Genomic DNA, 276,992 nt, shown 5'->3' with positions numbered 1-276,992 from the left:
TCTCACTGTGTTGGTCTGGGTGAGGTATTATTCTATTCTTGGAATATGGTTATGATTGGACAAAGGGTTCATGGTTTTCCAGAAACAGAAAACTACAACCTGATGAATGACATGAATCTCTGCGTTCCTTCTGCAGGAGAGAAACCATTCTCGTGCCTCCAGTGCAGTCGAGCTTTTGCCGATCGATCCAACCTGCGAGCTCACCTCCAGACCCATTCTGAGGTGAAAAAGTACCAGTGCACGAGTTGCTTCAGGACCTTCTCCAGGATTTCACTGTTAGCCAAGCACCAAGAGGCAGGCTGCCCTCTGTCCTGACAGCCTGCAAACATCAACCGGCTCCAAGATACTCTATGAAGTCTCACTGTTTGCTAAATAACAGCATGGGATTATCAACAATCTCCACCTTCATCAGAAACTTTTAGGGGATAGCAACCCAATCACAGTTCTTGATGTACCCTCTCTGTAGCTGCTTTTGTCCTGATATGTAGTTACAGCATGTTTGAGGGGGTGCATTTTAGGTACAGTGTAGACTATGACATCTGGCCAAGAATCATTTGTCAAGCAAGGTCACGTTGGCCACTGAAACATACTAATTTGTTGGCCCATCACATCCAAAATGTAGTGCATCAAGGCCACAACCAATGGTGATATCAAAAGTGATAATTACATATTATGAAGACAAAACAGTATCCAGTCAACAATCAGGAGTCAGTAAACAGTACTGAGTTCATTAATACAAAATGTTTGACTTTTCCACACAATGCTGGCTGATTGGTTGTTGATGTGACCAACTCATATTAATTGTTATTATATTTTATTGATAAAGTCTATAGATAGGCTAAGGGTGATCAATTAATCTGAACAAGTTTCAACACCCATGCAACTATTAGCATTTGAATCTGAGCTCAAATGAGCGTCACAAAAATTACTTCAATTTCTGAAGGCGAGACGACTCGTCTCCTCATCACTCCAAACACTGCAGACCCACAGCAGCTGACAGAAAGAGGAGGTCAGATGATACAGAGGAATATCGGCTTTTTCTAGGGGAAGAAATGTTAATGTTACTTAGAAAAGGGAGTTATTAGTGACACCATTAAACACATCATATTTAGGGAAGTAGATTAAAAACACGCACACAAAGGGAACCGTTTACTGCATACTGCTGTTATAAGCTGAGTGCAGTTAGCTGAGAGTTAGCCTGATCAGCAGCCGTCAGTAATCAATACAAACACACATTATTTATTAGTCTGTAAACCATCAATCAAACCAATAACTAACCACAGTCAGTGAATGTCTGTCAACCTTGTAACACTGAAGCAGTTACCCAGTGTTGTCTGTGGTGGTGACAAAATGTTAAAAATATACATACAAAATATCAACTAAATTAAAGCTCCCTGCACTCTCTAGGGAAAATATTACACCAAACGTCCTTTAGGAAACATGACAAATTAACAATTCCTTATGAGTCCACAGAAACACATTACTCGAGAAACACAAGACAGAAGGCAAGTGATATGGCAGCGCCTGAGAAGCTTATTATCCATATGTGATTGGGGAGAAGGCAGCAACACTATCTGAGTCTTGTATCTTGCTTTAGCTATTATGTGTTAGTCTAACATTTGATGTTATTTTCTTTCGTGCTGAAGAGAAGTAATTGCTTTTTTATATTTTTGAATCAGCTCACGGGTTGAATCAAACAGTCTCGTGGGCCACATACGGTCCGGAGGCTGGAGGTTCCCCACCCCTAATCGAGATGAATATTATGATGGAAAATGGAATGTCCTCCAGTGACACTTGGCCCTGACCAGGCAGTGACATTAGCTGTGACTTTCAGGGTCTGTGTGGTTGTTTTCTGTCTGGACCAAAGGTACTTTGGAAACAGCAAAACAAAAAAATGAACATGCCCTCTAAATCCCAGTGTATTGGTAGAAATGTAATGAAATATTCATAGTTATGTTTCCATTAGTGTATAATCACCTGAAAATAAGACTACTTGTGTTATACCTTAGAATGAGCCCTTTATGTCTGCAGAGGGAGTGCGTCCTCTTCCATGAAGTCCTTCATGCTGCACTGCCATATTTGTACAGAATTCCAGAAAGTACAAACCAAACACTGGCTCAAAACAGGGCCTTTAGGATTTTTCATGGCCACCAAACAGGAGGGTGAGGCAGGGGGTGTTCAGTTAGTAGCAACCTGCAACCTTACCACTAGATGCCACTAAATCCTCCACACTGGACCTTTAAGATAGTACTGAATAACATCGAGATTACAATATATGTCATGAAGTTGTTTTGTTTCTGCATGAGACTGCATTTTTTCTGAAATGATCTTAAATTGACTGAGTGACTAAAACTTTAGAAGTACTGGAAAAACCCTTTGTATGCTCTGTTAAAACGCTCTTTTGTTATGTGTATTTTTCTATTACAAATGCTTGATAAAACCCAACCTTTTTATCTACGCGTTTAACTTTGTGACAACATGAGGGAACAAATGAAATGCAGTAGTAAGGTCAAAGACACGACGTCATCTTCAAAAACTCTCACAACAATTCATTTAGTGCCTCTAACAAACATTTAGAATGTAGATCATATTAAATATTTGCTAAACCTTTTTTGTGTGTGTGTGTGTGTGTGTGTGTGTGTGTGTGTGTGTGTGTGTGTGTGTGTGTGTGTGTGTGTGTGTGTGTGTGTGTGTGTGTGTGTGTGTGTGTGCTGATATTAATGCAATGGTCCAGTTAAATAGAACATATTTTTACTGACAGTGAAAGCATGGATATGTTGGAGCTGGTTATGACAGAGTGTTTGGTAGTAAAATTCCATTGCAACTTCTGACCAACAGTAACTCTTGACAGAGTGGATATGAGAGAGTGGTGTTCTCTTTCAGGCTGAGCTGGCATTCGTTTTCACCCTGAAATTACTAGCATATGATCTCATGCATTTGAAATAAAAACTATAGGAGCACAGACTTGGCCCCTCTGATGTGTACAGGTAAGGTGAGGCTGTGACACTCAGCCATAAATTCTATGTGTAAGACACACAACTAGAGCAAAAAGCTAAAAGAGGCAAAATCCGAAATGTTAAAGAGAAACTCTGATGATTCATGTGAAATCATGGACACTGGGCTACTGCTGAAGATGTAAACTTTCGAAAAAGTCTTGTCAATGTCATCAGGATTATCTCATCTTGGTATTGGACACCAGAAATGTGCAACAGAAAACCTGCTGTACAAACTGGGAGCGTGAGAAAAGCAGGAGAGCTGAGAGAAAAGACGCCATCAGTTGCATTCAGAGAAATGTAGGATCCAGTGCTTTTGGTATATTGAACCAATAAAGTCAGAATATCCCAGCCTCTGCTGCTTTGACTCTGACCATTCTGTTCTCAATCTGTCTCTCACGAGTCTCCAAACTCAGTATACCACTTCTAATACTTTCATTTCAGTGTACAGCCAACCCTTCTCACAGAGCCATCTGATTCAGTGTCAATATCAAAAATATGGTGACAAAAGCTCCTCTCACTAGATTTGCTCAGTTGTCATGGGGATGGTTCGGGTGTCATCACATGATCTAGGTATGGAACCTCAATCGTGTGATAACAGATGGCTGTATGTGGAAGGCGAGCATCTGGTTTGTCATGCTGCTGTTTCCAAGGTCAAGAAGTTAATATCCTACTTAATTCAAATATGTTGCTTAATGTATGTTTAGGAAATGTATTATTTGGTACTGGGCGAGCTGGAGGACCACAAGTAGCTCAGACATGTCTGTAATGACAGCAGGACAGAGAGCAGAGATTACAGCAAAACAACTGACAAATTGCACATGGAAGAGAGTGTACATTTTCATGGGAACTGTGGCTTTCTATGCTAACAAATGAATCATTTAACTTTGTTTAAGATCAGAAAGGTTTCATTTGAAACATTTTTGCCACAGAGACTAGCATGGACAGGCATACTGAGAGTTGTCCCAAGATCCTGCCTTTTAGGGGATTCCAAAATCTGTGCTGAAGTTATCAGTCAATTATTGATTCATTACCAGTCAGTACAGACAGAAAATATGATCCTGGTTTTTCCACTAGCAAAGATACTTGACTTGCTGTCACTCTGCTGGAAACACTCACCCTGCCCTACACCTGTTGTACAAGTGTGAGCACCTGTTGTTTGCCCACCAGAATGGCTGTGTTATCATGTAATGGAATGCTATCAATAGCAACTGTCTGTGGAACAAGGTCTAAATATTCCCAACCAGTCATCCAGGTTCATTTTCAATACACACAGATGCTATTCTGACTCCCTGCAGGCCTATAAATACATGGAAAGGTGTTATATTAGGCATGAGGGCAGCTCTCCATCTCACAGTGTGTCAGTAATATAAGACAGCACTGTCAGATTTAGCTGCTGTCAAGACATGAGGCCTATTATTAGACTACAAAATTAGGCCAATGGATACAGTAAAAATGTGTGTGTGTGTGTGTGTGTGTGTGTGTGTGTGTGTGTGTGTGTGTGTGTGTGTGTGTGTGTGTGTGTGTGTGTGTGTGAGAGATAATTAGAGTTGAAGTATGGAGAAGGTCAGATGCTGTGGTGAAGTCAGATGAGGGGGAATGAGAAGGAACATTCAAGGTTGCCTCTAAGGCGTTATGTGACATGAATTCTGACCATTAAAATGACATTTGTATAGGTATACATTATTTGAGTTGTTTGCAGAAAGCACAGTCCATTTACCATTATTATTGTTAATAATCAAATCTCAACTCCTCACTGGTGGTCAGTCCTATCATAATGCAAGCACGTATTCTTCTAAAGCAAAGTGAATTGCTGAAGGGGGCTAAAGCTGCGCGAAAACTCATGAAACCTGGCACACACGCTGGGAGTGGTGAAAATTTTTATCTGATATACGTCTCAGGATTGGGTGTGACAAAATGGCTGATAGCACCCCTTACAAAATAGTAGCTGAATGTGAGTAAGTAGCTCTCGCGGTACGTTTAGCCAGGTAACATCCCAAGATTTTAAGAAAAAGCCTTTTGTTGCCTTGACCTCAACCCAACAGGAAGTCAGGTATTTTGAATTTACTCCTCAAAAGTTAATGTGATTCACTTCAGACTTGGTCAACATATAGAAAAGACCTTAATGATGAAAAGTTTTCATTAAACAGTGTGTCCAAGGTGGCGTATCAAATCTCCATGTCAAATTTCATATTTGATAAGAGTTGATAAATATAAATATCTAAATATAAATCATTAAGGAGTTATGGCCATTTTGCAAACTTTTTTGAGTTAATCTTTTTCAACTGATCTTGCTCATTTCTAATAGAATGTGTCTCTCAGTCTCATGACACTGCAAACCCATTTTGGTGTTTATACATCAAAACATGGCTGAAGGAACCAATTAAACAATGTATTGCCGAATGTTTCTTTGTACATGGACAGACATATTTAGAATAACACACCCGCTGGTCAGAGTACAGTGCTAATCTCATCAATAAAACTGGTGTTTCTAAAGTCAAAATCCAAAAAGCTCTATTTACATTGTTGTTTTTCATAAAAACTCAAAATAGCAGGAAATCCATCATGGCCGACCTGTATGGTCAAAGAAGTTTGAAGTGGCGCACAATGAGATGGATGTGTGTGTTGTGTGTTCAAGTCAATCACACTTATGGTGTGAGGACCATGGCCTTTACAAAATTTAATTTTGGGGCATTAAGCATAATGCCACCATTTAGCCAATCGGGCTCATAATTATTGGGAAGCACTTGCACATCATTTCCAGTTATTGGGTAAAGTTCCATGTTTCTAGGTCATTTCAACTCAGTTTAAGCCTATGCAGCAGAAAAATAATAATAAATAGAGCCACAAGCAGCAATCCCAGGTTCAAGCCCTTCTGTGGTCATCAGAAGGAAGCAGCTCATTGGGCCAAAAATAAATCCGAAAGCAGCAACAAGAAGCTTTTCGGTTTCGCAAAGAAATTCAGTGATACTCAACAATGCCGTCATAAGTTTGTGAAGTCATGTTGACATTGGTGTTTTCTGGAGAGGGAGAGAGAGAGCGGGTGCTGTGGTGTCCAGACCAACAGGAGAGATGGAGCTGCATATAGCTCAGTGAGGTGCTAACATTTCCAACTATGCCAAACCAAGCCATTACATCCCCGCCTCTTTTTCCACCACGACTGGAGGACTGTGTGTGTCTTTGCACTAATCTCTGTATATATATTGTGAAGCCTTTTAATTGGTTCTATTCATCTCCACTGTATCAGGGCAGAGGCAGAAATCTCACAGATGTCTGTAAACCTGGACAAATAATAAGCAAAACTATCTGCATAGAGAGATATGAATAGATGGAGTGAAACCATTATCATATTATCATTTTATAAAATTATTAGGACAAATGGAAAGTCTTGCACGGGACATTAATAGTAAATTATTCGTTCTAATGATTCATTTCTAATTAACTATAACCAGTCATTCTAAAAATGAATGATCAGCTCATTATTCACTGTTCACAAATCTTTCTTCATTTTATCTTACTTTGAAAATGCTGCTGTCAGGTTTGACTGTCATGACCTTATTTGATCTATTCAAGAGTTTACTTCAGGCTTAATTCTTCTCATGGTTTGGGACACATTTCGTTCATAACCACAGCTTTGGCAAAAACCCTTGACACAGTGCCTCAGGCACTGTTTCAGTGTACAACCTTACATTTGAACTTATACCACCTTGAACTGCAGAGCATTTAAGTATTGGCTTCTACTGTAACCATGGTGATATCTTTGCAATAAATTCAATTAATTCAATTTTATTTGTATAGCGCCAAATCACAACAGAAGTTGTCTCAGGACACTTTCCATATAGAGCTGGTACAGACCAAGCTCTTTTATCTACAAAGAAACCAACAATTCCCCCATGAGCAAGCACTTGGCGACAGTGGCGAGGAAAAACTTCCTTTTAACAGGCAGAAACCTCGAGAAGAACCAGACTCTGGGTGGGCGGCCATCTGCCTCGACCGGTTGGGTGAGAGAGGAAGAGCAAGAGAGGGAGAGTGAGACAGACAGAGAGAGACAGACAGACAGACAGACAGACAGACAGACAGACAGACAGACAGACAGACAGACAGACAGACAGACTCGCCACTTTGCACTGGCTCCCTGTAAAGTTTAGAATAGAGTTTAAAATTCTCCACAGCTGATTGGCAACTGCTTTCTCAAGAGTTTTTGAGAGAAAGGGAAGGTTGGATATCGGTCTATAGTTGGCTAAAACCCCTGGATCAAGAGCAGGCTTTTTCAGTAGCGGTTTTATCACAGCTACTTTAAAGGACTGTGGTACGTAGCCTGTTGATAAAGAGAGATTGATCATGTCTAATACTGAAGAGTCAATTAGAGGTAATACTTCTTTAAACAGCTTAGTCGGGATAGGATCTAAAATACAGGTAGATGATTTTGATGATGAAATTATTGAAATTAGTTGGTGAAGGTCAACAGGAGTAAAACAGTCTAAAACTGCAACAGACTGAGTAACAGTTTCTATGGTTTCTGTGTTTGAAGACAAAACAGTACCTGTTGACGGCAGGAGCCGATGAATTCTGTCTCTAATAGTTAGAATTTTATCATTAAAGAAGCTCATGAAGTCATTACTGTTCAGAGCTAAAGGAATACATGGTTCATTTACTAGAACAGCTTTAGAGGACAGAGATCTGATGTTAAGGAGTCCACATTTAATTCTCCTATCTTGTTGTACTATTGCAGAGGTTGTTCTAATTTTAATTAGATTCTTATGTTTAACTCCTCTTCTCTGTACTTTTGGTTTACTTTGTTTACGTGGTCGGGGGGCAGACACAGTCTCTATGGAGTGTTGGGTGGGTAACTGCTCTAATGGAGGTGCAGAGAAGCGTGTAGGACTGCAGCTCTGCCTCCTGGTCTCAACTCTGAGTTGTCAGGGGTTAGGTTCATAAATAAAATCGGTCAGATTTCTAGAGATGAGAGCTGCTCCCTCCAAAGTGGGATGGATGCCGTCTCTCCTAATCAGACCAGGTCTTCCCCAGAAAGTCTGCCAATTATCAATGAAGCCCACACCGTTTGCTGGACACCACCTCGACAGCCAGCGATTGAACGATGACATGCGGCTAAACATGTCATCACTGGTCAGATTTGGCAGGGGTCCAGAGAAAACTACGGAGTCCGACATCGTTTTAGCATATGTACACACCGATTCCACATTAATTTTAGTGACCTCCAATTGGCGTAACCGGGTGTCATTACCGCCAACGTGAATAACAATCTTACGGTATTTACGCTTATCCTTAGCCAGCAGTTTCAAATTTGATTCGACGTCGCCCGCTCTGGCCCCCGGCAGGCATTTGACTATGGTCGCTGGTGTCGCTAACTTCACATTTCTCAAAATGGAGCTGCCAATAATCAGAGTTGGTTTCTCAGCGGGTGTGTCGCCGAGTGGGGAGAACCTGGGTGCTTTTCATTACATTTAATTGTGCCTCCTCGTCTCCTCTCTCCTTCGTCGACCCGGGGGTCGTTTCCCCTCCGCCATGATGGAGGATCTTCCAATTGCTTAAATGCACCTGAAGGAGACGAGGAGCGAGGAGAGAGGAGGCTTCTGAAGGAGATCAGAGTGAGGATACACCGGTGTATCCTACGCGGAAGTCTTTTATTATTTAAGGGGCGTGTCGTATGTGGCACACGTTTGAATCATGGCGGGAGCAGGTCTTCACAAATGTAATCCTGATTCTTGTTTCAACTGTGTCCTTTTAACAATTGTATCTGTCACCAAGAAATTAATGAAAATTCTTGGTATATATTTATTTTAAAGCAATGCTACAAGGCTGTCGGTTTAATCTACCACACACCCGTCCTCTGTTATGCCTCTAACGGCATATAATTGAAAACCTCATCAATAGCAATCAGGAGTAGAACAGTCTGACTGCAGATCTGACCATAATATCACGTTTTACAGCTTTTACAGCTGTGCAAACGTCATCAGTAATTGACGTCGCTTCGGACTGACGCTGTGGAGCGAGGATTTTTCATTTCGGAGTTTCGTTTCCTCCGTCCTCACGTCCCTTCCTCGCATCCCTCTTTCATGTCCTCGCTGGGCGGAGCTAAGACGCGAGGAGAGGAAGCGAGCGGAGGAGACGAGGAGACCAATTTATGTAATGAAAAGCACCCCCTGTTAGAAACATGAAGCGGTTGGTGGTGACCTGTGGTCTTCAGCTTGGGACTATGCTTCTTTCGAACAGTCACCCAGCCTCCCTGGTTTCCCGGCTGCTCGGGAGCTGTCGAGGGACGGCTAGCCGGACCTGCACTTGGTCGGTCCGCACCGGCTACGGGGGCCTGGCTAACTATAGCTAATGGTTTTGTTTCCATGGTGCGGAGCCGAGCTTCCAATTCACTAAGCCTCGCTTCCAACTCACAAAATAAACTACATTTATTACACGTACCAGTATCACTAAAGGAGGCAGAGGAGTAGCTAAACATGTGACACACCAAGCAGGAGAGAGCTGGAGAGGGACAGAGAGAAGCCATCGCTAGCTGCTAGGCTAAGCTGGTATAGCTAGCAGAGCAGACAAGCGCGTAGACAAATAAAACCCTGTGATGCTGTAACCCCATCGCCACCGATGGGGTTACAGCATGTTGCTGCCCATTTTTAGACCACATGATAAATATGCAACTGCAATATATTCAGGTTTTTTTTTTATTTGAGGGGAAAAGAAAAAAATGCTACAAAACATCCTAATAGTGTTTTGATAGAACCCCAAGCAGAGAAACAGCTGGAAAACCCCAACATCATCATTATTATCATCATCATCATCATCATCATCATCGTCATCGTCATCTCCAGCAGCAGTGTCATCATAAGCATGTATTACTAGTATTATTACTACATTATTCTTCAGACAGAATGCATGGAAAAAAAAAACTGAAGGCAGACTGAATTTATATATCTGGACTTCACACATTCACCTTCAGACTCCTCTTCTGCACGAACTCTACTTCAGTGAAATTCACTCTGAGCAGCAGTTGCCTACTTTTGTGACTATTCTGGCAAGGTGATCAAAACAATAATACACATCTTTATTTTCTTGAAATTAGTACAAAACTGTGTTTGGGTTAGAGGTTTTGGACATGGTTTGACTTTCACATTGTTTTTGCACAGTTTCAAAGTAAAAGCATAAACTTCCTGTGACATCTTACTGGTTTTTAGTTATGGTCAGTTTTGCTGTTTGGCCAATTTGAAATTGCTTTCACAGGGGTACTCTGGGGACTTACTGTAGTAGTGCACTTCCATGCAATTGGGGGACTTGTAAGAGACAGTATTTAAAAAAAGGTATGAACAGCATGGCTGAGATATTTTTTTCAGTCCTTGGGATGAGTCAAGCTCCAAAAACACAATGGAACCTGACAGCATCTCTTCCTTAGACCCTTCTTGTCTGGTAAACACCCACAACTTTCAAACTCCCTAGTGTGTCACACAAATTTTCTATTAGAAATTTGTGGTCTCCAAATCAAAGCTGAGATAACCCTGATGACACCACTATGACATCATAAGGGTTGGTAAAGTTCCCCCACAGAGGGGAGTAAACTGACTTGTACGTGTAAAGGATCTGACTGTCAAAGACCAGCTCAGACAGTTCAGGTATAATGGATCTTGATACATAAGGTAAAAATATCTGACTGAAAATCATTGTAGCTTGATATGATATGATATGATATGATATGATATGATATGATATATGATATGATAGTATGTGCTACTATAAAATAGCATTAGCATGTAGCAAGCTAAAATATCAGCATGTCTGTCACTACAGTCATGCATTGAGAGTTTTGTTATCAGCATAGTGACCATTGGCCTTTTCAGTGATGTCTTACTTTTGGAACAGAACCCAGACGTTCAGGTTTCCCATTTCATTTAAGGTTTCAGCTCTTTATACCAACTTGGCTTGACTAACTCACACTGCCGGAGTCTCATATTAGCTTCAACTGTACTTCTATCTTTGCTGTGTCGTGGAATGCTATGAGGTCAGTGTGGAAAGGAAGCATGATTACAGTGACAGTAACTCTTTCAAAGGACATACAGTGTTTGAGTATTGTTCTGAGAAAAAATCTGAACCAATCCCTGGCTCAGACAGTTTTCATGCACCTCCATATCTGGTCGTTGTTATTTACAAATCCTCCACAGTATTCTACACTGGAACAGTTTGCTGATCCATTGTCCATTGTTTCTGTGTGTGTGTGTGTGTGTGTGTGTGTGTGTGTGTGTGTGAGACTGTGGAGCCACTGTATCTGTACGACTGCCTTTAAAGATCAGTGAAGAGTTTCAGAAAAACAAGGATTGAACAAATTATTTACATTTCTTGGGGAAATGTGTTGAACTGAAGAGTTGAAAAGAGGCAGATAAACATGGAGTACACACAATGCAACAAAGAATCAAGGAATTCTAGCAGAGGCGAGAAGGTGGCAATAGGAAGGTTTCTACTATAACACAATATAAAAAAACAACACGATAAACAGAGGAATAATTGTGTTTTTATGAAGCAAACGGGTTGAAGTCTACTCAAATATACAAATAGCTTTCATTTATGTGGAAGATTCCCATTATTCCCATATTTTGAGCAACATATGCAATTTATGAAAGAGTAAAACTACAATGAGAAAACAGATTGGAATCTTTTCACTGTTCATATGCTAAAAGTACAACACTGATCCCAAAAAAGTTGGGACTGTGTAAAACATGTGTACAACATGTACAAAGACAATATATTTAATGTTTGACCTCATCAGCTTCCTTGATTTTTGTAATTGTATGCTTAAAACACAATTTGATTGCAAATGATTGCATCTGTTTTTTATTTCATTCTGTTTTACACAGCATCACAGGGTTGTGTTAGTTATTAATTTTCTGAACTTCCTAATCATTTTCAATATGAAAGACAGATATTAAAGACAGAATTGGGACGTTTTACATCAAAATTCTTCAACAGGAGTTCAGACCTGAAACTAATTTTAGAGGTGGTGCAAAGTATTTACCCAACCAACTCTGCAATCATACAGCTATGATCAATCATCAGCTGATGTGAATGCTCACAAGTCATAAAATGGGAATTTTTTCCACCTTTACCATTAATCACACAATTCCAACAGTTTCTTTCCATTCACATGGCCTTAACTCTCTTCTGCAGAGTCCTTTACACCTGGCCTGTTGTTATTGAGGGTGCAGCTCTGGTGTTGCATAAAGAACATTTCCAGTCAATTCAAATAAAAATAAAAAACAAACAAAAACAACATTATTGGAAGAAAGAAAATGGCACATTTTTTTAACAATACTTTTTTTTAACAAAACACAATGAAATTTAATAGCAAAATCATTTAACAATTGTTAAGCTTATACAAATAGAATTCCAACTATCATTAGAAAACTGAGTGAATTAAAGTGCAAATGATGAATGCATTCTGCTGTGGAAACATGGCCCACCTCCAGAGAAAGCATGATGTTTGTTTCAGTATGGCTCTGCAGGTCTGGAGAAGGATGACCATCATCTATTGGTTAAACTACAGAAAACATTTCTTATACCAGTCCCATTCTCTCTCATCCTGTACAAGTGTCTTGCATGTGTGTATGTGTGTAATTCAGCAATTCAAGTTTGAAGTCACTGTCCTCGAAAGGTTGCAGACACATATCTGACCCATGTCTGACATTAGTGCAGTCCAGTGGTTTGAAATGGAGACATTTTCCAAAAATATATCTTTTTATTCTCATCTATCTTGGCAGATAGATCATAAAAATATTCCTTTTAGCAAGAGCTGAAGAAGCAGATAACAGTCAAATGGAGGTTAGACCTCAATCCTGCACTTTTTATCCTTTCAGATTTTTTCCACACAACAACAAAAAAATGTTGATAAGTGTAAATAATCACATGAATAAAAAAAACAAGAGCTGTCTGACTATGCTTTTCGGGGTGATAGTGAATGAGGTGCTAATGTCTCTTATTGTAAACGTTATCATCTTTTGGGGTTCATGATGGTATAATTGGCATTCTGAGCTGTGACGGACACATCATGGGTGCAGTTTGATCTGTTCAAGTTACACATGAAGCTCTGAGGTCTGTCTCTTTAGCTCTCTGCTGATGTCTTCAGTGAAGCTTGGATGGACAGTAATGATAAGCTGCGGCTGACTTTCCAGTATTTGTATCAGATGTTGATCTGAAGCTTCCTTTAGATGTTGCCATGTCAGAATTCTGACTAAGGACCATTTCAAAGTAGTTCAACGTGGCGGTAAACAGGATACATGGTCAGCTTTTCCCATGGGGCTGGATGTCAGCTGGCTGGCTGTCTCTGACAGCTCTGCTAACCTCAACACTTCCATATTTGGCTCTTGGGGTCACTCTACCAATGAGTCCAGCTGGTCTGGAATCTGGTTAACAGACTCTAACATATTTTCAGCTCCTGATGCCAACTGCTGAAGTCCACTGACACAGACACTGAAGTGTACTGAATGCTGAATTAAATCTTTCACAACAGTAATAGAAAATCTCTTTATTTCAACAACACTGCTCCATTTGGAGATGATATAGTGCAAAGTCTGACAACCTGCCATTAGCATCTGACATCAAGACTGACCATGATTTCTCAGTGTCGCACTACCATCACTGCGCCACAGCACTCTATGCTCCTTTTAAGCTTTGACGTCTACAGTTGGTGAATGAGCCTCCAGGTGAGATGACAATGAGCCGAGGAAAGCACGGCCTGCATGTCTGGGTTACACACATGACTGGTCAGAGGTTAGGGCAGCCTAACAGGACAGACTGAGGCCAAAACACACATGGACAGTGGATGTGGTTCTGTTTGTTGGCGCAGACAGTTCATACAGACTGTGGTGGACATGGACAGAAGACAAGACTTAGACTTTGTGGTCTGAATGCAGGAAATAGAAATTATTATAAATTAAGTCTCCCCTTTATGGAGATATTATGCTGACACTGTGATTTATTTGGTCTTCGGTTGTTTTTATGCAGCAGCAAACATATACAGAGGTTATTCTGGAGGACAGAGGAGGCCAGGGAGAAGGACAGCTGAGAGACAGAGCGGGACAGACAGAGGCCTTTCAGTCCACAGTGCTGTGGTGCAGCAGTATGCGCAAAGCTGGCAGTAACAGCACTGAACAAAAAAACATTTCAGCTTCCACACAAAGCAGTGTCTTCCTCTGGCTGCAGACAGACTACTGAGGGGAATGATTGCAATCCATCATCCCAAAAATATCTATTTTGCTTCTTAAGGTGTCCATTTTTGTGTGCATAGAAAATAATAATAAAATAGAATAAGATAAAAACAAGAAAAATATAAAATCTCCAGCTCATACTGTAGGAATATCAGGCGCTGTATAATATATTCCCATTCATACTAAGAACATACAGTATACGGTAAGGTTTAGTAACTTGAGCTTACTTTATATAAACATCGCTGTTTTAATTATTTTAAAATACTCCTATGAGCTGTCAGTATTGTATTTATATCTCAATTAATCATTAAGTAACATATGTTTTGCTGCAGCTACTCAACACTGTCATGTAATTATGATATTTTTCTCAATACAATATTACAGGGACAGCTGTCAGTCTGTGTGTCCTCTCCACGGTCTCCCTAAATAATGGACAACATTATATATGGGCACATTTGTCTGTCTGAAGTGCAACGTCAACCTGTCAACAGTGCAGGCAGAATATTCATAACACAAGGACATCAGGACTGACAAACCGAGCGCAGCAGTGTGGACCAGCAGGTTACTGCAGTGAAACCATAAGGCAAGATAACAGAAGGAGCAGAGACGTTTCTTTTGACATGAAAGTCAATCCAATATTAGCCTCCCCATGCCCAGCGCTGTGGCGCCACCTGTGGGGGATCATTACTAACCTACTGACCATTATTATTGGAAGATGTCATGGACGGTACCACTGGTGTTACCGTGTCGCCATACTACGAGCAGCTCAGTCAATGAATGTACTGAGAGCCTTCTCATCTGGTACAGAGGCGAGCGACAAGATCAGCTCTTCTGTCATGTACGTGGTCGACACACCTGTCTGTGCTGCTGTTCTAATGATTTTGTTTTGTCTGTAAGTGCAAAATAAAACATGGTGATGAATAGAGGAGCTGTTGATTCACAGTGATTTATATTTGAGCTTTGTCTGCTTACCTTGCCTGCTCAAACTTGATGACTGCAGACCACTCTGTAGGAGAAACTAGAACCCTGCTCATTATTTCTCACACTGACCCCTGACCACCAACTCACACTGAGGGCCAGCAGCCAGGACATCCTAGCAAGTGGCTCATGGTCAGAAACCTGAACCACTGATGAGGGTTTTAGAGTCAGTGGACTTTGGGATGTTTCAAACTCACAGATGAGACACTTTTCCATGGAGGTAGCCCTTCATGCTGTCGTGGTCCAGATGTCGGCTGTCAGGGGAACTGAAGCTGTGAGTGGATAGACTGTTTCCACGCTGCAGGTTGGGACTTTTAAAGAGTTTTATGGGTTTTGAATGTAGTTTATCTTAACTCAATGGATCCATTCCAAACCCACAGGATGCTTTGTTATCAAAGTGACATGAAGCAGAGAGGATACCTCCAAACTGCTTTTGTTTGAAGCATAGCACACTGGCTACACTGCTACACCTGGAGAAACACTGTTGGCGTGAAAACGCCAGAGACCGTGTGAGTCTGGCTGGGTCAGGTGTGTCTGTCAGCTGGATAATACCTTCTGAGCCATAGAGGAACAGCAGCAGTGCAGTGATGGTGGAGTTGGTGCTAACAGTGAAAGGATGGTGGTGGTGTGTTGTCAGTTTTCAGCCAGTGACAGTGCCAGAGCTGCCTGCAGTGCTGCCTCTTCATCGATGCTGTAGTCCTGACAAAATGCAAAAAACAACAGCAGCTAGTCACACAATCAAACTCTGACCAACAACAACTGACCACCCATTATTCAAGGAGACTGATCCATGGCAAATTTGGATTTACTGCTGCAAAATGAATATCATTTTACATAAATATACAAAAAGAGCAAGAACCATTTGAGTATTTTTACAACAGTCAGTGACCTACAAACCTTTCATTGTTTTTGTTTTGGTCAAAATACCAAAAGTTAAATTGAGCATACTGTTGAGGATCTGAAACTCGTCTGTGTTACATGTCACTGCATACATACCTGGACAAACTAGAATAACAGCCTGACCGTTACATCCCTCCACCAAACAGTCAAGTTGCATTTTACATCCATGTCTGTCCAGACTCACATAACATATGAAGTGAAGGACTTAAATAAAAGGTATAAAGTGTATATTTTGTCGAAATGGAAGTTCTCACTATATTGATGTGTGTGATTCCAGTGTATCATTTCCAGTGAGAGACATGCTGTCTTCACTTGGAGACTATTTTTCCAGATGACCACAGAGTGGATACTTCAACACATCTTCAACTTGGCAGCACAAAAGATCTGTACAATCAGCACAGCTTCAAGGTGACACCCAAGATTAGTGTCATCAATTCAGTATCTGACCAAATGTGAAATATGGTCACGGTCTGCCCATCTGCTCCTGAGGGATGGTGTTGGACAATGGTAGGGTTGGGCAGTAAACCGGTAATAAGATATCCCGCGGTATCTAAAAATAGCAATGGTATCAGTTTCATTACCGTCATTAAAAAAATGCTGCGTATATAGGTCTATAGGGGTCTAACATAATTGTAGCATCGTCACAACAAAAATGAAGTCCACTCCGTTTAATGTATCTGGTTGAATTTTTACTTGAGGAAAAGGTGACTGTGCAAAATTACATGCTTAGAATGAACCCGAGCAGTCGTACAGATGTTTTAACACAGGTATGTCCAGGCGCTCATACGGGCGCGTCTGGGCAGAGTATTTTTATCTCGTCCAAGCATATGGAGAAACTCCTCTGTTGAAAACACCTTTTCAGCATTTTTTCTGCTTACTATTGTTTTTAGCTCTCGTAAAAGGACGAAATGCAAAAAAAACAGTAAAATAACACTTCGGGCTGCTCAGCAGAGTCCTCTGTGAGCGCTCAGCTCTTTCATGAGATGGAGCGCTGAAACTAACTGTGTGGTTACGCTGATCAATAGCTCAGCGACCCGCCCACATTCACCATAAAAACACCACTGACGATCCAGAAGGAAGTAACCCCAGAGATAGGTTATCGCATGAAGAGCAATTCTAGAAACCCCCTCCTCTTTATGTAAACAACCAGGGGCCAAACTAACACAGAGTCATAGGAGGAGACATTAGCAGTGTTTTTTCGGGCTGGAATATAACTTTTGACCACAAAACAGCAAAGGTAAAACATACTTTCTGATTTAGCGAAGTTTTTTTTCTGCTACTCTTTGGCTGCCAGCTCGCCGAGTTTTCGTCACACAGTGAGGAGGCAGACATCTTTGTGATCATCAGACTCTGTGCTTTCATATGATACCGGGCTTTTGTGGTTTGCGTGAAGTGGTGAAATCAGCAGATGCCGTACCCTTGACGTGCGCTATTTTCATGTTTGCGTTACATGCGCACATAATTTCATGTGATATGAATTATGTTTCGTTTGGGTGGCAATGCTTGGTAGAGGCTTTTAACTGAGTTTCTCCCCGTCATTCTGGTATGCTACAAGTTAGGACTGGTGCTTCTTCGCGTGAGCATTGACCGTCTGAACTGCACGCATGTCACGCTGCCCTGCAAAGTGATTTTTAATTAGTCACGGTAATACCGTATACCCTGGGAAAATGTGGGGAAAGTTTGACGGTATCAAAATTTGGATACCGCCCAACTCTAGACGATGGACAGAAAAGTGTTTTTGCAGAACATTATGATGTCACAATGAAGCTAACCTTTGACCTTTGGGATCAAAAATGTCATGACCGTTTGTCGTGATGAGCTATTAATTCTTGAACATTATGATGTCACAATGAAGCTAACCTTTGACCTTTGGGATCAAAAATGTCATGACCGTTTGTCGTGATGAGCTATTAATTCTTGAGTCATGGCAAAAAAATTGTTTTGTAAGGTCACAGTGACCTTTGACCTGTTTGATGAAAAAATTTAATCAGTTCATCTTCATGAGTCCAAATGAACATTTGTACTAAATTTGATGACGTTCTCTCAAGGCGTTGCTCAGATATGGGTTCAAGAGGAAGTGACAGAATATGTTTTCTTTTATCTCTTAGCATTGTCTTACATTGTCAAATGATGATTTGATTTCTTTTCGGGAAAAGTTAAGCTCTGGACTTACAACAAAGGTGTCATAGGAGAACTTGTGTCTGTGGAGGAGGTGCTGGAGGAAGTTGGAGCTCTTGTAGCTGGGGTCTCCCCATGGCATGGCTGAACACACTGGACACACCTGCAGATACGAACACACAGATTAGTTTAAATTGTTCCTCAAAGTCGTCACACATTCGTGTGCATGTGTATCAAACAGTGGACATAACAGCAGGGCGTTGACTTCTTTTGAAGTCCACATGACAGCACCACGACAGCTGTGTTAGCTTGGTGGGCCTGATCGAGTCCAACACCTCATGGGTCCATACACATGAGGCTATTCAAGTATGCTGCTGATTTAATTTGAATGGGAAGACGATCAGGGTGGTTATCAGTCAACACACTAAGAGTAGAAGTAACGGACATTGTTAAAGCCTTTTTCAACTAAACAGTCACATCAGTAACTTTAAGAGAGGACCTGATTTGTGGACTACGTGTTCTCTCATTTTTCCACTCTCCCTCTTTTCTCTGTTCACCTTTTTAAATAGGTTTTTTGTCATGTATGCTGTTGTTAGAAAGCAGACAGTAGAAATCAGTCAGGCAGAGCGGGGACAGAGAGGAACGACATGGAGCAAAGGTCCCTGACTGGACTACAACCAGGGTTGTTGCAATCACGTAAACCACCTCCACCTTTATTTCAGATGATCTCATAGTCGGCAATGTTTAAGTCCTGAGAACCTCTAAGGGTTCCAGGTTTCTTAAAATGTTCCTGCAGTATAAAGTGTTGTTTCTCAAACGATGCACCTCTGGTGATTTAAGGTCACCTGAGTTAGTCTAGGGATACGCCAATCGGCTTTTTTCACTTGCAATACCGATACCGATATCTCAGGTTTAGTAATCAGCCGATACCGATCCGATACCGATCCAAAAAGACAGTGCTGACAAATGGTATGTCTCACTGTGTGGAAAAGACTGGGATCATTCTTTTGTGCATCAGACTTAATTTGAACATTTCTTTCCTGTTTTTTAAAAATAGACATAAATGTACCGAGTTACTTATTTATGTAATAATTGTGCACCAGTGCAACAATCTTAAACCAATAGCTTCTCTAGCTTGGTCAAACAACATGTAAAAAAAGTATAACAAGTGTAACTGGTTCAGTTAGTGCAGTTAGGAATATAAAAGGAATATAAAGTGTGCAACACTCTGTCTCCCACTTGTAACGCCATCACTCACAGCGCTGTGATAAAAGTCCCTCGTTGACAACCAGCTGCATTGTATGTGCAACGCAGACTAAACTACGCACTCTCATGCTGTCCATCGCCTTTCGCATGTTGTTGCCGTTGTCCCTCAGAATCACGTGGACTTCACTCAACGTACGTCAAACGCTTCCTTTCGGGTAGCTGCGATTGCGTCGCTGGTGTGTGACCCATGGCAGTTTGCATCATTTAGCATTGCACTGTGTGGCACATAGCTGTCATCCAGCCAGCATGCAGTTAAACTTAAAAGTGACACGGGACATCCTCTCCGTGATTTTTGTTGCCTGCACACTGTTAGGTTTAAATTTTTCACCTCTTTCCTTCATCTCCTTCAACGTTAGCTGCGTCATACCGCCTCCTTTTTGTTCATTTAGTTCAATGGACTCAGCCTGCTCCATGGCGTGAAATCTCTGTAGGTGCTTGATTAAGTTGGTTGTGTTATAACTTGACGTTCCCTGGGAACATTTACTGCGCAGGTATTGCAAGTAGCCGTAGTGTAGAGGTAGTGTGAAAAAGTTCTAGATAGCCGATCCTTTCACTCGCTCTATTTTGAAAACAATGCGGTCCACATCATGTGCGCTTCAGCACTGCGTGTTGCTTGTGCATGACGCCACTCACAGCGCCTATAGCATAGCGTTAGACTGAATAGATCGGTCCCTATGTATCGGGCCCAATACCAGATCTAGAATTTTCTTCGAGATCGGGACCGATAATGATACCAATATCGGATCGGTGCATCCCTAAGTTAGTCTAGATAATAATGTAATCTAGTGCATTACAGAGTAGTCTCTTACCACTTTATTAGGGTCATTGCGGTGGTTGTCCATACAGTGCTTCACCAGTTCCTGCTGGTCCAGGTTTCTGGCCCCACAGAACGGACACACGAAAGTTGACCGGTTTGGAATATTGCTGCATGTGGGAGGACACGCATGCACATGGACATGTAAACACAAAAAGAGCACATGCATTATCACAAGCTTGTAGTAACTAATTCAATCATTGTAATGGTCTTGATATTTCATAGGTGCTTGCCTCTAATGACTCACAATGTACCCTTTATCAAATGTCTTATGATTTTCATTGTGACTCAGGAAGCATCTCTACTTCAGTCAGAGTGTATATGGAATGGAATGTATAGTCTGCTCCCGGTTGTAGAGTTACAGAGAGACAGCCCAGTTTTCAAACCTTCCTGTGTTTTCTTTAAATGGAAACATGACACTGGGATTTTGTGTCCATGAATAAATAAGTATAGTCCTTAAATAAGTATCTTTCCCGCACTGGGCATTAAATATGAGCACCTCATCATTTGAACCGGGAATAAACAATGATAATTTTGTCTGAATGCAACTTACAGCTCCAATGAGGCTTAAATAGCACATCTATGGCTGACCGGGACATTGCACCAGGCACGGCTGCGTCCTGTTCAAACCCTGCCGGAGCGTTTCAGAATTGTTGATTTTGTCAATTGTGTTTATTGTTGTTATATGATCAGGAATCTGAACAGGAGGTTTTATTTCAATCATTTACTCTTTGCTGTTCCTGTGTCTGACTGTCTGTCCAAAGATGACATGGAAAAACGTGTTCATGCATTCATTTTCAGTAGGTTGGACTATTGCAATGGAGTCTTTACTGGCCTAAACAAAAAATCAATTAGGCAACTACAGCTGATTCAAAATGCTGCTGCACTAGTCCTTACAAACACCAGAAAAATGGACCATATCACACCAGTCCTCAGATCACTACACTGTGAGTCAAAGAATAGACTTTAAAATCTTACTGTTGGTCTACAAAGCATTAAATGGTCTAGGACCAAAATATATTCTAGATTAATTAACTCCATATGAAGTATCCAGAGCTCTCAGGTCATCAGGGACAGGTCTATTGTGTGTTCCCAGAATGAGAACCAAACAAAGTGAAGCAGCTTTCAGTTATTATGCTCCTCACCTGTGGAACATTCTCCCTGCACACCTGAGGTCTGCACCAAGTGTCAGCTCATTTAAATCACGGTTGAAAACATTATTATTTGCTACAGCTTTTACTTAAAGTAAATGTATTTGCTCAATGGTTTTAATCATTTTAATCATTCTAAATGCTAAATTATTGTCTTTTATTGGCTTCTGTTTTTAATTTTCCTTTCATTGTATTTTATTTTTTATTTTTCTATTCTCTTCTAATCTCTTTATTTCTTTCTTTCTTTGAAATGTATGATTTTAATGTATTTGTATGCTTCTGTAAAACACTTTGAATTGCCTAGTGTATGAATTGTGCTATACAAATAAATTTGCCTTGCCTTCCTGCCTGGGTTGACCTGCTTGGTGGCGCTTGATGCTTGATCCATCAAAAATAGACAAACACATATTCCCCACGGAGAAGAGTGGAGAGTCAGCTTCTGGGACAGTTCTGAAATGCACCATGGTGCCTACTGGAGTTGTAAGCATTGTCTAGAATGGCCATGATCAGATCTGGCAGCCACATCACGGCTGGAGCGTGGCACAGTTGTGCCTGGTGGAATTGTTAGGGGAACTGTAATTGTGGCTGGCTGCTCTCAATTGTTTAGGCATTCAAGTGTGGCTAGAGAGTTGGAAATATGACGATAATCAGAACATTCTAATGTACATCGTGTGTATGTTTGCGCATGTAAACTGCATTTTTAGCTCCAGTCAGCTAAGCATGGACATGGTCAGAGTGTGTGTACCTTGGTATAGGTTGGGAGGTGGGTACCACAGGGACAAATTTTGGACAGTTGGCTATCTGCTCCTGCACTTTAGAACAGGAAGCAATGTGGGACCTCATCTTTACCAGAGCCACCTGAGAAGACAGACAGACAGACAGACAGACAGACAGACAGACAGACAGACAGACAGACAGACAGACAACAATTAAACTAGAATAATATTTCCACTTCTAAGGTGGGAGTTCATTTTGTGAGCTCGTTCATAGAGGATCTAACGACTGGTCAGCTGCTCCGTCTATACATCCACATCTCCAACAGTTTTCTTTACAATCATGATTTCAAATATTTGGCTAATCTGCAAGCTGAGCAGACACACATAAAACCATAAATCCCAACAGATCAAATGTATGCACCGCTCAACCTTCATGCAACTGTATTCTTCGGTTATGTTCATTTTTCTGCTGAGAGTTTTTGCTGCTCATATGTTTTGTAGCACCTCAGGCACCACAAGTTTTACACAGTAGCTGTAAAATAAATACTGTGTAAAAATAAAATGTAATGTGCGTTGTATTTTCAAATGAGCATATATCAGTATACAGTCACAAAATGATTAGTTACTAATGTAGCAAAAAATAAGCATAATGGAGAGTTGCACCTATGATTTTGTAACACAGCTAATGAATGAACGGTCAGTATCTCCATACCTTCTTGCTACAGCCCCTGCAGGGTGCTTTGTATGAGGCCAGCTGCTTCTCCACACTGGAAGAGCGCTCTACTTTCTTAGGGTCAAAGGGCACACGACAGAGAGGGCAGAGGGGCGAGGTCACCTGAAGACATGGCTGCAGACACTCCCCACAGAACCTGGACAACAGACAGCAAACAGCAGGGGAGTAAAGGTGAAGCTGTTTCTCAAGGAAACCACAGCGATGTTCACGAGGGAGGGCAAGCACTGCCTCTCTGCCCCATCCCAGAGATTTGTTACCAGCAAATGTTAGGGGCTTTATTCTAAAGTATTTAACAGTAAATCAGTCATCAAAAATCTCACTGTTTTCCTTGCAGTTGCAAAATAGTTTAATGAAAATATTATTTTGACACTAAATTCACAGGCTTAAGTTATGACTACAAGGCATCTACTTCATTCCTGCCATATCACTTCGCTCCATGTTGCCCATTAAAGAGCACAGCAGCCATGAGCTCAAGCAGAGGGTTCACTCAAGCTTCAGTTGTGAAATCAGAATCGTACCATTTTCAGGATTCCTCAATGCAGAAATCAGAAACAAGACTGCACCATGGCCACTAAATCCATCCAAATTAACTTCAAAATGATGCAGTGAATAAATGTCACAATATAAGGAGTGACACATGGAATCTGTGTGTCTTTAAAGAAAGCCTGAGCCATGACTGACACAGAGCGAAAAATCAACAGCTGCATTAAATCAACGTGAATTTGGCAGATTAAAGCTTTAAACAGACATATTTAGCACAGAGTAAAGAAGTAAGTCGTCTGATGACCACCTGTTACCCTGTGCAAGCATTAGTGCCAGTGTTTCCTCAAGTTTCATCTGTCCCCATCAGCAGCAGAGGAGCAAAAAATAGCTGCATTTTTCCTTTATCTAGAAATAGAAGCTGAGGCTACAGGAGGTCTGATCTGCTCTTTGTTGTTGTTTTCAGCTCCAGACTGAGACAGATTAGAAGTACACCCCTACAGCTAAGTAAAATTTCATTTGATATAAAGTGAGAAGACTGTAATGGGAAGAGCTGATAAAGTCATTGTCCCATCATTTACACATCTCACACGTAATCATTCATTTGACTGCAAACGGTCTGAGATCACTTTGTTCTAAAGATGCCTGTTTTCCCCACAGTAAGCCCTCATTGAGGACTCCATCATTATGAGTAAGTGGAGCTCTCAAACACATCTTAAGTCAAAGGAACAAGCTTCCAGTGTTCTCCTGAAGATGTTTTTGGCATTGTAGCCTGATCCTGTCATCAAAACTCTTACTTTTCTTCCACTGGGATCTGCCAACATGCAGTGACAACGTTCACTTTTTATCTGTGTGATGACTAGCAGCTTGTTGTATTATTTTATTCATATTTGCAGAATTTTAGCCTTGTTTGCCCCCTGTGCACTGCAGTTAACTGGGGAGACGTGCTTCCCACGTGTTCACTGGAACACGCTGTCCAGCCTGAGGTCCCACTACTGGGAATCAAGCCTGGGTCTTCTGCACCCTAACAAATCTGTGGAGGACTAAATGTGTCAAAAGCAATGCAAACAAACGCACCAGCAATCTCTTCATACCCTCTACATAACACAGTGTTTGAGAGCTGTCAAACTGTAAAATAATGAAATATCAAACTGTAATATACAGTTATGGCTGTATTTCCTGTTGATTAGTTGAATAATTTGGCAACAAAGTACATAACATCTAACTAACCCTGTCCACAGTGACACCACTCAACCCAACACTCCTGCTGCCTTATTTTTGTTTCATTAACACCATTACTGGACCAAACACACTTACAATGAGACTCACATACGTGTTTTTGTATCTTTGTATTAGAAATACAGTGTATTACAACTATCAAAGCATAATAAATGGCTGACATTTCTTTTCCAGCTCTCTCAATTAAACAGGCACAAAATGTTGACACTTGGCTGAATTTTGGCCGTGGCACAGTTTCATCACACAGAATCAGAATGGAAATTCTATATCAGATCAAAAAGCTGCAGAGACTGCAGCTGAAAGATTCTGTCTGAAGGAATCTACACCTAAATGTGCTTCACATGTCAGGCTGCGGACAGATGTCTCGGCACATCAGTGGAGTGTAAGACAAATGAACTCATCGGTCAGCTGATCAACACATAAAGCACATCAACCTGGATCAAAAATTAAACAAAAGCTGCTGGACACAGTAACTTTCTGTATGTCCACACAACAACACACATCCGAACAAGAAGTGTCTACTTTACGTGTGGGCACAGCTGGCGATGCTGACGGGTTTATGGTAGACCTCCAGGCAGATGGGACAAGAGAACTGGCTCTCGATGCCCTCAGCCGGGGCTGCCAGCGAGCCGGAGCTGCTGTTGGGCTGCTGCTGCTGCTGCTGCTGCTGCTGCCGGAGCTGGGTGCTCGCCGAGACAAAGCTCCGAAACATCGCCATCATGGAGCCGGAGACGATCTGCAATTGTCGACAACAGCTCGTTGCCCGAGAGAGGAAGCTGTCCAACTGTTCTAACTGCGATTGGTTAGTGCATTATCCGTACAGCAATGTCAATATATGCCGTGCAAACATGGTGCCTTTTCAATCCGCATATCATACAATTATCCTCAATAAACCAAAACATTACTTTTCCGTGGCTAGTGAAGACATGCCGGAGAAGTAAACATTGGCAGCAGTGCTCGTCAGCGAATGTCAGCGAGGTGCTATGAGGATGACCTGAATAAAAACCATAAATCTACAAACTCACGGAGAACATCTAATGCTGTATCCATTTGGTTGACAGATTAGCGCTTTTTCACAAACGTCAGTGAACGCTCGTGAGCTAGACGACAGGCTACAACAAAGCCCTCCACGCGCTTTGCTTTCTGGAGGTTGGAGTCCAGCTGCTCATTTACGTACAGGGCCTTACATCACTCTGAGACTACAATCCCAGAAGCCAGTTCTGAGATGGACAGTAAGCGCACTGGTCCAAAAAAAGAACTTCACATGGTATTAATTATTATGATTTTCATTACCAGCTCCTGAGAAAGAAGACCTGTCACTGAAAACAAACATGCCACATGCAGTTGGACACACTACAGCTCCTCAAGTTTCATTTTTATTTTATCTCCCAGAAAACATGGCTTGTTGACTGAGAATGTTACAGAAAAGAGAGAAGGAAGTCATACTGATTGATTCCAAGTTTCTCTGCAAGAAGCACATAAACACCACTGCTCAGGGGACAGTTTGGACATTCAAAGTGTCCCCCATAAAAAGCTGGAATCACCAGTGTGAGATGCTTCTTTCACCCATCAGTCCCCTATGTCTAAAAAGTGTGAGCAGCTGAAACTAGAATATCTCTCAGCAAAGATAGTTCCACTGTGGAGTTGGAATTGTAACCCAACTTAAATTATACTGATGAAACCCTCGATGAAACAGTTCTATGTTGAAGATTTTGCTGAGCACTTGTTGGACCAAATCACTTTACAATTTTTTTGGATGACATTTAATTTTTCATTATCTCAAGACTTTTTTCTCACTCTTTCAGGTGATAGAGAAGTGTTTGAAAGGTCTGCTGTGAATTCTACATGTATGAAGTTTAGAATGTAAGAAGAAATGTGTGAATTCAATCGTATTATTACTGAGGTCATAGCTAAAGGTGATATTTGTCTCTCTGGTGAAATTTATGGAAAATGTAAAAAGTTCATGCTACGGTCATTTATCATGAAAGTTGGGTATTTAAGTAGAAGCATGCAATGGTGATTTACTCACATCAAACAATTTATTGAAACAAAAGCCAACAACAGTGGTGGGTATACCCAGTTACTTGTCATGTGCCCTTGAGCATCAATTACAGCCTGACAACGGCGTCTCATGCTGTTGACAAGTCGACTTATTGTCTGCTGAGGCATGGCATCCCACTCTTCTTGAAGGGCGGTCCTCAGGTCATTGAGGTTCTGGGGTACAGAGTTACGAGCCTCTACACAGCGACTCAGCTGATCCCATAGGTTTTCTATGGGATTCAGGTCTGGAGAAAGTAGGCTACAGGCCACTCCATTTGAGGTTCCCCAGCATCCATTCATCCATCCATCCATTTTCTCCTGCTTCATCCGGGGCCGGGTTGCAGGGGGAGCAGTCTGAGCAGGGACGCCCAGACTTCCCTCTCCCCGGACACTTCCCCTAGCTCTTCCGGGGGGATCCCGAGGCGTTCCCAGGCCAGCCGAGTGACATAGTCACTCTAGCGTGTCCTGGCTCTTCCCTGGGGCCTCCTCCCGGTGGGACATGCCTGGAACACCTCCCTAGGGAGGAGTCCAGGGGGCATCCGATAGAGATGCCCGAGCCACCTCAGCTGACTCCTCTCGATGTGGAGGAGCAATGACTCTACTCTGAGCTCCTCCCGGGTGACAGAGCTCCTGACCCTATCTCTAAGCGCCCCGCCACCCTGCAGAGGAAATTCATTTAAGCCGCTTGTATCCGGGACCTCGTTCTTTTGGTCATCGCCCAAAGTTCATGACCATAGGTGAGGGTAGGAACGTAGATTGACCGGTAAAAAGCTCCTTCTTCACCACGACAGACCAGTACAGCAACAGCATTACTGTGGCCGCTGCACCGATCCGCCTGTCAATCTCACGCTTCATGCTTCCCTCGCCTCGTGAACAGGATCCCAAGATACTTAAACTCCTCCACTTGAGGCAGGAACTCTCCCCCAACCGAAAGGGAGCAAGCCACCTTTTTCCGGTCGAGAACCATGGCCTCTGACTTGGAGGTGCTGACTCTCATCCCGGCTGCTTCACACTCGGCTGCAAACCGCCCCAGTGCATGCTGAAGGTCATGGCTCGAGGGAGCCAACAAGACAACATCATCCGCAAAAAGCAGAGACGAAATCTGCCGGCTCCTGAACCAAACCCCCTCCGGCCCCTGGCTGCGCCTAGAAATTCTGTCCATAAAAATGATGAACAGAACCGGTGACAAAGGGCAGCCCTGCCTGAGTCCAACATGCACCGGGAACAGGTCTGACTTACTGCCAGCAATGCGGACCAAGTTCCTGCTCCGGTTGTACAGGGACTGTACAGCCCTCAACAGAGCACCTCCAACCCCATACTCCTGGAGCACCTCCCACAGAATGACACGAGGGACACGGTTGAATGCCTTCTCCACGTCCACAAAGCACATGTGGACTGGTTGGGCAAACTCCCATGAACCCTCAAGCACCCTGTGGAGTGTATAGAGCTGGTCCAGTGTTCCACGGCCAGGACGAAAACCGCAGTGTTGACAGAAAGCTGCTTCTCCTTCCTGAGGCGCCAAACAGTTTGCCAGAATTTCCTCGAGGCTGACTGGTAGTCCTCCTCCATGGCCTCCCTGAGCTCCTCCCAGACCCGAGTTTTTGCTTCTACAACCGCCCGAGCTGCTGCACGCTTGGCCTGCCAGTACCCGTCAGCTGCCTCAGGAGTCCCATGAGCCAACCACGCCCAATAGGACTCCTTCTTCAGCTTGACGGCATCCCTTACTTCCGGTGTCCACCACCGGGTTTCGGGGTTGCCGCCACGACAGGCACCGCCGACGTTACGGCCACAGCTACGGACGGCTGCATCAACAATAGAAGTGGAGAACATGGTCCATTCAGACTCAATGTCTCCAACCTCCCTCGGAATCTGGTCGAAGCTCTCCCGGAGGTGGGAGTTGAAAACCTCCCTGACAGTGGGTTCCACCAGACGTTCCCAACAGACCCTTACAGTACGTTTGGGTCTGCCAAGTCTGTCCCACTTCCTCCCCTGCCAGCGAATCCAACTCACCACCAGGTGGTGATCAGTTGACAGCTCAGCCCTTCTCTTTACCCGAGTGTCCAAGACATACTGCCAAGGGTCAGATGATACGACTACAAAGTCGATCATTGACCTCCGGCCTAGGGTGTCCTGGTGCCACGTGCACTGATGGACACCCTTATGCTTGAACATGGTGTTCGTTATGGACAAACTGTGACTAGCACAGAAATCCAATGACAGAACACCACTCGGGTTCAGATCGGGGAGGCCGTTCCTCCCAGTCACACCCCTCCAGGTATCACTGTCGCTACCCACATGAGCATTGAAGTCCCCCAGCAGAACAATGGAGTCCCTGGTTGGAGCACTTTCCACTTTCCAGTCCCGTGCCCACGAGACCCGGCCACCAGGCGCTCGCCTGCAAGCCCCAACCCCAGGCCTGGCTCCAGGGTGGGGCCCCGGTGACGCCAATCTGGGTGACGTACGCTTCCTTGGTTTCTTTTCTTTCATAAGGGGCTTTTGAACCGCTCTTAGTCTGACCCGTCACCCAGAACCTGTTTGCCTTGGGACACCATACCAGGGGCATTAAGCCGCGGACAACATAGCCTCTAGGATCATTCGGGTGCTCAAACTCCTCCACCACAATAAGGTGTCGGTTCAAGGAGGAGCACTTCTGTATTGACTAGACACACCTGCCCACACTGTAACACTACCACCACCACCAAAGGCTCATCTGGTGACAACAGTGGCTGATGGATAGCACTCTCCTTGACGCTTCCAACATTGTTGGCGGCCATCATTTCTGCTCAACATGAATTAGGTTAGAAATACCTCTGAATATGATGCAGTTCAGTTCAACAACACCACCAACTATGACCGTCATGCTAAAAATATGATTGAATTAAAAGAGAATCGATAAAGTGGCCACAGAATGTCTCCATGCAGACTCAAGCCAAGGATTCCCCTGTACGCTCCACCTGGGATGTGTGGTGGAGACTGTGGTCACTCAAAGCACTGTGTTAGCACAGTATTTCCAACCTTCTTACCTACAAATAAGCAGACTACATTGTTCCTTTAGAATTTTGGGGTGTCTCATTCATTGCTTACCCCATCAGCAAACTTGCTGGATGTTTATTTATAGGCTCGTTGTTCCACCTGCCATTGGTGGACAGAATTCAGCCACCTTGAAGTCTCTCAGGTTTCAGTTTAACAATATATTTTTGTAACTTAGCTGCAATTTTAGTGACCTTGTGTTATTATATTGTCAATTTTATCCAATACTACTTTACGACTTCTCTACTACAGTCATCTTACATACAAACAGACTTGTAGGAGGGACCACAGACTCTGGTTGTTGCTGTGGCAGCCAGTGTACTATTCTCCTGATAGATGAGCGCTTATTTTTGATATGTGTGACGTTGCCTGATTTATGTTAAAGTTTTAATCACCAAATTAATGTTTATCAGCATGCCCATCGCAAGTTAAGCTAATCACTATGCTAAGTAGATTTCGCTAATACATTTGTGCAAGTCTCTCTGTTCAGATTGCAAAGTTGTTTTAAGCTACATGCCAAAGAAAAAGTTGTTTGGGATGGCACAGATTTACTCCTTATTATGGTGAATAATGTGTCTCTTGCATTTAATAACCAGTGAATTATAATTATAGCACAGTACTGCTCAGGGCTGGGCGATAAAACAACAGTGATATGTCTGCGATAGACACGTCATCAATATCAATAAACAATGCGTTCGATAAAACATTCGATAATTTTTTTCTTTGTCGGAAGAAACCGACGAGGTTGCGAAGCGAGGTTGGTTGCATGAACAAAGGCACTCGCTCTCAGGTAACCGAACAACGTAGGGAGTAATCGCTAATCAGTGAGAGAGACACGCTAACACGCCAATCATGTAACATTATCAAGTTCGGTTGCGCCATCTCGTTGTCTCGTGTTTGATGCTCCGCGAGAAGTGAGATGAGATATAGAAAGCGCGGCAGCGAGCGAAGAAATTGTCAATAAAACAGGGAAAGTCAGCTCGCCAGTATGGAGTTTTTTGGATTTTATAAGTCGGACCGTAGTCAGACCAATGTGGTCTGTAACTTATGCAAGACTGTCGTCCCCACCAAGACCGGTAACACCACAAACTTGATTAACCACCTTAGCCGCGCTAACCGCACTCTTTGGAGCGCAGCCATATTCGCCAACGTCCAACAACATCTGCAACACCACAGCACCGCAGCACCACTGCACAAGCAGCAGCCCACCATGCAGAGGTGCTCTGCTTCAGTGCCCGATGACAAATTATCTAAAAGGCACGAAGACATAACGGAGGCAACACACTTGTAATAAAAATATAATTGAATAGTTCATGTATGTTTAGAGTGAGAAGAGTGACTAAAGTTGTTCATATGTCTAGGCTGGTTTTATAGTTCGATCAATCTTACTGTACTGTCTGTCATGTTTGTTTGTATGTTACAGATGTCAAGTCCACCTCAGTTTCTGCTATGTTTCCAAAACACTGTACATACTTGTACTTGTACTTGTTATATTTCATTGTACTTGTTATATTTCATTGTACTTGTTATATTTCATTTATATTCAATTTTTATATTTCAGTTTATATTTCAATTCATGCAACTACCGTCACAGTGCGTATTGTTGTATATTATATATACCTAAGTTAACTGTCTTTTGTTGCATTCAGTGTTGCATTTTAGTGTGTTTAGTTACTCCGTTATTCTTCACCTTATTCATGCTATATTATTCTAATTGTGCCTTGCACTTTGTTGCATTTAGTTGTGTGTTTTATCTATCCTCTTACTCGTACTACTTCTACACTTTGTATCGCAACTGCTGCACAGCAATTTCCCTCGGGATAAATAAAGCTTCTTGAATCTTGAATCTTGAAAATCTGAAAACATTTTATTCAGCAGAAGGTGAATCAGCTTGTGAACTTCCTGCACTAAACCTGCAGAAAAAAAGTTCGCAGGTTTCTCTCTGTTTACATTTTTGCACTTTTTTTACATTTATTATTTGAGTGTTTTCCATGGTTGTGTTGACATTTCCTTTTCTTTCTGCCTTGATAGCTGAGGGGATTCTAATCAGAGGAAGGTTAAATTTAAAATAAAAATATTTAAATTGATGGCTGCAAGGTGGCACAGCAGGTAGTGCACGTGCCTCACAGCCAGAAGGTTGCCGGTTCAATCCCTGGGCGAGGCCTTTTTGTGTGACGTTTGCATGTTCTTCTCCGGGCACTCTGGCTTCCTCCCACAGACCAAAGACATGCTCATTAGGTTAATTGGTGACTCTAAAATTGCCCCTAGGTGTGAGTGTGACTGTTGTTGTCTGTGTCTGTATGTTGACAGCTGGGATAGGCTCCAGCCCGCCCACCCACCCACAACCCCGAAAGGGGTACAGAAAATGTATGGATGTTTAAATTGAATGTATTTTTCTCCTGGTCCTTATTTTAAATAGGTCATAAAAAATATCAATAATTATCGATATCGACCAATATAAAACACTTATATCGTGAGATTTTGGCGAGGTCGAATCACTCTTGGAGGAGGAATGTGCTTTTTGTAACCACTGAGGCGGTAAGATCTGCACACCTGCCGACGCAGGGCTAGGATGGAGGGAGTAGTCAGGAACAGGCGAGGTCGGATACTGGAGATCAATCTGGAGAAGAACGCTGGAGAGTCTGGCATGGCACAAAGACAATCTGGCAACTGGGAAGAATGACAGCGTGGCTTAAATACCCTCCAGATGAACCTAATAGACTAGGTGTGCAGATGGGCAGGTATGGGGCATGGCTGAAGAGCTGCAGCGTACTCTGCAGGACTGTGACAGATTGCACTTGTTCCAACAAAAAGGAGCAAAATACACTAACTTTCTTCACTAATGAATACTTTCATGGTCATTTATAACAATTACTTACAACAATGAAAAACAAATCCCTCCTTTTCTTATTCTTAAAAAATATTACAAAAACCCCCCACAAAAATATGACAAATCTGGTGACATTGTTGCACACTGTTATTTACAAAGCTCAGTTTTTTCACTGTTTGGTGTTTGTTGAACATCTTCATATCATCTAAGCAGGATTGGAGTGACAACAGACTCTGACACAGTTAATTGGTAATAAAATATCAAATAAGAATACAATTTAGAATCGTAAAAATATCTTAATATTTGCCACAGAAGGGTCAGAAGATGCCATATGATTGCCAGTAGGTGGCAGTATTAGGCCATACAAATTACAAAAAGATACGACATAGGATGTCAATAGAATCTAAAAAGGTAAAAATGAATTAATGAATTAAGACATTAAAAAACAAATTTCCTGACTAAAAGCATAATGTAATCTGACATAATATGACTGACATGGTAGGTAAAACTAAAATACGGGGGGGGGGGGTAATATATGTGATTAAATGTTGAGTAATGTAACAGTTATAGTTTAACAAATTGGTTAACAAATTAGAGAAAACTTACTGACTTGGCATGAAAGATACTTCCACTTGAAATACACTATTGATACAATATTACACCCTTATTTTGGAATATCGGTATTATTGAGTTGCTGAACATCACGCATCAATTTACATCAAATGGTCGCTTTTCTCTTGAAGTGCTATTCCAGTAATGTCATGTTGCACTTCCATAAAGTTGGTGGAAATGCAAAACCCAGACTCAAAAAGAGTGGTGAAAATCATTTTAGCATGACCCAAGATAACCTGGCTTTTAGTCCAAGTATGGGTCAAGATCCAAAAACACTGCCTCTGACATTTCCCATAACGTATGCAACTTGATAACATCTTTCAATAGAGCTTCCCTGCCTGGTAAATCCTCACATCTTTGTGAGGATTTACCAGGCATCCTCTAAGATCTTATCTTGTAGTACAGGCTCATATAATAACTCTGTTGTTTCCAAGTGGAGCAAGATAATCTTGATGACATCACTATGATATCACCAGAGTTATTTTACAGAGTTTGGAACTCTCCAGCCAGATCATAGAAGATTACTTTATTACATTACTCTATTCTATTAATTGTTTTCAATGGATGTAGATAGGCCAAGTGACGCATCTACATTGCATGTAGATACATTATCTTGCTGCCTTCTTAAACTGAGCTAGATTTCTCAAAGGTTCAAACTAAAATGATACTAAAAACTTGACTATTAAGCTTGTCTTAATCAAACATTTCTGACCAATCCAAATATACACATGATCCAAAGATCCAGAGGACTCATACATGAAAATGAGTATAAAATCTGGCAGGCCTGCAGTGTCAGTTTTCACCATCAAAATTCTGGCTATATCCTGGCCTGTGTGGTGAACAAGGATGTGAGACCAAGACCTCATATAACATTTGAGTAAATGAGTGAGGACTGTAGATTTTGTCCACCATTTGTCCATGCTAAACATCATGGGTAATATGGAAAGGAAGAATGATTACAGTAGCTAATAATGAATGCATACATGAGCATGTGGGCATTGTATTCAGATAGATACACCATCAATCCTTTTAATGATAGAAAGTCAGTAAGACAGAAGTTTAGATTCAGCATAGATTGAAGGAAAAATCCAGTGGGCCAGGATGATGGCTTATGAATGAAAGAAGAGTGGGAGTAATGACAAAAAAGCAGATGCTGATGTTATCTAGTCTCAAATTTGGTCAGTCAAGATCACACAGTACAATACATAAAACTGGAAGACATGATACAGAAAGCAGTGATTTTTGTGATGAAGAGGAGACTTTAAAACAGTCTTTAAACTCTTGTATATAACATACATATGGATATAGTTTATTTATATTTTTTATTGTGTATCCTTTTTTATTGTCTTTTTGATCTTTCTATGTCTCTTTTATTCTTTGCTGGCTGTAACAATTTGATTTCCCTGGTGTGGGATTAATACAGTTTTTATTTTTTCTAGAGAGATTAATTTAAATCATAAATTAAGAAAATTTTGCTGAGGTTGAGGGGATAAGTAGTATCTCATTTCATTTCAGGTAATTTTACAGGATATGACCAGTCTTGGGCTGCACGGTGGAGCAGCAGGTAGTGCGCGTGCTTTACAGCAAGAAGGTCACCGGTTCGATTCCCAGGTCGGGCCTTTCTGTGTTTGCACAGTTTGCATGTTCTTCCCGTGCATGCGTGGGTTCTCTCCGGGCACTCCGGTTTCCTCCCACAGACCAAAAACATGCTCATTAGGTTGATTGGTGACTCTAAAATTACCCCTAGGTGTGAGTGAGCGTGAATGGCTGTTTGTGTATATATGTTGCCCTGCGAGCGGTCTAGGGTGTAGCCCGCCTCCCGCCCATTGACAGCTGAGATAGACGCTCCCGGCGACCCCGAAAGGGGTATGTGGCATAGAAAATGGATGGATGGATGACCAGTCTTATGTAATAATGTCTATTCTTCTTGGTTTTATCATTTTATTTTGTATTTCTTATTGTAATATTGGAGGCTTTCATTCCACACTCCATACCATTTGGTGGTGGTAATGCACCTTTGTCAAGTGCCATAAAACATTACGAAGATAATAATTATTCTTAATTACTTAACTGCAACAGGAATAACAGAGACAATGTAGTTTTTCCTGCCAGTCGACCAGTCCACCCTCCTGTCCAGTAGGTGGCGGTAATGATCTTATAAACTGGTTTGCTAACCGTCATTAAAACTTAATGAAGTAGAAAACGTCATCAACGAGAGCCATGAGTGCGAGTTCGACCAGTGGTCGGAGTAGACATGAGACAGGGGAGCGCGAAGTTAACTAAGTAATTATTTAACAATATAATAGCGTAACGTCCAGCAGTCTGTGATGTTTAAAGAGGCTGTAACATTGTGTGTCAAGTCTCGAATCTCAGCGCTTCTTCAAATTAGTGATCGGGACCTTTTCGAAGAGTCTCTGTATTCGAGATTTCAGTGTTCTATAAGTTCAAAGTTTGCAGTAAGTCCTCTCAGTGTCATTTTTCAGACCTGTTTTGTGGCAAACTAAGACTCAGCTGTAGACCACTGTGTTCACTTTTTAGCCATCTTTTCAATGTGCCAGGTGGACGAAGACTACCATGATGTGCTGCAGCACATTGACGTGCCCAGGTAGGTCATTACGTCAGCGTTTTGTACCCACGTCACACTTTTTCAGTATAAAGGACTTCACATACACTGAACAAAAATATAAACGCAACACTTTTGTTCTTGCTCCCATTTTCCATGAGCTGAACTCAGAGATCTAAAACACTTTCTATATACGCAAAAGATCCATTTCTCTCAAATATTGTTCACAAATCTGTCTAAATCTGTGTTAGTGAGCACTTTGCTGAGATAATCCATCCCACCTCACAGGTGTGGCATATCAAGGTACTGATTAGACAGCATGATTATTGCACAGGTGTGCCTTAGGCTGGCCACAATAAAAGGCCACTCTGAATGTTTAGTTTTGCTTTATGGGGGGGGGGGGGGGGGGGGTCAGAAAAGCAGTCAGTATCTGGTGTGACCACCATTTGCCTCACGCAGTGCAACATATCTCCTTTGCACAGAGTTGATCAGGTTGTTGATTGTGGAATGTTGGTCCACTCCTCTTCAATGGCTGTGCGAAGTTGCTGGATATTGGCAGGAAGTGGAACATGCTGTCGTATACGCCGATCCAGAGCATCCCAAACATGTTCAGTGGGTGACATGTCCAGTGAGTATGCTGGCCATGCAAAGTAGAGATCGACCGATATGGATTTTTCAAGGCCGATACCGATTATTAATAATTTAGAACCGATATTTGTTTACAGCAAAAATTAAAATTTTGGTGTCAAGATTTAGAGTAACACACCCGGGATTAGAATGAATACAGTATACTGTTTGTTTGTTTGTTTTGTGTACACAGAAAAAAAGACTTTAACTTTTTGTAAAATAACAAAACACAAAATCTTAATTGAAATGTCTTTAAGTTTAATTATTTTTAAAACAAAAAGTGCAGGGGCCTTCCAGCAGCATTTCTTAAAACTCATTATAGCCCTCCCTGAATTTTTGAAACATCAACAATATAAACTGAACTGAACTGTTCTGAAATTTGGGTCTGAGTTAGTACTCCCAATTCAGTAGCAGGAGACATGCCAGCGCCACAGTTTTCAAATCTTCGAGCTTTGAAAAGCGTTTCATTACACACGTGAGTTGTAGATGCGACGGTAAATTTATTGATTGAAAATAAAACACACTGAGAATAATCTCTTCGACGTGTGCTCTTTGCCTGACTCATATCCCTGGACTTTACGAGTGACAGGCAAAAAGAAGATCATTTAACACCAGTAGTTACGTTGCTGCATCATAGTGTAGTGAGAGCACGAGCGCTGAGGGAGAGGCGACCGTAAACAAAGACACGTTAGCGTGCAGTACTGTTCAACTTATAAGCTAGAATCACCTCCGGTGTTGTTTATTGATAAACCAGGAGCCACCCCACGGGCTGAGACACGTTAGGAGATTTATTATTCCCCCAAAGTAACGGTAACCGAAAGGACCTATATTATTGTTGTGCGTCTGGCCACAGCTATAAAGTGGTTGTGGCAGATATAACGTAGCGGTGGGTCATCATGAAATACACCTTGTTGAAGCTGTGAACAGTTTCATCTCCGGAGCCAAACAGCGGAATTCAGCATGTTTTCCTCCCTTATACTTGCTATAGTCTACCTACCGGTATGTCGTTAGGTCTTTTTTTTTTTTTTTTTCTTTTATTGTTAAGTAAGGAGCTTCAGGTCATGTTCACTGGGTTACGTCTTTTTTTTTTTTTGGTGCGTGACACTATTTATCTTGTAAGTAGGTCGGCGAAATGTCAACTCTGGCCTTGCATGTTATCACTGAAATTAATCATAAGGTTGTGGTATTTTAAAACTTCATCATAGAGGGTTTTTATTGCAACTTCGACTGACTCTGTCGCCTTATTTCTGCTGGATCACTGGAGCAGTTGTCTGCTTCTCCTTGTCTGTGGCACTGCATGTAGAGGCTTCATTGTCGATTGGCTGTCACTTACTCACTTGTGCCATGTAGCCAATCAGTGAGGGCTGTGGTCGGGACATTGTTACACAGCCAAGAGCGGTGACTTCAGGCGGAGAGACGGCTGCATCAGAGCCAAAGGAGCGCGTTTTAAAATACTTTAATCAATTTTATCGGTCATTGGTGGAAAAACAGCCGATGCCGATTATCGAAAAATTGCTGAATATCGGCCGATATAATGGGCCAGGCCAAGAATTGGTCGATCCCTAATGCAAAGAACTGGGATGTTTTCAGCTTCCAGGAATATTGTACAGATCCTTGCAACATGGGGCCTTGCATTATCATGCTGCAACATGAGGTGATGGTCGTGGTTGAAATGCACAACAATGGGCCTCAGGATCTCGTCACGGTATCTCTGTGCATTCAAAATGCAATCAATAAAATGCACCTGTGTTCATTGTCCATAACATACGCCTGCCCATACCATAACCCCACCACCACCATGGGCCACTGGATCCACAACGTTGACATCAGCAAACCGCTCACCCGTACAATGCCACACACACTGTCTGCCATCTGCCCTGAACAGTGAAAACTGGGATTCATCCGTGAAAAGAACACCCCCCAACGTGCCAGATGCCATCGAATGTGAGCATTTGCCCAGCTACGACGACGAACTGCAGTCAGGTCGAGATGCAGATGAGGACAACAAGCATGCAGATGAGCTTCTCTGAGATGGTTTCTGACAGTTTGTGCAGAAATTCTTTGGTTATGCAAACCGATTGTTGCAGCAGCTGTCCAGGTGGCTGGTCTCAGATGATCTTGGAGGTGAACATGCTGGGTGTGGAGGTCCTGGGCTGGCGTGGTTACACGTGGTCTGCGGTCGTGAGGCCAGTTGGATGTACTGCCAAATTGTCTGAAATGCCTTTGGAGACGGCTTATGGTAGAGAAAGGAACATTCAATTCACGGGCAACAGCTCTGATGGACATTCTGCAGTCAGCATGCCAACTGCACGCTCCCTCAAAACTTGTGACATCTGTGGCATTGTGCTGTGTGATAAAACTGCACATTTCAGAGTGGCCTTTTATTGTGGCCAGCCTAAGGCACACCTGTGCAATAATCATTCTGTCTAATCAGCATCTTGATATGCCACACCTGTGAGGTGGAATGGATTATCTCGGCAAAGGAGAAGTGCTCACTAACACAGATTTAGACAGATTTGTGAACAATATTTGAGAGAAATGGATCTTTTGTGTATATAGAAAATGTTCTAGGCTTTGAGTTCATGAAGCTCATGAAAAATGGGAGCAAAAACAAAAGCGTTGCGTTTATATTTTTGTTCAGTGTAGATGTGTCATATAATTTGAATGTGTTGCAGATGGGTTTTTAAGCTGTGTTTCCTCTTACATTTATTAGTGTTTCCAAGAAATGTGTCAAATGCAAAGAGGCGACTGCAGCTGTGGTCATCAGGGCTGGAGATCCATATTGCAGGTAAGACATGCTCAACTCAGCACTGCTTAACTATTGTCTACTGTGCAACTGTTAATGTTATACCACAGATCGAGAATTTGTTTATGCTCATGGAACACAGTGAAGTTTGTAGGCTCTGAGGTAACCAGTAGCAAGCAGACCAAAATACTGAGCATCAAGCTCTATGTAGATAGTTTTTAGTGACTATAGTTCATTCAGATTGAGAAAATCCCAGTTTGAATTAAGGTAGTCTTATTAAAGCTTCATTTTCATTATCTGAGGGACAAATTTGTAAAGAAAGAGAGAGAGTTATAGTTATAGAGAGTAGTTATATGCATCATGTAGGCTATCAGTGTCTTTCTTTTTAACTCTGATACTGTTGTCATTCAGTAATTATTGCCAGTGAGCTACTGCTAATTAAACTCCACTATTCTTACAGATGTTTCACGTTAAATGCCTACTGGTATAGAGAGGAAGTATTTCCACTGAGCTACTGGAAGGTTTTCAGTATAATCTCTGCAGAAAGTGTTGAGTCACTGATGGTAGCCTAAAGGTGATCAAAACATGTAAATAACTGGAAATACATATGAAATGAAAACAGTATTTCTGTAACAGAGGAGAAACTCAACAGCAGACTGGCAAGTATGACAACAGCACATTGAACATGAGCAGACCAAGAAACACACAAGCTTCTTACTGAAATATCATCAAATACAGTTAGAAAAGAGAGAATAATGGCCTGTCTTTAATAAGCCTGTTACTCTGCAGTTGAGGTATACGAAGGCCACTGTTTGAGAATTTACAGTCTGAATAAAGCTTCTATCAACTAGTCTATATATTGAATCTGCCTCCTGTCTGATGTAGTAATGAAGTGTTATATATAGATAGGAAAGGACTGTGGAACGGTGTGTGGATGCATCATTTTCAATGTCTTGTTGGAATGTAACGTGAAAATTTCTCTAGCTGTGTTGTCAAAGCTGCAGGTGAAGCTAGGAGATGTTCAGTTTGAGTGTTTGGTTTGTTCACATTGTTTCCTTGTATCTGTCAGGGGCTGTTTCAAGGAATACTTCGTTCATAAGTTCAGAGCCATGCTGGGCAAAAATAGGGTCATTTTCCCTGGAGAGAAGGTAAGTTGTGTGCTATCTTTGTACTTTTAAATGCTTAATTCTCTGAATAATGACTGTACTATCCTGATAAAACATTATCAAATTCATTTTACTGCTGTTGACTTTCTGAATTTGTTACACACACACACACAATAATTTGCATGAACTTAAAAGATGTGATGCATATCTTTGCAACAGCTCCATATCTGTGAGTGTCTTGTCTGGTTGTAGGTGCTGCTTGCTGTATCTGGAGGGCCTTCTTCCTGCTCAATGCTCAGTCAAGTCCAAGAGGTTTACCTGTTTGTCTTTCAGTCCATCTGTCTGATGCTGTATAAAACCTAATTAAAAAGGGAATGTGATTAATGGCAAATCCTAGTTTCTATTGAAAACAGTACTAATACAATGTATTTCAGGTTTTTCCTCATCAATGATTTTTGTAAGTATGTGATTTTCCTGAATTTGATGTGGCAACACATTTCAGCACACCATTAATGCTCAAAGGCACATACAGGTTTTGGAGCAACATGCTGCCTTCAAAGTGATGTCTGTGTAGGGATGTCTGCTTACACAGCAAGACAATGCCAAGCCTGGCTTCAGAGTAAAAGACTGACCTGCCTGCCGTCCAGACCGGTCTCACATTGAAAATGTGTGGTGCATTATGAAACACAAAATACCCCAACAGAGACCCTGGACTGCTGAGCAACTGAAGGCAAATGAAGAATTACACTTTCAAAACAATTAGTGTCCTCAGTTCCCCAGTGGTTACTGATTTGTCCTAAGTTGTTTGAAATGTGTTGCTCCATCAAATTCAGAATAAGCATATATTTACAAAAATCAATGAAGTTGATGAGGTCAAATGTGAAATATATTGTATCTGTATTGTTTTCCATAGAGTATAGCTCTAAAAGCATTTGAAGATCATTGCATTCTGTTTTTATTTACGTGTCACTCAGCGTCCCAGCTTTTTTGGAATCGCGCTTGGGACTGCTTCTGTTTACAGAGTGGAAGAACATAGAAACCACAATAATTCATGTGTCATGACATGTTTGGATCGGATGCTGCAGACTCTCACTGAATGAAAGCTGTCTGTGCCAATGCTTACGTATGTAAGATCTGCTGACTGAGAACAAGCCGCTAGTATTGTTCAAATTAAGATTACAGATATAAAGCTGTTATTAGCTTTGCTCTGTTTGGTATAGTCAGTCAATCTGTCTATCTGTCACTTTGTGTGTCAAACACTTGCCCCAAATCATGTCTCTCTCAGGCTGCCAAAACAGATTCAGATTCAGAGTTCCTTTATTGATCCCAGAGGGGAAATTGTTTTTTGTAGCAGTGCTCCATACAAAATAGAATTCTAGATTAGAATAAAATTAGAAAGAAAGAACAAGAAGGAATATATATTTATATATATACTAAGGATATATGTAAAAAAGAAATATACAACACAAAAAAATAAAATGTACAGCAATAAAACACATACTGAGCATTTGGATGTGCAAAAATTGAAGTAGGATGTGCAAAATTGAAATGGAAAATATATATTAGAATTACAATATATACTGAATATTGAATGTGCAAAATTGAATTAGATGTGCAGAAACTGAAATAGGAAAATATACATCAAAACAGACAGTGACAGTGAAAGTCCAAGGGCCATTCAGAGGGAGGAGTTGTATAAGTTGATGGCCACAGGCAAGAATGATTTCCTGTAGCGTTCAGTCCTTAGTTTTGGTGGTATGAGTCTTTCACTGAATGTACTCCTGTGTCTGGCCAGCACATCATGAAGTGGGTGTGAGACGTTGTCCATGATAGTCCATAGCTTATTCAGCATCCTCCTCTCTGACACCACCATCAGAGGGTCACACTCCATCCCCATAATGTCACTGGCCTTGCGGATCAGTTTGTTGAGTCTGTTGGCGTCTGCCATCCTCAGCCTGCTGCCCCAGCACGCAACAGCATAGAGAATTGCACTTGCCACCACAGACTCATAAAAAATCCTGAGCTTAGTCCGGCAGATGTTGAAGAACCTCAGTCGCCTCAGGAAATAGAGACAACTCTGGCCCTTCCTATAGAGAGCATCAGTGTTCTTTACCCAGTCCAGTTTATTGTCAATGTGTACCCCCAGATACTTGTAATCCTCCACAATGTCCACACCGACCCCCTGGATGGAAACAGAGGTCACAGGTGCCTTGGTTCTCCTCAGGTCCACTACCAGTTCCTTAGTCTTTGCCACATTTAGGTGCAGATGGTTCTGCTTGCACCATGTGACAAAGTTGTCCACAGCAGCCCTGTACTCATCCTCATCGCCCTTACTGATACATCCAACTATCACAGAGTCATCAGAAAACTGGCAGGTCTCTGTGCAATAGTTGAAGTCCGTGGTGTAGAAAGTGAAGAGGAAGAGAGAGAGAACAGTCCCCTATGGAGCCCCAGTGTTGCTGACCACTCTGTCTGACACACAGTGTTGCAGGCGCACATACTGTGGTCTGCCAGTCAGGTAGTCCATAATCCAGGACACTAGGGGGGCGTCCACCTGTATCGCTGTCAGCTTGTCACCCAGTAGAGCTGGACGAATGGTGTTGAATGCACTGGAGAAGTCAGAAAACAAAACCCTCACAGTGCTCGTCGGCTTGTTCAGGTGGTTGTAGACACTGTTAGTCCTCTGGTTGGTGAGTGAAGTTAGTCTGACAGTCTGAGGAGGTGTGAAGAGGGCTCACACAGGAAGATGGGGGGGGGAGTGGATGATGATGGTCGTCCAGAAAAGACAGCAGAGGAGTCAGAGGGGGGATGAGCCAGGCCTGAAGTGTCAAATCTGTTAAAAAAAAAATTCAGTTAATTTGCCTTGTCAACGTTGCCTTCAACTCCTCTGCTGCTTGTCCCAAAGCCAGTGATGGTCCTCATATCACTCCAGACCTCTCTCAAATTGTTCTGCTGGAGTTTCCACTCCAGCTTCCTCCTGTATTTCTCCTTAGCCTCCTTGATTCTCACCTTCAGTTCCTTCAGTATCATTCTCACCTCCTCCCTGTTACCAGCTCTGAAAGCCCTCTTCTTCTGATTGAGGATGTAGGGAGGGGGGAGCAGCTGTATGCATCCTTGACATTAGCATACAGCAAGTCCAGAGTTCTCTCCTCTCTTGTAGGACAGCTCACATACTGCGTGATATTGGACAGTGTTGTTGCCATGGTGACGTGGTTGAAGTCACCCGAGATAGTGATGAATGCACTCGGGTGTTGAGTTTGCAGACGGGCCACGGCGGAGTGAATGACGTCACATGCTGCCGTCGGGTTGGCGGGGGGGGTTGTAAACAGCAACGATGATGGCATGTGAAATGTTACCATTATACACACAGGATGTCTCTATCACTGAGGTTTGTCCTTACTCTCTCATAAGTCAAATACAGATTGATGATGATCAGCTGACACATATGGCTGAAATCCTCACTCTTCCATATCTATTTGCCCATGTGGTATATCGCATAATTTGATTGGTCAAGAACATTTATGTGGTATTCTGAGGAGCAGGATGTCAAAATGTAACAACTGGTTTTCCATGAAATCTGCTTTTTAGTCCTCAGAGGATGAATCCTCATCACTTTAATGTGCCTCTTCCTTTTTTAATCCCTGTAAATCTTTAGTCCCCCGTAGATTCATGAATATTGACATTTTTAGAAATGAGAAATAAACAAAGGAAAATAACTAATGAGTCTAAAAAAAAGAGAGCTCATGCAGGCTTCCAGTGAACATGCTGTTGGTGCTACTTGACTTATTTTGCTGTTGGTTTCCTGTGTTTGCTGTTTAGTTTTCAGATAACTGGTCAATTAATGTCATGACCACTGTGAACCACTGTTTTTCAGTGCAGCCACAATGAGGTATGAGAGAGAGAAAACTCTAAAGCTGCAAATGTAAAACATCAGGTTTATGCCAGCAGCACAGTATCATTCAACACCGAGTGTGAGCACTGGAGCACTAGAGCCAGTGGATATGTATGAAGATAAATGGATGATTTTCACTAGAAACAACATTAGATGGTGTAATAGATGATCAAAGGCTATTTAAATTCCACCATATACTCCTATCAAGACTTTGTATAAACAGTAATAACAATACAACCTTGTTTTTATTGTAATGTTAATGCAACATTTTCTTCCACCCAGGGTTTGAGTCAGAATGCTCACAAGAAGTTGAGATTCTTACCTGGCATTGTCTACATTGATGGTAAATGAAATGAGCTGTATCACACTTTAAAGGAATGTAATCATTTTCATGTATGCCAGGAAGAGTTTTGTTTCTGAAATGTCTGACATGATTCCTGCCCAAACATTTCACTCTGGTTTTGTTTGTCTTTGTTCCCAGAGGGTGCTGCTGTAGGTCAGTCTGTGGAGGAGAGACAGAGGACGCTGGCTGAGCTGCAGGCTGTGTTCAAAGCAACTGCTTTCCCCTTCCACACCGTGCCTCTGGAGCAGGTCAGTGTGGGTGCAGGAGGGTTCTGCTGAACCTCAGCCGTCTGTTACACCACGACATGACATTTATGGGGCTTTTCCTGTCTTGTCTTTGAATTTCAGAGCATGACTCATTGACTTTGTGTTCAGATTTTGCTGAATGCTTTCCCTCAAAACCCTGCCCTCACACTCAAATAGCACCTGCATGAGTGTAGATTTTATCTGCTTCTGCTCAAACTATGTTCTTGCATCTAGATGTATTATTGCTTGCACTTCCTGTTTCTACACTCCAGCTTCAGCCCTTCTTCTCTTTTTGCGCACTTGTTCAGGGTTCACTTTACTTCTTAGGGCAGATCTTTTTACTTCCAAGAGTTAAAGCAGGAACAGGTCATTCCATCGGTCAATACTACACCTGGCTTGGAGTGTGAGGGGAGGGGCTGAAGCTGGAGAACAGGAAGTCTGTACAAGCAGCAGTATATCTGAGTGCAAGCATACAGTAGAAACAGAGTTAGTCTGAATGCATGCAGGGCCTGTCTGAGTGTGAGGGTATTCAGGGAAAACTTTCTAAAATCTGAAAATGAAAACAGTCACGGTCTCAAACTGAAAGACCATGCTCTTGAATAAAGACAGTTAAAAAGCTCCACATTCAGTTAGTACATGCTGAGTCTGAAGCACCCTTCAACACAAACTTTCTTAACAAATTTTGTCACAAGGAATCAAATATGTTATTGAATGTGTCCCCCCAACCTCCTCTCAGGTTCTACATCTTCCCAGTTCAGTTGTGATGATGGTCCCATCACCTTCAGAGAGACCAGCCAGCGCCTACAAAGCAGCTGTGGATGAGTTCATCCAGGGCGACAGCAGGAGCTGTTTAAAGCCACAGGAACACGAGGAAGCATCACTACTTGATGTTCCCGAGTCACACACACAGCTACTGCAGCAGCTGATTGGCTCTGCTAAGACACCGACGGCCAGAGAAGACCTGTTGAACACATTAAGGTCAGACAGAGAGGCACAAGCTCTCAGTCCTATTGCTTCTATAGTACCTGAGTCCCTTCTGTCTTGATGGTGCCCCTGTATTTAGTTTCAAGTTCAACCAGAGATACTGATCTGGGATAATGCAATACTGACTCCTCAATTATTTTGGCCTGTCTGATGAAACAAGTGAAGATGAAACACTGACTCATTCATTTTGTGCTTAGTTTATTTCAGGCAGCCATAGTGGTACTTTTCCAAGTGGTGTGTTTTTCCCATGGAAATTTTACTTACATATGGTCAATACCAAGTGCTCAGTATAAATTTACTGTTCACCTTACCAGTGAGGATTATGAATCGAGTACAGTCTGTATTTTTTGAGTGACTTCTCAAACCACCCTGACCCCAGTGTGTTCTCCTCAAAGGCAGCATCTGCTGGTGCACACGGCGCGTACTGAAGGCTACAGTAAACTGATGCTGGGAGACAACTGCACCAGGCTGGCTGTTAAACTGCTCACTAGTATATCACTGGGCAGAGGAGCACAGCTGGCTCAGGACACGGTGCGTATGTGTAGAGGGGAAGGAAGGAAGAAGAAAAACCACATTTACCCAAGAAAGCCACATTGTTCTGTTTCCCTCTCCTTTTTCTTTATTTCGTATCAGATATCAGATGTGTGATGGAACTGTTTCACTATGAAGCAAATTTGACTTCAACAAATAATGTTAATATATTTGTGTGAACAGGGTTTCTCAGACTCCAGGTATGGTGACATAACAATAGTGAGGCCAATGAGGGATTACTCCACCAAAGAAATAGCTGACTACAATCATCTGTTCAACGTGCCCTGTGTTCTACCAAAAGTGGACACGAAGGTAAGATCAACCAAGAGCAGTCGATCTGACAGTAACATAATGCTGCAAACTGCAGAGAAAGCACACAGTGATGATGAAGTGCAATGAAACAGATCTTTATTTCAAGTAGAACAGATTGTCATGCAAAGCAACATCTTTCTACTGCTTTATGAGTGTGTCACGTTTGGCCTTGTCAGACATGGCTTCCGCAGCATTGCTAGCTTCTTCAATCTTTACAGTGATGGCTTTGTGTCATTCCGACATAGTTATCTGTTATGTTACATCAGAAACAACAGGATTTTTACAGAGAAAGCTCCATGCTTGCATCATACGTGGCAGGCAGAGAGAGAGAGAGAGAGTCCCCCATAAACAAATAAACTGAGCTTCCTTTAGCTTGTCAACACATGCACAACCACAGACTGTTGTGTTCAGGGTGTGTTTATGTCTGTCCCATAGATAACAGACAAGGCCAGCGTTCAGCGTCTGACAGAGAGCTTTGTCACTAAACTGCAGGCAGACTTTCCCTCCACTGTCAGCACCATCTACAGGTCAGTATGAAATTACAAACATCGTGAAGATAAGCATGTACTCTACAGGAAGCATATGAGGAGTCTGTTACATTATCGCTGGATAATGACTGGTGGCATTTCAGAAACACTACAGCCTGCTTTTCTAATGACTAGTAAGATACAATCAATCTAGCCTTTTCTATACACTCAAAACAGCTTTGTAAGCCTGCCATAAAGTTATTAAAGATCTGCTGTGTGTCCTGTAGGACCAGCGAGAAGCTGCAGACAGCATGCAAGAGCTCCTCCACAGCTGACCACTGTGACAGATGTCTGCTCTGCATGTGTGCCTTGGATAAAACTGTTGGTGAGTGTTGCATGGAACAGGTAGCTCATGGACAGCAGCAGCATACATACATGCAGTGCCTTTTGAACAAGGAGCTGAGTTGAATTGGCTTTATTTCCATTACAACAAACATTATTAGGAGCCTCACTTGGTGAGATCATAGTGCAGGACAGATAGGGCACCATTCACCACAGCAATTTTAGAACAGTTATATAAATAGAATATTAAAGTGCACAAAATACCATTAATACAAAAGATAAGCTTTAAACAACATGGACCTGTGAGTGTCAGAGCTTCAGATAGTGTAATTCTTTTGAAGCACTTGAACAGAGTTGTCTAGTCGTGCTTTTCCATGGGCCTCTGTCGACCTCAGCCGCACCATGACACCAAACCTCATGACACGCGTTTCCACGACAGTGTCAATAGCTGCACACATTTGTTTCTGCACTGATCAGACCACCAAACCAAACTACTTCTTTTTTTTTAGCTTCCACAAATAATATTATCTCTGATGAGCCAAGTTTGAGATTTTGTAAACAATTGAAGGCTAGCAGAGATTCTGCTGTCCTGAAGTCTGTGATTGTGTCTTGGGGTTTTCCAGTGTGAAGCTGCACTACAAGTACATGTATGCACTGTAAATATTTGATCAACTTGTGTTAACTTTTCAAATATTTTTTCAGTGTTATGTGAGTAACCTGACTAACATGCCTTTTTTCATTTGGATTACCTCAAAGCAGATACAGCAGATACATTCCCTTTCCAGTGAACAGTGAACTTCTAGCTGGCTGGAACAGATATTTTTTACTCCTTTATTTCTTCTGCCTTTGTCTCTGTCTTCTTTCAGAGAATGCATCAGCCTTCCAGGCCACATTGATCTCAGAGCAACTTTCACAGAATAAATTCCCACGAGCGACCAGTACTGAGATTCCAAGACAAAACCAAGGCACAGTAAACTCTCAGTCAATGAACACACCTCCATTCATGCCTTCTATATTTATTGTAGCCCTTGTCTGTCTATGGTCTATCCAATAACTTTGATGAGTTTATTAATTTAGAGTCCTTTTACCAACAGGATATGGATAAAATTTAGCAATATGAGCAAATGTGGCAGGTCATATGATGTGCCTCACCTTTTTTCGGGAGTGTGCACCAGACAGCACACTACAAGTCTGCAAGTGAGTTTCTACACTCAGATTTTAGGTATTAAAATTTCTGTTTCCATTAAAGTTTCAGTGGAGCCAGAATCAAGTGCTCCCACTGGGCAGTGCTGTTCCTCTGGAAGAGGAGAGGACTGTGGGAAAGCAGGTACTGCAGGAGGCTGCTGTTCTTCTGGCAAGTAAGTATTCAGCAATTTATTTCTCTTAATTTGGACAGGGATCAATCAAGATCTTGACTACCTTTTGAATGTGTGTCAGATAACTGCTACAAGTCTCTTTATTTATACAATTTTCCCTTTTAGGTCCATTAGTGGAGAAAGGTAACTGTGTGATAAGGTGTTGTTCTTCACTGATTATCAGAACCAATGTTACATATTTATCGATAAAGCCCATGCCAGAAAAATGCCGTGTTATACCTCATGGCCTCTGGCCACCTCTTAGCTCTCTCCATTGATGGGATGATGCTTCAGAACCCTTGTACAGAACTGATTTCGATCAAGACTGACTGTCTACAGCCATGCTAGCTGCTCTGTGAGCATGCTGTTCATGCCATCACTTACAATTCTAACATGCTGATTTAGAATGTTCACAATCTAAGATTAACTCGTGAGCATGCTGACATTTGTTAATTAGCAGTAAACACAAAGTACAGCTGAGGCTGATGTTAATGTTGTTAGTTTTGCAGGTTCATAACTGTAGAAAGGTGAATTCACCAGGGATTCATTCAGGAAGCCTGCTGCAGAAATTAAGCATAAATATGGGTCAGATGCAAGTTTATTGAGCAAGCTTCCTCTGGGGCAACGGTCTGAATTCCATGCTGCCACTCAGGAACCTGAAATCTTCTCACAAGGGGCACTGATGCGTGGGATAGCCAGTTAGCTTTTGACCATTTTGGCCAGATGTGGGAACTGCTTCCATTGCATGCCCACCGCTGCAGAGGGTTGCTCATTGTGGGATGTGAGTCATCTGGAGATATTTGTGTACTTCCTCTGTGCAGGTGTTGGCATTTCACTTTTTTGCTGGTGTAGTGAGGCCCAGACAGTTATTCATAATCACTCTCGGATGATTACTTACATTAAGACAATTACTTTTTGTAGTGCAGGTTTTCAGAATTTTTTTGTTTGCATAAGCACATGATGTGTTATCTATTAAATATGCACAAATTTGCATAAATGTCCAGAACACAAATCTGAAGATGGTATGGTATGAAAGAATTGACTAGTGCATGAAAGAAGAACTGTTTTCACTGCAATGTAAAATATGTAGGGAATTATATAATTATATGTATTTTGTTAACATCTATTTAAGTAGTGAATATACCTCCTAACTGATATACCTGTAGCTGCATGCTGGCCATCTTGCAGTAACTGAATAAGGTGGCTTTTGGTAGAGGGAGGAAATGGAGGCCTTTAAACCTGCCTACTCCCCTTGGCTGTGAGACTGACATCACTAGGGGTCTTATCAGAGTAAGTGGCAGACTGTGTTGAGCTGAGAACCTGAATAATCCCAAAGTCCACCCGATCATCGACACCTCTCATCCAACCACAGAAGTGCTCATTCAGGATTGCATCACCCTGGCTTAGAATTGAATTGAACCGAATTCTCAGATCAGGACACAAATTTCAAGGGTGTCCCGAAAGATTGTGTCTAGAGGTGTCTAGACGAGCAACATCATCATCCTTGCTCTGTAGAAGATAGACTTTCACTTTAACCAGCCAGAACTTCCACTCTTTGTTGGATTATGAGAAACTGGTTCAGTCTGTCAAATCCACCTCTGGGCTCTCAATCAGTCCCTGAGGAAGTCCTCTGCAAGATTCCTCTGAAATTGAAGATAATCAATCTTAAATTAAAAGCTATCAGCCAGCAACCCTGCTTAAATTACTCAACTCTGTTACGTCAGAACCATAAACTGACACCTTCTGCATTTTTGGCCATTGCTGAGTTTTCTTTGATTGTTTTATTGCAGGGCACCAGAGACAATTGATCTGAAGAGCCTGTTGTGTTACAGCTGTCAGTTGACCATCAAAGACATGGTGAGTGAAAACCCCTGCACAGGAACTGAGTGAACTGAATGGCTGTCAAGATATGCTGTGTTTACAGTTACGGTCACAGTTACAGACAACTTTATTAATCCCACCAGGGGCAATTGTTATGAACAGCTTGCAACAATACAAAATACAAGTGCACACAAGGAAAGGTAAAAGGGACAAAAAAAAACAAAACAAAAAAAAAAACGTTCAAATAGAATACCAAGGAATACAGTGGAATCAACAATGGGAGGGTCAGTAATCAATAAAATCAAGTCAAATATTCCTTATGTAAGAATAACAGAGTAAAGGAATAAGAGAAGACCTTATAAAGAATTTAAAAGACGAATGGCAGAAGGGATAAAAGACTTCAAAAAGCAGTTGGTCCTACAGACTGGTGAAACATAGCGATGCCCAGAGAAAATTCACTGGCCAGCACATGACCAGGAGATGAGAGGATAAGTTCTGCCTTCCTCAAAGTCTGTTGGTCACAAAAACTTGCCAGATCCCTCAGTTTCACTCCAGTTATCTTGGAGCAAGTTTTTATGATGTTGTGCAAGCTGTTTTTATCTCGCAGTGTAAGGTTGGGGAACCAACAGATTAAAATCACTTATTAGTCTACTCAGTAAAAGATGCGGCTGCATCAGGTTGAAAGCCGAGGAAAAGTCTGCAAATAGAAGCCGAGCGTGGGCTTGATGCTTTTCCAGATGTCTGTAGAGACAGTTAAGGATAAAAAGCTTGGCGTCATCCACACCTTTCCCTGCTTGGTAAGCAAACTGAAGTGGGTCGATTCCCCCCTGTATGTGCGAGGTAATAATGTTTTTAACAACTTTCTCAAAGACCTTCATGCACAAAGATGTGAGGGCTACTGGTCTAAAATCATTGAGTTGTTTGGGGGAGGAGTTTTTGGGAACAGGAATTATTATTGAAGATTTTCATAAATCAGGGACTAGACTGCAGTTGAGTGACATCTGAAAGATGTGGTGGAGCACACTGCTGAGCTGGTCAGCACAATACTTTAATGTGTGCCCACAGATTCCATCTGGGCCAGAGGCCTTTCTTATGTTGACCTTCTTCAGGAGGTTGCTCACACACTCCTCAGTGATGACCATATTACAGTCCGTGTCTGAGGAGATCTCCTGTTTAAGCGCAGAGAGATTGTCTGAAAGGTCATGGTTTTCAAACCGTGAGTAAAAGGCGTTAAAAGCATTTGGCAGATCATCATTTCTACCCATTATCCTAATTGGTTTCCTGGTTTCCTCCGGGATATTAGTGATTGAGGACATGGATTTAATGCCTCTCCAGGCCGCCCGCAGGTCACCACTGCTATACTTCTGTTCTACCTTGTCCTTATAAGCTCTTTTGGCTCTCCGAATTTCGTTCTTTACCTCTTTGTTAATGTCTTTCTTTTCTAGGTTGTTTCCTGTACAAAAGATTCTTTTCTTTTTATTTATGATATTTTTTAAGTCTTTAGTGACCCATGGTTTATTGTTGGGGTACACAGTGATGTTCTTCTGGGGGATATTGATGTCGACACAGAAGTATAAGTAGGAGGAGACAGTCTGTGTCAGTTCATTCAGATCGGAACATGAATCATAAAACACATCCCACGCTGTACAATCAAAACAAGCTTTTAAGTTATCAATGCTGTCCTCCGACCAGCATTTCACTGTCTTTATCGTCTGCTCCTGTCGTTTACAGACTGACCTGTAGGTCGGTAGAAGTAGGACACAGCTATGGTAGGAGGCTCCAAAGGGAGGCATGCGGATGGACCTGTAGGCATTGGCTACTGAGCCATAGCACAGATCAATGGTGGAGTTCCTCATAGTTGTTGCACATGTCACATACTGTTTGTAGGTTTTCAGTGTTTTATCAATTCGACAGTGATTAAAAAAAATTAAAAAATGTAAACAAGGGAAAAGAACAGCTGAGGGAACTCCCTCGGCAGGTAGAAGGGACGAAGCGAAATACATAAAAGTTCAATATCAGAGGTACATATTCTCTCCCGCACCACGACAGTCTTACGGTATCTTTCATTTATGTAAAAGCATACTCCACCTCCCTTGGATTTGTTCGTTATGAGAGGAGAGCGGTCCAGACGGATAGGGGAGCAGAAGCCGGTTATATGGAGATCCTCATTCCTGTCTCGTTCTCCCGACCACGTCTCAGTGAAAGCGAGGAGACACGTCTCCCTGAACTCACGGCTGCATCTGGCGTAGATCTCTATCTTGTCGATTTCATTCCGGATAGACTGAACGTTGGAGAGAAGGACTGTGGGCAGAGGTGGAAGCCGGCGTCTGTCACTCAGCCCGAATCTCCTCAGTCTGCGCTGAACGCCGCCTCTCCTTCCTCTTTTCCTCCAGCGTTTTCTCGAAAGTGATCCACTCTCCGTGGCATTCAAAGTCCTCCATGGCAAACAAGGGGTATGTGGGAAGTCAGCTCCTGTTGCTGGAGGATGGAGAGCCAGTAGTGACTCCCGGCTGTATATGAACTTTACAGCTGTCGCGTCTCCACCATCTTGATTGCCGCTGGTGAACTGACAGATCAGAGACCAGAGAGTGGCTGACCCCCAGGTAGACTCCCTTCATGATTAAAAAAGATTCCACGTGTACTCCAAAGCATTAAATATTAGGAGAGTTGAGATAGGGGAGCATCGAACAGGTAGAACAGACAGAAAACAAACAAAACACTGCTGCAAGCTGCTCTCAGGTCGCACAGGTCGCACAGGTGAGCGAGCGCCCCGGAACTATTTCATCATTTCATTTCAACTATTTCATCCAAAATCTTCTCCTGGCCTGTCCTTCTTTAATGTTTCCCAGCATGTGACAGCCGTGGCTGGATGTTTCCAGTCAGTGCGTCCCATTCAATATTAGGTTAGGACAGACCAGGAGCGGTGGGCTGCCAGTCAGTGACAAAGGGACCAGTTCCTCTTTGTCACCATTGGTCATGTTTGTCATGTTTTTAGTGGGGCTGTTTTTATGGAGGATACCCCAGGTGAGCACGGGGAGAACATACAAACTCCACACAGAAAGGCCCCTTATTTTTCCTCGAGCAGCATGGGGGAGGACACACTCAGCGGCCACAGCGGGATTCGAACCGGGGACCTTCTGGCTGTGAGGTGACAGTGTTACCACCGAGCCACCGTGCCATCCAACCATGCCATGGAACTTGATTTTGATTATTCTATTAATGTTTAATGTTCTATTAAAAGGAGCATTACATATGCTCCTTTTAACAAAAAAAAAAATACAGGTAAAAGCTAGATCTGGTCCGTGGTTCACTGGTGACCTATCTGACCTCTTTAATTCAAGAAACAGAGCTTGGGCTCAAGCTAGATGTGCAAAAAACTCTGCACTAAGTCTGATTATTACCTGCATTCTTTTACCAGCTCATTCCATGATCCAGATACATTTTGGAAAGTTGTTCAGTCACTTTCTAAATGGAACAGCTCATTTCCAACTAATATTGGCTGAGGGCACAATCAACAGATCTTAAAGAAATTTGCACGGCTTTTAATAATCATTTTGTTGCCTCTGGTCATCAGTTTTAGTAATCTGAAGCATTGAACCCCAGGCTAAATCAACAGATCTTAAAGAAATTTGCACGGCTTTTAATAATCATTTTGTTGCCTCTGGTCATCAGTTTTAGTAATCTGAAGCATTGAACCCCAGGCTAAATTGCAGGGTACCATTTCTTCAGGCTTCAGTGCATCTGCCTTTAGTCTGAGGGATGTTACTGATGTGCTTATTACAAATGATACAAGGAAATCAACTGGTGCTGATAATTTGGATGCTTGTTTCTGAAACTCTTAGTGCCACTGATTGCTGAATGCAAAAGTCACCTCTCTCTAATCTGTCTGCTCTGGAATAATCCCAACTGCCTGGAAAATGGCTCATGTCCTTCCTTTGCCCAATGTTCAAATTGTGTTGTTTGGCTAAAATCTTGGAAACCTTGGTGAATGCTCAACTCAAATCATATCTCTCCTCATTTCCTTTACTCACTCCCGATCAGTCCGGTCTTAGACCTAAGCACAGTACCATTTCTGCAACATCATTGATCTTAATGACATTGCACTTTCCCTGGATAGCAAAATGTCCCGAGCTGCTCTGTTTATAGGCTTGTCAAAAGCTTTTGATACTATTGATCATTCACTGCTCCTAAGCAAACGCTCCGACATTGGTTTTGATTCTGGCACTTGCCTTTGGTTTGACAACTATCTTTCAAACAGATCAGTGTGTAAAAATGGGTGATGTTTACTCAGACAGTTTCACTTTACCGAAGGAGTTCCACAAGGTTCATTATTAGGCCCAGTCTTGTTCTCAATTTAGTTGAGTTGTGTAATCATTATTTTTATCTTTATCTATCTATTTATGATAAAGTTACTGCCTTCACATTGAAATCACTGGGTGTGGTTTACACTCAGCCTTGAGATTTATAACTGGTGACCTTTTCAGCACCCATCATTGTATCCCTTACCAAAAGTCGACTGGCCTTCTTTGGCTAGAAGGCGAGACCAGCATTGGTGTTTATTCATCTATAAAGCTTTAATGAAGCTTTTAACTCTGAACTCAGATAATTCAAAATACCTTTATTAGTCCCGCAAGGGGAAATTCCAAAATCTTGGTACTCGCTCACAGAATCGGCTAGTGATGCACACTCCATTGATTAGATCTGAATTTTGGAAAATGTCTTTTTCTTACAGTGCATCTTATACATGGAATGACCCTTCAAAATACCTTACACTACGTCTATTCAAAGGTCTTATTTCAGACCTAGTTTTAATTGATTGTAAATGTTTAAAACTCGATGTTTTAAATATTGTATTTATGTCTTTTATTTATTTCTTCCATTTTATCCCTATATTTTTATTATTTGCTTGATAGCATGTTATTATTCTGTATATAACTGTTTTATTGCCTGCTGTTGTTTTGATTTTGAATCTTGATTGTAAATGAGAATACGTCCTTGATGATCTTTCGAGGTGAAATACAGGCTGAATGAATGAATAGAATATCTCAGGAATGCCTCGCTGGAATTTAATTTATTAAATTTAGCACAAATATCCACTTGGACTCAAGGCTGAACTGATTAGATTTAGTTGGTCAAAGATCAAAGGTCACTGTGACAAATGTGAATCACATTTTTGCCATAACTCAAGAATTCATTGGCTATTTATGACAACAGTTCGTATAAATGTCTCAGGATAAAATGATGACGCAATGACATTTTATATCCAAACAGTGAAACATCAACTTCACTGTGATCTTCTGTGCTGCCGGATTGAAAATGTCCGTGAAGAATCCACGTTGGAATTTGTGGGTTCTTTGCAGCAACATCCATATCTGAAGAGTTGTAGTCCACCATAAGCTGATTGGTTGTGCTCATATTGAGTGTCAGGTGATTGTCGTTGGTCGATTGTTGCACCATCTCTGTCAGTCCTCTGTACTCCTCTGGAAAAATATAAAAATAAATATATAAAAAGTAATAAGTGAAGACAGCATGTCTCTCACTGGAAATGATTCACTGGAAACACACATGTCAATTTAGTGAGAGCTTCCATTTTGCCCCCCCCCCCCCCCCCAAAAAAAAAACAAAAAACACTTGATACCTTTTTATTAAATTCCTCACTACATGTATTATATGAGTCTGGCCAGACATGGATGTAAACTGCAACTTGACTGGTTGATGGAGGCAAACAGTCACCAGGTAGTAATTCTAACCTCTAAACTCTGTTTCCTTCTAGTCATCTGTGGAACGTCTCCCGCAGTACATCCTGTCAGAGGCTCAGAGGAGACAAAGGAGGTGAGCAAAATATTTGGTTCATTTCAAACATCACTTTTCATTGTGGACTCCAAGAACAACAGTTCCTGTACATCTACTTTATGTAACTGCTGATCAGTTGTAAAGCATAAAATAATGCTGTTCTTGTTTAATGCACGTCTTACACCTTTTAATTTTTTTCCCCTTGATGCCAAAATGAAGTAGCTATAATCTGGCAGCTTGTGGTGTGTTTTGGAAAATATAATTGAGCTGAAATACACCATGACAGCCCTTTAATCATTAGAAAAGTCATCTGTTGATGATGAAAGTCATTTCAAAAACCACACCTGTTACATTTACAATGTCTGCTCACCAGAGAATCATTTTTTATTTAATCATAAAGCTGCTTATACCATATATACACAAAACATGAGAGCAGAAACTCACCATGACAATGGCAAGTGCCATATTTTGACCTAAGCTGTGTTTTGCTCTGTAGGTCTCAGATGAGAGAGGAGATCAGTGAGTTCCTGTTGGATGATGGCAATGAAGGTGACTGAGGAGGCAAAGTTCATCTGCAGCAGCCCACTCTGGAAAGACTCACTTGCCGGGAGTGGAGGACTTTGAAATATAAATGCTTAACAAATACATTGACGTGTATAAAATTTTTACAAAAGCAGCCACACACTATCTATATCAGACTTCCCTGTGCAGGGTCACAGGGGCTAGAGTCTGTGCCAGCATCCAATGAGTGAAAGGTGGAATACAAGATGCACAGGTTACCATGACATCACAGGGCAGGATGGGCGTTTTGGTCAGAAACAAGCCAGCATGAAAATAAGGCAGGGAGCTGCGCTGGGGTGGCTGCGTTGCACCAGTGAGACAAGAAATATATATCCAGGAAATTGTGGTTCTGTATTGAGACTGTTAGAACACAGCTTCCATAACTTAAAGTATAAAGGGTGCCAGTCCAACGTGTTTTGAGACACTGGATGTATTGAACGGTAGATGAGTTATCCAACTCTGACCACGAGTTCAGTCTATCTGAAGCTACGTTTAGTTTCTTAATGGAGTTGCATGGTGAATAGTCTTCGTGGGGTGTCATGTGACCTGCAGTATGACTGTGGTCACTCAATCAGGAAACATAGCTGAGCACTGCTGCATGGAAACCTTCAGGACATTTAGAGCTCACGTTACTCTCAGTGCTTTACTGAAACATGGCGTTCCTGCATAAGCCGAATTGTGCTACATCCAGATGTGCTTCAACATTCCGTCCATTCTAAACCACTTATCCTGTTCACAGCAGGGATGAGATGTTTCAGGGTCACTTCATGCTTGAGTCTATCACAGCAATTCTTGGGTGACAAGGTGACAAACTCTTTATGCCTCCATGTTGGTGAGAGGTGTGGTCAGAGTCATTCTGGCTTCAAGTCATCCACCTGTCCTGTTCTCAGGAATGAGATACTCTGGAAAGTCTGGAAGAAATTTCTTCAGTTTTGGCACAGATGTTCACTTTGACTCAAGGATGAACTTATTAGTTTTTGGTAGTTATAGGTCAAAGGTCAAGGTCTCTGTTACCTTAGCTGTGAACCTCATGATGCACATGTTAATTAAAACCTTTCTGAACAACATACTAATGTTAGTACCTTAATTAACATGTAAACCCATAAAAAAAATAAAATGAGACATTTAAGTTACTTCATGCTTATTGTATGACTGACCTTTTAGTTAATGTTTATTACTGTATTAACTAATGTTAATAGCATCTATAGAAACTATTAAATGTGTAAATAAATACCTTAGTTACCATGAGCACCTTCAGTAAATGGTAAATGAATTATTACATTGGTTAAGTGTTAATTAAATGTTAATTAATGCTTATTACTGCGTGAACAAATGTTATTTAATATAACTTTACACTCCACTCTGGAATATCAGACATAATATTTATACAAAATAATAGAATCCGACTGGCATTAAACTCACCTCGGCGTGCTGCCCTGAAAGAACAGATAACGATGCTGATTCATTCATTCACTTTCCACTCTGGAGGTTGCTTGTAAGTTCTTATCTCGTATCCAGTGACCTTATTTCACTCAAAATCCCATAACCAGGTCGTTGATAAGCGAAAGGTTTATAAACTACTGATTACACACGCAATAAATGAGTGGATAAGGACCAGTGAATACCAGCAGAAGTGGTGAATGATGGTAACGTGTGTTCATTAGTGGAAACACCAAGTGGATCAGTGAAGCTCAAAGCACCGTTCAGCAGAGTTTTGGAAGTACAAGCACATACTTGAAACCATTTGATTTTGTTTCTGTGCTGAATGGAAGCATTGCTGTTGTCCTGGCAGGGCCTGTTTGGTGACTTGGAGGTCAAAGTGAGCAGCGAGATCAGCTTCAATCAAGGATGGAAAATTGTTCAATCTCCTCTCCATGCAGCAAATACTATAACTGTAAATACTCACTAATGCAGATGTGTATTAATTTGCTGAAACTAATCCCCAGCAGACACACTATGCTGTAAATGTAGGTATAGCTCCTTTGGACATTCTCCCATACTGCATTACTGATTTTTTGTTAGTTGGTTTTTAAATGTTGTATTCACAGTTGAAATTAACTCATTGAGTTAATATCAAAACTGGACACAGTGTTCACATCCCAGCGTGTTTAATACTGAGAGACTGTTTAATAAAACTGAAATGTGTGCTGGATTTCTCTTCCTCTGATATGTACATTATCATTAAACCATGCTGTCCAAGAAATAACACTGCTGCAGTTGAAATGTCTGCTTGTGTTGTCAGCTGGAGGCACACCATGGCATGGCGCTTCAAGTTTGACAAAAAGACGATTAAGACCTACACACACATGTTCTTTCTAAAAAAAAAAACTTTAGACTACAAAAATAATTGCACTCAGTTTTCACTCACCAGAAGTGTATGGCGCAAAGCCTGGAAGCAGAGTCAATACTGCAAACCGAGCCACATAAAAGTGAGTTATGCAGCAAAGCTCAGCTCACCTCACAATGCTGGGTTGTGTCAGGTTTCTCTTACTGAATGTGGACTGAACAAGCAGGCTACATGAAGAGAATAATGTTTTTCTTTTTTATCATTTTATGTCTGTTCCCTCGCTCACTGTACCTCTGTGTGGCCCAGTGAGGCCAGAAATCTCAGTGGGAGACCTGTGTGATTTGAATGGCTGCCTGTTGTGATTATGCTTCATGAAGCACGTTAAAGAAGTGTTCAATGAGACGAGTCAGGAATGTCAAAAACATTTCAAAGAGGCTTCAAAAGCCACTGCTGGTGTAAACTCCATGTTTCTGGAGTTATATTTGTGCCTGGTTCCTGAGTGTGTGATGGGATGTTTTGAGCACAGAAACAGATTTTTTGCAAGCACAAAAATGACATTTTGTAGAGAAATTATTAGAACAAGAATGATTTAAGCAAACCTATCTGTGTGCTGTCAAACATTTGGACACATGCTGTCATTGTGTCTTTTTCTTGCAACATCTCTGCTTTGTGCACTGTGAGCATTTTTGTTTTTGCAGAAAGAGGTCAGGAGATATTCTGTCTTCAGTTAAGGATATTTATTAACACACTGATAAAATAGAGAACATGTACATGGATCTCAGTCTTTTGGGAAATCACAGTTTGCAAGCAATTAGCTGCAACCACCCGCCAGAATGGGAATTCCTGACTTACGATTATACAGAGTTTTAAAAAGAAATGTGCAGCTATCTGATTGGTCAAAACAGGTGGTGATCATCGTGGTTTAGACTTTAGTGCTCCCTCTTTGGTCCATAGGCTGGTCGCCTGTTGGCACACGACCCATCCAATCCATAGGAGACAGCGCCCTGAAAGAGAAGATAGCTAGACCCCCCTCTAAATGTAAATTATGTGTTAGGTTAATTGGCGACTCTAAAATTGCCCCTAGGTGTGAGTGTGAATCGTTGTTTGTCTTGTGTGTTGCCCTGCGATCGACTGGCGACCGGTGCAGGGTGTACCCCGCCTCTTGCCCATTGACAGCTGGGACAGGCTCCAGCCCCCTCACAACCCCGAAAGGGATAGGTGGTATAGAAAATGGATGGATGGATGGGACCACGTGAGAAACTGATCAGACTGCTGTGAGCCAGACTCAGGTGTGATGCACTTAGTAATAGTAGATGTGTACTCCATAGACAAGCAGACTCTTTTGTTGTAAACAGGCTGTTTTGAATGATGTCATTTCTGATGCCACAGAGGGGGAACGTGCATGTGACCCAGTCGACTCATCCCACTCCAGTAACAGTAGTCATACCCCCATAGTGGGAGGAATGAAGTCTCTGATCATTATTATCATCATTAATGAGGGCATCAAAGTCAGGCGTAGTCTTGATGTTGTCCTGACTTCTTTGGAACCAGGAAGTTGATGGCAGGATGTTCTGAACAGGAAAGAAACTAAAAACAGTTACTAGAAAGTAACTGTTGTATGTTGTGACCATTTTCACTTCAGCATTTTCACCTGCATCTGTGTGCACTGGGTGAATGCCAGCACAAATTTTTAGGCGACGTCAGTGCAGTTGCATATTATGCAGTTTTTCAATAGATGACATTAACATGCACACTGTAGTAGTTTTGCAGCTCCTGGTCGACTTATTGCAACAAGACACATGTTTCTTCTTGGAGGAGCTGTGTCAGAATCAAACCTGTCTGTGAAGTGATGTGCTGGGACAACAATAGGACCTCATGACCAACCACATGGCTGTACCCATGTCCTACTGACTATGCTGAAAACTGAGCATAGTTACTCAAATACTGAAGTACAATGATGAGTTATTTGTACTTTGTTTCCACTTCATGCTACTTTTCTTCCCCTTTTTTATTTGACAGCTGGAGTTGCATGTTCTTCCCGTGCATGCGTGGGTTCTCTCCGGGCACTCCGGCTTCCTCCCACAGACCAAAAACATGTTCATTAGGTTGATTGGTGACTCTAAAATTACCCCTAGGTGTGAGTGTGAGTGTGAATGGTGTGTGTATGTGCCCTGCAATCGGCTGGCCAACCGGTCCAGGGTGTACCCTGCCTCTCGCCCGTTGACAGCCAAAATAGGCTCCAGCCCCCCCGCGACCCCGAAAGGGATAAGCGGCATAGAAAATGGATGGATGGATGGATGGATGGATGGATGGATGGATGGATGGATGACAGCTGGAGTTGCACGTTACTTTATGTGTTCACAAAGTGGTGAACCTCGCTCTGTTCTTGCTTGTGAACCATTGAGCCTTTCCAGGATGCCCCTTTCATACCCAATCATGATACTATCACCTTTTCCCAATAAACCTGTTGACCTGTTTATTTGTCCCAGTCTTTGTTTCTCCTGTCCTTACTTGTTTGAAATGTGTTGCTGCATCAAATTCAGAATAACCAGATATTTACAGGCAAATTCACATCAACAGATCAAGAGACAATCTTGATCAACCACAAGTGGGATTGTTGAGCAAGCTGTGATACCAGGGGCTGTTCAGTACATTTTGAGTTTCAGTCAGCACCATCAGACACTGTCACTACAATTAGCTTCCCAGTAGCTGGGAAGCTCATCATGTCATAAAGGGCAAGTATCAACTTATCCATTTTCTGCTGTTTATCAGAATTGGCTCTATCGGCTACATTGATACACACACACGCACGCACGCACGCACGCACGCACGCACGCACGCACGCACGCACGCACGCACGCACGCACACACACACACACACACACACACACACACACACGAGGAATTTGACTCCATTTTTTCCCAACATATTACTCTTATTTGGCTCTTATGAATTTATTTCTAATATAAGGGAATAAAAAAAAATATTAATTGTAAGACATATTGTCCTGACTGGTTCAGTCATACTTTTGGTGGTGATGAAATACTACTGTTATACTGGAGTATTAATGGTCTCTCACCTTTCTATTACACATCTTCTTGTTTCCCCAAGTTATGACAACATCTGCAGTTAACAAAGTGGTACACACGGACATGGGAAACTCATTTTGTTTTGATTTTTCTAAATCTGTACCTGAAGAGGTGTGACCTGAATTCAACCAGGTTTTCGTGTCCTGGGTCATCAAAAAGTGCAGAGCCAAAAGCATGCCATGCACTGCACTACCTTTGACTGTTTGAGAACTTTTAAAACTTACAATCTGTCAAGTCTCATGTTTCCAGGAAAATGTTGAGAAATATGACATTAAACAAGTTTAATGTTGAGAAGGACAGAAAGTGCAGTTTATTGAAAAGACATTGTGAAAGACAAAACTTTACTAAAGGTCTACAACAATTTTCACACACAAGTATTTACAGAATGATAATTCACAATGAATGTATGAATGTGAGGTTAGTAGGTGTTTTAGATTTTGTTGATGCTGGCAGCAGGCAGGGTGGATTTGTCTAGGTCATCAAAGTAAGGGTGAGTCATAGCCTCGCGTGCTGAGATCCTCTGTGGAGGATTGTAGGTCAACATTTTCTACAGCACAGAAACAAGAAAAGGAGACAGTGTCACTCAGGATATTTTTAGATATGGTAAAAGGTGGACACAACCTCTCATAATGAGGACAGTCTGGAGGAATTGATAAGAGCTCTTTCTTATGTGGACTGGAACGGCAGGCCTGGAATAAAGTCATCTTTAAAGAAAGGCCAATTAGGCTTTTGTTGAATAAAAATTATTGAGGCACCAAAGCCAAAAACAATGGCACAATAACAATAAGTGGCAATTACATATTATGAAGATTGAATACTATCCAAACAGCAATTAGAAGTCAGTGTATTGAAACAGTACTCAATGTATTAAAACATGAAACACACTGATGAGAAACTTCTCTGCTAGTCTCCAGACACACAGCAGCTGACAAAGAGAGGTCGTGTTATACAGAGAAATATCAGCTGTTTCTGGGTGAGGAAATGTTAACAACATCATCCAGCTTCAATCTGGCTTCATCCACCTGTCACGACAGGGCAGCTCTGTGAACAAGGTCAGTTATTACTCTTTATACTAGGAGCCAACCAGTGTTGGTTTTTTCAGATATCAATTATTAGTAATTAAGGAGACCGACAACCGATATCTGAGTTACACATTTGCAGTAAAAATGAAAATATTTTGTATTATATTTGTGTCAAAATTTAGAATAACACAAAAATCCAACACAACATATGCTTCATTAATTACAGCAAAACAGCTTGCCAGTTTCAACACTGGTGTTATGGATTCCTCAGCTGTTGTGTATTGTCCATTGTCAGTCACTGGGGGTGTATTTGTGGTAATACAGTGGGGCGAGTGGGTAAAAAAACAAGGTACACATCTCTTCTAATGTTACTGTTGTGGGGGTCCTTTCTATTTCATTTTAAGTGTGTAATTTCATCTGCATGCAATCCTCTTGAATATTGTTTTTTGTTCATTTTTAGAATGAGTGTTTGTTCTCTTGTGTTTTTTCTCCCCTTAAATGGGCAACTGTGGCAACATCTTCCACAGAGCGGGCCCTTTCTACTGTTTTGCAATGCTGTTCCAGTTTCAGCAGGAGGACGGGCTAGGACTGGGTAGTTTGAAGTTTGAAGAAGAGAACCCTTGGAAGACTAGTATTGGAATTAATACTCAATTAGTTCAGTGCTAGTCCTTACCGCCAGTAGGTCCAGGCCATTCTTGTCCAGGTTTTTCACCATTGATGACAAGTTGCCAGACTTCCATTTTGGGAAGGTGTTTTTGTAGTCAGGTAGGCTCTCGACCTCAGGCCACACATCATTGTTTGGGGTTCCCAGAGTCCTGGAAAGTGCAGAAACAGGAAGATTTATTAAAAAAATAAATAAATAAAAATAAAAAATAAAAAAAATAAATAAAAAAAAAAATTCAAAGAGGGGACTGAATGTAGTTCCTGTGAAATAGTTACAGCTGTAACAAGAGGCTGAAATCCAGTATATGGCTGGACTGTGTATGCAGCCAAACAGTTTAAACTGTTATATAGATCAGGTCAGTAGTTCATGAATCTGCAGTTTTATGCATCTAGCCCAAGGCTTGTTCCTACAGCACACAGTCTCAGAACCAATGGTCTAGCGCAGTGGTTTTCAAAGTGGGGACCACCAGGGGGCGCTAGAGGGCCTCAGAAAATTGGAGGGAAGTTAAGAAAAAAGAAAAAAGCAAAACATGTTAGTTAATAATAATCTTATGCTACTGTAATAATTATTGAATAGTGAACACACACACAATTGAGAGGTTTGGTTTCTTTTGTCCTGTTCTTGTCTGTCAACAGTTTGTTGAAAAGTTCATTATTCAGTGGGAATTTAATACAGTGTTGAAAACATGTTCGTTAATATTCTCATGCTAAACAAATGTAATAATTATTGAATAGTGAATAAAAGTAAGGAAATCATTCTAAAAGTTGATGTTTCTTTACATATTTTGTAGCATTGTCGGTGGGTTTGCAAAGGGGGTCCCTGGCCAGAAGCTAATACTGTTTGGGGGGCCATGGCATGAAAAAGTTTGGGAACCCCTGGTCTAGCATACAGGAATTTTTTGGTGGAAAGTATTCTTAACACCAATATTACAGACACACTGTTTTGAGATAATGTCAAACTTGGCTAGTAAGCTACCTTTCCTCTGTATTTCTGTGTGAATGTGACTGATTCAGTGACAACAGGTCACAATTCTCAGCTAAATAAGATAACGTTATTGTTATCCAGTGAATAATCCAGCTGCTGACGCTATTTAAGTTGGGTTGCCCCCGCAGACGTTGCATCTGAGTCAGTCTTAAATTAATAACTCATAGGGAAGCTTTATGCAACAGGTAAATTCAAGAGTCTATAGCACATCTGATTTGAAGTTATGGTCAAAGCCTAGGTCTATTTTTGCAGCTGGCCCCTGGTATGTCTACCTGAAGATCCTGAAGAGCTGGTCTATCTCAGAGTCTCCATGGAACAGAGGCTTCTTGGTTGCGAGTTCGGCAAAGATGGTCCCAGTACTCCAAACATCGACAGGGGTAGAATATCGAGGAGAACCAAGGAGGACCTCTGGAGCCCGGTACCAAAGAGTTACAACCTGGGAACATATACAGGGGTTAATTCAGCTCAGTGGTCATTTTGGAGGCTCTTTGTTCGGTGCTGTTAATCAAATCTCCTCCTCTTCCTCTCTCCTTATATATCTTTCATTCAGTGTTGGTGATGCTCTTCTTCTGACCACTGTGTCAGTGCAGGTTTACCATCCAGCTGTTTTAGTCCACAAATGTGTGAATGGATTCTCACCTCATGGGTGTAGACCCTAACAGGAACACCAAAGGCCCGAGCCAGGCCAAAGTCCGCCAGTTTGATAATTCCCTTGTTGTCAATCAGAAGGTTCTGGGGTTTCAGGTCCCGGTGGAGGACCCGACGACAGTGACAGAAATAAATGCCCTCCAGAATCTGGTAAAGGTAGCTCTAAAGGGTGGTGAAGGATGGGGGGACGAGAATGAACATAACTTAAATGTAAAGCCTTTTATGCATGATTTGAAAAAAAAAAATTACTTTGGGAAGTCTGCTTGGACATATAACCAGTTAGACAGGAATGAGAAACTGACTCAAAGCAATAACGGAGCCCGGAAATTCAAAGTAGATAACTGGTATTCCTGTTCATCATTTTAAGTCACCTTGTTCCTTGAGATATATTATTTGATTCTACCGCAATAATACAGCTGTCACACTACTGTCACACATAATCAGACATAATATCCCTAAGATGAACCGGTGAGAATTTGCTAATCACAAAGACAGTTACCTTCACCAGCATAGGTTCCATGTACTGGCCACAGGGTATGGAGTCCAGGTACTTCTTCAGGTCCATGGACAGGAACTCAAAGATGAGGTAAAGACGAGACTCCTGCATCAGGACATCAAGGAGCCTGGCATATGTACAAACACACACATACTGGTTAAGTTCATACTGTGCTTGTGTAAATTTCCTCATAATTCTTTTTTTTTTTCCCCACATATGGGTGATCAAACATGTTATCATTGTTTTGTTGCCTGCATTGCGTAATAACATTGTTTATCTTCTGACTGTCAAGAGGAAGGATAAAATGACAGTCCTCAATTAATTTCTGGAGTTGTAAACTCCTCTCCCATTGTATTATAAAGCATTGTGCAGTGTTTTTAATCAAACTGGACTTCCTGGATCCTATTTCAACTTTTCACTGTAGCAACATTTCCACACAAAAAAGTCCATGCTCCTTGAGATGCATAATGTATCATAATGCCACTACTATTCTAGTGGCATATTGACTCTGAGTTGCATGTCACTGTTGAAACTATAGGTCTGTGTGAAGTGGTATTTGACAGTGGAACATGAGTGACATACTGTTTATTAATACAATGAGCCAGCAGAGCAGCAGTGGCATAGTAACTGTTCTCTGCTAGTGTCCGCACATAACATTAGCACTTCATAAGCTGGAAAATCTTATTTTACAACCCTTTAACCTGACAGAATTTGCTTACATGCCATTCTGTAGCACACCCTCTGCTCCATACAAAGCGAACATACCGTACAACGTTGGGATGCTTCAGTTCTTGAAGCAGAGACACCTCTCTGACAGCAGTGCTCGGAACCCCTTCCTCCTCACTCTCCAAGCGGATCTTCTTCATGGCCACGACCTTCCCTGTGGCCTTATGCCTGCCCTTGTACACCACCCCATAGGTACCTATAAGAACAGTAAATTACCAAAAGTTACCAAATTGGCAATGTATAAACTTAAACAGTTGTGACACTCAAATGGTCTGCCTGTCTACTGACACAAATGTTATGTTTAAGTCTGTACTCATGCCATACATGATTCATGAGAATCATATTCTCATGAATCAACTGATGCAAACCATTTCAAGATACAATCACAAACAGCAGTTACAATCAATGCCAACAGCAAATGACCAATTTTGAAATTGAGACTACTCACTGATGAAGTCTCAGTAATCTGGTTACATTTGCAAAGGCCCACACGATCCAGTCCAGTAAAATATTTGCCCAAAATGCTTGAGTAAAGATCGAGCCACTTGCAACCACCTGTGCAGATGAGTGGTGACTCGTATAGCCAATGAAATTTCAAAAATGACCATGTGCTGCTTCAGTGGATAATTTACAGCTAAATCAAGGAATTCAGTGCTAAAAGGAACAGTACACAGGCTTTGAAATTATAAATAAATGGCCTCAATATAATGCAGAAATAAATGAATAGCCTAAATATGAGTAAGGATATCCAAAATATGAAAGTAGATTACCTAAATATACATTAACTAGATGTTTCCCATGCTTTTTGGAGAACATCTAGACATACCCTTCGAAAAACATGTGTAAAATATTTACTGTCCGTGGTTTTATTAGTTTTTATTTAACTTGTACTTGGGTAAAACTTCATGCTGTCATCCCAGTGTGTTTTCCAGCTAAAAAAAGCCCATACATAGGAATCCAACTGCATTTATTTGCCTTATACTTCAGTGTGTTCAAACTTTTATTGTTTTACCCATGCAACTACTCGAAATGATTCAAGAACACCTTTCAGTTTGCTTTGGGTATGTCTTGGATAAGCATTTTAGGCAAATTGTACAGGAATGGGAAATGAGGTACCTATAATAGAAATGCATAGAGAACAATTTGGCCATGGAACGTTACCTGCCATTTGTCACAAGAACAAGAAAACATTTAGACCAACCTTCTCCTATTTTCTCTATTTTCAAGTAGTCTTCCATTATCACCTAAAAGGAAAAAAAAAAAAGAAAAAAAAAAACACGTTATCATGCCAAGAGTCCCATTTCAACCTTAGTTTCCTAGCTTCATGTAATGCTTACCTTTTCATTACAAACTTAGATTTGATTACTACGACAGTTAACGAACTTAATGACATTAAGTAAAAGAACTCGTTTTACTTACAAGGTAAAGTGTGGTCAAGGCTGTGAACGCCGTAACGTTACCTGACGTTAACGTGCACAGAAAATGATTTACAGCCTAAATTACGTACAACATGCAATTGACTGACTGCTGATTCAATAATTTACAGCAATGTAACTAATCACAGGCTTTTCAATTTAACGTTAGCGATAAGTGAAAACCTCCAACACCAAAGCAAATCAACGCAAGGTTACTTTACGTTGCCTAACGTTAAATAATGTTATGCCTAACATTACAGATATTAGCTGATATTACTTATCTATTTTACTCTTAGTTTTAGCATCAGGTGTTAACCAGTGTTTTCGTTTCGTCTACGACAGTGACGTTTAGGGCAAAGATATACCTGTTGCCGAGCCGTTAAAACTGCCGTTTTCTTCATGCTAAGTTAAGGTCACCAACGTTAGCTTGGCTAATGTTAAATCGCCAGGGCTATCTTTCTACTGATTTTCTCTCGACAGCTGACCCACTTTCTGTCCAAAATTGAACTGTCCAAATTTCAACTAACCTGATAAGGCATTTGTATCATATTTCAACCTGTGCAAAATTAAATAAGAATTACCTGACTGCGCCGTGCTTCTTGTTCTATGTACTCTCGTGCACAGACTACTCCAAGAATGCCAACAGACACTTTTGAATTGACCACAGTACGGCAGCGATTCAAAAACGAACCAATGAGCTCACGCGATGTATTTCAAAAAACACCAATCAGGAAGGGGGAAACTGTCACATGGGCCGCGCGGGAGAGAACGCGCCGACGTTCCTCAGAAACATCAGATTTGCCAACCCTCTCGTTTTTATCTGGCTCCTCTCCTGTTATAGCCTTCTCTCCCGCTGTCCGACCATTTAAATATTTCGCCTTAAATTTCTCTTGTTTTTGACGAATATTAAAAAAAAGAAAAAACGGGATGGCTGACGGGATGCGTTTGACGTGTTTGCTACATTTTCCTCCGCTACAGTAGGTGGTAGTATGGAGAACATTAGCTGTAACGTCGGTTGACAAGGAGTCATTCATTCCATAGACATAATATACGTAAACGCCTCATTGACTGACGCTCAGCGCGGCCGCCATCTTGGATGGGTCCCCCATGCGCCCCTTGTGCATTTATTTCTACGGAGGAAGGTGTATGTCCACCTACAATAATCACAACTTTTTACCCGATTTTCACACGGTTTGGTTTGTTACAAATGGCAGAGATGTAGTTATGACACAGGACGCTGTCACACATAAAAAACACGTGCTTTCATGCTGAAATACTCTGTCTTTGTTAAAGAGCATAATACAGACATATGGTATGGCATATTAATAAATGTATAAATTAATTACATTTATATTTTAATAAAGAAACAGTCTGATTGTTCATTTGAACTTATTTCTCTCTCTCTCTCTCTCTCTCTCTCTCTCTCTCTCTCTCTCTCTCTCTCTCTGTCTCACACACACACACACACACACACACACACACACACAAAATCATGACCCTTCAGTACACACCAATAACGCAAGAATTTCTTCATTTTTGTTTTTGTGCGCTGAGTTTATTTAATGTAAAGTTAGGCACAGGCACATGCACGCGTGCACGCACGCAACACACACACACAGAAACCAGACATCTGTTGACATGCGTATTAAACTTTGAGTAAGTTTTTTTACTCAGTTGTGTTGGAATAAATCTTCACCAAAACAAACTGTCGAAACGAGGAAGATTTTTTCTTTTTGGCGAACTCATCATGTGTGTCGATCCACAGTACTGCTGCTTTCAAAAACAAAACTGCTTTCTGTTCACAGCTTTAAGATGACAAAGATTCCACAATTGCCTGGACTGAAACTGCTGATGTTTGTGATATACACTGATTTTAACACATACATACATACAAAGCTCCCATATATACCTGCTCAGTACATTTTTTTCCTTCTCTTTTTTTTTAGGCCTGGAAAAGCAAGCTTTAAAATTTCAGGTAGTTCCAGCGTCTTACACTACCCTGTTAAGCTTGTAACTGAGGCTGGGAAGCTAAATAAAATAAAATAAATAAATAAAATAGGGGCATAGTTGCTCTCTTTACGTTGACTACGTTGGCTCTGGTACTAGTGGAGACCCACCCAATATGGCGGCGATTACGCTCCAGCACATAATGAGGCGTCTACGTATATTATGTCTATGCATTCATTCATACAGCACCCGCAAATGAAACAAGAGGAAAGAAAAACAGAAGAAGAAGCAAGAGAGGAGGAAGAGGGATGACCATTTTCATCATTATCCTCTCCTGCTAGTTATCTCTCTTGCTGGTAGCCTCTCTCAAAATCTCATGTGTAGGTGTATATATCCTTCAAGTAACATCATAAACTCAGAGCTGAATTTTGAATTCATATGAACATCAGTGTTTTCATTTAGCAATTCACTTTCAGTCAGGTATCCAATTCTAACCAACTGACTGTAGTCACTTAATGCAGGAACTAGTTAAAAAGTCAAGGCAAGCGGTTGCCTAGTGGTGATTTTAGGTGTGCACTCTTGTGTAAATAGAGGGGGTATATGGACAGTGGTACTGGAAAATTTCCTTTATTTTCAAATTCCAATGTTGACAGATAACATAGAAACATTTATGTCCCAATTCCAATAAAGTTGTGACACCATGTAAAACATAAATAAATCAGAATGTGATCATGTGCTGATCCTTTTTGACATATACTCAATTGAAAACAGTACAGAGAGAATATATTTAATGATTTAGCTCATCATGTCAGCAACACGTGTCAAACAGGCTGGGACAGGGGCAACAAAATACTGGCAAAGTTGCAGAATGCTCCAAAAACACCTGTTTGGAACATTCTACAGGTTTTTCCATATTTTCTTCCTGTCTCTCTCATGTGTCCTTGACAAAGTAAATGAGGTACTTTTGCAAATTACTTTTTCAGAGTTCATAATAGGCATTTTAAGACAACATGCAAATTAGTGCTGAATAAAAGCAAATGTTCTTGTTGATATATAAAAATTTGACATTAGCAGCTCTTTGCACTTGTAACCATCATGTCACGATTTTAGCAGTTGAATTGAGTGTAACCTACATTGAACAATAAAAACATTCGTAATATCAAGGTGAAATGCCATTAAAGGAATGTGGTTAGAGCAGCGCTTTGTAAGGCCCTACACAAACGATGAAGGGCGGAATGTTTGATCGCTCATTTGATCATTTTAAATAACTAATACAACACATACAAAAGAAGCAGTGGGACATGTAGCAATGAGTCCCACTCCCAACATGGTTTGTATATGTGTGTCACCACTTTTATACATCAGGAGTACCAAGAACCCTTCTGCAAAGGATACACCTGCACGCATTTTCACTCATAGCTCCTCCAGCAAGCCTCCTCATTCCTTGCTCCTCTCTCTGAGATCTATTTTAGGAATTGAGACATCCTTGAAGATGGCATGCCTACACTGATTTCTGGGTCAGAGGCAGGATGAGAGAGGACACGAGGAGGCCTAAAATAGAGACATTAGAAGAGTCCTCTGTATACAGTAAATTCAAAAAGTATGAAAGCCGAGAATGGTGGAGCCATACAATCTATGGATACTTCCTACTGGGGTTTCTTTCCTCATGTTCAGACATAAATTAGTATCTATTGTACTTCAATATTTGGACCTCAAATTTTCGGTTCTTCTATCCACTCCACCAACCGAATTGACACATTGCCACTGTCAGATCAATTGGGATGTTGTGTTTTCTTTTATTTTGTTTACATGATAGGGGTCAGGCTTAGTCTAACAGAGTCTACAATACTGACAGACAAACTGTTGAGATGTGATGGAGAGGAGATCCATCCTGAACAAGACAGTACAGATGGTGGACAAGTGTCAAACAACTCTTTGAAAGGTCCTACCAAAGCAGAAAGCTGTAAATAAGACTTGACAGGGTCCCAACATGCAGAGTAGCTCTGTGTATAAAGTGATGGGGTGTAAGTATGGAGATATTTCAGCAAATGTTGTTGAATAATTAAATCTGTAACGTGGTAATTGAATTAACTGGACATTCACAAGGAAACATGTCATATTCCATATCATCTTGTGTTCTGTGTAACCTATAGTAAAGAACACTATAGATATGCAATTATATTACAGTGTTAACTCCAAAGTGAACAGTACATTCAGTTCAGTTTCATGTAGATTAGTGCAACCTACATACATTTATGTGCATGTATATCCTACATCGTAATCAGAATAAGTGCCATTAGCCTGTTTCCCACAGGCTCAGGTGTGCATATGCTGGTGGGGTTCAACATGTGAATGCTGCCTGCAGAATATGGAGTCTGAAGTGCAGCACTGGAAAAGTTGTAGACTTAAGCAGTGTTAAATTATATTCAATACTGATTCCTTTCATACTGAATAGAGTGATACGTTTAAGAAACTTATTAAGTTGATAATAGTACCACAGTCTGCAACTGGATATTGGACATCATCATAAACAGACACCAGACAATTCTAATTGGTGGTCACACTGCCTCCATTCTAGTGTTCATCACTGGAGCTCCCCAGGGCTGTGCGCTCAGCCCCCTCTTGTTCACACTATACATCCATTACTAAAATCCCTAACGTGTTGTGAAGCTTGCAGGCAACACATCATCATTAATTGAGTTTCAAACACCAGTGAGAATCAGTATCCTGAGGAAAATAACAACCTTGTTTAGAAAACAAAAGAGGCAAAGACACACACTCCTGTCTACAGTTTTTGGTTCCTGAGAATCAGGATCACAGAGAACCTGTCATGGACATTATACATCTCCACCCTGGCAAGGAAAGTTCAGACACAACTGTATTTCTTAAGGAAATTTAAGGAGGCAAAATTCCTTTGCCAAGTTCTTGTTAACTTTTACAGGGGAACAATAGAAAGCATCAGAACTCAGAACATCATTGGTACCCATCTACTGAACATCAGTGATATCAATGAGATGCTCAAAGTCCAAAGGATAATGAAACATCTCAATCAGCCACAGTCTGATCCTCCTGCCAAGCAATACAGAAGAATCTACTGACGTACCACCAGACTACAGAGCAGCTTCTTTGCTTAGGCTGTAAGACTCCTCAACTCATCCTCCACACTCCACCATGAAAAACAGTTATTTCTATGATTTATTCTTATTCTTATTATTTAATATTTGTAAAGGACAACTTGCATTTCATTGTACAACCCACTGTTGTAGAATGATAAATAAATGAACCTTGTTCCTTATATTAATTGAATTTGCATCTCAAAAAAAAAAAAAAAAAATGTAAGGAAAAATATTAGTAATACCATCCATCCATTGTCTATACCCGACCATCCCTTTTGGGGTTGCGGGAGGCTGGAGCCTATCCCAGCTGTCATTGGGCGGAAGCCGGGGTACACCCTGAGCCGGTCACCAGTCGATCGCAGGGCAACATACAAAGACATACAACCATTCACACTCACACTCACACCTAAGGACAATTCAGATAGAGTAACCAGTTAACCTAATGAGCATGTTTTTGGTCTGTGGGAGGAAGCCGGAGTGCCTAGAGAGAACCCACGCATGCATGGGAAGAACATGCAAACTTCACACAGAAAGGCTCATGCTCATTAGTTTGATTGGTGACTCTAAATTGCCCCTAGGTGTGAGTGTGAGCGTGAATGGTTGTATGTCTTTGTATGTTGCCCTGCAATCGGCTGGCGACCAGTCCAGGGTGTACCCCGCCTCTCGCCCGTTGACAGCTGGGATAGGCTCCAGCCCCCCGCAACCCTGAAAGGGATAGGCGGTATAGGAAATGAATGAATGAATGTTTTTAATAGCAGTACTTTACTTTCAACTAATCAATCCATAATTTGAATGCAAATTCAATGAAACCATCTATAACAGCTTTCTCAAATTCAACTCATCCACTGATATGTGTTACAAGTGAAATGTTTTCATGCACACTGCATAAAGAATCACAAGTACCATTTTGAAATTCCAGATTTTTTTTTTCTGTTGATGACATTGAATGTAGTTAAATAAACAAGAATATCCTTTTTATGTGAAAACACCATGTTTAGCTGTAAATGAAGACAAGTGAAAGACAGCTGAGCTGAGCTGTGTGGGGCTGACCTTACAACCCCAAACCTGACTTTATTCAGTTTCAACATGTACATACAAGTTACAACCACAGAGATTCTTAAATGAATGGAACAGTACAGGTGTATGTGTTTTCTTAGTGATTACTGACGATTTACAACATAAAAACTTTCTAGCCATATCTGTGGAACTGTCTCATACTGCCAGCCTTGTGATTTAAAACTCATATAATCTTCAAAAGAAACAACAGCCCTCATTTTTCAAACCACCTTAAAGGCTTAAGAAAAAAACTTTAAAAAAAAAGAAAAAAGACCAAATAAAACCTCCTTAGAAATACAGTAGGATTCAAGTGATGTAAGAGACATACAAACAACATCTAAATGAACAATAATTTAACTGCAGACAAAGTGGGATTCATCTGTCAAAAATGTTCACATCTTTTCCTTATTTACATATTATATACAAAAAGCATGCCTGAATTCACAAGTGTGGTGGATCCTGGCGCATTAACAGAAAGGCTTGAAGCAGTAAAATCTGAGACAATATGCTTTTAGTTACTGTGCTTAACCAAAGAACTGGCCTCCAAGAAGTCCAGTCTGTCCAATCATCCATTCTGTGCCTCCATAAAGAACCTAGGCATCTTCCAGATTTTAGGTAACCTATTTATTCATATGTTTTATGCAAACTCCACAAAAAAATCTTGTATGAGCATTAGATTATAAAATATTGCAAGAAAAAATATATGCCACTTAATCTGACAAAGCAAAATGTTCTTCAGTGTTATGCAATTCCAGTAGTTTTCCATGCACTGTGCAAATAGATATTTATTTGTATTTTTGAAATGAACATAAATATTTTCTGCACAGATGTGACAAAAATGTTGTTTGTTTTTTTTATCGATACAGTACACATTGAGTCTGAAAGTACAATTGGTCTATTTCTAAGGAAGATTAAAATTAAACCTGGAGAGTTACCTCCTGGTTCTACTTTGACATACTGGTCTTACAGCAGTTTTGCACTCCATTTTAAGAAGTGCCTTTAGATATTTCAGATGCAATCACTCCTCTTTTAAAAGGTTAAACAGGATGTAGGTCAAATCAAGTCTGTCTATGAACTCAACTGTTCATGAGAGTACGAAGCACAGCAGACCTCAAATCATAGCAAGGAAGCTGATGAGTACACTGTTACATGTTTCCTGACCTGAAGGCCAAATTATTAAAAATTTCATGAAATGGGCCCTTGAACGTCCTGCAAAACTGCCACTGAGTAGAAAATGGTGTTTATTCAGTGGTGCCCTCATGCTGCAATAGTGGATATACTGAGTCCAACCAATAAAGTCATCACAAATGTAACAATCCTTCCTTTCTGCTGATCCTACTAAATAAAAACCATTAGTTAACACACTGATCAAATGATCCATCACTGTGTGCCACCCCAACTTATTCAAGAGGAAATATATCACATTAAGGAAGTAATGATGAAAAGCAGAGTTGTTCTTTAAAGATCAGTCTTAATATTGACAGATTGACACAGTAGCACACTTCATGGTCAGATTCTGATGCCTGACACAGAGACATCATACTGCTTTCAGTTCTGGATTTTTACTAAACACATGTCCACCAGCAGCATTTTCTCAATAGTAATGACTGGTAATGACCCTTCCCTGAACCAATCCTCAGACCAGCAGCTGATTCACAATTGCTCATTTGTAACTGTGCACTGGCAAGCCTCTCAAGCTTTGCATTTCTCCACATGTGCATAAGGCTCTAAGAAGAGCAACAGAAGTAGCCTTTCAAAAACCTAAAACACAAGAGCAACCATGTGAGGAATGATTTAAACTTTGTCTTTATCCGCTCTAAAATAAGATGCAAATGTTAGCATGTCTGGCGAACTCATGGCTAGTTCTTCATATCCTCAATTCCTTCTCCTTTGTAAAAGTGAAGCACCCCCTTTGAAAATACGCTTGAATAGCCTGAATCTAACCACTGTACTGCTTGTCCAACTATGTATTTTTTCTAAAGCAAGAATCCAAATAATTAAATGGTTATGTTAGAATGAATAACATTTTAATTTTTATTTCATTCATTCATTTTAAGCACCCATTTTATTATTTTTAAATTTTACTTTTAGTACCATGCTGTGGGTGAAGCAGCTTTACACCATTTAAAATCTGCTGGTGAGAAGCCTGCTTTTCTTTACTTCTGTGGGGAATAAAATACCTTGTGTTTCAAAAATGACTACAATTTTTGATGGTAAATCTGCAACTGTTATCAATGTAAACTCCACACAGTGACAGAATGGAAAGCTTGACAGGCGTAGCAACAGTTACTAAGGAGGGGTTTAGCAAAGGGTCAGTTGAAGTACAAGCAACTTTACTGTAACAATACGCAACTTGTTCGATTTTTGGAATGACTCAGGAGAAGCCAGCAAATGATTAATTTACATTGAAACAGCAAACGGACCACAGAGTAGCGGAATTGACATGCAGACAGGAAGCAGCTGACTGAAGAACTAAAGCCAACATTTAACATGTACAACACTAAGAGCAGGGTGATGTGGAAGAAACCCCCAATGTTTACATGAACAGTTTGTTTTTTACATTGTTGCAATCCTTCTTCAGTTCACCAAATCATTTGCCCCACTATTTGAAAGACAAAGGAAAAACATAACAATAACGTTACTATTCTTAGAGCCTCACCAGAAGTGTGGCTGAAAAAAAGTCAATACTTGTGTCCTGAGGGTGGTACTAAAGAAAAGATTGCAGAAACTTTCAAATCATAACGGTCATCTCTTTTGGAACATAAATCTGGTCAATAAATTTCATAACAATGTGCCCACTTTTTTATATTGCTTGTGTCTAGGTTCAAACATTTGGTGATGTGGGGAAGGAAGGAAGGAAATAAGAGAAGGTTTTGAAAAACATTATTCATAGAAATGATGCCATTAGTTTTCCAGATTAATTAATCCACATTAATTCCAATTCAAATTCTGACCTTATGCTGATGAATGAGGATAAGTCTGGTCACAGGGTCACCAAAACTGTTCAGAGACTTCCTCTGGGGACCATGAATATCCACAGCAAACATGACAATTGGTCAGTAGTGGACTTATCGAACTTTGCCCATAGTGCTTGACTGTATAGTGGAGTGACACCTCTGTCGTTAGGCCTCACAGCTGCCGGGGCAAAAACTTAGCACCTAGCACGAATGAACTCTAAATGAGAACTTGTATTAAAACTGTATCCATATTTACTTTATATGTTCAATGACAATTCAAAACAACACACTGTACCAGTTTTTTAAAAATTAAAGTTAAAATTTTGAAGATTTTAATTTATATAGATGTCTGTTAAGTCACTATCCATCACCGAATGAGGTAACACAATGGTGAAGCCTATAGCCCACTGATGAAAATATTGCAATATTTATATATTTGCAGTATTACAAACTGGATGTCAGTCTCGACATTTCCATAAAGGAAAAAAATGTTCTATGAAGTCACTGCTATTGCAAACCAAACATTTCCTACTGCTGCAGCTTCGGATTAAAAGCATTTAACCAGCAAAACATGAGGTGAGTTTTATTTATCAAGTAGTCACAAGAAATGCAATGTGTTTGTCAATGAGCTTTGCACTTACCCCTATCGCACATCAAAAATGCCTCTACAAAACAGTCATTTTTGGCAAATTTTTACAGCGGATCAGTTTGAAATATTGCAGAGAGCAAATGAACAAGAGGGATCAGGCAGAGTGAGCTGTTGCCAACTTTTCAGTGAGGTAACCGACTGTTTTGACTGTCCCTTGTTGTCACACACTCAGGTGCAGCACAAAATCAAATCATGGTTGCTCACTGAATGATGGAAGAAGGCCAATTATTGGCTGATGTCCGAATAAATTCCACAATAGTTTATTTTGCTGCCCCAAAATTATGTGGCCTGTAGTATTTGCTGTTACCACGAGTAACTACAGGTGTTGCCAAATCAACCATGACTGAATCTGCCACTTTAAAATAATAATATTTCAGTCACCAAGTGCCATGTGCACAGACAATCATTTAGAGATGTCTGACCAACACTAGCTGCGTTTCCATTACAGTTGTTCGCAAAATAAAAGCGATATTTCTGAAATTTCGACAAAGTTCAAGTGCTACTTGCAGGTGTTTCCATTGAACGGTGTTTTGCGAACTAACCGAAATTCTCGTAAATTCTCGGCCGTCCCGCGAGACTGGAAGATGGCCGAAAGCGTTATGCGTCTCGGTACACTGATCTCAGGAGCCGCTACGGCTGTTGCTGTACTTATTATGAACAGAAGGCGGAGGCAACGTATAACTGTTCAAAGGCAAAGCCCTTATGTGTGGCAGCGGCCATGAATAAGGGATTTCTGGGAGAAGATTGTAAATGAGGAATTCACAGATGAACTGTGGATACAACATTTTCGGATGACCCGGGCCACGTTCAACGAGCTTCGCGATGTTCTTGAACCTCTTGTGGCACCAGATGTGTCATGCCCCCGGGAGGCTGTTCCTACTCGGAAGCGCATGTAAATGCGAAAAAAGTGTTTCCATTACACTTTTGCGATACACTTTTATATCGATACGTCTGAAAAACCACCTCATGAGAGCATAAAAATGTTTTTGCGATATTTGAGAGGATTTTCGAAATATAGGTGTTTCCATTACCAGTATTTTATTGCGATATTTAGGTTTTGCGCATTTCTAGGGGCAATGGAAACGCAGCTACTGTCTGTCTGCCAGTCTAGGTCCATAGTCAAAGACAAGTTTACCATGCAGTGAAGGCATCTGGGACATACACATGAGCAGTGTACTCTAGTTGTCTGACATGACAACAGAAACACATTATTAGAGTATATCAGACAGTCACTAGTCTGTCAGCTTGGTGGCTTGTTATTGGATGGTGGGATGATGGGTGCTGTTCAGTCTGGAGACAGTGAAAGTGTCTTCTCCTTGCTCTATTTCCTTCTTCTTTATCACATTTAAAGCGCATCTATCACACAGTCTCTTCTTCTTTCATATTTCTTTGTGTTTATCTCTCCTCCACTTGTCTCTCATGGTCCCTTTCCCTCTCTCAGGTCTGAGGTCTGCCATCATCAGGCTCAGTAGGCTCTGCAACTTTTTATAGATGAGACGAGGTGGAGAAACACAGCTTCAGGGTATATGGGTTGGACCCATCTGGAAACACACACACACGCACACACACACACACACACACACACACACACACACACACACACACACACACACACACACACACACACACACACACACACACACACACACACACACACACGTTACATTCATGACTGAGACATTAGCTACTCCCTAATACAAGAATAAATTAATACATGAAGCTGAATAAGTCATCGGTGGCAGGACTGTTACACTATAATTTAACCCTCATGACACAGTCTTGCAAGCTGCAAGGGCCATTCTACTGTAAATCATCTTCCATTGCAGAAACTGGACAATTCATTACTCGTAAACAAGCTATTGATGCTGGGGGTGGTACTTTCTGAGTACTTTCTGGCTGCGATACAGAGACGGCTCGTTCCAATGTTGAAGTAGTTGTATATAGCGCGACCTCCTTGTTGCATAATGGGCCTGTGTTTTTATCTATGCCACTGGTTAAATACAGAGAGGGCTGATGAGGCTGGCTTTGGAGTGTGAGTTTGAATGGTTACTGATTGGGCCATCAATGATGGAAAACAGAAGCTGTTGTTTAGGTTTGATGTGGCTTAGCATTAGTAGGAATGGAGCAGGAAGAGGCTGCATGGTTGGGCTGCATAGGCAGTGAAAATATGGCAGTAAATTGTGTTGTGAAGTGCATATGTCTTTCTGGAACTTCTGAAGATAAGGCGCAGCTTCTGAGGCAAAGTGGATGTGGTACAAGTAAAAACCTTTGCCTCCAACACGGAGGGCTAGATTGAGGGTTATGGTAAGTAATGGTCTACGTCCTGCCGGCTGGCAAGAAATTGTGAACACTGTACATCTCTGAAGAGAGAGGATGCGAAAGTGAACTCTTTGAGAGTGAGCTGTAGCCAGCATGAAGCTGATGGTTGCTCAGTGGCTGGGATTGAAGTTAATTGTTTCCGTTTACTGTTTCCGTGTCTGGCGTCGTTGCGAGTGGCAGCCCTTTCAGTAGCTCTGTGTGCTGTGTGCTATTTTGTACTTTTAGAGCTTTCAGTACTCTTTTTTGTCACTGATTAACCTCTATCCTATGGATAAGGATTTTAACAAGCCTAAACTCGTTTATCTGAGGAACCAACTGCTCGCTCTGCAAGCAAAGTCCTGTGCTGGTGTGGTTCCCCAGTTATCTGACCAGGTGAGGAGGCCATATTGAGGCTGCAAAGCCAGTGCTAAGCTAAAGGCTAAGCGGCTAGCGAGAAAGTGGAAATACAAGCCTTCAGTACCTTTGGTTATCATGGGAAATGTGAACTCACTACTGAACAAAATCGATGAACTGGCTGCGCTGGTGAAAAATGTCATGACCTACAGGGATTGCAGTTTGTTGTGCTTTTCTGAAATGTGGCTCACAACAAACATCCTGAATGTTAATGTGGAGCTACCAGGCTTCAGGACAGTCAGGGTAGACAGAGACACAAAAGCCTGCCGGAAGAGAAAAGGAGGAGGACTCGCTATATACATCAACACAAGGTGGTGTAATCCTGGGCATGTAAGCACCAAAATCTCTATCTGCTGCAGGGACATCGAACTTATGGCTGTAAGTTTGCATATTATTTGCCCAGAGAGTTTGGACACACCATTGTAGTAATTGTTTACATCCCTCCACAGGCTGACGCAGAGGTAGCGTGTGACATCATCCACTCTGCTGTTGCCAATCTACAAACACAGCATCCTGAGGCCATTGTGTTGATCTCTGGGGACTTCAATCACGTGACTGTGGACACAACGCTACCTGCTTTCTTCCAGTATATGGACTGTAACACCAGGAAATGGGACTATTGACCTACTGTATGCAAACATGAAGGGCGCATACAGTGCCACCCCGCTGCCTGCACTGGGGAAAGCAGACCACAACCTGATTCTGCTTCAGACTCACTACAAACCAAGAGTGAAGAAGCTACCCACAACCACACACTCATTCAGGAAGTGGTCTCCTGAGGCAGAGCAAGCTCTGAGAGACTGCTTTGCCACTACAGACTGGGATGTACTGGAGGGGTCGCACGGCGAGGACATTGAGGGAGCTGTGAAGTGCACGACTGACTACATCAACTTCTGTATGTACGTTGTTGTTCCCTTAAGGACTGTATGCTGCTATGCTAACAACAAGCCCTGGATCACGAGTGACATCAAGGGCCTTCTAAACCAGAAGAAGAGGGCTTTCAAGGATGGTGATCAGCAGGAGCTTAAGTGCGTGCAGAGGGAACTCAGAGTCCAGCTCAGGGAGGAGAAGGAGCAGTATAGAAGGAAGCTTGAGGAGAAGTTGCAGAACAGCATGAGGGAGGTGTGGGACAGGATGAAGATCATCACCAGCTGCAGCTTGAAGCAGGGTGCCACCATCAAAGGAGATAGGGAGAGAGGGAACCAGCTGAACAACTTCTTCAACAGGTTTGACCACCCCAACTCATTCGTACCTCAGAGTAGTACTGCACCCCCCTCCCCACCCTCTGCTCTCTCTTTCCCTCGAGACGCCAGCACAGAGGAGACCATCCCCCCACCCAAGATCACAACAGCCCAGGTGTGCAGAGAGCTGAGGAGGCTTCATCCCAGCAAGGCAGTGGGTCCAGATGGAGTATCCCCTCGACTGCTGAAGGCCTGCGCGTTGGAGCTGGGAGACCCCCTACAGCGCATCTTCAACCTGAGCCTGGAGCAAGGGAGGGTCCCTCAGCAGTGGAAAACATCCTGCATCATCCCAGTCCCAAAGAGACCAAAACCTGAGGATCTGAATTACTTCAGGCCAGTTGCCCTGACATCACACGTGATGAAGACCATGGAACTGCTACACCACCTGAGGCCACAGGTGCGCCACGCCCTTGACCCTCTGCAGTTTGCTTACCAGGAGAAGGTGGGAGTAGAGGATGCCATTGTCTACTTGTACACCGATTCCTCTCCCACCTGGACAGGAGCAGCGGTGTGGTGAGTATTACATTCTTGGACTTCTCCAGCACCTTCAACACCATCCAGCCTCTACTCCTCAGAGATAAACTGACAGAGATGGGAGTAGGCTCACACCTGGTGGTCTGGATTACAGACTAGCTGACAGGCAGACCTTTAGAATGTGAGACTGGGGGACTGCAGGTCTGACACTGTGGTTTGCAGCACAGGAGCACTGCAGAGGACTGTGCTCTCTCCAGTCCTGTTCACCCTGTATACATCGGACTTCCAATACAATTCAGAGTCCTGCCACGTGCAAAAGTTCGCAGATGACACTGCTATTGTGGGCTGTATCAGGAGTGGACAGGAGGAGGAGTACAGGACACTGATCCAGGACTTTGTCACATAGTCTCCAACCACCTGCACCTCAACATCACCAAGACCAGGAAGATGGCGGTGGACTTCAGGAGGCGCAGGCCTCATCTGGAGCCTGTGACCATCAAAGGGGACTGTGTGGAGTTTGTACGGACCTACAAATACCTGGGAGTGCAGCTGGATGATAAAAAGGACTGGACTGCCAACACAGATGCTCTGTGCAGGAGAGGTCAGAGCTGACTGTACTTCCTCAGAAGGCTGGCACCCTTCAACATCTGCAAAAAGATGCTGCAGATGTTCTACCAGACTGTGGTAGCAAGTGCCCTCTTCTACGCAGCAGTGTGCTGGGGTGACAGCAGGAAAAAGAGGACGCTACACGTCTGGACAAACTGGTGAGGAAGGCTGGCTCTGTTGTGGGCACAGAGCTGGACAGCTTGACATCTGTGGCAGAGTGACGGGCGCTGAGCAGGCTCCTGTCAATCATGGACAATCGACTGCATCCGCTGCACAGCGTCATCAGCTTCAGTGACAGGCTGCTGTCACTGTCCTGCTCCACTGACAGACTGAGGAAGACATTTAAACTTGCATTCTGTAGCATTGGACATTCTTACTTTTAATTCTGTTTGCACTGGACATCCTTACTATTAATCCTGTTTGCACTGGACATGTAGACATTTTTACTTTTAATTCTTTGCTTGCTGTGCCTTTAGATTATTTATTGCATGCCTTTTACTTAAAATTTGTGGAATATGCTGGAACTTGTGAGTTTCCCTTGGGGATGAATAAAAAAAAAATCTATCTATCTATCTATCTATCTATCTATCTATCTATCTATCTATCTATCTATCTATCTATCTATCTATCTATCTATCTATCTATCTATCTATCTATCTATCTAAAAAAGATAGATAAATTAAGGAAGGAACTTGCTTAATCATCATCCGATGAGGATAGTAAGATGAAGTCCATGCTTGAAATGAGGCAAGTGGATGAATGATGTTACGATGTTACTTACAGGATTAAGTAGGGCTGTCAGTTTAACGCGTTAATTAGATTAATTAATTACGCTGCAAATTAACGCGCTATAAAAATTTACGCAATTAATCATGAGTGGCAAGTCACTCCGCCAACCCACACTTGCTGAGTTAGGAAAACCAATGAGCAAAGCCATGACAGAAAAACTGACAAACTCAATCGCAAAGTGGGTTGCTGCTGATTGCAGGCTGATTTCAATCGTGGAAGACGAGGGCCTAAAAGAGGCGTTTCAGATAGCGTCATCTGACTCTAATTTCCAGCTACCGTCGAGAACTACAGTGATGAAAAGAATTCACCAGCTGTAATGTGAATGTCAGTGAATTGTAATGTCCTAGAATTCAAATTCTTTATTTGGGGACCTTTAGCAGATATGAGATTAAAATGCGATTAATTAGATTAATTAATTACAAATCTTGTAATTAATTAGATTAATTTTTTTAATCGCCTGACAGCACAAGGATTAAGTAATAGCTCAATAGCTTTTCTGAGTGTGCTTGAGCCAATGTCGTGGGATCTCTGGCAAAGAAAATGAAAGCAAAATTGGAGGAGAGGGAGAGGTTTATAGGAATGACGGAAGAGGCGTGGTTGAGCTGTAGTCTGCTCCTGCTCAATAGTTACAATACATTTGTGAAGCTTACTTTTTGTGGACTTGTTTTACATTTATATACAACAATTTTGTGTGGTCATTCAAAAACATTTTTGTGGAGAAAGTCATTTGTAGGTCTACATAAGTCCCAAAATACATTTGTAAATCCTTCTGTGTGCATTCATTAAGACTGACATACACATCTGATTCCACAGGATTATTGTACAGTACTGACTTTTCGAATGATGTCTTCATTGTGAAAATAAATAAATGCTTATGTCTGGCAATCAGCATTATGGAATGGGAATTAGAAAGTGTAATACATCATTTATTTTCAGGTGTACATATAATCAAGCTGTATGAGATCTTGTGAGTGGACACTGAGTTTTATTAATGCTTGTAGGACATGAGGTGTCTTTCAGACAGACTTACTGGGTATCCTGATCTGGTAGTGATTGAGAACAGTAAGAACTTCCACAGCCTCCGTCTTACTGTCAAACTCTAACAAGCCAGAGATGGTCTTAGAGGAGGCTGAGAGAGACAATAATAAAGTGAGATGAAAGACAGCAGCAAGTAAAACAAAAGCAAATAAGACAGGGAGTGGGAGGAGGGAGTAATATGCAATTAATAAAATTACATCAATTTCAAATTCAGCAGTCCATAAAGAGAAGTGAAAGAGTTTTCTCACAGACTGGCTCCAAAAAGAGAACACATACCTAATAAACTTTAACAAGAACCTAATAAAAAGCCATACATTGAAGTTCTACTTACGTTTGGCATCAAACATCTTGAATTTTATGAAGCCAGGCACATCATGCTCCGTACACAGCTGCCAAGAAACACACAGCGACAAATGTGTGAGTAAAGCTGCTTTAGGTAAAACTTCAGTCATCATATGGCTTGATCTGTTGGTGGGATTCAACACAGACAAGTCTCCTTGGGCTCTATTTTCTTCCCCGCCGCTGGTAGGGCACAGGACGGAGTCATGCGCTCACGTCACCAATACCTCACAGGCAGGTTTCCACAGTGTCTGGCATTTCACTGCGATCAATAATTAGCAACAGCCACGATTCAATGCAACTATCTGAGTCAGCACATACAGTCAGACCTAAATTTATATATTTTGATCAGTATCTCATCTGACCACACTGCAAGCGCGTACTTGCACCGAATGTACACAGGTGAAACAGGGATGCAAACTATTCAATTAACGTCGCTGTGCCAACCAGAAACAGCCGTGGCATCCTACAGAGCATATATACTGCATCTATCTCAGAGCACTCGAGAGACAGAGAGAGACAGACACATGGAAAAAACGTAAGTGATGATCGTTGTCCGCTATTACCCACGTCATTTCATTCCAAATACAAATGTTATCATACTATACTCGGCTGTGTCAAACCCACTCCATGCCTTCTCCCCTCCCTCCTTCCAAGTTGCGCCGCTGGGTGGGACTGAGATGAGAAGGGGGAGTAGATGCGCCGGTAGCGCAGTGCACCACGCCCCATCAGCGAAGCCGACCTGACTTTGTGCTAAGCCTCTGCCTTGCCAGCGGCGGAATCGAAAATAGAGCCCCATGTGTTCCCAGCAAGATATTTAGCCACTGCTCCTCTCTGTTTCATGACATTTCTGATATCAGCTCAAGACAGCTGCCAAAGCTGGTTATATGTGTATATCTGTTAAAATATTTTAGCCATTTATGAACATCCATCCATCCATTATCTATACCGCCTATCCCTTTCGGGGTTGCGGGGGGCTGGAGCCTATCCCAGCTACAATGGGCGAGAGGCGGGGTACACCCTGAACCGGTCGCCAGCCGATTGCAGGGCCACATGCAAGGACAAACAACCATTCACACTCACACTCACACCTACGGACAATTTAGAGTCATCAATTAACCTAATGAGCATGTTTTTGGTCTGTGGGAGGGAGCCGGAGTACCCGGAGAGAACCCACGCATGCACGGGAAGAACATGCAAACTTCACACAGAAAGGCCCCGCCTGACCTGGGGATCGAACCGGCAACCTTCGTGCTGTGAGGCACGCGCACTACCTGCTGCGCCACCGTGCAGCCCATTTATGAACATATTTAGAAATATAAAGTATGTACTTTATGTGTACATAAATCCGATTTATATGTTTTAAATATTAGTGAGAGAGAAATATTTACATAAATATTACTTTTTAAATTTAATTAGATCAATATCAGATTTTTGAACTGAAGTACTGTCATTATATTTTAAATCAAAACTTAAAAAAGGACATGTATCAGACAGATGATCCATACCCTAAGTAAATGGTCCTGTGATATGCATGGAGGAACGTTGTAGTAGTGTAGCACTGCAGATGGTGGCTGAATGATGTTTTTGGAGGCTTGTCCAGCACTGCTGAAGCGGTTGTTCCTGGTCATGGCAAAGTCCTTATAACTGCTGCTGCCATCCTCTAACTCAAACACCTGACTGGGGATCACTGCATGCTGCTTAGACACACTGCACACAACACAACATCTGTTTCCTATCTGATCAAATTCATGTATTGCTTTTCATAAAAGAACAAAAACACACTCACAAGACATCACAAATCACGTTAGTAGGCAGTCACAGCATCATTTCACATCTAAAGCAGCACTAGTTAATGTTGAGAATGTGAACTATTTTTGATTTGATTTATTTACGGACATACAAAATACACAGACCCCAAGCATGAATATGTTAAAGTGAGAAAACTTTTTTTTTTGTTCCAAATTATTGTTAGTCATTCATGGGGTGAAAAACTTTCTCATGCATGTTGATGATTTGCTGCATTCCTTTGTTTCATAGCGGAGTCAATTGAATATCTTTGACTATAGACTGTGTGACCCTTGTGAACCTTAATACTCTTATTTTTCACATTTTAAGGCAAATTAATAATTGAAAAAATAATCAGGACATGAATAAACCTATACAACCACAGACCCTCTATATATATATTAAACTTGTAGTGGTGCTTTAGTTAATTCATGGTTTCTGTGAACTGAAATTTTCATTTTGCCAGATAATAAAGTAACCTATTTGTAACACAAACTTAGACAGACATGACACATTTCCGATCTATAATTTAGCGATATTACATCTGACTTACTTTTGCAAAAATAATTTTTCTAACACACACAGCAAGGTAATGGCCAGACATGGTGAAACATAGGAAACTTTAGAAAAAATGAAATAATTTACAGTGTACGTATGTGTATTGATCTACTTCTCACCAGACGTTGAGTCTCTTGCCAAACACCTTGATGCTGTTGAGATGTGTGATAGCTCTGTCCACAGCATACTCATCTCCCATCTCAACCAATGCTGTACCAGGAACACTCTTCATAAACTTTACCTGCAACCACATACATACTCACAATTGACAGTTATTTTAAAAAAGCAACATGCAGTGTGATCTCTCTCTACTCACCTTTTCAGACGTAACACTAATAAACAAATTTGTAATGGTTTCTTAAAGGATATATTCAAAATTTTTCAGTCAATAGTGAGGCGTCCATTATGAACTTTGAAACGGGTTGAATTGCTGTGGTCATTTTTTCATGCTAGCCATTAAGAGATCACTTTTGAATGTACTTCCAATAACTTTTAATAACCAAACTGCAGACACAGTCTCACAAAGGGGTGTTCAATTAAAACATATTGGAGCACTATTTTACAAAGTGGACACTGAAGGGTTGAATATGTGCACTTGACTGCCACAATGCATATGCACAAATAAATCACAGACAACTGCTCCTTAAAAGGACAATAGAGTTTATTTAACATTAGCAGCATCATTCAACAATCAATAATACCTAGGGCTTGGCGATATGGCTGAAAACTGTATCACAATATAAGTGTTTTATATTGGTCGATATCGATGAGATGCAACATGGGGGATGTGATTCACACATCTCAGCTTGTGAACTTCCTGCACTAAACCTGCAGAAAAAAAGTTCTCAGGTTTCTCTCTGTTTACATTTTCACATTTTTATTTACATTTGTTATTTGAGTGTTTTCCATGGCTGTGTTGACATTTCCTTTCTTTTCTGCCTTGATAGCTGAGGGGATTATAATCAGAGGATGGTTAAATTTAAAATAAAAATGTTTAAATTTGCAGCCATATCGCCCAGCCCTAGTTGTAACACTGACTTTTTCTATTTCAATCATGATGTGACCCCCTGTGGAGCACTGCAGGATGGACCTCAAAGCGGAGTTTCACATCATAATCCTTTCCAGTGCTGTTAACGTACTTATTGACCATATTAACAATTGTGTGGTAGCTGATTGTGAGACACTATTTGCCAGTTGGTTCTGACACCAGCCAGACTGGCGAGTTGTAGGTCAAGTTCCATTCTCTGATAATTACCCAGAAAGCAAAAATCCATTGAATCAACATTGAGATATGGTCATGGCTTAAAATTAAATCAACATTGATGTCAGACATTGAAAGTAACATTGAAAGCGAATTTAGACTGATTTTCAATCAGTCTAAACATTGATTCAATATTTATTCAACTACATCATTTTCACCATTGAAACAATGTAGAATTGTCAATTAATCTGAACATAGAATCAATATTGATTCATTTATAAATGCATTGAAATTACATTGATTCTACATTGCAACAATGTTATTAATTAAAGGACCATTACAGCACTTTTCAGCCTTCATCTGTAGGTTTTAAATATGCTTCATGCAAGGCAAATTGCATGAAGCATACGCGATTTGAAGCGTCATTTTGCCAGGCGACGCGATGGACGCGATGCGCGGCGCGATGGACGCGTTGGCCGCGAAAATCGCTCTCATCGCGTTGCCCCATCGAGTTAGCGCTTCATCGCTCGAGGCTACGTTCCCACCAAACGCCTCAAATCGCACCTCAAATGAAATCGCGTCGCGCCACACGCTCCAGTTTTGACGCTGGTACATAAACCCCTTGACGCTTCATCGCGTCGCGCGACAAGCCCGCCCAACAACAACATTTCTTCCGCCATTTCATTCTCTCGTCGACCACGTCCGTACGTCAGCACGTCGATGACGATCTCAACGCTGATAGGCTGTCGCGGCGCGTCTTCACGCGAATCCGCCGCAAAAGTTCAATAATTTCAACTCGAGCGATGAAGCGATGGGGCGACGCGATGAGAGCGATTTTCGCGGCCAACGTGTCCATCGCGCCGCGCAATCGCGGCCATCGTGTCACCCGGCAAAATGACGCTTCACATCGCGTCTTTGCATTGACTTTGTATGTAATCTTGCGGCGCGATCTTGTTTCATCGTGTTTGGTGGGAACGTAGCCTTAAAATAATTGAACTTTTGCGGCGGATTCGCGTGAAGACGCGCCGTGACAGCCTATCAGCGTTGAGATCGTCATCGACGTGCTGACGTACGGACGTGGTCGACGAGAGAATGAAATGGCGGAAGAAATGTTGTTGTTGGGCGGGCTTGTCGCGCGACGCGATGACGCCGCAAGGGGTTTTTGTACCAGCGTCAAAACTGGAGCGTGTGGCGCGACGCGATTTCATTTGGAGCGCGATTAAATAATTTAATAGCCTAACGCTACGTTCCCACCAAACGCGATGAAACAAGATCGCACCGCAAGATTACATACAAAGTCAATGCAAAGACGTGATTTGAAGCGTCATTTTGCCGGGTGACGCGATGGACGCGATTGCGCGGCGCGATGGACGCGTTGGCCGCGAAAATCGCTCTCATCGCATCGCGCCATCGCTTCATCGCTCGAGTTGAAATTTTTGAACATTTGCGGCGGATTCGCGTGAAGACGCGCTGCGACAGCCTATCAGCGTTGAGATCGTCATCGACGTGCTGACGTACGGACGTGGTCGACGAGAGAATGGCTCGTCGCCTTAGCCTGGCAGGGGGCAAGTAAAGCCTGGTGGCCCGCCAGGCTTATAATACACTGGGGGAAACCCTGAACCCTCAGCGTAGCCTCTGCACAGGGACACACTAGCGTTAGCTAGCGTTATCTAGAATGCTAGCGCTAGCTAATGCTAACGACGCTAATAAGCTACAACCTCACGGTAATAATTCACAAAGTTGACATGCTGGTGAAAATACATTGTGTTCTCATTAGGACTTACCAGTTTGTCTTCTTTTGTCACTCGAAGATAATAAAAGCCGCTAAAAGCTGCCAACCGCTGCCAACCGCTGCCAACTGTTGACTGGTTTGAACTGGTTTGGTCTCAGGAGAGAGCAAGTCTCGTGGGCAGGGGCACAGGTGCACAGCCACAGCATGCCATACATTGAAACCATGTCTATTTAATGTTGACATTTCAACATTGAAAACCCAGCATCTATACAATGCTGATTCAACAACATTTTTTCAAATGTTGAAATGGTAGCTCTAATTCAATATTGAATAAACATAGATTTTTCAACTTCAACCAAAAATAACCAATTTCACCAAAATTCAACGTTGAATCACTGTATTTTGCTATCTGGGTAGCCTCTGTAGCAACCTGCCAAGGGTCTCTTGGATGGACTCATAGGCAGCCAACAGAATGTCACCATCCACCACATTTCCAACAGTTTCTTTTGTTTCTGTAGTAGACAAGAAACAGCACCTTAAAACTTAAAATACATGCACACTTACCTTCTCAATGTTTCCATAGAGGCAGAAGAGATTGAAGATGCGGGTGCAGTTCATCTTGGATGGATGGAGGCCACTCACCATGGCAACAGAGCTGGGGGCATGGCCAGAGTATGAGGATGATGATTGGGGTAGAGGGTAGGACACCATGTCTGGAACATCCACCGAGGCGAGCTTGTACCTGCTGTTGCCAGGCAAAGGCAGCAGGGGGCAGGGTGGACCTGAGGAGGCACAGACAAGAGCCAAGATTCTCAGCTCACTTCAGTTCAATAAAGTTTACTGAAATTACTCTCATTAGAACAATACTACTTGCATCTATTGTTAGATGTGGTTGTGGTGCCTTCAGGAGGGTTCCCACAATTTGCAAAAAGTGACGTATGCATGTGTGGTATTTTGAGTACCTTTTCACCTCCATAGTGTGTGTATGTGTGAGTATTGTCAGAAAGCTTGAATTAAAGTGTGTGTAACTGGCACGGATAAGTTTCTAAATGATGGAGGTAAACCTACTGTTACGTGTCTGCCGATTACACATGATTGGCAATCTACACCTATGCTGGATGAATGTGTGTGTGTGTGTGTGTGTGTGTGTGTGTGTGTGTGTGTGTGTGTGTGTGTGTGTGTGTGTGTGCGTGTGTATGTGAGTGTGTGTGTGCGTGTATGTGTAGGCCAGTTCAAGGTTCACTTCTGAGATATGGAAACTGTAGATTAAGTAGCAGCCTTGTGTAAGGCGGCAGATTCAGTTTTAAAAGTGTGTGTGTGTCTCTAGGTCTCACCATAGCCGTTATCACTGTAGGATGATGGATGTTCTCCTAAAATGGCCTGTCTCTGCCTGCCCTTTCCACGGTCTGTAACACACACACACACACACACACACACACACACACACACACACACACACACACACACACACACACACACACACACACACACACACACACAATTAGATTATGTGCAGGGCCCACAGTAATTTACTTAAAACAACGAGCTTCTTTCACAGATTTCCTATTTCTGAAGACTCAGCATAATTGGAAAAAGCATTTAATGCAGAACAAGGCCACATCAGTGTCTAACATACGATATGAAACTGCCTGTTAGTTCCAGGAAGAGCCAAAGTTTACTCTTGGGGCTAGATGATTACAATAGAGAGTTTGGATGATAACTTTACTGTTAATCTCTATTTCCTCTTCCAACTAAGTTTCACTAATTTGGGGCTTTGTTACAACCTGTCTGATTGTCTGACCCCTTGTGTTTCTTGACCCATTGTACCTATCTTTAGTGATGATAATGATATGTTCCCAGATCTCAGCAAGTGGCTTTGTCATTACAGTGTTAATTTCGTTAATAGAAATGATGGGCAAAACAACAAAAGTTGCAAAAAATATCTTTTGAGCATAGAAGTAGCAATACTAATAGACCATTCCTATAAAAAAGCCAAGTAACCATGTTATTAACTTTAATCACATTTTTGTAAATAGGGGGTTTTAACGTACAGCACAGTCAAAGATGTGCTTGTAACCAGAGGTACAATGTGCACTAACAGGACAGCTAGCAACTTCCTTGCCCTTGTGCAACATACAAAAATCCAGAACTTTAAAGGGAAATTCAAATTTCACACAACTTGGGTCTTCTCTTCATGGTTTTGTCTATCATTTCTACCTATCCAGCCATCCATTTTCAGATGTCGCATTGGCAACAGGTTAAGCAAGGTAGTCCACACATCCTTCTCCCCAGCCACACACTCTAACGCCTCCTTGGGGACATTCTCAGGCCATAATGAGGTTTGTAATCCCTCCAGCAAGTCCTGGGTCAGACCTGGAGTTCCCTCCCATTTGAACATGAAAATCTACAGAAATCATCCTAATCAGATGCTTAAACTACTTAAACTGGCTTCTTTTGAAACAAGGGGGCAGCAATTCCACTACTTTGAGTAACTTCCAGATGTCTCAGCTCTTCATCCTCTCTTTAAGGTTGACCCTAGCCTTCAAGTGCTTTCCTCTGCTTTCATCCACAATGTCATTCATTTGGTCACCAAAGCTCACAACCACACGTCATAGTTGCAACATGGATTGTTTGGTAAATTGAGTGCTTTGCCTTCAGGCTCAGGTCTCCTTTCAACACTGCAGTCCACTAAACACCCATGTTACTTCTGAAGCGGCACTGACTTACCCCTTGATCTTGTGTTCCATCTTACGCTCAAGCAACATAGAATCCCCCGTGTCCAGAAGAATATTATGTAATAATAATAATAATAATAAACACCTTTCAGAGAAGAAATGGAGCCCGAAGAACTTTGCAACAAAGAAATCACATGCAACAAGTGCTACACATAAAAGACAAAATAAACATAAAAATAGGGAAAGGAAATACGATGTAAAATACGATGGAGAATAAAATAAGACAGAATAAGGATGAAAATAAAGACAATACACAAGACGGAAAATGAAGCCACTGAGTAATAGTAATAAAATAAAGTTAAAGTACATAGAAAGCATAAAATCAAGTAAAATACATCAATTTAAAAGAAGTGCAGCAGTGCACAAGGTGGCAAACATGGTAAAGCACAAAAGTGCCTGTATCAGGAAAGTCATAGCTAGTTAAAGGATAAAGTGAAGAGATAAATTTTAAGCTTTCTATTATAAATATTTTGTGAGCTGGCTTCTCTATCTGCAGGTAGTGTGTTCAACCACTTAAGGCTTGGCTGCAAAAATAAGCAGGTGAAGGTCACAGGTCAGTGTAGGCAACATCCTCTGCAAAAATCAGAGATGCAATTCTGAGGCCACCATACTAGACATTTTTCACCTCCTTGCTTGCACCTTCAGACTGTCCCGGGAACAGAACAAGGTGAAATAGGTTGTCAGCAGTCACATAACATTAAATCCAGATGGAGGGCAGGAAGTGAAAACAAGACAGGGGAAAATTCTTACTGTGCTAGTTTTGATAAAATTACGAGACAGGTAACATATGTTGGATGTGACCCTTACATTATGAAGAGGAGCAATTTTTCAACTGAACTGAAAGATTTGCTGCTACTGAGGTGGTACAGTAGATATACCCAAATACTGTCGATTTACACAAGAAACCAAATGAAAGCATACAAAAGTACGGAGGCATATAACTTTTTTGTTTGTGGTTTGGTCCTCAGTATCAACCTTCTCCGAGATGACTGTTTTTTTTTGTTAGTTTGTTTTATATTTTTAATTGTTCAGATTAACCTAGCAGCAATCGTTCAGAACTGTGGTGCTGAATGTGGACATTTATGTCACGGTTGCTAATTAGGTTAAACCACTCAGAAAGGTCCAGTGAAACGACACTGAAGACGTGGATCGTCGTGAAACAAGGCATGGTACATTATTTACGTTCAGCTGTCTTATGTGAAATTGTTAACGGCGATTTAGTTAGTCGTGTTACTTGCAGCCATTACATTAAATCTATCACCATAGATTTTAAAACAATAGCTAATGTTACACATTTCCACCATTATCCGACTTGGCTCCTCCCAATTGCAGATGGTTAACATTTTTCGGTCAATTTCTAGCATTTTTTACCCTTGTGAACAACAACTTTAGATAAGGGCTCCTTATGGTTTCCTTATGGTATGTGAGCAACCGTAAACAACGCAAAACCGTAAACAACGCAAAACATATGCGTTGAGTGTGTGTTATAGTGCTTCCTATGCAGAAATTCCTGCCCTCCATCTGCAGTTAGTGCCACAACAAAAGAGTGATGTGACGTCATCTGCAAACAACCTATTCTGGCAGTGCCCACTGGCCACTGTGAATGTTCTCTCTAGCTAATTGCTGAGATCTGAGACAATAACAATAACTAGCCCTTGCAGTGAACCAAATCTTAACCATTTTAACATTAAACAATATAGTATAAAAATATATTGTTTGTACAACAGGGGGCATTTGTTAGTTATGCATTTTGTTTGACATATGTTGGAATATTTTGGTAAAAACACACACACACACACACACACACACACACACACACACACACACACACACACACACACACACACACACACAATATGAAGGTGACTACTGTAATAGTGCCCCAACAGAGATGACCTTATTTAACTCATATAATGTCCATGACAACTCGAGATAAAGATGGACTTTTAAACAGTGTCATTCCTGCCTCTGTATTGCTGCCAGGCATTCAGATATTAGAGGGAGAAAAGCCAAGTAGTCAAGTGCTTCATTCACTCCAAAGTCAGCCAACAAACCACTACAGACATGTACAACCCCAATTCCAAACAAGTTGGTACACTCTATAAAACATAAATAAAACATAATGTGATAATTTGCAATATCACTATATATTTCATGTTTGATCTCATCAGTTTCATTGATTTTTGTAACTATATGCCTATTCTGAATTTGATGCAGCAACATGTGTAAAACAAGTTGGGGCAGGAGCAACTAAAGACTGGGAAAGATGTGGAATGCTCCAAAAACACCTGTTTGGAATATTCCACAGGTAAACAGGTTCAGTTTACCTGTGGAATGCTCCAAACAGGTGTTCCACATACCCAATTTATGATTGGGTATGAAAGGGGCATCTTCAAAAGGCTCAGTTCAAAAGGCACCACTTTGTAAACACATGATTGTATAAAAGATATTACTACATGTGCTCAGGAACACATTGTAAAACCATTGTTGGTAAGCACAGTTGTTTGCAAAATTGCATCTGTTTTTATTTATGTTTTGCACAGCATCCAAACTTTTTCAGACTTTTTCAGGTTGTACTTGTTATGTCAGTTATTGTGTGTTGAAAGTATGTTAGTTAATTTAAAATTCCATTCATTCCTATTAACCATACTCAAGAGTAATGTTTCTACACCCCAGAAAAACAAAACTTCAATACACTTTATGGTAATGATGGAGGTGAGTAAATAAGAAATAAACAGCTTTAAGGTGGTTTTATTCAGGGAGAGGCAGGTATAATGATACAGAGGCATGTGAACAGAGATATGAAAGAGACAGTACCTGTGAGGCATCAAGCTTTCTCTTTTTTTCTCCCTCAGCATGAAAGAACATCAACCTGCATTACATTGTCATCATAGTGATAAAAACATCATCATCATCATCATCATCATCATCATCATCATCATCATCATCATCATCATCATCATCATCATCAATACTGTGGCTGTCAAACATATTTTATCACCTTTCTCATTCACAACACAGTGAGTATACATACTACACACTGCACTATATACACTGCATACAAGCTATACATTACATTGGAGGCACATTGCAGTGACACTTTTCTTAAGAGCTTGAGTCAACTGAAGAGCAAGAAGTATCCCTCCCCCACCCCACCCCCACACAGCTCAGCAGTTATTTGGCAGAGTGCTGATGCACTGCTCTGTTACATCCTGAAGACAGGTGCACACACATCAACACACAGCGATTTAGAGGTGAGATACTACAACAGTGAAAAGTGAGAAGGCCTAGAGGTAATCCAGACAGCAGGATGTGTCATCCACATTGACCTTCACACCACAGATTAGCAGCACACGCAGTCACGGATGCTTTTCTAGTAATGTTCAGGGAACCTAAACTGAGCAACTGTTTACTGTTTGCAACTGAGAAAAACAGTGTCATCATACAGTCATCACGCTTTATAAAGATGCAGAATGTCTATTTTAGTCAAGAGCAACTGTCGTAACCAGGTAATGCAAACATGTGTAACCAGTAGCTCTCTGTTAACCAGATTATGCCGTATTTGCTGAGTGTTTGGAACATACTGAGTATAGGAATGGATGGACAAGAAGTATACTACAAAGCAGTATCGCTTTGCAAAGTTTATATGGACATTTTTTGGTGATTTCAAATGAACATTCCTATGATATCCATTATCTTTACTCTATTTTCATCCTTTTATCTTATTATTACTAATTTTATCAGGTGGGTTTTATGGTCACCATATTTTATATTACTATTCTGTCCCTGTTATTATACTCATTCTTTTTCATGTAAAATTATTATTATTATTATTATAACTGGGTCAACATTCAGATCCACTGTAGCTGTGGAGAACCACAAGCTGACAATGACCAGGTAGTGCAATGAGCTGATTCTGACATTAACAACATTCTAGGCCATGACACTTCAGCTGAAGTCCTTGAGGGCTGACGATGATTGAGGAATTTTGTATGAGCTATGCTAACCAATGACTGATCTGACCCAAATAACCAGATATAAGACTAAATGTGTCACTGTCTTGAACAGAGTCAGCACCTGGTACAGGCAGTATAGGCAAATGCTAGGAGTGCTAAAGTTCTGTGAAAAATAATAATGATAAATAAAAAACAACTCAACAACAAGTCATACAAACAGAATGCAGATGCAAATGCAACCTCATGATGTTGATGGATGAAGTTCACTTAATTTCAGCCTGTTGAGTTCACCTCCTGTCACAAATGGGCTTCTTTGCAGTGGCACCCACTCAGACCTCTCCAAAACCGCAAAAACATTTTCAATTATTTTATTATTACTGAGACTCCCACATTCCCATGTGGCTGTAGAGAGTAATAGGTTTATTTTATGTAGATTATTTTATGTAATCAACAACAGCATTTACATTACATCTGAAGTCTCTAATTCAGACACAGCACAAGTATCTTAATTATTTAAATCTTCTAACATCAGAGATCAGTAATTGATGTTTTCTGCATTATACTGCTGAGCTGTTCCACACTAATCGCACATTTATACAATGAGATCATTTTGGAGTATAGTTGGCATCCTGCTCAGGTCAGCCATGCTCAGGTCAGCACTGGTTTCTTGTTACAAATCCAGAAGGGAAATAATCAGTTTGAAGTAATCAGATCAGATCAGTCTTCATTTTTCAAAGACAAACTAAATAGTTATTCATTTTTTCACCATATTCATATAACCTCTGCTTTTGCAAAATACAATTTGTTGTGCTTGTTTACCTGCTGGTCTATTGAAGCCTCTATGTCAGCCTCATCATTGATAATAGCTTTTGCTTTGTTAGCCAAACTGGTTCTGGTTACTGCCATCTTTAGTTTTGCCCAGCTGTAAAGTTTATACAAATTTAAGTATGTTTTCACTCTGTAATGGGTTCACACTGGAAACATTCAGTTTAACCATACTTCAATAGGTAAATAGAGCATGCTGGCCAAAATCAGTGAGAGTGGTGTTGGTGGGCACTAATTACAAATAATTAATTTGTAATGTTTTCAAAGATCAAATTAGCAACAGTGTTCAGTGTTGCAGTTTGCCAGTACCATTTCCTTTTAGCAAAGAAGGGTAAAGTACATCAATTAATTTCTTGTATCCTCACTTTGAACACGAGTGTGTAGCATACACTTGATAACACTAAAATACTGTATGGAACTGGGTAACAGATTTCTCTTTCTTTCGCTGTTACACATTTTATTTATTTAATTATGCACTTTTTCCTACTTTTTTACTTTTATAATTAGTACACATTGAGGATAATGTGACCTCCCAAAAAGAGTTAAATCACAAAAAATAATCAAAGCAAATCCTTTTCAGACCAGGTCCTGGAGGTTTGAGTAATTCCCAGCTGGAGTTACCAGCTGCTTCATGAAGGCTGTTACTACATTGTTACTACTACTACGAGCACGTCACACAATCGCACATTTAAAATCTACAGCAACCTGCAGTCACTTTGCAAGTCCAGCAGACCCAGAAGGACCTGCTGTACATGTAGACTTTTATTAGACTATAGGACAAAAATACAGCAGGGCAGTGTCTATATGACTGTGTCAGGATAATTGGCTTCCTCTCTGTTCTTGGTTCTAACCTTGTGCAGGCTAATCTGAAGCAAAATGAGCAATGCGTCAACAGGAGAGGAGAGTAATGGGAGAGAGGGAATTACAGGAGCAGGAAAGAAAATGGGAGGAGAGGGTGACAGAAAAGGAAGTGAAGAATAGAAAAATGACAATGGGCTCTACTTTCAACTCTGCCGCCGGTGCGGTGCAGGCGCGGCGCAAAGTCAGGTCCGCTGTGCTGATGGGGCGTGGCGGCGCAGACTTTGGTATTTTCATGCACTGCGCTGCCGGCGCATCTCCTCCTCCTTCTCATTTCAGTCCCACCCAGCGGCGCAACTCAGAAAGAGGGAGGGGAGAAGGCGTGGAGTGGGTTTGACACAGCTGAGTCAAATTTTCACCAATCACAGCAGCTCCTCGCCTCACCTTTAAGAACGTTGCTGAGGTGCATGACAAGTTTTTGAGGATGAGTGAGACCACGCAGGAAAGTGTCCCACGCCCAAACTTCTCCCAGGAGGAGACTGACGTCACTCATGTCTCATGACATGCGTTTGTATTACTTTGCACACCCGTTTGTATATACTGTTTATTTTTTCTCATATATATACATATATAGTTTTATATTCTGTTCCATATTTTATGGTATATTTTCTTTATATATATATTCTCAATATATATATATTTTTTTATATTTGCTTTTTATATATATAGTTTTCTCTCTTTTCTTTCTTTTCTAATTTTATTCTAATTCTATTCTTGTAAGGAGCACTGCAACAAAAACAATTTTCCCTCGGGGATAAATAAAGGATTTCTGATTCTGATTCTGATGTCTAAATATGAGGTCCTTAGATGGTAAATCCTCCTCCTCCTCCTCCTCATCCTGCTCAAAGCAATGATGTACTCCATCTTTGTAGATAACGTTAAGCATTACTATGATTACATTTGTATTTGGAATGAAATGACGTGGGTAATAGCGGACACCGATCATCACTTATGTTTTTTCCATGTGTCTGTCTCTCTCTGGGCTCTTTTTTCAACTCCGCCACCGGCGCGGCGCAGGCAGGCGCACGGCGCACTTGCTATTTTGGTAGATCGAGGCGTACAGAGGTGCACCAGGATGGGCGTTGCGGCGCAGTACGGGGGAGGTGTCGGCATAATGAGCCATAAAAGGCGTAAAAGTGCGCTGAAAGCTCGCCACCTCAGACCTGGTCAACTCTGTGCACCGGCGGTGCAAGTGGATTTTCGTAAACCGGCAGAGTCGTGCGCTCACGTCACCAACACCTCACAGTCAGGTTTCCACAGTGTCTGGCATTTCACTGTGATCAATTATTAGCCGCGATTCAATGCAACTATCTGAGTCAGCACATACAGTCAGACCTAAATTTATATATTTTGATCGGTATCTCATCTGACCACATCACAAGTGCGTTCAGCACGCGTAATGGTCACTCAACCTGACCAAATGTACACAGGTGAAACAGGGATGTCTGGTGATCTGTGACTCAAATTGTCTGGTGACAAACGCATATGCCACTTTCCCCGGGTTGGCACATGACTCGTTCATCCTGGCGAATTCTAGTGTCCCTACCGTCTTTCAGGGGGACACCCCTCTGGATGGGTGGCTGCTAAGTGATAACGGCTATCCACTGAAAACGTGATGATGCCATATATCACACCGTCAACAAGACGGCAGCGTGGTTTTAATGGTGTTTTCAGCAGTACTCGCTCAGTCATCGAACACACACTGCGATCAATAATTAGCAACAGCGACGATTAAATGCAACTGTCTGAGTCAGCACATACAGTCAGACCTAAATTTATATATTTTGATCAGTATCTCATCTGACGACATCGCAAGCACGTTAGGCACGCGTAATGGTCACTCACCCTGACCGAATGTACACAGGTGAAACAGGGATGCAAACTAATCGGTTAACGTCGCTGTGCCAACCAGAAACAGCCGTGGCATCCTTCAGAGCATATATACTGCATCTATCTCAGAGCACTCGAGAGACAGAGAGACAGACACATGGAAAAAACGTAAGTGATGATCGTTGTCCGCTATTACCCACGTCATTTCATTCCAAATACAAATGCTATCATTGTAATGCTTAACGTTATCTACAAAGATGGAGTACATCATTGCTTTGAGGAGGATGAGGAGGGGGCCGAGGATTTACCATCTAAGGACCTCATACTTAGACATCAGAATCAGAATCAGAAATCCTTTATTTAAAAAATATACCACAAAATATAGAATATCATATAAAACAATATATATATACTGAGAAAAAATAAACAGTATATACAAACGGGTGTGCAAAGTAATACAAACGGATGTCAGGAGACATGAGTGATGTCAGTCTCCTGGAAACTTGTCATGCGTCTCGCCAGCGGTGTTCTTAAAGGTGAGGTGAGGAGCTGCTGTGATTGGTGAAGATTTGACTCAGCTGTGCCAAACCCACTCCACGCCTTCTCCCCTCCCTCTTTCCGAGTTGCGCCGCTGGGTGGGACTGAAATGAGAAGGAGGTGGAGATGCGCCGGCAGCGCAGCTCACGAAAATACTAAAGTCTGCGTCGCCACGCCCTATCGGCGCAGCGGATCTGACTTTGCGCCGCGCCTGCGCCGCGCCTGCGCCGCACCGGCGGCCGAGTCGAAAATAGAGCCCTCTGTCTCTCGAGTGCTCTGAAATAGATGCAGTATATATGCTCTGTAGGATGCCACGGCTGTTTCTGGTTGGCACAGCGACGTTAATTGATTAGTTCGCATTCCTGTTTTACCTGTGTACATTCGGTCAGGGTGAGTGACCATTACGCGTGCCGAATGCACTTGCGATGTGGTCAGATGAGATACTGAACAAAATATATCAGTTTAGGTCTGACTGTATGTGCTGACTCAGATAGCTGCATTGAATCGTTGTTGTTGCTAATCATTGATCGCAGTGTGCGTTCGATGACTGACCGAGCACTGCTGAAAACACCATTAAAACCACGCTGCCATCTTGTTGACGGTGTGATATATAGCATCATCAACCACGTTTTCAGTGGAAAACGGCCATCCTGGTGCACCTCTGTACGCCTTGGTTTACCAAAATAGCAAGTGCGCCGTGTGCCTGCCTGCGCCGCTCGAAAATACCTGCGCAAGCGGCGCAGTTTGCGCCACGCCGGCGGCAGAGTCGAAAATAGAGCCCACTGTGTAGCTTTCAGAATAACAAAAGGGAAGGAAGCTGTGGAAGACACATGGAGGAGGACACTGATGTGGATTGAAAAGCTAACAGGTAAAGGTATAGAAAAAAACAGGAGTAAAAAGTAACTGAAGAAAGGGGATAGACAGAATAGGATACAGGATGTGAATGGAGGCAAGAGGAGATATAGATTGCTAAGGAGCAGGAGTGAGAAGTGGAGGGAAAGGTATGCTGGAGGAAAGACAAGAAGGTGACAGTAGGGTGAGAGGATTAGCAGAAACAAGATGATGAGAGCACAGAAGATGAAAAGGGTGAAAGCAGACAAGTAGAAGAAGCATAAACAGAGAAGTGGATAGAAAGGTGGATGAGCTGAAAGGAGAAGATGAAGATGAAGAGGAGAAAAGGGACATGGCATCATGAAAGCTGCAACCAAAGAGATGAGGATGACAAGAGGCCTCTTATATCCTTTAAACTGGAAGTAAAGAAGCATGAACATTTTAAAGAAGAGTATAACCCCCCATAACCCCATAAAACACAAAACACAGTGGCAGTATGTTTGCAGGGCTGTTGAACAGGTTTACATTAAATGGTAAATAAACTGCATGTATATAGCGCTTTTCTAGTCTGATGACCACTCAAAGCGCTTTTACAACACAAGTCTGCGTCACCCATTCACACACACATTCCTGTGGCGGCTAAGCCACTTGCTCATTACGAGCCTTATCCATCAAGTTGATAATCCAAGATGGGATATGAATCTGCAGGCATATTTAAAACACCCAAATTGTGTTTTTCCTCATTTAGTAAAGGACTGCACCAGATTTTGTGAAGGTAAAATGGAATAGAAGCAGCACTGTAGCAAGCCCACTTTGTTTTGTGCTTGCTGTCTCTCGTTTTGTCCACCAGAGGGCAGCTTGCATTGTTTATTGGTTGATGTTTCATAAGCATTTTTTGGCATAATTTCCTTATATGTGAATTTCATGATTTTGGTTGCTTCAAGGACAATGTCATTCCCTCTGTTTTTATATGTATATTTTAGCTACTGTTTTGCAACTGGTGGTTCCATTTCTGAGTGGTGAGATTTTATTTTGAAGACCAGTATTTTCTACTTCCTTGCTTCCTGTATTGTACTACCAGGAAAAAACAAAGCCATTTGACAATGGTATAAATGAGCTAGCGGCAAAAACGCTAAAAGTTTAAGGTAGGCTAAAACGACAACTCACACGTCAAAGGCTGCATGTATCTTAGCAACCCCTGAGGAGACACAAAGTTGGTGTGTTATGGTCTTTACACAATTATTTGTCGATTTATGTCGGAAACTATGTTAACTCTGTTGACTGCTTGTTTGGTAAATTGGCAGCATAATACATGGTATAGGCTGCACAGTGGCGCAGCAGGTAGTGCGCGTGCCTCACAGCAAGAAGGTCGCAGGTTTGATTCCCGGGTCGGGCCTTTCTGTGTGAAGTTTGCATGTTCTTCCAGTGCATGCGTGGGTTCTCTCCGGGCACTCCGGCTTCCTCCCACAGACCAAAAACATGCTCATTAGGTTGATCGGTGACTCTAAATTGCCCCTAGGTGTGAGTGTGAGTGTGAATGGTTGTGTGTATGTGCCCTGCGATCGGCTGGCGACCGGTTCAGGGTGTACCCCGCCTCTCGCACGTTGACAGCACTGCTGAAAATGTTGTGTTTGGGCTCATGCAGTATGTAATTCATTGGGTTTCTGCTAGAGGTGCAAAATACACAAAATACGAGAGTGAGAGGGGGAAAAGGTGACTGATGAAACTTGTCCATCGCTGTACTTCAGACAATGAAATCCCTATAGTAACAGGAGTTGAGATTATAAGGTCACTCTCTCAATTCAGCACCACCACCAGACTAGACAAGACTAGAGCATATCCCTATTTCTATGCTCACCAGTTCACACACACTATCACACACCGATGACGCAGCAATTTAGGATATCTTGACTGAAGACGTTACAACATGCAGACTGGGGGAGCTATGGAATGAACCACTGACCTTCTGATTAGTGGTCGACATGCTCTACCTACCTGCCCCTGTATTGGTTAATATTCTCCTGTAAAAATTCTCACAAATGTTGGATACAATCCTCACTTATCCCTCCCCCCATTTCTGTCTGAGATGAACTTTATCTAAAAAAGACAGTCTTCCTGATAACCTGTGTGACCAGTGATTCATCAATGGCCAATGTTCAGTAATGACGTGCCCCTGTCAGTGTCTCTGCAATGTGCCTCCACTGAAAACAGAAAACACTGCACATATGCATTTATTTAGTGAGTATTTAATATATAACAAAGTTGGGACCAGTTCACAGTGGTATCAATCATTTCATGAATCATTTTGAAAGAGTTCAGTGCATTAGTGAGCCCTACAAACTCCAGTGTTCATTATACACCCAACAATAAGCTGTCCTTAAAGGTTTCCCGTGGAGTCTTAGACGTCTAGTAGGGCTATGGAGCTATTTTTGGGTCTTCTTGTGGGGTCTTATCTTGGGCAAGTGTATGAGGATGCACATGCACACACTTGTGACTGATGGTGTCACACTATTTCGTTGATCAACAGGTGGTGTTAACATTGCCAAGATATACACCAACGCACCAACAAAAGAAAGGAAGAGGAAGACCACACACTAGTAAACCTAGATCTGAACAATGATGGATTTAAATTAAATGGATCTAAAATGGCATTGCAAATGTTTTATGAGGAAGGGCATGCACTTGACATATTTGTTAGACTTCAAGGATATACACAGTGCATTTTGATGAGAAACACACATTGTACTGTAAACATTACTTTTCTTTGTTTGCAACAAAACTCCACAGGGCCCCTTTAAAGCGAAATATGTCGAGCTTGTTCTGAGGGTGCACTAAAGAAAATACTGAGGGGAATTGAAAACAAAAAATGTTCACCACAAATGTCATGACAATCTGCTCATTAAATACTGGCATTTATTGCGCACAATGGAAAAAATCTGTCCAGAAGATGGTGCTTAAGGAAAGGTCAGAATGTAACCAAAAACATTATGAATCATTTACTTTAAACCTTGACTATTCAGAGCCAATGACATGGTGATGTGGACAGTAGCTGTTATGGATACTGGACCAGTGTTGGTTGGAAACATGGGCCACGTGTGATCACTTTTGAGGCTAAAATGTGACGAGAACAGTGCCTTCATTACGTATTACTTCATTGTTCACCAGTTGCTAACTATGAAGACACTTCAGATGTCACTGTTACTGTATATTTGCATTTGTGTTGTCTGACAATGAATCTCATTTCCAGAATTGATTGACTCAAGAATGAACTGAATCCAACATTTGTCTCATCACAGTTTTAAGACTTTTCAGGAAGAATCTTAGCTGCACACCACATACAGTACAAAGACTGCAGTTCACTGTACATACTGAGGTCGTGCATAGATCACATAGATTGTTACTGGTCATATTACAGTTGGAGCCATGTATGGCATTGATGTATCCAAATGAACTGTTGTATCAAAGCTGCCTACATTATGAGAAAGGCACATCCATGCATGAATGTCTGAATGTACAGCCAGTGAAATCGGGGATTCAGATTAGTGGTGTCACAATATACTGTTTGTCACCCATATCACAATATTTCTAAAAGTATCAAGAATAATGTTTTGTCAGTTTGTCAGACAGTACAGTAAATAGGTGTTACACTTCAAACTGGCTTGAATTTCTGTTTATTCTTCTCAAAAATCGACCCTTCCATGCACACGGTTCATTCGCTCTCACACACAGAGGCATTCAGTACTTACAAACAAAAGTTATTGTCTTTGCCAACAACATGTTGGTCACATAAATAACACTGTGAAAGGGAGAAACCTTTCACTCAACACTGTGAGAAGAGTTTTGATTCTTTGAACAGGGTAGAGTTAGCTTTTGTAATTCAGTTCATCATGTATAGTCATCTGACTTGAATGCAAATTGTATTACTCAACTCTTGTGATGTCAGAGATATGTCATCACTGAAAGTGAAACCATTCACTGCAGCTACATTCCTGCTGCACTCCAGTTTAGAATCTGCTTTTTCCTCATTACTGCATCCATCCGTTTTCATGACATTAGTTTAGCAGTCAGACCTTTTCAAAATTCCTATTCCGATTCCTATTTTATTTAAGTGCCTATTCTATCTATATACTGTATCTGTCTCAGTTTATATTGCAGTTTTACTGCAATGTGTTCTATGTTTGCACAAACAAGGATGCCCTTTGAATTTGGCGATGAAATGACAAATGAAATGTCAAATATAAATTTTCAACAATACTTTTATGATGGTTCTATGTACAATAGATGTTATCATTATTGTGATATTTGTGACAAGGGTAAAGATACAGATATTGTGACAGCCCTAATTCAGATGGCATAAAATGACATAGAGCACATAAGGCCAGACTTTTATACAGTAGACTAGCCAGAGTTTTGACTCAATAATAATAATTACTTCTGATGCACAATGTTGAGCTTTTAACCAGAAGATTTTTTCAATCAGATTTTGCAGTGAAAAAAATCAAAAAAGGGTTTAGGGCATACAGTACATTTTCATTTGTTTGCTGGAAAACCTGCATGATCATCACTAAAAAACCACTGAGAGTGAAATCTGGAAGCTAAAGGCCCTGAAGTGCTTGACACACTGTGTGGACTAGACATCAGGCAAGACTACTTCTCCAGACAGAGAAGGAGATTTAAAACACAGGGTGGAGTAGCTAGATAGAAGGAAGTGCTACTGGAGTCCTGCAGACAGAGGTGGGACTGAGGCCTCCTGGGCATGTTGAAGCAGCAGCTGCATGGTGGTCAGCAGGAGTGAGATCCATCTCTTTTTCTCCCTCTCTCTCTGTCTCTCTCTCTCTCTCTCTTTTTGCTGGGTTGCAGGAGGTGAAGATGGAAGAAAGCTGCTGTGCATGGTCAGCCTGACGTCCATTCCTCTTTCTCTGTTCTCTCTCTCCCTCAATGTTTCTCTCGCTCTCTCGCTCATCATGGTAAGCGGAGGTGCAAGGCTTGTGAGAGACCAGTGATTGGTTGATGTGAGAGTGTTTAGATTGGAGATGGAGAGACGGGAGGCATAGGTGGTCCAAACTGTTTATGACTATACTCTTAATCCACAATCGGAGACTGACCCATACTGACTGAAGGTCTGGACACAGTTTCACATACTATGAGAAAACTAAGACCATTTTCATCTATCAAACTAGAAACAGTTCCACCTTCCACATCACAAGACCTCCACTTTTGCAAAAAAGAACGGTGACCCTGAACGATCCGGTGCTCATGTTCTGACCTTAGTGCAGTGTTTCTCAATTCCGGTCCTCAGGCTCCACTGCCCTGCAGGTTTTAGATGTTTCCTGCTCCAACACACCTGATTCAAATGAGTGGCTTGTTATCAGGCCACTGCTGACCTTGATGACAAGCTGATCATTTGAATCAGGTGTGGTGGAGGAGGGAAACATCTGAGACCCCGTTTACACTTAGGGAAAACGCATATGTTTTCATGCGGTTTGGCCCATCGTTTACACGCAAACAGAGTTTTTTTCACGGAAAACAATCATTTTTTAAAACTCCGGCCAGAGTAGAGATTTCTGAACACGCCGACAAATAGCCGGCTTACACGCCAAGAACTTAAACAGCGTTTTAGGTTCCGAAACGTCACAACATGCGACTGAATACTTAACGTCATATGAGCGACCTATGTTTACACTCGCGCCCATAGGTTTGGCATAGTTATGATGTGCTCGATGGCGTATTTATCCAGGTTCATGAAAACGACGACATTTTTGAAAACGATGTTGTGTGCACAATGTTATTTTTGAAAACGGAGGGGCTAAAATATCTGTTTTCCAAAATACCCTGCTATGTATAAACGTAGGGTAAAACATGCAGGGCAGTGGGGCCCGAGGACCAGAATTGAGAAACACTGCCTTAGTGAAAGTATGAAATAGAGACAAAAGACAAATACAGACAGAGAGGGTATGTCTTACCTCGTCTGACCAGGTATGGTTTAGTGTAGTCCCAGCTCTCATTGTCGTTCTTAATCACATTCAAACGTGTTGGCTGTTGACACAAAGATGAAATAATTATTAAGAATGCAGTTAAATGCATCACAGACATACAGGATCTGCATTCTTGGTCTACCTGTATTCACTATATTTGTACATACATATTATCTCTGCAACTCAACAGTACTACTTTATTCAGATGATACAGTTCTATATGCCTGCAGCCTGCCGGAGAGCCTCAGGTCTTCAGAGACGATTGATATTTTTAAGAGAAGGTTAAAGACAAACCTTTTTAATCAGGCTTTTAATTGATCTTCTTTTAATAACTTTCTTTTCATCTTTTAATTGATTAATCATTTATCTTATGTTGATGCCTTTTAGTTTGTTTTATATTTTATATTATTTTACCATATTTTATCTACTTTATTAAATTATCTTATGAACTTCTTTTAATTGTTTCATTTATTTTCTAATTCCAGTGTTTCCTCAGGGGGGTCATCCACACTGGGAGCTGTGTCTGGTCTGCTGCCGGGGATGCTGTCCTCGGGCCCCTTCGGCCCGGATAGTAGGGGGGCTCCCTACCTTGGTGTGGGGGTCTGCCGGTCTGTCAGGGTCGGGGGGGCTATGACTCCACTTGGTGTGGACGGCCCCAAAGGTGGCATTATCCTCAATCCTCAGTGTCCTGCCATGTCTCGTTACTCTTCCTACTATTTGTGGTGAGAATGTGTGTGTGTGTGTATGCATGTAGTTCGAGGTGTGTGTTAATGCATACGAAGGGTGGGAGGGAAGGGTTTTTAATGTTGTTCTGTTTTTATTTATAATGTTTTTAACTCTTGTAAAGCACTTTGTATTGCATTTCATTGTGTATGAAAAGTGCTATATAAATAAAGTTTGATTGATTGATTGATTGATTGATTGATTGATTGATATGCGCCAGGCTCTTCTTTAAATGTAAACACTGCAAACTTTCAGTCTGCTTTTAATACATCTCAAATCATTTCATCATGGGCTTGTTAGGACCCGCAGTTTCCCCCCTTTCTTCCCCTTTGTGTCTTGTGTTTCCCCTGTCCCTCTGTCTCATCTGCCTCCCACGTGTCTGTCTAGTGTTTGTTTGTCTCCCTGCAGGGGTGTGTCTGACAGGTCGGACTTGATCCCCTCCTCCCAGAGTGCAGCTTCGTTTTATCATTCAATCAAGGCTCACCTGCCATAACATTATATAAGCCCTCCTCCTCTTCAAGCTCAACCCAAACTCCGAAATCTCTTGACTGCCTTAGTCTGTTTTTGACAATAGGGAAGATTAAAAGACACTGAACCTTTCCTGTTCTCTGTCCACTCTGCTTTAAGTGTGGCATTTGGGTCCTGTATTCAGTTAAACTTAACAGAGCTTGTTTGTTGAAAAAACAAAAGCAATAATATTTTCAAGACGACAGAAGACAATTATTGCCCAGAGTTAGGATGTGCAGTTTCCTCTCTTTTTTGTCCTATTTTGCATTTGTGTTTTCCTTCGCCTCTGTCGCCTGTCTGTCTCTCCCCTGTCAGTCGTGTGTGTTTAACTCCAGGGCGTGACTTCCACGTTGGGTCCGGCCTCCTCCTCTCCTGAGCACACCTCACACCCATCACTCCATCAAGACTCACCTGTTGCCACAGTATAAAAGCACCTGCCTTCCACCCAGTATTTGTTCAATTGTCTATTCATTCTTGCGGTAACTACTGAGACTCCAGAGATCTACAGTTGTGCTCAGTTTACATACCCTAGCAGAATTTGTGATTTTTTTTCAGAGAATATGAATGATAGCACAAAAACTTTCTTTTCATTCATGGTTAGTGATTGGGTGAAGCCATTTATTGTCAAACATCTGTGTTTACTCTTTTGAAATCAATGACAACATAAACTACCCAAATGACCCTGATCAAAAGTTTACATAGCCTGGTGATTTTGGCCTGATAACATGCACACAAGTTGACACAAATAGGTTAGAATGGCTACTAAAGGTAACCATCCTCACCTGTCATCTGTTTGCTTGTAATCAGTGTATGTGTATAAAGGGTCAGTGAGTTTTCTATGGTGTAAGATCACTGTCAAAAAGACGTGTCCATAATTTAAGTTTTGTATTTGTAAAGTTAACAATTTGTGTGTCATAAAAGTTGTTTTACACAAAATTCCTCTGTCATATAAGTGAGTCTGTGAAATTGGGTTCGGGTTTCGAGTGTTTTTATATGAGTATGAGTCTAAAAGCTGTGAGTGTCTTGAGAACACGACTCATTTTTCTACGACTACGAAGTCTTCGCTGTGGATAAGAATTCAAGTTTACGGGTACGACTCGAAAAGTGCTGAAATGACGTCACTGAGGTCACAGTCAAGTCACAGGGGAAAGTAATCGTTCGGTGATTCCTCCAACTGCACATGCGCATGCCCCAGACACAAACATGCAGGGCAATGCCACCATCCCCGGAGAGACTTCACTGGCAAAGCTCTAAAGTCTCACCCAAATTATGGACACGTCTTTTTGACAGCGATCTTACACCATAGTTCTCTGGGCTCCTGACCCTTACATCTTTCAAGCGCTGCACTGACGTCATGGGGAAAGCGAAAGAATTGAAAAGGATCTGCGGATAAAGGTAATTGAACTGTATAGAACAGGAAAGGGATATAAAAAGATATCCAAGGAATTGAGAATGCCAATCAGCAGTGTTCAAACTCTAATTAAGAAGTGGAAAATGAGGGATTCTGTTGAAACCAAACCACAGAAACCACAGAAACATTTCAGCCACAACTGCCAAGAAAATTGTTTGGGATGCAAAAAAAAACCCCCAAAAAACCACATAAAACTTCAGCTGAAATACAGGACTCTCTGAAAAAAGTTGTGTGGCTGTTTCAAGATGCACAATAAGGAGGCACTTTAAGAAAAATGGGCTGCATTGTCAAGTCGCCAGAAGAAAGCCGTTACTACGCAAATGCCACAAAGCATCCTGCTTACAATACGCCAAACAGCACAGAGACAAGCCTCAAAACTTCTGGAACAAAATCATTTGGAGTGATGAGACCAAAATTGAACTTTTTGGCCACAACCATAAACGTTACATTTGGAGAGGAGTCAACAAGGCCCATGATGAAAGGTACACCATTCCCACTGTGAAACACGGAGGTGGACTGCTGATGTTTTGGCTACAAAGGCACAGGAAACTTGGTCAAAATTGAGGGCAAGATGAATGCAGTATGCTTTCAGAAAATACTGGAGGAAAATTTGCACTCATCAGCCTGGAAGATGCGCATGGGTCGACCTGTCATTAGCAACAGCAGAATAAAGAGAAGGTTCTGGAGTGGCCATCTCAGTCTCCTGACCTCAATATCATTGAGCCACTCTGGGGAGATCTCAAATGTGCAGTCCATGCAAAACAGCCCAAGAATTTACAGGGACTGGAGGCTTTTTGCCAAGAAGAATGGGCAGCTGGGAAAATAAAGCACGTCATTCACAACTACCACAAAAGACTTCAAGCTGTCATTTATGGCCAAGATGGCGTTGTGCGAATGGCAGCAAGTTGCAGCAACTCTGACTTCTGTTTTCCTCACTTTAGTATTTTTTTTGTATTTCTGTGTGTTTTTCTTGTGTTCTTTCCTGTTTTCTAAAACCCCTATGGATATGTGCAAGTAGGGGTTCCACTTGGACTTTTTTTGGACTTTTTGATTCTGCCTTGGGAGACCCTTTCAGCCATGGCTCTATTGTCTACACACAGGACCAGCTGTTAGCCCTCAGACACACTGGACTGCTCCATACTGGGAAACCAGAGATTCCAGCAGAGATAAGGAGGAAACGAAGAGGCTGTAGAGGTGGTCTCAAGCGCTGGGAGAGAAGACGGAGATATAAACCATGTTTACCGGCTGTTATCATGGGAAACGTCCGCTCTCTCTCCAACAAGATAGATGAACTATCGGCGCTAATAAGGCTGCAGCGGGAGTGCAGGGAGAGCAGTCTTATGTGTTTTTCAGAGACCAGGACCAGGACACCAGGACACATCGGACTCTGCTGTCTCCTTAGATGGATTTACCCTAGTCCGTGCGGACCAGAAAGTGGCAGAGAGTGGTAAGAAGAAAGAAAGGTGGACTGTGTGTGTTTCTCAACAACAGATGGTGTAGCCCCGGCCACATCACTGTTAAAGAGCAGCTCTGTAGCAGGGACATTGAACTTCTTGTAGTCAGCGTTCAGCCGTATTACATTCCTCGGGAGTTCTCACATATTATTGTACTGGCTGTGTATATCCCCCAGTCGGCTGATGCTGTGAGCGCATAAACAGCACATTGTCCACGCTGCAGACAAGACACCCACAGGCCCTCTGGGGACTTCAATCATGCCTCTCTCTCTGTCACTCTCCCCAACTTCACACAGTATGTAAACTGCCACACTAGGGACAATAAAACTCTGGACTGCCAATGACTGGGACATACCATGCAACTCTCATGGGGAGGACACTGACAGTCTGACTCACTGCATCACAGACTATATCAACTTCTGTGTGGAAAAAACTGTGCCATCCAAGAGAGTACAGTACAACATCAAGCCCTGGGTGACCCCTAAACTGAAGGCTCTGCTAAATGAGAAGAGGAGGGCCTTCATCTCAGGGGACAAGGAGGAGCTGCGGAGAGTACAGCGGGAGCTGAAGTATGATATCAGGAGGTGTAAGAAAAACTACAGGGAGAAACTGGAGCAGTGCCTGGAGAAGAACAATGTCTGAGATGTGTGGAGAGGTCTGAAACATATCTTGGGCCATGGCAAAAGTGGGGATGGACAAGCCACCACTGGAGATCAGGCCTGGGCAAATGAGTTAAACCTGTTTTTTAATAGATTTGACTCTCCAGGCCAGTCGTCTCCCCTCAGCTGCAGTCCTTAACACCTCAGCTCCCCTCAGACCCCTCAGCTACAACCCCCATTGTCATCAAGGTCCCCACACCATCACCACCTACAGCTCTGGACTACCCCCCACAGTCACCCCCCCTACCCACTCTCCATCACTATGGACCAGGTGAGGAGGGAGCTCAGGAAGACAAAGGCCAGGAAAGCCACAGGCCCAGATGCCATCAGCTCCAGGGTGCTCAGGGAGTGTGCAGACCAGCTCAGTCAGGTGGTTCTGTACATGTTCAACCTGAGTCTCAGTCTGGAGAGAGTCCCGGCCCTGTGGAAGACCTCCTGCGTGGTGCCGGTTCCAAAAACAGCCCATCCCAGGGCACCAAGACACTACAGACCTGTCACCCTGACCTCCCACCTCATGAAGATCATGGAGAGGATTGTCCTCGGCCACCTGCACGCCCAGGTGAGCTCTGCGCTGGACCCACTGCAGTTTGCTTACTGACCTGGCATCGCGTGGATGAGGCTGTCACCTACCTGTTACACCGGGCCCTGTCTCACCGGGAGTCCCCCAGGAGCACTGTGAGAGTCATGTTTTGTTTTTTTTTACTTCTGCAGTGCTTTCAACACCATCCAGCCGTCAATGCTGTGAGGGAAAATGGAGGTGGCTGGTGTGGACCAAAAGCTGGCTGCGTGGACCATCCACTACCTCACTGACAGACCGCAGTACGTGAGGTTACACAGCTGTGTGTCAGATGTGGTAGTCAGCAGTGCGGGGGTCCCCCAGGGAACAGTGCTGTCACTGTTCCTTTTTGCCCTCTACACCTCTGACTTCATGTACAACTCCACCCTCTGTCATCTGCAGAAATTCTCTGATGACAGTGCCATTGTTGGTTGTGTGTCAGAGGAGAATGAGCAGGAGTACAGGGGGGTCATGACGGACTTCGTGGACTGGTGTCAGCAGAACCACATGATCCTAAACACTGGAAACCTTCCCCTCACACACCGGTGAACATCCAGGGCTCAGACATTGACATGGTGGACTCATTTAAGTACCTGGGTGTTCACCTCAACAACAAACCGGACTGGACAGACAATACTAACGCCCTGTATAGGAAGGGCCAGAGTTGCCTACACCCGCTGAGGAGACTGAGGTCCTTTGGTGTGTACAGGGCTCTACTATGAACTTTCTATGACACTGCGGTGGCCTCTGCAGTGTTTTATGCCATAGTGTGCTGGGGAGGGGGCAGCACGGACAGAGACAGGAAGAGACTGAACAAACTGGTTAAGAGAGCCAGCTCTGTCCTGGGCTGCCAAGCTGACATCCATCATGGACAACTCCTCCCACCCCCTGCACCACACTGTGAGGACCCTGAGCAGCTCCTTCAGCACAAGACTCTTACATCCACAGAGTGCTACCACAGCTCATTCCTGCCCACAGCCATCAGACTGTATAACAGTGCACAATAAACATCCACTCAAATGCAAGTTGTACTGATAACCTCTGTTTTCATGTGCAATTGTCATTTTTAAACCAGTGTGTTTGTATTGTATATACTGTAAATTACCATAAGGTATATGACATTTGTGAAATATTTTTTATTCTTGTTATTTTTTTTAATTTTTGTCTTCTTGTCCTCTGACTTCTTGCATTCCGTCTTGTTGCTGCTGTAACAGCATTAAGAACTGGGGTATGTAATCTTTTGATCAGGGTCATTTGGGTAGTTTCTGTTGTCATTATGATTTCAAAAAAGTAAACACAGTTGTTTGACAATAAATGGCTTAATTCAACCACTAACCATGAGTAAAAAAAAAGGTTTTGTGTTATCATTCATATTCTCTGAAAAATGGCCAACAAATCACAAATTCTGCCAGGGTATGTAAACTTATGAGCACAACTGTACATGAGCATTTTGCTATTTTTGTCTTGTCTGCTACCTGCCCTCCTGGCTTCTGTCTTTTGTGCTCAGGGGCCTAACCTTGTGCCCCAGCCTACGCCCTGTCAGTCTGTTGCATTTTTTTAACCATTTATTTAACTACACCCTTTTTTCACATACTCCTGTCACCATGTTTGAGTTTTTAGCATTTGGGTCGGTTTATTCCTGTACTGAAACCTAACACAGTCTCTCAAATTGACATATTTGAATTCTAAAAATATGTATCTGTCCACCCATGTGGAACACCTGACTAGCATATCAAAATTGGATTTCTACACAGCAACAAATCCTTTTCATCCTCAGTTTCTTTGTAAACCTTGTTAAAGCAAGGAAACCAGAAACCAGAGCCAGTTTTGTCACAAAGGGAAATGTAGTCCATTGTAGCTTCTTAGAGAAGTTATGGGTTTCCAGCATCCTCTAATATTTTATTCTCCTATACATTTACAACACAGCATTCCCCAACAGAGCAAAACCAAAGTTTAATTGGACGTGGGCACATTCCAGTTTCCAGGGCAAGCAAGTATCCCTTAATTGTCATATATTTAATAATTCGAATTTTGAATGGTCTTGATGTTTCCTTAAGGGATAATGCCTGACATACAGTATTGTGAATTAACTTGTTGTTTCTGTGCCCCATGACATCCTTCGAGATCACACCATCAGACCTTCAGTTGATGTTTCTATGATTTTCACATTTCAAATTACATATATTTATATTCATGTATTGACCTGTTAGTGATGCTGAAATAATAACCCAATGTGGGTACAAGAATGTACACTATAATCTGTATTTTAGTGCATAATCTGAAGATTATTAAAAATTCACTCAGCAAAATTTCAGGTTACAGGCATGGACCTTTCTTTCTGCACCTTCGGAGTATACTTCGGAGATTTTTTCTCTTTCCCCTCTGAAACAGAAGGTTGTACATGTTTTGTCTCTTTTTTTCTTTGAATAAACTTTGAATTGAATCTTTCTTTGCTGTAAATAAAGAAAAACAATTCAAAAGGAGCTGTTCCTTAATTATTTTAAAAACTGTTGTAAAAAAGTCCCCAAATCCCAACTCCTGTATCAGCTCCGGCAACAGTAACAATGTTTCCAACCTGTTTGTTTAACTCTCTCCCTGGGAGGGAGCTTTGATTCCTTACAAGATATCAATTGTCATGGTTTGGGTTTTAATTGATGTATTTCCTGGTTTATGTTTAAAGAGTTCTCCTCATGTGTCATCCTCTTTTTTTACTTCCTGTCTGTGTGCTTTCCTGCCTTTGTGATTGATGATTTGTTTCACCTTTGTTTCTGAGCCTTCCCTCCTTCATGTATTTAAGGATGGCATTTCCTCAGTCAATGACAGTTTGTCCTTTGTACCTTGTGTGTTCAGTGTCAATTCAGTCTTTTGCCTTGTTTTCCGTCACTATGCATGTTATTGATTTTTTGATTCTACCCTGCATTATGTGGATTCGCTTTTTGTTGTTTGGGCTACTTACTTTGGGTTCAACCTTGGCCTGCCTCCCCATCTCATAAGCCTTAAGCTTATTGCCTTTTTTGTAAAAAAAATCACTTGACCTGCACCAGTTCTGACTTTATAGTCTCCATTTGGGTCATTGCCATTGTATTCCTTGTTTCCCCATATACACAAAGGCGACATCAGCTCCATTTGTTTTGCCTCATAAACTGTTTCTTTTCATTTACTGATTTCTGGTGTTTGTGGGCTAAGCCAATTTTTTGCAATTGGCTTTAGCATGCAAATAAGTATTATTTCTGGCTGTCTCACTGGATAGTGATACAGGGTGAGTTCCAACATTCTAATTTACTGTATTTCTAAAATGGTGACACTCATATATTGATGCATAGTTTAACAACTTGATAAGAGAACCCAGGTCAAAAAGTAGCATACTTTAGTGTATTAATTTAAAAGTATAGAAAAATCTTTACAAGTACACTTTTACTTTTTGTGCTTACTTTAATGTATGACATATATTTCTATAACCCCTTTTACCATTTAAAGAATTGTGAAGCTCACACAATTTCTCTTGTGGGACAACTGTAAAAAATGTAATCATGTTCTTTACGTGTGTCTCTTACCCTTGCATATTCAATCTTGAGTGTACAGCAACCAGCGTAGATGTCAGCTCCATTCAGAGCAGCTTTGGCCTTCTGTGCACACTGAACGGACTCAAATCTGGAGAAGCAGGGTCAAGGAAAGGACACTTCACATTCTAACACAGACTAACACAGCATGTAAAGATATACATTTACACTCTCTGTAAGGATATTCCACCATGGCCTGAATTCCGTTTCGTTTAAAGATGACAATCCTCAGGACACTGCCAATGGGGTTACACACTGTGTACAGAACATCCTAGACCAAAATGGCAAAAAAGAAATTCAACATACTATGACAGTTTCTCATGCTGCAGAACCTGCAGGATGCACAGTGCATTTCATGAATAGCATCAAGGTACAAAAGTTGGTAAGAAAGAAATACAACTCCATGCTGATACAGCATCAGGTCTTTATTTAAGGACCTGGTGATTACTCTTCCAAGACTCAAAATTTACGCTCTATCCCAGATAATGCAAATGTACCTGAAGCACAACAAATTCAAGCACAAAGTGCTGTTTATGTTTTACACATTACTCATGTTCCAAAAAATACCTTATTCATTCTAAGCCCATGGCTCATCAATCAAACATTCTGCAACACACACTAGCACAGATGTTTGTTTGGTTTGCCATGGCTGTCTGTCCTTGTTATGCTTTCAAATGGACAACTATGTGCATATAGTCCATGTATCCATAGCAATACCCAGTATTAGCAGTAATCTTGACGAGCTGTGCATTTGTTGTGCTGAGTGAGGAGATTCAACTGAAATTACTTCAATTTGGACCTTGGACAGAGAGACTCTTGGTAACAATGCCTTACTCTGGGAGTTTGGGGGTAAGGGTTATTAAGAGTAAGGGTTAGACTATTAATGTCGTAATTCATGCAACAACTTTCTTACTTACCATCAGTAAGCAGTAATTATTACAAAGCTATTGAGGGAAAACTCTTAGCTTGTAGTTGTAGAATATGGTCATGAAGAACAAGGAATTTGTAGGTGCTTTATAATGACTAATAAAGAGTCAGCATGCTACTCATGTGCATACTGACAAGCAACTAGTTAATAGTGAGTAAGTGTAGATAGATAGAGGGCTGCACGGTGGCGCAGCAGGTAGTGCGCGTGCCTTGCAGCAAGAAGGTTGCCGGTTCGATTCCTGGGTCGGGCCTTTCTGTGTGAAGTTTGCATGTTCTTCCCATGCATGTGTGGGTTCTCTCCAGGTACTCCGGCTTCCTCCCACAGACCAAAAACATGCTCATTAGGTTGATTGGTAACTCTAAATTGCCCCTAGGTGTGAGTGTGAATGGTTGTGTGCATGTGGTCCAGGGTGTACCCCGCCTCCCGCCCGTTGACAGCCGAGATAGGCTCCGGCCCCCCGTGACCCCGAAAGGGATAAGCGGCATAGAAAATGACCTCTAGTTATCACAGCATGAATTGCATAAATAAACCTTTTGGACCCAAAGACAATATCAGTGAATCTTTGCTCATCTAATGGACAGGTTACTGTCATGTAACTGCAAAATTCTATGAAGTTTAACCCATAAGATGCTGCAACAGAAAAATAGTAGAAACAATAAAACCATTTGCTTGAATGTGCATCATCTTAAAGGTAAAGGTTAAAGGACAAAGGTTGTTGTATGACGATGGTTGAAATACATTTAGGAAAAAAAGCAATGAACAGCCATTCAAATTTCAACTCTTTGCTTTATTTTCAAATTACAGTTGCCAACAGCATGCCTGTAATTTGCTTGTGATTGGCTCATGGGCTTATTTTTCAAAAAACAAACAAACAAAAAAAAACTGATATGAAATTCGGTGAGCTATGTCTTGTACTGTACTGGCCCCCAATGTCCTAACAAAAAACATTTTGTTGAAAGCACATATTCACTGAGATGACATCAATTGTGCATGGAAGATATAATTTACATACATCACATTTAGGTATAACATGTAAGAACTGGCCACCATCAAAGATTGCTCCAAACAAATAGGGTGCATCATATTGCCAGAGTAACCGCTAATTGCTGCTCACCATACCCTTTGCCGTAACCATCCTTGGCTATAGCTATTAGCTGCCATTAGCTAGTTAGCTCAGTTAGCTGTGCAGGTACTGGAGCCTACCCCAACCAAGAGCTCAGAGAACCTGGGGATTGTTGGTATTACTACCACAGGACAATAGGCATAATAATATTCCTTTCTTGACATTTTGTGAGTTTGCTATGTTTATTTATTATACTAATAAAGCCAAGAGAGCTTGTGAAAGTGCAAAATCTTCCAGCTGAAACTATTGGGGGAGAAGACTCTTGAAGAGGTATTATGACAGAGGATGGGCCAGGGCTAGCTGGTTAACTTCAGTAGATATCCAAAAAACGCAATACAGACTTACTTCTTCACATTGTGAACAGAAGAAGTAACTTCACATTCTGTTGATAATGTTAATTGTTTAGTAAAATGTTAATTTTTTAATTTTTATTTAATTTTCTTTTTTTTTTTTTTTTACATTTTAAACCAAATAACATAACATAACAAAAATAACATCTGGCCATATCTAACACATTATACCTTTATCAACATTTAAAAGAGAGGAAAAGAAATTTCTTGGCAGCCATTTGGACAAAAAAATGTACACTGAGAGTTTGTTTGAGAGGGAAAGGTAGATATATTAAATATTTCACTCAACATACTGCCACTGAAATTTTTCTGCATGGAGTCAGAAATTTTGAAAAGATTATAGCAAATTTCTGTCCAATTACAAAAAATGACCAAGAGTTTTTTTAGAGCTACCAATGCATTTTTCTACATTCTAGGCAGCCTCTGAAAATCAACTGGTCGACACTGAAATTACCTCCGCATCATCCCACTGAAATGATCAATTATTTTCCTATTGCATTTATTGTATAGATGCCTGTGTGTCTGTGAGTGTTTACCGTGGTTATAGGGTAGAGGGGATTCTGTATGGACAGCAGGAGGACCTTGTTACCACTGTTGGGGTTGTCAGCATTGGTTGGCCTGGTGATTCTCTTGGATGTGGAATAATTAAAGTATGCCTGTTGACCTGGTGAACAGATGGGCAAAAAAATATGATGACTTTCAGTATGCTACATACAAGCATGTGTAACTAGTCAATCTCACTGGTAAGTCTCTACAGTGAAAAGCCTTGGGAACAAACCTGCAATGTAGACAGGCTCCTTGGCTCCACAGGATACACAACAGTCAGCGCTCTCCACTGCAGAGAACTCCACCAAGGCCTGGCGCTTGAATGGCATCATCATCACATAACTGAGAACACAAACATGCAAAAATTAAGATTGGACACATGCTCAACTCAAGAAGGTGCCGCAAGAGTGGCAGCTAGTTGCAGCAGCTCTAACCATTTTTCTTTTAGTGTGCTTTTGACTTTTCTTGTGTTTCTTCCATCAATTTCTCTCTGTTGATCGGGCATATGTATGGCTGTACAACTGGTGAGACTAATAATTTGCTTTTTAATCTTTTGTGGACTATTTAAAACAACATCGGGAGATCCATTCAGCCACGGATCCATTGTTTACACAATCTGTTAGCCCTGTGCAACACGAATGTTCTACCAGTCGAAAGACCAGAGATCCCCACGAAAATGAGAAGGGGATGCAGAGCTGGAGCGAAGTGCTGTGATGAGAAAAGATGGTATGAACCATCAATACCGTCTCTTATTATGGGGAACATGAGATCTCTCCCTAATAAGATGTAAGCGCTAAGGGCACTAACCAGACTAGCTTGATGTGCTTCACGAGGACATGGATGAATGAACTCACATTTTGCTTTGGACAATTGTCAACTGCTGAGAGTGGAAAAGAAAGCAACGGAGAGTGGTAAGAGGAAAGGTGGGGCATATCGATGGGTGAGAGGATGTTAGCCAAGCTGACATAAATCATAGACAGCTCCTCTCATACCCTGCATGAGAAGGTGGGGGCCTTCAGCAGCTTCTTCAAGTAGTAATGACATTTTTGGAAAGTGAGTACATTTTGCCCTCAATTTCAGACAGACCTTCAAAGAGCTGTTTGAAGTTCAAGACTTGGTTTTAAGGGAGCAGGAAATGAGTATCCTCACAAGGATAGAAATACAAACATGTATATATGTGTGTACGTATGTGTGTGTGCGCACGCACATCTTTCACAATATGCTTTTTGCATAGTTAACTGTTCATCAGGGTGACTGCTTATGGGAAGAAACTGTTTTTGTGTCTGGCTGTTTTGGCATTCAGTAATCTTTTCTAAGGCTACGATCCCACCAAACGCCTCAAATCGCGCCTCAAATGAAATCGCGTCGCGCCAGACGCTCCAGTTTTGACGCTGGTACAAAAACCCCTTGCGGCGTCATCGCGTCACGCGACAAGCCCGCCCAACAACAACATTTCTTCCGCCATTTCATTCTCTCGTCGACCACGTCCGTACGTCAGCACGTCGATGACGATCTCAGCGCTGATAGGCTGTCGCGGCGCGTCTTCACGTGAATCCGCCGCAAAAGTTCAATAATTTCAACTCGAGCGATGAAGCGATGGCGCGATGGGGCGACGCGATGAGAGCGATTTTCGCGGCCAACGCGTCCATCGCGCCGCGCAATCGCGGCCATCGCGATCTTGTTTCATCGCGTTTGGTGGGAACATAGCCTTAGTCTGGAGGTGTGTATGGAGGGCAGGATGGCACCAATGATTACAGCAGTCTGTACCATCTGTTGCTTTCTGTTCTTGTCATGTTTGGTGGCAGACCTAAACCAGATGATGATGGATGTGCATAGAACAGACTGGATTATTCCTGTGTAGAACTGGATCAGCAGCGATTGAGGCAGGGTGAACTTTGCAGGAAGTACATCTGATGTTGTGCCTTCTTGATAATTCAAAGTAGGTTTGTCCACCTTAGATCCTGGAAGAACCTAAAGATTTCCACAGTGGAAATAATGTTGTTAAGGATGGTGATAGGGGCAGTGTTGAGGGGTGTTTCCTGAAGTCAGCTGTCATCTCCACAGCTTTGAGGTTGTCCAGCACTTTGTTCTGACTGTACCAGAGGACCAGCTGTTCGACCTCCCATCTGTATGCCGACTCACTCTTGAGGACACGGTCTTTAATCAGGTCTCTGAATTCCTTTCTGATAACAACCTGCATGATCCCAGCCAATCCGGTTTCAAACGCAGACACTCTATGGAGACTGTGCTTTTATCTGTAGTGGAAACACTACGATCAGCTAGGGCTACTGGTCAATCCTCTGTTCTACTATTACTCAACCTATCAGCTGCCTTTGACATGGTTAACCACCAAATCCTCCTCTCCACACTCGCTGAGCTCAGCTTCCCAGGATCTGCTCTCTGCTGGTTTGAGTCCTACTCAGGAAGATCCTTTGCAGTTTCCTGGAGGGGAGAAATGTCTAAATCCCACTGCTTGTCCACAGGGTACCTCAAGGGTCAGTGCTTGGACCCCTTCTCTTCTCAATATACGACCCCACTGTCTCGGCTTGGATATCTGCATCTCTCGTCAATATCTTGGCATGGATGAAGGAGCGACACCTTCAGCCTAACCTATCAAAGACTGAGCTCTTTGTCATCCCAGCCGGTCCCTCTATACAACAACAGATCAGTATTCAGCTTGACTCAGCTCTGCTCACTCCCGCAAAATCTGCCAGAAAATTGGGTGTCATGATTGATGACCAACTAACTTTTAAAGAGCATGTGACCTCTGTCACTCGGTCATGCCGATTTGCCCTGTACAACGTCAGGAAGATCAGACCCTACCTGTCTGAGCATGCAACACAACTCCTAGTATAAGTGCTGGTACTATCACGCCTCGACTATTGTAATTCCTTACTAACAGGGCTCCCAACATGCTCGTTAAAACCTTTGCAAATGATAGAGAATGCGGCGGCTTGCCTGGTATTTGACCAGTCCAAACGAGCGTATGTCACTCTGCTGTTCAAATTCCTCCACTGGCTCCCAGTTGCTGCCCACATCAAGTATAAGTCCTTGATGCTTGCCTACAAAATTGCCACTAAAACCGCTCTGACCTACCTGAACTCCCTCATTCAGGTATATGCTCCCTCCTGCTCAGTACACTCTGCCCAGGAACAGCACCTGTTGCTGCCATCTCCAAAAGGCCCTAAGTCACTAGCTAGACTCTTTTCTTCTGTGGTTCCCCGGTGGTGAAACGAGTTACCAAACTCCATTCGTTCTGCAGAGTCCTTCTCAATCTTTAGAAAAAGACTAAAGACCAAGCTCTTTACTGAACACCTTGTTTTAGGAAAAACAACAACAAAAAAAACAACCAAAAAACTCTCGGTCGACTCTATGCACTTTTTGCATTACTTCGTAACACAGTCTTGTAGCACTTATGTCCAGTTGGACCAGAAAGTTGCGTTAGGGCACTTACTCTTGTTGCTCTCTCCTGTCTAAAACCTTGCTTGTGATGTATGAAAATCTCATATGTACGTTGCTTTGGACAAAAGCATCTGCCAAATGACAAATTGTAATTGTAATTGCATGCTCTGCTGCAATGTCACAATCTATACATTTTGCTTGCCTCGAGTAACTGTTGGGGTTTGTTATTCTGTGTCATTTGTTATCTTTGTGTAAAACTGTTGAAGTTAGTCTAATCAATTGTCTGCTGTCAATATTTGGATCAGCCCAGTGGCGTCGTTGTGGCAGTCTGTCAGTTTCCTCTCACTTCATGGCATAAGGTAGAGAGCCTCTTCAGTGCATCGTTATCCAATCCATTCCACTTGTTTGTTTTTTTTATTAACTTTATTTGTAAAATGCCAGACATAGTCATAAAATACATACAATGAATGTAATTTCTTTTCTCTTTTAAACATTCAGTGAACTTAAATGAACACCCCCCACCCTCCCTCCCCATCCACCCTTCCCCCTCCCAAAACCCATGGAATTTTAATATGATTAAAATATATCACACACACTCAATGTAAAAAAGAATCTATATAAAAAAAAAAAATCATCATTAAAAGGTAGAAATCAATGGTTGCTTGCTCCTCAGTCATCAAAACAGATTTGTTGTGCTGGAGTGTCACTGGTTGAAGACAGTAAGTCCATTCTGCTGGGAGTTGGTATCTGTGGGAATGATGTTGTGTGCATTTTTGCAAAATCTCGCAGCTGGAAATACCGGAAAAAATCGGATTTATTAAGATTAAAGGTAGAAGTTGATTGGGCTAAAACTCGCAAACATTATTAATGTACAAGTCACCCAGACTACATAGTCCCATGTTTTCTAATGCAGAGAATCATAGGTCGATCTTTGCTGGAGCAAACAAATGATAGGTAAACCCAGTCCCCAGCTGATCTATCCCTACAAAGAAGTGAGCGATTAGCTCTTGGTCGTTTACCAGCCCAGATGAAAGACGAGATAATGTCATTTATAGTTGTGAAAAATGATTTGGGGAGAAAAAAGGACAAACACTGAAAAAGATATAGGCATCTTGGTAACACATTCATTTTTAGAATTTGAATCCTACCAGCTAGAGACAACGGCAAGTAGTTCCATCCTTGTAGATCGGACTTAACCGTCATTGTTAATAAAGTGAAATTTTGCTCTTTCATCATTCGCAAAGATTGTGTAATTGCAATGCCTAGATATTTAAATCCTGTATTGGCTATTTTAAAGGGTATAGTCGATGATGGTATGTCTGTGGCCAACTGATTGATTGGAAAGTATTCACTTTTGGGGATGTTAAGTTTATAACCAGAGAGGCGACTAAAGGAGCTTAATACTGTAAAGATGCATGGGATATTAAATACAGGATCACTTACATAGAGAAGCAGATCATCTGCATATAACGACTGATGTTTTATGCCCCATCTCTCAATCCCTCCCAATCCCCCCTCCATTTTTAGAGCTGCTGAGAGTGGTTCAATCGCTAGCGCAAATAATAATGGGGATAACGGGCACCCCTGTCTTGTTCCCTGGAAAAGTGGAACGGAGCAGAGCGTTGATTATTTGTGCAAACTGAGGCATAGGGAGAGGTGTAGAGTTTAGCTTGTGCAACTTTCAAAACACTCGCTGGGCATGTCAGTTGCGATCAATCAGTGCAGTTTTTGAGACATTGTCTGCCTTTCTGCCATTGGATCCCCCATAGCTGTAAGTCCTCAGCAGTCTATGCAGTACTGATGTTTCAGTCACTTCTGTCTGTAACCGAAGGGCTCCACAAGCTCCTTCAGAGAGACTTTAGACCTGGCAGAAGCTTTGATCTGCAAACAAGCAGTGTGTGACACACTTAGGGGCAAACACACACAGATGCATTTGCCACGGAGCTGTATGAGAGAACCAAAGCCCTGTGCCGCACCCACAGTATCCCTGAACCAGGTGCCAAGACAAGGCATAAACAGAGGAAAATGGAAGATTTTGAAAAGAGAGTTACTTTTCCCTTGTGTGGATAGGATGGTTGGCGAGCTTGAGCAAAGATTTTGCAGTGTAAGATGCACGGCTACTAAAAGGCATCCAGGCATGCATTCCTAAATGTGAGAACTTGAATGAACTTCATTCATTCACACTTACTGCATTGACCTGAAAACAGAGGAGGTTCTCGTGGCCAGAAACTTTCTTGCAACTAGTTATATTACTAGTTACATTTTTTTCTTAATTACTCTATTATTACTCCCCCCTGGCTATCTGTATTTTGCCGATTATCTTTCAAAAAGACAGCGATTCGACGGTAGAAAGAGGCAACATTTCTTCTACTACGTACGAGGCAACAAGCTTATTTATCTCGGATTTTGATGTTGGTAGTACTTTATGTTAAAATGAAAGTTTTTGCTGCTTGCGGGGCTGCTCGTTCATGTCACTCCATGGCTTCGCAACAAGCTTGATGTGTCTGTGCTGTCGCTCCAGGTGCTTCTTCAAGTTGGAGGTAAAGTTACAAGTGGTGGGTGGTTACCTGGGCAGAGTGTGCACTTCACCATCAAGTTATTTCCTTCCATTGAACATATTCAAAATAATGACTGAATCTCCACCCGTCGAAACTAGCTTTCTGCTGCTGGGAACCTTCCTCTGAAAAAGAGCTTGCCATTGTTGACGCTTACATTTTTTCCAATCTGTCTTTGCGGGTGCCGCTCTGCTGCCGGGTGTCGACCAATCGGTGATAGTAAATGATACCTTGTGCCAAACCCAGACCAATCACTGTTCCATTCACACCCCTCCCCTTCCCTTCAGTTCTCTGTGTTGAGTACGTTGTGTGTGATGAAGGTGCTACTGGCAAATGTAACACAAGTAACTAGCTCGGGAAAACTGTAATAATATTACCATTTTCAGACGAGTAATGCCTTACACTACTAGTTACTGAAAAAAGTAATGTTAACGCGTTACTTTGTACTTTTTAACGCGTTACACCCAACACTGCTCATTAGCTCCTTTGTCCATATTGACGTTATTAACTTGCTCAGGGTCCATTTCACGCTTTTCCTCTTATGTGTTTCTACTCTTTTGCCTGGTCAACTATGCGTCCACTAACTGCGCCATCTTGAAAAAAACCCCATCAGATATTACTTCACTAATTCGTAGATGAATTCGGCCATTATCACATGATTTAAAGGTGGTTTTCACTCAAAATAATGTTTTGTTTTAGGCGGAGATAAAAATTAAAAATTTCTACTGTGTTCAAGACAAATTTACTCTGACACAGTAACACATATCTTGATTCTGACACTTCTGTAGTAATCTCACAGGTCTTAGCTAACCAAGATTATTCATACAGCCCTTGCAGTTGTGAAGATATACTCTATTTTGGGTAGGTCATTTTGGATAGGAGGCAGACAAAATAGGCCTGGTATTGAAGAGGTTAAGCCATCTTGTATTCTGCTGTCAGAAATCCAACGGAAAAGGGAAGCAGGGATGGGTTCGTACTCGACTGAGAAAGCGGCCCTTTACACCCCCTCTTCTCTCCATCATCATGTCCAATATATGGTCTCTCTGGAACAAAGTGGATTTTCTCCATGCAAAATGCCTAGTGGAGAGGATGTACAAGGAAGCTCGTGTCATCACTTTGTCCGAAACCTGGCTGGATGAAACAAGAGCAAGATCTGTACTGAAAAGGAGATGTTGACACTATCCCTTCGCCCCGCTATCTTCAATGGCAATTTCCCACAGTTGCCATTAGCTGTGTGTATATTCCATCGAGCGCTAATGTTAATGTTGCTGAGCTAGTGGCTAATACCTTTAGCAACATGCAGAGGAAATATCCTGAGGCCCTGGATTTGGAAATGGCATATTCTTTGGACACCAGTTCTTGCATCAATGCACTGTGCAGATTCATTTCCAGAACAGGCCAAGACAAGAAAATTCAAGGTGCATTACTTCGGTCTGGAGTGAAATGGAGCTTCAATACTCCTGGTGCGTCCCATCATGGGGGAGCATGGGAAAAAATTATTCGCATGGTCCGGAAGGTACTGAACTCTTTACTTCAGCAGCAACACACAGACGATGAAGGACTGCAGACTCTTCTGTGCAAAGTGGAAGCCATATTAAATGACCGTCCCCTCACAAGGGTCTCGGATGATCCTAATGATTTTGAACCCTTGACTCTAAATCACATCCTCTTGTTGAAAGGCAAACCTGCTCTACCACCTGGCCTTTTTGAGAAACGCAATCTTTACACCAGATGACGCTGGAGGCAAATTCAATTTCTTGCAGATCTCTTCTGGCACAGGTGGATTCCTAAGAGGAAGAGAAGCTTTGTTGCAGGAGATATTGTTCTCGTGGTGGATTCTACTGCTTCTCGTGGATCCTGGCTGTTAGGGAGGGTACTGCAGACCTTTCCTGACTCATGAGGACTGGTGCGGTCTGTCAAAGTTCAGACCAAATACAACGTACTGGAGGGACCGATTACATAGATCTGTCTGTAACAATTAGGGGCCGGTGTGTTGTAGCCAATTTGGGTTTGTGTGGGTGACTGAATGTGGGTGTGTCATTGGTGAGGCACTATGGTTGCTAGGTGTTACCTGCACACCTGTGGGCACGGGTGGTTAATTAGGCAGGCAAAGGTGAGAGGAGGGGCACACAATTGGCAGAGGGAATCAGGATCAGGGAAGCCACACAGTTTTTCAACCGTGTCTGTGTGTGTGAGAGGTCTGGATAGGTTTTGTGTCACATTTGGTATTTTTGTCTTTTGTAGGAGCTGAGTTTTAAGTCTTTAGCACCTGGCCTTTTGTAGGAGTTTTGTTTGTTGGTTTTAAAGAGTTGTAAGTGAATAAAGTGTAAAACTCATATCCATGGAGGACCTCATTTTTACACACCACCATGAGTTGGAAATAACTTCAGATTCCCTCAAGTGGCTTTTCGTAGCTAGATTGCCACTACAGGAGATATAAGCTGTGTCTCCCCTCTCTGATCATGGGCAACGTGAGGTCGCTCACAAACAAGGCGGACGAGCTAACAGCACTCGCCAGGAGTCAGAGGGAGTACAGGGAGTGCAGTCTGATTTGTTTTTCGGAAACATGGTTGCATCAGGACATACCCAACGACAACGTCTCCATCAGTGGCTTTCAGACTGTTTGGGCAGACCGGGATTGCACCCAGAGTGGTAAGCGTTAAGGAGGGGAGCTCGCTGTTCTAGTCAACAACTGTTGGTGTAATCCTGGTCATATTACCATCAAAGAACGTATTTGTTGCCCAGACATTGAACTGTTGGCTATTGGACTTAGGCCATATTATTTGCCCAGGGAGTTTTCACATGCCATCATCGTTGCTGTTTACACCCCCCCCTCCGCCAACCCGACGGCGGCATGTGATGTCATTCACTCCACCATGGCCCGTCTGCAAACTCAACACCCGAGTGCATTCATCGCTATCTCGGGTGACTTCAACCACATCACCATGGCAACAACACTGTCCAATTTCATGCAGTATGTGAGCTGTCCCACAAGAGAGGCGAGAACCCTGGACTTGCTGTATGCTAACGTCAAGGATGCATACAGCTGCTCCCCCCTCCCCCCTCTGGGTAGGTCAGATCACAACCTTGTGCACCTCACTCCCTGTTATGTGCCTCCAGTGAAGAGTCAGCCTACGACCACAAGGACAGTGAGGAGATGGTCAGAGGAGACATATGAGACACTGCAGGGCTGTTTTGAGGTGACAGACTGGCAGGCACTCTGTGAGCCACATGGGGAGGACATTGACGGGCTCACAGAGTGCATCACGGACTATATCACCTTCTGTGTGGACTCCACTGTCCCAGCCAGGACTGTCCATTGTTATCCAAACAACAAGCCATGGGTGACAAAGGACATCAAAGACATCCTCAATCAGAAAAAGAGGGCTTTCAGAGCTGGTAACAGGGAGCTGGTGAGAACAATACGGAAGGAACTGAAGGTGAAAATCAAGGAGGCTAAGGAGAAATACAGGAGGAAGCTGGAGTGGAAACTCCAGCAGAACAATTTGAGAGAGGTCTGGAGTGATATGAGGACCATCACTGGCTTCAGGACAAACAGCAGAGGAGTTGAAGGCAGTGGTGACAAGGCAAACGAACTGAATCTGTTTTTTAATAGATTTGACACTTCAGGCCTGGCTCATCCTCCCTCTGACTCCTCTGCTGTCTGTCCTGGACAACCATCATCAATCACTCCTCACTCCCCCCCTCCTTCTCCTTCTCACAACCCCCCATCTTCCTGTGTGAGCCATCTTCACACCTCCTCAGACTGTCAGACTAACTTCACTCACCAACCAGAGGACTACACCACACCTCCCCCAGCTGTCATCTCCACAGTGTGCTTCACTGCTGACCAGGTGAGAAGACAGCTGATGAGACTCCACTCTAACAAAGCTCCAGGCCCTGGTGGTGTCAGCCCCAGGGTGCTCACAGCCTGTGCCCCCCAGCTGTGTGGAGTTCTTCAACATGTCTTCAACATGAGCCTAAGTCTCCAGAGGGTCCCCATGCTGTGGAAGACGTCATGCCTCGTTCCTGTGCCAAAGACATCACAGCCCAGGGCCTTAAAGGACTACAGACCTGTGACACTGACCTCCCACATTCTAAAAACTCTGGAGAGACTCGTCCCGGAGCAGCTCCGGCCCATGATCAAGCCACTCTTGGACCCCCTCCAGTTCGCCTATCAGCCCCGACTTGGAGTTGAGGACAGCATCATCTACCTGCTCAACCGTGACTACGCCCACCTGGACAAGCTGGCGTGCACTGTGAAGGTCATGTTTTTTGACTTCTCCAGTGCATTCAACACCATTCGTCCAGCTCTACTGGGTGACAAGCTGACAGCGAAGCAGGTGGACGCCCCCCTAGTGTCCTGGATTGTGGACTACTTGACTGGCAGACCACAGTATGTGCGCCTGCAACACTGTGTGTCAGACAGAGTGGTCAGCAACACTGGGGCCCCACAGGGGACTGTTCTCTCTCTCTTCCTCTTCACTCTCTACACCACGGACTTCAACTATTGCACAGAGACCTGCCATCTTCAGAAGTTTTCTGATGAATCTGCGATATTTGGATGCATCAGTAAAGGCGATGAGGATGAGTACAGGGCTGCTGTGCACAACTTTGTCACATGGTGTGAGCAGAACCATCTGCAACTAAATGTGGCAAAGACCAAGAGAACCAAGGCACCTGTGACCTCTGTTTCCATCCAGGGGGTCGGTGTGGACATTGTGGAGGACTACAAGTACCTGGGGGTACACACTGACAATAAACTGGACTGGGCAAAGGACACTGACCCTCTCTACAGGAAGGGCTAGAGTCGTCTCTATTTTCTGAGGTCGCTGAGGTCCTTCAACATCTGCCGGACTATGCTCAGGATTTTTTATGAGTCTGTGGTGGCAAGTGCTATTCTCTATGCTGTTGCGTGCTGGGGCAGCAGGCTGAGGATGGCAGACGACAGCAGACTCAACAAACTGATCCGCAAGGCCAGTGATGTTGTGGGGATGGAGTGTGATTCTCTGACAGTGGTGTCAGAGAGGAGGATGCTGAATAAGCTACAGACTATCATGGACAATGCCTCACACCCACTTCATGATGTACTGGCCAGGCACAGGAGTACATTCAGTGAAAGACTCAAACCACCAAAACTCAGGACTGAACGCTACAGGAAATCATTCCTGCCTGTGGCCATCAACCTACACAACTCCTCCCTCTGAATGGCCCTTGGACTTTCACTTTCACTGTCTGTTCTGATATATATTTTTAAATTTCGATTTTTGCACATCCACATCAATTTTGCACATTTAATGTACAGTATATATATTTGTTTTATTATATATATATATATTTCTTTCTCTTTCTTTCTTTCTTTCTTTCTTTCTTTCTTTCTTTCTTTCTTTCTTTCTTCCTAATTTTATTCTAATTCTATAATTCTATCTTGTATGAGCACTGCTACAAAAACAATTTCCCCTCGGGGATCAATAAAGGAATCCTGAATCCTGAATTCATTCCATCAATATGTAGACATACCGACAAGGGTGGGGAAACACACTAGACTTATGTTTTAGAAATTTTACTTATGTGTACATCTCCCATGCCCACCCACCACTTCGTTTTTCTAAAGACAATGTTGTCGTCCTGCTTCGGTATTATAGAATGGAACTGAAACATTACAAATCCCAGAACTATAGCATCAACCAGTGGACGCAGGACAGAATTGTGAAATTGCTGGGCTCACTCAGCTTCACTGACTGGGACATTTTCTGGTGGTAGTCTGAATGAGAGGGTCTTAGCCATCAAGGAATATATTAAATTCTGCATTTCCACAACCATACCAGTTAAATTTTTCAAGAAAAATCCAAATTCAAAACCTTGGATCATCCAACATATCATGCACAGATTCAGAGAAAAACAGAAAGCCGTTCAATGGTAGGACTAGGTTTCACTCAAAATCAGCAGACCAAATCAAAAACAAAATCTTTCGAGTCGATGCTTTTCAGACAGTTAAAACACTCACTGGGCATGATCCACGAATCAAGTTAGCTATAATAATTGACCCCACCTCTTTTGCTGAAAAACTGGACACTTAGAGGAATGTAAGGCGTTACTGGAGACCCTCTCCATTCCTGAGTAAACACACCTTACTCCCTTTACTGTGGAGGAAATACCAGCAGCTGATCTGCTTTAAACCGGGCAAGGCTCCGGGGCCTCCCTCTTCTGGGAGTCCTACAGGACTGCCTCAGTGCCCACCCTGTGGAAAACCTCTGCTATCATACTGCTACCCAAGGAACCTTACCCCTCAGAGCCAAGCAACTACCACTCCTTGGCACTCACTTTAGACTTTGGACTGCTTCTTTATTGATCCCAATTTGGGAAATTATTTTGTTGCAGTAGCAATTAAACATAAAGGCAAACAGAGAATCTATACACAATTATTTAGATAAAAGTAACAAAAAATATAAACAGGAATAAAAATAAGAATATACCTAAACTAAATCGAATATAATAAATATACAATATAAGTATAGAAACAGTATTTATCAAAAACAGCAAAAAAAAAAAAAAATTGTGCAGTTCAGATGATAGATAGGTGTAAACCGTAGTCCATATGTGCAATATTGCAGCATTGCAGATAATATGTAGTAATATGTTAAACAAAAGAGATTGTGAGGTTGGTGGATTAACTTTTTAAGTTACTGCTGTACAGTGTGATGGCTTGTGGCAGGAATGATTTCCTGAAGCAGTCCTTGTGACAGCGGAGCTGGAGCAGTCTATTGGAGAATCTCAATAATCATGAAATCCATGGAGAAGTCTCCTCCACCCCCTCCTACAACACCTCGAATCCCCCAGTAACTTCGCCAAACTCCTCCTCATTGACTTCAGCTCAGCATTCAATACCATCCAGTGCCATCAGATGATCAGGAAACTCCATCACCTGAATGTCCCACCACTTCTCATCCACTGGTTACACAGCTTCCTAAGTGACAGACCACAATCTGTTATAGAGCCAGAACAACATCCTCATCCTCCATCATCCACAAGGGAGCCCCACAAAGTTGTGTCCTAAGCCCCTTCCTGTTTACGCTCTACACCAATTACTGTGTATGCCCCTCACCTAGGGCTGGGCAATATGGTTGAAATATTGCGATATAAGTGTTTTATATTGGTCGATATCGATAATTATTAATATTTTTATGACCTATTTAAAATAAGGACCAGGAGAAAAATACATTCAATTTAAACATTTTTATTTTAAATTGAACCTTCTTCTGAGTATAATCCCCTCAGCTATCAAGGCAGAAAGGAAAGGAAATGTCAACACAACCATGGAAAACACTCAAATAATAAATGTAAAAAAAAAGTGTAAAAATGTAAACAGGGAGAAACCTGAGAACTTTTTTCTGCAGGTTTAGTGCAGGAAGTTCACAAGCTGATTCACCTTCTGCTGAATAAAATGTTTTCAGATATGTGCAGTGTTTTGGAAATGTAGCAGAAACTGAGGTAGACTTGACATCTGTAACATACAAACAAACATGATAGACAGTACAGTAAGATTGATTGAACTATAAAACCAGCCTAGACATATGAACAACTTTAGTCACTCTAAACATACATGAACTATTCAATTATTGCAAGTGTGTTAAAATAAAAAAGAAAAAAGAACGTGTAAGACATTTTTATAACCTGGCTTCTCCACAGTGCTCAGCGGAAGCATGTCTTTAGCTATATGATATGCCGCTGCCTCCGTTATGTCTTCGTGCCTTTTAGATGATTTGTCATCAGGCACTGAAGCAGATACCTACTGCATGGCGGTCTGCTGCTTGTGCGGTGGTGCTGCGGTTGGCGGACGTTGGCGAATATGGCTGAGCTCCAAAGAGTGAGCGCGGCTAAGGTGGTTAAACAAGTTTGTGGTGTTACCGGTCTTGGTGGGGACGACTCTTGCATAAGTTACAGACCACATTGGTGTGACTACGGTCTGACTTATAAAATCCAAAGAACTCCATACTGGCGAACTGACTTTCCCTGTTTTATCGACAATTTCTTCGCTCGCTGCAGGACTCACTTTCTATTTCTCATCTCACTCCTCGCGAAGCATCAAACACGAGACAACGAGATGGCGCAACCGAACTTGATAATGTTACATGATTGGTGTGTTAGCGTGTCTCTCTCACTGATAAGCGATTACTCCCTACGTTGCTTGGTTACCTGAGAGCGAGTGCGTTTGTTCATGCAACCAACCTCGCTTCGCAACTTCAGGTTTCTTCCGACGAAGAAAAATAAATAAATCGAATGTTTCATCGAACGCATTTTTTATTGATATTGATGACGTGTCTATTGCGAGACATATCGCTATTGTTTTATTGCCCAGCCATACCCTCACCCATCATCACATACCTCAAACACTCAGATGGCACTGTGGTACTCACACTACTCAACAATAACAATTTGGTTGCAAGCTACTGGTCTTCAACTCCAGCAGACACAGGTCAGCCTCCAACCCCATGCACATCCCCATCAGTATCAATGGTGAAATTGTTAAAATAGTGGAGAACCACAAATATCTCAACATCACCCTAGACAATAAACTGAGTTTTGAACAACGCACCACTGAAATCCAAAAATGCTGCCAACAAAGACTCTCCATCATCAACTCAAAGCACTTTTCGTTTCCCCCCACCTATTGCTGCTATTTTACAAAAGCATAGTTCAACCCATCCTCCTCTACTGCTCCCCCTATTTCTTTAATATGGTGTCCATCCCCTCCAAGAACAGACTTACAGAAATTACATACAAGGCCGCCAAGATCGTTGGTCTCCCAACCTCCAACCTCCCAGACCTCAACAGCACAGGCACTGGACGCAGAGCACACACCATAGCACTTGACCCCAGTCACCCTCTCAACCCACACTTTGTACTCCTCTCATTTGATCGCTGTTACAGGCCACTGGCATGGAAGAAAGTGAAGTTCAGCAGGAGTTTTGTTTTGCCATAACAGAACTGAGGAGAACATCCAGACTGTAATGCAATTGTGCATGAGTTTGTGTGTTTGTGTATGTACAGTTTGAAAATGTGCTGGTAGTCATAGTAGTATTTGTGTACTCTGAGGCAGGGCTGCCTTAACCTACTGAAACTGAGAAGTTTTGTAGGCCCTGTCCCATCCTCCAAAAAAACCCCCAAAACAAAAACGTCTCTGTTGTTTATATGTTTATATGTAATAACTCCCCCCCCCCCCCCCCCCCCCGATGCTTGTGTGCCTGCTGCTCCCCCTCCGCCCCACCTCTGTGTTCCTCTCCTGTGTCCGTTACCTCCGGCATTGGCGCGGGCCCCACTGCTTCCTCCGGTGGGTTAGGTGGGCCGCTTCCTCCACTGTCATCCGTGTGAAACTGAAAGGATCCCGTGAGCTTCGGGATGCTCTATAGTAATTTTTTCTCCCTGTTCTGTTTGTCACGAGCCGATTTTTTTTAATTTTGATTAGGACAATGCATATTAATTGACATGTCAGCAGAAGCATCAATGTAAATATGCCGGAGTTAGCATTAAATGCTAATTTTAATCCATTATCCTAAGGCAGGTGTTTAAAAACAGAGGCAATACATTATACAATACACAAAAACACTATGACAAATGGATAACACATGTAAAAGATCTCACAGAATAAGTTCCAATTCACATTTCAATTCACACAAAAGACAAAAAGGTTACTCGTGAGAGCAGGTATGATTTGTTATTAACCACTGCTTAAGGGTCTTTTTAAAGGTGGTGTAGTTGTGGCAGCTTCTAACATGAGCTGGCAGTGAGTTCCAGGACTGCGTTCCTCTAATGGATGCCACCATTTGGCCAAATTTAGTCCTGCGCCGCTGTACTTCACAATCTCCTCTACACAGTGCTCTGGTGTTTACTCTAGAGGATTTTTTCTTTATAAAGTCTTGTAATGGTGGAGGGGCTAAACCATTCAGAACCTTATAAATGAGGCAAACATCCAAAAACAACTTGTAGCTATCAAAGTCCAAAATTTTGTACTTATTAGTAATTTTACAATATGGTATTTTGTAGGTTTTTTGTCTAAAGTTTTAAGCGTTCTCTGGAAGAGGGACTTGATTGGTTTTAAAGTACTCTCAGATGTGTGTGACCATGTTGTGTAACAGTAAGAAATGTGAGAAAATATCATTGCATGCATATAGGTCTTTGCTGACTCCATAGTCAGGAAGGGTCTTATATGTTTGAAATTTGATAGGTTAAATTTGATTGTATTCTTGACTGCTTTAACATGCTGCTCAAAATTAAGATTAGAGTCAAAATTTACCCCGAGGTACTTAAAATGTTCAACCACATCAAGTCTCTCTCCACCCACAATGACTGATTGTTGCTGTCCCTCTGTTGGCTGTCGGGAGAAGTACATACAGACCGTTTTTTTTGTATTCAAGTGAAGACAACAGTTTTTGAGCCAATGGGACACTGGCACCATGGCTCCTCAGAGTATTGCAGCAGATTCTTGAATTGAGTTGGCATGACAGTATAATACAGTGTCGTCAGCATATAATTGCATTTTTAGATTTCTGCAGACATCTGGTAAGTTATTGACATACAGGCTGAATAAAACAGGACCCAATATTGAGCCCTGTGGTACTCCAGCAAAACAAGTGAGATATTAAGATATTGAATCACCAATTTGGACTGCCTGTTTTCTGTCCGACAGGTATGATTTCGTCCAGCAGAGAGCGCTATTTGAAAAGTTGAAATGAGTTAATTTAGCAATGAGCAAATCATGATTAATGGTATCAAAAGCATGCTTTAGATCAAGAAATGCAGCCGCTACAAAGCCGCCCTGATCCAACAGGCTCTTTAAGTTTTCTAGGAAATAACAAGTAGCTGTCTCTGTTGAATGAAATTTCCTGAATCCAAACTGCATTGGGTGCAGGGTGGCATAACCATTATTTAAGTGTTCTGTCAATTTTGTGGTAACCCATTTCTCTGCTACTTTGGAAATCATTGGTAAGATACTTATTGGTCGATAGTTCTCAGATTTTGTCTTATCCCCAGCCTTAAAGACTGGGGTGACCCTAGCAATCTTCCACGTTGATGGTACCATTCCTTGTTTTATGGATAGATTTACAAGATGTGCAATTGGGTCAGCAAGAACCCTTTTATGGGTCTTTAAGAAGTCACTGGTAAGCCCATATGTATCTCTGGCCTTTGAGCTTTTTAGGGATGAGATTATTTTTATTACCTCTGGGACAGATATTTCTTCTATGCTAAATATTGGTTTACTTGCATCAACAGGATTGTGGGAAATATGTGAGCATTTAAAGTGCTTTGTCAGTTCCTCAACTGAGCTAATGAAAAATCTATTAAGATGATTCACAATAACGTCTAGATTGTCAGTTAGTTCATAATTTACCTGAAGCTGTAGGTCACTAAGATAGTTAGACTTGTCCCTTCTCAATAACTTATTTAAATTGTTCCATATTAGCTTTCCATTACCATTTGCCTCTTTAATCGTCTCAATATAGAACTCTGCTTTCGATTTACGCGTCATTCTCAAGACTTTGTTTCGTAGTGATGTAAACATTTGTCTGTCACTTGTAGTTTTAGTTCTTAGAGATTGCTTTAGAGCATTATCTCTATTTTTTTTAAAATGCATTATGATATCATTAACCTTTTTAATAAAACAATTTGAGCTGGCCTCAATGTCATTATTTTCCAGAATATTAGACCAATCTACGTTTTGGATTTCCTCATTCAGAGATTGTTGCTGGCTTTTGGGTATGAAATAGTATTGCTGACCTCTGGTGGATGCCATTAAGTGCTTCCTCTTGATTTTCCTTGAGCACAGGATAAAATTGTGATCTGACAAGCCAGATAATAGATTAAAGATCTTAGAGATTCTTTCAGGTTTATTAGTAAATATTAGATCAATTGTTGTATTTGACGTATTTGTTATTCTTGTTGGTCCATTCTTTTGGAATCACCACTCTTGAACTTTTTTTTGGCTGACATCTTCCACCTGTCTCTCTATCAAAGTGATGAAGCGTGAACAGAGGTTGATCTGAGGTTGTATGGAAGGTGGAAACAATTTTCCTTGCAGAAGGACAAATAAATCTAAATCTAAATCTGTTCCAACTAGTTTGAAATATGTTGCTGACAACAAATTCAGAATAAGCATATTTTTAATTATATTATATTTACAAAAATCAATGAAGTGGATGAGGTAAAAAATTAAATTGTCTTTGTACAGTTTTCAATTGAGTATATGTCTAAAAGGATTATCAAGTTATCACATTCTGTTTTTATGTTTTCCACAGTGTCCAAACTGGAGTTGGGGGTTGTACTTCATGTGCTCCCCATAATGCATATTCATATTCAAATGTTCATACTGTTGGAGCAGTATTTGCACTTAAGAAAAGTTAGTATATGCAGACCAAAAATAAAGTATAGGAAATGGTGGTGAGTGAAAGTGAGGTATTTTTGGGAAAGTTTTGTTTTTATTGATGATGATGTAAATATTTTTTGGAAATTTATTACTGGTAATATGTCACCTGCTCACCCAGACTTCCGGATTTCTCTACATCACAAACCACAGTGGAAATAAGACTTTTAGAAGTTATTGTCCTTGATATAGCTCTAAAAGAGCTATAATGAATGAACTTCTACAGTCCACCCTATATTGTACCAGGTGAAGTTTCTTTTTCCTCATGAAGAATCTGAATTGAAGAATTGTAAGAAATCAAATAAGTGCATTTTCCAACAGGTGATATAAAGTTAATGCTCTATGTTATCTAGCCAGCCGACATAAAATTACATTAGCAGTTGCACAAGGAGCAGCGTTTTTATACAGACAGTGGATGTCAAGTCAAGTTACTCATAGAATTAAAGTTAATTAGTGACATTTGATATAATCTGCTGTAGTGGTGACAGTTGTCATTTTAACCTCTAAAGGTCTATGCCAGATAAAAATTAGTAGCCTGCTAACGTGAATATGTTGTTCATCAATCTTTGCTAATTAGGAGGAGGTTTGTCTAATTTTCACTTTCATATGCAAGTGAGCTTTGCCAATATCCTTCTGTTCTCTCTAGTGCTGATACTTTCCACACGAAAGCTCACCAAGATTTTGTCTGTGAACTTGACTAAACTCAATGATAGCAAAGGGCAACAGCAGACCAGGGGGTTGCTTCTTGGGCTTCAGCCCCAAAGGTTTCTTCAAATGCCTGGGATCTTTCAGGTTTTTAAAATAACTTCAACTTTTTGTTTTCCCCTCAGGCTCTCTGACTGGACAGGCAAATCAATGGAGCAAAATTACACCTAAAATATAGTTACAGATAAAGACACAGTAACACATATGAATAGATTAATATAGATGGCCAAAATTTAGATTTCCATGAATATAAATACAAATATTGATGATGATGTACAGATTTTTAGGTGGTCTATTATTTCAAATGGCTTGAAAAATGGTGCATATAGACATGTACCCAGAGCCCCCTAGCTTTGGGATAAAACCTGAATGTTCATGACATAAAGGGGTCTGTGGATTGAACTATGCCTGTATATGTGTTCTGAGAGGGCTGACAGATTTAGGGTAATATCTGGTCACCGGCTCAGCTATAACCCAGATTAGGTGAATAGGCAACTCTGACCTGTCAATGTGTTCTCTTTTTTCTGTACTGATGTGTCAGGGCTGTGATTGACTGGCAACCTGTCCATGGTGTACATTACCTCTCATCTTATCCATGTTGGGATACATGTAAGTTCCAAACACCCACAGCCAACAGAAGAAACAGTTAAGAGATTGAATGGGTAGATACAAGACTCTGCTCTGTCTGTTGCTCTGTCTCTCTCCCACTCCCTCACACATACACATACACATACACATACACACAGTGGTTGCTGTCTCACCATATGGGTCCAAATTTCTCAAGGGCATCTATCAGGTCTGCTTCCACCACGGCCTCACACAGACCCCTGACATGGACTACAGGGCTGGGAGAGATACGATGGGAGTCCTTACCATTATCCTGCAACACACAGTCAGAAACACACATTTAAATACACATAAAAGACAGCCACAAGGTCAGACACAGTCACACACTACGACTGTGTTCACATCAAGCTCATCTGCAGCTTGCTGCATTTGCAGCACTCCTAACACAGAGGTCTCTGTGCATCAGATAGATCCACGTCTACATCCCTGGTAGATTACTGTATAACATGAACATCATTCTAATGTTGTCTGGATGGAAGATAAAGTTAATGTCACAGTGATAACTTTCCAGTTGTAAATTCCTGTCTCATGGTTTTATAAACTGCTGTGGAGTGTTTCAGCATCTTAAACACAGTAATCTGTTCTTGAAATTGGACTCCCTTGATCGCATTTCATGTTCTCACCAGTACCTGAAAGAAAACACTCCCACCAATGCAGCCTTTTATTTTAAAATGCAGTGCTGTTTTTCTCTTTGAAAACATGCTCTGTTACCAGCATTAGATTTTGATTATTTGACACTAAAGGCTGTGGTGGGGTAACAAGTCACTGCTGATAGTGCAGTTTTAGCTGTGAAAGATATAGGACTGAGTGGGTCAAATAGAAAATGTTATCTTGTATGTGGACATCATGGATCTGTGAAAATTGTGCCTCAACATTTCCTTTTAATCAACTTAATAATGACAAATTTCTTGTATCCCTGTCGAACAATCTCATTCCAAATCATAAGTTTACAGTTAATAACAGTCAGGTATTCAATGAAAGTGTTCATCATAATTCAGATCATGACCCTGATATTGATTTTTTTTTTTCAGCTAGTAACATTTCTCATTCCTGTGAATATTATGATGAAATCTGTTTCAACAACCTTATGGAATCCTTTCCAGTTGGATGTAATCTATTTTCAGTGTTGCATTTAAATATTCGCAGACTTTCAAAAAAATTATAATCAGTTGGTACACTATTTATCTTCTTAAACCAATGGGCTCTATTTTCGACTCCGCCACCGGCGCGGCGCAAAGTCAGGTCCACTGCGCTGATGGGGCGTGGTGGCGTAGACTGGTATTTTCGTCCACTGCGCCGCCGGCGCATCTCCTCCCCCTTCTCATCTCAGTCCCACCCAGTGGCGCAACTCGGAAAGAGGGAGGGGAGAAGGCGTGGAGTGGGTTTGACACAGCCGAGTCAAATCTTGACCAATCACAGCAGCTCCTCGCCTCACCTTTAAGAACGCCGCTGGCGAGGTCCATGGCAAGTTTCGAGGATGACTGAGACCCCACAGGAAAGTGTCCGACGCCCAAACTTATATATATTGTTTTATATTCTGTTCTGTATTTTGTGGTATATATATATATATATATATATATATATATATATATATATATTCTCAATATAAATATTTAGTTTTTAAATTCGCTTTTTATACATATAGTTCTCTCTCTATTCTTTCTTTTCTAATTTTATTCTAATTCTATTCTTGTAAGGAGCACTGCAACAAAAACAATTTCCCCTCGGGGATAAATAAAGGATTTCTGATTCTGATTCTGATGTCTAAATATGAGGTCCTTAGATGGTAAATCCTCGGCCTCCTCCTCATAAGCAATAATGCACTCCATCTTTGTAGATAAGGTTAAGCATTACAATGATAACATTTGTATTTGGAATGAAATGACGTGGGTAATAACGGACAATCATCGCTTACGTTTTTTCCATGTGTCTGTCTCTCTCTGTCTGTCAAGTGCTCTGAGATAGATGCAGTATATATGCTCTGTAGGATGTCACGGCTGTTTCTGGTTGGCACAGCGACGTTAACCGATTAGTTCACATTCCTGTTTCACCTGTGTACATTCAGTCAGGGTGAGTGGCCATTACACGTGCCGAACGCGCTTGCGATATTGTCAGATGAGATGCTGATCAAAATATAGGTCTGACTGTATGTGCTGACTCAGATAGTTGCATTGAATCCTCACTGTTGCTAATTATTGATCACAGTGTGCGTTCAATGACTGACACAGCACTGCTGAAAACACCGTTAAAACCACGCTGCCATCTTGTTGACGGTGTGATATATGGTGTCATCAACCACGTTTTCAGTGGATAGCTGTTATTACCTAGTAGCCACCCATCCCGAGGGGTGTCCCCCTGAAAGACTGTAGGGATGCTAGAATTTGCCAGGATGAACGAGTCATGTGCCGACTCGGGGAAAGTGGCATATACGTTTGTCACCAGGCAATTTAAGTCACAGATCACCAGACATCCCTGTTTCACCTGTGTACATTTGGTTAGGTTGAGTGACCATTACGCATCCTGAACGCGCTTTCGATGGGGTCAGATGAGATACCGACCAAAATACATAAATTTAGGTCTGACTGTATGTGCTGACTCATCACAGACACTGTGGAAACCTGCCTGTGAGGTTTTGGTGACGTGAGCACACGACTCCACCGGTTTATGAAAATCCACTTGCGCCGCTGCCGCACAGAGTCGACCAGGTCTGAGGTGGCGAGCTTTCAGCGCACTTTTTTGCCGCCGACGCAGACCAAAATGGTCAAAAATTCCAATGCGCTCATAATGCCGACACCTCCCCCCTCCTTCACTGCAACGGCCATCCTGGTGCACCTCTGTATGCCTCAGTTTACCAAAATACCAAGTGCGCCGTGCACCTGCCTGCTCCGCTCGAAAATACTACTGTGCCCAGGCAGCAAAGTCGAAAATAGAGCTCCATGAGTTTTTTTTACTGAAACATGGCTTACAAAAGAATCTAAAGAACTAGGCCTTAACAAACTTCCTTCTTATAACTCTACTCACTTCATCAGACAGTCTAGGACTAGTGGAGGTGTTTAAATTTTTGTCCATCAAAATTTTGAGTTTGTTAATCGATCTGATCTTATGTTAAATTCTGATGAGGTGGAGGCTGAATCAGTTTTCATTGAAATTGTGTCCCACAAATCAACAAAAATGCGGTAGTAGGTAGCATCTATCATCCACCAGATACAGACATTTCTTCTCTCTTTAATAACAGTTTAATGAAGATCTTAGAGCTGATGAATAAAGAAAATAAAATGTGTCGTATCCTTGGGGACTTTAACATTAACCTTTTCAAAAGTGAAGCTCATTCTCCCACATCCCTCTTAAATCATTCGCATGAAAACTATTTTTATCCGACTATTGACTGATACTGATTGATAACATACTATTTAACAGTTTTAACTATGAAAAAAGTCAGGAATTTTATTCACAGATATATCAGATCATTTCCCAATCTTTCAGACTGTCTCATTAGAGAGAGTAAAGGTAATGAAAAATAGCTCTGTAATCAATTATAGAAAATTTAACTCAATCAATAAAGCAAAATTTAAAGAAATGCTGGAAAAAGTCTCCTTTGAACAGGTAAACAAGGAGTAATGTAATCTCAGCATACTGTATGAAAAGTTAGAAAAGTTCTCCAAAATTAAAAATAAACTCTACAGAAAATATCTTTCCTCACCAACCCCCTTCAATTTGGCTACTTATAAATCTTATAAAAATAAATGCATCCATCTTCTTAGAGCTGCCAAGAAAAGGTTCTACAGTGATCAGTTTACAAAGTCTGAAAGATATATCAAGGCTGCATGGAAAGTTATTAATCAGTTACTTCAAAGAAAAAAGGCCTCAACTCAATTTCCTTCAACCTTCAAGGATGGAAGTTCTACTCTTAATGATCCTAATGATATAGCCTACAAGTTTAATGATTTCTTTTCTAGTATTGGTGCATCTCTTGCTACAAAAATAGCTGATCCAAAACGCAACCCATTAGACTATATAAAATGTTATTTTCCATCCTTTGCTAAGTTTGATTTGTCTGACTCTAAAGAGGTGGAAGACATTATAATGGATTTAAAAATATCTGCACCTGGTCACGATGGAATTTGTGCCTCCTTAATTAAAGAAAACATTTCTCCTATTATTGAGCCTTTAACATTTATCTTTGCATTATCCATGGAAACTGGTACCATACCTCATGATTTAAGAATAGCCAAAGCCATTCCGTTGTTTAAAACAGGTGATCCAGGATCTCTTACAAATGATCGACCAATTTCTATATTGCCCTGTTTTTCAAAGATTTTAGAAAAACTGGTGTACAAAAGAATCCTGGAGCACTTGAAAACATACAATATTCTTTATAATCATCAATATGAGTTTCATAAAAAAAAAAAAAAAATCAACTTACTGATAGAATACATGAATCATTAGATGATAATGAATTTGCTATGTGTATTTTTAGACCTTTCTAAAGCGACCACTCTATTTTGCTTTTGAAATTGTTTAGATATGGTTTTCATGGTAATGTTCACAAGTGGCTCAGTAATTATGTTCACAATAGAAACCAATATGTTCTTATCAATGGTCATGAGTCAAAAAGAAATACAATACAATATGGTGTACTGTAAGGGTCCATTTTAGGACCTTTATTATTTCTTGTTTATATTAATGACCTTGCTGCGGTATCTAACACCACAATGCCTTTCCTCTTTGCAGATGATACCAGCATTTTTGCCTCAAATAGAAATTTGACAACTCTCATCAGAGACCTAAATCACGATCTTATGAATTACTCAACATGGTTTCAAACAAATAAACTTTCACTAAATGTCAAGAAGTCCAATTTCATGCTATTTGCTGGGAATAGGAAATATGACAGTGAACAAATTAAACTTCACATTCATAACGAAGAGATGGTTTAAGTTTCAGCAACATGTTTTTTGGGCATTCTAACTGATGATAAACTCTCTTGGAGAGAACAGGTTGGCTTTGTCTGCGAAAAGGTCACAAAATCGCTTAGGATTTTAAGAAAAATAAGCAATTTTGCACATAGTTCATGTTTAATTTATCCATATCTAACATACTGTAATACTGTGTGAGCAAGTACTTTCATTTCTTATTTGCACAAAATATTGTTACAAACACGTTTTGTTAGAATAGCAACTTTTTCCAAGGCTATTGCTCCATGTGCACCTCTCTTTTATAAATGGCAACTACTATCTTCGATATCAACATTCTTCAAGTCTGTGCATTTGTTTTTCAAGTGAAACATAAGATTATTATTTTGTCAGTAATTCTCTATTCCATAATTATCCAACTTCACAAGCCAAAAATCTTCCTCGTCCATTGTATAAAACATCCTGTGGTCAATTTTCTATTAAATATCATGGTGTTATTATGTGGAATAACTATGTACATTTAATTGATTCTTCTTTGTCATTGTCCATATACAAAAAGAAACTTAAAAATACTCTCATGTTGAAGTCTCTTGATTTGGAAAAATAGGACCACTCTATTATTTAATTTTTTTTTAATGTATATCAATGTCAATTTGTATTGATGAATTATGATTTTACTTTTTTTTTAACATGATATTTTCAACTTGAACATTTAATATGCATTTGTGATTTTTGTATTGTGTGTCTTGTGTCTTGGGTGTGGTTTTCATATAAGCCTCTATAGGTTAAGAGTGAGTAAAGCTCAAAATCCTTATAATAGCTTTTATTTCCATACAAGCAAATGCATTGGGAACACTACACATTCTAATCCAAATCAAAACACAAGGAAAGATTTATCAAATTTGTTAGTACTTTACAGAAAGTGAGGAAAAAAGAATATTAGGCAGTTCAGAAAAATGGCAGTCTGCATTTTTCTTTACAAACTCAAACATTTACTGTATAAACTGAAAAATGCTTGAAGATTAAGCTTTTCTGTGAATCACTGAACTAATATTTAGCTGTATAACCACCGTTTCTGAGAACTGCTTCATATCTGTGTTGCATGGAATCATGGAACTGACAGAAAGTAGCTCATAACATGTCTACAGTGGATTTTTATGAAACAAAAACTGCGGATATTAAGAGCATAATTCAACCTTTCCATACAGCTGCAATGTTGGTGAGTTTAACATCGTTTAATACAATCAAATAAGACTTTTCTCTTTGGATGTATGGGCTATCAATGGTTGATGTTGCATCTCTAGATTCAAGAAATTAAAAACAAAATTTAGAGTTGCTTGCGGCCAGGTGGAGTCCTTGTTTGACAAGCATTGAACTATTGTTAAATATAAACATTTTGCTGACCCTACTGAACATAAACTCATTCCCTGCCAAAACGTCTTTTCACAGATTTTTTTTAGTAAGCCCAGTTTGCCAATCACGTGTTTTCACGGATTTACCTTACAGATTATCTTCATAGAATTGGTCCTCACTAATGCTCATTATCATATGGTACAATGGCTGTGGACATTTCAGAAACCTGCCTACCAATGACATCATCATTAGGCAGGTTTGGATATTTCAAACAAAATTCGACCATGTTCATTAATGCGAGAACAATGGGTTATATTATAGCAAGCCAACTTTCCAGGCTTAGAAAGCCTGCCATTTTCATTATCTTGGATTCCCCATCAATGATGTCACTGGTTAGTGGGTTTCTGAAGTGTCCACAGTCCTCCTCTGAGACAGTGACAAGACTAAATTGGTACCATAACCCCTTCAGACCCGCATTTTTTCTGCTGGGCAAAAAAAATTTTTTTAAACTGATTCTGACTCCTCTCCAACATAAAAATAACGTGGAAAAAACACATTTTTGCTAACTCATGTTTTTAATGTATTTTTTCATGTCCATTCCAATGGTCGCCACGACACAATGGATGTAAAATGTCATAAAAACTTTAAAAAAAAAGACAGAGTTTTTCCACATAGTAATCATGACCTAAACAACTGGAACTGGATGTTTGCATGTGTTTGAGTCTGTGTACAGTTCTGAACATGCACATGAACTTGATAGGTGTATCATAGCAGCAGGGTAGGGAACAGCAGTGAAGTCATCACCAGGAAAATCCGGAGCCTGCAAGAGGAGAGGGACACAATCCAACACAATCTGAACATGCACATGAACACAAGATATATGGTTGTAGACAAGATTACCTGAAATCAGTTTTGCCTTCAGTAAACTATCATGGAACTTCAAACACATAACCATACTTTTTATAGTAGGATAATGAACTGATAACACGTTAACTTGGAATGAAACTGGAACCTGAACTTGAAAAGACATCAGCTTATAGATGTTTTTCATGGCAGCACGGTGACGCAGCAGGTAGTGCGGGTGCCTCACAGAAAGAAGGTCGCCAGTTCAATCCCCGGGTCGGGCGGGGCCTTTCTGTCTGAAGTTTGCACGTTCTTCCCATGCAAGCACTCCGGCTTGCTCCCACAGATCAAAAACATGCTCATTAGGTTAATTGGTGACTCTAAATTGTCCTTAGGTATGAGTGTGAGCGTGAATGATTGTCTGCCATTGTATGTTGCCCTGCGACCGACTGGCGACCAGTTCAGGGTGTACCCCCTGAACTGGTATATATATATATATATATATATATATATATATATATATATTTTAAAATTTCTCATGAATAAATAAACTGTGACACCATACTTTACCTATGGAAAGCTTACAGGTATTTTGTTTCTTTATATACTGACACTTAACATGTGAGTGTTAGCTAAACTCGCCTCACTCCTCACTTAATCCTGTAAATTAATGATATGATATATGTTCAAAATAAGTCCAAATATTATCACTTGTAACAGTTACAATTATGCTGACAGCAATTTTTTTTTGGCTAGCATGAACATAAATTTATATTTTTGATTGAAAATGGGCACTTACTCCTCCCTCTCTGCAGTGGCTCCTCCATGCTTGTCTTGTCCGATGTCTGTCACTCTCTCTGAGCATGCTCAAAGTCATGACATGATTGTGATTGGATAATCAGGATCCAATAAATAACCAGCATTATTGAAATCATTCAATTACAGGGTATTAATTGGTTTAGAGACATAAATATGTCATGTCCATTCCAATGGACGCTGGGTCTGAAGGGGATATTATAATGAGCATTCGTGGGGACCAATTATATGAAGAAAGGTTGAAAATGGATGAAGTGGTCCTACAGTCTGTCAGCGACAGCCAAACTGATCCCAAAAGAAATGGTGAGCCACACAATGTCTTTACAAACATAAGAGCTTATAATCAAATACAATATTCCTCAAAGACCTGTTCCTACTGTATTTTATATCTTAGATTGCCATATTTTTACTAGATCTTATTAACTTGTATATCTTTTAGTGTTTCCTCTACATTCATTTAGGAGTGGCGAGCCACCATTCCTAAATCCTAGCCGCCACTCCTTCAAATTTCTATTTTTAATTTTTTTTTTTTAAATTGTCGCAAATATACCACTGCCGCATGTCTCCACCTTCACAGCAGAGTCCAAAGTTAGTTACTCACGAGAGCGTGGCCTTGAAAGTGACATCACGTCAAACACCCAAGCACCAGTTCAGAGAGTCACAGGAGTGTTGTCTTAAGAGAAAAGGTAGACTTATGAGCTCTTGTTCGCAAAATATTGATGGCCAGCTAACATTCTGTATTTCTCTTAGATTTTTTTTATTTTATACTTTCTATTACATTTTCTATTTTATATTTCATGTTTATTGCTGTTTGCACCAGGGATTTGAGGGAAATCAAATCTGCAACTTTATTGTCAATGCTGCTATATCCAGAACATATAGCAGCATTGACAATAAAGTTGACTTGACTTCCAAGGTATTGTGTAACACTTCTTTTTCAGTCCTCTTCCCATCACTATCTTTTTGTTTGTTTGTTAACCACTTGAACCGTAGCATCCCTATTCAAGGGCGAACATTCCACGAAAATAGCTGACCTACAAGCTTTGCGTGGTTAGCTTGTAGATCAGCTATTTTCGAAAGAGATGTACAGTAGATGTAGAGCATACATGGGCATACAACGGGCCGCCCCCACCTTCACTCAATGCGGCCCCCAGGTTAATATCAGAGTACTGATATTGATTTCAGCTGTTTCAATTCCAAACATGCAAACATGACCCGCATTCATTACTTCAGTCTATATATATTTTAATGACTAGTATTAAAATGTTATTGTCTTTTTTATGTGCAATGTATTTGTACTTAAGTTCATAAAGTTGACATAAGTATAACTAAATGCATTTGAAATTAAATACAAATGTTACTTTTCAGGATTACAATTAAAAAATAGCTAAAATAGCCGCACTTTTAGCTTGCAGTTCAGTGATTTTTGCTACTTTTCTCTGACATAGAAGAATGATGAAACAGGACATTAATATACTAAATAAGTTCTGGTTTCAACTATTTAGATCAATTGTACTGTCAACAGGGTTCTCTGGTTAGAGTGGGCACATTTTTAAATAAAAGATTGCAGCTTTACATAATTGGTAAAACCATAGTATTCACTATCATTTGTGTCATTTGCAGGCCTGATGGTGTCAGCCATACTTCTCCTACCGTCAGTCTTCAAGGAGAATGCATCGCAGCTCTTTGTGATTAATAAGGTTAGTTTTGATTTGATTCGATTTGATTTGACCTCCCACTACATATCGTATAAAATTGTGTTGCAGATTAAACTTTTTAATAGATTTTATAGACTTGTTTGACAGCATTATCATGAGCTTTGTTTTGTTTCCCTCAGAATAGGGATTCTAGATTTCAAGCGGTTCATGAAAAAAAGTCCCTTCCCACACAGGCCCGGCTGTAGTACCTCTGAGGACCCCCTAGGGGTCCTGGACCCCCTGATGAAGACCTGACCTACAGTATTTATACATTATTTTACATGTGTGATGTTTGTATGTATAAGTTCTATATACTCTGGTGTGTTTCTATTACATAGGGTGTGCAGAGAATTTCATTGGACATTCTTGGACATTTCTTTATTGTTGTGCCTTACAACAATCAAAGCTAGTAACAGAATAGGACAATATTTTAAGTCTGAAAGGTATTCTTTCAGGAGCTACTGAACCCAACACCCACTATCTTAATCAGTAGCAGTGATGACAAGCCCCTGAATCACAGCACAGAAGTCAACGTCAAAATGGACAGCCATGACATGACTGTGGACAATGCAGAGGTGAACTTTTTTTTGGCCTTAGGTGTTGCATTGGCCCTTTAGAGTGTTTCCTCTACATTCATTTAGGAGTGGTGGGCCGCCATTCCTAGTTCACACATGGTATCTGAACACACAAAATGAATTTTGAATTTTTTTTTTTTTATTTTAATGAACTTGTGTACACTCTTGGTCTTCCCAGTCATTAAAAACAAATGGGTAAGATTACAATTAGTATATAAAATAGAGGTATGTGTGTGTGTCTCTCTAAATTAACTTCTGTGGCAGCACAATGGCTGAGGCTTCAGATTATTTCTTTGACCATGACACTGATGAGGAGGGGAGAGGGGAGGAAAATGAGATTGAGGATGCCTTTGAAGAAGAGGTGTCAGACGATGAGCATCAGAAGCAAGAGCCACCAGGAAGAGGAAGAGGTGCAAACTGTGCGCACCAAGAGATGCCAGAACCAGCCTTGTGTGCCACAAATGTAGAGCAGAGATTGCAAGGCACATGTCAAAATCACAACACACTGTTCAACATGTGCATGAAAACATGTGACATGATAGTGTTTTGTGCTTGGGCTTGATTTTGTTCATACACTTTGTTATCTTCTATATCAATCATACGAGTCAATTTTGATTGGGAACATAATATTTTGTGTCACTAATCATTTTCAGTGGTTTCAAAACAAAAGTCCTTGTTAGACATTGAAACTAGGTAATCTTTGAAAAAATAGCACAATATGTCTAATCTAATATATATACAATATAATGGTCATTGACCACAAATTGGCATGGGTGGGTGGGTGTGGTGGGTCAATGTCAGGCCATAAATATCAAATGGAAGTTCAAAACTGGTATTGTTCACAAGAATTTGAGTTGATAAAAAGATGAGACACAACATTACACGATAATATATAAATATTTTTTTCTGTTTCTGTTTTTGTTCTGGCTTTTGGTATGGATAAAAGGCCAATGCTGGAGGACCTCAGGGTCCACAAGGGTTGATATGGTAAAAACAGGTCAGATAAATAAAAGGGCGCAAGGCCGGTAAGAAATGTAAAAACTAGTAATAGAACCTTAAAATCGATCCTGAAGCGGACAGGGAACCAATGCAGTGACTGTAAGACTGGTGTAATGTGGGCCCGCCCTCTGGTCTTCGTCAGCACGCATGCGGCTGAGTTTTGCAGTAACTGGAGGTTTGAAATTCTCTTTTTAGGAAGGCCAGAGAGCAGGGCATTACAGTAATCTAAACGACAAGAAATAAAAGTATGCTGGCCTGAGAGAGAAACAGGTGGACTTTGGCTATGTTCTTAAGATGATAAAAGCCTATTTTTTATATATTTTTGATATGTGGGAAAAAAGTCAGCTCAGAGTCAAAAATCACATCCAGGTTTTGAACAGACTGTATTGGTTTAAAATCTTGTAGTTTTGGTAAAAGTTTCTCAGTCTGGCCTTCAGGACCAAAACCTCTTTTTTGTCCTGGTTGAGCTGTAGGAAATCCCCTGCCATCCATGACTTGGAATATAATTTCTACCAAAAACAGTGATTGATCTAGTAAGTGATGTTGGACTGCTATTATTGTGAACACAACTGTATTTGTGAGTTCTTCCACACTTTTTGTTAACCTCTAAAAGTTGTGACCAGATTTCAGTTTCAACATTCTGAAGATGTTTTTTACAGCAAAATCCAAAGAACCTTCCATCCCATTTCTTCTACAGAGGTAGACAGCCATTTTTGCTTGATCCAAAGTAAAATGAAATGTGACATTTCATTCTCCACTTTTGGCTGAGGATGAACATGTGTATGAAAACAGTCTGTATTTTTGCTGTAGCAGCAGGGAACACAGTCTGCCACAGTCCAAAAAACAGCGATAAACAGTTTCTCTTGCAAGCACAAAGGACACTGTCATTTGGATCAGCTACTGACACAAAAGACAATACAATGCAGAATCCTCCACTGGCAATCTAGAACCCTTTTGGTTACATGTCATTACATGTTGGCTTAAAAATGAAGTCAAACCTGTGTGGAGAGCACTAGTGCTCTCCACACAGGTTTGACCTGATTTTTAAGCCCTTGATGGGCTTTCCAAGTGGTGTCAGACCATTTAATTTTTCATTGTTTCTTTTATCAAAGGTTTGTACATAGTTTTGCCTCCCATAACATTAACCTGTTTGTTGGAGCCTTGCTGGAATCCAACATCTGACCTGTCTTTAAAATCAGGAACATGTGCAACTACAGGGAAAGGATTATCGACATTTGGTTGTGTCCATTCCAGTGTGCACCAGGGAATGCATGAGAGGAAGCATCAGATTGAGCTACAGCTTGAGGAGCACTAACTACAGTGGAAGTGCTCTTCACACTTCCACAACAACGCCGACCCCTGCTGCATGTGGCACGACATCCAGGCCATCACAGACAGCCAAAAAAGACAGCCCCACCAAACAGCAATGCCTCCCTCCCTAATGAGCTCAACAACTTTTACACTTGCTTTGACAGGGACAACAAACAGCCATCAAAACTGCTCCCCACCCAGATGAACAGCCCCTCATGCTCTCCACTTATGACATGCGCTCTGCACTCAGCAGGGTGAATGTCTGTAAGGCTGCTGGCCCTGATGGCATACCCGACCACATGCTCAAGGCCTATGCAGAACAGCTGGCTGGGGTCTTCACTGACATCTTCAACCTGTCACTAGCCAAGACAGCAGTCCCCACGTGCCTCAAGACCACCATTGTGCCGGTACCAAAGCAGTCAGCTGCACTGGGCCTAAAGGACTTTCGCCCCATCACACTCAGCCCCATCATCACCGAGTGCTTCGAGAGGCTGGTCTTGGCCCACCTCAAATGCTGTCTTCCCCTCACACTGGACCCCCATCAGTTTGTCTACAGACCAAACAGATGGACGGAGGATGTTATCTCCACAACACTGTGCTCCGCCCTGGACAACATCAACGCCTACACGAGGATGCTATTCATTGACTTCAACTCAACATTCGACGCAGTCATCCCTTCCAAGCTGATCAACAACTTCAGTGATCTCAGCATCAGCACCCCCCTCTACAACTGGACTTTGGACTTCCTGACCAACAGACCCAAGTCTGTTAGGTTAGACAACTACACCTCTGCCACCCTGACCCTGAACACTGGTGTCCTACAGGGCTGTATGCTGAGCCCTCTCCTCTACTCCCTCTACACCCACGAAGGTGTGCCTGTGCATGGCTCCAACTCCATCATCAAGTTCACAAACAAAACCACGGTGACAGGCCTGATTAACAACAATGACAAGTCAGCCTACAGGAATGAGTATATATAGGGATATATAGGTATATACTCCTCCTTGAACCGACACCTTATTGTGGTGGAGGAGTTTGAGCACCCGAATGATCCTAGAGGCTATGTTGTCTGGGGCTTAATGCCCCTGGTAGGGTCTCCCAAGGCAAACAGGTTCTAGGTTACGGGTCAGACTAAGAGCGGTTCAAAAGCCCCTTATGAAAGAGAAACAACCAAAGAAGCGTACGTCGCCCGGATTAGTGTCACCGGGGCCCCACCCTGGAGCCAGGCCTGGGGTTGGGGCTCGCTGGCGAGCGCCTGGTGGCCGGGCGCCCGGCCGGGCACAGCCCGAAGGAGCGACGTGGGCCCGCCTTCCCGTAGGCCCACCACCCGCAGGAAGGATCAGAAGGGGCCGGTGCTATGTGATATGGGTGGCAGTCGTGGGCGGGGGCCCTGAAGACCAAAACCCTGGACAACGACTCTGGCTATGGGGACATGGAATGTCACCTCACTGTGGGGGAAAGAGCCTGAGCTAGTGCGGGAGGTTGAGCGGTACCGACTAGAGATAGTCGGGCTCACCTCCACGCACAGTCTGGGCTCTGGAACCCAACTCCTTGAGAGAGGCTGGACTCTCTTCTACTCTGGAGTTGCCCGCGGTGAGAGGCGGCGAGCTGGTGTGGGCTTGCTTATAGCCCCCCAGCTCAGCCACCATGTGTTGGAGTTCTCCCCGCTGAGCGAGAGGGTCACTTCCCTGCGCCTTCGGGTCGGGGATAGGTCTCTCACTGTTGTTTCGGCCTACGGGCCGAACAGCAGTGCAGAGTACCTGGCCTTCTTGGAGTCCCTGGGAGGGGTACTGGAAAGTGCTCCAACCGGGGACTCCATTGTTCTGCTGGGGGACTTCAATGCTCACGTGGGTAGCGACAGTACCGTGAGGGTCTGTTGGGAATGTCTGGCGGAACCCGCTGTCAGGGAGGTTTTCAACTCCCACCTCCGGGAGAGCTTCAACCAGATTCCGAGGGAGGTTGGAGACATTGGGTCTGAATGGACCATGTTCTCCACTTCCATTGTTGATGCAGCCATCCATAGCTGTGGCCGTAAAGTCGGTGGTGCCTGTCATGGCGGCAACCCCCGAACCCAGTGGTGGACACCGGAAGTAAGGGATGCCGTCAAGCTGAAGAAGGAGTCCTATCGGGCCTGGCTGGCTCATAGGACTCCTGAGGCAGCTGATGGGTACCGGCAGGCCAAGTGCGCGGCAGCTTGGGCGGTTGTAGAAGCAAAAACTCGGGTCTGGGAGGAGCTCGGGGAGGCCATGGAGGAGGACTACCAGTCAGCCTCGAGGAAATTCTGGCAAACCATTCGGCGCCTCAGGAAGGGGAAGCAGCTTTCTGTCAACACTGTTTACAGTAGAGATGGGGAGCTGTTGACCTCGACTGGGGATATTGTCGGGCGGTGGAAGGAATACTTCGAGGATCTCCTCAATCCCACTGTCATGTCTTCCGTAGAGGAAGCAGAGACTGGGGACTTGGAGGTCGATTCATCCATCACCGGGGCTGAAGTCACTGAGGTAGTTCGCAAGCTCCTCTGTGGCAAAGCGCCGGGGGTGGATGAGATCCGCCCTGAGTACCTCAAGTCTCTGGATGTTGTAGGCTTGTCTTGGTTGACATGCCTCTGCAACATCGTGTGGCAGATGGGGACAGTGCCTCTGGACTGGCAGACTGGGGTGGTGGTCCCTCTTTAAAAAGGGGGACCGGAGGGCGTGTTCCAACTATCGGGGGATCACACTCCTCAGCCTCCCTGGGAAAGTCTATTCCAGAGTACTGGAGAAGAGAATCCGGCCGATAGTCGAACCTCAGATTCAGGAGGAACAATGCGGTTTTCGTCCTGGCCGTGGAACACTGGACCAGCTCTATACCCTCCACAGGGTACTTGAGAGTTCATGGGAGTTTGCCCAAACAGTCCACATGTGTTTTGTGAACATGGAGAAGGCATTCGACCGTGTCCCTCGTGTCATTCTGTGGGAGGTGCTCCGGGAGTATGGGGTTGGAGGCTCTCTATTGAGGGCTGTACAGTCCCTGTACAACCCGGAGCAGGAGCTTGGTCCGCATTGCCGGCAGTAGAACCTGTTCCCGGTGCATGTTGGACTCCGGCAGGGCTGCCCTTTGTCACCGGTTCTGTTCATCATTTTTATGGACAGAATTTCTAGGCGCAGCCAGGGGCCGGAGGGGGTTCGGTTCGGGAGCTGCCAGATATCATCTCTGCTTTTTGCAGATGACGTTGTCTTGTTGGCTCCCTCGAGCCAGGACCTTCAGCATGCACTGGGGCGGTTCGCAGCCGAGTGTGAAGCAGCTGGGATGAGAGTCAACACCTCCAAGTCCGAGGCCATGGTTCTCGACTGGAAAAAGGTGGCTTGCTCCCTTCAGGTTGGGGGAGAGTTCCTGATCAAGTGGAGGAAGTATCTTGGGATCCTGTTCACGAGTGAGGGAAGGATGGAGCGTGAGATTGACAGGCGGATCGGTGCAGCGGCTACAGTAATGTCTTCGCTGTACCGGTCTGTCGTGGTGAAGAAGGAGCTGAGCCGAAAGGCGAAGCTCTCGATTTACCGGTCAATCTACGTTCCTACCTTCACCTACGGTCATGAACTTTGGGTCATGACCGAAAGAACGAGGTCCCGGATACAAGCGGCTGAAATGAGTTTCCTCCGCAAGGTGGCGGGGCGCTCCCTTAGAGATAGGGTGAGGAGCTCTGTCACCCGGGAGGAACTCAGAGTAGAGTTGCTGCTCCTCCACATCTAGAGTAGTCCGCTGAGGTGGCTCGGGCATCTTTATCGGATGCCCCCTGGACGCCTCCCTAGGGAGGTGTTCCAGACATGCCCCACCGGGAGGAGACCCTGGGGAAGACCCAGGACATGCTGGGGTGACTATGTCACTCGGCTGGCCTGGGAACGCCTCGGGATCCCCCCGGAAGAGCTGGGGGAAGTGTCTAGGGAGAGGGAAGTCTGGGCATCCCTGCTCAGACTGCTCCCCCCGCGACCCGGCCCCGGATAAGCGGGAGAAAATGGATGGATGGATGGATGGATATAGGTATATATAGGGATCAGTACATCACTGGTGCCCAGCTAACTGACATTGAGGACCTCCAGCACAAGCGGTGTCTAGGAAAGGCATGCAGCGTCAGCAGAGACAGCTCGCACCCCAACCATAAACTGTTTGCACCCCTGCCATCTGGTAGGAGGTTCAGGAGCCTCCGTTCAGCAACACCAGCAAGCACAAGAACGCTTCTACCCCAGAACTGTTACCCTGCTGAATTCTGTCCCCCAGCTAACCAGAGCACTTTGAGCAGAAAAAAACAGCAGGTCAAATAGAAACGGCTTTTTGTTTCTGAGAACTTCCAAATGTTCTCTTGGGAGTCTGCTAAATCTTTCATCTTCACTATATCTCTCACAGAGCTTTCATAAACCTGGTCCTTGTGACAGTGAGAGTGTACTGTAGGCACAGATGTTTCATTTTACCCTTCCAAAAGAGGCTGAAAGTCAGTGTATTACCTACACTAAATGGAGGCCATTGCATTGCCAGTTTGGAGAAGCAGATGAGAGTACCAGCACAGAAGCTAAGCAGTGTACTGCAGCACAATGTATCTGACCCATCTAAAAGAAGACCCACCTAAAATAGTCAATATCATCTTAGATGTACGCTCTATTTTGAATATTTTCACTGCTTTACCTTGCTGTCACACAGTCCTTTCCTTTGGCACCACAATTAAAAGCTAAAGTGAGAGTTTGTTGGTAAAATGTGCAAAATGGGAATCTGTCCACTTGTTTTAATTACAGTTCTTATATGTTCATTGTAATTCTAAAAATTCCAGGACACAGCCGTGATATACATCATTGATCTAATTTGTGAACAAACACAATACAATACAAATATGTAGAATTTTAATTGCTGATTTTGTCTTGGGAGATCTGACATTCAACTGGAAGTGAATTTGGATTAATAATAATAATAATAAGACACTTGTTTCCATGACTCTCTTGTCTGTGTTCTATAGATATGTATAATGCATAAATGGATCTATTTAGTGCTTCATGCATTGTTATGGTTCACTTAGCATTTACTGTTATTAATAACTGCAACTCCCTCAGGTATCGCTGGAATGATGTGCAATGTGAACCTCTCACTGGCATTCAGGTGATGCTGGCACAAATTTCTCTGACAGTAGGGATGGGATCATTATTTCAGAGTTCAGAAGTTCAAGTTCGTAAATTTCAATCAATGCTCGAGTCACTCTGTTATAAACTACAATAAGCATCTATGTAGGTGTAGGTGTGTAAGAGCACATGGACTGATGGCAGCCTCTGTGAGGAGAGCATGTGCATGTGTCGGAATTTTCAATGGTCAAAGGTTCAGTTATGAACATATTTTGAGGTTACCTGATGTCAGCATCAGGCTTAGTCAAATTTTGGATGGAATTACTGGAATTAGAGCCTTGCTGTTTTATGCCCCTGCCAACTAGTCAAGTTGCATTCACATCCATACCCACAGAATATACAGTATGTAGTGAAGACTGAAGGAAATCAATAAAAGGTATTGAGTGCATTTTGTGGTGAAATCGCAGTTATCACTATATTGACATGTATGATTCCAGTGAATCATTTCTGAGAAACATGTCGTCTTGACTATTTTCGCAGCGGAGCACAGAGGACTGATGGAGAGCTTCATCACATAACCCTTCTGTTCCTGTTATGGTGTTGAGCAATGGCCAGAAAAGTGTTTTTGCAGAACTTTAAGGTGTCGCAGTGGAGTTGACCTTTGACCTTTGGATATAAAATGTCATGACACATCATATTACCCTATGAGACATTTGTGTGGAATTTTGTCATAATTAATGTATGAATCCTTGAGCCAAAAAATGTGTTGTTTGAGGTCACATTGACCTTTGACCACCAAAATCTAATCAGTTCAGCCTTGAGTCCAAGTGGACATTTGTGCCAGATGTAATGAAATTCTCTGCAGGCCTTCCTGAGATATTGTATTCATGTGAATGGGACGGATGTGAGGTCACAGTGACCTTTGACCACCAAAATCAAATCAGTTCATCCTGCAGGCCAAGTGAACATTTGTGCCAAATTTTAAGAAATTCCCTCATCTCATCCACAAGAAAGGCCACAGTGACCTTGACCTTAGGCCATCAAGAACTAACAGGCATAACAACAATGAATTCCTGCTTTCATAGTCACATTTTCTCTGCCTAAAGTCAGTCCTCCATCATTATTACTGGAAAAATCATGATTGTCAAATCTACCACCCTGATTAAGGAAACAACATTTCTTTTTCACATGGCATTCATGAAACAAGATTACTGCAGAGAGCTAACTGTAACCAGGTTGCTGAAGTGCATGTACAGAGACTAGCTGAAACTGAACTAGGTGACCATCATTTTGACTAGCAATTGGCAGACTTTTGCACTAATCTCAACTGACTTAACTTTAAAAAGATTTTAATCTCAATCACATTACTGTTGAACCAACCAGATCAAATTTAACAAACAAGTCTTCTGTAGCAGACCTCAGCTCTGAGGGGTCTTTGATGGAGGAGTAAGGATCAACTAACCATGTAAGAAATCATCAGATGTGTGATGCATATTTTTTCCAATACTTGCATTTCCTTGTGTTTAAATTAATTTAATAATTTTTAACTTCGGTTTTGTTTTTTGTGATCTTGTTTTTAAATTATTTACACTTCATACAGGACTGTCACGCTTCAGTGTATTCTACCGCCTGTCAACAATGACTGAAAGAACAAACATTCCTAAGTAGCCCATTCATCTTGATAATTGCCCTCTAATGATCAGATGTGTGTGTGTGTGTGTGTGTGTGTGTGTGTGCGTGTGTGTGTGTGTGTGTGTGTGTGTGTGCGCGCGCATGCGCGCGCGTGTGTGTGTGTGTGTGGACATGTATTACTCATTTTGTGGGGACATATAATATATTACACAATGAAACAAGCCCCCCAAACGTAAATCGTCAAATTTTAGGGTGAAGGCTTGGGTTAAGGTTAGAGAAGGGTTAGTCAAGCTTAGGGTTAGACTAAATCTCCAGGAAATGAACGTTAATCTATCTAATGTCCTCTGAAGTGATGGAAACATGACTGACAGTGTGTGTGTGTGTTAGTGTGTCCATGCATACCTGATTGTGTGGAAACTAGACTACATGCATGTAATGTTGATAACACAGCAAGGTGATACCTCCTTCACTCAGCACTTGTATGCGTGTGTGTGTGTGTGTGTGTGTGTGTGTGTGTGCGTGTTTTCAGTTTTAGACTCATAGTGAGGACATTTCTGCACTATTAGGACATTTGGATTTGGTTTTAAGGGTCAGGTTAGAAACAGGTTTAGGTTTAGGGTTAAATACTGAGTTAGGGGTCCCCAGAAGTGACCTAAGTCAACATGTATGTATGTGTGAAAGCACCAATCTAGTTGACAGTCGGTAGACTACACTGAAGCGTGACAGTCCTGTATGAAGTGTAAACAATTTAAAAACAAGATCACAAAGGGTTAAATACTGAGTTAAGGGTCCCCAAAAATGACCTAAGTCACCATGTGTGTATGTGTGAAAGCACCAATCTAGTACCAATGTATCCTGTAATGGGGAGATGGTGAGAAAGGAAACAGTGAACTAACACAGTGTGGTTGACATTGATAGCCATACATATATGTTACATCCTTCTACTAGAACCAAAAACTCCACACTTCTCTGTTTACTCCATTCTTTATTTAGGTCTGCACACTCTCATACATCAACTCAAATACACACACAGACCTAAACAGACACACAGCAAAACACAAACCCTGTTTAATATCGGGCCTGAAGGAGCAATGGCATAAAGTTTTTGTTTCTTGTGTGTCAAGCATCTAATCATTGACCAGGGTTAGGTCAATAGATATTACACTTCACACCCTCCTGTTAAACAACTAGAACATGAGCTTTATGCAGTTCAAACATTTGAAAGGATTTCAGTGTCTTAACATGTATCTATGTGCAAAAACATTTAAATATACAAGTTGAAATGTTTTATCAATGTTAAAGGTCCCATATTGTGAAAAACCAACTTTTTTTTTTTTTCTTTTTGAGTGAGATACGGATTTCACCCTTCCAAACGAGCCATTTGAATTTGGCACTTATTGTTACGCAACAAGCGAGCACATTTGCAAATTCCCACCCACCCACCAGCCACCAACCCCTCCCCATCTCCCCAGTGTCTCTCCACCCACCAGATACAGCGCTACCTTCTCACAGATATGCCATTTTGTTATCGAAAGCACCGTGTAAGCAGGCACCATATTGAGGCGCTACACGCATTGTTCTGTTGTTGGCTGTAAAGACCAGCACAAATCGCTCCATCGGCTCCCAGCCGCAGAGGACAAACGTCCCTGCTACAGTTGGCAAAAACCTGCTGGTGTGTGCTAACCACTTCAAGGCTGACTGTTTTTCCAACCTCAGTCAGTACGAGGCAGGATTAGCCGAGAGACTTCATCTAAAGGAGGGGTCACTTCCAACATTGCGTGGAATACCTGCAGAGGAGGGACATGTAAGTATACAAATAATTAGCTGTGTGTTTCTTTTGTAGAACTCTTGCGTGTTGTAGCGTGTGTGTTTTGCCATTAAGAATGACGTAAGGCTATCCGCTAGCTTCGAGACTACGACTTCAGCCATCAAACGTTAGTTCAAACATTTCTGATCTTGCAAATGATTTAATGCATGTCTGAGGGAGATGCCAACAATTACAAGTATTTAGCTGTGTTCATTTTTCAGTTCTACACAAACTAACAAAGTAGCATTTTGCCATATAGCACAAGCTAAGGCTAACCGCTAGCTTCTAGTTAGCAATCAGCACAGTGTTCATATGCAAACCCAGCGACCCGGTCGGTCAAGCGATACATACACGGGCACCTCACTGAGTCTAAGCTTCTGGAATTTGTGAAAATAATGCATTTGGAAATATCTTCTAAACTGGTGTATGTTAGATATACACTCAAAGCCAACCACTCTGTGCAATGAGTTTCTTCTCTTGGAGTTTATTAAGATAAGATAAGATAAGATAAGATAAGACATTCCTTTATTAGTCCCGCAGTGGGTAAATTTCCAGTATTACAGCAGCAAAGTGGATAGCAAAAAGTAGAGGGCATCAGTAAAAAAGGTATAGTATTATATTATATATTGTTTATGAGTGATCCTTGTTTACGCTGTCTGTAGCTGTTGGCATAGTTATACATGTAAGCTAAAGCTGATGTCACACCAGTGCATCACTACAGCTACCCGCTAAAAGAGATATTGGCTGCCAGACTGAGCCACCACAGAGACACAGTGTTGGCACACAACTCTCTCTGAAGACTCTTCATTCACATTACAGAAGCGAAGGTGTGTAATGTTCTAGATTGCAAATTGCTGTTGATCAAATGTATCAGGATATTCATACCCATGACGATCACATCTTCCCACAATGTCTCCATACAATTCGCAGAACAAGGGACAAGAGTAAATGGCTCTCACCAGGTTTGTTTCATTCAACTGGTTTGGTTATATTGATTAGCTGCAATTACAGCCATTAACAATAAGTATGATTCTATGCTGTAATATCTAATGTTTTTGTCTTTCAGCAACTCCTGCATTCTACCACCTGGAGAAGGAGCTGACCAAGAAGACAGTCCTGAAGGACATTGCAAAGCTCAGTCCCCACCACCAGACATCCTCTTTGGAGGCGTTTCACAGCGTGATCCTGCGGTTTTCTCCAAAAAATGTGGTCTATCCATATCTAGGAATGCTGTACAGGTAAATTAAACTGTGATTACTTCTTGAACACGTTTGCCCATTTCTTGCAATTATTTTCATGTTTGATTTTCCTTTACTGTCCAAGACTCTATCTGGCTGCACTGCATTACAACGAGAATGCCAACAGAGGACAAGCCACCACATCATCAGGTGATCCTCTTTTTAAACTGAGCTTTCCAAAGTTGAGGAAGGGAGAGTGCAGAGCCAAAACAGTGAAGAATGAGGCCATATTCCGTAAGTCTAAACTTCTTTTTTTTTTAAATTCAAAAATAGGCATATTATAAATGACACAAAGTATTGCAACTTGTGCTTTCAACACAATAAATAAATCACAAACAAACACAATTAAATACCTGAGAAACTTCAAAATTCAAAGTGCAAAATGTCATTATACGGACAGTTGTTGAATAATCTAGTAAAAGATACTAGTGATTCACTTTTTTTGTGTTTGTGTGTCTGTGTATTGCACAGGGTATATTGATGATTTGATGGACATGATCATGGAGAGGTCATTGTCGATCCATCATCATACAGAGCTGAAATCCTAAAAATAAACAAATAAACATCCCGTCAGACCTGTCTTCACAGTATGAGCATCCAGACAAGGAGGAGGTCATTGTCAGCTATGTCTCAAGATTCAATCGGGGGGGGGGGGGGGGGGGGGGGTTGAAGCCTCCGTATCTTCCCTGGGTGTCAGGAAACTCCTGACGTATCCGAAGTATGACGCACGATGGGAAGACTACACAAATCTTCCTCCCAAGGAAGCCCCAGCACCAGCTCACAAAACTCCAATAGGCTAAATACCTGTAGCGACTGAGAAAAGTGAACATTTTGTTAGTCAACAGCTTCTAAATTGCCAACATCTGTATTCACATTTTTCTAATATGGATTCAGTGAATCCTTCACTGGTACTGTATTTACATATACAAATATTCATGACTGTGGTCAATAAATATTTATTGTATATCTGTAAAATGTTTCATGTGAATAAATGTGTAATATACAGTATTTTCTTAGGAAAAAACTTAGCTATATGTTCAAGAAAAAATACAATCTGAATTTGTGGCATTGGCTGACTATATTTAGTTTATTATGGTGTATGAACAGTGAAATGAAGTAGGTTATTATAGATAAAACTCACTGCTCTATCCCTCGTAGCCGTAAATGACCATAGTCAGCCCTATAAATGTTGTATGCCTTCTGCTGTGAGAACACTTTCAGGCAAACAGGTTCTAAATCTAAATGGTCAATCGTGCATGGAGGCCTTTCATCCAGCTGCTGCAGCCGTCTTATAACCTGTTATGCATAACATAGGGTGAGTATCTGTAGTGGCATGTTATCTGCAATCATACACTGTGATCATAAGTGTAGGTAAAGATAATGTTACCTGTGGCACCTCCTGGCAGCATATGATTTCAGGCTCTGACTGCATTGTTGCACAATTTCCACATGTCCACCTATACAAATAAAAAAATCATGTATGTATAAAGCTAAAGAAATAAGAAACCTTGCATACCAGTATCTGCAACCAATAATAGCAACCACATTGTAGATTTGAATGTGTGTGCTCTAGCTAGCTACTTTTTCCTAGCCTGAGGTGAATGATCAGTAGTGCTGCTCAGCAGTGTGTCTGTGTGCTCTGCCCATTCATGTGTAAATGACAAGGAGCGCTGAGACTAACAGCTCCCAGGCAGGAGACTGCTCTAAGAGCCGCTTCTTTCGCGACCAACACATCACCAACCCCCCATTCTAGATGCCCCCTCCTCTTCATGTAAACAAGCAGGACCTTCGGACTCTGCTTTCATATGATATCAGGCTTGTGTGGTTTGCGTGACATGGTGAAATCAGCAGACGCGCTGAAGTGGACATATGCTATTTCCGTGTTTTCATTCCATGTGCATATAATTTCTTGGGGTATGAATTATGTTTTGTTTGGGTGGAAATGCTTGGTAAAGGCTTTTAGCTGAGTTTCTCCCCGTCATTCTCATATGCTACACGTTAGGATTGGTGCTTCCTAGCATGACCATTGACCGTCTGAACTACGGCCATCTCACGCTTCCCCCTGTACAGGCGGTGCTTGTATCGAAGAGAAAAAAGATAGAAAGACATTTTTTGATTTACCATTCAGAAGAGTCCTGCTGAATTCTCTGAGTCTGAGGTTCTGCAGAAGCCTCCCCTCCTTCTTCAGGATCCAATTCAGGTTCGAACATGTATGGTTGAACCGCTGAAGCAATCGGCCTGTTCATTGCCGCCATGTCCGCTACTTTCACACAGGTAGCGCTAAGCCCTTCCCATCACCACGGTAACACTTTATGGGTGGGGCGAAGGCATGAGCAGCAGCAGCAGCTTATTTGCATTTAAAGCTACAGACAGCAGAAACAGCACATTCTGAAACGGACTGAAATGAAGGGAAATAGAGGGGGGTGAGAATCTTTTCCGAAAAGCTATTTCCAGCAAACAGCTTCAGAAACATGTTTTATGGAAATCATAGACCTATTTAACTTATTGAAAAAGCTTCATAATATGTCACCTTTAAAGTTAGGGCTGGCTCAGGCTTGCCTTGGACCAGTTATGCTGCTATACTGTAGGATTAGACTGCTGGAGGACTTCCAATGACACACCAAGCTCCTCTGTTCTTCTCTCCCTCTCCATCTGCATGTTTTCATGTCCTACCAAGCCGTGTTACTAACTTCTTCTAGCTTCTAGCTACTTCCCTAGAGTCTTTGTCCTTTGTCGTCACACAGGTTCCCATGGATAGTGATTGAAACAGGATTGTGGATTATATTTACGTCTCCTGCCACGGCCCTGCCTGACATCCACTGTAACTGCTACTACTATTAGTCATACTTTCATTATTATTCCATCCATAGTTCTGTATTACATACATATACTATCTGTTACCAATATGTACGAATATCACACACACAAATATATCATATATGTACTGTGCCAGCGGTCCCCAACCTTTGATGGACTGGCATAGAAACAAATAAAAATAAATAATTAAAAATACAACTCACCATTATGCTGAATGTGGTTCTTGTAATTAGTGGGAGCCCTGAGCTTGTTTCTCTTCAACAAAAAGGCTTCATTGCCTCATTTGCGAGCCTGTCCCCACATATTACACAGAGTGGGTGAGTATCACCTTAAGCGATAAATCTGTATTTGAACCAGGACTGCTGATATTGGCTCTTAAATACAGCTTTCTTTTTCTTGGATGTTGTGGGCTCTTCTTCTGTCTCATCATCTGGCCTTTTCCCCTTTCCAAAGAGGCTCTCCAAAGATGTTTGTTTTTACTCATTTTTGCTAGCTTGTTGGCTTACTTTTTACTACTGTATCATGTGACCGAGAAGAGCGGTTTGACGTGTACAAAGGCACAGGCAGATGCACCTCATTTTGAAATATTTTTTGTTCAATCTCTCTGTGCAGCTCGGTACCAAATGGCCCACGGACCGGTGGTTGGGGACCGCTGTACTATGCTATATATAGTAAATGGCGCTACATAAATAAAATTGAATTGAATTGAACGCTAATCACTGCAATGAGCTGAAGACTCAGCTGAAAAGAAAAAAGACTCCAAAAATCCAAAAAATGTCCATGCCTATTGATACAAATGGGGTGAACAGTATAAAGTTAGATTTTAGGGCTGGAGTTCTAATAATTTGAAGTTGAAATCAGAAGTTGAAGTTCTTGTTTCACTTTGGCTCTCTTGGTTGATACTCATCCATCAGGTGACATAACCTTAATTTTAACCGAAGCCGTAATTGAGGTTTTGTTACATCTCTCGACTGTTAACCCTAACCATGATACTGTATTCAGGACAGCAAGTCACAAAACTACATTAATGATACAAAAGCTTGTGTATTGTGTACTGCAAATTCAGTGACCTACAAAAGGTTGATAGGAAGTCAGTGACAGGGAACTGCATCTAAACACTGGGACGGATACATTACCAAGTCATCTGATAAATCCATAGGTAGTAAATTTACTCTATTGTGTAGCCTGAGAATTTTTATTACACAAGGATGAAATGACACGTTAAACAAAAAACAGATGTGGCAAAAATATATTTAGCTTCTATGTTCACAAGCAGTTTAATTAGGGTTTCACTTTTCTGTCATACTTCTCTGTTACTTCCACATTTAATGCTTCTGACCGAGACTGATACCTGGCCTTAGCCTTCCCCAAATCAAACTCAAAACATGATCTACCTGTTGTTCACTGAACCACATGGAGCAACACAGCAACAACATACAACACTCTCTTCAGTAATTGCCATGACAACAATGTCAACAATAGGGAAATCAACTGCATTAAAATCACATTCATCTGGGGACAATTTACTGATGAACAAAACATTTATTTCAAAATAGAAAACATTTCACTCCATAATGTATTGTAGCCTATTCATAACATCAGGAGGCATGGGTCCTCAACTGTGGGGGCTACACTGTGAAATAAAAAATTACATTTATTTGCCATTTAATATTTCCACTTTCACCTTTAAAAAAGTAATGTTATTTCTATGAGCCTATATCAGTGTGAACAGACTCCTGGTTAGAAAGGCAGTTAGATCTAAATACAAAACGTTCAACTATCAAAGAATGAATCTTTATGCCAACAAAAAACTCCTCTTCCACAGAGCAAACAGAAATGCCAGTTTGAGACTCAATACACAGTTGGCCAATGAAAATAAACCCAAGTGTTACCTCTTGTGTCTAACAAGACAATTAATGATTCTCCAACAACTCTATAGATCTACCTCCTTTTGTCCAGTGTGGTGGGAATGACCAGCCTGGGAGTGGAGCAGTTTGATGGTGGCTCCATGAGAAGAGAGGATGGAGTCGGAGAATAAATCAATTCTGTATAACAGGTGAACTATGAATCACAGGGTTTTTGACACATTCCTGGGGTTGCAAGCTAATGATGAGAACTCTCAGGACGGAATGGGTCTCTTCCACTGATGAGTAATATTAGATGCATACATTTTCTCAATTCATTAATGTTCTGTGGGATAGATGTGGCCTGTGGGCCACCAGTTAACAATATCTGTCTGGATTACCTTCTGTTTGGTTGATAATTTGAGAAGCCCTGACACTGAAAATTAATGAAGGGGTAAGAGGGAAATGTAAGTTTTACCATTTTACTACTTGAGCTTGCAAAACATGGCAGAAAATTACTGTGATTAGACTAGCATTGAAACAGACAGAAATGGAAATTACAGTGTATGTAGAGGCAGTTTCATGTTTCAAGGTCTTTATTTGTCAGATGCACAACATTTACAATGCTCATACAATATGTACAGAAAGAAAATCTGTAAATGAGTTGAGAACAAGAGAACTGAAGACACAAGATAAAATAGTGTAGAAGTTCAAATATAAAATATAACATATATATATAAATAACTAAATATAATATAAAATACAATACTGTGGAGGACTGGTACAAAGGATGATAAAATGAATAAACTGTAATGAAGACAGGTTGTGCAGAATTGCAGTAAATGTATACGCTAAATGAGATTTGAGGTGACAAAAAAGAATTTTTACACCATTCATCTGTGAGGAAGTTGACATGCGCAAAGTCTCACACTGTGACACAGAAGATGGAACTTGCAACCTGCTATAGAGCATGCATACTGCTAATGTGTCTTATTTCAGTCTGATGAATGTAAACTTTGAGGGGTTCCACAGAAACACCACAACTGTAACAAGTGTATTCTCACCTTTAAGAACCTTTAATAACACTTACCTTTTCAGTTTGACTTTACTCTTTACCATCAACTCTCACAACTTATCTGCTGAGAGAAAGAAAAACAAATCCAAAGAAATTTGGATGTTAGAACTAGCTATTGTGTGTAGGTAGCTAATTAGGTAAAACAGTTAACAACACCTCAACCATTAGCTACATTAGCTATGCTAGTGAGCTGACTCTCCACTCAATGTGAAAGGAGAGAGTTATCTGAATAGCTTAATAGTTAGCTGACACTTCAATTAACAACATTCAATATGTCAAGTTAAGTCAATGTTATAGTGGTATATAATTAGTAAGCTAATGCTATTAGCTTGAGTACCATATACTTGCCTCGCTGCTGCAAAATGTAGATATCCGTTACCGTTATGCCCACGTTGTGACTGGATGGTCTTTTTTCTCCCTTGAAATTAGCCATAGTTGTTCTTAGAACAGAAATTCTTGAATGAACCCATGTTCATGCTGGCCAGGGGCAGAGCTATGGGTGAGCATGGGTGGGCCTATTGACAGCTTGCCCAATCAGAAATTCAAAATATAAATAAATAAATAAATAAATAAATAAATAAATAATACGATTTTCACAGTTAAATGTCCCATATTATGAAAAACTCACGTTTTTGGGTCTCTGGTGCTGCCACATGTATACAAAGTGTGAAATGAGACTGTCCGAGCTTTTATGAGTGAGATACGGATCTCTGTAAGCACCCTGCCTACAGCTTCCACACAAGCCATTTGAATTCAGGGCTCCCGGTGTCTCTCCACCCAGCGCCACCTTCTCACAGATCCGCTGTTACATTATCAAAAGCACCTTGTTATGAATCATGTCCAGGCGGCATTGTTCCGTTGTTGGCTGTAAATGTGAGCGTGGTCATTTTTGCAGAAAGAGGTGCGGAGATATTCTGTCTTCAGTTAAGGGTATTTATTAACACACTGATAAAATAGAGAACATGTACATGGATCTCAGTCTATTGGGAAATCGCAGTCTGCAAGCAGTTAGCTGCAACCACCCACCAGAATGCGAATGACTTACGATTACACAGAGTTTTAAAAAGAAATGTGCAGCTATCTAATTGGTCAAAACAGGTGGGATGTCACTGTGGTTTAGACTTTAGTGCCCCTTTCTTGGTCCACAGGCTGGTCCCAGCCTCTTGGCACACGACCCATCCAATCCATAGGAGACAGCACCCTGAAAGAGAAGATGGCTAGACCCTCTTCTATATGTAAATTATGTGTTACTTGATTCAAGGTATGTTAAGTTTCATTTCAGTGTTTTCTAAGGTTACTAAAGATCATACACTGCATGAAAAGTCACATTTCCGTCAATTTCCGTCACTGTAAATTGCCGTGGAAGTTCTCTCTCAGCCCCTGTGACCATGAGGTGTTAAAATGCAAATGTAAATGCTGCAAAGCTATACAAATGCAAATTGGGATTTTGTGTGTGTGTGTGTGTGTGTGTGTGTGTGTGTGTGTGTTCTGTGCCTACAGAATACAAAGATTTTTTTTTTTTCATGAGGATTTAAAAGTGTGTTTAAATAATTTTTAAGTGTCCTGACTCTCAAAGGTCTTTAATTTTCCACTTAAATTGCTAAATCAAAATTGTGAAAATTAAAGCATCTACAGTTCTTGGACGCTGGTCACAATTTTTCGCATTTTGCCACCACAACACCAGATGAACAATGCTTGTGTAATTAGCTTGCAAAATTCCAGCAGGGTCAGTCCACTACTGATTCTTTAAGTAGGAATAAAAAGGAACACACCAAAGTAACTTTTCTTTTTTTTATTTTCGATGGTGTCACTTTAAAGAAGTTTACATGTTTTATAAAATATTCAGGTACAAAAATAGAAAATCAAAGTACCTAACAAAATCACAGCATGTTTTTCATTTACGCAACAAAGCGCAACCTCGCATATGATTGGACGCCTCCTCTGTCGCAATGACGTCGGCAGAAAACGACCTCAGCGCGTCTGTGAACGCGAATCGAGCTTGGATCAGAACAGTTACGTTTCGTGTCCTGCTAAACTTTAACTCTGTTTATGCAATGGCCGGACGTCATCTTCAGTTCATCCCAGAAGGCACTCCTCTGCGACGAGTGGACGGCCTGGCTGCGGAGCGACCATATCCAGAAAGTCCAAACAATTTAGAGAAGAAACTGCTGAGTGCCTTCAGTGGATTGTCTCGGCTGCTAACGCAGCTGATCGCACAATTGGCGAGGAGAATGACCGTGATAAAAGCCAGACTGCTCGCTCTGGAGGAGCAGCCCTGACCGAACTGCAGCTGCGGAGACGAAGAGACGGGTGCGTAAGTTACGTAAGTAACGTTAGCATTTAGTACCACATTGTGCAGTTTTTAGGGTGCCAAACCTTTATTATTTTTATTGCACTATGTTCCGAACGTTTGGTAATCGTTCACGTTACATTTAAGATTACAATGTATTTTGTATTTTAAAGGAAAAGGTGCGACGTCTGCACAATAGTGACGGAAACGACAGGCGATATGAACCTGAGCAGTGGTAAGTTAATAAAATACACAGGAAATATTCTGCAGAATATAAGTAAATGTAAACATTGCATGACCTGTACTTTTTGTGTTTTACAGACTAAACTCGCCCCACAACGAAACGGTGACGTCATATTTGATGGCGACTTTAACTGGGAGTCCAGACATGGATGGTGTGGACAGCAGTCTTTTAAACCCTTTCTATTGTTTCTTGTTGTTGTTTTTACTGAAGCCTGTCTTAATTATTTCAAACCAATATATATTTTCTTCCAGCGGCCTGTAAGACATATTATGAGATGGTGTGGAGGAGCTTCAGGTATGCCCAGCCAGCTCTCTCAGTTCAGGCAGCAACTGTGAAGATTTCAGCTCGCAGCAGACAGAGAAGGAAGCAGGTAAGAGTTACATGAATGCCGCTTTATTTACAATGTAAAAATGGGCCGAATTTTATTTATTAGCTGCATTGTTTTTGACAAACATGCTCACATATGTTATCATGTGTTGTTGTTTCTTAGCAGTACTAATATTATATTAACACTTGTATTTACAGCTGCTGCAAGCAAGAAGGAGTGTCCTAGCTCTCCAAACCCTGCCAGACACTGCAAGAGCGGCTGGAGAGCGACCCAAAGTATGTGGCGACACACCGCAAGAGGCTTCAAAAAGTGACAGGCGCCAACTCAGTATGACCCAGAGGCAGCAAAGAAGCATTTCCAGAGGCCTTGGACCTTTTTCATGCACCATGGACCAGCGGCATGGCCCAACCCAGAGACTCTTATCAGTGAACCCCTCTGCACATTTCCTTGCTTATTTTCCCCAGTAGTCACTGATTTTACTTGGTTGATCCTTGTTAATGTGTGTGTCACGATTTCATTAAAGACTTTTTTTCAAAATGTTTCTGTCAGCTGTGTTCTTTGTGTTCTACTGTGTGGTAGTGTAGAAGGTGGATCGCCAAATAAATCAATGAATCATCAATCAAATAAAATATATATATCATTTATACTTTATATATACATAAATATAACAATATAATAACTATTTTTAATATTAATTTATTATATAGTATTTAATTTAATATGTATTTATTATTACTATTATCATTATTATTATTATTATTTGTGGCGCACAGATGACCAATAGCAGCAGAGTTGTCATCCAATCACATGATCACTCACTCATGTGATTGGAATTGCTATCCAATCACATGATGGTTTCCTTTTAAAATGCCTGTGGAATCATCCAATGGTTGTTTGTGAAGTCAGCAGGCCAGCCTGAGTAGATCAACGTCGGTATCATTCATGTGCTAATTAGAGCTATTCGCACCTTCGCGAAGGCGCGATTAACCACTCCCCCCGCCGACAGATGGTTCGTTTCCGACGATATTCGGAGCCGGCGAAGTTCCCCGTAAACTTGCCGTAAATCGCCGAAAATCAACAAATTTCGCGGGGATTTACGGGTCGAAAATGTGGTTTTTCATGCGGTGATATTGCCTGTGTGGCTATGTGTGTGTAGCTTAAAGTTACTGAAGGGTATGTTGGTTGTGTGACCATGTGTATGTAGCTTATAAGGAGATGAGAGTAAAGTAAGTAACTCTAACATTAAGAGCACAAATCGCTCCATCAGCTCCCAGCCGCAGAGGACAGAAGAGCACCTTGGATTGAATTAATTTTTGAAGGCAAGGAGGTGCATGCCATGAACTCTTGCCATGAACTCGTTTAAAATATAGATACTCATTAATAATAAAGGTGCATAAACTGTGTTCATATGTGTTTCCTCCACTCCAGCCATCCACTTTGTTCGTGTCGGACAAAACGATTGCTTTTCCTTCCTTCAAACCCCATTTAAATTGCATGTTTAACAGCCCAGTTTAAAAAAAAAAAACTTCTCTACTTTTTTTTTTCCATTCAAGCTGCACGTGATTGGTCAACTACTTGATGTCTGGTGGCTTCAGTGTGTATTTTACACATAATTTTACATTATTTTGGTAACAAATAACTTTAAGCAACAAAAAAATCTGAGGAGCCACTTGGGAGCTGAAAGAGCCAGCTCTTTTATGAGAGCCAAGCTGTGGGAACCGGCTCTCTTAAAAGAGCCAAAATTCCCATCACTATAACATAGGCCTTATCAATTTTGGCGAAGTGGTTATCAGGCCCTCCCAGACTTAATCCACGCCCACGCATCTGTCACGTTCTGCGTCCGCCACTGATGCTGGCATCCGAAAATAGACATGTTCACCTTGTCCACCTCTTTTGTCCTGGGTTCAGACTATCAATTACTCCCCCCAATTTTTTCCGTTGTTGGTTAATTAATAAAAGTCTCCACTGCTGAAAATTACTCACTGGCTCATCTGTAGTGTCCCACTAGCTCACTGTATTATTCTTTCCATACACCACTCTCTGTCAAGAGGGCCTCTCCACCCCTGTACATTACAGCTGTTCAAAATTATTGGAAGGTTCACGGGTTTAGAGTCACTTCTAAATTGTCCCAAAATCCATAATGCCTTGTCTTGTCTGCACACGCCATGCATATGTGAAATTCTTTCTCCGCATTTGATCCATCCTTGGTCAGTCCTAGAGAATTCTAAGGATTTGAGAGGATTTTTTTTGGCAATCCTGGGTTTATCCATCTCACTGATCCTCAGAAACCACCCTGTGTAGGGAGAAATGTGGTATCTCTGTTGCCACTGTATCCTGATAAGTCGTAATATTTCTGAAGAGGCACACGGGCTATCCTTCAATGCAGAGCTATAAGTCCAGCTTTATAAATCACTGATTGGTCAGAGCCCTTTAATTAATTCTTTGAATTAATTAATTCTTTAAAAATAAATTCTTCATGAAAGCAACTATAACCAGCAGTAATAATATATCAAAAGTAGTGCTGTCAAAAATATTGCGTTATTAACGTGTTAACGCAAATCAATTTTAACGGCGTAATTTTTTTTTTTATCATGAGATTAACGCTCTTTGTGACCTGGTGAACTTGTAGTTTTTTAGGCAACAATTTCTTTAATACATAAAAAAGGGAAAGATCCACTAGAAACAGGGTCGAGTGGGATTATCTCTTCTCGACCCTGTCAAGGTTCGGCTTCGGCCCAAAACTGATCTCATGGATTAAACTCCTTTATGCATCTCCACTGGCCTCAGTACAGACAAACAAGATTAAGTCCGAGTATTTTAGATTAACGCGATCAACTAGACAGGGCTGTCCACTATTCCCACTACTTTTTGCACTGGCGATTTAACCTCTTGCAATTTCTTTGCGCTCTGCAGTCGAATACAGTGGGATTTCTAGAGGAGGGGAGGAGCACAAGGTCTCACTGTTCGCGGATGATTTATTAATATATGTATCTGACCCTTCTAAGTAGCAGACTCTCTGCTCAGTCCTTGTAATAATCTCGATCCTTAACAAATTTGGACAAATTTCAGGATATAAACTCAATGTTAACAAAAGCATAATATTCTCAATTAAGATGGTAAATGACCAACAACTTTTTGAAAACTTACCCTGTAAAGTTTCAGACCAGTTTAAATATTTAGGAATTAACGTTACCAAAACATTTACAGACCTTTATAAGGAGAATTTTCTAAAATTACTAAACAAGACAACAGAAGACTTGCAAAGATGGTCCTATATACCTGTATCATTGGCTGGCCGAATTAATATAATTAAGATGACCATCTTTCCTAAATTTCTTTTTTTATACCAGTGTATTCCCATTTGTATAAAAAAGGGCTTCTTTCAAAACATAGACAAAATTGTCTCAGAGTTTATTTGGAATAAGAAAAAACCTAGATTAAGGAAAACGTTCTTAGAAAGACCAAAATCAGTAGGAGGAATGGGACTACCAGATTTTAAACTTTATTATTGGGCAAGTAACATTAAGATGATGGCCTACTGGCTACAAAAAAAACCCTCCGATATGGTTAAATATAGAAAAGACCTTTTGTTATCCCTCTTCCCTTCCAGCTAGGTTATTTTCAACTCTACTTAGTGTTTGCCCTGAATCAGTAGCTAACCCAGTTGTCACCCATACACTTAAAATCTGGTGTCAGGTGCGAAAATTTTATGGATGGCATAAAATGGCTCACTTCAAAGCCCTCTTGTCGAAAATCACTCTTTTGCACCTTCATTCAACAATACAAGGTTTAATGATTGAGTGGAGAAAGGAATTCATAATTTTTTAGATATATTTATAGATGAATTATTCCCAACATTTGAAGGTCTGCAGGAAAAATACAATATACCAAGGTCACAATTCTACAAGTATTTACAGGTATGGAGCTTTGTTAGACAGCATAATCCATCATATCCAAATTCCCCTAACCATTCTCCAATGGAATTAATACTTAAACAGGATTCTTGTGAGAAAAGAGGTATATCCAATATATATGAAAACACAAATTCATAAATCTTCAGTATGTGCGAGACATGGCCTCCTGCAGTTCAAGATAATACATCATTTACATTGGACCAAACAAAAACTTGATAAAATATTCCCCGAAATTGACCCCTCATGTGACAGATGTGGACTTGAACCGGCATCAGTTGACCATATGTTCTGGAGTTGCCCTAGAATATCAAACTACTGGAAGAATATTTTTCAGACTTTGTCAGAGATTTTATACAGACCAATAAATGCAGAGCGTCTTGTGGCAATTCTAGGAATCATTGACTCGACTATAGTTAAAAACAGTGCTGAGCATAATATGATATCTTTTGTCAGCCTACTGGCACGTAGATTAATATTACTCAATTGGAAACAAAAAACAGCTCCAACTCATGCAAATCTTATGGCAGATGTCATGAAATATTTGGAGGTAGAAAAAATTAAATTTTCATTGAAAAATCAGGAAGGAAAATTCTACAGGATCTGGCAACCATTTATAGATCATTTTAAACGTCATTCTAACCATAGGGCACAGTTGGCTGGCAAGATTTAGAGGACACTCTGACCCTTGGTTTGGGAATGAGGACCTAGAGCATCCAAATTGGGTTATTCAGTTGATTTCAATTTTAATTAATTTAACTGTTTTCAAGGTTTTTGTTGTTGTTGTTGTTGTTATGTTTTGGTGGTTTGGAGGTGTGACCACGACCATTTGTAAGGACGTACAAATACAAATGAAATTGATCACAATAGAGGTCAAAATGAGACATTGGAACATGAACATAAACAGAGATCTCTTATTTCCTTTGTTGGCATATTTGCAGGTCTATTTTTTTTCTTTACATTTATTTAATTTCCAAAATGTTTTATTTATTTATTATTATGATTTATTCTTTTTCTTTACATAGCCCCTTGTAGAGTTGGGCAGTATCCAAATTTTGATACCGTCAAACTTTCCCCACATTTTCTTGGGGTATACGGTATTACCGTGACTAATTAAAAATCACTTAACAGGGCACCGTGACTTGCGCGCAGTTCAGACAGTCAATGCTCACGCGAAGAAGCACCAGTCCTAACTTGTAGCATACCAGAATGACGCGGAGAAACTCAGTTAAAACAAGGGGGTTTCTAGAGTGGAGGGAGCGCTCCTCATGCAATAACCTATCTCTGGGCTTACTTCCTTCTGGATCGTGGGGAAACTGGATCGCTATTGACCGGCGTAACCACGCAGTTAGTTTCACCACTCTGTCTCGTGAACGAGCAGAGCGCTCACAGAGGACTCTGCTGAGCAGCCCGAAGTGTTATTTTACAGTTTTATTGGCATTTCATCCTTTTATGAGAGCTAAGAACAATAGCAAGCAGAAAAAAGGCTGAAAAAGCGTTTTCAACAGAGGAGTTTCTCCGTATGCTTGGACGAGATAACGGTATTCTGCCCAGACGCGCCCATATGAGTGCCTGGACATACCTGTGTTAAAACATCTGTAAAACTGCTCAGGTTCTTCTTTTTTTTTTTTAGCATGTAATTTTGCCTCCTCCTTGAACTGCCACTTTATCGTGGTGGAGGAGTTTGAGTATCCGAATGATCCTAGAGGCTATGTTGTCCGGGGCTTAATGCCCCTGGTAGGGTCTCCCAAGGCAAACAGGTTCTAGGTGACAGGTCAGACTAAGAGCAGTTCAAGAAGCCCCTATTAAAGAAATTAAAGCAAGGAAGCGTACGTCGCCCGGATTGGCGTCACTGGGGCCCCGCCCTGGAGCCAGGCCTGGGGTTGGGGCTCGCAGGCGAGTGCCTGGTGGCCCGGTCTTTGCCCATGGGACCCGGCCGGGCACAGCCCGAAGGAGCGACGTGGGCCCGCCTTCCCGTAGGCCCACCACCCGCAGGAAGGATCAGAAGGGGCCAGTGCTATGTGGAATGGGTTGCAGTCGTGGGCGGGGGCCCCGACGACCCAAACCCTGGACAACAACTCTGGCTATGGGGACATGGAATGTCACCTCACTGTGGGAGAAAGAGCCTGAGCTAGTGCGGGAGGTTGAGCGGTACCGGCTAGAGAGAGTTGGGCTCACCTCCACGCACAGTCTGGGCTCTGGAACCCAACTCCTTGAGAGAGGCTGGACTCTCTTCTACTCTGGAGTTGCCCGCGGTGAGAGGCGGCGAGCTGGTGTGGGCTTGCTTATAGCCCCCCAGCTCAGCCGCCATGTGTTGGAGTTCTCCCCGCTGAGCGAGAGGGTCGCTTCCCTGCGCCTTCGGGTTGGGGATAGGTCTCTCACTATTGTTTCGGCCTACGGGCCGAACAGTAGCGTAGAGTACCCGGCCTTCTTGCAGCGACAGTGACACCTGGAGGGGAGTGATTGGGAGGAACGGCCTCCCCGATCTGAACCCGAGTGGTGTTCTGTTATTGGATTTCTGTGCTAGTCACAGTTTGTCCATAACGAACACCATGTTCAAGCATAAGGGTGTCCATCAGTGCACGTGGCACCAGGACACCCTAGGCTGGAGGTCAATGATCGACTTTGTAGTCATATCATCTGACCTTCGGCGGTATGTCTTGGACACTCGGGTAAAGAGAGGGGCTGAGCTGTCAACTGATCACCACCTGGTGGTGAGTTGGATTCGCTGGCAGGGGAAGAAGCGGGACAGACTTGGCAGACCCAAACGTACCGTGAGGGTCTGTTGGGAACGTCTGGCGGAACCCGCTGTCAGGGAAGTTTTCAACTCCCACCTCCGGGAGAGCTTCAACCAGATCCCGAGGGAGGTTGGAGACATTGGGTCCGAATGGACCATGTTCTCCACTTCCATTGTTGATGCAGCCGTCCATAGCTGTGGCCGTAAAGTTGGCGGTGCCTGTCGTGGCGGCAACCCCCGAACCCGGTGGTGGACACCGGAAGTAAGGGATGCCGTCAAGCTGAAGAAGGAGTCCTATCGGGCCTGGTTGGCTCATAGGACTCCTGAGGCAGCTGATGGGTACCGGCGGACCAAACGTGTGGCAGCTCGGGCGGTTGTAGAAGCAAAAACTACAAGGAAATTCTGGCAAACCGTTCGGCGCCTCAGGAGGGGGAAGCAGCTTTCTGTCAACACTGTTTACAGTGGAGGTAGGGAGCTGTTGACCTCGACTGGGGATATTGTCGGGTGGTGGAAGGAATACTTCGAGGATCTCCTCAATCCCTCTGTCATGTCTTCCGTAGAGGAAGCAGAGACTAGGGACTTGGAGGTCGATTCATTCATCACCGGGGCTGAAGTCACTGAGGCAGTTCGCAATCTCCTCGGTGGCAAAGCGCCGGGGGTGGATGAGATCCGCCCTGAGTACCTCAAGTCTCTGGATGTTGTAGGGCTGTCTTGGTTGACACGCCTCGGCAACATCGCGTGGCAGTTGGGGACAGTGCCTCTGGACTGGCAGACTGGGGTGGTGGTCCCTCTTTTTAAAAAGGGGGACCGGAGGGTGTGTTCCAACTATCGGGGGATCACACTCCTCAGCCTCCCTGGGAAAGTCTATTCCAGGGTACTGGAGAGGAAACTCCGGCCGATAGTCGAACCCCGGATTCAAGAGGAAAAATGCGGTTTTCATCCTGGCCGTGGAACACTGGACCAGCTCTATACCCTCCACAGGGTGCTTGAGGGTTCATGGGAGTTTGCCCAACCAGTCCACATGTGCTTCGTGGACTTGGAGAAGGCATTCGACCGTGTCCCTCGCGTCATCCTGTTGGAGGTGCTCCGGGAGTATGGGGTTGGAGGCTCTCTGTTGAGGGCTGTACAGTCCCTGTACAACTGGAGCAGGAGCTTGGTCTGCATTGCCGGCAGTAAGTCGGACCTGTTCCCGGTGCATGTTGGACTCCGGCAGGGCTGCCCTTTGTCACCGGTTCTGTTCATCATTTTTATGGACAGGATTTCTAGGTGCAGTCAGGGGCCGGAGGGGGTTCGGTTCGGGGGCCGGCAGATTTCGTCTCTGCTTTTCGCGGATGATGTTGTCTTGTTGGCTACCTCGGCTGCGCTGGGGCGGTTCGCAGCCGAGTGTGAAGCAGCTGGGATGAGAGTTAGCACCTCCAAGTCCGAGGCCATGGTTCTCGACCGGAAAAAGGTGGCTTGCTCCCTTCAGGTTGGGGGAGAGTTCCTGATCAAGTGGAGGAAGTATCTTGGGATCCTGTTCACGAGTGAGGGAAGGATGGAGCGTGAGATTGACAGGCGGATCGGTGCAGCGGCTACAGTAATGTCTTCGCTGTACCGGTCTGTCGTGGTAAAGAAGGAGCTGAGCCGAAAGGCGAAGCTCTCGATTTACCGGTCAATCTACGTTCCTACCCTCACCTATGGTCATGAACTTTGGGTCATGACCGAAAGAACGAGGTCCCGGATACAAGCGGCTGAAATGAGTTTCCTCCGCAGGGTGGCGGGGCGCTCCCTTAGAGATAGGGTGAGGAGCTCTGTCACCCGGGAGGAGCTCAGAGTAGAGTCGCTGCTCCTCCGCATCGAGAGAAGTCAGCTGAGGTGGCTCGGGCATCTCTATCGGATGCCCCCTGGACGCCTCCCTAAGGAGGTGTTCCAGGCATGTCCCACTGGGAGGAGGCCCCGGGGAAGACCCAGGACACGCTGGGGTGACTATGTCACTCGGCTGGCCTGGGAACGCCTCGGGATCCCCCCGGAAGAGTTGGAGGAAGTGTCCGGGGAGAGGGAAGTCTGGGCGTCCCTGCTCAGACTGCTCCCCCTGCAACCCGGCCCCGGATAAGCGGAAGACAATGGTAGATGGATGGATGGATGGATGTAATTTTGCATAGTCACCTTTTTAGTAAGAGTAAAAATTCAACCAGATACATTGAAAGGAGTGGATTTAATTTTTTAATTTTTATGACGATGCTACAATTATGTTCGACCCCTATAGACCTATATGCGCAGAATTTTTTTAATGACGGTAATGAAACTGATACCGTTGCTATTTTTAGATACCGCGGGATACCTTATTACCGGATTACCACCCAAACCTACCCCCTTGTTTTGTGTATTGGAAGAGTGTACGTATGTGGTTTTTGTATGGCTGTATGTACGTTATTGTTTAAAATGTCAGAAAATTAATAAAGAGAGTTTAAAAAAAAAAACTTGTAGTTCTTTATAAGCTGTGGCCACTGCTAGTAATGTTAGGAAAACTATAGGATCCGAATGTAAACCGGAAACAAAACAATAGGCATGCCCCACGCACATGTTTGGTCTTGCCTGCTCGCTAACTGTAAAAAAGTAGCTTACCAGTTTGTGTGGATGTCAAGCGTGAAACACCGAAATCACTGCATGAAAAACCACATTTTCGACCCGTAAATCCCCGCGAAGTTCGTTGATTTTCGGCGATTTACGGCAAGTTTACGGGGAACTTCGCCGGCTCCGAATATCATCGGAAACGAACCATCTGTCGGCGGGGGGCGTGGTTAATCGCGCCTTCGCGAAGGTGCGAATAGCTCTAATTAGCACAGCTATTCGTACGTACGTACGCTATTCGTACGTAGATCAACGTAATACCGACGTTGATCTACTCAGGCTGGCCTGCTGACTTCACAAACAACCATTGGATGATTCCACAGGCATTTTAAAAGGAAACAATCATGTGATTGGATAGCAACTCCAATCACATGAGTGAGTGATCATGTGATTGGATGACAACTCTGCTGCTATTGGTCATCTGTGTGCCACAAATAATAATGATAATGATAATGATAATAATAATAATAATAATAATAATAATAATAATAATAATAATAATAAATACATATTAAATTAAATACTGTATAATAAATTAATATATTAAAGTTATTATATTGTTATATTTATGTGTATATAAAATATAAATGATATATATATATTATTTGATTGATGATTCATTGATTTATTTGGCGATCCACCTTCTACACCAGTGTTTTTCAACCTTTTTTGAGCCATGGCACATTTCTTTCATTGAAAAAATCCCGCGGCACACCACCAGCTGAAAATGTGAAAAAAAGCTTATATTAACAATGTAAGTGTTATATTGTTAATATAAGTGTTTTTTAACATTGAAGAATGACGCTATAACGCCTTGAATAGGAATCAAATAAACACAAAGAAAAAAGTATTTTATAATCTTTCATATTTATACTCACTCAGTGTGAAACCTGGGCCTGTTTGGATGAACACAGAGCTGATATCCTGGCAGGAATCGATGAAAGACACACACGAAGCTCTTCCTCCACAGCTCTCAGTCTTTCTCTGTTTTTAGTTTTTACAGCAGTCAGGCTTGAAAAGCTCACCTCACACAGGTATGTTGTGGAAAATGGGAGCAATGTCAAAATAGCTTTGTTGGCCAGCATGGGGAACTCCTTGGCAGCTGCCAACCAAAAACTGTCCAAAGGTAGATCAGCAAAGCTTAGCTTGAGACCACGATCTTGTCTCAGTTCAGTTAGTTCCTCCTGCTCCTGTAAAGTCATGTCCTTTCCAACAGCTGATGCTGAGCTGAATGGGTCCCTAACCCAGTCAAGGCACTCCGTGGAGGCTGAAGAGAAATAAAATGACATCTTCTCCTCAAGAGTTTTCAAATGTTTAACTATTATCTCACACAGTGCAGCAGTGTTAACATCTTGCCATTTATTGGTGAGTGGGAACATTTCAAGATTGCCACTTTCCACATGTTGCTGCCAGAGTTGCACCTTTGAACGGAATCCATTTATTTTATCTGTACTTGTAAGCAGGTTTTCATTTCGGCCTTGCATTCGTGTGTTCAGTTCATTCAGATGATGAAAAATATCTGCCAGGTATGCCAGCCTTGCACACCACTCATCACTTGCAAGCAGCTTTGCGTAATCGGACCCCTCATTTGTCAGAAACACTTTAAGTTCCTCTCGCAGCTCATACACACGGGCCAGCACCTTGCCGCGCGACAACCATCGGACCTCCGTATGAAACAGCAAAGCTTTATGCTCCGCTCCCATTTCCTCACACAAAGCCGCAAATATGCGACTTTTCACAGGTCGTGACTTCACAAAGTTTACCATGCGCACAACATCATCCAACACAGGAACGAGGTCTACTGGTAAAGTCTTGGCTACGAGGGCTTCGCGGTGTAAAAAACAGTGCGTAATGATCACATCTGGGTTTTTTTCCTTCACTCTGCTTACAAAGCCTTTGGTGCGCCCGACCATGGCTGCAGCTCCATCAGTGCAGACACTCGTGCAGTTTTCCCACTTAAGTCCTCCTTTTTCCAGATATTCTGATGTGACCCGAAAAATTTCCTCTCCTGTTGTTTTTCCTGGCAAAGCCTTGCAAAATAGAAAGTTTTCTCTGATTGTGTCTCCATCTACAAAACGCACATTGGCCAATAGTTGAGCATGTCCACTTATATCAGTAGACTCATCAAGTTGCAACGCAAATTCATTACTGATACGGATCTTGTCCAAAACCACACTTTCGATGTCTGCAGACATCTCATCAATACGTCTGGAAATTGTGTTATCTGAGAGAGGGACTTTGGCTATTTCTTTAGCCGCTTCAGGTCCGAGCATCTCATTTACAATGGCTTTGCAGGCGGGAAGTATTAATTGCTCTGCCACAGTATGGGACTTTTTTGATTTAGCCACAAGTTCAGCGACGTGGTAGCTAGCTTTAAGGACTCTCTCGTTTACCTTTGCGGTTTTTCTCATGAAAGTTGCTTGTTTCTCCGTGTGTTCACGCAGGCGAACAAAATACTCCACATTTTTGTTTTGAAGTGAAGGGTGTTTCGTTTGGAGATGGCGTTTAAGCTTACTTGGGACCATAGCACTGTTGGAGAGCTTTTCACCACATACCAAGCACAACGGAGTCGGTGCCGTTGCATCTCCGGTAAAAGTAAATCCAAATGAAAGATGGCTTTCGTTGTATTGCCTCGCGCCAGAAACTTTGCTGGACGTCTTTGCTTTCTTTTGACCTCCACTCATACTAGGGCCTTCATCTGGGTCCGGATTTGTCCAGGGTCCAGTTCAGAGTCAGCATTTTTCCTCTTCAAAAACTTATCCATCACTTTTCACCGTCGTCCTGTTATACCTGTCGCTGCATCCATGCGTCACTAATTCGCTTGTCTCCAAGCACAAGGCAATTAGCTACCTGCTGCTGCTGCCGCTTACTGGTATGGAAGAGTACTACATGATTACTCTGCCAGGCGCTAGACCGCACAGGCACACAAATTGGATAATTTCCCACGGCACACCTGACAATAACCACCACAGTGGTTGAAAAACACTGTTCTACACTACCACACAGTAGAACACAAAGAACACAGTTGACAGAAACATTTTGAAAAAAAGTCTTTAATGAAATCGTGACACACACACATTAACAAGGATCAACCAAGTAAAATCAGTGACTACTGGGTAAAAAAAGCAAGGAAATGTGCAGAGGGGTTCACTGATAAGAGTCTCTGGGTTGGGCCATGCCACTGGTCCATGGTGCATGAAAAAGAGTCTAAGGCCTCTGGAAATGCTTCTTTGCTGTCTCTGGGTCATACTGAGTTGGCACCTGTAGCTTTGGGGACTCGATGCGAAGCCTCTTGCAGTGTGTCGCCACATACTTTGGGTCGCTCTCCAGCCGCTCTTGCAGTGTCTGGCAGGGTTTGGAGAGCTAGGACACTCCTTCTTGCTTCCAGCAGCTGTAAATACAGGTATTAATGTAATATTAGTACTGCTAAGAAACATGTGACCATGTTTGTCAAAAACAATGCAGCTAATAAACAAAATTCAGCCCATTTTTACATTGTTGTGCAAATAAAGCGGCATTCATGGGACTCTTACCTGCTTCCTTCTTTGTCTGCTGCGAGCTGAAATCTTCACAGCTGCTGCCTGAACTGAAAGAGCTGCCTGGGCATACCTGAAGCTCCTCCACACCATCTCATAATATGTCTTACAGGCCGCTGGAAGAAAATATATATATTGGTTTGAAATAATTAAGACAGGCTTCAGTAAAAACAACAACAAGAAACAACAGAAAGGGTTTAAAAGACTGCTGTCCACACAATCCATGTCTGGACTCCCAGTTAAAGTTGCCATCAAATATGACGTCAACGTTTCGTTGTGGGGCGAGTTCAGTCTGTAAAACACAAAAAGTGCAGGTCATGCAACGTTTACGTTTACTTATATTCTGCAGAATATTTCCTGTGTATTTTATTAACTTACTCCTGCTCAGGTTCATATCGCCTGTCGTTTCCGTCACTATTGTGCAGACGTCGCACCTTTTCCTTTAAAATACAAAATACATTGTAATCTTAAATGTAACGTGAATGATTACCAAACGTTCGGAACGTAGTGCAATAAGAATAATAAAGGTTTGGCGCCCTAAAAACTGCACAATGTGGTACTAAATGCTAACGTTACTTACGTAACTTACGCACCCGTCTCTTCGTCTCCGCAGCTGCAGTTCAGTTGGGGCTGCCCCTCCAGAGCGAGCAGTCTGGCTTTTATCACGGTCATTCTCCTCGCCAACTGCGCGATCAGCTGCGTTAGCAGCCGAGACAATCCACTGAAGACGCTCAGCAGTTTCTTCTCTAAATTGTTTGGACTTTCTGGATATGGTCGCTCCGCAGCCAGGCCGTCCGCTCGTCGCAGAGGAATGCCTTCTGGGATGAACTGAAGATGACGTTCGGCCATTGTATGAACAGAGTTAAAGTTTAGCAAGACGCGAAACGAAACTGTTATAATCCAAGCTCGATTCGCATTCACAGACACGCCAAGGTCGTTTTCTGCCGACGTCATTGCGTCAGAGGAGGTGTCCAATCATATGCGAGGTCGCGCTCTCGGAATTTCGCGCGAGACCATTTTTGTTGCATAAATGAAAAACATGCTGTGATTTTGTTAGGTACTTTGATTTTCTATTTTTGTACCTGAATATCTTATAAAACATGTAAACTTCTTTAAAGTGACATCATTGAAAAATAAAAAAAAAGAAAAGTTACTTTGGTGTATTCCCTTTTTATTCCTATTTAAAGAATCATCAGTGGACTGACCCTGCTGGAATTTTGCAAGCTAATCACACAAGCATTGTTCATCTGGTGGTGTGGTGGCAAAATGCGAAAAATTGTGACCAGTGTCCAAGAACTGTAGATACTTTAATTTTCACAATTTTGATTTAGCAATTTAAGTGGAAAATTAAAGACCTTTGAGAGTCAGGACACTTATCCTGCATGTAACCTATAAAATTATTTAAACACACTTTTAAATCCTCATGAAAAAAAACAACTTTGTATTCTGTAGGCACAGAACACACGCACACACACGCACACGCACACGCACACACACACACACACACACACACACACACACACACACAAAATCCCAATTTGCATTTGTATAGCTTTGCAGCATTTACATTTGCATTTTAACACCTCATGGTCACAGGGGCTGAGAGAGAACTTCCACGGCAATTTACAGTGATGGAAATTGACGGAAATGTGATTTTTCATGCAGTGAATGGATGTGAACAAGATTCTGAATGGAAAGTTTAGTTTCAAAAAGTTGCCAAATGGGTCGACTGACAACACCAAAGCTAACTGTGTGTATTGTTGGTGTGAACTGAATTATCAACGTAGCACATCCAGTCTGAAATACCACTTGATCGCTAAACACACAGCGAATGCGAATTCACCACCATTTCCTTGTCAAAACCAGGCGACAATGGATGGCTTTCGACAGAGGCATATGGATGCTATTATGTTCAAAGGAAATTTAAGGAAGGAAAGTTTAAGCCATGGTTTAACTGCACTATAGCCTGAGTCCTAGTTTACAATGATGTGCACTTTCAGGGCTCTATTTTCGACTTCGGCACAGGCTGCGCCACCGGCACAGTAGTATTTTCGAGTGGCGCAGGCAGGCGCACAGCGCACTTGGTATTTTGGTAAACCGAGGCGTACAAAGGTGAGCCAGGATGGGCGTTGCGGCGCAGTGCTGTGGAGGTGTAATGAGCCGGTGCATTGGAATTTTCAACCATTTCGCTCTGCGCCGGCGGCATAAAAGTGTGGTGAAAGCTCGCCACCTCAGACCTGCTCAACTCTGTGCGCCAGCGGTGCAAGTGGATTTTCATAAACCGGCGGAGTCATGCACTCACGTCACCAACACCTCACAGTCAGGTTTCCACAGTGTCTGGCATTTCACTGCGATCAATAATTAGCAACAGCCGCAATTCAATGCAACTATCTGAGTCAGCACATACAGTCAGACCCAAATTTATATATTTTGATTGCTATCTCATCTGACCACATCAAAAGCGCGTTCGGCACGCGTAATGGTCACTCAACCTGACCGAATGTACACAGGTGAAACAGGGATGTCTGGTGACCTGTGACTCAAATTGCCCGGTGACAAACGTATGTGCCACTTTCCCCGGGTCGGCACATGACTCGTTCATCCTGGCGAATTCTAGCATCCCTACAGTCTTTTAGGGGGACACCCCTCTGGATGGGTGGGTACTAGGTAATAACGGCTATTCACTGAAAACGTGGTTGATGACGCCATATATTACCCCGTCAACAAGACAGCATCGTGGTTTTAACGATGTTTTCAGCAGTGCTCGGTCAGTCATTGAACGCACACTGTGATCAATAATTAGCAACAGTGAGGATTCAATGCAACTATCTGAGTCAGCACATACAGTCAGACCTATATTTTGATCAGCATCTCATCTGACGATATCGCAAGCGTGTTCGGCACACGTAATGGTCACTCACCCTGACCGAATGTACACAGGTGAAACAGGGATGCGAACTAATCAATTTACGTTGCTATGCCAACCAGAAACAGCCATGATATCCTACAGAGCATATATACTGCATCAATCTCAGAGCACTCGAGAGACAGAGAGAGACAGACACATGGAAAAAAACGTGATGATCATTGTCCGCTATTACCCACGTCATTTCATTCCAAATACAAATGTAATCATTGTAATGCTTAACCTTATCTACAAAGATGGAGTACGTCATTGCTTTGAGGAGGATGAGGAGGAGGCCGAGGATTTACCTTCTAAGGACCTCATATTTAGACATCAGAATCAGAATCAGAAATCCTTTATTTATCCCCAAGGGATAATTGTTTTTGTTGCAGTGCTCCTTTCAAGAATAGAATTAGAATAAAATTAGAGAAGAAAGAAAAGAGAGAGAACTATATATATATAAAGCAAATACAAAAACAAAATATTTCTATTGAGAATACATATATATATATATATATATATATATAAACAAATATACCACAAAATATAGAACAGAATATAAAACAATATATATAGATATACTGAGAAAAAATAAACAGTATATACAAACGGGTGTGCAAAGTAGTACAAACACATGTCATGAGACATGAGTGACGTCAGTCTCCTCCTGGGACAAGTTTGGGCATCAGACACTTTCCTGTGTGGTCTCAGTCATCCTTGAAACTTGCCATGCGCCTGGCCAGCGGCGTTCTTAAAGGTGAGGCGAGGAGCTGGTGTGATTGGTGAAAATTTGACTCAGCTGTATCAAACCCACTCCATGCCTTCTCCCCTCCCTCTTTCCGAGTTGCGCCGCTGGGTGGGACTGAGATGGGAAGGACCTAGGTCACCATCTCCAACTGCCCAAACTCCATCTAGCTCATCATCTTCACTGGGTATCCCATCACCCTCCTCCCCCCTGCTAAAGTTTACTGACCAAATGAACAAACTTGTCAGTGTTGGTATCAGGCTTACTCCTCGCCCATCTGGGATCCTGCCCCCCCAAATTCCATCCCGCCCCCTACAACCACCCTGTCCCCTTCCACCACCACAGCGCTGACGGGCACCACCACCACCCCCTCCATGGTTTGATCTGAACCTACTCCAGTCCCCTTGTAAGAGCCCAGCACAGCCACCTATTTGTGTTGGTAAGTGATGTGTTCTGGGTCCAGCTTTTAAGGCAAATGTTATGCCTGACTTTTCCAAGGAAAAGCCAGGGCCCATTGTGCTGGAAGCTTCATTGATTCATGTCTCAATAGGTAGGAGGAGAAGATCAGTCCATCTCTCCAGAAACATCACGTCACCGAATTTAACATGTATTCCATGTCAGCCACAGTATATTCTAAAACATGGGGATGTTGGACTTTTAAGCACATTTAACTTAGCTCTTTTAAATGTTAGGTCTTTGGCAGGCAAATCACTCTTAATCAATGACTTTATCATCAAACACAAGCTTGATTTTATGTTTTTAACTGAAACTTGGTTAGGACAAGATAGTGCAGCAGTTCTCAATGAGTCAGCCCCTCTGAATTTCAGTTTCATAAGTGAAGTAAGAATGCATAAGAGAGGAGGTGGAGTCGCCATTTTGTTTTTGTTTTGTTTCAACGCAAGAGAGTCTCTTATGGTCAGTTTGAATCTTTTGAATATGTTGCCATTCAATCAAAGTCTCCCAGTCTTCGTAACCATCTACAAACCCCCAAAATACAATGCGAAGTTTTCTGATGAGTTTGCCAATCTACTGTCTGTTGTTTGTATTGATTTTGACTGTGTTGTGTTAGTGGGTGACTTCAACATTCATGTTGATAATCTCAAAGATGGATGTGTTAAAGAACTTTTAAACATTCTGGATCATTTTGGCCTATCTCAGCACGTTACACATTCAACACTTAACAAAGGTTATATATTAGATTTGGTTATCTCCAAAGGGCTTAATATCTCTGAGGTTGTGGCAACGGATGTTGCTCTTTCTGATCATTACTGTGTGTCATTTAAAATGGCAACACCTGCTATTCTTAACAAAAGTGGAACAGAGGTAATCAAAAAGCGTTAGATTAATGATAACACCTGTGCATTCTTCACTCAGTCTTTTACACCATCACCAACGCTGCCCTCAGCTTCAACTGACGACCTTGTAAATAGTTTCAGTTTTAAAGTTAGGACTATTATTGACCCCATCGCCCCAGTTAAGACCAAAGTCAGGAAGGAAAAAGGCACCTTGGAGAAACACCACACTGGTCAAAGTCCAGAAAAGAGTCTGCAGACAGGCAGAGCGCAGGTGGCGAAAAACCAAACTCCAGGTTCATTATGAGATTTACAAAAACAGTCTCCACACCTATAACCATGAACTAAAGAAGGCAAGGCAAGCATTCTTCTCAGAGATTATCAACAGAAACTGTTTTCTGTTGTGGATAGACTGACAAACCCCACAGCTTCAGTCCCTCCTGAGCTGCTATGCCACAAGTCATGCAATGATTTTGCAGCCTTTTTTACAGATAAAGTCCATCTGTGCCTTCTTGTTCTCCAGTTAATCTAGCACATTTTAACCTTCTAGATCATACAAGGCTGACAGAAACTGTATCACAGTTAAAATCCACAACATGCTGCCTTGATACTCTGCAAACAAACTTTTTTTTTTACATTTTTTTCATTGTATAGCTGCAGATGTGTTGCAAAAAATAAATAATTCTTTTCAGTCCGGTCAGTTTCCCCAGGCCTTGAAAACTGCAGCAATAAAACCTCTCCTGAAAAAGACTAATCTGGATGCTTCAGTAATAAGTAACTACAGACCAATATCAAATCTTCCCTTTCTGGGAAAAATTATTGAAAGGGTTGTTTTTCAACAAACGCATGCGTTCATGATGCAGAACAATCTTTTTAATGCATTTCAGTCTGGATTTTGTCCACACCACAGCACTGAGACTGTACTTATCAAAGTTTTAAATGATATACATCTGAATAATGATGCTTCCAAAAGCTCAGTCTTAGTATTATTAGATCTCAGTGCTGCCTTTGATACAGTTGATCATGACATACTTCTTGACAGACTGGAAAAGTGGGTGGGACTTACTGGCACTGTACTACACTGGTTCAAATCCTATTTACAAGATAGAGACTACTTTGTGTCAATTGGTGAGCATGTGTCTGAACGAAAAAAGATGATGTGTGGGGTGGGGGGTCCATTCTCTGACCACTTCTTTTCAATATCTACATGTTGCCTCTAGCTCAGATTATGGAGCATCATAATATTTCTTATCATACTTATGCAGATGATACACAACTTTATATTTCTGTGTCATCACATGATTACGGTCCTTTACTTTCACTGAGTGAGTGTATTCATCAAATCAATGAGTGGATGTAAATAAAATTTGCCTTGCCTTGCCTTACAGCTCTGTGCTAAACAAACAGATCCACCTCCTTACCTAACTCTCATACAGAAAGGAAATAAGTGTATTTCACAAAACGTTGAACTACTCTTACAGTAATGGGGAAAAACAATGGACAACTGGACATCCCAATAAAACAATGATTTTATTGACATGTGCCAATAGGTTCGAAATTAACACTCACCAAGCTCCTAAATGAGGCTAGATTTTGCATTTGGCAACAAATGGCTATCCGCCACATTAAAAAAGAAATGTCTGTACCAAAATAGAAACATACTTTATTAATCACATATCACAAGGTGTTAGTTGCACTACACGCCATACTTTCCGTGAAATTAGTTTTTTCCGCATTTGACCCATCCTCGATCTGTCGATCCTCTGCGGCAGACCAGGAGCAGTGGGCTGCCAGCTGCCAGGCAATGATGACGCCGACGCCCGGGACCAGTACTTCTTTGTCACCATTGGTCAGGTGGTGATCTTCTTGCATGTTTTTAGTGGGGGTTATTACGGAGGAAACCCCGGGTGAACACGGGGAGAACATGCAAACTCCACACAGAAAGGCCCCCTTTTTCCTCGAGCAGCAGGCACCAAGGCATGGTGGAGGACACGCCACCAGCGCCCACAGCAGGATTTGAACCGGGGACCTTCTAGCTGTGAGGCGACAGTGTTACCACTTGTTCCACCGTGCTACCCAAATAGTCATAATAATAAAAAACTGTGCTCAGTTTCTACTGCATTTTAGTATCATTTGCGGGTGCACTGCTTCAGCCATCCATAGCCTGTGTTTGACAGGAACTTCTGATGCATTCAGCTGTATCTCATTAAATTCTGAAACCTACATCACTTTGTGAGCAAAGCAAGTGGGCACCATATATTCAGAAATCTCTCCCCAGATGGCCACAAATTTTGCTTAAAACATGAAAGTTTCTTTTTTTTCCTTATTTTTGAATAGAATAGTTTTGACCAGTTACACATGTTGTTGTACAAGTTATTTGCATACAATATGTGTGCCGGTCTTATGATGTAAGATAGCTGTCAAAAAGATGTTCGTATTTGTAAAGTTAACAATTTGTATGTCATAATTCTGCTGTCACATACATGAGTCTGTGAAATTGGGTTCGGGTTATGATTGTTTTTATATGAGTATGAGTCTAAAAGCTGTGAGTGCGAAGTCTTATGAATACAACTCATTTTTCTATGACTACTGAATACGAATTCAAGTTTACGGGTACGAGTCGAAAAGTGCTGAAATGACGTCACTGAGGTCACAGTCAAGTTGTAGGGGAAAGTAATCGATCGGCGATTCCTCCAACTGCGCATGCCCCAGACGCAAACATCCAGGGCAACGCCACCAGCCCCAGAGAGACTTCACAGGTAACGTTAATAATAACGTGCATAGCTATTATTGATTTCATAAAATCGAACCATTTTATACAATAAACATTTCTTGGACTCACATACTTATTTCTTTAGCTTGCAAGCTAAAGATAGTTACATGCCGATGAAGCTAGCTTAGTGCTATCGTTACTGGGTGCTATCATTCATAATTTTCGACCAGAGCATTAACAATCAAGCCAGATTTGGGATGAATTAACGTGAACCAATAACTTTGTGTAACAGGGTTAGGTTTAGGTTTAGATAAAAGCTACCCTTAGGGTTAGGGTAAGTTAACACAGAAAGAGTGAGAAGGTTGATATGGAGAAATAAACCCAGACATCATCAATCACCCTGCTTATTGCACGGTTTAAGAGTGAAATTATAAATTTGAGACAATAAGTTACTGGTTGTATTTCTCACACAGAGAAAAGTGCAAAGTTTGCACTCACAGCTTTTAGACTCATACTCATATAAAAACAATCGTAACCCGAACCCAATTTCACATACACGTATGTGACAGCAGAATTTTGTGTAAAACAACTTTTATGACATACAAATTGTTAACTTTACAAATACGAACATTAAAATATGGACACATCTTTTTGACAGCTATCTTACACCATACGGTCTGAGTTCATCACCCAGTTGGTGTGCAAAGTGAATGAGACAGCAAGGGATTCAAAAAGCTGGTTCAGTACCTCAAACTCGTGTACGTTATACCATCAAGAGCTACTGTGACTAAAAGCACTGACAAACACTAAAAGGATGAGCTAAAAGTCAAACTAGTCAGGGCAGACAAGCTAGTTCTGGCCACCGACTACTGGACAACTCTATCAAATGAAAGCTAAATCACAACTACATGTGTTGAGGTGCTAAAATGCCTGGAGGGATTGTATCAGCATGTATGTGGCTGACCGGCAACCGCAGCGCTCTGAAAATACTACAGTTTCAAAAACCGTTGACACAAGACACAAAACCATGGAAAAAAAACAAGGTCCATGAACTTTGATAATATTTAGACCATAATTTCTCCCATTTGTCTGGGACACTGACATCTTCCAGGACACGACTGACTGTGAGATGCAGTCCAACGCACTCCTCACCTGAAAATTAACTAGTCAGCTATGTTATTGCACAGTACAAATTTTACTCATATCGTGCAGGCCTCCATACAAGTGTCATTTCCAACAGAACAATGGGAGCTGTATCATCACAACACATTTACCGCTACCACAGTAACCAAAATCATCCATAGGCCTGCTTGTATGGAAGCAAATAAGGGTCATTAATATCATGCGCTTGTGTAGTGATGTGATGATGTGCAGTTGAATATTTGCATCCATATGAAAAAACTGCATTCACGTATCTGAATGTGTGAATTCATGGGAAATTAAATTCTCGCAAATTCCAGCTTGTGAATGTGTAATGAAGTTTTACAGCTGCGAGATATTTTACGTAAGTGTAGTTTTGAGTGCACAGATCTAATTTACACATTCGCAAACTTGAATTAATGACATAATTTTTTCACACATTCAGATATGTGCATGCAATTTATTTCGAAAGCTCACACACACGCTGAGATGTTCTGGCCAACATCCTCTTTGAGATGAACGCTGCTGACATGAAGTAACCTGTAGTGTGTGACAGCTGGGAGATGCTCGCGCACTGACAGAATGACAGTGGCAGCAACCAACACGACGCGCACGCATGCACGCGGTCTGTGATTCTGTGCTGCAGGGAAACGTTAGATAATATTTTTGCTCTCCTTACCCTCCGTCCGACTCCTCCTCCGCATTGACTGGCGCTCCACCGGGCTCGGCTGTCCGCCGCTGACTCTCCGTTACCGGGCAGCGACCCGGAGTCCGAATCCTCCCCCTCCTCCAGCTCCTCTTCCCCCTCCTCCCTCTCCTCCGCCTCTGTCTCCTTCTCCTCCGTTTTCAGCCGCTTTGCCGCCCTTCCGTACTCCCCTTCCTCGCGCTGCCCGGCTGCTTCTGCTGTCGACATGCTTGCGGCTGCGTTGGACCTGTTGGAGATCGCGACTGTGTCTGGGGCTGGTCAGACTGACACGTCCATGTCAGCAGTTATCCCGCCGTGTCTCCTCGATAAGCAGTCTTCGTGTATCTGTCTGTCTCCTTATATGTGTGTCCCTCTTCCTGTCTCGAGGGTCTGTCTCTGTATCATTTCCAACACCAGTGATTTTTCTCTGTGAAGGTGTGAGTGGACAGCACACATCCCGCCCCGTGCTGTTCTATTATTGGTCAGTGCGGTCCTGCGCCTTGGAGATACGGCGTCCGATTGGCCCGTGTCGATGCGTCAAAAGACAGTTTTCCACGCTCTGCAGAGGAGTGTGCAGAGAGGAAGCAAAGAAGGGAATGGTGGGCAAGCAGGACTTAATCGGAGACAGACTTGAGATCGCAGAGCGTAGGAAAGGAGAGAGAAAGAGAGACAGTGGCCATGTGAGCGTTAATTTGCTGCATCACTAACACTCTCTGCTATCCAGCATGTGTGATTCATTTCTCACATGAAAGCAGTTGGCCTTATTATAGGCAACAACCTAGATGACAGCTCACTGCGTCCCCCCAAAAAAGGTTAAGCCAAGTTTAAAGGCACAGATTTAGATGCATTGACTGATTAATCACACGCCCAACTTTAAGAATTAGTAAGATTTGGCCAAGGTTGTGGGGATTTATGTGAATTTTTTGAGGGTATTTTATTCTCATGCTGGGGAAAAATTAAAAGGGTGCAGTACTCCATCCATATGTATTGAACTCCCATAGATTTGGGGGGATTGTCTGGAAGATTTAAAATGCCCAAATAAAAAAAAAACTGAACACATCAAATACAATACGCTTTGTTATATGTATTTCTTTTTATGTATGCATTCACATTCATTTCACATAGATGTCATAATCAAAAGCAAAACATATGTTTAAAGTGACATCATTTTTAGCTTTTCTTTCTTTCTTTCTTTCTTTCTTTCTTTCTTTCTTTCTTTCTTTCTTTCTTTCTTTCTTTCTTTGTATTTGAATTGTTTTTCATTATAACATGACAGTGAAGAGGGGTTTTGTATTTCAGTGTCCAGAAGAAAGCAGTTTAAACCAGCCAGTGTTGGAGTTTCCCCATTGGCCATTACTCTTACTTTACTTGTGTAGCTGTGATCCATCCATTTTGTTCTGGTTGTTTGTCTGGACCTCACTTGCTTTTGCTTTATTTATGGATTCTGTTCCGTTTCATTGGATTTCATTTTGCCATTGGACTGTTTCATGTTTTTTGGGGGTTTCATTTGCCTTTGGATTTTTAACCTTGGCTTTGACTCTCACCAGTCTCACCTTCCCAAACTGACTTGTTTCTCCTCCCCAGTGTTGTAACTGCTAAAATAGTTAGACCCCATTATATTTGGGGAGTCGTGTTGTTGTTCTGTTCCATCCATCCATTTTCTATGCCGCTTATCCTTTTTGGGGTCACGGGGGGGCTGGAGCCTATCTCAGCTGTCGACGGGCGGGAGACGGGGTACACCCTGGACCGGTTGCCAGCCGATCGCAGGGCACAAACACACAACCATTCACACTCACACTCACACCTAGGGGCAATTTAGAGTCACCAATCAACCTAATGAGCATGTTTTTGGTCTGTGGGAGGAAGCCGGAGTGCCCGGAGAGAACCCACGCATGCACGAGAAGAACATGCAAACTTCACACAGAAATGTTTGGGATTTTATACTCCCATGTTCTCGTTAGGGAAACCATAATTCTTGGGTGGTTGAGAGATCCTACACAGTTTATAGTAGTAAATTAACAGAAAGAAATTCAACAAAATTCAACTACCCCAATAAGAGGGAGAACTAATGTAGTTGGGGACCCTAGGTGTAACCTTTACCTCTCTACACGTGAATGGTTTGAATCATCCCATTAAAAGAGGAAACATTTTTGCTTATCATAAATTTGTAAAAGGAGAGGGCAAATCCTTGCAGATAAATCTGAGGAGGTCCAACGCAGCAGAACTGCTTAAAGACTTTGCCACCAATACAAACTTGGTGGAGAATACTAAACCCCACAGGATGAGAACACTCATTTTTCTCACCAGTACACAATACCTATAGCAGGACTGACTGTTTTTTTAATAGAGGTCAAATTGCTGCCAAAATGTGAAATATTTTAACACTGTAATCTCAGATTGCACTGCCCTGTCTTTCATAGTTAATCAACAGTTGATTTTCACAGTTACTGTTCACATCGTGTACAATTGTATACAATGCATACAATTTCACAGTCTGGTGTTCCTGTAAGCTTGTGCATCTAAAAGGCTTTTTGTTGTAAACATCAAACTGACAATAGACCTTTCTCAAGCAGATGTTTTAACAAGACACAGCAGGAATATTACAGGTATAATTATTAACCTTAATAAAGGCAGCATTCCAGTTAAGTACATGCTGGCTCACTGAGGTGACTTACAGAGGCAACCAAAAGAGAAAGAACCATAATTAACCTTATCAATAACACCAGTTAGCTTTTAGTGTTCCTCCTTTGACAAGTTAAGTGTCTGCTATGTGAAATTTGGAGCAAAAGTGCTATACCAAAAGGTCAGTATTAATGACTTGGCAATGCAACAAATCACCATTAGTTAGTATCGATGGACAGATATGTGCATCAATACTAACTAATCACCACTAATGACAAACTTATAGCTAATTTACTCTTAGAAATAACTGCAACTTTATGAACACCACTGACTTCAAAAAGAGAAAGCAAAATGTCTCACTGAAGCTGGAAGACTTTGTTCTTTTATGTGCACTTTCTGATGCTGTCTGACCACCATTTTTACAATTTATTGGATATTTTTCCTTTTGTGGCCACAATTCATTTCATGTTCTATGATGTTGTTGAAGGGCACATGTTCTCATATATCCTTTGTGCATTGCAGCAGTGCAGTGCAGTTAAAAAAAACTTAGGTGCAACATAGGTGATGTGAAATGCACGGTATGTGGTATTCTCTCTGAATTCTGAAGTTTAGAAATACCTGCAAACATCTCATTGTGGTAAATGTTATTTCACAACTGTCAACAAAGATGGTGAACATGATAAACATAACTGACATAGTCATGGTGGTTGAGGAAGTATTCAAATAATTAACTTAAATAAAAGTAGCATTACCTCTCTATAGAAGTACTAAATTACAAGTGAAAGCCCTGCATGCAAAATTTTACTCAAGTCAAAGTACAGAAGTATTATCAACAAACTGTACTCAAAGCACCAAGCAAGTAAGAGGACTCATTAAGCAGAATGGTCCTTTTCAGTGTTTATATTATTGATGTAATACTTTAATGTTGCAGCTGGTTGAGATGAAGTTTTACTACTACTGTTGGGTATTTAATGTATAATGAAAACACACAATAATTTGTATGTTTTCTTACCTCTACTTGCTCCATGTTGGATTTCTCTGCATGTTTGGACTGCCTGCTATGATTATGATTTGTCTGTCTCACCATCCTTTTGTAGTCTGCATTTTGGTCCTACTTGTTTTTTCCCTGTATCACGCTTGCATAAGAGTCGCAGCTTTCTTTTATCTCTCATATTGGTTTCTTCTTAACTCTACACTTACGACATAGATGTTTTCTTTCTCTTCTTGTGGCTATCATTAAGTGTATAACTTGTAGCTGTATCAGAAAGTTTGGTGGTATCTAGCAACTACTGTAAGATGCTGTGTTTTTCAGGTGTCTATTTATTCCTGTAGGTGAAATTCAAATGATTATGACAGATTGACCATTTGGCTCTCTATTACTTCCTGCTTTGCAAACTCAGAGAAAAAGGGATGATTGTTGGAGCTTGGTTAAAGTTGAAAGGTTTAATCCGATAATGTTTTAGATTGTTGTTACAGTCAACTAATCCCATGTGCAGGTGACATGTTAGTTCATTACCATGAACACACACTGTAATTTTGAATCAATCGCACATACACTGTCCTGCTGCCCAGAATACTCTGGAGCACAAAATGTAGATTAATCTGCATTTTAAAATAATCCCCAACTGCTGCACCATTTCCTCTTACTTTGTTAAAAACTACATAGTTCAGCTGTTTTAGGAAATTACTGAGGTTTCATTAAAGTGAACCCCTATATTAGTGATATATTTTAAAGATGTATGGCTTCTGCAGGAATCAGTAGGGTTGGAACTGAGAGCCACAGACAGGGTAGGGAAGTCAGAAAGTATTGTGAGACAGATATTGTTGCTTTGAGTCTTCATTCGATTTGATAACAAGAGCAGTGTTGAATACTGTTGGCTTATTCAACATCCTTTTAAAGTCCTTTAAAACTAACTGTAATGCAGTATAATATTCAGAGTTTTATAGCAGGATACTAATCATGATGAGTGAACTGATTTTGATGTGTAAAAATTGGAGGAGTGTCCCTTTAAAAATTGTTTGACCCAACCCTTCGAGAAATCTTGCAAGCTTGAAATGTGTCAGTGATGCAATATACTGGCTCAAATAACACATTTGTGTGACACTGGTGTGAATGTCACAAGGTTGCAGCCTCCCAACCAGCCTCTGTGTGTGTGTGTGTGTGTGTGTGTGTGTGTGTGTGTGTGTGTGTGTGTGTGTGTGTGTGTGTGTGTGTTTGGTGTGTGTGTGTGTGTGTGTGTGTGTGGCCTGGAAGTGAAGTCAGAACGGAATAATGCAATATAGCAGTCATTTCCTGTTCCTCCTTGTCTGACGCACTTAATCTGCCTCTGTGTCTGGACTTTTACATGTTGCCTGTTTTCACGGTGACGCTGTGATTCAGATCAGCTCTCAGGCAGCTTGGCCTGTTGGACATGACTGCAGGGAAAGAAAGATGCGATTATTCCAATGATGTTATCTCGACAAACCTGGTAGGCCACCAGGGGGTGTCCGTTGAGGAGGGAGTACTGTCAGGGTCTGTGTTTTTTGTGGGTGTTTTTGGTTTTCGAACTTGTGCTTGTGCTTGTCTCTCCACCTTCCCCCTCCCTCTTGTGGTTTTGTCACTGCAGGTATCTGTCTCCTGTGGGTCAATGCCTCTTGTTCTTGTTTCTTCATCCATCACGCCGAGGATAGCCGACTCCTGTCTCCTCCGCCTTTGTTTTTTGAGAGCTGGATTTTGTGTTATGCCTTAGCCAGTGGTATTTTCTGTTGACCATTAAAGACCGTGAAAACTGTTTGACTGTGTCCAGCTCCACTACTGTTGGTCCAAATTTACAAACCGTAACAATGAGCTCTTTAAGATATGATGGTGCCTGATCATTTAGTGCTACAGGGAGCCAGTGCAGAGAGACAAGTATGGCAGAATTGTGGTCTCTTTTTCTAGTTTTTGTCATAACATGTGCCACAGTGTTCTGGATTAGCTGGCAAGTCTTTAGCATCTTAAAAATGTGGAATTGTGATAAACCAGCCCATGGAATCAAATCCATGGAGAAGTTTTTCTGTATGTTTAGAGACAAGATGTGCCTGATTTTTTGCAATGTTATGTGTAAAGAAAGGCAATCCTTGAAATTTGTTTTATGTGGGAGTCAAAGGACATACCTTGAAAAGATAACACCCAGATTCTTACAGTGGTGCTGGTGTTAAGGCCAAGCACTGCAACTTTTTTAGTTTGTCTGAGTTTATCACCAGAAAATTACAGGTCATCCAGGTCTTTATGTCATTTAGAGCGGAGTGGAATGTTTCATGAAAATATTGCCTAAACAAAGCATATATAGGGTGAATTGTATCGACCCAAGCAAAGAACTTTTTGGAGCTCCATGATGGAAGACTCATCATTAACATATTCAAATTTAAATCAATCTGATAAGCAGGACTTAAACCATCTTCATGTGGTTCGTTTAATTCCAGTTAAATCTTCTAGTCTCTGTAATAGAATGTGATAGCCAAGTGTGTTGAATGCAGCACTAAGATCTAACAAGAAAAGTACAGATGCAGTTAGAGTGTAAAGGGTGGGCACTAGGACCATGCAGGGGCGGACAGCCAATCAGACAAGGCAGAGGAGACGTTAAGTACAGGCTGATGGGCAGGAGTTGAGGAATGACAGGCCTCATCCTCCTCAGACCTCCTTTGTGCTCTCCATGTGACTGGTAACAATCTGTGGATCTGGTAAGCTGGACTGTACAGATGTTTTAACTTGGTTTTATATCATTTGTATTGTTGGGTAATGTAAGGGGTGTGAGCACCCCGAGGTAGCTGTATTTTAACCTCTTTATTAATACTGTGGGTCTGCCATAACCTGTTTTACAGATAAAAAGAAATGACTGCAAAACAGAGGTAAAGCACTGACTGCTGTTTATTTTAGTATTGTAATGTGGTTATAGCATTACATCTGTTAGATCAGTTTTGTGGTGGGACTGTCTGTCCTTTTGTTTTATTCTCTGTGTTGTTTTAGGGTTTTTATGAAGCTTCTTAATAAATGGCCAGTTATGGCATGACCCACACTGGATGTTGTGGCCTCCTACTTGAAGCCCCTGTGTTTTAAGGTGGTCATTTCACAAGAGGGTTCTTTGTAACTGATTGGCAATTGCTTTCTCAAGGATTTTAGAGAGAAAGTGGAGGTTAGCTATCTATAATTGGCTAAAAAATGGTAGAATTAAAGAAGCTCATGATGTTGTTGCTCATGAGGACTGTAGGAGTACATGGCTCAGTTGAGTTTTGACTCTGTCAGCCTGCAGTGTCAAAAGAAACCTGGAGTTGCTCATATTTACTTTAACGATGAGTAATAGGCTGCCCTGGCATTGCGGAGGGCAGTCCTATATGTTTTTAAACTATCTAGGCAGGCTAAATGATATTGTTCCATATTGGTGGAATGCCATTTCATTTCAGGTTTTTGTGATGTTTGCTTTAACCAAATATTCAGTTCAGCTTGCTAGTTAGTGAACAGAGAATGTAGATAAAGATACCATTTGCAAAAAATACTACTCCACACAAGAGGGTGGGAAAGGGGCAAGCTCAAGTGACTCAGCAACTTACTCAGGCCTCACAAATCTCTGAATATGCACCAGTCAATAGCAGTGCTTCACTGGAGCACTGACTGCAAAGTCCCACTCACTGAACTGAAACTTGGCAAAATGTTTAGTTCAACTTGTGAACTAGTGAACTGAGAATGGTCTTTTGTGAAGAGTAAACCAATGAGCTGAGAATTTAGTTGGTGGAAGATAACATTTGCAAGCTGAGGTCCTACCCTTTTATGTACAGTGACTCAATGAGTGTTGTTAGTGTGAACTGAATCAGTTACTCAGTGAGTCCCTGCACCTTCGCTCACAACTGAGACCTCAATTTGAACTGAGACATGACAGAATCTCACCCAAAAGATTATATACATACATGTGCTTGTTTTTTGCAGGCTCCCATTGACCACTCTAACCAAGAGCCACAAAGCAATAACAGCTGTGTTTCATACTCCAGCACCTCTTTAACCTCAGCCTATGCCTGAAGAAGGCCCTGATATTGTGAAAGACATTCTGCCTGGTTCCTGTATCATTCACACCACCTACAACAGGATTTTAATAGCTGGTGATTTTAATCTACACATTGACAACAACTCGGACCCAGTATCCAGAGAATTTTTAAACCTCTTAAACTGTATGAATTTTAAACAGCACATTACACAGCCGACCCACAGCAGGGGGCACACCCTGGACCTGATCATAACTTACGGCCTGTCTGTGGGGGTGTCCTCTGTTGTGGATCTGGCTGTGTCCGATCACGCGTGTGTTTTTTAACATTGCCAGTTTTATTCAGCGGGAGGCACCAGTGAGAATAGTGAGGAAACGCTACCTAACTCCTGAAGTGGCTGCAAATTTTATCCAGATTTTACAGAGCACTCCTGCAGAGATTTTACCAGCACCCTGTGATTTTATCGTTGACAATTTCAACAGTAATCTGAAGTCAACGCTGGACTCAGTGGCTCCTCTTTTAACAAAAACAGTTAGGAAAAAACCTACACCTCCGTGGAGAAATGAAGATATTAAGTATCTGAAAAGAAACTGCAGGAGTGCTGAGAGGAAATGGAAAAAATCAAAACTGACAGTCCACTATGAAATTTTACGTCATCACCTCAAAACTTACAATAACACCATTAAACAGGCAAGAATTTCTCACTTCAAAAAGCTAATCTCTGACCACAAAAATAATCCCAAATTTCTCTTCTCCACAATTGATCTTTTAATAAACAGTAATTTTAACAGACCTCATAAGACAATAACAAATACCCTGTGTGAAGACTTTGCCGACCACTTCAGGATACAGTCTTTTATCTCAACAGGTTTTAACTACCAATACGTCTGGATCACAGGTATTACCTGAGGAAACACTGGAGAGTTTTGCCCTGGTTGACGCAAGGACACTTGGTCGAGTTTTCTTCCAGGTAAACCCCACAACCTGCCTTTTAGACCCTATTCCCACACCGTCTTTTAAAACGCTCTATGGGTTCTTTGAGGAACAGCTGTTATACATGGTGAATTGCTCTCTTCAGACGGGTGTCTTCCCTGCCTCCTTTAAAATGGCGGTGGTGAAGCCCCTTCTGAAGAAGAGCAATTTAGACCCCAATATTCTTAATAACCGACCTGTATCCAACTTACCTTTTTTAAGTAAAATTTTTGAAAAGTAAATGATTTTTTAAACAAAAAGAACATTTTAGAAAGGTATCAGTCTGGTTTTAGGATGAACCACAGTACCGAGACAGCCCTATTAAAGATTCTAAATGATATCAGATGCAACTTAGATAAACACAAGCTCACAGTCTTGGTACTACTGGATCTAACTGCCGCCTTCGATACAGTAGACCATCACATTTTATTAAACAGACTGAGGCACCTGGTCGGCCTCTCAGGTACTGCTTTTAACTGGTTCGTCTCATACCTCACTGACCGACACTTCTTTGTAAGTTGGGATGCATGTTCCTCAGGTACCCATGAGATCAAGTGTGGGGTTCCCCAGGGGTCAATTTTAGGTCCAACTCTTTTTAATCTGTACATGCTACCCCTCGGGGACGTCATCAGGAGGCACGGCATCAGCTTCCATAGTTATGCTGATGGTACGCAACTGTACATTGCCATGTCTCCTGATGACACGGGGCCTATTGATGCCCTTTTTAACTGTATTTTAGACATCAAGTCATGGATGGCAGAAAATTTCCTTCAGCTCAATCAGGACAAAACAGAGGTCTCAGTCATTGGTCCTGAAGGCCAGAGAGAGAAACTTTTACCAAAACTACAAGATCTGAAACCAACACATTCTGTAAAAAGTCTGGGCGTGATTTTTGACTCTGAGCTTACTTTTATTCCACACATCAAAAACATAACAGAGATAGGTTTTTACCATCTTAAGAATATAGCCAGAGTCCGCCCGTTTCTCTCTCAGGCCAGCACGGAGGTGCTGATGCATGCTTTTATCTCTTGTCGCTTAGATTATTGTAATGCCCTGCTCTCTGGTCTTCCCAAAAAGAGTATCTCAAATTTTCAATTACTACAGAATTCAGCCGCTCGCGTGCTGATGAGGGCCAGAGGGCGGGAGCACATTACACCAGTTTTAAAATCGCTGCATTGGCTCCCCGTGCGTTTCAGGATAGATTTTAAGGTTCTTTTATTAATTTTCAAATGTCTTAACAGTCTCGGGCCCTCTTATTTATCTGACCTACTTTTACCGTATCAACCCTCGCGGACCCTGAGGTCCTCCGGCTCCGGCCTCTTAACCATACCAAAAGTAAGAACTAAAACACATGGGGAGGCGGCATTTCGTCATTATGGCCCCCGACTGTGGAACAGCCTGCCGGAGAACCTCAGGGCCGCAGAGACTGTTGATGTCTTTAAAAAGATGCTCAAGACTCACTTTTTTAATCAGGCTTTTAATTGATATGTTTGATTATCTCATTCCTTTAATCAGGCTTCTTATCTTATCATATTTTAGTTGTATGTTTTAACGACATGACTATTTACTATTTATTTCATTTACTCAGTTTATTTATATTTTATCTATAGCTTTCATTTATAGTTTATTTACTATTTATTTCCTTTACTCATCTTATTTCATTCAATGTTCATGTTTTATATGTTGTATTATTTTACTCTATTTTATTTACTTTACTTATTGTCTTTTAAATTTTTATTTTATTTTATTTATTTATTTATTTATTTATTTATTTATTTATTTATTTATTTATTTATTTATTTATTTATTTTTTAATTCCAGTGTTTCCTCGGCGGGTCCTTCACACTGAGAGATGTGTCTGATCTGTTGCAGGGGGCGCTGTCCTCGGGCCCTCTTGGCCTGGCTGGTTGGGGGACTCCCTACCTTGGTGTGGGGTCCACCGGTCTGTCGGGCTCGGGTGGGCCCGGGTGCGGATGCCCCCTGTACTCACAGTTCCTGATGTCTCTCGGTGTGGACGACCCCAAAGGTGGCATTTTCCTCAGTCATTAGTGCCCTGCCATCTCTCGTTACCCCTGCTATCGTCTGCAGCAAGAATGTGTATGTGTGTGTGTGTGTGTGTGTGTGTGTGTGTGTGTGTGTGTATGTATCTGTGTATGTGCGCGCGTGTGCGTGTGTGTATGCATGTAGTTGACGGTGGGTGTTTGTACATACAGAGGGTGGGAGGGATGGGTTTTTATTGTTGCTTTATTTTGATTTATATTGTTTTTAAATCCTGTGAAGCACTTTGTGTTGCATTTTAATATGTATGAAAAGGGACTACAGTTAGTGCTGACCTCACACATCATGAAGGCTTTTGAAAGAGTCTGGATTCCCTCCGGCAACTGGTCAAGCCCTCAATGGACCCCCACCAGTTCCCCTACCAACCAGATATCGGAGTGGATGATGCCATCATACCGTGGCTGTGTCCCAATTCAGGGGCTGCATCCTTCGGAGGAGCCAGCCTATGCGGCTCCTCCATTGGCCGCATCAACCATCGGTAAATGGGACGGTCTAGCCTTCAGAGTATTCCCTGATTGCGTCATGACGTCACAACGTCTTCCCTCCTAACCGACAGACAACGGAAACATAACAGACAGACGACAATGGAGCCAGAGGTTTTGCGATAACGCTGGCTCGTTTATCTCCAGCTGGGAGAGCGCTGTGGGGAGGTAACATTAACCGGCTATTTTAACCCATATTAATGTTCATACATAGCTAGCATAGTTCGTGGTAATTAATATACCCGTTAATAAACGATACCGTTTAGTGACAAACGCTTGCCAAATAAACCATGGACTGACATATATGTCATTTAACCATGAGTCTTGATACAGGGTTCTGTATGCTGTAATTTTAATGCTATGTTTTCAAGATCTGAAAAGTGCTTGAATTGAATAGTTAAATGTGTACGAACCCTGTAAATAACCCTGACTTAATTCAATAGGCTATTAAAATGTTGTGTTATTAAACATCAGAACCGTATTGAGGAGCCAAAGTGTAACAGATGGAGAAATGAAGCAGTATTGGTCTAAGCTTTAACATTCACTAGAGTTGTTGTATCAACTAAAATTCAGTTGCTCTTGTTTAATCCTCCTGTTCTTACCCTCCTTTCTCCATCCAGGCAAGGGCGATGTACTGCTGCATAAACATCAGTGTTCCTGTTCTGCTATTATTTTTCAACGATCGTGACACCAGACAAGATTTTAGGCTGAGCAGAGAGTCCCTGGCGGTGCTGCTGGAGCTTCTCCACCAGGAAAGGCGACACGGATGGGGTGCCACAATAGAGACCTTGGTCTTTCTCTTCTGGCTGGCGAGTGGGATATCCTCCAGTTGTGGTGGCAAGGGTGTTTTGGATGCCTTGCTCCACTGTTCACCGCATCGTCCATCGAGTTACTGAGGAGGCGGTGGCCATTCGCCACAGGGTCATCTACCTCCTCAAGACCACAGAAGACCTGGCGGCAGTAACTCAGGGGTTTGCAGGGCTGGCAAGACACAGAGCTTTTCGAAAAGCTGCTGGAGCAATCGACGGCTGCCATGTGAGGATCAAGCAGTAGTTGGACTAACTTGGAACTGTCAATAGCCAGATGTTTTGAAAAGCTACGAAGTGTGGTTGGAACTGTGTCACATGAGAAAATGTTGATTTGAAAAAGATACCCAATCCATACATCCTACCCTCAGCTCAGGCATCACATCTTATACTCCACTGTTTTAAACAAGCTGAACATCGTCAGCTTGGCCATTTTGATGGGAATAAGGCCTCCTCCTCTGGAGACCCGATTTTCAAGTTAGCTTAAGGTGACAGCGTCCAAACCACGCCAGGACTACCAACTAATAAGAGAAGATGGCTTCCAGCACAACACTGTTGTTCATGGATACAGAGTAGCTACAGGCTGTGCTTCTTCATCTCTTCTGCAGAAAATGGTTTCGACTTTAGCAGGGCACAGGGTAGCTCCGTGATTAAGTATGTACATAAACTGGATGATGCTACATGTAGATTGTTAACTACTGGTCCCTTGACTTCTTCAGCAAATATGCACCATCACTGCCATGACTATAAAACAACAGAAAACCGTACTGTTTCAGACTGTTGATCATGGCAATGTGCTCTGGGTCCCAAAAGTAAAACTGAAGCAGATTTTTGGTGGACACTTAAATATAAAGAGTATTTATATAAAGACAGAACAATTTGAACAATTATTGTCAGGCATTAGTGTCTATAGACAAAATCATAGCATGGGTGGTGGTGTAATCTGTTTTAAAGAAGGCAGAGTAAACAAATTGATTTGATAGTCTGGAATATGTTGAAGAAAGTGTTGGAGTAAATCACTGAAATGTCATTTAATGTAATTGTACTGTATCAACAACCAATTGGAAAGGGTGTGTTGTTTGACAATTTATCTGATGTTCTCAAAAAAATGTAATGGCAAATAAGTGCGAACTGGTGTGAACTGGTTTGATAGAACACACAGTAAGAAGTAAAAGGACAATGCCAGTAAGTTTCCACTGATTTAGATGATAGAGAATCCAACAAGAATAGGATCTACAACAACCTTGTTGAATTTAATGTTCAGAAATATAATTCATCTTGTTTCAAAAACCTATGACCAGACAAAGGCAAAACACGTGCCTTTCTCAGTGCAGCCATCCAGGACACAGGTCTGTGGCTCCACTTGTCCAAGACTCTCCTCCAGCTTGATGCCTAACCATCAGTTGTACTGTACCAAAGTGGTGGTCCGTGTTTGCAAGAGAAACTTGGCAGGGCTGCCTCACCGCTTAATCTAAGCCTCTCCAACCACTACAGGGCCCTAACTGATGACCCAGTTGACTGACTTGTTCCAGCTGGGATCCACCTACAAAAATTGTGCCAGAGGCCACCATTGGTGTTAGCAGTGTTATGGTGGTTTACCATTCCACTGTGAAGCCAAATCAGTGGCCTTCATCCTGGACAGCAACAAGCAAAATCAGCTCTCAAGGTCTGATGGGGTATTGGTGCTGTTTCATTGTTCAGGTTTTGTTATGGTCTGTGTTTTTATTATGTGTTTTTCTGAGTATTATGTGATTGCTTTGTAATGGCTCTGTCTCTCTCCTTGCATGCAGTGGAGGTGTGGCCTGGCGGTGCTGCTAGTCTCCGATGCACCTGAGGCAGATCTCCACTGATTTCCTCTCACTCTTAAGCAGCGTGGCAGCACGCTGCCAGATTGTCTAAGCTGTTTAGCTGAGACTTTCCACCCATCATGCTCTTGTCCTTGTGCTATAGTCATCTCATTCATCATAACCTAGTCTCTTAGTTTCTCTGTATTGTCTAGACTTTGTAGTCTGAGTTTTTGTTCTGGTTTTGTCTACACTAGTACTGGTTCTGTCTTCCTACCCGCTCGCCACAGTGTAGTGAATTTTTGTTTTATTCGGCTGATTTTGTGTTTATTGTTATCCCGAGGGTTTTGGTAGTGACAATCTGAGTTTGAGTTTCCTGAGAGTTTCTGTTTATTTCTTAGTTGATTTTCCTTCCTGCCCACTCGCCATGGTGTAGTGATCTTTTGTTTTATTGGGCTGATTTTGTGTTCTTGTATTTTTGGTCTGTAATAAACCGTTGTTTAACGGCTCCTTGTCTTCTGCTGATTGTCCGCTCCTCTGGTCCAGCAATAGTATTGATTCTCCGGAATCATAACAGGTTTTTGTTTTTACATGTGGTCCTCTCTTTGTTTGCCCAGAGGCCTGTATCATAAAGCTGGATTACGGCTTAGTGAGATAACTTCAGGCTTAACCCTGGCTTTTCGGTACCATAAAGGTGGCTTACTTTCTATCGGGCTATGTTGCCGTGGTAACCTATGCTGAACACCTAACCTGCTCCGGAGCAGAATAAGTTCAGGATAAGAGCTCAGCAGGTATAAAAGCCCCACCTACTGACCAATCAGTTCTCTTGGAAAATGGCCTGTCCGTTTGATGAGAACCCGGTGGATCTTGGTGCACAGCTTGTGCGAAGAGCACTCAGGCGCGAGAGAATATTTAGAGATCGCTGTAATCCGTTCGAATTGTCTGAACAATCACTGTACGAAAGGTACAGGTTTTCGGGAGAGGGGTTACAATACATCTGTCAGCTGCTGGAGCCTTACATCAGTAATGTAACGCACCGCAACCACGCGCTGACAGTCCCGCAGACAGTGTGCATTGCACTGAGGTTTTTTTGCCACAGGTAATATATTTCTTAGTGATGTTTGGAATTATTATGATGTCTTTATATCCCTCGTTGGATGGGTTACAAGCAAGCCACAGATAAAATGCCATTAATCAATTATTTGTTTAAGTAAATCATGGATTGATTGATTCATTCATAGGTACTTTTATGTATTCTGTTGGCGATGCCGAAAACCTCGGGAAAAACACAGTATGTAGAGCTATTCATAAAGTCGCGGGGGCCCTGACTGAGCTTGTCGATGCATTCGTGGTGTTTCCCGGCCACCTGCCCACGCAATGCATTAAAGAGGGCTTTTATGACATCGCAGGTAAGCAAGGTTGATGTGTAATTTGCATAATCTAGACTAAGCCCTGGGATGTTTTCCATTGTATATTAAATGCAGCACATTCCTTTCACAGGGTTCCCCAGGGTGCTGGGTGCCATTGACTGCACCCACATCCCCATCTCTGCCCATCTGGGTGAGAATGAGGCCGACTTTGTGAATAGGAAGTCCTTTCACGTTTCAATGTCTCAACATTCAGGTAGAATTCATCTTACAATATTATGTTATGTCAGTCATTTTAAATTAAACTGTCCAAATGTATAAAAACACCCACACAATACTTTTTTCAGTAGTAGGCTTGCTATGTTTGAGTCCTTTTTAAATACACATTGCAGCATCACTCACTACAGTTTATCCCCAATGCTTCTGCAGATGACATGTGACCATCAAATGACGGTCACCAGTTTGGTGGCAAAGTGGCCGGGGTCTGTCCACGACTCCCGCATATTCAGGGAGTCTTTGCTGTGCCAAAAGCTGGAGCAGGGTATGAAAAATTTACATTGGTGGCTATAGATTTTGATGATATCCTTAAGCATTTTTTCCACACTTATCAAAGCAATTTCTTTTTATCTTTAGGGCAGTTCAGTGGAGTACTCCTTGGAGACAGAGGCTATGCCTGCCTGCCTTATCTCCTGACCCCCTATCCTGATCCTGGTGCAGGGCCACAAATGAGGTTCAATGTGGCCCATGCCAAAACCAGGGTCAGGATAGAGATGACCTTTGGGGTCATCAAGGCACGGTTTTCATGCCTCCGTGGCCTGAGGGTGGCCACAGACCGGGCATGCAGGATCATTTCTGCATGTGTGGTTCTGCACAATATCGCCACAATGAGGAAGGAGAGGACCCCCCCCAGTGACCCCCCACCCCCGGATGTGGTGGACCCCATCCCTGTTGATTTCCCTTCAGGCAGGGCTGTGAGAGAGGCCATAACTGAAAATTTTTTTAGTTAAATGAAAAAAGCAAACATGGAATTTTTTTTATTTCTTTTTCACAGTTTTAATTTTTCTCCCGCTCCTGAAACAGAACAGCACATTTTGAGTCTCAGTGTTGCCTGTCTGAAAAACATTACATCACTGATAGATAGATAGATAGATAGATAGATAGATAGATAGATAGATAGATAGATAGATAGATAGATAGATAGATAGATAGATAGATAGATAGATAGATAGATAGATAGATTTAATTTATTGATCCCAAACTGGGAAATTCCCCTGATGTTAACTGTTTAATTTGCCTGAAAATAAATCACTGAATTACCTTCTTCTCATGTTGTAATTTTTCCACCTCAAGTTTGAGTTTTTTCATTTTCAGTTCTTTATATTCAATATCCAGTGTCTTTGCGGCAATGTCTAGTTCCAGTTTTCTTTTGTACAGCATTCTCACACTGTCAGCTCCGACCTGAAACAAATTAAATACATTTTACAGTTGCTTCACCATATGAGCATTCCTGCTTTTAATGGCTGGCTTTAAAATAATGCCAATGTCACACTGACTATCCCCATTAAATTGAAGTTAATTACATCTTGCGACTGTCTCCTGCTGGACTGTCTGGAGGTGGAGGCCACAGGCTCGGGGTCTGGAGGATTTCCCTCTTCCTGTGAAATATACATCATAGCAGCTAATTCATTTTAAGATAGCGAGCATTGAGGACACCAGTTAGTCCCATGTGCAGACCACCACCACCATTAGTGAGACATGAAAGATACATCAGCAACTGCCAAGTGTCCACACTGGATCTATGTTAAAACAGGGTGAATGACATATAACTGTTAATTATGGACTACAGTGTACCAGCAATGGTCTTTCTGAGCCTGCAGACAGTGTCTCCTCCTCATCCATGGCCTCCACCTGAGTACAACCCCCCCAAATCTATGATCAGCAACCACAGATGACACGTGTAAATGTATATGACAGGTTGACTTCACTATTACCTCTGCATGGGACAGTGTTTGTGTGGGTGGGGGCAGCAGTGTGAGAGTATGAGTCTCACTATCAACTGTTGAGAAAATACATGTTACACTCCCACAGTAAAAATATTGGATAATTGTGTTCTATAAACAACCCAGTGTTTTAACATTGAGTCACTGAGACGTACCCTGAACAAATAAGGTGCTGCGGGAGCTGCCACTTCCACCGGGGTCTGATGTCACCCCCCCCCCATACCCTCCAACAAGGGTCGACCCTCATTGTTGGAGAGGGCCAGTTCCTCTGCAGGTGTGTAAGGCTGAATGGGAGCCCCCCCCCTGTCTTTTCCCACTGAGCTTTTTTCCTGTGGGCTGCAAAGAATATCATATCAATTCCATTGTGATCATCCTACACAGACAGTGTGAAGAAGTAAAGCGTTGCACAGGTTGGAGGCTATATAGCCTCCAACATGTAGGCCTACATATACATATGCTACATGTATAAGATATAGTGAGCGTACTGACCACTTTGAAGTATATTTTTATACTTATGTTTGATTTGCTCCCATGTTCTTTTTGCTCCACTCGGGTTGCATCTGAAATAATAAGGCTACAATCACATGCCATAACGAAAAATTTCATACACACATACATTTATGGAACACACAAATGTTACTGTAGTCAGATATACAAGTGCAGTCATAGTGGGGAAGTAATATTATAATGGCACTAACTTACGCATTGACACAGTCGGCGATTTTTTGCCAGCAATCCTTGCACCGTTTGGCAGCTGCAACTGTGTTGCTTTTTGCCTGAATTATTGATTTGTATTCCTCGTATTTATTAATTATTATTGTTTGCTCCTCCGTGGTGAAATATGTGGCTTGGGCTGATTTTTCCATGTTTGCGATTGGTCGCATGCAGCAAACTCCGCCCTTTTTATGTGAGCGCGCTCAGATCTAGATTGGACAAGCCTGAATTGAATTAGTGAGTTGATAGCCGGCTTTATGGTACCGAAAATCCGGAGGGCGGATGTCTCGTTAAGTGAAGCCCGATAAGTAAGAGGAAGCCCGGGTAGGTTAATCAACCTTTATGGTACAGGCCTCAGGCCTCAACATTGTTCATGTGGGATTATTGTTACACCCCATGCAGACCTCCTGTCGAGCATCAACAACACACACACAGTTAAAACAGACAAAAAAGGAAACTGTTTAACTATGAAACCTACTAAAATCAAAGGAAAATGACCAAATAAAGCCAGTAAAGAAAGCTTGGCAAGCAAAAAGGGTCTGCTTCTGAAACATGACAACTTAAAGGTTGAACTGAAACAACATTCCAGCAAATGTGTAAACACACCCTTAGAATCCTTTCACTTCTGAACTGTTTAGCGTGGCTCAGATAAGGATGAATAAAGCCACATGGCACAGTATGACTTGCTTTCACCTCTGCCTCAGCCTGATGATATGGGTGGGCAATAAAAGTGACCTTTCAGTCCATATTATTCAATGCTTACACTCTCTACTTCATTTGCAAATATCTAGTCTGAACAGGAAAGAGTGAGAGGAAACTGACCAACTGAACTGAACTACAAGTAGGATGCCCTGTGGGGCTAAAGAATAAAAAGTTTCTGTCTATAATGGGGCACAGATTGAACTGGCAAAAGTATTTGTTTGTAAGTCAACTTAATTACCAAGCTCAACTCACTTGCAGCTGTCACTTTATAACCTACAGTGCACAACTGTGCACTAAGCTTTGACTTGGTGTCAGTTGCTTTAGGTTTACAAGTTGACAAACACAAACTAAACCAAAATACTTCAGTGATGAGGGTTATCAGTTATTGTCAATCACTGTCTCACGAACAGCAGCATGCCACTCTTCTCTCTTCTTTCTGTCATCTCGTCGAGAGCCATGGCTCTCTTTGAGAAACACACACACACACACACACACACACACACACACATTCACCCCTGAGGCTGCCCAGTGCAATCACAGTCTGATCTGCTAACCAGTGAGCAGAGTTCAGGGCCTCGCTTATGAGCACCACAGTAATGGTAAATTTCCATTCCGTTTTGGCCACTACTGCATTAAGGTTACAATTCTGGTAACAGTAATAGGCCTCAGTCACATGGTTTGATGATGTTTACTGTGTTATTGTTTTATAAAATTCTGTCAAATTATTCATTCAAAACAACTAGTAATTAAAGTAACAAAATAAGTTACTATGCAAGACCAGCAAAAGTTCTTGTTTTAGATGCATGCATTACGTGAGTTTTGTCCTTTTTAAAACAGAACAGTGCTTTGAACATCATGCTGATTTTGTTATATGTGGTTTTGCATACATTTGTTACATAATGATATTCTGTAAATCAATGACAGAAAAATATACAGCTCCTTGGCCCCACCAGTGGATTTATTTCCTAATTTTCTGCTCCCAATTTTGGACATTCTGGTCAAAGGTGCGCTCACCTTTGCTCACGCAGTGAAACGTCGGAGGAGAGGAAAATAGGCCGGTGCGCTCGTGCGTTTTATTTTTTATTCACCCTGTCAGTTCGCTTCATTCATTCTGGTCGGTGTTTACATCCCGCCGCAGACCAATGTGCAGGACGCACAGCGCGCACTCGCTGACCAGATACTGCGTGTGGAGCAGACCAACCCGGACTCTTTAGCTATTGTCCTTGGCGACTTTAACAAAGGTAACCTCACTCACAAACTCCCCAAATACAGACAGTTTATTAAATGCCCGACCAGAGAGGAGAATATTCTGGCTCGCTATTACACCACTGTCAGAGATGCTTATCACACCGTCCTCCGCACTGCACTGGCCACTCTGACCACGTCATGGTCCCCCTGATTCCTGCGTACAGGCAGAAACTAAAACTCTGCAAACCCGTAGTGAGGACATCAAGGAAGTGGACCAGTGAGGCTGTGGAGGATCTCCAGGCGTGTTTGGACTCTACTGACTGGGATGTGTTCAGGACTGCCACCAACAGTCTGGATGAGTACACGGAGGCTGTGACGTCCTACATTAGCTTCTGTGAGGACTGCTGTGTTCCATCACGCACCAGGGTGAGTTACAACAATGACAAATCCTGGTTCATAGCCAAACTCAGACAGCTAAGGTTGGCAAAGGAAGAGGCCTTCAGGTGTGGGGGCAAAGACAGATTCAAAGAGTCGAAGTACAAGTTTGGAAAGAGGCTAAACGACTGCACTCTGAGAAGCTCCAACACCACTTCTCAGATGCCCCCATCACCCTCTGTGACTCCACTATTGACACTGTGGAGTCTTTCCGCCTCCTGGGAACTATCATCTCCCAGGACCTCAAGTGGGAGCCGAACATCAGCTCCCTCATCAAGAAAACACAGCAGAGGATGTACTTCCTATGGCAGCTGAAGAAATTCAATCTGCCAAAGACAGTGATCGTGCACTTCTACACAGCCATCATTGAGTCCATCCTCACCTCCTCCATCACCATCTGGTATGCTGCTGACACCGCCAAGGACAAGGGCAGACTGCAGCGTGTCATTCGGTCTGCAGAGAAGGTGATTGACTGCAATCTCCCGTCTCTTCAGGACCTGTATGCTTCCAGGACCCTGAGGCGTGCAGGAAAGATTGTGGCTGACCCCTCACACCCTGGACATAAACTCTTTGAGACACTCCCCTCTGGCAGGAGGCTGCATCAGGACCAAAACCTCACACCACAAGAGCAGTTTTTTCCCATCTGCTGTCAGCCTTATTAACAAGGCCTGGAACCCCCCCGACACTCTTCGCACTTCACCTCTGACTCTACTTGTCACACTGACACTGCCATAACCATAACCCTATGCGTTACATTAATGCTTTGCTTGGACTTCCTTTTGAAAAAAACAGACTGTGCTTCTGTAAAAAAACAACAGCAACAACAAAAAAACAGATTTGTGTATACATATTTATATTGTTATGTTATTGTTCCTTTTACTGATGCTCTCTATGTTTACTATCCACTTTTGCTGCTGTAATACCTGAAATTTCCCCACTGTGGGACTAATAAAGGTATATCTTATCTTATCTTATCTTATCTTATCTTATCTTATCTTATCTTATCTTATCTTATCTTATCTTATCTTATCTTTATGTAGGTTAAGTTTTAATTGGGTTTGTCTTTTGTGTTTTTAGTGCCACAGCTGGTGGTGTCCTCCATTTACTGTGTGGTCGTGGCGCTGGGGGTTCACTCACTTCACTCAACAGTTCTGTCCTATCAAACCTCTGCTGAGTGAGTGTATGTGTTTGCATCACTAAGGAATACAATTAATTAATAATTTTATCAACAACCTCAATTCCAAAAGAGGACAAACATTAAATATATTGTCCCTGTACTGTTTTAAATTGTGTATATGTAAAAGAGGATTAGCAAATGATCACATTCTGTTTTCTTCTCTTTTTTTCTCAGTACAGCTACAGAGTTGGGTAGTACTCATCTGTGGTAATGCAGCAGACACATAGACCATTGTATTTTGGAGGGCTGACCATACTTCATCAATAGACTGGTTGACAAGCTGTTGTTTGTAAAATAATGTGGAAATTAATAATTGAACTGTTTATCATTGCAGACATTAACTTGTTTGGTCCAATGTGAACTAACTGTGTTAATTGGGAAAACCATGTACTGCTGCTAATTTTAAATAAAATCTTGCTTCCACGGTTTGTTTCCATTACGATTTCACATGGTTCATGCATAAGAACACTCTGTTTCTCTTACAGTTATAGAGTGCAGCCAAAAACCAGGTTCTCCCTCCCCTCACATCATTCCTTATTTTCAACATTTTTTAAAGGCATGTGTTGTTCTTTGTAGAGATGTACACTGACATTTTGGCACTTTATTCTAGAGCAATTTACAATGTAACAGCATGTAAGTCAATACTCATGTATTATTAAGATTGTCAGCACTAAGGAGCAGGTAGCACAGCACACACACACACACACACACACACACACGCACGCACGCACGCACGCACACGCACGCACGCACGCACGCACGCACGCACGCACACACACACACACACACACACACACACACACACACACACACACACACACACACAAGGAGGATTTCATCACTTGTGGGGACATTATATAGACACATTGGGCTCTATTTTCGACTCCGCAGGCGGCACAGTAGTATTTTCGAGCGGCGCAGGCAGGCGCACGGCGCACTTGGTAAACAGAGGCATACAGAGGTGCGCCAGCTGGGGGTTGCGGCGCAGTACGGGGGAGGTGTCCGCATAATGAGCAGGCGCATTGGAATTTTCGACTATTTCGGTCTACGCCGGCGGCGTTAATGTGCGCTAAAAGCTCGCCACCTCAGACCTGGTCAACTCTGTGCGCCAGCGGCGCAAGTGGATTTTCGTAAACCGGCAGCGTCGTCCGCTCTCGTCACCAACACCTCACAGTCTGGTTTCCACAGTGTCTGGCATTTCACTGCGATCAATAATTAGCAACAGAACTGTGCGGTTGTTTGGATGATAAAACGCTAATGCTAATCCTCTACGAAGCACCAGATGATGGCAAGAAAAGCCTAGAAATATTGAGGTTTGAGTTTGAGTCTGAAGAAAAGCCACGTATTGTCGGGCTGTACACAGAGTTAACCAATGTACTAATGGCTGACGGGGAAGAGCTAGCGGACTATCTAGCCCGTGTTGAGAAGATAGTGGCCGCATTAAACAGAGCTAAAGAGACCCTTTGTGATGCACTTCTGATGGCGATGGTGTTAAAAGGACTCACAAACGAATACAACCCATTTTTGGTGCATGTTACTCAGACGAGGGAAGCGCTGACTTTCGCTGAGTTCAAGGCTAGACTGAGAAGTTTTGAATGCGCACTGCGATACCGCAACAGACCGCTAATTGCAAGGCGTCCGAACCAAAGTTTAAAAGAAAGGAGAAGAAATACTTCAGTGGACAGTGCTTTATTTGTGAAAAAGTGGGACATAAAGCAAAAGACTGCAGAAACGGAGACAAGAAAACAAAGAGGAGAGTTTCTAATGCTCAAAACACAGACAATGGACAAGGCATTTTCCGCGGTAGAGAAAAGCATAAACCCGCAAAGGAAGAAGAAGAGACATTTGTGCTCCGGGTGAGTGAATGGAAACCCCATGACACGCAGCAGCAAGGTGCCTCTGCCCACATCATGACCGACGAGGCAGCCTTCATCAGATTCGACGAGACATTCCGGCCCAAGGATCGCGTCATGCAGCTGGCGGATGGGACACAGATCCGGCAGCGTCCTGAAGAAGGGGGACGCGCAGATTGAACTGATCGACTGCAATGGGAGAGTGGTGAGCATCAAACTCACAGACACCCTCCTGATTCCTGGTTACCCACAGAACATCCTGTCTGTGGAGGCGGCAGCTACCAAGGGAGCGAAGTTCAACTTTGAGAAGAATAGCAACAAAATGATTCTTCCTGATGGCACAACATGTAAAATGAAGGTAAAGGACAGATTGTATTATCTGGACACTGTAACAGAGAATGATGTAAACGGTGAGGACTCTTCTTCTCGTCTTTTGATCTGAAAACTTGGCATGAGGTGATGGGTCATTGCAACTACGGTGACATAGTAAAATTAGAAACGGTAGTAGATGGTATGAAAATCAAAGATAAAACATGCAGACCCAATCAATGTGAAACTTGTCTACAGGGAAAATTTTTCCCAAAACAGGAACAGACAAAGTCATGTACGGGCCAAGGAGCAATTGGAGCTGGTACACACAGACCTGGGTGGGCCTATTGCCCCAGAGTCATTTGAAGGGTAAAAATATGCAATCACTTTCACTGATGATATCTCTGGTGCTATCTATGTGTACTTCCTTAGGAATAAAAACAAAGCAGTTGAGGCAACTAAGCAATTCTTAGCTGACACAGCACCTTATGGTAAAGTAAAACGTCTGAGATCGGACAATTGGACAGAGTTTGTTTCAGAAGAGTACCAGTCATTACTGAGAAACAATGCTATAAAGCATGAGAGATCAGCACCCTACTCCCCCCATCAAAATGGGACAGCGGAGAGGAACTGGCGTACACCATTTGAAATGGTCAGATGCATGCTGATTGAATCAGGTTTACCTAAAGAGTTGTGGCCAGTACAGCTGCAGTCATAAGGAACAGGTGTTACTGTAAGAGAACAGGGGAGACGCACTATTACCTTTTTACTGGAAAAAGACCAAATTTCTCTAAAATGAAGAAGTTTGGTTCAGAGTGTATGGTGTATGAGCAAAACAAGAAAAAGCTAGACCCTAGAGGCAAAAAGGGAATCTTTGTTGGTTTTGATCGACATTCACCTGCTTATTTGGTTTATTTTCCAGAGACAAGGTTCAGAAACACAGACTGGTCCACTTCATTACAAAGAGCGTGACTGAAAGTTACACATAGACCGACACAGACCGACCAGAGGACCACTTTGTAGAGTGGTTAACAACACCAAGTCAAACTAGTCAGCCACTGACCGAACGGATGGAGCAGAAAGACACAGACATCGAGTAAGATTCAAAATCGGACAGTGACACAGAACTTATCACTGACACACAGACTACATGTACCACAGGTAGAATCAGAAAGAAACCTAAATATTTGGAGGACTATGAATGTGCAGCGCAGAGTAGCGAGTTAACTATTGACTATTGTTACCGAGCTACAGTTGGGCTGCCACAGACCTATAAAGAGGCTATAGCATCACCGATATCTGAAAAGTGGAAAAAGGCAATGGAAGATGAAATGGTTTCATTTAAAGAGAACAACACCTACTCACTTGTACCGTTACCAGAGGGTAGACAGACAGTGGGGGGGAAGGTGGGTGTATGCTGTCAAAGAGGTTGATAAAGGAAATGAGGCATACAAGGCCAGGTATGTAGCAAAGGGGTATAGTCAGGTAGAGGGACTTGACTATTCTGAGACGTTCTCTCCAACAGCCAACTTAACGTCACTGCGTGTGCTGATGCAACTGGCTGCACAGCATGACCTGACACTAAACCAGATGGACGTTAAGGCTGCATACTTACATGCGCCTATAGACTGAGAAATATATATGGACCAACCCGAAGGTTTTCAGGTTAAACCCAAGAATGGTGCACAACTTGTGTGTAAGTTAAACAAATCAATCTATGGACTTAAACAGTCTGGTAGGAATTGGAACATGATGCTCCATGAATTTCTGATTGAGAATAAGTTTGTACAGAGCCAAGCAGACCATTGTATCTACACTAAACTGTCTGACAAAGAAAAAGTGATTTTGTTAGTGTGGGTCGATGATATAGTTGTGGCTGCAAGTAATGAGACATGTCTAAGAGAGGTCAAAGAGAAACTGAAAAGTAAGACCTTGGACGTCTCACTCATTTTATTGGGATTGATTTCACACAAAAAGAGGGCACTGTTAACATGAACCAGTCCAGGTACATAAACAAAATACTGGAAAGGTTTGGCATGGCTGAGTGTAAAGCCAGAGCCACTCCTAGTGAAATCAAATGTGATCTGATTCCAGAAGGGGACCAAACTGACCAAAGAAAGTACAGAGGAATGCTGGGCAGCCTCATCTATATCATGACCTGCACTAGGCCTGATATCAGCTCGATTGTGAGTAGACTGTCACAGTACATGTCCGATCCCAGAGAGAAACACGTGACTGCTTTAAAGCATGTGTACAAGTACTTACAAGGAACTAAGGACTATGAGTTGTGTTATAACAAGTGTAACACTAGACTAGAACTGATGGGATATTCCGATGCTGACTGGGCCAACGATGCTGAGGACAGAAAGAGCACTACAGGTTATTGTTTTATCCTAAGTCCGGATGGTGCTATTGTTTCATGGAAAACAAAGAGGCAACAAACAGTTGCACTGTCAACATGTGAAGCGGAATATGTAGCATTGGCAGCTACTGTTCAAGAGGCGCTCTATCTGACTCAAATACTAAAAGACATGGACAACAGTTTTCAGCAAACAACAACAACAATGTTTGAGGATAATCAAGGGACTATCCGCCTTGCGAAGAACCCTGTGAACCGACAAAGGAACAAAACACATGGACATAAAGTACCACTTTATCAGATCCAATGTATTGCAGGGCAAAAATTGTTTTGGTGTATTGTCCAACTGAAAATATGGTCGCAGATGTGTTCACAAAATCTGCTACAAGGGCCAAGCTTGAAAAGTTTTGTTCTTATGTGTTTGGTGACTAGTATTATGGTCAAAGTGAGTGGCATTATCGAGTGGGGGTGTTAGAGTGCAATATTTGCCACTGTGTTATTTTGGTTGGCACTACTTTATTATGCGAAAAGGTTACGTGCTTAAATAAAGAAGGGCGGAGCCCACCTGCTCTCGGAGTTCCTGCAAGAGTGGGTCATGGCGGCTACCAGCTTAATGAGAAACCTGTCTCCTGCCTCTTATGTACTTAGTGACTAAGTTTGTACCTCTGAAAAGATGTCAACAGAAGCCACGGACCCGGGAGGAGGGTCAGGTGCCTCCCGTGCTCCTAACCAGACACCCGCTGCAGATGTGTCAACACTATGCCAACCAGAAACAGCCGTGGCATCCTACAGAGCATATATACTGCATCTATCTCAGAGCACTCGAGAGACAGAGAGAGACAGACACATGGAAAAAACATAAGTGATGATGTTGTCCGCTATTACACACGTCATTTCATTCCAAATACAAATGTTATCATTGTAATGCTTAACGTTATCTACAAAGATGGAGTACATCATTGCTTTGAGGAGGATGAGGAGGAGGATTCCAAGGATTTACCATCTAAGGACCTCACATTTAGACATCAGAATCAGAATCAGAAATCCTTTATTTATCCCCAAGGGGAAATTGTTTTGAGCTTTTGCATTTGAGATTAATTTAAGGCCCAACTGAAATGACACAGTCATCCCTTCTCAAAAATGACTCCATATCAGAAACTACATACTCCTCAACAGGAGCCCCATACCGCCCCCCTCCACCCAGCCTCTCCATAACTGTAGATCAGGTGAGGAAGGAGCTATGGAGGATGAAGGCAAGGCAGGCTATAGGCCCAGATGACATCAGCTCCAGAATACTCAAGAACTGTGCAAATCAACACAAACAAATAGACTGCCACCTTGCTGCGTGGACCATCGACTACCTCACCCACAGACCACAGTATGTGAGGCTTTATGACTGTGAGTCCAATGTGGTAGTTTGCAGCATGGGGGCTCTGCAGGGTACAGTGCTCTCTCCTTTTCTCTTCACCCTCTACACATTGGAATTCAGATACGTACAACACTGACAGCTGTAGAAGTTCTCCGATGATACAGCCACTGTTGAACGTATATCAACGAAGAATAAACTGGAATACAGGGAGGTCGTCACCAACTTTGTCGAATGGTGTGAACTGAAACACCTGCACATAAATGCCAGCAAGACAATCACAGATCACATATCCACAGAACTTTAATGTATCACTGCGTTGATGTTGTTTCACATCACATCACAAACCTGTTTTGCATTACTGCATTGATATCCACTACATCCATGCAAATATCTTGTGCAATAATACAAATTTTTTATTGTGCTTATATATTTTTTCTACTGTACAAAACACTGTTTTTTATTATCCTTGTCTTAACATGTGCAACTCTTCTCTATTAACTCTGTATAGTCTTTTTGTACATAATGTACATATATAGATATATATCCATTTTATTCTTGCTATTATTGTGTACAGTGTGCCTGATGCCACAAAATAGTGCTACTTTATGGAAATAAACAACCTGAGAGGTCGATGTTGTCAGTGTTCCTCCTTCTGTGTCTGTAAAAACATTAGCAATGGAAATCAGAGCCCTGTGTGAATTTCAGCTGCAGTTTCATGATGCCAGCTGTCTCACACTCAACTCCACACAGTCACTGTTTGATGGAGCTGAGTTTTCTGTTCTTTTCTTCAGTTCTGGGGCAAGTGAGGCACACAACCTCTATGTTTTATGAAATCTCAGCTGTTAAAAGCCTCTCTGAGTGATAGATAAGAAGTTGCCATAGCAACATGTCCTGTCTCTTGGCAGAGTAGTGGGATGCCCTCTCACCCACACCTGCCCCCTCACCTAATGTTCTAGTTCAGGCTGTGTAAAGAATCACACAAAATACAATGTTAAATAACATATAAATGTGTACAGTGTCTGACTACTCTGATTCTTAATACTGCATAAACAGGATGAATGAACTACAAGCAGTCAATAGACAGGGAGCAATCTCATGGTGAAAAGAACACATGAAACAAATGGCAATAACCAGCTTGAATGAATTAACTCTTTATTACATTTTTGTTTGATGTAACAGGATCATAAATCACATTATGACTGACAGTATTTTGTCAGGTTGGACTATGAGCTTCATGCCACAGGCTATAACTATTCTGTCTGCAGCCCATAAGAACACTGTGCAGGAAAGTTCTTCAGATTTAAAGATGTACATCAAATTACACAGTTATTTAGTCAGGAATTAAACTTGCACTGAAAGGCAGTAGCTACACTGTATATTGTGAAAATTCATATGTTCATTAATTAACCCTCTGGTGCATAGCGGTCACTGCAGTGGACAGCGACTAAAAAGTAACTTTCTCTTTAATGCATTGGTTTCTATGGTGGAACTGCATATCAGCCTCTAGAGTGCTCTCTGCTGCATTACTCCATTGAGGTCAATTCAGTGGTCAGTCGGTGTAACTGCAAGTAAATTTCCTCTGAATCCAAGATGGCCGACAAACAGCCACCCCTGCCGACCACTGCTGGCATATCCTGTCAATCCTTCTATGCTGGAAGAGCCCCACTGGTAAAAAAATAAAATAAAATAAAATAAAATAAAATAAAATAAAATAATATAAAATAAAATAAAAATATGATGATATACAGTAACATCTAAGCAAAGATATCATCTGTTTGCAATGTGAAATTTGTATGTCCAATATGTAGAAAATTACGATTAACCATGTGCCCAATGAAGTGGACATCATGCATCACCCATAATATTTTTTAACACAAGTTGTAGTGGCTATTTGTCAAATATAATCTATAAACTTTACCCAAACTTTAAAAAAAAAACGTAAATCAAAGAGCCACTTTGCACCATGGGTTTTGTGACTTACGCAGGCAGAAGAAAGTCAATGTCCATTTCAAAATGTATGGGTTTCATGATTTATTTCTTCCAGAGGCAAGCAAACAAAGAACAAAAGAATCCTGCCTCTCCTGCTCTGTTAAAAAACTATAGGCTCACCCAGGTGCATTCTGGTCCTACACCTCCCTTCTACCTTTATGCCCTCCGGTGCCCATAACCAAATTCTGAAACAAAACAAATGAACAAAACAATAAGTAGACAAACTAAACACTAAAATGGGAAATAATTCAACTAAACAACCAACTACAGAAAATACTAAATAACTCTTATCTAAACAAATCTCTAAAATAATCAAACAAAAATATTAGTTAGAATTGGCAAACAAAACTAAGGATTAACAAACAAATAGCTCCCACACAAGTCATATAATTACTTCACTGTTTCTTGTGACTGTTTTGGTTATAAGTCAGTGTATAATTGTTATATGTATAAGCTATTCATTTAAAATATACATTTTTGTGCAAATTAGCTGTAGTTTGTGTTACTATAATAATTATTTTATCAAATTTTGTAGACTTCAAATGCAGCAAATACAATAGTCCAGGAAATTTCATCCAGCTCCAGTGATGATGAGGACAGTGATGATGAGTGTAGTGACAACAGTGATTATGAGTGGCTGCCAGAGAAGAACAGAGACATAGGAGCTGAGAATGATGGAGATACAAACAGATGCAGAAAGTGAGGATGATGAGGGGCAGGATGCAGAGGAAGGTCAGCATGATCAGGGAGCTGTGGAAGATGGGCACATGGCACCTGACCATACTCAAGCCCGCAAAAATATCTGGTAAGTCCAAAAACCCTTCTCTGTGGCCCTTTACAATCAACACATGGGTGGGGTTGATCTTGTTGACCAATGACTGGCAATGGACCCCCACAGATGTCCAAACAAGAGGTGGCACATCCGAGTGTTTTTTCATTTTTTGGATGTGACCATTGTAAATGCCTGGCGCCTCCACCTGATGTCTGGTTTGGAAAAGATGAGACTCCTCCTCTTCAAAGCTTCTGTGGCTCGTGCACTGATAAATAGTGGCACCCTCCAGCAAAGCAAAGGGGAAGACCCAGTGGGACCCCACAACCCGTGAGGCGGAGAGCAGTCACCAAGGTAGCCCGTGAGGTCAGGTTTGGCACAGGATATCACTGGCCCCAACTCACTGAGGTGAAAAATGCAAACAGATGCCATGATGCTGCATGCACACGGAGGACCAAATACATCTGCATGTAATGCTGTGTGCCACTGTGCCCTGGATGCTTTGTGAACTTTCATACAGCCTAGGTGTGATGAACACAGAAGTGTTCGGAGATGCAGAGACTAAAATGTCAGTTTTTCTTGTTTTCTTTCAACAAGGGCTTGGTAATACTGTCCTGCATCCTTAAAGAACTGTGGAGACTCACAATAATGTTTCTTCTGTTCAGATGGTTTGACACATTCAGGTGTAAGATTCACAGCTATGAGTGTCATTGGTTTTCTTATTCAGGCCTAAACATTGCGCCTATACAGTGTTGAAATTGGACATGTCTGGATTGGACATGTCTGTAACTTTATGAAAAAAAATCATATTTTTAGAAAAAAAAGTTGAACATTTTTTTTCATGTCCTGAGAAGAATAAAAACACTTCAGAAAAAAATATTGGCTTTAATAATTCATGCATCGGGGGGCTAATTCATTAACTTCCTGCGTAGTGTTCATCTTTCCTGTCCTTCTGCTGATAGAGGTCAGATCACACTGTAGTGAAGGTGAATCGAGTGATATGTTGGTAATGCTCCCCAGGATGCAGAAGACAGTCAGGAAATGATGCCTGAAGAGAGAGAGAGACACACACACACACACACACACACACACACACACACACACACACACACACACACACAGTGACACATTTGGGTTGACGTTACCTTACTTTGCCTGTTTTTCCACTTATATTTCTTATGTTTCATAATACATTTTCAAATGAACAATCTGTTACTTCTCACACAGGGGTTTTCATTTTAGGTAGTGCAGAAGTACTCTAATGACTTACCTTCTTGAGTCAGTAAACAACATACACTCATACAACAACTCTGAATGAATGAGTTTCTATCCATCATTATCTTACCTGGTTGACAGCATCAGGCCAATTTTGTGTCTCCAGACAGAAGGAGCTGTGCTTTCTGTACCTAGCCCCACCCTTTCCCACCACAGAACCATCCAGGAAGTTGGCAGTATAGAACTGGACTCCTGGTTGGCTGGTAGAAACCTCGAGAACTCGTCCACTAGCTGGGTGACACACTCTGTGAAGAAGACGGAAGTTTTCCTGCTATGTTATATTGAAGACAATGGTATGTGTGTAGTGTATCTAAGAGAAAATGCAGCAAACCTGGCAGCATGCCTTTCTGTCCAGGCGTCCCCGGGTGATGACAGACAGAAGTTGTGGTCAAATCCTGGACTTGGAACTTCCTTCAGCTGAGGGCCAATTGCAACAGGCTTCCTGAGGTCAAAGGGCGTGCCTTCCACTCCTCTGATCTCTCCTATGGATAGATTAGGCCATTGATTGGTGATTGTGTATCACTGAACAAAGTTTAGATAATGAGGCACAATCCATGCTCTGAAAAAAGGTGAAAGAAAACAAATCATGTGAGAAATCTCAGCAACATCTAGCATCATCAGCTGTGGTTTACTGTACATCCGCGCCTGGCAAGACTCATAGAGTATATGCACTGAAGTTATTAATAAAAGGTATTAAGTGCATTTTGTGATAAAGTGGAATTCTCACTATATCGACATGTAGGATTCCAGCGAATGATTTCCAGTGAGAGACATGCTGTCTTCACTTAGAGACTATTTTTCCAGAGGAGTACAGAGGACTGACAGAGAGCTTCATCACATGGTGCAACGAAAATCACCTGAAACTCAACATCAGCACAACCAATCAGTTAACTTCAACTCTTCACACTATTATGTGTAGCATTCAGGAGAGAACATGTGTTTAAGTGTTCTATTTCTCTGACAGATGATTAATCTGTGCTCTATCTAACACCCATAATGTAACTGAGCATTCCTTTTGTCCTGTGTGTGTTGCAACCAGCATCACTGAGTACAACCCACAACAAAAAGGCTGGGTAATAATCTACTGACTTTGGCCGAGGGCCAGAAGAAATTCTGGTACCCCCAAACCTGATAAACCAGACACCATTCTGACTGGGGACTAACTATTACTGACATATCTGTCAAGGAGCCAACAGGGCTGTTGCCTCCTCTCTACACAAGTCTACTGACTTTCAGTGGCATTGTAAGGTGATGTTTGATCCGATCATGTCGTTGGTTTAAATTGGTGTTGTCCAAATGAACGTTTCAAAGCAAACTGTAATTAAAACAACAGGTTCCAGTGTTCAGGTTCATCATCCACAGTTTGAATAAGACTGACACAGTGCTCTTCCCACTGTCTCTCTGATCCTGTATGTGCATGAGCAGATGGATGTAGAGTATGTGGGATTTATCACTGTTGTGTGGTGTGAAAAATCCCAAGCTTCTGGTGGTTATGTTGCACCAGTTTAAAAAAGTATTCTATGCATGTTTTGATCTATGAGGCCTCAGGTAAAGATTCGGGTATTGACCAACCCCACTGAGCACCAGCTGCCCTGGGAGCAGCTTCAGTTCTAAAGAGCCTTATTGTGTGTGATGGTCTTTTATGTAACACTGCATTATGACTGGGGCACACAGTTCAGCACATAGGATCTGTTACTGTCTACACCCTGCTTCCCAATTTTTAAAACAACAGTTCATGTGGAAACCATGTGCTGATCAAATCATTATTTAATGGTTGCTATGTTTACTGACAAAATACACATAAACACAGTTTTAACAGTGTGTGATCAAATGTGTGTGTTTAAAATGTGTCACACAGCCCTACATGTTAACATTCCCAAGCTGTTGCACTGCAGTGACAAAATCCATCTTTTAATAATCACTGTGATGTCTGACAAAATCAACATGAATACAGGTTAACGACAACAGCTCTGCTGTGCCTTCAGCTCCCACCAAGCACAGAAAGTGAAAGGTGAGTGAAGATTATCTTCTGACTCAAAGTTCATATTTATACCCATTCAGAGAAGCTGCATGTTTGGCTGAGGGCTGAAACTGGCTTGGTGTGGACACACTCTGCGATAATACTATCCCATCTGTCACCCTCAAACTATCTTCCGGCTGAGGATTGGACAGAAAGAGCTGCTGCTGGCGAAACAGGCAGGACCAGCTTGTCGAGACTTAAGTGCAACCCTCTACATTTAACTGTGCATGACACAGAAATTGATTGTATAGTTTTAAGTCTTGTCAGGCCTTGAGGTGGATTTCCATTCCAACAGATTTTGTCATTAGCTGCTCTGTCTCCAAGGGAAACCAAAGCTAATTGCAGAGTAATGAGAATGTTTGCCTAACAGAGCATGAAGGAGCACACTCCCACACAAAAGCTCAAGTGTTCATGCTTCCACACTCCTGCATTACCAGTTGCATGATGGCAAACACATGGAATAATTAAAGTTTAAATTGTACGAGGCCCCCCCCAACACACACACACACACACACACACACACACACACACACACACACACACACACACACACACACACAGTAAATAAGGGGGCAAAACTAACACTTATCTGGAGCTCCAACAAAGACAATAGGTCTGACTAGTGGAAATAGCAACAGAGGCAGGGATACAAAGACAAACAGAAAGACTGCAGCACAGAGAACACAAAGCAAACAAACACAGCTGGAGGAAAAGAGTGTGCTGGAGGAGGACAAAGTTAAGGTAAAAAGGGAAAGATGAAGAGGAAACACTATCTCTTTGAAAAATATTGTCCAGCTGGTATCTACCAAAATCATATGAATTCTAAACTTTTAAATTCCCCAACTGAGCAAACCCAAAGTGAAATACAGAAAATCAGGTTTAAAAAAACCACCTACTTCAAATGGCTACCCTGTACAGCTCTGGAAACAAATTTGGAAACTCATGTCTCCTGTTGATCAGAATTGTACAGAATTAAATTATCAGGAAATATGGCACCACACATGAATACTGCCCTCATTCCATGCACCTCCAGCTCACATGATGAAAAAAGCAGCATTTGACAAGAGGTTTCTGCATTATAGTTAGGGCTGGCTCAGGCTTGTCCTGGACCAGCCCCTAGTTATGCTGCTATAGCATTAGACTGTCGGGGGACATCCAAAGACACACCGAGCTCCCCTGTCCTTCTGTCCCTCTCCATCCGCACGCTCTCATGTCCTACCACGGCGTGTTACTAACTTAGCTCCTTCCCCGGAGTCTCTGCGCTTTGTCGTCTTGCAGGTTCCCATGGACAGTGGCTGAATCTGGATTGTGGACTGCAGCTGCGTCTCCTGCCTTGGCCCTGCCTGACATCCACCATTACTGCAACTACTATTATTACATCCACTGTCACTGTTACTGCGATTACATTTCTGTCTGTCTGTCTGTCTGTCTGTCTGTCTGTCTGTCTGTCTGTCTGTCTGTCTGTCTGTCTGTCTGTCTGTCTCACTCTCCCTCTCTTGCTCTCTCTCTCTAACCCAACCGGTCGAGGCAGTTGTCCTCCCATCCAGAGTCTGGTTCTGCTTGAGGTTTCTGCCTGTTAAAAGGAAGTTTTTCCTCGCCACTGTTGCCAAGTGCTTGCTCATGAGGGACTTGTTGGGTCTATGTAGATAAAAGAGCTTGGTCTGTACCAGCTCTATATGGAAAGTGTCCTGAGACAACTTCTGTTGTGATTTGGCGCTATACAAATAAAACTGAATGGAGTTCATTGTTAAGTCCAAGTAAACATTTGTGCTAAATATGAAGGAATTCCTTCATGGCATTCCTGAGAAGTCGTGTTCATGAGAATGTTGCTGGCCTGGAGGCATAAAAACAAATCAGTCCATTCTCTGGTGTTTTCACACACATGCATCCTAACCACTCTTAGCAACAATAACTGGCATGCATATTATTATTATTATTATTATTATTATTATTATTATATATCCACTTTTTTATTCAATATCTATTTTCTTTTATTTTTCTTTTATTGTGTTTTGTCTAGTTTTCTCTTGTTTCTTCTGATTAAATGGACTCATTATGGACTATGTTCTTTAGAAGCCCTTCCCTCTATCTAATACTATGGATTGTATGACTCTCTCTCTGCATGTCTGCCAGTCACCAGATTGCTTTCACACTCAATTAAAAGAAATTACTTCATGTTGCTGGGTTCATTTTGTTGTGACAGAACATATGTGATGTAAATCATTTACCTTTAGGAATGGATGTGTCATCCACAGGCAGGTAGGACTGAGCACTGATGGACACTTGATGATCGTAGATGTCTGCTGAACCCTATACACATACACATGCGCGCGCACACACACACACACACACACACACACACACACACACACACACACACACACACACACACACACACACACACACACACACACACACACACACACACACACACACACACACACACACACTTCAGTTCATCTGCCAATTCATCCATCCACCCATCCATCCATCTATCCATTCAACATTTTTGAAACATGATACAGATGTTCATATGCAGTAAACGAGTCAGAACATCCCTGCAAGATAATAGTGGCAGAGACGCATCTCAAGCCCAAGTACAGCATCTACTGTATATATATGGGGTTACATGTACCAGCAGGTCAACCTCAACATGGAGTCTGGTAGCTGCTAAGTGAAAACTCTCCTGTTGTGCATCATTTAGTATGTTTGAATTATGAATGCTTGCCAAGTCAGTTAACTGATGGATTAGCCTCGGTTGCCTGTCTTGTTTGGTAACACTAGTGTTAAATGCCATATCACTAACTTATCAAGCTTTCATCACATACAACAGCTACCAGACACCCGGCAGCTGTTTGAACTTTGTTTTCTCTTTGAGTTCTAATTCATAATTGCAGACTACCAGATGTAATGCTATGCGATCATATTAAATGATTCCCTCGAAACTCTGCTTACGTGATTGGCTGAAATGTAAGGAGCCATCTGACTGGCTACAGAAAATTCCGTGTTGAAATATGCATTTGTGGATCGAGCTACGTCTGCTGCGGTGAAGTACACACATGGCAAGCAGTTTGCAAATGCGGGTCCAGTCTGTATATAAATGCAACAATGTACAAATATGTTTTTCAAGAAAACTGCAATTTTTAGAAAATGTTTTTGTGGATTGTGGATTTCTGACTTTTATTTAAAACAAGATAAGCAAAGGCAAATCCAGCAAAATAACAAATAAGAGAACACATATGCTCACTCCATCTGAATGACGAAAGGTGTGATAATACTATACTGAACCCTGGGACACTAATCATACCACTACATTAAAACCAAAAATAGCCCCAAAACCACTGCTAGGCCCAGGGCCAGAAGAAATTCTGGTACCCCCAAACCTGATAAACCAGACACCATTCTGACTGGGGACTAACTATTACTGACATATCTGTCAAGGAGCCAACAGGGCTGTTGCCTCCTCTCTACACATTCATGTCAAAGAAAGAATATCAGTCACACTGAATCATTGGCCATTCTGTAAGGGAAAACTGGCTCTGAGGTCAAAAAAGATTTCTGTCTTCTACTGGAGAAACTGAGCACCTGTCATTTGCAACATGCAAGGGCGGAGTGGGACAAAAAATCAAGAGAGAGAGAGGAGAGAATAATCAGTGTTGGAATGTTGGAATCCTGTCAGAGAGGAGGAGAGGTTCAGGCTTGTAGCAAAGCAGTCCAGCCTACTGCAGGTTTTACTGCATGTCCCTGTTCAATGTTGCCACCACCACCACTGTCATCGGCCAAGGGAGCTGATGAAGGCCCTGCTGTGGCAAACCTATCAGAAATTTTTGCGCATTTGGCTTGAAGTGCCAGCTTTTTCTTGTCTCGCAGTTTCTCTGCACCTCCTTTTCGTTTTCCCTCCATTTTCGAAGATCCTAACAGATTATATTACTGACACAAAAGAGGGGAAGTGTTTCATGATATGATTGGGTGGGATAAGCCCTGTCACGTGTCAGTGAAGAAAATAACATATGGGCCGCAGACCAGCGTGTGTCGAGGGCCAGTCGGTTGTTATGAACAAACTTGCCCCGGCATTTTTTATTTTTTTTTCTGAATGCATCACGCTGGCAGGACCAAAGCGAAAGGGGTTGGTGTTTAACAATGTGATTAGGCCAGCCCAATGTCAGTTGGGCCGCTGATGAACTGTCTGGTATTATGGGCCGGTCAGACCAATATTTAAAATAAAAAAAGTGGCCGACTGTCGTCCCAAATAGCACGTTGGCCCACCGGGGCTCGCTCGCTATGCCAGATGGTCAGTGGCAACATATATTAATTTCAGACCTCTTTCCAAAAAAGAGAAATTGAACAATTTAGCAGACTCCTAGACTTGAATACACTGGTGACATTGGTGTACCTTAATAGTCAGGTAAAGTTTATTGACAATTTTAATATCTTTTGGAACTCTCAAGACCACTTTAAGCCTGATGGGATACATCCAAACATCAGTGGTTGCAGACAGACTGCCAGACTACATCATGCTCTTTGAATACCATCCCAAAACATGAATGCACAGATAAGTGCAAAGGCCCCCTGACCCAATCCTTTGCTACACACCATTCAATGTTTGTCTCTGTCCCAGTCAGGAATCCAACACAGCACCCTGAACCACTGCAAGGCCCTGCAGAGAGTGATATGGTCGCCTGAACGTACCACAGGGGGTGCACGTCCCAGCCTGCAAGACATTTCTATTGACATGGGAGAAGTCTGTCTTCAAGGTAAGGGTGGACGATATGGCCCTAAAACAATATCACAATATTTTAGGGTATTAGGGTATGTGATAATGATGAATACAGAGTACAACTTTCCAAAGACTTGGCGATGCACTGGCTATACCCTAAGCCAGTGTACTGTCTGTGCTTGGTTTAAATCTCTCCACAGCGGTTGAGCCCTCCTCTCGCTTAACAGGGTGTTTCTGCTCGAGGTGGTGAAATATGTTTGTTGTATTACCTGCTTCTGTTGGTACAGTCTTATTTACATGTTACCAATGTTTGTTGTACATCTCATCTTTTCTAACCAAACCACTCCCACACCACTGTAGTTACTCCCTTTTTGGAATTAACTCCTCCACTGCTGAACCAGCAGCAATGTTACTTTTGCTTCCATCCTTGCTTGTTGTTGATGTGTGTAACAGTAGGACGTCATTATTCTAACAAGTTGGCATACTGAATTTTTTAAATTCACATTAGAAATTCTACAAATATTCTCATGAATGGTATGGCACAACACTGAACTGTCACCCAGGAGATGACTGTTCATTTATATCATCTCTTTATCTATTGATCTATTGTTTTTACACAATTTTTCATCGCTTGTTGTTTAAGTTGTTTTTTTTTGTTGTTATGTTGTAAATACTTTTCATTGTTGATATTTTTTATTACAAACTCAATTCCAAAAAGGATGGGACACCATTTAAAACCCAAGTAAAATAATGCAATCATCTGCCAAGAATGGTGTTTTAAGTTTTATGAAGTGTGTGTGTACCATAATCATGTGGGATACCCCTTTCATATCCAATCATGATACTATCACTTGTTAACAATAAAACTGTTCACCTGTGGTACATTCATATTTTTTTTCCTTCTGTATTTCTTCCACCCTTGCTACAACAAATACAGCACTGATATATTAGATGATCATACAGCTGATCATGTGCCCTTACCTGTCCAGCCAGGTTGAAGTAGGAATGGTTGGTGAGGTTGATGGGGGTGGTTTTGGTAGACCGGGCTTGGTATTCAGCAGATAGTGTTTCCCCCTAAATACACAATTTAAATCTTACTGAACTGATATCTGCAACACATTTAGTCATATGTTAAACAGTGGAGTAAACATTTTTTGTTTAATTAAGTCTGAAAATGTTCTCAAAATTCAGTGAAACAATTTAACAACTGACAACAAAGTCAATATGATGTGGAAGATGTACTTATTCAGGGAAAAAAGAGTAAATAATGTAATTATTCAACATCTATCCATCCTGGGACCTATTTCATTCAAGGTTGCTTGATTTTAACCACTAGTTGTTGGCTTCCAGAGCTCTGTGAGCTCTGACCAAACAGGTGATTGGTGATCCAAAACTCTTCAGTCTGATTGTCGCATCCAAAAACAAGGATGCTGCAAAAGTGATTAGCTACAGAGCTGTCAAGTAATGAATCAAGTGAATCAATCAATTTACCTGTAAGGTGTAGGAGACAGAGACCTGAACCTCTCCTGGATAACCCTGGTCTCCATCTGGACTTGTAAGACTCAGTTGTACACCACCTTCCACTGCTGAAGCAAGCCAGACAGCCTGAGGAGACACTTACATACAGTTTTATACAGTAAACACACAAAGAGATTATAAAGCAGAAGTAGTCACTCTTACAAAAGATGAATAATGGTCCATTCTATCAGCTATACACACACACGCACACACACACACGCACGCACACACACACACACACACACACACACACACACACACACACACACACACACACACACACACACACAAACACGCACGCACACACACACACACACACACACACACACACACACACACACACACACACATACATATATATATATATGTATACACACACACACTGGATCCACACCTGCAAATCTGAACATGCAAACTTCACACTCCAGCTGGGAATCAAACCCACGACCTTCTGTCTGTGCTTTACAATGTGAATATGGGCTGAATAGGGCTTGTGATTGGATTTTTTATACTCTCAAAGTTCAATACTGATACCAGCCTCAATCATTCTGTATTAGATGAGTGCTTGTGAGAGCGTAGCCAAAGATGAATTTTAGTTCCATGTGTGAATAGAGACTGTATAGTGACTACTAATTCATTTCAGTTCCCACCTTTCAACAGGAACCTTTTCTTCCTCTACTTCAAGGTTCCCTAACAAAGCCAAACCAGCGCGACCACCAGCGTAGAGCTATTCTGCTGTCAGTTGCTCATGCGGACACTGAATACATGCAGTCTGTTGCATTTCTCTCTGATTTTCAGCCATGGCTTAAAATGATGTGCACTAAGTCACCTCGAGCAGTGCAATAATCATTTTTGGCCTCATGAGACAGCGTGATCTAAATTAGATTGCTAATTAGAATGTGCTAATGTGAACAGCTAAATGCATGGCAGGAAAATGATGCCTGAAGACACACACACACACACACACACACACACACACACACACACACACACACACACACACACACACACACACACACACACACACAGAGTCCTCATAGAGAGTGTTTATCTGTGTGTGTGTGTGTGTGTGTGTGTGTGTGTGTGTATGTGTGTGTGTGTGTGTGTGTGTGTGTGTGTGTGTGTGTGTGTGTGTGGTGTAGTTGATGATACAGCTCACTGGATTCTCAGTAATTGGTCAGTGCTGTGTACAGTGTAGCCCTCAGGCTGAATGGGGAGATGACAGCTTTAAAAACAAACCAATACTTAGAGCCTCATTGATGCAGTTCGTTTAACTGTTTAAACTGTACGTTGCAAAAAAGACAGCAGACATCTGTTGAATATGTCATTTTGGCATCTGTGAAATGTGTGCAGAATGGAATTAACACTTGGAATCTTGGTTGTTGTCTTTTCTTTCACTGTTTTTATTTTTTTTTAAGCCATGCTTTTGGAATGGCATTGTTGGCCTATTGATTGGTCAGTCCACATCTTTGATCTAGATTTAAATATCTCAACAGCTACTGGATGGCATTCACGGTCTAAAGGGGATGAATTCATCCAACATTAGTGATCCCCTGACTTTTTCTTTCACACCACCAGCAGGTAAAAATGTTCTCATATCAGGTGAATATCTCAACACCGACAAGATAGATTGGAACACAATCTGGTACAGGCCTGGCCTGGTACAGTGGCTGTTGTTCCTAAATAATATATTGTGGGTTTTCTGCCAAATAAATGCTGTAGAGATGCCTTAACCTACCCCTTATCTAAATGAATCAAACTACATTTATTAATAAACCAACGTTATGGGTCAAGCTACTCCTTCAAAAACACATGTACCACATTTTCATTTCAGTTTGGAAGTTGTTCTCTTACATTGTTCACAGAGTGAAAAGGAAATCATGTTTTGAGTGGAGTGTCCCTTTAATTTTGGTAACTCCGTGATGCAACACAGTCATTATAAGAAACAAAAAACAAAATGGTGTGATATAAATTGTAGGTCATATCGCCCTCCACTTGTACAGACATTCATGGTTGCTAGATGATGACTAAATGATGACTTTGATCACTCTTGTATAGTTATGCTACCATTAGGTTGGCATTTGAAGTTTTGATTGAAATATCCTGTCAACTGTTGAATGGTTTGCTATTACATTTGGAAGTAGAATTCGTGTTCCTCTCAGGATGAAGAATTTCGCATTTGACACCCATAAGTCTGACATCCATCGCTACCTTCTGCTGGACTGACCCTCCCCGATCTATTCAGGCATTGTCATGGCATGTGTGAAAAGGTGAAGCTGCATGTGTGAATAGTGAAATTGCAAGCAGAGTCTGAAAGGCTATGCCATTAATTCACTGGGCACTATGTGTGAAAGAGGCTGAAGTCTTACCTTATTGAAGCCCCGCAGCCCTCCATGCAGTGCATTAGGTCCATTGTTGATATCTAGCTGGTACTCTTTTCCTTCCACTACAAAGCGTCCCCGTGCAATCCTGTTGGCCACGCGGCCCACCACAGCTCCCAGGTACCGCTTATCTGACAGATAACCTGACAACACAAAACAACACAACACTGGTTATTCTGATTCCTCTTCACCAACATAATGCCTCCTTTACTGTATATTCATCTCACTTACTCTGCCTCAGCTCTTTGCAGAAGCATCTCCCACTACTGTTCTATCAAATTCAGGTTCATATTCTATCACCATAAAGGATACACGAATTTATGCGGTGCATGCTTAGGTGCTAATCATAAGCATACTCAAGGGCAGCTTAAAATGCTTATACTGAAATTTAAAAACCAAACAAATGCACTGTGTGAATACATGCATGCTGCAGCTGCTCAATCATCATCATCAATGGAATCTTTTTATATAAAACAATAAAAACAAAAAGCAACCTCAAGCTATCTAAAGAGGAAACTATGTCCCTCCAAAATCAGTCATCTTAACCTCTATTTGCACGGGAAAAGCAAATTTTTACTTTTTACTTGAAATTACTGATGTTATCCCTGGATATGATGTCATGGCTCTGCGTAACATCTGTTTCCTGAACAACACGAGCAATGAGCCTTGAGAACGGGATCCAAAATGCTGACAAAACTATAATTTATAATTGCCAAGGCAGCCTCCAATATTCTCCTTCAGAAAAGAGGCAGAAAAAAGCAGGAAGAAAACAAAAATCACCAAGATGCCTATTTACTCGAGACTAATATGATCACATGACCTCTGCCTTTTGCAGAATGTGGTCAGTAGGTAATATGCAGGGAATCTGGAAGAAGAAGAATCCTTTATTGATCACAGCACAACATGCATAGTTACAGAGGGGGAACTGCACACACCATGCTTCAGTGAAATTCTTTCTCTGCATGTAAGCCATCCTGGTCAGTCCTTCCTCCTTGGCAGACCAGGAGTGGTGGGCTGCCAGCCGACAGCGGCGCCCGGGGACCCAGTTCCTTTTATCACCATTCATTCAGGTGGTGATCTTCCTGCATGTTTTTAGTGGGGGTATTTTATGGAGGATACCCCAGGTGAACATGGGGAGAACATGCAAACTCATGCAAACTCTGTGACTCATGCAAACTCCACACAGAGTTTGCATGAGTTTGCATGTTTACTTTACAAATTACAGACACAGATCACAAATAGATGTGTCATGCACCAGCCTCACCAAAGCATTCCTCGTATGTGTAAAACCATACTTGGCAATAAAGCTTTTTCTGATTCTGATTCTGAAATGACCTCCACAATTATTCTTAAGTACCAGAGGTCTCAGGACAAAGCTGCCCCATGTAAATAGGGCTTTACACTTACTATGAAGAGTGATGCAAACATTTCCTGTTTAGACTCTGAAAGCCACATGTGAGGATCCCATTTATAAAAGTTACACAATTTCTACATCTCAGTTCTGCAATCAGAGTATTTTCCCTCAAATCTTTTACTGTGTGGAGCAGCCCTGCAAAACATTTCCACAAAGTGTTCAGTGTCTGGCCCAAGTTATGAGCTCGACTCAGACACAAACAGAAAAGTCAATTATCATCTTATTCTGAAATCTGACCATTTAATTTGTTTTGACTCTTTTTATGCAGTTTATAGCTGTAAGTGGAAGAAGAAAACCATTATTTTCTTTCTTACCTTCCAGGTCATCGTAGCCCAGGACTATGTCTTCCATCTGACCGTCCTTATCTCTGCTGTACACAGACCTGATGATGGCTCCCAGAGTAAGAACCTCCACCCGCACCTGGGGGGACTGCAGGACCCACAGGTCGACAGTGCCCAGGCCGGACACCTCTCCCCACTGCTGATGGCTCACCTGAGTCATCCTGGATCTCACAACCACAAATAGGTCAGAATGGAACAGGACATCACCTCATGATCAAGGTTAAAATGTTTCTTCTACACTCCCATCCTTCAGCAAAAGTCACATCCGCGTTAGCCAACAGGGTTATTAGAGATATTCTGAGCACAACTTGCTGTTAGGCTACAACTTACTGACTGTCTGACTATGTGGAGGCTATATAGACTTCACTGTCTGTGAATTTCCAGTGCACTTACAGGTGCATACACTATCGATGTATTCGAGTATCAGACAAATACATTCACTGACACTCACCCATACACACACAAACACACTTTACCTTTGGAACAGTCCAGTGCTGGTGTGTTAACTGCTCGTTGACCGGCGTCAACTGTACCGAAGGAGGACTACTGACCAACGTATCACAGCAATCAGCTGCAACAACTGACGTTCGTACGAGGTCTCACCTCAACACAGTTGTACAACTTTATTGTTGTTGTCGTTGTTGTTCTTCTACTTCTTGTTCTTCTTTTCTTCTTCTTCTTCTTCTTCTTCTTCTTCTTCTTCTTCTTCGCAAACCAACGTAAACGGTGCATTCCGCCACCTACTGTATCGGACTGTGTGAATTCATGACATTAAACATACAGATTGGTTCTAAAACCCCTTCCCCGCCTCTGGTAGTCTACTATTTCAGTGAATGATAGTGTTATCACTATTATTATCACTTCATTATCCTGTAATCAAGTACTAATTTGCAGAAGGTGATACTTCACCAAAAATCTATCATGAGATCATGAAATCAACTTCATTCATTTATAGCAGCTATAAATCAGTAACAGCTGATTATTCCATATACATTTGATGAACTTCAGACAACATCTTGCTAGCTTGTCTGCAAAGCCATTTTTCTATTACTCTATTAACACTCTGTCTCTGCCATATAATTATGTAAACAGTAAATGGACTATTTATATAGCGCTTTTCTAGTCTGACAACAACAAGACACAGACACTGAAATAATGTACTTAAATAAATGATCAATTATGACACTTGTCAAATTGTTCAATTACAACTAGTCATTTGGCAGACACTTTCATCCAAAGCGACGTCTGAATTCCCTCACCAATGGCACAGCATCGGGGACAGTTTTGAGGTTCAGTATCTTGCCCAAGGATACGTCGACGTGGACTGCCGAGACCAGGAATCAAACCGCTGACCTCCTGAGGCACAGGATGCTCGTTCAAATATGCCGTATGTCTGACAGACTGAATGACAGCTGTAGGCTAAATTTGACACATCTTATTTTTGAAAAGCTACTGGATCCAAATGGCTGCCATTATGTTGCTTACATCATTTGGTGATGGTTGTGGCTCAGTAGGTAGCGTGGTCGTCAACTTAAGGAGGTCGGTGATCCAATCCCAGGCCTCTGAAGTCCAAATGCTGAAGTATCCTTGGGCAAGACACTGAACCCCAGAACTGCCCACGATGCTGTGCCATTGGTGAGGGAATTCATACGTCGCTTTGGATGAAAGTGTCTGCCAAATGACTAGTTGTAATTGAACAATTCGACAAGTGTCATAATTGATCATTTATTTAAGTACATTATTTCATTTAGTACAATTCTTTTTGGACCGCCCTTGAGTCAGTAAGACTCAACACCAGCAAGCAAGCAGTAAAATGCTCCATTGAAAAATTTTATGCTGGTTACATAACTTTGACTTTGATTTCATGTGAACGGTTATACAGAAACCTCTGAACACGCAAAGAGAAATGCCTCTTCTTGCGGCATGCAGCCAGTATGGTTTTTTGTTTGACTGTGGTTAACATTGGTGAAATGTTGCTCCAAATGCTGTGCATGCTGTTGTTTAATGTAAAACTAACATGTTCTCTAGATTTTCCCCTCAAAACTGTGTGTTTAGTTTTCATGGTGGATTTGGAGAGACACCTTCAAATAAAGGGTCAGCCTGTACTTTGATGAAATGATACAAAAGGTCCTACTTCAAAACTATTAAGTTGACAAGCTTAACTTATTGATTTGATATGGATAACAGTTTAACTGGGAGCACAGTGAACACAGTGGGTCCTAAAATCACCACGAGACAGCCACTTACTTTAAAATATCACAGCAACAAGGATTGGATTAACTAGCTCCTATATTAAGTGACTACAGTTAGGTGTTCAGAATCAGATACCTGGTTGATAGTGAAATGCTGTCAACATCCCTGCATTATATAAATGAAAATACAAAATGAAATATTCACCACTTAGTTTATTTATGTAGTACTTGTGGTGGAAAGTACACATCACTTACATATTATGCTTCAATTGTGATTTTGAGAAAAGCCACGGGTAACAGAGACAAAACTGGAGGGCAGCAGGAGAGAAGGTGATTCTGTAAACTGAAGCGACAGAGTCATCTCGAGAGAAAACGGACCACTCCATAAGAGTTGGAACACCAGAAACACTCAGTCCACAAGTGGTTATGCAGTGAGGTTACAGAGTGGAGGTTATTCCCTCACACAAGATCTTTCTGCTGAATCCACACACCAGCTTGTAGAGAGCACTTTTTCCAGACAACAGAGTTTTTTAATAGAGGAAAAGTGAATTATCTTAACAAATGAGTACAGGTCAGCAAAATTTGTTTTCATTTATTTCAAAATGTAAGAATTTGACTTTGACTTAAAAAATTTGGTGAATTTAGTTGAAACCTGCAAAATCACTGCTAGATGCAACTAAATCATCCACACTGGACCTTTAAATAAGTTATTATTTTTTATCCGACTTTAGATGTTTTAATCTGTATTTGACATTGTGCAAAATAAACAATAAAACATGAAACAATGACACACACACAGCACACAACCAAGTCAACATGAACAGGGGAACAACCCCAACAGCACCAATAGCAGAGGTGCTCTTCAGTCCCACATTTACCAACATAAATACTTATTGTAACATGTTAGAATAACAAATCAGTATCTATAAAACCAATTAGGTTGATGAAATATCCCAAAATGAATGGACTCACTAGCTAAGTTATAAGGGAAATTAGCTCATAAATGACTGGATCCTATCAACTTAAAAATAAAATGTAATGCTCCCTTTCACTCACTGTGCGCCAATGCACAAGGTGAGGTTCAAACTCCTCCCACTTACTGCTGTAAAGACCACGAAAGATTCAGTTGATTTCTGCTACAGTATGATGTCTCTTCATTTTAACTTAAAGAAAAGATCAAAGGTTAAATGAACCACGCAGCACTTGTTAGTTGAAGACGTTAGCTGCTTAATCAGCTAGCGTCTACTTAAAAAGAGGAAGAGGTTAACAACAATGAAACCACTTAATAAGAAATGTGGCTTACGCATGAAGGCATGCAAAGAGGAATTCACACACAATCCTCAGGGACACAAAACACCTGCACTCGAGTGACAGATTGGTACTGTGGTGGAGTTCTGAACAGGTGGGGTCCTTACAGCCTTGAATGATGACATGGTGAGTAAGGCAGAGAAGAGGAGGCATGTTCACTCAGATACATTGCAGACAGTGAGTGAGCTGTCTGAGGTCAGTCAGTGACTTCGTTGATATATGGTCTTAAGGATAGATACAGGGAAGGTCTCATTCATGGTAAAGACCCTTTGATGGTAGGTTGAAATGTATCGCCCCTCATTGTGCCATGCTATTGTATGGAAAATTACTCACCATGCACACACCATGAGATCAGAACATAGTTGATAACTATAGGAACTTGGGAAACTATTAACTTTGTGACCTTTTAATAAAACACTATGATGTCCTTGATCCACTCAGCTCACTGTTTGCTGACCTACTAACACACCAGTTGTTCCTCTTCTGTGGCAATGCTAAAACAATAGTTGCTCAAGGTGTGTTTGCTGTCACCTCATGATCAAGGTTAAAATGTTTCTTCTACACTCCCATCCCTCAGCAAAAGTCACATCCGCGTTAGCCAACAGGGTTATTAGAGATATTCTGAGCACAACTTGCTGTTAGGCTACAACTTACTGACTGTCTGACTATGTGGAGGCTATATAGACTTCACTGTCTGTGAATTTCCAGTGCACTTACAGGTGCATACACTATCGATGTATTCGAGTATCAGACAAATGCATTCACTGACACTCACCCATACACACACAAACACACTTAACCTTTGGAACAGTCCAGTGCTGGTGTGTTAACTGCTCGTTGACCGGCGTCAACTGTACCGAAGGAGGACTACTGACCAACGTATCACAGCAATCAGCTGCAACAACTGATGTTCGTTCAGTGTCTCACCTCAACACAGTTGTACAACTCACTGGTATTTGGGGAAGATATGAAGACAACTGGTTAAAAACAATATGGGCAAGTGGAAGAAAGAAGGAAAAAGAAAACATGTTAGACGTTTTTGTTGTCTTAGGCTTTCACTGTTGTTTTTCTCAGAACTTTGACAGTGGCAGATCTGAAAACAGTGCCAATGTGTCCTGAGATCACAGTTGGTTGAAGTGACGTGTTAAGAAGTGGAAGAGATCAGGAGTAAGGACTGAAGGAATGTGGTGGGGGCAGGTTTGATGGAATAAGTGACAGGACTGCAGAGATTCATTCCCTGCACAAGTGTTGATTAGTACTAACTTCATGCATTACTATATAAGCATCTCATTAATGTATGGCTTAGTGGCCGACTTTATTTTCAATCATATAATGATCTGACAAAAATGAACTATTAATAGGGCCACAAGGTGAAGCCTCGAACCCTATTGTTATACTGCGTGTTTTTTCTTATTATTATTCCTCTTCCGTGTCAAATTTCGATTCACTCCTAGTCCTACAGCTTTGAGAGCACCCAGGCGAATTATATATCAAAACGTGCGTCTTGATCGGGATTGGCGTGCTATTACTTTTCTTAAATTTCGCATAAAGAATGAATGGGAGGAGGTCAAAAAACTGATAAGTCATTGGACTTTTTCTACTGCCTACTGCTCCAGCATACTTTCACCTAGAGACTCCATTTAAACTTTAAACTTTAAGATACAAGTCTTGTGTATTGTTGTGTTATTCTACGTTTTGATAGGTTGTATAGTTTTTGATCAATCACTGTTCAATGACCATGATCATTTTTGGAGAAATTTTGAGTTTTCAAATGGTGTGTATTGCACGGAATGTTCATGTCAGAGTGGGTGATGTCATCGGTCAGAGTGGAAGAGAGCCGAAAAAAACTCCAGATTTTTTCTCTTTCCACACTCCTCCCAGACACAATTTATGCTCTGTCTCTGCTCCTCAATCACTAGATTTACATGGAATCAATATTCGGGTTATGGTCAATATTCCGGTTTCTGAAACATTCAGAATAACCTGTTTACATGCGTGAGCAAACAGGGGTAATCAATTGGGATATCCCGATCAAAACAGCGACCAGTGGCGGCTGGTGAATTTTTGTCTTGGGGGGGCGCACTTAATTTACCAAACCAAAAAGCAGAGTCGGCAACGCTGGACCAGAAGAATTAATGTATATGATGTTTACAACCATTTGATGTGCTATTACTCTGTATCACTACTAGGGTTCACGTAAGCACTACTGCTGAGTCACATAGACAGTTAAATGGCTTAAAGCCCAAAGTGCTTCTGTTAGTTGACATTTATATTAACAACCTTAATGACAATGAAAACACAGCAAATCCTCATATTTAAGACTATCAATCGGACTGTTGTCTAATTAAGACGTCTGGCTGGTCAGGTCCGAGCTCCTTCACTCTCACTTTCTCCTACAGTGTTCTCCTCTCGAACGCCATTGTTTTCAGTGACTTCACTGAATTTTCTCTCACCATTTTCTCCTTTTTCAGCCCTCTCTGTGACTAGCTAATGATCTTGTTTGCTAATTACTAGGACCATAGACATAATATATATGTAGACGCCTCATTACGTGCTGGAGCATAATCCAGCGTTGCCGCCATATTGGGTGGGTCTTCGCTAACACCAGAGCCAACCGAAGTCAACGTAAAGAGCACAACAATGCCCCGATTTTATTTATTTATTTTATTTTATTTAGCTTCCCAGCCCCAGTTACAAGCTTAACAGGGTAGTGTAAGACACTGGAATGACCTGGAATTTTAAAGCTTACTTTTCCAGGCCTTAAAAAAAAAAGAAAGAAGGAAAAAACTGTACTGAGCAGGTATATATGGGAGCTTTGTATGTATGTATGTGTTAAAATCAGTGTATATCACAAACATCAGCAGTTTCAGTCCAGGCAATTGTGGAATCTTTGTCATCCTAAAGCTGTGAACAGTTGTTTAAATTTAGACACGTCAGGCCAGACGGTGTGTGGTGTGTGTTTGTTTGAAAGCAGTAGTGGACTGTGGGCCGACACACATCGAGTTCGCCAAAAAGAAAAAACCTTCCTCGTTTCGACAGTTTGTTTTGGTGAAGTTTTATTCCAACACAAATTAGTATAAAAACTTACTCAAAGTTTAATACGCATGTCAACAGGTTATGCGAGATGTCTGGTTTTTGTGCATGTTACACTTTACTTTAAATAAACTCAGTGCACAAAAACAAAAATTAAGAAATTCTTGTGTTATTGGTGTGTACAGAAGGGCCATGATTTTGTGTGTGTGTGTGTGTGTGTGTGTGTGTGTGTGTGTGTGTGTGTGTGTGTGTGTGTGTGTGAAAGAGAGAGAGAGAGAGAGAGAGAGAGTGAGAGAGAGAGAGAGAGAGAGAAATCAAATGAACAATCAAACTGTTTCTTTATTAAAATCTAAAATTAATTCATTTATACATTTATTAATATGCCATACCATATGTCTGTATTATGCTCTTTAACAAAGACAAAGTATTTCAGCATGAAAGCATTTGTTTTTAATGTGTGACAGCGTCCTGTGTCATAACTACATCTCTGCCATTTGTAACAAACCAAACCGTGTGAAAATCGGGTAAAAATTAGAGGAGTTATGATGATAATTGTAGCTGGACATACACCTTCCTCCGTAGAAATAAATGCACTGGGGACGCATGGGAGACCCATCCAAGATGGCGGACGCGCTGAACGTCAGCTCCAATAGGAAGCGTCAGTCAATGAGGCGTCTACGTATATTATGTCTATGTGTCCAACGTTATCAAACAACGCTCAGCGGAGTGTGTATGTGAGTGTATTGGCGGTGGATCACACAGGTACTGTGTGGCCTTCACTGCCCGCAGGATGAGTGGCATGTGGACCTTTTAAAATGATGCAGAAAAACTAGTCCATGCATTAGTAATTTCCAGGCTAGATTATTGCAATTCCTTACTATCAGGCTGCCCAAATTCGTTGCTGAATATTGGCCAGTTGCTCCAGAACACTGCAGCACGTGTTCTGACAAAAACCAGGAAGAGAAATCATATTTTTCCAGTACTACTAGCCACTCTGCACTGGCTCCCTGTAAAGTTTAGAATAGAATTTAGAATCCTTCAGAATGCAGGTCTACTTATGGAAAGCCACGGGTAAGTCTCAAAAAGTAGAACAGTAGTCAGAGCATTTAGCTATCAAGCTCCTCTCCTGTGGAACCATCTTCCAGTCTTTGTACGGGAGGCAGACACTGTCTCTACATTTAAGAGTAGGCTTAAAACTTTCCTTTTTGATAAAGCTTATAGTTAGGGCTGGCTCAGGCTGGTCCTGGACCAGCCCCTAGTTATGCTGCTATAGGATTAGACTGTCGGGGGACCTCCAAAGATACACCGAGCTCCTCTGTCTTTCTCGCCCATCGTCACTCGCTTAGCGGTTTTAATTACAGACTTGTGAGTGAACAAACCGCTCGCTGCTGCCACCCCATGGTCGGTGACGTGTACAGCGATCAGAGGGAGACAGCGGGGCACAGCTTAGGGGGATTGTCCCTCTGATTCTTCGAGAGTCAATGAGGAAAGATGTGTGCGCCCATTGCCAGATATATGTCAGCTATTAGTAACTGTAGACAATGTAGGACATTTCTAATCTGACTATTTAGTGCAGATTTTACATTCTAGTAACTCACTTCAGACTATATTAAACGTTTCATTAAAGGAAGGGCTGTGTGATTCCACATGATGTGAAACAGAGGGGGCGGCGCCCTAGCGCTCTCTAGCGCAATGCACGTCATTTCAGCTTCTTCTTCCTGTATCTGAAAACAACAACAACAACAACAACAACAACAACAACAACAACAACAACAACAACAACAACAACATCAGCACGGCGGATATTGAACAGCCCGGGGCTGGTGCTGACCCACCACCAGTACTTGACACTATTCTGTCTCACTTTCTTCATTAATGGAAGGCGAGAACGTGAAGAAATAGGAAATTGAGCCAGAGCTGTGCCATCCATGTCCATGCTACCTGCACTCAAAAGGCCAAGATTCCTTGCGAATAGAACATGCTAAGAACACAAATTAATGTTCTGTTCGATGGGGATATTCCGATAGATGTATACATGACCAAAAATTCGGGTAAGAAAAGGAGTAACCCGGGGGTCATATTCCCTTTTAAAAAGGGCTTCAAAAGGGTTTTTGGTGTTTACATGGCCGTGCGCAACTGGGTTATTGCTGATATTCCGGTTATGAGAGGGTTACTTGACTGCATGTAAATGTAGTGATTGACTCCAATACAAAGATTTTCTGAGAGAAGCAGAATGGACCCCTGTTTTAAATTTGCAAGTGTCTGCAAAATATTTTGTGTAGAAACACCAAAAGCACACCGAAGCATTCAGGAAGTCCTTACAGCAATGACGGTCTGTGTTTTTTTCTGATAGGAGTTACGGTTCTCTCAGGATAAGCCCAAATGTGAGAGCAGTGCAAAGGCAGAAAATGACTCTTTTTCTCCACATTTCTGTCTGCCCCTGTCTGTCTGCCTGGGGGACCCCTATCATCAATGGCAACCACCTCAAGTTGCCATGGCAACCTATGAGCCTCAGTACTTCTCTGAGCACTCCTCTGCCACACACACACAAACACACATATGTAGCTTCATTTGCAGCTATGTAGCTGATTCAAATGATCAGCTTGTCAGCATGTCAGACTCTACCTGCTCAGGAGGCTGAGGTCTTTTGGGGTGCAGGGGGCAATCCTGAAAACCTTCTATGACTCTGTTGTTGCCTCTGCCTTGTTCTATGGTGTATTCTGCTGGGGGAGCAGCATCACAGCAGCTGACAGGAAGAGGCTGGACAAACTCATCAGAAAGGCCAGCTCTGTCCTGGGATGCCCTCTGGAACAGGTGGAGGAGGTGGGGGAAAGGAGGATGACAGCCAAGCTGTCCTCCATGACAGACCATGACTCCCACCCCCTCCAACACACACTCACTGCACTGAGGAGCTCCATCAGTGACAGGATGCTACATCCAAAGTGTGTGAAGGAGTGGTATCGCAGGTCTTTCCTTCCTGCAGCCGTCAGACTTTACAATAGAAACTGCTCCAAGTAGGCGGTACAATAATCTGCATAACATTCTGTGCAATAACTGAACTGAACAATTTTTTGGAAAACAATCTTTGCAATATTTCAGTACATAAGAGCCTGTAATCTGTGCAATATTTTTTGTGTAAACTGTGCAATATTTTAGGTTTGTAAATACTATTCCCGATACACCCTTTTGTATATACTTTGTGTTAACTGCATGCACTTTGTCTTTTAATATTCTATTCTGTTATTGATGCTGCTGTGAAATTCTGAATTTCCCCTCGAGGGACGAATAAAGGAATATTGAATTGAACTGAATTGAATCAAGCTCTGCAATGGCTTGATAACGAACCACTTATCTTATTATTATTGGTGAGTTTGAAATGTAAGTAATGTAATGAGTGATGTTGGCCTGTTAGCATTAGCCACAATGCTAACAGCGGCTAATGCTAATGCTAACATGAGGTCCTATGAACCTGTTGGTGCATAAGGGTTTGACTGGTGATAACAGGTTCTTGTGCTAATTTGCTAATGATTAGCATGCTAATGCTAACATGCTAACCTACAGTAAAATAATTCTTAAATACATTCTAATGGTGTTTGAGATCTTTTTAATGTGTTATGTGATATGCTAATGTTAGCTTAGCACACTCTGGCAGTAGCCCTCATGGTCCTTTCAAAATTTCCCTAGGAGAAATTGTCTAGTTCATCTATGTGTCACCCATATCTTATTACCTACAGTATATCAGTATATTAAAGAATATTACAGAGAAAATACATTTTGACTCCAATTGGGGAAGACACAACTTCATTCTCATCTCTCTGGAACAAAGCTCAGAAAATGTCAAATATTTCCTCCCTGAAAAGAAAGCAGATTTTTACACGTCAAGAGTTCTCTAGTAATGTATACACAATAAATGTCAGATATTACAGATATTACATGGGACATTAGAGCAAAACTCCTGCCTCAAGTACATAGCCAGATGACTGACTGTTGTCTAGGACAGACATGCTCACCCTTTCCCTATGATTACCCAACTATAAATGCAGACTGGATTGCTTAGAGCACTGTTGTACACTTGTATTCGAATTGTGGTACACTGTATATACGGATGGTTGCAGTTCAGCATGTTGTGCAAGTGGCTTCTTCACATTGTGCTTCTAGAATTCCCCTGTCAGATGGAAAACTTGCTTTTGCAAGACTCATCCAATACACTATAAAGGATCTAGGACTGGGCCACGCCATTCAGATTCATTGCTTGTTAATGTGGCTCTATTAATAATTTTATTTGACTCATAATTCATAATGACAGTTCTGATTTGCAGACTGAACAGTCTGGTTTTAAGCACTTTGATGGTTGGCTGATGAACTGGTGATGTAGTAAAGATTCTGGTGATGGAAGTCCTCGGCCATCTCAACCAGGTTTCAGCCTGTCAAAAATACCTCGGTCTCAAATTTTACACCACTGATTTGCAGAGATACTGAGAAGGTAGTCATGAAGCACAGTAGTTTTATATCAACTATCTTAGCCGGCCATTGCATTTGTAACTGGAGTCATAACAATTAAAATTCATTCAAAATATTTTAGGTCAAACAATATTGCTGCACAATGCCATATGTCTATATATGTTTCATGAAAACGTTACTCTGCAGAAATCAGTTTTACTTAACATTATTCTTGAGCTCATGGTCATTGTACACCTTGGAAAACACTTCTTGCTGTTAGTTTTGTTACTTCATATTCTGGGTGCACTTTTAGTAGTGTTATAGGTCATTTCTGATTTTTAATTTCTGATTAAAACTCCAGAAATAACATACTTACAGCTGAGCTTGTATCAAAGGAATGAACATCTGCACTGAAAGCTGTACTTCACTGTATACTTAATCGCTTACATGGGCTTTCATTGCATAAGGACCATCATATAATTTTCATTATTATTCAAGGATAAGGGTCATTCCATATCAAATCAATAGCAATTTTTTTTAACTGTATGTACATGCTATTTGACAAAAAAAAAAAAAAAAAAAAAAAGTGAAATGTTTTCACTGAATTTTGGAATTTGCCTTGTTAAAGTGTCATGATGTGGTAAATAAATGGCTCTTGGAGTTACAATTTCAGCAAAAATATTTAACATAACTAACAACAATTGTTTTTTGGTGTCAAATAATGATTGATGTCAGTCTGTCTGTCCATCTACCCACCTACCACTTTAGTCCAGAGCAACATACCGGAGCAGTAACTACTGGGTAGACAGTAAAATTTGATAGATATTTCCAGATTCACCAGAATGATCATATTTTGCTTTTCTCCTTGACTTTTTCTTTTTGAGACATTGCAAAGAAAAATTTGTTAGTTTGCCAAGTCCCTGACCTTTCCTCTAATTTACTGTACGTTTGAATAAAAGAAATTTACAAATCTAATGGACAGGTTGCATTTATGTTCCCCAGACTCAAACCCTTTCCATTTTATACACTTTCTGAACTTTCCTCTACGTCCAGCCTCAAGCCAACAGGTCATCTTTGTACATTAGATTATAGGATCATCACATATCTGGGAGATTAGATGTTAAGAACATTCTTATTGAATTAACCCCTTTGGTTTTAATGACCTCATGGCCTTTCCCAATGAGCTAAAACACACCAAATGTTACATTATACCCCTACTTTTGGTAAGGCTTTAAACTCTGAAAATCTTTCATTGTGTTGTTTATTCTTTCTGTGACCGTTGCAGCTGCTCGGGACCATAGAGTCTTAGTCTTGCTTGTCTTTTATTAGGAATTGTTGCCACTAAACAGGTGCCATTTTCAGGGGCCAGTTCAATATTTAGCAGTAACTGTGGAGTAAGATCATTCAAATGAAAGTATGCCATTGGATAAGGTGAACAAATCCACACAGCAGACGAGATCCTTTGTTGCTGCATGCTGGTTTAGTTGGTGTCTCCGAGAATTGCCAGTATGGAGCTGGCCTGTGAGGCAAGTTTACTGCTGCTATGATCTGTCAGTTTACTGAGGCTTTCCTTCATATTCACAGAGTTCAACTGCTCCTTCATTATACCTAGAGGATGGAAAGAAGATGGGAGAATTGTGAGATAAATTTAACTAGTAGTGGAGGTAAATATGAGCAGACAAGATATATTCAGGCCCAGTGTATTCTCTGAACATCTCTGTGCATGAATGTCACTGTTGGAGGCATGAGTCGATTGTGTGTTTTGTGTAACTTTTCCACCTGTCTTTTAAAATGGGAAACATAAAATGAGCTACTAAAAGAGAAGAAAAAGAAACAGGATTTAATGCATTAGTGCAGCTGGCTATAGGAAGACCCAATGTCTCAAAACTCTTGTAACATGTCTTCCTAAACTGGAAGTGGCACACAGCTCAGACTTCATAGCTGACTACTGAAGTTGCTCAAATGACTGAAAATGCAGTCCTTCTAATGATCACTAGATGCCAGCTCCAAAGAGACATCGACTGTACTGAAATCTGTGTAAAAAGTTGCAACTTCTTTCTCAAGATACAAACAGAAATTTTGGTGTCTCAGTAGTTCATCTCAATACCTCCATATTTGTGGTCAAGAGGATGATGGCTGCTGGTGGAACCAAAGCACCTTAATGCATTTTTTCTAGTCATTTGGCACACATGTTTGGGCCACTGTGGTGCTGGAAAAAAAAGTCCAGGTGTGTTGTTTCTAAAATAAATGCTGATAGACAAAGAGAGGGGACTTAAAGTCCAAGCTGTTAGCAAGATGAAAAATCTGCAATGATTCATCCTCGTGAAGTCACTTGACTTCATCATTGTGCCCTACCTGCTGTGTGACCACAAGTATTCTTTGATAACCTGTGACTCTGGACTGGAGGCTGAAGGGTAAATTAACTTAATGTGCAACTACAAAGCAAAAAACACTGCATATTACACAGATGTTTTGGGCATGGATCTGGTTCCACTGACCCTCCCTTTAAAGTTTTTTTCACAGTCACCTACAACATCTTGAAATTTGCAGTGGAACAGAATTTCTGTGAATGTGTGTTGCAAAATCAAACACATACCAGAGTTGGCCAGGCTGCAGATGAGACCTAAAGCACTGAACTTGACTTCGACCACCCCTACAGGATCCTCCAACATTTTCTTCAGCATGGGCAACAACTCTGCATCACTGAATGTATCCCTCATAGACTCTGTAGTGTTCATACACACCCACAAACACACAACATGAACATGAATGGAAATGCATGCATTTCTAAATGACAGCAGTTGAACATGCAACCCATTGGGTGTTATACATGTTTAATATTGTTTATTTTTTGTCCTGGGCCAATGAAAAAACCCTGGTTCGTTTGAGGTTTAAAAACAGTTTGCAAATTAGTGGATATTGCATAGGATTGCAAAAACTGTTGCAAGCAATGTAGAGCACATTAACAGTTAAAGCTGTTTTCCTCTGACATGAGGAGACTATGGAGTAACAACATGGCCCATATTTATCAATCATCTCAGAGTGGTAAAATCAGGACTAATTGGCCAGCAGTTCTCAGAGGGATGCATATTTTGGTGCCACTTCTTTGGTATTTAGAGGACAGACATGTGCATACTTCTCGACCTTGCTGTGAGTTCACATATAGTTCCAGTCAAACTTTGTAAGCAAAATTCTGAAATATATGATAAATTCAGGGCCAGAACTCTTCAAAATTGCTTTACCAATGTCAATGGCAGATGCTATTGCCAAGGAAACCAGGGCCTCGTTCTGCATGATGACATGTTCGCTTGTTGCCATGGAGATAAGGTGGCGAACCCCAGCTGCTTTGACTACAGCACTGACAACTTCCTGTCAAAGAGAGGAAATCAGCCCATTACAGATATTCAGTGTGTGAGCATATATGTATATTGTTGTCAGTGTTGGACAAGTTTTTTTCAATATGTAATATATTACATATTACTAATTACATTACAACTATCACTGTTATAGCCTCTGCATAACCTGGTCCCTATGACAATGTTAGCTTACCTTATGATTGGTTTTGACAGAAATTTAGCTGACAAGCAAAAGATCCATTTTCCTGCTTGCGTGCCTCAGGCAACACCTTTGTTCTCATTTCAGTCTAAGCAGCTCTGTCTGCACCAGCTCCATGCAGGCATCACATTTCAGCTGTGTGTCATGGGTGTAACAGCGACCCCTTGTGTTTATTTATGCTTCAAGTCTGTTTACCGTGGGGTTGATGCCTAATCCAAAGTCACTATAATAATGATACATATAATTATTTACATTTTGCAACTGAGACAGAGCAGAGTGTGCTGCTCTGTGGACAGAGACAGCAATGCACAGACATACACATACTTCTTTTGAACCAAGTTGCTGAAAGTTGGAGGCATAGTAAGTGCCCAGTTTTCCCATCATGCTGTGTTGGAAGGAGTAGTTTTGCTACCCACTGAACACTTAACAGCTTGTAACCTGTAATGTCATATATTAATTGTAATAATATTACTAGAATCTTATCAGTAACTCATTATATTTCTTTGTTACTTCAAAGTGCAAAAAGGTTATTACTGTAGCGTGCTACTTTTGTAATGTGTAATCCCCAACACTGACTGTCACTCCAACAGACTGGGTATGAATCCCAAGGAGAAAGAACTTGTAACTTTTAGTTCAAACTTCTGGTAACTTTCAGAGAATAAATGGACTCACGGGGCTGCGGCTATGTCTGATGAGGGCAGCCAATAGGCGACTGGCTTCTCCTCTGACTCCTGCATGGTCTTTGGCTTCACACCACTCCATGACCCGAGCCAGCAGCACAGCATCTCTCCCCAACACCAAGGCTGCCTCCTCTGACACATACAGCATAGCAGTGAAAAAGAAAATACATTTACAGAACATTAACAGGAAAGGTGTAAAACGGCCACATGTTGTCACTGAGTTGTACTGGGGAAAAAAAATATACATTTGAGAAATGTTAATGAGGATGGTACTTGAGGAAATATTTTAGAATCAAATGGATTTATGCCCCTGCAAAAACAGTTTGCACTGGACAAATGCCTCTGGGAACTTGTAATGGGCATTTTTCATAACTTTCTGGCATTTTACAGACTAAATAATTTATTGATTAAGCTAAGGCTAAGGCAAGGAGAGTCATAGACAGTTAAAGGGTTCATATCTTGGCAATCTGCCCATGAAATGTTCACTATTCCTTGTGGATTCGAGATTACAAGTAAGTACTAATATTAAATACTGCATGCAGTTAGTTTCATGCATGCTTTACTGCTTACTTAACACTTCTGCTCACCTTGTCCATCCACCATCATGCGTAGTGTACCCAGCAGTTTGAACTGAACTGGTGGCATGTCAGAGCGCAGCAGGGTCTTTATCCTCTCAGTCACACCGTCCTCCAGCATCCGCACTTTGTTGGTGGCTGGAAGACAAAGGCATCATACTGATGCACTTCCCATTTGTCTCCATGTTAGTGGTGTCTGTGTTTGCTTGTATGGCTCTATATGGTTTATAAGGGCAAAACACATATGGGCACATTTTAGCACCCATGTCATTTAATCAGTACCAGGAATGGCCAGGTTTCTGAGCGCGCTCAGTCCAGCATGTTGAACAGACACATCTCCTTCGTCGACATGTTGCTCCAACAAGGTCAGGATGTGAGGAACCACACCGAGGTCCAGCATTTTCACACAGTTACTGTCTGACAAAAACACAGCAGACCAACAAAGATACCTTCAAAACCAGATCCATGTATTACAACATTACATAAATTACTTCAAGGTGTAGACATGTAAATGTTCAATTTCATTAGCACAACCAGTTGATGAACAGAGAGCCTGAAGCCCCTGGAGTTACTTGCATTGCCTAGTTAGTGATCCAGAAAGAAAGCATGGTTGATGTCAGTGGGAAAACCTCCTTTGCGGTCTGAAATGAAGACATTTCTCCTACAAGCAGTTAGGGACTCCATACATAATATCACTTATTCCAAAGTGTGTCTTAGTGGTGACATCATATGAAGATATTTAGTCTGCACAGCGGTGGTCCTGGCTAGTTTTATGCCCTGGTCGAACCATCCCTGAGGATCTAATAACCATGCTTGAAAAATCCCTGAAGAAAGCTGAAGGAAAAAAAAAAAAGGCTACTCTATGGAGCATAAAAAAAAGGATTCCTGCAGTAAACATTTTTGTATTTTGTAATACATACGAGTTTTGTTTTGCATCATCCTATTAATACCATCTGAACTGTTCCAGTCATGATACATATCAAATGATCACATGCCAGTTTTGCATGTAGAGAAACAGCAGATAATTAACAAACTGAATTCAGTGCTCAGACTGTAGCAGATTTTTCAACCCGGGTCTTTCACCCTGTTTCTGGCATTAACATTAACAATAGGCATAAAGTGCAATCTAAAACTTGACTTTTCTAGCCTTCTTTGATGCAAAATCATCAATTACATCATCATACAAAATCTGTTGTGCAACTGTATGATTGATGCTGATGATGGCAAGTCCAGAGAGACGCTCCTGTAACATAGTGGACCTCAAGTACGTTTTAATAAGCTTCAACTTGGAAAAACTCCTCTCTGCTTATAGAAAACTGCATACATTTATCTTTTGCCCGTTTCTCCTCTTCTTCTTTTCTTCTTTTTCTGAACTGGGCACCTGATGACTTCTTTGGTCTTTTACTTTGATCCATGATGAAGATGAAGACTCGACATCATTACCTTTTGCATTACCTTTTGCTAACACCACCTGTCCGCCCGTCAAACAACCGGAGTCATGTGATGTAAACAAATTCACGTAGATGCATGCGCAGTTTTTTTTGTTTGTTTGTTTGTTTGTTTTTTACATTTTTCACATAGCCCAGTTAATTACATGAGGCATATGGGTCTATATTAATTTTCTGAATGAAATGCAATTTATTTGGAAGCAGTTTGTGTTGTGTGCCCTGGGATCATCAGTCTACAGTATCCCTCGCCCCCCTCCCCCTTGCTTTGATCCAACCTCTGCAGCCGCAAGTTGATCCGCCGCCCCCCTCCCCCTTGCCTCTTCTGACACACACTATCTGTATGACTCTCAGCAGCAAGATGACGTGACAACAACTCCACTAACTTGACATGGAAATGAGCGGTAGTCTCTAGAAAACTGGTGAGTTTTGGTTTGTCTTCTTTTTTCTTTTTTTTTTTGAGGGTGCATAGATTGCGCCCTGTGCGGTTGCCCACATTGCTCATAGCAAAAACCGGCCCTGAGTCCGCAATATTTATTTGGCCAATTGGGAGCATTAAAAACAAGTTCTAAACACAGCACTGAAATATACATACAGTATATCTTGTAAGTTGATATGGCGTGCATTGTTAGCAAACTTAATTCCATATCTAGCATACACTGAGCAAGACTAGGATTCATTCAGTGTTTGTGTCCACCCAATGAATGTATGTCCTGTATTCACTATTTTATCTCAGTTTTTACACTTTTGACAACTCCTGAGGGAAATTTCTTCCTCTGCGTCTCTGTGTCTGTATGTTGTTTAGTGATGAGCAGGTAGTGTATAGTGGGTCTACCAGAGCTATTCATTGAAAAGATCAGCCTTCTGTGAATGACTGTGAATGATGTGATTTGACAGCAGTGAGACAGAACCAAAACAATAAAGCCAAGGGATGGCAAATATCAAAACAATGAGCTGAAGAAAGCCAGAAAGCTTTCTAGAGCTGGATAAATTGCAGAGTTGGTGATAACTCCCTCTGGTTTCATCTCTGTGAGTGACACCTTAACATTACACAGTCATTTGATCTATTCATATAATGAAAATACTGTTTATAGCTGCTATGAAGAGAAGTACTGTATTTAGGTGAATTTGCTTTATTGACAAATGTCAATCATCGAAAGGCAAGTAATCTCTTCAGGAACCTAAGGGTGATGTCACAGAGATTTCTTTACAGTCTACGTTCTTTTCTAACAAATATCTCACCGTTCCTGGCGAAGTTGGCGATGGCCAGCGCTCCGGACAGCTGCAGCTGGGTGTTGGGGCTCTGCAGCCAGGACAGAACATCCTGATACACCAGACCTGATCCCTCACCAAAACACTTCTGCATAGACTCATCTGACACACCCACACACACCCACACCCACCCATACACACACACACACACACACACACACACACACACACACACACACACACACACACACACACACACACACACACACACACACACACACACACACACACACACACACACACACACACACACACACACACACATCACGTGAGGTTTACATCACTTTAGGGCAGTGATTCTCAACTGGTGGGTTGTGACCCAAAAGTCACGGACCCATTTTCAGTGTGTCAGGGGCCTTTGCCCCTTTGAAGGGTATTTTTTTATGCCACGGAGTACTGTCTTTTTCCCTTGATTTGGGGCGTGGCTTGTCATTAAGGGCTGATGGTAGGTCCTAAAGCCAGACCAGTTGAGAAGCACTGCATTAAGAGACATTACACACACTTACATCCATTTCCTGGAGACTTAACATAGCCACCACTTTCCTAACCCTAACGCTAAACTAAATCTAACCTTACCCTGACCTTAATCTAACCCCTAACCTTAAGCCAAGTCTTCACCCGAAAATCTAATGATTTACATCACCAGGACTTGCATTGTGTCCCCATAAGGAAGGTGAGTCCCCATTTATGTCAACACAACATCAGTAATACATGGCCACACCTACACACACATGCACACACACACTTTCACTCTCTCACTTTTAAACAAGACAATTACAATACAAACAGCACATTATTTCTTCCAACAACCATTGCTGACCTTACCACCCCTGTTTAATACTATGCTGTGATATAAAGATGATTTGCTGCATGTTATAGAGGTAAACAAATCACAAACAACACTGGTGCAACATTGTCAGAGATTTCTGCATTTAGACACACAGCATACAGAGACATAATGGTGTGTCCTCTGCCTGTGACACTGCCGCTCAGCAAGGTCACACTATCTAGATAATTAAAACTGAAAGGTGCTGTTATACTTTAAACTACCTGCTCAACTGCTTGTTATGTCATGGCTAGCCCTCTCCCTCTGTGCTATTATATATCTTCTTCTTTACCTTTGTTTAGATTACAGTTGGATAGGCAGCACCACAGTCTGAGCACAATGATAGAGGACAAGACAACAGTCAATAAACTCAGGCCTAAGATGAGATGCACACTAAATTGCATGCACAAATTCTTCTGATTACCCTAATTATCCGACCTGTCACACCAAATTCAGCACATTCAGTTTGGAGTGCGGGACAGTTTCTGAGATTAAACAGAAAGTCTGACAGGCTGACTGCGGTGAAAGACAGACACAAAGAATAACAAAACAAAATAAATGGATACTTACACTGACACAAAGTAGTTTCTTTATACAAAAACACATTCAGAGATGTCCCACAAGTTTGCATTTGCATAACTCACCTCCTAAAAGCAGGGACACTATGAGGTTGGAGGCGATTTTGATGCTGCAGAGGTCGTGGGGGTCAGATCCTCCCTGCAGACCCCGAATCATCTCTGATAAAGCCTCCGGTACTTCTGACTCTGCAAACTGCAGCTTCAGCATATCTGGTGGTACAGCACAACTTGGTAAGCTTTACTATAGATGATTTCATTGATTTATTTTACCATTATTACAGCACTGTCTTCCAATACAATTCCAAAACCTACATCCCTATGAAAGAAAAGAAAAACAAAGGTTTTGACTATCATCTCTCTGTCTCTTAGTTTATGATGATGCAACCACAGTTGGTGTATGGTTCGATCGTCTGGAACTAGTCTCATCATAGGAGCTATTTGGCCATAGTTCATTCTGTGTACTCTCTGATTGTATAGTGATTCTGGTCGTGGCTGAATTGTCCATTCTCCTTTAAATCCCCTTCTTTGCTTACTCTAATCAGACACAAACAGCCTTGCAGCTGCACTGTGACCAGTGATTGCCTTTGATTTATTATTAAAGAAAAGTTGCCATAAATATGATTCTAGCTTTTTGTGTCGTGTTACTGAAAAGCGCTGGCTACTCCTTGTTAACTGATGAGAAAACAGATGTTTCATTGTTTTAATTTGAGTTATACTTAGTGAAAAATGTTTAATCTCCTGTTTTTTTTTATTCTTTTGGGTTTTTTTTCTTGGCTGCATTTGAGAAATGTGTATAGATGTGTTTATATATTTTGATAAAATCATAGACGATTCAGTGATTTTTGGTCAAAAGACTGTCTGCAGTCCACTGCCAGATGGAATCACTGTCTTTGCTGATGAAGCATAGTCACATTTTATGGTAATTACGTGCTGGTGATCAGTGACCATTATCAGTTCTTTTTATGTAACAGCTCTCTTACCTCTGATAATTTGAATTTCGCATTATTTTACTTAGCACTGGACAACTGGGAAATCCTCTACTGGGTTATTATGTATGTGTCATGCCGTGCCCCAGTCTTTTCCCTTGCGATTCCTTATATTTTTCTGTTTTCAGCGTCTCCTGTCTGTCTCTCTGTCTCCCTCTCTGCCAGTGTGTCTATGTAAGACAGGTGTGCCGAAGCTAGAGCAGCTGCATCCCATCCTTTAATCAAGCCTTATTCAAAGACTCAGCTCCAGGACTGTGCAGAGACCTTTGGAGGGGCAGGTGCTCTAAGTTAAAAGGGGGCACATGGAGCACGAATTTGAAATACCATACAGAAACATAACTTGCAATATAACCGTTTGAATGGTAGCAACTCATATTCATAAAGAATGTAACATGGAATCACAACATACCATATCATTGTCCACACCTCATATATCTGTTAGAAGGCAGTGCAAAGCAAAATTAGTCTCTGTTTTACCTGATGGGGTACATTAAACAGCTTCTGTTGAGGGGGTTGGTGAGGAGGCTGCTGCTGCTGATATGACATTTCATACCTTTTCAAAAATTGTACTGTATAGCCACAAATTTAATCCATTCATAATCTTCCCTTTATTATTCCTAATAAAGTAAAAAATAATTAAATGATATAGAAATCATATATTTAAATATTTTTGTGCTTTTATTCAGTTTGACTATCCATTTGCACAAGACAGCAAGGTTCTAAAAGTTATATAATTTGTATGCATATAATATTTAATTTGTGTGTAAATGTTAGAAACAAACAAGTACTGATATGTTTAAATGAGAGGTTGAGAAAATCAAAATTAAATTTTTTCTATTATTGTTATATTTATACTGTAATAGTCCAAAATTATGTGAATATGCATATTGCATAGTTTTAGTAAAATAACATAGTCTATGCCTCATTGCCTCTGGAAACACAAGAAAAAAACAGCTTGACAGTAAAATAACACGATATCTATCTAATGCACTTTGCCCATGACAAGAGAAACATACAGAAACAAACAAACAAACAAACAAAAAAGCCTCGCACACACTGTGTGTGGTTAACTAGCGGTTATAGCTTGTGAGAGGTGTGTCTGCAGAGTTGGATGACACACAGAGGATGCTCATTGCTCACTTCACTGCGTCAGTCATCTTGCAAGAATACACCGTGCACAAGCGATTATGCTGCAAAACCTATTCACCGGACCAGCTGTTTACTCCCTCGGGTCGTCTTTGGTTTCTCGAGACTAGCAGTGGCCGTCTCCTGCAGCTCAGCGATTAGCAGCAGGGCACGTCAGGGCAGCGACGGCAGAGTGAGGGCACGTTGTGGATCATGTGACCAAAATTCAAGTACATGATCCAAAAATCATAGAAATTTCTAACACTTCCATAAAGCAGTCCTGATCAGTAATTTACAATCTATTTATAATTAGCATGTTCTTTGGAAGGCTGAGGCTGGTCTGACTTGTCCAAATCATCCTTTGTTCATGGACTGTAAGCTATTCCATCTGGTCATTTAGGGTTCCAGCTGTAAGGACTAAAGACTTGGCTGTAGACTGAATTTCTCATATGGGAGACACAAATGGGGAAATCTCTGATGGCTCATCATAAAGCCTAACTTTCTTAAACAAATCATGAGAGATTTAAAAATGGATCTAGGATGAATATTTAGTCATGCTTAATGAAACCAGAGATTCATCAGTAAGTCCTCCCTTTCTAGCCTCCTTGCTGAGGCACACTGCAGGTCTTACCACTCTCGCCCAGCGAGCTCAGTATTTCCAGGATGACATGTCGGCGTTCAGCATCTGGTGCCCGTTTCAGCTGAAATGTCAGTACGTCTGCCACATCCAGCTCTGCCAGAGCATCCCGCGCAGAGTCTGCAAACACAGGGGTCTATAACTATAGACAGTGTTGGTGGTAACTAATTATCCTGACAGCCAGTTTGAGCCATCACACATCTGACCTCTACAGCTAATTCCACACAACAGTTTTTTAAAACGATGAATTTGCCCTCTCATTGTGAGAAGGGTTTCACTTTAGACATTTTATATTCCACAAAGAAATGAGTTGGGGAAGCACCAAAGCATGACTTCAGTCTGTATTTGTTCATTCTTCACACTGATTTCTCTTATCACTGTAGACAAGCAGTTTAAAAATGACACAGTATCAGAAGTTGTGTGTCAGCATTCACTGTACATTGGTACCTGTGAGCAATTTAGAGTATGTTTTATTTCACTGATGAAAGAAACCCAGTAGAGCATATGTTGAACATGTAAACACAACACAGAATTAAAAGGGCAACCCTGTAGCTGTGAAGAAAACATCTAAATACTGAAATAATGTGATTTAAAGCTCAGCTAATTAATAATCAATTACTATGATAAATACAATTATTAAATAATCACCCATGTCAGCCAGGTTACAGAGGGCCAGCAGGCAGACATTGACCAGGGGGTCATTCTCTGGATACTCCCTTATTATGCACAGCAGTCTGGGGATTACACCGCTCTGGATTAACTGGTCCTGTTGGTATGCTGGGTGAGTGGTCAGACAGAGAGAATGGCAGTGATCAAGAATAAAGTGACACATATAAAAACAGCATTTTATTAATGTGTCATTTGTTTTTAACTTTGTATTTGGCGTGTATGTATTTGTGTCTCAAAGGACTTAAACTTTAAGGTCATTGTTTCATTTCAACATTGTGTCTCACTGGTTTACTGTCATAATCAAATGAACAATACTGAAATTTTTTTTTTACTGAAGACTGATTATCTGTCTCTCTATCTCTGTAGCCAACCAACATACAGTTGTCAAAGCAGATGCGTCCGATGGCCCTGCCGGTATTCAGCAGCATCTCCTGGTTATTGCTGTTCAGATGGGGAACCAGAACTTTCACCAGGCCTGCCTCAATGCACGGCTCCCTGACTGCAGCTACAACACACACAAACAAGGATAAAATTTTACTTCTTGAACTCTATTCCTTTGAACCACTGTAATGAATATGACCACACCCAGCAGTGATGTAACTTGATACTATAGAGCCATGTTATGTCACTGGAAAAAGACTATGGAAAAAACATGCAACAAGATGGCATGGAAAGCCAGATACACTGGGTGTAGTTACAGTTAGCAGTTACAGTTTCAGTTGCCATTAGCCACTAGTGTAGAATTTGAAAATATCTGACGTTGGTGCCCAGCAGGATATTAAAAAAGATATAAAGATGAAAGATAATTTTATATACATACATTAAACATTTCTCTGTAATTCAGAGTGTGGCTTCTCAAAAAGGCCAACTTTTCTGTGTATAGCAATAGCACCATGAACCTTAGTCAAGGAACAAAAAAGGGACAACTATTTTTTCAATACAGTTACTTACAAAAGGCATATTATTTGTGACTTAACTGATGAAAGCATCCAGCTCATTCAAGTGCTCAGAAAAATGAAAATTTGAACATTTACAATTCCATGACAACAGGTCATAACCCATCTGTTGAGGAAAACCATGTGATATGATTTAAAGCTCTTGACCAGCTACTAAATGGACATTTTGTCAGCAATATTGAGGTTGTAAAGTGCTGTGATGATAGGAGAAAGCCCCAATGGCCAGTGATGTAGTGGGTGGTGCCTGAAGAAGTGGGTATACTCTATATTTATGCCTTTTTGTTTTGAAGCGACCTGTCCAGCAAAGGATAGATGGCCTGTTTAATTAACACTGACATGTAGAACTACTTTTGCATATTTGCATCACCCAAAAATGTGCCAGTAGTATTTGCACATTGTCACTTAACTTCTGCTGCTTGACTTCAGGGAGCAACGATCATTATGAAATTAACATTAACCACAGAAAGATGGGGGGGCAGCAACAGATCTATGAGCAGGAGTGTGAAATGAGCTACTGTTAGCTGAGCTGCTGGCTAGTAGCACTGACATAGCATTGTTTTTTCTGAGAGTAGATTGTTGTTTGAGTTGTTTGCTTCATATTTGCTTCACTTCCTTCTTTCTGTCATTAATTTAATTACTGACTTTGTGACCCAACAGGACAAGCAGATAGACCACAGACCACATTTATTTTCCTAGGATGGCATTGGCAATGTATGACCCGCCCTACTCTGCCTCTGGTTAGCTTACCCTGATATTCTTACCCAACCAACCAACAACAAGTAGCCAATCAGAGGCAGAGTAAGGTGGGTCATGCCTTTGCCATCCTAGGGGATTATCAGAGGGGATTTGTAAGTGGGTTATGCAATGCCTACTGAAAGATAAGTGGGTATACACTGTATACCTGCGTATACGCTGTATTCCTGCGTATACCCTGTATATTCTACATAATATTTTTTCTGCTGTATTTTATTATTTGTAGCAGAAACTAATCTTATCTTGTTTTATATTTTCCAAAAAACACAACAACTGATCTCAACTACAGCATATCCTACCTTCACGGGCCATCTCTGCAACTACCAGAGCCACCTGGCAGTTCAGGTTGCTTTTACCACGCAGGGCCTGAGCTAGTGTGGGTAGAATCCCACTTCTTGCAATCTCAACAGCAGCATCTTTCTCTGTGGGCACACAAATTCATTTTTTTAGAATCAAAACAATGGCAGAATATCTAATCACAGAATACACAAGAAATATGTGAAGTTAGTTTTGGCTAATGTTTCTTAATTTACGCAGTATGTAATTCAGACTGAAGACTTCTAGCGTCTACTGTCACTAACATTTTTTGGTGGCCTCCTGGCCTTCTTTCCACTGCCACCATCAGTTTCACTTTAACCCAACATATGTGACAGCTGTGCCAACCTTAGCCTGAATATTCAATTTGCACACAAAATCCAGGGTAATATTTTGCACCCCTCAGACATGCACCTTCTAACATATACTGTATGTGATGGCAATTTTACATGTTGGTCATGTGTATGAAAAGGATCCGAGTTTAAAGGTTCTTCTCTTGGCATTCATTGAACCTCTAAAAACTTAGATCTGTTCATCAAAATCACATATTTAGTGTTTTCCATGAAAAAACTCCCCTCATGCCTTAAAATGGCTCAGCTGTAACTCTGCACCTTTGACTTAATTTAGTATGCATGGATGTATGAATATTCAAATACTGCACCGCTCGCCTGCTGCTGAGCATACCTGCTCACCTTCGACTCTGCTCATCAAACACACAAACCTCTACTTATTTTCTGTTCTGCTAGCTACTGTAGCAAAACATAATACGGGCAGGGGTGCACTTGACTGGTACACAGGTATGCATGCATGCATGAAAGAAATCAGGAATGCATAACATCAGCAACTGAATTGGGTCTGGGTTATAGAATGGACAATGTTGAAGTGGGATCACTTTGGGTGGACACTGTAAATAGTTTGCACTGTGAAGCTGTTACAATCCAGTAGATACTTATGAATACCAAAAAAAAAAAAGACAAGAAGATGACAATAACTGTTCATGGTCATCAATACACATTTCTTGTCAACACGCATTTCCTACAAATAAATGTCAAACCGAACTCGAGACGTGCTGTGGCTTGAACAATGAACACACCAAATTATGGTGCAAGATATGTCGTTCACATCCACATGTTAGGATCCACTAACTTGTCTGGTCCTAGTGTTCTCCTTTTCCCTTTTCCCTTAGTGTTATGTGTCTGTCTGTCTGTTTCTGTGTCTGTTTCAGCTGGCTCCACCCTACCAGCAGGCACCTGGGGCGCATCAGTCTGATTAGGGCTGAGTATTTAAGGAAGGCTCTCAACTCAAGCAAATTATCCTGATCTCTTCCATGAGTTTCCAATGTATTTATCTTGTGAATATCTCCCAGTCTTTTGCCAGTTGCTCTCTCATGTGCTTTTGTAAGACTTATGATAGTCCTTTTCTTTTTGCCACTCACGTGTGTGCTTTTGTTTCAGTGCCTACCATCCACATCCAGCCTATGTCCTGCTCCAACCCACCTTGTGGTTTTCTTTTGTTTGTTATCTTCACTCTTTGAAAGTGTGCGTATTTTTGTTGTTTTTTCCACTCCTTATGAATGTGCCTGTCCCTGGAAGACCCTGGTCCCACATTGCTTTGGATTTTGTCATTGGTTTGCCTCCATCTAAAAGTAATTCTGTCATACTCACCATCGTCAACCACTTCTCTTAAGCTGCACACTTCATTCCCCTTCACAAACTTCCATCTGCCTTTGAAACCAATGAACTATTAACCCAGCATGTTATCTAATCCCCACGGACACTGTTTCTGACCGTCGTCCCCAATTCATATCACAAGTCTGGAAGGTTTTTGCCAAAGCCTTGGGGGCAACCGTCAGTTTAACATCTGGTTATCATCCCCAGTCCAACAGCCAGACAGAGAGAGCAAATCAGGACCTGGAAACTGCCCTACGTTGTCTCACCACAGAGAACCCTGCTAACTGGAGCTCTCTCGTCCCCTGGATCGAATATTCACACAACTCACTTACCTCCTCCTTCTTCCTTCGAGGTCTCCCTCGGCTACCAACCCCCAGCCCCAAATGGTGAACTGATGATCTACTAATCATCACAGGAACCCAGCCCCTCCCTACAAGTCAGGTCAGTCTGTTTGGTTATCCACTAAGAATATCTCTTTATGGACTGAGTCATGTAAACTTTCCCCCAGATATATTGCTCTATTTCCCATTGTTAAAGTAATCAATCCTCAAGCAGTCGCCCTCAGCCTCCCTGGCTCCATGAAGATTCATCCCAGATTCATTTGTCTTTTAGGTTTTAGCTCCAGTGTTTCCTCATGGGGAGCCTCCACACTGGGAGGGGTGTCTGGTCTGCCCGCCGGGGCGTCGTCCTGGGGACCCCTCGGGCCCAGAGGACTGGGGGGCTCTGCCCTCTGTGTTGAGTCCACCCCAGTTTATCTGGGTCGGGGGTCTCTGTTGCAGCGGTGCTCCCTGTGGCCATGGGCTGTGACCCTTCACAGTGTGGATGAGCTCCCCATAGGTGGTATTCTTTTTCTTTTTCCTTTCATGATGCCTCAGTGCCCTACCATGTTATTACACCAACAGTTTCGCTGGTGTGTGTGTGTGTGTGTGTGTGTGTGTGTGTGTGTGTGTGTGTGTGTGTGTGTGTGTGTGTGTGTGTGTGTGCATGATGCAGGTCTGCGATGTGTTTTTGGGGGGGGTATTTGCTATCATATTGCTATTTTATGTTTTTATCTTTTGTCAAGCACCTTGTGTTGCATTTTTTTTTCTATTAAACTTTTTATTTGAAGAAAAAACAGCTCATACATGTTGCTCTTGATCATCAAGTCTTATCAAAGCAGATAAGAAAAAAAATAGAAATAAATTAAAAAATGGTAATAATAATAATAATCATCATACAAAAAATAAAAATAATACAAAAAATAAAAAAAATAAATTACATATTCACAAAAGCACCTTCACTCTCTATCACCATATTCCTCTACAAGTAAACTTGTACCTGAATTAATGGTCAACTTATGTATCTGAAAGATGTGAAATTATAATAAGTAAAAGATGACAGTAACAGCCATAATAATGAAGAGTTTATCTGCCCCATATTCCATATTCCTTTAGTCCATGAGTTCTCCTGCGAACAGTATCTTATCGTGGGGTAATAGTGTAATTGCTGAACAGAAACAAAGAACAGAACCAAATGAGTGGAGTCAGAAACTAGGGGGGTTTTATCACTTCACCCAGCTTCTTGCCTATAAGTTGCTAGATAGTTTATCCAGATTTTTCAGTAACTTAAAAACTTATCTTGTTCAAGCCTGAGAATGATTGTTAGCTTCTCCATTATAAAAATATCCTGAACCACTTTGATCCAGTCCTCGACTGTAGGAGAATCTTTCGTCAACCATTTTCTTGAAATTGTTTTCTTACTCGCCAAGAGTAAAATGTTATACATATATTTATTTTCTGGTCCCTTCACAGTGTCCGGTCTTAAGCCCAGACATAAGGTTTCAAACCCTGATGGAATCATTATTTTCATGATTTTCTCCAGGTTCAATTTAATTCTTTCCCAATATTTTGAAATGACCGGGCAATCCCGAAACATATGAAAATGTGTTGCCCTGCTCTCACCACAGGATCTCCAGCAAGATGTATTTCCTCCCAGAGAAGTCGTTTGAGCTGGAACTCTAAAAAACCTAATTATACTTTTCCACCCAAATTCTCTCCAGGACAGAGCAGATGTACTTTTCCACTGTTGTAAAATAATTTTTTCCCATGTTTCCATCTGCATCTTGATGTTACTCCTTCTCCCACTTCTCTTTTATATATGCAGTATCCACCCTTACTAGCTCTTGCAACATCTTATATATCTTCAATATGTTTCCACGTCCAGGGTCTGAGCTGTAGCTAAGCAAGAATATCTTCACGATTCCAATGTTAGTTTGTTGCAGTTTTCATTGTTTTCTCTAGGTAATGTCTAAGTTGCAAGAATCTATAAAAATCTTGATTGGTTAAACCACATCCATTCTTAAGATCCTGGAATTGTCGCAGTGTGCCCCCCTCATAGAGGTCACTGTGTTTTATTAACCCTTTATCGGCCCACTGTCTAAATCTTCCTGTTGGTGAGAAATCTGAGTCATATGCTATCCATCTTAGGATCCAGTATGGTTCTTTGGCCTTGTTTTCATTGATTACCCTATGCCAAGTCTTAACTGACATTTTTATCCATGGGTTTATGTCTTTTAGACAAGTAAACAACCCACTGTCCCCTATAATTGCTTGTAAAGGAGTATCACTGGATATCTGACATTCTATATCTTTCCACTTAGCTTTATAGGAAGGGTGACAAATGTTAACCAAAATTTTTATCAGCACCGCTTGGTAATAATTTTTAATATTCGGGAGAGACAGGCCTCCTTTGTCTTTTGCTAACTGAAGAGTCTTATAGCAAATTCTTGGCCTCTTCCCCTGCCAAATGAATCGTGATATCAACTTGTCTAATTCTTGAAATTTCTCCTTTGGAAGTTCTACTGGTATGTTTTGAAACAGATATAATAGTCGAGGTAACACATTCATTTTTATTGCTTCCACCCTCTGTCCTAATCCTAGAAAGGGAACTAGATTCCACCTGGTTAGATCCGATTTGGAAAATTTTGGAAAATAGAGGGTTGTAATTCTCTGAAATAATCATGTTCAGGTGCTTTGGGATATTCACACCTAGGTATTTAATTGACTTTGAATCCCAACTAACTTTAAATTCCTGGATGGATTGGCTTGCAGAATAATTAAATGTCAAAATTTGAGATTTGTGGTTATTGAGTTTATAACCTGATAATAATCCATATTACCTCAAGGTTAAAAGCAATTCTGGAATGGAAGTGGATGGGTGCCCCAAGTATATCAAAATATCATCAGCAAACAGGGCAATTCTATGTTCTTCTTGAGACACCATGATCCCCTTTATTTTCTCATTCTGTCTTATCCATTGACTCAAAGGCTCTATGAAGATGGCAAATACAGTAAGAGTGGTGAAACAGGACAACCCTGTCGGCATCCCCTTTCTAGTTCAAAATCATTTGATTGAGTTTATAATCCTGGTTCAACAAACTAATTGGGCGGTAATTACAGCAATCTGTCTTATCTTTACCATCTTTGGTATTACAATTATGATCGCTTCCCTCCAAGATGGAGGGATCTCTCCTTTTTTGAGGACCCAATTGAATGTTCTTAGTAGTAATGGTGATAAAGAGACCTTGAAAGTCTTGTACCATTCTGCTGTAAACCCATCAGAGCCTGGAGACTTATTAGGTTTGAGTCTAGAGATTGCCTTTTGGAGTTCTCCTATGGTCACATTGGCCAATAAGACTTAATTCTGATCTTCTGTAATTGTTGGCAGATTAAGTACAGCAAGCAGAGGTTCAGGTGACTTGTCCCCCTTACTGGCCATCTGGGCATATAGATTTTTATAGTAATTTTAAAAACAACTGTGAATGTCCTGAAAGTCATGTTTCATTTGTATAGTAATTGGGTCTTTGATTTTATATACTAACCTCTCTGCTTGTTGCTTTCTTAATTTATAGGCCAGAATTTTAGCTGATTTACTACCTAGTTCATAATATCTCTGTTTCAAAAAGGTTAGCTTCTTCTGAATGTCAACCTCGTAAATGTCTTTGATCTGATTTTTAATTTCCTTAATTTTCTGAGTGATGTCAAATTGGGCCTCTTTTTTATGTTTTTTTTCCAGATTACCTAACTCTTTTTCTAATTTATCCAATTTTTCCTGTCTGAGCCTCTTTTGTAGGGCTAGTTTCACAAGGATTTTCCCTCTCAGGACAGCTTTACCTGCATCCCATACCATAAGTGGGGACACTTCCCCATTATCATTTTCTGATAGGTATAACTGAATGTCCTTTGAAGTTCTTCCTTCATTTTCCCTTTAAGTACATTTGAATTTAGTCTCCAGGAAAAAGCATTTTTGCTGTTTTTTAAATTTAAATCTTGGTAAACCAGACTATGGTCCGACAAATCCATTATCCCAATTTTACAAGACCTTACAAAACCAATATCTTTACTGAACATAAAAAGATAATCGATCCTTGAGTAAGTTTTATGTGGTGGAGAATAAAAGGTATAGTCTCTAGCTGTAGGATTGAACTCCCTCCATACGTCACAGGTTTTATAGGACGATGAGAAAACCTGATTGAAGCCCTGCCTTTTAAGTTTAGCATGCTCAGAATCGCTTAAATGGGTCTCTTGAAGAAATATTATATCTACCTTGTCTTTTTTCATTTTGCCCAGAATTTTACTTCTTTTTACCAGGTTAAGTACACCCTTCACATTATAAGAAGCTAACTTAAGTGGAACTTTTCGACTTTCCATTATAAATCAGGTGTCTTGTGTTGCATTTTTATGTATGAAAGGTGCTATACAAATAAAGCTTGATTGATTGATTGATTGATTGATTGATTGATTGATTGATTGATTGATTGATTGATCCCACTTTCCAGGTCTCTCAGTTGAAACCTGTGTCCACCAGTACCCTTTGCCCTTCATCTGAACCCCCTCCTACCCCCAAGCTCATCGCACTGGGTCCTGCCTTCATGGTTTGCCAGCTGCCAGGTAGCAGGCAGGGGTTGGCAATACCTGGTGGATTGGGAGGGGTATGGTCCTGAGGAGCGCACTTGGGTGCCACCACATAACACCACATCAGTTTTATGCAGGCTCAGAGAATTTCAACTATTCATCATGCAACTTGACAGAGACTTCACTGAGTGAATGAATGCTCTTAAAGCAAGCAGGAAAATGAAAATTCTGTCCCCATTCTGTTTTATATATGTTTGACACAGTACCGCTATTTTTTTTGGAATGGGGGTTGTAGGAAATGAAGACATTGAGGAGAAAATTTGTGTTGGATGGTTGATCAGACAAGTGAGAATCGGGGTGAATGGCCCTTGGGCTTCTGATGGTCATAAGCCACTAACATAGTCATTCAACTGTAAAACAAAAAAACAAACAAAAAAAAATTAATTCATCACTGCATATTATTCTATTTTTATTTTCCATGAGAAAGAAGTACAACTGGAAGCATTATTGAGCATTTATGCTCCAAAATGCATCATTTTAACAGATAAACAGGGCCAACAGTGTTGTATATCCCATATCTGCAAAGGGCTTACTATACAGGCACAGTACTATGATATTTGCTGAACACATTTATGTTCCCCACAACACCCTTTTTATTTTATTGATTCTGTGAGCTGTGCGGCCGTTGTGATGACAGTAATATTTTTTACTAGTAATAAATAAGACATACTTACACAGTGAAAAAGGCTGAGCTGTAGCTGAGCAGCATAACATGATGAACAGCCAGTGAAGAAAAACTATCATGGCCTATTTTGTTTAACTCGCATGTTAGAGCTGAACTGTTGGATGTAGTTTACCATTTGATGACCAGATCTGGGATGGGATGACAAACCAGAGTAAATGGATGGATGGGTGGAAGGTAGGTTTGTGTGTGCACATGCGCAGGTGTGTTACATGACTTACTCTTTTCCAGCAAAGCTGCCAGCACTGTGTCCAAATGCGGCTTGAGCTCCTCCTCAATCAGCTCTGTACTCACACTGATAGCCTTTAGTGCCTCGCTCAGGGAGTCTGCAACACACACACCAAACATACACCACCACAATTAATAACAATAAAAATTAAGATTATGCCTGCTTCAAGTCCATGGTGCTGGTTGGCAGTCCAAAAGGAATCTGAAGCACTGCTATTATAAATGGAAAACCCTCTATTAAATGATGGATAAGCCAATGTATTCCCACTCTCAGTTTATCCTGAGGAGGAGGAAAACTGAAGTCAAAACGACTTTGGCCTCTCCTGTACCGAAAGGGCCAAAGTCGTCTCCACCTGCTAAGAAGACTGAGGTCTTTTGAAGTATGTTGGACACTGTTAAACACATTCTGTGACTCTGTGGTGGCATCTGCAGGTTTCTATGCAGTGGTCTGCTGGGTCTGTGGAAGCTCTGAGAGGGACAGCAAAAGACTGGTCAGGAGAGCTGGTTCTGTCCTGGACTGCCTTCTGGACACCACTGAGGAGGTGGGTGAGAGAAGGATATTAGCCAAGACATCAATCATAGACAACCCATCCCACCACCTGCATGGAGGTGCAGTGGGGGGGCTTAAGCAGCTCCTTCAGTAGCAGACTGCTGCATCGACTCTGTTAGAAGGAACACTACCACAGATCCATCATTCCATCTGCGGTCAGACTGTTCAACTGTAGTCTTGTCAAATGCAGCACTGTATTAACGTACTTATTGCTCTGCACTGTTTTTGCACTCTGTGATTCTATGTTTTCATCACCATGCCATTACATCTCTTGCAATATCTAGTGCAATAGTATTTTTTTCTTCAATATAACATTCCCATCTCTTGTATCAAAGCTATGCATATACATATTTTTCTTATATATACTGCTACATATTTTTTAACCAGTGTGCAATAGTGAAATCCTTTGTAGTTGAATCATGCACAATTCTCCATTCCCTGTACAATTGTTTTTTATTTTTCCCATTACCAGTGATATTTTATACTCTGCTGGAAACTTTTTTTTATCCAAGGTGCAATACTGAAAAACACTGCACTATAGAATGTAAATATACAGAGTTTTTTTATTTTGTATTTTATTCCTTTCTATGACTTTTTTTCTTTTTGATATTACTGCTGCTGCCTGAAACACCCAGATTTCCCCTATGGGGGATTAATAAAGTTTTATCTTATCTTATCTTATCTTAAAACGCATCAATTGTTAGTAAGCTGGACAATCACTATATCTTTCATTGTCACTTGACTACTGGCCCTATCCTCAAAGACAGTGGCGTAGCTAGGCTGTATTCCACATGGGTTTTGAGGTCAAAGGCGCCCGACATTGCACACGCGAATAGAGGACAGAAAAAAGCCAAAAAAGTAAGGAATAAGTAAGCCAGCAATACACCATGACAGTGATTAGAATTCAAATAGCTGCCTTGTTTTATTGCTATCCATTCCCACCCTTTCCCCAGACCCTATACAAACAGGCAAAATAATAAATAAATAAATAAATAAATAAATGACATACATGACCACCATACCATAAATAACAACACATAAATAACATTTTCCCAACACAATCCCGATACAAATAAATACACAAAATAAAATAAAATTACAATAAAATAACAAGGTGCCATTACACTCCCGTGACGGGCATATCAACACTTTCCCAATACAATACACAAAATAAAACTTGGCTCCAATAAACAACTCAAGGTGCCATTGCACCACCAGGCATAGAAATCTAAGAATAACTTCAGTAAACATTGGTTAACATAAAAGTGCAGCTGCATGACAGCAAAAAGGGCTATTGAAAAAATACAAAATAAATGAGTCGAGAACTTTGCATTTCTGCTACAATTTGACTTAGCCTAGAACTTTGGTTACTTTTCTTTATCGTAGCAAATGTCTCAACAACATCGTTAAAGTTAGCCCTCTCAGTAAGGTCTCTTTCAATGAAAAGTAATGCCAGGTTTGAGAGATGAGACTCACTCATCGTTGAGTGCAGGTATGATTTAATTAGTTTAAGGCGACTGAAAGTGCCTGAAAGCTCTGCCTGTGCACTGCTTATTGGAACAGTCAGATAGATCCTATATAATTTTTCAAAGTTCTGATAGGCCCGGTGCAGGTCATTTGCAATGAACTTAACTTGAACTGCAACTTATTGTTTCATTCTTCAGCTCCGTTTTATATATCCACACACGTTTGTTTGCCTCTGCTCCAAACCATGGATGTATTATGGTCTAAATGCGCACCACTGTCAGAGCGCCCTGTTCCCATGACAACTGACCGGAGAAAGACACATGGCGCGTCATGCTTATGGGCTTCACCTGTGGCTGTGGCCACACCAAGCAGCTGGAGCGGATCCAGGTTCGGTCACGTTCAGATTACCGGTAGTGTCGGTTCTTGTGACAACCCTAGTCTCAAGTCTGAGGTCATGATAGCGCAGTGTTACAGCAGACAGTGCTTGTTTACCTGCTGTGGCCGTGCTGCTGCTCGGACCCGTGTCGTCACTGGCCTGGCTGCTCCCGCCACGACAGAAGAGATCTGTCAGCTTTGTGCATTTGGCCGCATCCTCAATTAACTCCGCTTATCTGCACCACACATCTCTTTTTCTGGTGGCTTCTTTCTTTTAAGAATCTTTGCCTCTACCTTGCTTTTTGTTTTTCTTTCTTTCTTTTTTTCCAGAAAAATAACGGTCGCTGTCTGAGCGGCTGAGCCAATCAATAGACGCATGGATCAGTTCAAATTGGGACGGGGCGCTCGTATCCCCCCTTATATGCAACACAATGCAGTGACCCAGTCTGACGTTACACTCTGAGCTACCTGCAGCTGCCTGGGTCAACCGCAGCGACACTACATTTAAAAAAAAAAAATGTTTGACCACAAGAGGGCCCATGGGTTTACAAAACCCACCAACCCTACGTCATCTACGCCACTGCCTCCGCTTATCTGCACCACACATCTCTTTTTCTGGTGGCTTCTTTCTTTTAAGCATCTTTGCCTTTACCTTGCTTTTTGTTTTTCTTTCTTTCTTTTTTTCCAGAAAAATAACGGTCGCTGTCTGAGCGGCTGAGCCAATCAATAGACGCATGGATCAGTTCAAATTGGGAGGGGGCGCTCGTATCCCCCTTATATGCAACACAATGCAGTGACCCAGTCTGACGTTACACTCTGAGCTACCTGCAGCTGCCTGGGTCAACCGCGGCGACATTACATTTAAAAAAAAAAAAAAAAGTTTGACCACAAGAGGGCCCATGGGTTTACAAAACCCACCAACCCTACATCATCTACGCCACTGTCTGAGCGGCTGAGCCAATCAATAGACGCATGGATCAGTTCAAATTGGAAGGGGGCGCTCGTATCCCCCCTTATATGCAACACAATGCAGTGACCCAGTCTGACGTTACACTCCGAGCTACCTGCAGTTGCCTGGGTCAACCGCGGCGACATTACATTTAAAAAAAAAAAAAAAAGTTTGACCACAAGAGGGCCCATGGGTTTACAAAACCCACCAACCCTACATCATCTACGCCATTGCTCAAAGAACACCTGTTTACCTTAGTATAATCAATAGGCAGCCAAGTGTTTTAATTGCCTTACCTTAACACTACCTTAACCATGATTGGCCATAAACATGTTCTTTCCTCAACCATAGCCATACCTTAGTTGCCATGGGTAGAAAAAGAAAGCAACAATATAATAAATTAACAATGTGGTGAGCCATGTGGAAGAAAGCTTCACGAGAAAGAGATCTCAGTCTAATGGCAAATACTGTGCCCCATACACCGCACGACTCCAGGAGAATGCTGTTTATTAACAAATCAACACACACACACACACACACACACACACACACACACACACACACACACACACACACACACACACACACACATCACGTGAGGTTTACATCACTTTAGGGCAGTGATTCTCAACTGGTGGGTTGTGACCCAAAAGTCACGGACCCATTTTCAGTGTGTCAGGGGCCTTTGCCCCTTTGAAGGGTATTTTTTTATGCCACGGAGTACTGTCTTTTTCCCTTGATTTGGGGCGTGGCTTGTCATTAAGATTAACACTTACTGAAGTCTTCACTCTACATGCCAGTCACAGCCATGGTGGCACAGTGTAAAATAATCACCTTGGTGCTCTTCAACACATAACATGACCACAGTAATCAGAAAACATTTACATCACGTGAACATTTGACAATGTCAGTCCTGTGAACTCTGAATATAAACACTCCCATGAGCCTTTGCGCTAATTAGTGCACAAGCTAGCTAACAAACACCAGCCTGTCCTCCCATCACTACATAGCCCCCACCTGAGGGGTTAGTCGCCCTCGACAACCCCATCACCCAACACAAAGTCCCTCAAATGTCCAGGACGCTGTTACTGACAAACAGGCTGCCTGGGACTCCCAGGAGGTGTGTCTGGGAGAGGATCATGCTGGTCTTAGCGTGAGAAGTTGCTGCTGTTTGTCTCTCCAGCAACAGGTGGAGCAAGGGGGCGATATGGCGAGAGTCTGTCCTGGTGCAGCACCACCAAACGTCCTGTGCCAGGCACACGTACCCAGTACACCACTGCAGACAGCTGGCTCACTGCCTCGCCAGACCCTTGCCAGTCTTGCTGATGTTGGATGGTGAGAATGGTGAGCTGAGTGGCCAGGGTACAGTTAAACCGTTCCACCAGCCCATCGCTTTGAGGATGGAGTGGTGTAGTCCTTGTCTTACTCACCCCCAGCCGTCTGCAAACCTCATGGAAGACCTGAGACTCAAAGTTCCACCCCTGGTCACTGTGGAGCTCAGCAGGGACCCTGAAGCAAGTGAACATCTCCGCCAGGGTCTTGGTATTCCCATAGTGCCCCGTCCCCACTGAACCATGGACCAGCTGGAGGACCTGGGGCCAGGGCACTGGTGCCACCATCAGCTGCAGGTGGTTCTTCCCTTGGCCGGGAGCTTGCCACTTCTGGCACAACAACCCGTCGCAGACTTCAACGTTACACCACTGGGAGTAGTAGGCTTTTACCTCAGGGCCCTGTGCAGACACTTCTGTCCGCTCTGGGCACTGCCCCATCTCCAACCAGCCTCTCACCATTGCCAGGGTCCCATCTGCTTCCTGTTGTTGCTTCAGCTGCGGCTTGGTCAAATGGAGCCATGGGTCCTGGTTGCTGGCAGTTTGGACAGCTGCCACTGTTGCCATCACTTGGTCTCGTTCCTCTGGCAATAGCGGCACTCCATAGCCATGCAGGGGCGTCGAGAGAGTGCATCGGCGTTGCCATGATGTCACCCTGCCCGATGTTGGATCTCGAAGTCATAACCCTGTAGGTTCTCCAGCTATCAAACTACCTGTCACACTACAGTTGTTTGAAGTTTAGCAGCCAAGTGAGGGATGCACGGTCTGTGTGGATGATGAAACGGCTGCCATGGAGATACAGGCGGAAGTGCCGAACTGCCAGGACCACTGCCAGCAGCTCATGTCGATGGTGTTGTCCCAGCTGTATGGTCGGCCCTTGTCGGTCAGGCGGTGGAGTGGGCTAGCGTTGGTGGCGAAGTTCTGGATGAAGCAGCGGTAGTATGACGCCAGACCCAACATCAGTGAGTAATGTTAGTGGGGGTTGGCCAGTCCCGCACAGTAGCCACTTTAGCTGGGTTGGTGGCTACACCCTAAGCACTGACCACGTGGCCCAGGAACTCTGTCTCCCTCGTCAGCAGGCAGCACTTTGCAGGGTTCAGCCGCAGCCCAGCATGGCGGTTAGCAGTGAAGACATCTCACAGGTTGGACAGGGCCCTGTCAAAGTCATTGGCATGCACCAGCAGGTCATCAAGGTACACAACACAACGACTGTGGGGTACTTCTGCCAGCACCCTCTCCATCATCCACTCAAAGGTAGCTGGTGTGTTGCAGAGCCCACATGGCAGTGAAGATGCCCTCAAAACCATCAAGGAGGCATTTCAACTGCATGGCGCTGGCCATGGACATTAACCAGCACCCAGCTGACAATGGTGAGAGGGGCCATGGGCACTGGCCATTGAGTCTCAGCTGAGGGAAGAGCGGTCAACTTGGCAGGTGCGGCTGGGTTGGGCTGTGGTAATACAGGGCTACTGGTGTCAGGGGGGGCACAGGGGTCAGGCACCTGCCGGACTGCAGCTGTTCGGTGGTTGGTGCACTGGTCTCTGTGCCTGTTCTTCTTCCTAGCACCTGACTGGGGGGGGGGGGGAGGTGTAGTGGTGGTCCCCTCACTAGACTACACTCGCCGTCGTTTCCCACCGGCTGGATGGCTCTGGCTTTTGGTGCTGGTGCAGGGCAGTTGCGGGCAATGTGACCAGGCTCATCACATCAGTAGCAGCAGTCGGTCAGCTGGGATGGGTGTCGCCTGGATGACGAAGGCTGTCACTGCAACTGTGGTGACGACGGTTTGACTTGGCAGACCTCTTCTTCCCCGTCATAATCTGTCATTCTGACGTGGTTGGAGCATGGGGACCTTCTGCTAGGGGGGGTGTGTGGAGAGTACCACCTCAGCCCGTTCAGCCTCACAAAGAACCTCACTGACAGTTTTGGGCATGGCGAGACAAACATGCTGGCGCAACTGCTCTGGTGTGAGCCCCTGCAGGAAAGCGTGGAGGGCCAGTTCCTCTTGGGCAGCTGTGGGTAACCGTGGGTAACCATGTTGGGCATGCAGCTCCACATCTGTGGCGAAGGTACACAGGTTCTCCCCCTGTAGGCAGTGGCGGCTAGTCAGTTGTTCCCTGCTCTGGTCAGCCAAGCATTGTGTCCCAAACCGCCTTTCCAGTGCCATGGTCAGGGCCTAGAGGTCCCGCTGTTCTGCTGGGGTTAGGTCAAGGAGCACCTGCAATGCCTTGCCCTCCAATGCTAGGGCCAGGTGGGTGGCAGTTTCTTCATTGCTCCAACCACTGTGCCATGCCACCTCAGACCACCAAGGGGCAGTGTGGGCGTGGTGCACTGGAGCCATCAGGGAAGCTGAGAAAACTCCCACCTTTGGAAGGCTGCACCAGGTTTTCCAAGCATCTCTGCATCTCCTCAATGGCTTGTTCCAGCTCCTGGATCCCTCTCTCCATTGTTCTGTCTCTCTCACTTCTGACACCAATGTGGCGAGCCATGTGGAAGACAGCCTCATGAGACAGAGATCTCAGTCTAATGGCAAATCCTATGCCCCATACACCACACAATTGTAGGAGAATGCTGTTTATTAACAAATCAATACACACAGTAAACACAAACACTTACTGAAGCCTTCACCCTACATGCCAGTCACAGCCATGGTGGCATGGTGTAAAATAACCACCATGGCGCTCGCCAACACATAACATGACAACACTAACCAGAAAACAACATTTACAACACGTGAACATTTAACAATGTCAGTCCCGTGAACTCTGAACATAAACACTCCCATGAGTCTTTGCGCTAACTAGTGCGCAAGCTAGCTAACAAACACCAGCTTGTCCTGCCATCACTACAATAAGTTGGGCTTTTGTAGAATTGTCCGATATCAATGCCTGTGAATATTCTCATTCATCCAGGTCATTGTAAGCTTCAGGGCATTCAATCGATCGCAACTGGACTTTGTCAGTTTGTCTTGGAAGATGTTTCGCCTCTCATCCGAGCAGGCTTCATCAGTTCATGCGCACCGGACTAGATAGGACAGCTCTAGTCCAATGAAATGGTGTTAGGTTCAAGTATTTATCCTCTGAGTGAGGCCAATCCCCAAAACCAAGGATAGTATCACTCTATTGTGAGGCAAACGATCCCCCATTAAGGCGGGGTAGGGTGCGACCCTTGGGTGTCAACGACAGTCGTCTGCCTCGTTAGTGTCCCATTCTTGTCATTGGGAGGCTCCTTGAGCCATGTGTGAATTAGCCTCTGAAAATAAACAACAAAGCCATTCACACATGGTACA

General features: G+C 41.9%; 8 protein-coding genes across 8 annotated transcripts in view; 3 read left to right on the top strand and 5 right to left on the bottom strand.

Moving 5' to 3' along the window:
- The window catches only part of cyp17a1 (cytochrome P450, family 17, subfamily A, polypeptide 1), a 19,361-nt gene extending 19,046 nt beyond the window's left edge, over positions 1 to 315 (top strand). The window contains exon 13 of the mRNA XM_070977481.1: positions 137 to 315. Within this exon, the coding sequence (XP_070833582.1) occupies positions 137 to 315 (179 nt within the window). The remainder of the gene's footprint in view (positions 1 to 136) is intronic.
- An 11,182-nt stretch (positions 316 to 11,497) lies between these two features.
- LOC139341493 (E3 ubiquitin-protein ligase RNF166) lies at positions 11,498 to 25,573 on the bottom strand. The gene is made up of 6 exons (XM_070978045.1): positions 25,129 to 25,573; positions 22,862 to 23,018; positions 22,179 to 22,291; positions 20,278 to 20,392; positions 18,258 to 18,365; positions 11,498 to 15,883 (listed from the first exon to the last, which is right to left on the bottom strand). The coding sequence occupies exons 1-6, from the start codon at positions 25,320 to 25,322 to the stop codon at positions 15,818 to 15,820; spliced, it is 753 nt and encodes a 250-aa protein (XP_070834146.1). The 5' UTR covers positions 25,323 to 25,573; the 3' UTR covers positions 11,498 to 15,817.
- A 9,739-nt stretch (positions 25,574 to 35,312) lies between these two features.
- Positions 35,313 to 58,998, top strand: ctu2 (cytosolic thiouridylase subunit 2 homolog (S. pombe)). Its single transcript, XM_070977495.1, has 16 exons — positions 35,313 to 35,718; positions 39,017 to 39,091; positions 40,119 to 40,197; positions 40,408 to 40,467; positions 44,330 to 44,390; positions 44,529 to 44,638; positions 45,372 to 45,613; positions 46,015 to 46,150; positions 46,334 to 46,462; positions 46,898 to 46,989; positions 47,217 to 47,314; positions 48,138 to 48,236; positions 48,521 to 48,629; positions 50,417 to 50,483; positions 56,221 to 56,279; positions 56,737 to 58,998. The coding sequence occupies exons 1-16, from the start codon at positions 35,663 to 35,665 to the stop codon at positions 56,795 to 56,797; spliced, it is 1,533 nt and encodes a 510-aa protein (XP_070833596.1). The 5' UTR covers positions 35,313 to 35,662; the 3' UTR covers positions 56,798 to 58,998.
- A 3,463-nt stretch (positions 58,999 to 62,461) lies between these two features.
- Positions 62,462 to 69,107, bottom strand: cdk1 (cyclin dependent kinase 1). Its single transcript, XM_070977034.1, has 8 exons — positions 68,715 to 69,107; positions 67,920 to 67,962; positions 66,758 to 66,914; positions 65,996 to 66,119; positions 65,488 to 65,658; positions 65,121 to 65,284; positions 63,874 to 64,015; positions 62,462 to 62,725 (listed from the first exon to the last, which is right to left on the bottom strand). Exons 2-8 carry the CDS (start codon positions 67,954 to 67,956, stop codon positions 62,609 to 62,611), a joined length of 912 nt encoding a protein of 303 aa, XP_070833135.1. The 5' UTR covers positions 67,957 to 67,962; positions 68,715 to 69,107; the 3' UTR covers positions 62,462 to 62,608.
- A 5,021-nt stretch (positions 69,108 to 74,128) lies between these two features.
- On the bottom strand, positions 74,129 to 193,012 carry LOC139340909 (heterogeneous nuclear ribonucleoprotein L-like). Its single transcript, XM_070977033.1, has 14 exons — positions 192,539 to 193,012; positions 139,542 to 139,660; positions 119,933 to 120,042; positions 119,691 to 119,818; positions 116,939 to 117,024; positions 116,748 to 116,844; positions 107,872 to 107,944; positions 91,671 to 91,742; positions 90,901 to 91,118; positions 87,523 to 87,644; positions 86,566 to 86,767; positions 85,050 to 85,107; positions 84,711 to 84,809; positions 74,129 to 79,399 (listed from the first exon to the last, which is right to left on the bottom strand). Exons 1-14 carry the CDS (start codon positions 192,770 to 192,772, stop codon positions 79,344 to 79,346), a joined length of 1,674 nt encoding a protein of 557 aa, XP_070833134.1. The 5' UTR covers positions 192,773 to 193,012; the 3' UTR covers positions 74,129 to 79,343.
- Positions 193,013 to 207,096: 14,084 nt separating this feature from the next.
- Positions 207,097 to 208,637, top strand: LOC139341481 (putative nuclease HARBI1). Its single transcript, XM_070978033.1, has 5 exons — positions 207,097 to 207,359; positions 207,503 to 207,672; positions 207,764 to 207,854; positions 208,023 to 208,171; positions 208,264 to 208,637. The coding sequence occupies exons 1-5, from the start codon at positions 207,097 to 207,099 to the stop codon at positions 208,635 to 208,637; spliced, it is 1,047 nt and encodes a 348-aa protein (XP_070834134.1).
- Positions 208,638 to 221,752: 13,115 nt separating this feature from the next.
- On the bottom strand, positions 221,753 to 236,902 carry galm (galactose mutarotase). The gene is made up of 8 exons (XM_070977692.1): positions 236,134 to 236,902; positions 234,394 to 234,548; positions 231,998 to 232,111; positions 231,488 to 231,580; positions 228,018 to 228,099; positions 224,101 to 224,251; positions 223,840 to 224,014; positions 221,753 to 223,542 (listed from the first exon to the last, which is right to left on the bottom strand). The coding sequence occupies exons 1-8, from the start codon at positions 236,318 to 236,320 to the stop codon at positions 223,465 to 223,467; spliced, it is 1,035 nt and encodes a 344-aa protein (XP_070833793.1). The 5' UTR covers positions 236,321 to 236,902; the 3' UTR covers positions 221,753 to 223,464.
- Positions 236,903 to 247,485: 10,583 nt separating this feature from the next.
- Positions 247,486 to 276,992, bottom strand: part of LOC139341133 (rap1 GTPase-GDP dissociation stimulator 1) — a 33,952-nt gene continuing 4,445 nt past the window's right edge. Inside the window, exons 2-14 of the mRNA XM_070977494.1 lie at positions 269,031 to 269,135; positions 261,490 to 261,612; positions 259,861 to 259,986; positions 259,461 to 259,589; positions 258,807 to 258,932; positions 256,131 to 256,274; positions 254,631 to 254,762; positions 252,226 to 252,360; positions 251,956 to 252,081; positions 251,361 to 251,500; positions 250,376 to 250,502; positions 249,730 to 249,858; positions 247,486 to 248,741 (exon numbers count right to left, since the gene is read on the bottom strand). Of these exons, the coding sequence (XP_070833595.1) occupies positions 248,614 to 248,741; positions 249,730 to 249,858; positions 250,376 to 250,502; positions 251,361 to 251,500; positions 251,956 to 252,081; positions 252,226 to 252,360; positions 254,631 to 254,762; positions 256,131 to 256,274; positions 258,807 to 258,932; positions 259,461 to 259,589; positions 259,861 to 259,986; positions 261,490 to 261,612; positions 269,031 to 269,135 (1,670 nt within the window). The 3' untranslated portion in view covers positions 247,486 to 248,613. The remainder of the gene's footprint in view (positions 248,742 to 249,729; positions 249,859 to 250,375; positions 250,503 to 251,360; positions 251,501 to 251,955; positions 252,082 to 252,225; positions 252,361 to 254,630; positions 254,763 to 256,130; positions 256,275 to 258,806; positions 258,933 to 259,460; positions 259,590 to 259,860; positions 259,987 to 261,489; positions 261,613 to 269,030; positions 269,136 to 276,992) is intronic.

This window comes from Chaetodon trifascialis, chromosome 13, assembly GCF_039877785.1.
Source record: "Chaetodon trifascialis isolate fChaTrf1 chromosome 13, fChaTrf1.hap1, whole genome shotgun sequence".
Taxonomy (NCBI): domain Eukaryota; kingdom Metazoa; phylum Chordata; class Actinopteri; order Chaetodontiformes; family Chaetodontidae; genus Chaetodon; species Chaetodon trifascialis.
Note: the sequence above shows the minus strand (reverse complement) of the source record. Positions and strands in the feature narration are given on the sequence as shown.

What these genes read in the sequence shown, in the direction of transcription:
- galm (XM_070977692.1), bottom strand. Translation starts at nt 236,320, where the DNA reads ATGACTCAGGTGAGCCATCAGCAGTGGGGAGAGGTGTCCGGCCTGGGC. An exon ending in GGGCTACGATGACCTGGAAG is followed by an intron (nt 234,549 to 236,133) that starts GTAAGAAAGAAA and finishes TTGTGTTGTCAG; the next exon opens with GTTATCTGTCAGATAAGCGG. An exon ending in ACAGAAAGGCATGCTGCCAG is followed by an intron (nt 224,015 to 224,100) that starts GTTTGCTGCATT and finishes TCTTCTTCACAG; the next exon opens with AGTGTGTCACCCAGCTAGTG.
- LOC139340909 (XM_070977033.1), bottom strand. Translation starts at nt 192,772, where the DNA reads ATGTCGACAGCAGAAGCAGCCGGGCAGCGCGAGGAAGGGGAGTACGGA. An exon ending in CCCTCTACCCTATAACCACG is followed by an intron (nt 117,025 to 119,690) that starts GTAAACACTCAC and finishes ATTTTGGTCTAG; the next exon opens with GATGTTCTGTACACAGTGTG. An exon ending in CACAGGACCATTTACTTAGG is followed by an intron (nt 85,108 to 86,565) that starts GTATGGATCATC and finishes GTTTCTTGGCAG; the next exon opens with CTGTGTACGGAGCATGATGT.
- LOC139341493 (XM_070978045.1), bottom strand. Translation starts at nt 25,322, where the DNA reads ATGATGGCGATGTTTCGGAGCTTTGTCTCGGCGAGCACCCAGCTCCGG. An exon ending in GCAGGGGCTGTAGCAAGAAG is followed by an intron (nt 22,292 to 22,861) that starts GTATGGAGATAC and finishes CTGTCTTCTCAG; the next exon opens with GTGGCTCTGGTAAAGATGAG. An exon ending in ACCTCCCAACCTATACCAAG is followed by an intron (nt 20,393 to 22,178) that starts GTACACACACTC and finishes TCCCACATGCAG; the next exon opens with CAATATTCCAAACCGGTCAA.
- ctu2 (XM_070977495.1), top strand. Translation starts at nt 35,663, where the DNA reads ATGTGCCAGGTGGACGAAGACTACCATGATGTGCTGCAGCACATTGAC. An exon ending in CACAGCTGGCTCAGGACACG is followed by an intron (nt 46,151 to 46,333) that starts GTGCGTATGTGT and finishes TTGTGTGAACAG; the next exon opens with GGTTTCTCAGACTCCAGGTA. An exon ending in TACCAAAAGTGGACACGAAG is followed by an intron (nt 46,463 to 46,897) that starts GTAAGATCAACC and finishes TCTGTCCCATAG; the next exon opens with ATAACAGACAAGGCCAGCGT.
- LOC139341481 (XM_070978033.1), top strand. Translation starts at nt 207,097, where the DNA reads ATGGCCTGTCCGTTTGATGAGAACCCGGTGGATCTTGGTGCACAGCTT. An exon ending in GCCGACTTTGTGAATAGGAA is followed by an intron (nt 207,855 to 208,022) that starts GTCCTTTCACGT and finishes TACACATTGCAG; the next exon opens with CATCACTCACTACAGTTTAT. An exon ending in GTGCCAAAAGCTGGAGCAGG is followed by an intron (nt 208,172 to 208,263) that starts GTATGAAAAATT and finishes TTTTATCTTTAG; the next exon opens with GGCAGTTCAGTGGAGTACTC.
- cdk1 (XM_070977034.1), bottom strand. Translation starts at nt 67,956, where the DNA reads ATGGAAGACTACTTGAAAATAGAGAAAATAGGAGAAG. An exon ending in TGGAACCTATGCTGGTGAAG is followed by an intron (nt 65,659 to 65,995) that starts GTAACTGTCTTT and finishes ACCACCCTTTAG; the next exon opens with AGCTACCTTTACCAGATTCT. An exon ending in TTAGGGTCTACACCCATGAG is followed by an intron (nt 65,285 to 65,487) that starts GTGAGAATCCAT and finishes ATATGTTCCCAG; the next exon opens with GTTGTAACTCTTTGGTACCG.